The 243,793-nt window shown below is 42.7% G+C and overlaps 3 protein-coding genes and 1 non-coding gene across 9 annotated transcripts; 2 read left to right on the forward strand and 2 right to left on the reverse strand.

The window, feature by feature from the left end:
- Window positions 1–19,898: 19,898 nt before the first annotated feature.
- Window positions 19,899–31,401, forward strand: NANP (N-acetylneuraminic acid phosphatase). Of its 2 annotated transcripts, none has more exons than XM_032351613.1 (2): window positions 19,899–20,090; window positions 29,130–31,401. In XM_032351613.1, exons 1-2 carry the CDS (start codon window positions 20,001–20,003, stop codon window positions 29,784–29,786), a joined length of 747 nt encoding a protein of 248 aa, XP_032207504.1. In that variant the 5' UTR covers window positions 19,899–20,000; the 3' UTR covers window positions 29,787–31,401. The 2 variants fall into 2 exon arrangements, with proteins under 2 accessions (XP_032207504.1, XP_032207505.1); XM_032351614.1 differs by lacking the exon at window positions 19,899–20,090 and adding an exon at window positions 24,828–25,088.
- Window positions 31,402–86,075: 54,674 nt separating this feature from the next.
- Window positions 86,076–243,284, forward strand: NINL (ninein like). 5 transcript variants are annotated; one of them, XM_032351599.1, is made up of 26 exons: window positions 86,076–86,278; window positions 99,468–99,471; window positions 159,867–160,056; window positions 172,015–172,111; window positions 176,583–176,761; window positions 178,588–178,654; window positions 180,468–180,658; window positions 181,371–181,523; window positions 184,831–185,001; window positions 188,684–188,820; window positions 190,165–190,305; window positions 195,317–195,491; window positions 196,793–196,903; window positions 197,512–197,592; window positions 203,441–203,651; window positions 205,754–205,860; window positions 206,844–207,172; window positions 209,264–209,402; window positions 210,237–210,388; window positions 217,842–217,946; window positions 218,948–219,017; window positions 231,132–231,287; window positions 231,970–232,083; window positions 236,729–236,938; window positions 238,921–239,034; window positions 242,328–243,284. In XM_032351599.1, the coding sequence occupies exons 3-26, from the start codon at window positions 159,874–159,876 to the stop codon at window positions 242,517–242,519; spliced, it is 3,585 nt and encodes a 1,194-aa protein (XP_032207490.1). In that variant the 5' UTR covers window positions 86,076–86,278; window positions 99,468–99,471; window positions 159,867–159,873; the 3' UTR covers window positions 242,520–243,284. The 5 variants fall into 5 exon arrangements, with proteins under 5 accessions (XP_032207490.1, XP_032207488.1, XP_032207489.1 ...); XM_032351597.1 differs by having other exon boundaries at window positions 86,182–86,278; window positions 203,522–203,651; XM_032351598.1 differs by lacking the exons at window positions 209,264–209,402; window positions 210,237–210,388 and having other exon boundaries at window positions 86,182–86,278.
- Window positions 97,408–97,468, reverse strand: LOC116596677. Its single transcript, XR_004288259.1, has one exon. It is a non-coding gene; the product is annotated as a small nucleolar RNA SNORD104 (small nucleolar RNA).
- Window positions 170,160–171,854, reverse strand: LOC116595757 (ubiquitin-conjugating enzyme E2 N-like). The gene is made up of 2 exons (XM_032352464.1): window positions 171,842–171,854; window positions 170,160–171,147 (listed from the first exon to the last, which is right to left on the reverse strand). The coding sequence occupies exons 1-2, from the start codon at window positions 171,852–171,854 to the stop codon at window positions 170,690–170,692; spliced, it is 471 nt and encodes a 156-aa protein (XP_032208355.1). The 3' UTR covers window positions 170,160–170,689.
- Window positions 243,285–243,793: the final 509 nt, after the last annotated feature.

A 243,793-nucleotide genomic window follows, 5' to 3' on the forward strand; every position in this document is an offset into this window, starting at 1 on the left:
TCGATCCCAGGACTCTGAGATCATGACCTGAGCCGAAGGCAGCGGCTTAACCCACTGAGCCACCCAGGCGCCCCTTAAATTCCTTATTTAAATTCAATTTAATTAACATATTGTATTACGAGTTTCAGGGTTAGTTTAGTGATTTATCAGTTGCTTATAGCACCCAGTACTCATTACTTCAAGTGCCCTCCTTAATGCCCATTAGCCAGTTATCCTTCCCCAGCACCCACCTCCCATCCAGCAACTCTTGTTTCCTAGACTTCAGCATCTCCTCCCTCTGTTTTCATCTTATTTTTCCTTCCTTTGCTCTATGTTCATTTCTCTTGTTTCCTAAATTCCACATATGAGTGAAATCATGTGGTGTTTGTCTTTCTCTGACTGACTTATTTCACTTAGTATGAAACCCCCTAGTTCCATCCATATCATTGCAAATGGCAAGATTTCATTCATTTGAATGGCTGAGTAATATTCCATTATAGACATATATCCCACATCTTATTCCTTTCTAAAAAAAAAAAAAATGACTTGTTTTAGTTTCGTTTGTAGAATTTAGTTATTCATCAGTTGCATATACCACCCAGTGCTTATTACATCAAGGACCTTCCTTCATACCTATCACCCAATTACACCTCCCACCTTCACCTCCCTGTCAGCCACCCTCAGTTTGTTCCCTAGAGTTAAGAAGATCTTATGGTTTGCCTCCCTTTAGTTTTTATCTTATTTCCCTTCCCTTCCTCTATATCCATCTGTTTTATTTCTTAAATTCCACATATGAGTGAAGTCTTATAGTATTTATCTTTTCTGATTGATGTATTTCACTTAGAATAATACCCTATAGATTCATCCATGTCATTGCAAATGCTAAGATTTCATTTTTTGATGGCTGCATCATATTCCATTGTGTGTGTGTGTGTGTGTGTGTAGGAATGTCTGTTCATGTCTCTGCCCATTTCTTGATTGGATTGTTATTTTGGGGGGTTGTTGAGTTTGATAAGTTCTTTACAGATCTTGGATACTAGCCCTTTGTCTGATAAGGTACTTGCAAATATCTTCTCCCATTCTGTAGGTTGCCTTTTAGTTCTGTCGACTGTTTCCTTTGCTGTGAAAAGCTTTTGATCTTGATGAAATTCAATAGTTCCTTTTTGCCTTTGTTTCCCTTGCCTTTGGAGATGTGTCTAGCAAGAGGATTGCTGTGGCCGAAGTGGAAGAGGCTTTTGATGGATTCCTGTCTCACGCTTAGGTATTTCATTCATTTTGAATTTATTTTTGTGTGTGGTATAAAGAAGTGGTCCAGTTTCATTCTTCTGCATGTGGCTGTCCAATTTCCCCAGCACCATTTGTTGAAGAGAGTGTCATCTTTCCATTGGTTATTCTTTCCTTCTTTGTAGAAGATTAATTGACCTTAGAGATGAAGGGTCCATTTCTGGGGTCTCTATTCTGTTCCACTGAGCTACATGTCTGTTTTTGTGCCAGTACTCTACAGTCTTGATGACTGCAGCCTTGTAATACAACTTGAAGCCCAGACTTGTGATGCCTCCAGCTTTGTTTTTCTTTTTCAATATTACTTTGGCTATTTGGGGTCTTTTTTTTTTTTAGGGGGGTTCCATACAAATTTTAGGATAGTTTGCTCTGGGTCTATGAAAAATGTTCTTGGTATTTTGATAGGGATTGCACTGAATGTGTAGATTGCTTTGGGTACCATAGACATTTTAATAATATTTGTCCTTCCTTGGGCGCCTGGGTGGCTCAGTGGGTTAAGCCTCTACCTTTGGCTCAGGTCATGATCTCAGGGTCCTGGGATCGAGCCCCTAATCGAGCTCTCTGCTCAGCAGAGAGCCTGTTTCCTTTCCTCTCTCTCTCTCTGACTGCCTCTCTGCCTACTTGTGACCTCCCTCTCTCTGTCAAATAAATAGAATGTTAAAAAAAATTTTTTTTGTTCTTCCAGTCCATGAGCATGGAATATTTTTCCATTTCTTTGTGCCTTCCTCAGTGTCTCTCGTAAGGTCCCGTAGTTTTCAGAGTATAGATCCTTTACGTCTTTAGTTTGGTTTATTCCTAGGGAACTCAGGTTTTTTGGTGCAATTATAAGTGGGATTGATTCCTTGATTTCTCTCTCTTCTGCCTCATTCTTAGTGTATCAAAATGCAACTGACTTCTGTGCATTGTTTTTATATCCTGCCACTTTGCTGAGTTTGTATATGAGTTCCAGCAACTTTTGGGGGGAATCTTTGGGACTTTTTTCATAGAGTATCATGTCTTCTGCAAAGAGTGAGAGTTTGACTTTTTTGCCAGCTTTGGATGTCTTTTATTTCTTTCTGTTGTCTGACTGCTGAGGCTAGGATTTCCAGTACTATGTGGAAAAACAGTAGAGGGACATCCCTGTCATATTCCCAACCTTGGGGAAAAGCTGCCAGGATTTCAACATTGAGGGTGATATTTGCCATGGGTTTTTCATATATGGCTTTTGTGATGTTGAGGCATGTTCCCTCTATCCCTACACAGCAGAGTTTTTTTATCCAAAAAAAAAAAAAAAAAAAAAACCACAACAACACTGTATTTTCTTAAGGGCCTTTCCTGCATCAATTGAGAAGATCATATGGTTATTGTCCTTTTATTAATGTGGTATATCACACCAAACGATTTGCAGATGTTGAACCACCCTTGCAGCCCAGGAATAAATCCTATGTGGTCATGGTGAATTATCCTTTTAATGTACTGTTGGATCCTATTAACTTGTATCTTGGTGAGAATTTTTGCATCCATGTTCATCAGGGATATTGGTCTGTAATTCTCTTTGGTAGGGTCTTTGGTTTGGGGATCAAGGTAATGCTGGCCTCTTAGAATGAATTTGGGAGTTTTCCTTCCATTTCTATTTTCTGAAACAGCTTCAGAAGAATTGGTATTAATGCTTATTTAAATGTTTGGTTTCCACTGGGAGGCCATCTGGTCCAGGAGTCCTGTTTTTTAGGAGATTCTTGATCACTGCTTCAATTTCTTTGCTGATTATGGTTTTGTTGAGGTTTCTATTTCTTCCTGTTTCACTTTGGTAGTTTATGTGTTTCACGGAATGCATCAATTTCTTCCAGATTGCCAAATTTGTTGGCACATAATTGTTTATAATACGTTCTTATAATTTGTTTGTATTTCTACAGTTTTGGTTGTAATCTCTTTCATTCATGACTTTATTTGTGTCCTTTCTCTTTTCTTTTTTATAAGTCTGGCTAGGGTTTATCAATCTTATTCTTTCAAAGAATGAACTCCCAGTTTCATTGATCTGTTCTACTGCTCTTTTGATTTCTGCTCTAATTGTTGTTATTTCTTTTCTCCTGCTGGATTTAGGTTTTATTTCCCCCCCACACACACAGCTCCTTTAGGTTAGGGTGTGTGTTTGAGACTTTTCTTGTTTCTCGAGACAGGTCGGTATTGCCATATACATCCCTCTTAGGACTACCTTTGTTGCATCACAAAGGCTCTGAACTGTCGTGTTTTCATTTTCATTTGCTCCCGTGTATGTTTTAAATATTCTTTGATTTTCTGCTTGACCCATTCATTCTTTAGCAGGATGTTCTTTAACCTCCATGTATTCATAGTGTTCCAGATTTTTCCTTGTGGTTGACTTTAAGTTTTATAGCACTGTGGTCTAAAAATATGCAGGGAACCATCCCAATCTTTTGGTACTGATTGAGACCTGACTTGTGACCCAGTATATGGTCTATTCTGAAGAATGTCTCATGTGCACTTGAGAAGAATGTGTATTCTTCCGCTTTGGGATGAAATGCTCTGAATATATCTCTGAAGTCCATCTGGCCCAGTGTGTCATCCAAAGCCTTTGTTTTTTGATGCAAAGAGGGGGATCTTGTTGATGGTTGATCTTCTGCTTAGATCACCTGTCCATTGCTGTGAGTGGGATGTTAAAGTCCCTTGCCTTTGTTTGTATTATGATCAAGTAGTTTTTTTAAGTTCATTATTAATTGATGTATATATTTTGTTTCTCCCAAGTTAGGGGCATAAATATTTATAACTGTTACATCTTCTTCTTGGATGGACATTTTTATTATGATGTAGTGTCCTTCTTCATCTCCTAATACAGTCTTTGGTTTAAAATCTAGCTTGTCTGGGGCATCTAGGTGGCTCAGTCTATTAGGCATCTGCCTTCAGCTTGGGTCATGATCCTATGGTCCTGGGATTGAGTCCCACTTCCGGCTCCCTGCTCAGCAGGGAATCTGCTTCCTCCTCTGCTTTTCCCCCTGCCCCTGTTTGTGCTCTCGTCCTCACTCACTCTCTTCAAATGAATAAAATCTTAAAAAAAAAAAAAAAGAAAGAAAGAAAGAAAGAAAGAAAAAATCTACTCCATAGAGTATTATGCCTCTATCAGAAAGGATGAATACCCAACTTTTGTATCAACATGGATGGGACTGGAAGAGATTATGCTGAGTGAAATAAGTCAAGCAAAGAGAGTCAGTTATCATATGCTTTCGCTTATTTGTGGAGCATAAGGAATGACATAGAGGACATGGGGAGATGGAGAGGAGGAGGGAGTTGGGGGAAAATGGGAAGGGGAGATGAACCATGAGAGACTGTGGATTCTGAGAAACAATCTGAGGGTTTGGGAGGGCTGGGGGTGGGAGGTTGGGTGAGTCTGGTGGTGGGTATTATGGAGGACACATATTGCATGGGAGTACTGGGTGTGGTGCATAAACAATGAATTCTGGAACACTGAAAAGAAATTTAAAAAAATAAAAATTTTAAAAAAAGAAATAAAATCAAGTTTGCCTGATATAAGGATGCTTTCTTTTGATGTCTGTTAGCAAGATAAAGGTTTCTCCACCCCCTGCCTTCCAATCTGGGGGTGTCTTTTTTTCTAAAAGGAGTTTCTTAAAGATATCAGTGGACTTAAAAAAAAAATCCAATCTGATATCCTGTGTCTTGGGTCATGATCCCATGGTCCTGGGTTTGAGTCCCACTTCCAGCTCTCTGCTCAGTAGGGAATCTGCTTCTTCCTCTGCTTTGTTGCTTTGTTGCAGAATTTAGTTCATTTACATTCAGAGTAATTATTGAAAGATGTGAATTTAATGCCATTATATAACATGTAAAGTCACTGTTTCTGTCAAATGTTCTATTCCTTTCTCAGTTTTGTTACTTTTGGGCTTTCTTTGCTCAAAGGATCCCCTTGAATATTTCTTGTAGGGCTGGTTTAGTGTTCACAAATTCCTTTAGTTTTTGTTTGTCCTAGCAACTCTATCTTTTTTTCTATATTGAATGATAGTCTTTTTTTCTATACTGAACGAAATATTCTATATGATACAGTATTCTTGGTTGCATAATTTTTTACATTTTGCATACTGAATATATCATGCCAGTCCTTTCTGGCCTGCCAGATCTCTGTGGACAGTTTTGCTGTCAACCTTATGTGTCCACCCTTGTAGGGTTAAGGACCTCTAGTCCTGAGATACTTTCAGGATTTCTCTTTATCTCTGAAAACTGCAAGCTTCACTATTATATGTTGAGGTGTTGACCCATTTTTATTGATTTTGAGGGCAGATCTCTGTGCCTCACGTACTTGAAACCCTGTTTCCTTCCCTGTATTAGGGATGTTCTCAGTTATAATTCATGAAATACCCCCCCCCCCCGTCCCCTGCTTTCCTCATCTTCTGGTATCCCTATTATTCAAATATTATTGTGTTTTATGGTATCACTGATTGTTCAAAACCACCCCTATGTTCAATTAGTTTTCTCTTTTTCTCAGCTCTCTTACTTTTCATCACTTTGTCTTCTATATTATTGACTCTCTCTTCTGCCTCCTTTTGGACTGCATCTCTGTAATAGCATCTTAAATTTCAGCCTGACTAGATTTTAGTTCTTTTATTTCTGCAGTAAAGGAGTCTCTGGCGTGTTTTCTTCTTTTTTTTCAAGCCCACCTATTATCTTTATTTTTTTTTTAATTTTCAGTGTTCCAAAATTCATTGTTTATGCACCACACCTAGTACTCCATGCAATATGTGCCTTCCATAATACCCACCACCATGCTTACAAGCCCTTACCCCCACCCCACCAAAACCCTCAGTTTCTCAGAGTCCACAGTCTCTCATGGTTTGTTTCCTCCTCCAGTTTCCCCCAACTCGCTTCTCCTCCCCATGTCCTCCACATTATTCCTTATGCTCCACAAGTAAGCAAAACCATATAATTGAATCTCTCTGCTTGACTTATTTCACTCAGCATAATCTCGTCCAGTCCTGTCCATGCTGATACAAAGGTTGGGCATTCATCCTTTCTGATGAAGGCATAATACTCCATAAGAGATATGGACCATATCTTTTTTTATCCATTTGTCTGTTGAAGGGCATCTCGGTTCTTTCCACAGTTTGACAACTGTGCCATTGCTGCTCTGAACATCGGGGTACAGATGGCCCTTCTCTACACTGTATCTGTGTCTTTGGGGTAAATACCCAGTGGTGTAATGGCAGGGTCATAGGGAAGCTCTATTTTTAATTTCTTGAGGAATCTCCACACTGTTTTCCAAAGTGGCTGCACCAACTTGCATTCCCACCAATGCAAGAGGGTAACGTAAGAGGGTTCCCCTTTCTCTGCATCCTCTCCAATACATGTTCTTTCCTGTCTTGCTAATTTGGCCATTCTAACTGGTGTAAGGTGGTATCTCATTGTGGTTTTATTTTATTCTATTTTTAAAGATTTTATTTACTTATTTGATGGACAGAGATCACAAGTAGGCAGAGAGGCAGGCAGAGAGAGAGGAAGGGAACAAGGCTCCCCGCTGAGCAGAGATCCCAGTGCGGGGCTCAATCCCAGCACCCTGGGATCATGACCTGAGCTGAAGGCAGAGGCTTTAACCCACTGAGCCACCCAGGTGCCCCTCAATGTTTTAATTGGAATCTCCCTGATGGCTAGTGATGAACATTTTTTCATGTGTCTGATAGCCATTTGTATATCTTCTTTGGAAAAGTGTCTGTTCATATCTTCTGCCCATTTTTTTTTTAAAATATGATTGTCTGTTTTGTATGTGTTGAGTTTGAGGAGTTCTTTATGGATATTGGATATCAACCTTTTGTTTGTACTGTCATTTACAAATATCTTCTCCCATTCTGTGGGTTGCCTCTTTGTTTTGTTGACTGTTTCCTTTGCTGTACAGAAGCTTTTGATTTTGATGAAGTCCCAAAAGTTCATTTTCCCTTTTGTTTCCTTTGCCTTTGGAGACATATCTTGAAAGAAGTTGCTGTGGCTGATATTGAAACTGCCTATGTTCTCCTCTAGGATTCTGATGGATTCCTATCTCACGTTGAGGTCTTTTATCCATTTTGAGTTTATCTTTGTGTACGGTGTAAGAGAATGGCCGAGTTTCATTCTTCTACATACAGCTGTCCCAATTTTCCCAGCACCATTTATTGAAGAGACTGTCTTTTTTCCACTGTATATTTTTTCCTGCTTTGTCAAAGATTATTTGACCATAGAGTTGAGGGTCCATATCTGGGCTCTCTACTCTGTTCCACTAGTCTATGTGTCTGTTTTTATGCCAGGACCATGCTGTCTTGGTGATCACAGCTTTGTAATAAGGCTTGAAATCAGGTGACATGATGCCGCCAGTTTTATTTTTGTTTTTCAACATTTCCTTAGCAATTCGGGGTCTCTTCTGATTCCATACAAATTTTAGGATCATTCGTTCCAGCTCTTTGAAAAATGCCTGTGGAATTTTGATCGGAATGGCATTACAAGTATAGATTGCTCTAGGCAGTATAAACATTTTAACAATGTTTATTCTTCCAATCCAAGAACATGGGATGGTCTTCCATCTTTTTTGTGTCTTCTTCAATTTCTTTCATGAGTGTTCTGTAGTTCATCGAATACAGATCCTTTACCTCTTTGGTTGGGTTTATTCCCACGTATCTTATGGTTCTTGGTTCTATAGTAAATGGAATCAATTCTCTAATTTCCCTTTCTGTATTTTCATTGTTAGTGTATAAGAAAGCCACTGATTTCTGTACATTGACTTTGTATCCTGCCACGTTACTGAATTGCTGTATGAGTTCTAGTAGTTGAGGGGTGGAGTCTTTGGGGTTTTCCATATAAAGTATCATGTCATCTGCGAAGTGAGAGAGTTTGACTTCTTCATTGCCAATTTGGATACCCTTTCTTTCTCTTTGTTGTCTAAATGCTGTTGCTAGGGCTTCTAATTCTATGTTGAACAAGAGTTGGTGAGAGTGGGCATCCTTGTCATGTTCCTGATCTCAATGGGAAGGCTGCAAGCTTTTTCCCATTAAGGATGATATTTGCTGTGGGTCTTTCATAGATAGATTTGATGAAGTTCAGGAACGTTCCCTCTACCCCTATACTTTGAATCGTTTTAATCAGGAAAGGATGCTGTATTTTGTCAAATGCTTTTTCTGCATCAATCGAGAGGACATGTGGTTCTTCTCTCTTCTCTTATTGATTTATTCTATCACATTGATTGATTTGAAAATGTTGAACAATTCTTGCATTCCAGGAACGAATCCCACCTGGTCATGGTGGATAATCTTTTTAATGTACTGTTGGTTCTCATTAGCTAGGATCTTGTTGAGAATCTTAGCATCCAGATTCATCAGGGATATTGGTCTGAAATTCTCCTTTTTGATGGGGTCTTTGCCTGGTTTGGGGATCAGGGTAATGCTGGCTTCATAAAAAGAGTGTGGAAGTTCTCCTTCCGCTTCAACTTTTGGAACACCTTCAGAAGAATAGCTATTATTTCTTCTTTGAATGTTTGGTAGACTTCCCCAGGAAATCCATCAGTCCCTGGGCTTTTGTTTTTTTGGGAGGTTTTTGATCACTGCTTCAATCTCTTTACTAGATATTGGTCCATTCAGGTTGTCCATTTCTTCCTGATTCAGTTTTGGAAGTTTAGAGGTTCCCAGGAATGTATCCATTTCATCTAGGTTGCTAACCTATTGGTATATGACTTAATAATTTCTGAGGACTGTTTCTATATCCGTGGTGTTGGTCATGATATATTCCTTTTCATTCATAATTTATTAATTTGGGCTCTCTCTTTTCTTTTGGATTCATTTGGCCAGTGGTTTATCGACCTTATTCTTTCAAAAAGCCAGCTTCTATATTCATTGATGCATTCTACTGTATCTCTAGTTTTTATCTCATTGATCTCTGCTCTAATCTTGAGTATTTCCCTTCTTGTGTGTGGAGTTGGTTTAATTTGGTTTTGATCCTCCAGTTCTTGAAGGTGTAGGGACAGCTGTTGTATTCTGGATGTTTCAGTTTTCTTGAGGGTGAATTGGATGGCTATGTATTTTCCCCTTAGGACCACCTTTGCTGTGTCCCATAGGTTTTGGACCAATGTGTGTTCATTCTCATTGGTTTCCATGAATTGTTAAAGTTCTTTGATTTCTTGGTTGATCCAAACATTCTTAAGCTGGTGGTCTTTGCTTTTTTCCAAAATTTTCCTTGTGGTTGAGCTCCAGTTTCAAAGCATCGTAATCTGAGAATATGCAGGGAATAATCTCAGTCTTTTGGTATCGGTTGAGCCCTGATTTGTGACCCAGTATGTGGTCTATTCTGGAGAAGGTTCCATGTGCACATGAGAAGAATGAGTCTTCAGTTCATTGAAGTGGTGGAATGTTCTTCATATATCTATGAGGTCCATGTGGTCCAATGTGTCATTCAGAGGTCTTATTTCTTTTTTGATTTTCTGCTTGGATGATCTGTCTATTGCTGAGAGTGGTGTGTTAAGGTCCCCTACTATTAATGGAGTCATATCAGTATGACTCATCTTCATTAACAGTTGTCTTATGTAGTTAGCTGCTCCCATATTGGAGGCATAAATATTTACAATTGTTACATCTTCTTGGTGGATAGACCCTTTAAGAATGATGTAGTGTCCTTCTTTATCTGACTACATTCTTTAGTTTAAAATCTAATTTATCTGATATGAGAATCACTACCCCAGCTTTCTTCACATTGTTGAGGCCCATTGGCATGAAAGATGCTTCTCCATCCCTTCACTTTCAGTCTGGATGTATCCTTAGGTTCCAAATGGGTCTGTTGTAGACAACATATGGACAGGTCCTGTCGTTTTATCCAATATGCAACCCTGTGCCATTTCATGGGAGCGTTTAGGCCATTCACATTGAGAGCGATTATTGAGAGATATGTTTTTATTGACATCATGTTATCTTTGAAGTCTTTCTGTAGATTGTCTCGATATTTCTGTTCAATGCTATTCTTAGGATTTTTCCTCTTTTACAGAACCCCCCTTAATATTTCCTGCAGTGTCGACTTGGTGGTCGCATACTCTTTTAGACCTTGTCGGTCTTGGAAACTCTTTATCTCTCCATCTATTTTGAATGTCAGTCTTGCTGAATAAAGTATTCTTGGCTGCATGTTCTTCTCATTTAGTGCCCTGAATACTTCTTACAAGCCCTTTCTGGCTTGCCAGGTTTCTGTGGACAGAAGTTATTCTGATGGGCCTTCCTTTGTATATAAGGAATCTCTTCCTCCCAGATGCTCTCAAGAATGCCCATCTAATATGATGATTCATCAGTTTGACAATCAGGTGTCTTGAGATCTTTCTGGATTCTTTGATCTTGGGGGAGAGACTTTTCTGCCTCTAGGACTTGAACGCTGGTTCCATTCACCAGACTGGGAAAATTTTCATGGAGAATTTGTTCAACCTTATTCTCTAGTTTTTCTTTCTCTTCCCCCTCAGGGGCTCCAATAATCTCAACAAAGAGGCTGTGAGCTTTTTCCCATTGGGGATGATATTTGCTGTGGGTCTTCTATAGATAGATTTTATGAAGTTGTGGAATGTTCCCTCTCTCCCTATACTTGGAAGCATTTTAAACAGGAAGAGATGCTGGATTTTATCAAATGCTTTTTCTGCATCAATTGAGAGGACATGTGGTTCTTCTTTCTTCTCTTATTGATTTGTTCTATCACATTGATTGATTTGTGAATGTTGAACCATCCTTAACCCAGGGATGAATCCCACCTCGTCATGGTGGATAATCTTTTTTTTTTTTTTTTAAGATTTTATTTATTTATTTGTAAGAGACAGAGGGAGAGAGAGCAAGCGAGCACAGGCAGACAAAGAGGCAGGCAGAGGCAGAGGGAGAAGCAGGCTCCCTGCCAAGCAAGGAGCCCGATGTGGGACTCGATCCCAGGACCCTGGGATCATGACCTGAGCCGAAGGCAGCTGCTTAACCAACTGAGCCACCCAGGCATCCCGGTGGATAATCTTTTTAATGTACTATTGGATCCTATTTGCTAGGATCTTGTTGAGAATCTTAGCATCCATATTCATCAGTGATATTGGTCTGAAATTCTCCTTTTTGGCAGGGTCTTTGTATGGTTTGGGGATTGGGGTAATGCTGGCTTCATAAAATGGGTCTGGAAGTTTTCTCTCTGCTTCAATTTTTTGAAACAGCTTCAGAAGAATAGGTGTTATTCCTTCTTTGAAAGTCTGGTAGAATTCCCCAGGGAATCTCTCAGGTCCTGGGCTCTTGTTTTTTGGGAAGTTTTTGATCACTGCTTCAATCTCGTTACTAGATATCAGTCTATTCAGGTTGTCAATTTCTTCCTGGTTCAATTTTGGGAGTTTATAGTTTTCCAGGAATGCATCCATTTCATCTAGGTTGCTTAACTTATTGGTATATAACTGTTGATAATAACTTCTGATGATTGTTACTATTTCCTTGGTGTTAGTTGTGATCTCTCCCTTTTCATTCATAATTTTATGAATTTGAGCTTTCTCTTTTTTCTTTTGGATATAGTGGCCAATGGTTTATCGATCTTATTGATTCTTTCAAAAAACCAGCTTCTAGTTTCATTGATGTGTTCTAAAATTGGACAGCTATACCTAGAAAAATGAAACTCGACCATTCTCTTACACCGTACAGAAAGATAAACTCGAAAGACCTCAACGTGAGACAGGAGTCCATCAGAATCCTAGAGGAGAACATAGGCAGTAACCTCTTCAATATCAGCCACAGCAACTTCTTTCAAGATATGTCTCCAAAAGCAAAGGAAACAAAAGCAAAATTGAACTTTTGGGACTTCATCAAGATCACTTGATCTTAGCCAAAAGGCCGAGAAGCAATTAGGACTTCATCAAGATCAAAAGCTTCTGCACAGCAAAGGAAACAGTTAACAGAACAAAGAGGCAACCCAAGGAATAGGAGAAGATATTTGCAAATGACGGTACAGACAAAAGGTTGATATCCAGGATCTATAAAGAACTTCTCAAACTCAACACACACAAAACAGATGATCATGTCAAAAAATGGGCAGAAGATATGAACAGACACTTCTCCAATGAAGACATACAAATAGCTATCAGACACATGAAAAAATGGTCATCATCACTACCCACCAGGGAGATTGAAATTAAAACTACATTCAGATACCACCTTACACCAGTTAGAATGGCCAAAATTAGCAAGACCGGAAACAACGTGTGTTGGAGAGGATGTGGAGAAAGGGGAACCCTTTTACAGTGTTGGTAGGAATGCAAGTTGGGTGCAGCCACTTTGGAGAATAGTGTGGAGATTCCTCAAGAAATTAAAAATAGAGCTTCCCTATGACCCTGCCATTGCACTCCTGGGTATTTACCCCAAAGATACAGATGTAGTGAAAAGAAGGGCCATCTGTACCCCAATGTTTATAGCAGCAATGGCCACGGTCGCCAAACTGTGGAAAGAACCAAGATGCCCTTCAATGGACGAATGGAGAAGGAAGATGTGGTCCATATACACTATGGAGTATTATGCCTCCATCAGAAAGGATGAATACCCAACTTTTGTAGCAACATGGACGGGACTGGAAGAGATTGTGCTGAGTGATATAAGTCAAGCAGAGTCAATTATCCTATAGTTTCACTCATTTGTGGAGCATAACAAATAGCATGGAGGATAAGGGGAGATGGATAGAAGGGAGTTGAGGGAAATTGGAAGGGGAGGTGAACCATGAGAGACTATGGACTCTGAAAAACAATCTAAGGGTTTTCAGGGGCAGGGGTTGGGAGGTTGGGGGAGCCAGGTGGTGGGTATTATGGAGGGCATGTATTGCATGGCGCACTGGGTGTGTTGCATAAAAAATGAATTCTGTTACGCTGAAAAGAAATAAATAAAAAAAAAGAAAGAAATTAAACACAGAATTACCATATGATCCAGCAATGCCACCTATGGCCATATACCTAAAAGAATTGAAAACAGGATCTCAAAGAGCTATTTTTACACCTTGTCTATATCAGCATTATTCACAACAGACAAAAGTTGTAAGGAGCCCAAATGTCTATGGATGGATGAATGGATAAATAAAATGTGGCATACACATTCAAATCAGCTTTAAAAAAGGAAGGAAATTTTGACTCGTGCTACAACAGGGATGAACCCTGAGGACAGTAAAATAAGCCTGTCACAAAAGGTCAAATATTGGATGATTCCACTTACATGAGGTATCTAGTCAAATTCATAAGACAAAAAGTAGAATCATAGTTGCCTGGAGTTGGTGGGAAAAAGGAATGGGAAGTTGTTATTGAGTACATTTTCAGTTAGGAAAGATCAAAAAGTTTTGGAGATGGATAGAGGGTTGTGTTAGAACATTGTGAATGTGCTTAATACCACAGAACTATACTCTTTAAAATGGCTATAATGGTAAATTTTGCTATATATATTTTAATTTTAAATTTTCATCTTAATGTTTTTTGAGCTCTAGACTGATGGGGGCGGGGGGGGGATACAGTAATTAAAAGGTGGAGTTTTCAGTCATGGAACAAGTAAACAAGTACATAAATTCCCCTTAATTGCTGTAAGGGGAAAAGGGCACCTAACCCCCAATCTGTGTGTGCTTCTGTGCTTATGAGGAGCAGTCAGGAAAGAATCCCACAGCTGCTGGAGCCTAGGTTCAGATTTAAAGGAGAGGGAAGTAGTCAACTGAAGGGACTAAGGGCTAGATAAGAAAGCAGATGGGTAAACACCCTCACACATATTGGAAGTTTAATACAAAATTTATGAGGTAAGTTCTTCTAAATCACAATAGTGTGAAAAAAAATAAGAAAAAAATTACAATGGTCTGCAGTGGGAGGGCATTGTGCTTATAGGTTTCTAGACTCTTCTCCCCTCTATACAGGGTAGCTTCTGAACATTTAGCTTTTCCCAACTCCACTTTTTAACCCTTCCCCCTACGTATTCTCCAGTTTGCTTATCTCTCTCTACAAAAGGTAAGGTGAAGAGAAGATGAAATGGATCTTTAGTCAGATCCTGGTATGGTTTGAGGGAAGGTGGTGAAACTGCCATTAATTCAGTTCAATATATGTACTTATTGAGGATCTACTATGTGCTTTGTAGAGTGCTCTGAGGATACAGTGGTGAATTCAACTGGCATAGGTCTCTGCCTCATAGGGTTGCTGTACAGTGGGAGAGAAACATTATCATAAATCACCCTGTGTCATTATGTATAGTTCCATACATCCCCATTTTCACTTTCCATAGCTACAGTTACCCATGGTCAACCACAGGCTGGTAGCAGGTGATTGATCCTCCTTCTGATGTACTGTCAGGTCAAAAGTAGCTTACATCACCATGCCTACATCATCCACCTCACTTTATCTAATCATGCGGCCATTTCATCATCTCACATCATCAAAAGAAGAGTAAGTATAGTACAATAAGAGAACTTGAGAGAGATACCACATTTATGTAACTTTTATTATATAATATTGTTGTAATTATTCTATTTTATTATTAGCTGTTGTTAATCTCTTACTGTGTCTAATTTATAAACTTTATCATCGATATGTATGTATAGGAAAAAACTATATATATGGTTCAGTACTGTCCACAGTTTCAGGCATCCCTGGAAGTCTTGGAACATACCCCATGGATAAGAGGAAACAACTACAGTTGTAAATGCAAGAAGTTGCTACTTCTTCCTAGTAGGGGAATAGAATCTGGAATCCTAGGATAGGCACTGTGCTCCAGAGACACGCTGCTCACCAGAAGGAGCTATGTGCAGCACATGGAGACCTCTAAAGGATGAGGCCAGGATACCTGATGGGCTGTGGAAGGGAAGGGGATGAGGCTGCAGAAATGCAGGACCTGGCTTATCACAGGCAGAGGCACTGCCTCTCTTATCAAGGGTATCACTGTTTCAAAGTGAGAAATGACAAACCTTGCTGGTCTCTGGGACACACTAGCATTTTGTTCTGCACAGGTCACAGAAGTAAAAGAATTCAATTTCTGTTTTTCACAGACAATAAATGTTTGACTTAGAATCAACCAACAGTAACAAAATAAGAGGAAAGTCTAGTAAAAGATAACATAGGTTAAAGATAGAATGTATCACTAAATAATCAATTTCAATGATTAAGAAAATATCCAGAATGGAAATTAACAAAAGAATAAAATCAACCTAAAGAATCTATCTAAAGAATAAAATAGGAGTTTCAGTACTACAACTCCAATTTTAAGACAATTCTGTATTTACCATGAGAAAGACAGACACTTTCTTATTCTGTCATTGTCTCCTGAATGATTTACCATAGGAAGTACAGGATTGTGGAACTCCAAATATATGTAAACCCTGGAGGAGCATGTGTGTGTGGAGAGAGAGCATGCACATGGGTGCATGTACCTGGATAATAACTATCCATATTCTGATACTCTGACAGCACTGTTGGTGAACTGTTATCAACTGGAATGTGCCCTCTGCTGAAAGGGCAGGTATGAAAAGAGCAGAGAATGGCTATTAGATTTAGTAAGGCAAAGGTCACTGATGACTTGGCAATAGTAGTTTCAGTGCAATATAGTGATTGAGAGGCTAACTGGAGTGGATTCAAAAGATGGGGAAATTTTGATGATGCACAAGATGAAAAAATTGCTGAAAAGATTTCCCCAAGCTGGGCTGGGGATATAGGGAACAAAAGTCTAGCCACAGAAGGCCATAGAGATGGTCCACTTAAGGAGGTAGGGCAGTGGGATAGATACAACTGATGATATAGCTGGGAAGATGGAGTGGGAACCTGTGATTCTCTTCTGGTTGCTTCTATTTTATTCCTATCAACATAGCAATGCCTTGTTCTGAAAACAGAAACAAAAACAAAACAAAACTTTAAGCCAGAAGGCAAACCTCTCTTCTGAGGTTATAGAGTTGTAATGAACTTGTACATGGGAGGTGGGTGGGAAGAGCCTGACAGAGGTTCCCGAAGGGAAGAAAGGCCGGGATCAAGGCTGGACAACAGTAATGGCACAATGCCATTATGCACAGTGCAGAATGCAAAAGCAGCTGTTTCCACTTTGTTACCACACCAAGTATCACAATTACCATCTTTTATTAGACCTTGCATTCTGCAACCATGAAGACCTCCTCTAGCTACTAGTGTTAAATCTGTCAAGCCAACCAACTTTAAGTATTGTACCTGAGGCCCAAATATGAGGAGCCTGTAAATCTATCTTAAAATGTTACAGGAGAACTGGTTCATGAATTTTAACTGCAAATCCTAAAGCCTGAGATATGTAATTAGAAGGAATTAAAGTTGTCAGGATACACAGTTTCTGGCCATCAATTCCCTTTAACTAATAAAGTTGGACAGGTCATGGAATGCCTTTAGACCACTTGTTGGGAAGAGGAAACTGTCAAGCACCCCAACCCATGAAAAGGATTATAGAGGCCACTATACCTCCTCTGAGTTTGGATTTGGATTTGTGACTGTCAATAAACTCTATATACACATCGGGGGTGGGGAGGATGCTTCAACCACTAAGCTTCATTACCCATAAGCAGTTGTGGTTTTTTTTAAGAGTTTGTTTATTTTAAAGAGAGGGAGCATGCCTGCATAAGTTGGGGAGGGGCAGAGGGAGAAGCAGACTCCCCTCTGAGCAGGGAGTCCAATTGCAGGGGCTTGATCCTAGCATTCTGGGATCATAACCTGAGGCGAAGGCAGACACTTAACCAGCTGTGAGCCACCCAGGCCACCCCACCCCATAAGCAGTTTAATGCTTAATTTATTCTGGCATCTCAGGCAACTAAAAAAGGTTAACTCCAATTAATGCATTCATAATTTTAGCTGACTGGTAATCTAAATGACCAATATTGTTAGGCTGACCCTACATATCAACAGAGCAACCAGAGTCATGTTTTTTTTTTAAGATTTTTATTTATTTATTTATTTGACAGACAGAGATCACAAGTAGGCAGAGAGGCAAGCAGAGAGAGGAAGAGAAGCAGGCTCCCTGCTGAGCAAAGACCCCCCCCCATGCAGGACTCAATCTCAGGACCCTGAGATCATGACCTGAGTTGAAAGTAGAGGCTTTAACCCACTGAGCCACCCAGACGCCCCAGAGTCGTGTTCTTGAGGAATAAATAAAATTATCTTTATTTTCCACAATAGCAAAAAGAGGTTAACTGTAAGATTCGGCTGCTAAACATACAGAAATTGTAGTCTGTCATTGCAAAAGAAAAAAACTATTCACATAAAAGACAACTGATCTACTGCAGCAGCCTGTTACTCATGTACCTCAGGAGTGGGCAAATTTTATCTATAAAGTGCCAGATAGTAAATATCTTGGGCTGTGCAGGCCATATGGTCTCATGTATAACTACTCAACCTTACTTGTAAGCAAAAGCGCAAGATGATAAATAACTGAATGAGTGTGGTTGTGTCCCAATAAAACTATTTATGTGGACACCTGAGTGGCTCAACTGGTTAGCCCTCCAACTTGGTATCAGCTCAGGTCTTGATCTCACAGTCAGGAGTTCAAGCCCCTGCTTAGAGTTCCACGCTGGGTGTGGAGCCTACTTAAATTTAAATATATAAATATGTGTGTGTATATATATGTATACATACATATATATACACATACACACACACACACACTTATGGACACTAAAGTTTTATTTCATGCAATTCTCACACATGTCAGGAACTCATTCTTTGATTTCTTTCAATCACTTTTTTTCCTTGTTTAAAAAAATTATTTAGGGGTGCCTGGGTGGCTTAGGTAGTTAGGAATCTGCCTTTGGCTTGGGGCATGATCCCTGGGTTGGAGCCCAGTGCTGAGCCCAACATGGGCTCTCCATTCTTTGGGAGCCTGTTTCTCCCTTTCCCTCTGCCTGCTATTTCCACTGTTTATGCTCTCTTTCTCTGTCAAATAAACAATCCTTTTATAAAAAGTCTTTACTCAAATTCAATTTAGTTAACATAAAGTGCCTTATTAGTTTTGGGTAGGGATTTAGTAATTCATCAGTTAGACACAAAACCCAGAGCTCAATACTTCACTACTTCATGCACATCATCCAATTACTCCTCCCCTTTCTCCCCTCGAAGGATTGTTCCCTAGAGTTGAGGCTTTTAACTCTTAAAAGTTAAAAAAGTTAAAAAAAAAAAAGTTTGTCTCCCTGTTTTTATTTTTCCTTCCCCTATATTCATGTTTTATTAAATTCCACTTAAGTGAAATCCTATGGTATTTGTCTTGCACTTATTTCACTTGGCATAATAACCTCTAGATCCATCCGCATCACTGCAAATGGCAAGATTTTATTCTTTTGATGGCTCAGTAATACTCCATTTTACATATATAGCACACCTCTGTGACCCACTCATCTAGCTGTTGATGGACATCTGGGCTTCATAGTTTGGCTATTATGGACATTGCTGCTATAAACACTGGGGTGCAGATGCCTCTTCAAATCATTATGTTTGTATCCTCTGGATAAATACAGATACAAATATTTAGATAAATACAATTGCTGGGTCTTAGGGTAGCTCTATTTTCAACTTTTTGAGGAACCTCCATATTGTCTTCTAAATTGGCTGCACTAGTTTGCATTCCCACCAACAGTGTAATGTTCCCTGACTTGTGAATTTGAGCCATTCTGACTGGTCTGAGGTGGTGGTACCTCATTGTGGTTTTGATCTGTATTTCCCTGATTTCCTCCAATCAATTAAAATGTGAACCACTCTTTGACCACAGATCCAACAAAATTTTGGTGGCAAATTTGGTCTGTAGCTAGAAAGTTTCTGGTCACTGCTGATGGCCACATATCTGAATTCCAATAAAGTTACCCAATACCCAACTGTCTCTAACCAACAAAAGCAATTTAGAAGCTTAGAAATTAATTTCAACATCTTTGTCCCGCTGGCAGTGGAAAGCGGTTGCTGTTCTGGAGGCTCTTTGGGTCCTTCAGCCCCTTGCTACACCTGAAAACCATCCATTTATGTGGTATTCCAAAACCCGAAAATTCAATTCTTCAGGAAAAGTAATCTAAGTGGACAAAACATCAGCAAACCCTACAGAGCCCCCGGTCGTTGCAGGCACAGCCGTAGTAACACAGGGGTCTTAAGGAATCCACTGGTGAGGGCTCCAGTCCTAACACAGCGACTGCATCTAGTAGGGTACACATTCGTACCTTTGCCTCACTGGCATTCCTGCTACCGACCTGACTTCTCCCGTCACTGCAGAATCAGGACACGAAACACAGGCACTCGCACCCCGACTTAGGGCAAGACAACGCCCGCCGACGCTTCTGAGTCGCGGGCCGCTCAACAGGAGACAATCCGCAGCCTGACCGGAAAAGCCAACGGATTCTCGGCCTCCTTCCCAAGGCGCCAAATGGCGCAAAAAACCTCCCGGGAATACTTAGGACATTCTCCTCACGGCAGGGGCAGGAGAGCAACACGGGAAGAGATAAGCAGAAAGCAGCTACGAAGGAAAACAGCGTACCTAATCACCCCCAAACTCAGAGAGCTCAGATAACCACTCGCCCGCCGATGAGGGTGTGACTACATCGCACCCGACGGACCGTTCGGAGTCTCGCGGCATCTCGCTGTTCTCAGACGCACTGATATGAGACATCTCGCGGGAGTTCCGTTGGCAGCGCCGAAGGGTCAGGTGACCTCACGGCTCCGCCCCCGTTTTCCTTGCCCGCGGTCCCGCTTCACGCATGCGTGGGCGGCGCCGGCTGTGGAGAGTTGGAGTCGGAGGCGAGCGAGCCCGGCTGGCGGGATGGTGCTGAACCGGGTGCGGGCGGTTTTCTTCGATTTGGACAACACGCTCATCGACACTGCCGGGGCGAGTAGAAAAGGCATGTTGGAGGTAACGTCCCAACTTCCCCGGTCCTTCTTTGGGCAGGGTCAGGGCGCCCAACCCATATCGCGCGCTTTCCTGTCCTCTTGGTGTCCTCCCACTCCCGACCTTCCCACTGCCGAGTCCATCGACACCGCGTCTGGGGCTGGGTCATCCCGGAGGCACTGGATTCTCGTCCTTTAAGACCCACCGCGTTCGGGAAGGAGCGGGAAAGAAGGACGAGTGGGCAGGGGGAACTGGTTGGGGAGGCTGCTTTCCCTCGCGCCCGGAGGCTTGGGTTACCTGCCTGGCTACGCCCAGATCTGGGAAGCTGGGTTCTGGAAGTTGTTTCCACCTGTGGCACCCGGAAAGACGTCGTTAAAACTGCCACGGTGGCAGAGTCGCCCACAAACATAGACGGTCAACTGGCTTTTTGCCCGGACAGGTTCCGACCTGCTAGGCGAGCGTGGCGCCAGGCTCTCCGTGGTTGGCCTCTCCACACTGCGTGGTCTTAGGCAGATCTTTGAGGAGACCCGGGAAGTTACACAACTGTCAGTGGCGAGCCTGGGCTTAATTGACTCCAGAAAATTTCTCCGCAGAAATTCACCTCCAGTCTCTCTGCTGTGGGTGTGACCCTTAGATTTCTGAGGTTACATTCACAGTCCGTTCTTGCACAGAGCACTCCTTTCATGAGGCATTACTCAGCAGCATCCTCTCCTTTCCGTACCCACTGATGCTGAATCAGACTTCTTGAAGCCCCACATCCACCCCTGCTTTCTTCTACCTGCAGGTCTAAGAAGAAAACCAAAGATTATCAGATGTGAAAACCCACTTTCCAAAAGCTAATCCTCCCAACCCTGAGAGTCCCAACCTCTTCGTGCTTCATTAGTTAGGTATTGACTCTCTGATTTTCTTTTTTTTTTTTTTTTTTTTTTTGCCCCGAAGGTGGGCTAGACTGGGTGACCTCAAGACCGTGAGCTCAAGACCAGACCCCAGAGTTTTGGCTTACCTGACCGGGCAGCATAGGTGCCCCAGGTTTTGACTCCCTCGTCTTCATCCTCTTTCTTGGTGCATTCCATTCCTGCATATTCAGGTTTGTCCCATGCTTCAAAAAATAAAAAAAGAAGCCTCTCTGGAACCCTTCATCCTTTGCTAGATGATATCTGTCTCCCTTGAGGGCTTTGGGGTTTTTTTGTTGTTGTTAATTTAAGTTGAAGTTAGTTAGCATATAGTGTATTATTGGTTTCAGGGAATCATCAGTTGCTTGTAATACCCACAGCTCATTACATCAGGTGCCCTCCTTCATGCCCATCACCCATTACATCATCCCCCACCCGCCTTCCCTCCAGCCACCTCAAGATTGTTCCTAGAGTTAAGAGGCTCTTACGGTTGCCTCCCTCTCCGTTTTTATCTTATTTTTCTTTCCCATCCCCTATGTTCATCTGTTTTGTTTCTTAAATCCCATGCATGAGTGAAATCATGTGGTATTTGTCTTTCTCTGACTTATTTCACTTAGCATAATACCGTCTAGTTCCATCCATGTTGTTGCAAATGTCAAGATTTCATTCTTTTTGGGGATACATATATATATATATATATATATACACACACACCAGGTCTTCTTTATCCATTTATCCGTCGATGGACATCTGGGCTCTTTCCATAGTTTGCCTTTTATGGTCATTGCTGCTATAAACATTGGGGTGCAGGTGCCCCTTCCAATCATTATGTTTGTATCCTTTGGATAAATACTTAGGTACAATTGCTGGGTCATAGAGTAGCTCCATTTTCAACTTTTTAAGGAACCTCTATACTGTTTTCCAAGAAGGCTATACCAGCTTGCATTCCTACCAACAGTGTAAGAGGGTTCCTCTTTCTTTGCATCATCACCAAGATCTGCCCTTTCCTGACTTGTTCATTTTAGCCATTCTGACTGGTGTGAAGTGGTACTTCATTGTGGTTTTGATTTGTATCTCCCTGATCTCGAGTGATATTGATCATTTTTTCATGCATCTGTTAGCCATTTTTTTTTTTTTTTGGAGAAAAGTCTGTTCATGTCTTCTGCCCATTTCTTGGCTGAATTATTTGGTTTTGGGGTGTTGAGTTTGATAAGTTCTTTACAGATTTTTGATAGTAGACCTTTATCTGATATTTATTTGCAAATATTTTTTCCCATTCTGTTGGTTGTCTTTTGGTTTTGTCCACTGTTTACTTTGCTCTGCAAAAACTTTTTATCTTGGGGTGCCTGGGTGGCTCAGTTGGTTAAACATCTGCCTTCAGTCATGGTCAGGTCATAATCCCAGGGTCCTGGGATCAAGCCCTGAATTGGGCTCCCTGCCCAGCAGAGAACCTCCTTCTCCTTCTCCCTCTGCTCCTCCCCCTGCTTGTGCTCTGTATCTCTCTGTCAAATAAATAAAATTAAAAAAAAAAAAGAAAAGTTTTTCCTTGTCTGAGGAAAGCATCATTAGCAGGAGCTTTGAGTCAGTGTACTAAGTTTTACCTCTAGATTTCCAGCCTACCTGCAGGTCCTGGGCCATAGTCGCAGCCTCTAGCCCAGCTGTCTCTGTTGCAGAGTGGCTGCCCCACAGCCCACATTCTTCTATCATGACCATTTCTCCTGCCTAAAGGGGTTTTGTGCAATTCAAAAGTTTTTCCATAAACTGACCTTGTATTAGTAGAGCCTTTAGGAGATTCTCGTTAGACACCAAAGCTCTGAACAGTTTTTTTCCCTCAATTCTAACCCAAAGATTTATGTTCTTAGTAATTTAATCAAATTTGTGGGTGGCTTCTCCCCATTTCCTATTCTGTATTCTTAGTCCTAGGTTAGCTTTACATCTCAAACTGATATACATCAGTCCAATAAAATATGAAATAACCATGCTGAAAAACACAAACGAAAAACTTATCTTGATGAAGTCCCAATAGTTTATTTTTGCTTTTGTTTTCCTTGCGTCTATGGATGTGTCTAGCAAGAAGTCAAAGATGCTGAGGTCAAAGAGGTTGCTGCCTGTGTTCTCTAGTCTTTTGATGGTTTCCTGTCACACATTTAGGTCTTTAGTCTATTTTGAATTTATTTTTGTATGTGGTGTAAGAAAGTGGTCCAGTTTCATTCTGCATGTGGCTGTCCAATTTTCCCAACACCATTTGTTGAAGAGACTATCTTTTTTCCATTGGATATTCTTCCCTGCTTTGTGGAAGATTAATTGACCATAGAATTGAGTATGTGTTTCTGGATCCTCTGTTCTGTTCCATTTATCTGTGTGTCTGATTTTGTGTTGACAGCAATGTTTTTTGAAAGAAATCTATATACATTATTTCTATGTCTCCACCTTTATTTATTCCTTAATCTCTTGACATATAGCCTCTCTCTGTGCTACTTAATGAAATGGGCTTGCCCAGTCATTACACACTTCTCAAATTGCCAAAATCAATGGACATTTTAAGTCTGTATTAATGGCTTTGCTAAGGCATTCCATACTATTGACTGTCCCCTTCCCCTTGACCTTGACCTCATGGGCACCACCCTGTACTGTATTGCCTCCAGTTTCTTCAGCTGCCTTGTGTGTTCTTGGCAGGCCAAGCCCAATATGTTGCAAATAAATCCTTGGTTTAGGCCAAATCATGCTATAGACTAGAGTTCATGTGTTAAAATCAGGCATTTGAGTTTGAATCACAGCTCTCCAATACCTAGCTGAAAATGCCTGAACAAGTTCCCTAACCATTCTAAATCTTAAATCCTTATTTAAAAATGTGAATGGTGATATTAGTCCTCAGTGTCCTTATCAGGTTTAATTGAATGCATGGTAAGAGTAGCATCCAAGTGTACACTTGTTAAGTTGTACCATCTACCGTGTCCACCCAGTCTGTCCCCTTCCTGCATATCCACCCCCCACTGCCCTTATCTTGCTTAAAGGTGGACTTGTCTGTCACCTAGCTATTGCTGTGGTGGTGTCTCCAACCTTACTGTGTCCAATTTATCCTCCACAGTCCTACCAGAGTTAAATTTCTGAAAAGAAGTCAGATTGTATTTCTCCCTAGGGTGTATACCAAACTCTCTTATACCAACACTGTATTTTGTTCAAGATATTTTATAATGTACTTATCAGAGGAGATTACAATTAGTTTTTGCAACTCAGATGCCTGCAACTTAATAGCTTCTTAAGAGAAAACAAACTGTCTTGGTCATATTCATTTGATACATGGTAAATATTTAATGAATAATGAATGGATGGGTGGATAAAATTCCAGATCTACAGACTTGGTTCTCTTGTTACCTCCCTTACAAACATCCTATTAAACAAACAGAATTGAGTTGTGTGCTTTTGACTATACAAGGAGTACCTTTTTTTTTTTTTAAGATTTTATTTATTTGACAGATCACAAGTAGACAAGAGAGGCAGGCAGAGAGAGAGGGTGAAGCAGGCTCCCTGCTGAGCAGAGAGCCTGATGTGGGGCTCGATCCCAGGACCCTGGGATCCTGACCTGAGCTGAAGGCAGAGGCTTAGCCCACTGAGCCACCCAGGTGCTCCTGTACAAGGAGTGCTTTATCACATTAGAATATAGCACCCTCTGAGGCACCTGGGTGGCTCAGTCAGTTAAGTGTTTGCCTTCAGCTCAGGTCATAATCTCGGGATCCTAGGGCTGAGCCTTGCATCAGCCGCCCTGCTTCAGCGAGGAGCCTGCTTCTCCCTCTGCACCTCCCCCTGCTCATATTTTCTCTCTTTCTCTCTCAAATAAACTATTAAAATCTAAAAGAAAAAAAAAAAAAGAATACAACACTATCCATAACTGTTAACCAATTCAAAAGTAACATACCAAAGGGAGGAAAGATCTAGTCATTGCCTTGTGCTTGGGGAGAAGGAGCCATATACTAACTCTATGTATCTGTTTCATTTTTTTTCATCTTCTGGAAAAGTTATTTCGGTCTACCTTCTTCAGGCCTTTCTTTCAGAGTCACTACCTAAGAGGAAGCTGTCCGCAGAAATTTGGGGTTTCTCAGTGAACAGAGCAGAAACGATATCTGCATTTGTGAGTTTACTTTCTAGTGTTGGTTGGCCATGAACATAATACATCAAATGTATATTTATTTATAAGTATGTTTGGAAAAGTGGAGAGGAGAATGAATTGCAGTTTTAAATAGGTTGATCAGGAAGTCACATAGAGTAAATGATGTTTGAAGAAAGACTTGGACTAAAAAATAACATAAGAGCTGCTTGAATTGTTAGGCTGTATGTAGGCAGTCATATTCTGTGAGAATGTATTTTTTTAAGCTTTTATTTTTCATTTATTTTAGAGAGAGTGAGTGCAAGCACAGGAAGGGGCAGAGGGAGAGAGAGAATCACAAACAGACCCCACATTGAGCATGGAGCCTGACATGAGGCTCTGTCCCAGGACCCCAAGATCACAACCTGAGCTGAAATCAAGAGTCATGATGCCCAGCAACTGAGCCATCCAGGTGTCTCCATGAGCACGTATTTTTAACTCAGTTTTATTTGGAATTCAGCTACTTCATATCATATCATAGTGTTATAATATTACATAGTTCCCACACTAACCCTGAAAAAGTATTTAAATCACAATTAGCTAAAAACTAGAACTGATGATAGTAACTTTAATTCTGGGTCCAGACAGCAGGTTAGAAGGATACAGTTTCCTTTCTGTATGGGTTAAGCTGAGACCTAAATAGAGTTTTGAAGTAGAAACTTGAGTTTAGGGGCGCCTGGGTGGCTCAGTGGGTTAAGCCGCTGCCTTTGGCTCAGGTCATGATCTCAGGGTCCTGGGATCGAGTCCCACATTGGGCTCTCTGCTCAGCAGGGAGCCTGCTTCCCTCTCTCTCTCTCTCTCTGCCTGCCTCTCCATCTACTTGTGATCTCTCTCTGTCAAATAAATAAATAAAATCTTAAAAAAAAAAAAAAAGAAACTTGAGTTTATCTTATCTACAAATTGATTTCCCTCTCCCCCCTTCACTGTCCTAGGGCCCTTTTCTTTAGGCCCTTAGGTACCTCATGGGCTTAATTGTGCTCAGAATCCTTTTCAAGCCTGCCTTACTCTTGCACAAAATATCTTCAGACCACCAAGTTAGAGATCATTGTCCCGCACCCCCAATTCTACGAAAATTCCTGTTTTCTCAGTACAGGGGTTAGGATTGTTTATACTAGTAATAATATGAACTAATTTAAGTTAGGTGTTTTTTGTTTTTACTGAAGTATAGCTGATACACAATGTTACATTAGTTTCAGGTGTACAACAGTGATTCAGTAGGTGTTATTTCTGTTTTAATAATATGTAAATGGCTGATAAGCTTTTTCCCCAAATATGTTAATATTAAAATGCTACTTGGGGGCACCAGAGTGGCCCAGTCGTTAAACGTCTGCCTTCAGCTCAGATCATGATCCCAGGGTCCTGGGATCGAGCCCCACATTGGGCTCCCTGCTCAGCTGGGAGCCTGCTTGTCCTTCTCCCTCTACTGTTCTCCCTGCTTGTGTGCTTGTTTTCTCTCTGTCAGATAAATAAAATCTTTCTTTAAAAATGCTGCTTGTGATCCCAAATGAATCTATAGTTAGATGCTGTGTGAAAAAATGAGAAAGTTAATTCAGAGGATATAATGAGAAGGAATTTCAAAACTTGAAAGTCGTATGCTATACCTTTACAAGACTTTCCCTTTAAGGTGAGCTAATTCTGTTTTTTTTTCAGAGCCCTAAGAACATGCGAAATGAATTGCCAGTTGCAGTAACAGAAAATTGGACATTTATTGAGAGCTCCTTGCTTGCTAACTATGAGCCAGCTCCTATTTAAGCTTAAGCACTATGGATTTCTAGAGGCCTGTGTTCTTCTGTTGTGTAGCAATAGGTTTGCTAAAACTTTAGGATGACCTTCCATCATAGCTCAAGAGTAATTCAACTGACATTGTTAGAAAAGATGATGACATTAGCAGAGGCTGTAAAAGCTCAGTTTGTTAATTTAACTTTGCCTCCCCCTAAAATTCTTAGGAAAGATATCTTTTCCTTGAAGTAATAAGACTTTTCTTAATTATTGCATTTTTTGAAGAGCACAAATAGCCTGAACAACATTTACTTTTGATGTGATTATTATACTTTGAAGGAAGAAAAATGTGTCTGTTAATTTCTTTCCTCTTTTCAGTAGGTGAATTGAGCATCTGGTATGAGTAGCATACTACTTGTTCCCTGTATACTTTAGGGCAACACTTTTTAATTTACTTGACCTCTTTGCTCCAACAGCAGACAGTTTTTAGTCTCAACTGTGTGCATTACACTCATCATCCCAAGATCCAAATTTGTCTTGGTATTGTCAACTTTCTCCAGATGTCCCTAAGGTAGGGACTTAAAATTCAGGTAGTCCATTTGGGAGGTGGTCCTTACAAGTGCTGTAAAAGAGTGGTGGGATCATACAAGGAAGAGAGGGAGTCTAATAAATGAGTTAAGTTACTAGTGTGAACAGTTGAGGAACTCGGGAGACAGCATGCTTCAGTTGTCCCTCCCAAGGGAAAAGAAAGCTGGGATATTAATCTACCAATTTCTGCTACTCATTAGTTGAGGCCTGCTTCCAGGGTAAAATTTCAGCCCCAGCTTGTGTGCGTGGCTGCTCCTGTGGTCAAATAAAACCCTTAGTTACTTACAGTATGAAGCCCAATTGGCATTACAGTATTACTTATGGTATAAAGCCATTAACATGTATGGGAACAGTATGTGCCAAGAGGACTTGGGTAGCATCTATAGAAGGCTTAGATTGAAGGCCTTTTACTAACCAGTTGCAAACAGACTCTCCAGCCTGATCTTTTAGGATTCCCCCCTCACATGCCTTCCATTTCAGTCTGAAATCGGCTTCTCACCTTTCCCAGTTCTCAAAATTCCAAGCTCTGTATCTTTGTTCTTGTTATTCCTTCTGTCTAGAATTATTTCATTCTCTTCCTATGCCTACCCTACAGACTTGGTAACACCTTAGTTTAAATGTTACTTTGGCTATGAAGTCGTATCCAATAACCCTTTGGAGTGACTTGTTCTTACACTTTATTTCCGCTGTCATGAATGACTTGTTCTTACATTTTATTTCCACTATTGTTTACATGACTGTTACAGCACTCAACCCAGCGTTTATAGTGGTTGCATCCCTGTTTATTTACCCCAGCAGATAATGTCATGAGGGCAACGGACCCAGTCTCCACTGCCTAAGCACATGTGCTTTGGAAGTAGGCAAGTGTGGATTTAAATCCCAGTTTAGGCAAATTATTTAACAGTTCTGAATTTCCATTTCCTTATCTCAAAAAGGGGAGTCCCTTGCAGAGTTGTAGAGAAGTTAGAAATAATATATGTGAGCATTAGGCACTATACTTGGCGCATTAGGGTCTCAGTAAATATTAAGAGAGGCCAAATGGAAAAGAAGATAATAAAAGCCAAGATAAAAAGTTGGGGAACACGAGAGGGAGCATGTAATTCTGATGACAGAGTCAGAACCAGTGTAACAGAGGGTGACTCAGAACTCTAGGTTTGGAAGAAGAACTGCGTCATTAAATTGCTGAAATCACAGCAGGTTCTTCATTCTATTAGAATTGAATACATGTTTTTAAAAGTGCCCTATATAATAGGTCCCATTTTATATGGTGGTCAGTTTAGGCCTTCAAAACATAAAATGGATGTAGGTAAAGGATTGGATGAACCAATGTTATTTCTGGGAAGAGTCTATATAATGGTTGTGGTGAAATTAAAACGTTTTACTAAATTTAAACCAAATTTTATTTCCGTTTCTTCATAACCAGGATGGAAGGTGGCAGACTGCCAAATAAAGGGTTTTTATGACCTATAGCTGAAGATACTTAGAGTAGAAATTGGTCAAAAAATATGAATGAGTTGTGTGGAGAGATTGGGAGATCTTCCCTTTGATATTCTTTGAAAATGAGACCAATTCCCACCAGAAATGGTGTAATAGTAGAGCTGCCTTAAGGCAGGCACGTGGAGTTGGAATTTCTACCCAGGGATTATAGGTACATGGTTTCTCAGGGTATGACTATAAAAGACCTGAAATGTGTTAATGGAGTTGTTCTTCTTTTTTTAGGTGATAAAGCTCTTACAATCAAAATACCATTACAAAGAAGAGGCTGAAACCATTTGTGACAAGGTTCAAGTTAAACTTAGCAAGGAATGTTTTCATCCTTCCAGTACATGCATTACTGACCTAAGGACTTTACACTGGGAAGAAGCAATCCAGGAAACGAAGGGTGGTGCGGCCAATAGGAAATTGGCTGAAGAATGTTATTTCCTGTGGAAATCTACACGTTTACAGCATATGATACTAGCAGAAGATGTCAAAGCCATGCTTACTGAACTTCGAAAGGAGGTGCGCCTACTTTTATTAACAAATGGAGACCAACAGACCCAGAGGGAGAAGATTGAGGCTTGCGCCTGCCAGTCCTATTTTGACGCTATCGTTGTAGGTGGGGAACAGAAAGAAGAGAAACCAGCACCTTCCATATTTTATTACTGCTGTAATCTCCTTGGAGTACAGCCTGGGGACTGTGTGATGGTTGGTGACACACTAGAAACCGATATACAAGGAGGCCTTAATGCAGGGCTGAAAGCAACAGTCTGGATAAATAAAAATGGAATAATGCCACTGAAGTCATCCCCCATGCCACATTATATAGTTTCTTCTGTGCTGGAGTTACCTGCTCTCTTACAAAGTATAGATTGTACAGTCAGTATGTCAGCTTAAAGCACATAAAAGGGCATGATTATGTATTTTAGGGTCAAATTACAGGTTCTGAACTAAGAAAAGTTAAGGCATTCCATTTAAGACCCATTTCTAAGAATATTTTTACTTATGACTTAATAACCAACCACTGACTGGTATTTATATCTGGAAGTCCAGAGTACATTAGTTAATACAAGTTAACTTTAAATAGTGTAATCCAGAAAACTTGAGGAAATATGTTACTTGTTAATCTGTGCTTGAGGTTTTTAAAAAATTATTTCATTAATCTTGTGGCATCTTGGATCTATGAAGATACTAAGCAAGATAGCTTGTATTTGTATGCACAAATACAGGTTTTTATGTTGTCTTAAAAATAGATATTTTTTTAAATAGATAATCTAAAACATATATAATAGAGATTTATCAGAATTAGATCTGATTAATAGGAAATAAGTGCTAAGTCACATGCCAATCAAGGCATTCCATAATGAAATTATTTTGCATATTTTTAAAAATATATATATACCATATTTTTGCCTACTTGGAATATATACATTCTTTTATGAATCCAGCTTTTCTTCATGACCTTTTTTGGGGGGCCGTGGGTAATTTTCCTATGGTGTATACATGACAAAGAGATTTTTCCACTAAAAAAGCTGTTAAAGTCATGTGGTGCTCCTTTTCCATGACATTTTCACATAGTGAAAAGTGCACAAGAGTGCACTTGTAGGTTCTTACTAGTCTTTCCCTCTTAAAGAAGTATTTTTATAATCTTTTCCCACGTACACATTATGGTTCAGGGGACTGAACTCTCTGGCTGGCATAAGTATAAGTCACATGGCAACAAAAGTCATTTTCCTTCTGTGGATACCTCAGAGATGCAACCTAACCATGTAGCACTCCCATAAATTCTGTCTTAACTGAATAGTTTCACCCATACAATGAAAGCTAATTAAAAATTATGTTTTGCTATGAAATAATTTCAGGGTGCCATTCTAATTTAAATGGCCCTTGGTGTTAACCATCTGCCTTACGTCCCGTTTTTCAAATTTTAGGAAGGATATCCTCTCACAATTTCTATATCCAACACAGTGTTTGTTCACTTTGAGCTTATTAATTAATGACTAAGGCATCTTGCAACTAGAAAACTTTTTCTAGGCCATGAAGCTAGACAGTGTCGTGTCTTCACCAACTTGGAATAAAATGGCTAATTAAGGAAAAAATAAAATGTGATTTGGGTTGGTTTTGGGCAGGTTTATTCTTTTTAACTTTTGTATAAGAAGCTATAAATGTAAAATATTAGACTGTTAGAATATGTATAGCTATGACTCCTTTAAATATCCTATGATTATGATACTTAGATTCTGGGGTATGCCTATCCTTAACTTATTTCTTTAACTCCTGCCTATTGCCAAGAACAAGATTCTCTGCTTTTGTGCAAATGTCCTGTTGTAATTACTTTTCACTCTTAATTTTTAAAACTGTGACTGTACCCTTGACAGTCCTAGGGTGTTGTTGCTATGAAGCTAAACATTTGTGAACAGGGTATGTTTGTGTATAGTTCCAGGCGCTCTTGTGGCCTTGATTATATTTTAGCTATTTAAAAATTATTAAATTGGAAGATCTAGGCAGAAAATTACATGTGTGGTTTCTCAAATAGATTGGTGTGTGATGCTGAGGGTTTGTCCTTTTAGCTATCCCACAGGGTGGATGTAGGCAGTGTCACATTGACTCTCCTAACTGGAGAAGGTTCATTGCTTCTAGATCATAGTGACACATCTCTGCAAGATAGTTCCTAGAGTGTCAAATGAGCAGTTCTTCAGCGAAAGTTGGAGGGGGGATATAAGTTGTTTCCTTCTCCTCCTGGTTTACATTCAGTACATGCAGTAATGCAATATTGCATTCCATTTGCACCTTTCCTTGGAGAAAAACTTAGTGGTCTTCTACGTTCCAAGTGGAATGTTACAGAAGATAGTAAGAAATCTTGAAATAGACCTATGATTTTATTAATAATGTTTTTAGAATATAATACTCCTCAAGATTAAAAAATGATGTAGTGAGTGTCTTATCATCTTAATTTTTTTCAGCTTTCCATATTGGTGTGCTCTACAAAGCCCTAAATTCTCAATTGTCCAGGGGCTCTCCCAAGCACCAGCTATAGAGGAAGGCCTAGAGTAGACACATAGGAACATTGCACCTGGAATACTAACACAAAAGTGAATGTGTTCTTATTCCATATACACATGTAAGCCATTGGTGCACAAACATGTTAGCTGTGATAGTGACCAGGACCCAGTGGATGTTCAGTATTATAGGAAAGGGTTTTTATAGTTACAAAGGTACTTGGTTTAGCACTTTCAGGCTTCTTTGTAACCTACAATAAGAAACAGTTTCCATCACCACCAGTGAAACATATATTAATAGTGAATACTGGGGGCACCTCGGTGGCTCAGTCAGTTAAGTGTTTGCCTTTGGCTCAGGTCATGATCCCAGGGTCCTGGGATGGAGTCCTACATTGGGCTTCCTGCTTAGTGGGGAGTCTACTTCTGCCACTGCCCCTCCCCCTGCTCATGCATGAATGCACTCGCTCGCTCTCTCAAATAAATCTGCTTATAGTGAAAATATTAGTTACTATATATTAAATACAGTTTTACATACTTAAAACTGAGGCAAGTTTTTAAAACTGCTTGCCATACATGATCAGTTTTTTCACTCCATATTTTTAAATTAGGGAATATATTCACCTTTGGACAATTACCATTTGTGGTACACAAGTCAAAAGAATGAAAAGGTGAACTGCAAAGTCTCATCTCTTTCCCAGAGGTCCACCACTCATATAGTCCACTGCTGTGAGCAACTTCCTGTGTATCTGCTTATATAGGTACATAGGACTATACAGAATTTCTCTAATTTAGGCAGGTTTTTTATTTCTGCTTTTCAGTTTTAGGGGGGAAAAAAATGCTCTTTCTAAGATAGTGACTGAAAAAGAAAGTCCTAAAACTTCTGTTTAAGTCTTTCATGTTTGGAACATATACCTTTATGGTCTACCATCTACTGTCAGTCTTATTAACATCAGCAATAGAAGTGATGGTTCCATTGTCACTCACTTTGAGGGGGGAAGGTCAGCACTGTTGTGGAGCCCTTGCCCTGCTCCACTCTGATGAGTTTCCTTCAACTTGCTGCATATTGCCATCCTCATGACTCCTTTTGCCTCTTACATTCGATTTCCTGGTTTTGTCCTGCATGTTTCTATGTTTCATTTGTTCCCTGTTTTTGGTGACATGCCTCCTTGAGTAGGTTTTTTAAATGTGTGAGAGGTCCAGTGTTTAAGATCCTAAGTGCTGAAAATGCCTTTACTCTTCTCCCGTAAGTGATAGTTAACAGCATGCATTTGGATATCATTTTCATTTGGAATTTCAAAAGCATTGCTCTGTGGTCTTCTAGTAGCCGTACTTATGTGACCAGTTTTGTTGTTGTTGTTGTTTTGTTTTGTTTTTATGGACCTCCTCTATGGACCTTCTGCTTTGTTTAAATCTTTTCTTTCCTATTTTTCTGTCTGTTACTTTGTTCCACTTCGGGGGAGACTTCTTCATCTACATCTTGTAGTCCTATTGATTTTTTCCCCAGCTAATCGTATTTTTTTAATTTCCAAGAACTTTGTTTTGTTTTCTAAATGTTCCTTTTTAGTAACATTGTTTTTGTTTTGAGTGGAATATTGTCTCTTAGAAAATTGTGAAGTTTTTAAAGAATCCACAGAATCCACTATTTCTTCCAAGCTGCTCTAATCCATTTATTTGAATCTATTGGTTCACATTAAAGGCTTTCCTCACATTCCCAGAAATTCTTGGTATTCATGAATAAGAGAGGAGAGATGAAGATGCTGACTGGAATCTCTGTCAAGTGGGGGGCTTGTCAACTTGGAGGCCCCTTTACTGTAGGGTATCTGGATAGGCTGTTCATTGGAGAAGCCCTGAGATCACGGTTTTAAGCTCTTTGCTTTTGGTTGGTCTGATTTCCTAGAGCATTTCTCAGTCTCCTAACTGAAGGGTAGAGGTCTGATGTCAGCACCTAGGAACTGAGTGGGAAAGAGGTGCAGAAGGAGGTATTTCTACGGTAACTTAATATCTTTTTTTTGGTTGTAATTGAGCCCAATTACATGTGATATCTCCCAGTTTAGATATTCTCTGTCTTACTCGCAGAGTAGCATCCCAACTTCTGTCGAGTTAGGACTTCATGGTGGGGTGGGGGCAGGGATTGTATATTGAACACCTTTCACCCATCCTCCCTTAATTCAACTCCCCATCACCCTTTTCCTTCAGGCCTGAGGTATCTGGTAGTGTTGGTGCCTAAATTTTTGGAGGAATCTACTATGTACCTCATGGTTTCTCAGCTCTTCCCACTGTTGGTTCTGACTCAGCTTTCCTTGGTCTGCTAAATTATTTGCCACTTGTCCACATGTCTCCAGCTTTCAAAATTTTGTTGATGCCTGTTTTTCAAGGGGGTAAGGGGTATGTATGTTCAGATTCCTTTACTATGATTTAGTTGAGTTTGGGGTAGAAACAATATTAGATGTGTATAGTGATACAGAAGATGTTTTCTATTTCATGTTTAATGTAGGTCAAGACCACAAAACCAGTCCTGTGCCCCATAGTCATTACCCACAGCTTAAGAAATGCTGTCCATTTGAGGTGGAGATTTACAGTATGCCTAATTATTTACATAAGCTCTATAAGAATAGTGAGTGTGATCATATAGACCTTTTAGAATCTGCTTTGCTGGAACTTTTTATAAGGATTCTCTAGGTTCAACTTTTAGTATCCTCTCCGGGCCAGAAGCCAAGCCATGTACTTGCCATCAGACATGCCTGCAATACCAGTTGACTTGGGTGAATTCTTCTTTCTGAGGCTTTGCACCTACCAAGGAGTGACATTCTTTACTCACCTGGTGAGGCTGCTGGGAATTCTGTAAGCAAGGTATCAGACCAACAGTTCCAAAGGGTTTTATGGCTCCAGGTTTCATAAAGTCAACCTTAGTTCCTTTAAACTGTCTGGTCATATCTGAGTCTTTTCAAATATGACATTCCAGTCAAAGCCTTGGTAAAATAACCAGTTTCCAATAGTGTCCTGTTACAAGGAGAATAGATTCTTACTGAACTTATGCAAATGACTGATTGCCATGGAAGAAAGAATACTTACTGAGCCCTTTTGGTTTCAGAGGGTTCAGATAGAAAAGTTGAATGCCTTGATTCATTTGCAAATAAATATTTTTCCATTTCTGTAAGTCACAGATATCTTAAGGAAAAAAGTTTTCTTGGTCTGGAAGAACAAATATTAGAGAACCAGCAATGTTTAAAATAGCCGATACGACACTATAATCTTTTAGTTCATTTAGTCCCATATTACTTTCCATGTTGCTAATTCTGGTTTAGTCCGAATGCAGCTTTTACTTCTGGAAATTCTTACCCGTTTCCGTTCCAGGATTTTAATATATTAAAGACCTGTATTTGTCCTGAAAGTCTCCCATATGAAGTTCTTTTAAGGCAGAATTCATCTTACAAGAGAATTAAAACAATTACAAATGACAAAAACTCAGAATAGATATTGCTAAATTACCAGGTGATGACCTTATCAAAACATTAAAAGTTTAGGAAATGCATAGAATCTCTAGAATAGTTACAGCATTTACCCAAATGTAACCCAAGTTTTATTATTGGTTTAAAACTTGTCAACAATTGCTAAAACCTTAGAAAGTTTTAAAACATATGCTAAATATAATTAGGGATGCTAAATACCTGATAAAACAAAACATAGGAACTGAATTTTCTGGGCAGGCAAAGAGAAAACGATTTACATTTCAATTAACTGAAGAAAACTTTGCCCTTTTAAACAGAGAGAAAACCAGCTTTTCTATACCAGTGTCTTTCCCTTTTTTATTTTTAAGCATGCAGTCTTAAGATATGAGTTTTCTGGGTTTCCCTCCCACTGTGAATGATGTCGCAGACAAAGGGAAGGGGTCTTTCAAATGCTGTCCTGCTCTCATCGTCCCTCGCGGGAACTTAGGAGCGTCTTAGCTAAGGTCTGTCTGTATAAACCCCAGACCAGGCTACTCTGTGGAGTACATAACTATACATGGAGTACATGGAGTATGTGGAGTACATGGAGTATGTGGAGTACATGGAGTACGTGGAGTACATGACCCCTGAGACTCAGGGTGCAGCCCACTCAGACTCCGTAGCCTAAGCAGTGGAGCCATACAGACACATTCATACAGTCAGGCACTCCAGATTCAAACAGGTTGGACACCCCATCTTTGGGTATCCCTGGCTAATGGGAGGTGATCAGTCTCCCCTTTCATTCTTTACAAATAAGAGATAAGAGTGAGTTTCTATGGTAACAGGCAATGGAGGATGGTAAGAGGGTGTTTTCGCAGTCCCTCAAGGTTGGGCTGCTTTCTTAATCTCTCAAGGCCAAATGAGCCTTTCACTTGGAAGTATAATCTATGTGGAGGCATGGCATGTCAGGAGAGTGCTAAATCACCTTGGAGACTGTTTGTTTGTTTTTTTTTTTTGTTTTTTTGTTTTTTTTTTGTCCATCCTGACCATTCCTAAATTTTTTTTTTCTGAAGATTTCCCTTCACAAACCTTCTACAACTTTCCTTTGCATTTAGGTTTTGTCCCAAGCCATTTCCTTTTAAACCACCATCTCATTTAGGACAAAATTACCTTTTTTACTTTCAACAAAATGTACTCCTATTTCTTAAATCTTTCTTACATATTATCTACTTTCCTACATACAGAGTTGTTTCCCTTATTTCCATCAGTCTTAGTTACACTTAGCAGAATTTTGTACTCTTAGAAACATCTTAATCAGTTATTAACCAATTGTGAACTGTTACAACAGAATTCTTCAGATGGCAGATTTATGAATCAGTTAAGCACAAAACATGTTTACCAACAGATTTCAAAAGCATAAACCTAATTCCAGCAACCAGCGCTCTAGCATTTTATCCCATTTGGTTTAAAGTTTCAGGTTAGCAAAGACTTTGAAAGCTATCTCAGTAATTAATTACCCATTTAAATATTGAGACAGACAGCCATCATTTTAGTCATTTCTTTGCTAACAAATTTTAACAGATTTTAACAGAAATAACGAGCTTATTTGATCTTAAGTAATCACACTTATTTGATCTGAAGCTTCACATTTACTGCTGATAACTTAAAAGATATGTATATCTTAAACCAACAAACTTAGTTCAAATACTGATTTACGTTCCACCTGGGTTCACTCCACTTTGAATGTTTACCTGATACATGGGTGCGAAAAGCTGGAGTGGGGGGTGTTAGGTACAGAGGCTGCTCTTCTTGCTCCTTGACAGTGAAAAGAGAAGGAGCCATGGTGCAAGATCAAGAGGCTAGTCATGCAAGCTGCACGCACGCTGGTGCAGAAACATGAGAAGTGGGAGAAGAAACAAAGTGCCACCAGAAGGCAGAGAAAGCATTCCCAGTTTTAGAGCTTATCAACTCCAACAGAGGAGCAGACATCATGCTTTCCCGCCAGCAAGGGGGAGGGCGCTAGGCAGTCCACATCGGGCCAGAGAGAGTAAGGAACTTCCCCAAAACAAAGTTTCAGCATCTGCTTGGCAATATTCCTTAAAGTCTCTGTCTCGGGTTAAACCAACCCCAGTTGGCTCCAGTTATAGCCCTTAACACATGAAATGAGTGAGGGAGAAGCCCCACATCTATGAGGATGAACGGAGAGATGAAAATCAGAGTCCCCTTACTCTGCTTGCCCCATTCCTTCAAACACAACAAACAACAGACAACAAAAAGACAACCGCAAACCCAGTGGCCCTCATCCAGAGCCTGCCGCGCATGGGGGTTTTTCCAGCCCCCTACAGATGCTTGCCAAGAGGAGCCACAGACCAGAACCATACCAAGCGGCCCTCACCCGCTGGTGGGGGTTACCCGGCCCCCTACAACCAGCCCCAGCGCCCTTTCTTCGACCAGATGTTAAGCCCAAAGATGTGCAAGATATAATCCCAGCTTAAAAATGTAACCTGCCACTGTAGGGAATTTTTTCGGTTCCCTACGTGCATCTGTAGACCCAGCGGTTGCTGGGAATTTTCTTGGTCCCCTAGACATGCTCGCTGGTACACGCTCGCTGGTGGGGATTTTCTTGGTCCCCTAGAGGCACTCGCTGGTGGGGATTTACCTGGTTCCCTAGATGCACCCAATGTTGGGGATTTTCTTGGTCCCCTGATTGCCTGGGAAGGCTCGTATCCCCTGGCAATCACCCCCCTTAGGGATCAGGCGTCCCCGCATCCACTCCAACCCTGGGAGCTATGCTGCATCCAGGTTCTCCCTGGTGGGCTTTACTACCCTGGAGCTCCGCAGACAGACAGACAGATAGGATCTCAAGGGGTCTTGAGATCTTACCTCCGGAGGCTTTCTGATGCTGGCTCAGTCCTCGCCGTTTTATCCCGAGATGAGCCCCCACTGAAAGGGTCCATGGACAAAAGGATGAGACTGATAAAAAGCGAAGGTCAAGCAAAGCTTTCTTTTGCGCCAAGCATCAAGAATCAAACTGACTGACCAGGGCCGTCTCTTGCAAAGAGGCGACCCCTCCCAGCCTCACAGACTAACTTTTATAGAGTAAAGGCCATGTGGTTGAGCCTGGCCACACACAGGTGGCCAATTGAATTACATTTTACCCCATGATAGTCATCTAAATCAGCCTATGACCTTAGCTAGAATTGGCGCCTTTGTCTGGAGCCCAAAAGGCGGGAGCTCACACTCCCTGGCGGTAATACGTACGCTTTGGACATTTCCACCTGGCCAAACACGTCCTTGGCGGATAGGGAGGTAATACGTGCACTTTCACTGATAGGACGTTTCCACATGGCTGGACACATCCTTGTATCTGGGCTCTGTTATTTTTGCCCAGCCTGACATGTTCTGGTATCTGTGCTCCGTTATTGGGGCTATTTGGCCGTATTTCACCAGTTCTGTTTCTAAGCGCTTTCCTCTTGTGGGGAAGGGGCAGGTTCAATCTAAGTTTACTGCATAAACAACAAAATGGCTCGCTCTGGCTAAGTAGGCCCTTACAATATGAAAACTAAGGAACTTAATGGGAAATACGTGTGTAACCAGTACGCCAAACAAGATGACACCAAAATGTAATCAAAATGAAACTTTCCTGTCACCTATATTATTCCTTTAATATTGACACATGTGGGAGAAGCTTTCTCCTGCCAGTGGATGAAGATTTGATTGAAGCTCCTCCAGGCTTTTCTGTTCATTCCTAGGAAATAGTCCTCTGATCACTTTAAGTCACAAACAATCTTGATTCAGATGTGTAAATGGATCCTCCCTGTGGGATAAAGTACAGTTTTCTTCTGCATTCATCTGCTCCTGAGCAGAGGGGAAGCATGGGAGGTGGACAGGGGTTTCTCACTTGGTCAGAGCCTGCTGCCATTCTGAGTTAGCTCCACAGCTTGAAGGTGCAGCAGGCTTTCACACCTCACTACTGATGAAGTTCTAGAACCTAGGTGAGGTTCGGTGGGCTGAGGTCCGGAGCTGATGACCAAGAAAGAATTCTTGAGACATCTTTGGTGCAAAATGGTGGTTTATTAAAGCACGGGGACAGGACCCATGGGCAGGAAGAGCTGCTGCCCCGGGTTGTGAGAGATGGCAAGTTATGTACCTTGCAGTTGGGGGAATGTGAGAGGAAGGGAGGTTTCAACGGAGCTTTCATATGCTAAAGAGGGCCTACTAGGTGCCAGGATACCAGAGGCCTTGTGACTAGATCAATGTTGTCCTTTGGCCAGCCATTAACATCAAGATAGTTGGGAGATTCTTGGTAGGATGTCACAATCCTGCTATAAATGTCTTTGTTAGTGAGATTTAGGTTCAGAAGAGATTTAACTATATTTACATTTCCTTCTACCTCAGCCTCCTTCAGTTTTGTTTATGGAGGGGAGGGTGACACTAGGGCTTGAGAAACTGAGTTATTTGCCTCTGGAAACTGTGCTATTGATAAAGTAACTTCTTTGTAGATCTCTAGGACATTTGTAAACCAAGGGAGACTCCTGTCTTGCAGGATTGTGATCTCTGCAAGTTAACTATTTGTTTCTTATGGCAGTCAGGGGTACCTGAGGAATGCTACACATATTACCAAGGGGGAGCTGATGGAGAGGGTGTGCAAGGTGCCAGCTTTTGCTTTGTCCTCAGTCAGCCTCCTGCTCCCTCATCACTACCATGTGGGAACTCATGGGAGCTTTTCAGAATCCCTGCTGGACTCTTGCAGCTGCTGCTTCTGGTCCCCTTCTCCAGTAGGCTGCCCCACTGGCCCCATTTCTCTGACAGACCTCTCCACCACTGCCACCAGTGACATTCCCTTCCTTTCCCAGGCACTGCTCCTGGGGAGGGTTCTAAGCCTCTCTCCCATGTCCTTGCCGCACTGTCAGTGAGAAGTAGGTTATATCCACCCACAGCTCTCTGCTGCCTGTGGCTTCCTTGCCACAACCCCTTGACTTGAATGCTTTCTGCAGGAAATGCATGTCATCCTCTCTGAGTTTTACCACTGCATCTTACTCTCCGGGTTTGAGGTTAAGGGTGTATTTCCTCTACCTAAGGGGATGGGACTTGGGCTACAGAATCTCTCTCCACAAAAACTCCATTATTCCCTTCCACCTCCAGCTCCACTTTGTTTGTAAATTGGGTAGGGGGAACTCAGTCAGGAAACAAGCGCTGGACTACCTTGAATACTCTATCAGGAAGCCTCACACAAAGTTTGGTATCTGATGTCTGCTGCTTAGATCACAGCTTTGGTTTTGACATCCTTGTACATAAGCAAGGCATTCAGTACAAAATGGAACACTTCCTAGAAGAACGTCAGGTAAGGGAGTAACTGTGTAGTAGCCATGAATCTTAAGCTAGGTATTGAAGGAAGCAAAATACCTGCTCTGGGTAAAGGAGGGTGAGAACAACATTTCAGTTTAACAGAAAATTATTGGAACCCTACTGAGTGCCAGGAGTTCTAGGTCTACAAAAAAGGAAAGTGACCAGCCTCGTTGGAGAAAGGGGTCTGAGTAGGGATCGTGAGAAATGAAATTTGGATATGTAGGATGAACAGTCAAAAGCAGGCTATGAATATGAGGCTTGGAGTATGGAGAAAATTGCCGTCAACATGGTAGAAAAGGAGGTGGTGAGGCTTATGTATATGTGTTTATGAATTTGTGTACATGAGTGTAACGGGGTGCGTGACAGGCATGGGTATAGGGTGAAAATATATGTGTGAGTACATGTAGGCATGTGTCTGAAGTAGGTTGGGTATGTATAGTGTATGTGTGCATATCTGAAGAATGGGTGTATGTGTGCATGTATAGTGAGGTCTCGTGGGGAGCACTTATAGAGAATTGTGTGGGTGAGTGTGCATGGCTTTGTGTTTGGGAGTGTGTGCACAATGGGCTGTGTGCATGTGTATATGCAAGTAGTAGGGTGTGTGTAATGGTGGGATTTGCATGCATGCAGTGAGATTGCATGTAAATAGAATTTGTGTGGGGGGTGTGTGAGTACTATATATGCTGAGTACTGTTGTATACATATTTGAAGTTGTATGTGTAATGTGTATGTGTGTGTGTGATTAATGGGTGTTTGTGAGTAGTGAGGCATATATGTAGTGTAAGGTATTTAGTGAAATTATGTGTGAGTGGTTGGGTGTTTATGTAGTGGGGTCATGTGTGTGAGGAGTGGGATTGCATGTATGGGTGTTGTAAGGGCCTGTTTAGCCAGAGCGAGCCATTTTGTTGTTTATGCAGTAAACTTAGATTGGCCCTGCCCCCCCCGCCCCCCGAGGAACTTACTTAGAAACAAATCTGGGAAACCAGAAAAAATATGACTGAACAGCCCCTGATAACAGAGCCCATATACCAGGACGTGTCAGGTCAGGGGGAGGTAACAGAGCCCAGAAGACAGGGGTGAGCCAAGCCAGGTAGAGACATCCAATCAGAAAAGCACTTCCCTAACCACCCAAGAATGTGGGTCCTGCCTTTTGGGCACCAATTCTGACCAGAGTGATAGGCTAGTTCAAATAACTACTATAGGGTGAATTGTAATTCAGTTGGCCACCTGTGTGTGGCCAGCCTCAACCACATGGCCTTTATTCTATAAAAGTTAGTCTGTGAGGCTGGGAGGGGTCGCCTCTTTGCAAGAGATGGCCCTGGTTGGTCAGTTTGATTCTCGATGCTTGGCACGAAATAAAGCTTTGCTTGACCTTCACTTTTTATCAGTCTCGCTCCTTTGACTATGGACCCAACAGTGTGAGTAATTAGTATTTGTGTGCTTGATAGGGTCATCTGTAGTGGGATTGTGTGTTGGGTCTGTGGGTGGTGTGGGGTATGCCTAGTGGGGTGTGAATGTATACTTATTGTGTGTGTGTGAGTGGTTAGGTGTCAGTATGTGCAGTGTTGTTGTGTTAATAGGGTGTATGTGTGTAGTGGTGACCAAATAAAAACAATGTGAAAAGCAGACCCTTTTATTGGGGTAAAAACATGGTGAAAGGCTGGGAATCTCATTTAAGATGCAGACCAGTTGTTTCTTTCTCAATTCTTTCCTCCAAACCACCAAAGCTCCTTCATAGAGGAGTTCCTATCCTTGACCTCTTCTCTGACTCCTCTGAGTGGTCAGTTGGCAGCCACCAAATGAGCCCAGTGTGCAAGCTGGATTCTTTGTACAACTTGGGACTCAGAGGCTCTGGTTTGGGAGTTGCCCTCTAAAATGCCCATGGGGGCCAGATCCACCTGAGGAAGAGCCAAAGGGGTCAGTGTGAGGGCATGGAAGTGGAGTGAAGTGACCCACAGGAAGGCCTGTCATCAAGCCAAACAAAACAGGTCTGAGGCAAAACCACGGAGCTCCTGCCTTGTGAACTCAGCACATTCCACTTCTGTTGAGTGAACTTCTACAAGGGCAAATGATATAAAGCCATAGAGAAATAGAAGGTGGGTCTGTGGAGATGGACAAGAAAGAGAAGGAAGTGGGTGCCTAAGGTGAAGGACAGTGAGGGGCCTGCAGATGAGGAGGGGTGTTGTTGGACTAAATTGTGTCCCACCCCTCAAATTCATATGTTGAGGCCTTACACCTAATGTAACTGCAGTTGAAGATAATATATTTAAAGGGGTAACTAATGTTAAATGAGGTTGAACAGGTGGGACCCTAATCCAGTAGGACTGGTGTCCTTATAATAAGTTGAGATACCAGGGATGCATAAAGAAAGGAACCTCCAGTCAGCAAGTCAAGGAAAGGGGCCTCAGGAGAAACCAAATTTGCTAAACCTTGACTGGACCTCCAGCTCCAGAATGGTGAGACAATAAGTTTCTGTTACCTGAGCTACACATCTGGGCTATTTTGTTATGGTAACCTGAGAAAACTCATACAAGAGGAAAGAGCTGTGATACCTTTGCAAGATTTGGTTGCATTTTACCCTTCAGTCAACAAATATTTGAGCCGTACACATATACCCCACATGTTGAGTAAGTGTGTAGTGGGTGCTCTAGGCACTGAGTCTACATCAGGGAAGCAAAAGAGCCCAGCCCTGTTTTCATGGATTTTATAGTCTCAAAGGATGTGTGATGCCTCATGGAACCTCTCAGTATATTCCCTTTGCTATTAAAATTAAAAATTAAAATCCTATCCATGAATAGGATTACAGACTCCCAGTGATTCCTGCCCAGACAGTAGCCTAGAGGTCTTGGACTGCTTCTGGACATTCTGTCCAGTGGACCACTGGGGCTTGGTTCTTCACACCATGTGAGGTAAATATAAATCCTCTTCAGGGGCCAGAATCAGCCCTGGGTTCTGGGCCTATCAAGATCCTTTGCTACAGGTAATCACACATGTTCTTAAATAGGAATTATATTCCAAATCAGGAAATTGCAAGATCAAACCAAAAAATAATACATTGAAAGGAAGACTGTAATTGTAAAGATGAAAATTTTAAAAAGACTTTAGCAAAACAGAAAAAAAAATAAAAAGGAGGGGAAAAAAGAAAAATAAAAGGAAAAAAAAGCAAATATGATCAGACAATTGAAGAGAATAGAGCCACACACTAGATTCTGGGCGTATTTTGGTCTGTTAGAAGAAACTGCATCCCCAAATTGTAAAAACAGTAGAATTTAGGGGCACCCGGGTGGTGCAGTGGGTTAAAGCCTCTGCCTTTGGCTCAGGTCATGATCCCAGGGTCCCGGTATTTAAGCCCTGCATTGTGCTCCCTGCTCAGCAGGGAGCCTGTTTCCCCCTTTCTCTCTCTGCCTGCCTCTCTGCCTACTTGTGATCTCTGTCTGTCAAATAAATAAATAAAATCTTTAAAAAAAAAATAATTTTTAAAAAGTCAGGAGAATTTATATATATACAAAAATAAAACTAAATGCAATGAAAGGATAGGATATAACTGTAAGAATGAAAATTTTAAAAAGATTTTAACAAAAGAGTTGATTAAAAAACTGGTTGAAAGGAGGGCGCCTGGGTGGCTCAGTGGGTTAAGCCGCTGCCTTCGGCTCAGGTCATGATCTCAGGGTCCTGGGATCGAGTCCCGCATCGGGCTCTCTGCTCAGCAGGGAGCCTGCTTCCCTCTCTCTCTCTCTCTGCCTGCCTCTCCATCTACTTGTGATTTCTCTCTGTCAAATAAATAAATAAAATCTTTAAAAAAAAAAAAAAAACTGGTTGAAAGGAAAGAGAAAATAATTAAAATCGAAAGAGTAAAATTTTTTTCATGGGAAAAAAAATCCATGGATTCTATATGCTATATCCCTTAGTGCTGGAATTTTGCCATTCTTTTTGATTGGTAAACTTGGTCTTGGCCGGATGCTCTTGCTGATCTTCTGGGGGAGGCGTCCTGTAGCATTGATTCTCAAGTCTCTTTGCCCCAAGCAGAATTATACTGCCCTTGCCAGGTGTCAGGCTAAGCAATCTGCTCGGGATTGCTCTCTGTAGCTTTTGTTCTCTGAAGGCTTTCCACACAGCTTTAGAGGATGAGAATGAAAATGGTGGACTCCCAGTGTCTGGCCAGGAGCTGAGAGCTTGGAGCCCCACTCCTCAGTGCACCCTTGGAGAAAAGCAGTCAATCACTCCTGTCTCCCTGGTCTCTGCACTCCAAGATCACTCAGCCTATGACTGGGCATTTCTGTCTCAGCCAGGTGACCCCGTTTTGAGTCTCCAAACCCTGCAGATTCCTGCAGTGCGTTCTGGTGTCACTTCCCCAGGATGAGGAAGGGGAGTCTCACAGTTCTACTGCTTGTTGGGTCCCTGCTCTGAGAAGAGTGGTCTGATTCTGCCATGAGTCACAAGTTATAGCAACCCTGAGCAAAAAATCCACTCCTGGGCTCACTGACTGAGCTAGTTTCCCCACTCCAATGCCTGGGAACTTTACTGCACTCAGGCACCCCTAGTCTTCCTATGACCCCCAAGGATCCTGAGACCACACTGTCCCACGCAGGATTTCACCACCTGAGAGCCTTTCAGTCAGGGACATCCCTCATTGGAGTAGACTTCTAAAAGTTCTGATTTTGCACTGCACTGCTATATCACTTTCCAGGAGCCAGCCAGTGTGTGTGTGTGTGTGTGTGTGTGTGTGTGTGTGTGTGTGTGTGTTTCTTTCTTTACAAATTCTGACATGCAATCTCTTCTAACAAACTGACCAATATACACTCAGGATGAAGTGTATTGCTCTGTTCTGTTCACCTGTCTGTTTATATTCCTTTTTTTTTTTATCCTTTAATTTTCATTTTTATAGTTATATTCTATACTTTCATTGTATTTAATTTTTTGTACATATATAAGTTTTCTTTTCTTAAAATGTTGATATCTAGTTTTCTAACAAGCAGACCAAAATACACACAGGATCCACTGTATTGCTATGTTCTGTTCATAGTCTGATTTTATCCCCTCCCCCCAGTATCGGGTCTTTTCTGGATTGATTAGTATATATTTCTCTGGGGTCATTCTTGCATTTTAGTATTCTGTTCTCTCATTCATCTATTCATCTCTAGACAGAATGACAAGACAAAAAACTCACCTCAAAAAAGAGAACAAGAGGCAGTACTGGAAGAGGGGCAAGATGGCAGAGAAGTAGGAGACTCTGTTTCAACCAGTCATATAAATTGAGCTAAATATCTTGCAGAACACTCTGAATACCCAGGAAATCAGCCTGAGATGTAAGATTATATACTTCGGGATCTCTACGGGGACAGAAGACATCAGTGGAGTGATAAAGCAGAGTGGGAACTCACAGAATGATACTGGAGGATGGGGGGGGAGAGAGCCACCAGAAGCAATCCATTGGAAAGTAATATCCCAAAACAAAAGTGCCCTGTGGTTGAGGACCGACATTAATAAGGAGTCTGGTTAAAAGCACTCAAAGAAAGCAAAAGATCTTAAGGGGCAACTGGTGGAAATGGGAGGTCACAGGCACAGGCCTAAGCACACAGATTCAGGATGGCAACCGCCAGCGACCACCCGAGACAGAGAGAGTGTGGCAGAGCCTCCGTGGGCCCTGGGCTCATGGCCTTCTGCTGCTTGCACCACCGCTCGCTTGGCTAGGTGCACTCCTGCCTGTGTGTGAGAGAGTCTGGTGTGGGCACCAGCCAGCACTCTCTAGGTCCACAGCCTTCTGCACTCTGCATGCCCTGCATGACCGTGGGCTGTGAGTGCACTCCCCCAGTGTCTGAGAGAGCCTGGTGTGTGTGCTAGCCAGCAGTCTCTAGGATTGGCCAGGGGTCTGAATGCTCACAGCCCATGCCTGAGAGAATGTGCACAATCTCTGGTCGGTTTAGCCTTCTGCAACCCACATGACAGCAGGGTCTGAGGACACTCTGTGTGGGCCTGAACTCCAGACAGCAGTCCCAGCAGAGGCAGCCACCAGAAGTGGGTTCCCTGGACCAACATTGCTTGCAGTTTCAGTGGTGTGGGGGTGCAGAGACAACCACGCACCTTGGGCGGCCACTGAGACAGTGGCTGGGGGTGCATACCACTGGGAGGTTGCACTATTCAATGGAGTTTGCAGAGGGGGAGTCTGTGTTCTGGAGCACCCAGAGGGGAGCAGATTGAGGCCTCTCTCTGAGGTGGAGGTCTGGGCACAGTTTGATTTCCACTAAACCTCTGAAAAGCCACAAAAACCCGCCAAAGGAAAAAAACCTCCAGAGAACAAAACCCTGAAAAACCTATCCTTGATAGGGGGCAGGATGACTCAACCCAAGCAAAACTGACTGAAAAACAAAGTGGCAGTCTCCTCCCCCAGAAGGCAAGCCAAAAGAACTAGAGGACATTCTAACTGGTGTAAGGTGGTATCTCAATGTGGTTTTAATTTGAATCTCCCTGATGGCTAGTGATGATGACCATTTTTTCATGTGTCTGATAGCGATTTGTATGTCTTCATTGGAGAAGTGTCTGTTCATATCTTCTGCCCATTTTTTTATATGATTGTTTTGTGTGTGTTGAGTTTTAGGAGTTCTTTATAGAATCAACATGTGTTGGAGAAGATGTAGAGAAAGGGGAACCCTATTACACTGTTGGTGGGAATGCAAGTTGGTGCAGCCACTTTGGAAAACAGTGCGGAGATTCCTCAAGAAATTATAAATAGAGCTTCCCTATGACCCTGCAATTGCACTACTGGGTATTTACCCCAAAGATACAGATGTAGTGAAAAGAAGGGCCATCTCTACCCCAATGTTTATAGCAGCAATGGCCACGGTCACCAAACTGTGGAAAGAACCAAGATGCCTTTCAATGGACGAATGGAGAAGGAAGATGTGGTCCATATACACTATGGAGAATTATGCCTCCATCAGAAAGGATGAATACCCAACTTTTGTAGCAACATGGATGGAACTGGGAGAGATTATGCTGAGTGAAATAAGTCAAGCAGAGAGAGTCAATTATCCTATGGTTTCATTTATTTGTGGAGCATAACAAATAGCATGGAGGACAAGGGGAGATGAAGAGGAGAAGGGAGTTGAGGGAAATTGGAAGGGGAGGTGAACCATGAGAGACTATGGACTCTGAAAAACAATCTGAGGGTTTTGAAGGGGTGGGGGATGGGAGGTTGGGGGAAGCAGGTGGTGGGTATTGGAGAGGGCACAGATTGCATGGAGCACTGGGTGTGGTGCAAAAACAATGAATGCTGTTACGCTGAAAAAAAAAAAACCTAAACAACAACAACAAAACAACAAAAAATAAACTTGTTTGGTGATGAGCACTAGGTGATGTATAAAAGTGTTCAATTACTATATTGTACACCTGAAACTAATATTATGCTGTATTTTAACTAAGTGGAATTTAAATAAATCCTTATAAAATGAAAAAAAAGAAAAACTAGAGGACAACCACTACAGGGTCGCAATAAAATTGTAAAACCCCAACATCAGGGGAAAACAATATATTAAGCTCACATTATTGCCTTAAAACCTGTATATTTCTGGGGCGCCTGGGTGGCTCAGTGGTTTTGGCTGCTGCCTTCAGCTCGGGTCATGATCTCAGGGTCCTGGGATCGAGCCCCACATCGGGCTCTCTGCTCTGCAGGAAGCCTGCTTCCCTCTTTCTCTCTCTCTCTCTGCCTGCCTCTCTGCCTACTTGTGATCTCTGTCAAATAAATAAATAAAATCTTTAAAAAAAAAAAACCTGTATATTTCATAGACACAACTTCTTTTTAATTCATTTTCACTATTCTTGTTCTTTTAATTTTTTTTAACTTACTTACCATTACAACTGAAGGTTTAATACAACATATTCCATAATAACCTTTTAACTTGAACTTTTGTTTTTAAGAAAATATATATAATTCAAAAATCATATGCTGAGACAAAGAAAATATGACATTTAAAACTCAATATTCTGGGGGTGCCTGGGTGGCTCAGTGGTTTAAAGCCTCTGCCTTCGGCCCGGGTCATGATCTCAGGGTCGAACCCCGCATTGGGCTCTCTGCTCAGCAGGGAGCTTGCTTCCCTTCCACTCTTTGCCTGCCTCTTTGCCTACTTGAGATCTCTGTCAAATAAATAAATATAATCTTAAAAAAAAAACTCAATATTCTGCTATTGCTCATTTTCTTCCTTTGGAAGTAAACTTGAACTTTTTGCATACATATACAGGTGTTTTTCTTTTTCTCTTATTTTTTTCTTTTTTTAAATATACATATAGATACAAGATTCAAGGTAATCTTCTTTCTCTATTCAATACTACCTCTATATAGAAACCAGTTTTAATCTCCCTTTTATCTCTGGAAAGCTGAGTCCTTTAACAAAGATACCAAGATACACCCAGAAAGAACCAAAATAACTCTCCTCGCCCACATCGAGAATTTATAACCAACCTCCCATCTTATTCTTCTGTCAGCATTTCTGTGTATTTGTTTTTTGTTCTGGTATTATATAAACCTTTTCTTGGGATTCATTTTGGCTGGGTTCTTCTTTTTTTTCTTGTTATTTACTTTTGGCAGTTTTTTCTTTGTCCATTTTTGTTTATATACCTTATAAATCTTAATTTGGGGGCTCATTTTGGCTGGGTTCTCTCTCTCTCTCTTTTCCTTTCTTTTTTCTTTCTTTTTGGTGGTGACTTCCAATTGCTCTGAGACATTCCAGGGTGCACCTTGCCTGGATCTTGATTGATACATTCAGCTATACATCCCCTCAACAACCTCTCACCAAAATGACTAGGAGGAGTAACACTCAACAGAGGAAAAATTCAGAGACTCTCTATCAGAACTATCGGATATGGACATAAACAATATGTTGGAAAGGGAATCCAGGGTAACAATTATCCAGGCAATGGCTAGGTTGGAGAAAACCATCAGTGACAATATAGAATCTCTAAGGGTGGAAGTGAGAGCTGACCTGGCAGAAGTTGAAAATCTTATCAATGTGATCCAATCTAATCTAAATACTCTAACAGCTAGGGTAACTGAGACAGAAGATATAATTAGTGATCTAGAGGACAAACTGATAGAGAAAAAGTATCAGGAGGAGGCATGGAACAAACAGCTTAGAAGTCATAAAAACAGAATTAGGAAATTAATGATGCCATGAAACATTCCAGTGTCAGAATTTTGGGGATCCCTGAGGGGGTAAAGAAAGAGAGAAGACTAGAAGATATAGTTGAACAAATTCTGGATGAAAATTTTCCCAGTCTGGGGAAGGGAACAGCGTTCATGTCCTAGAAGCAGAAAGAATATGCACCAAGATCAGTGAATCTAGAAAGACATCCAGACACTTCATTGTGAAACTCACAAATCATATCCTAGACAACAGCTTCTGAGGGCAGATGGGGGAAGAGATTCCTTACATATGGAAGAAGTCCATCAGAATAGCTGTCCCCAGAAACTTGGCAAGCCATAAATGGCTGGAAAGACATATTCAGGGAACTAAATGAGAAGAACATGCAGGCAACAAAACTTTATCCAGCAAGGCTGACATTCAAAATGGATGGAGAGATAGTTTTCAAGACCAGCAAGGTTTAAAAGAATATGTGACCACCAAGCCAGCACTACAAAAAATATTAAGGGGAAAGGACCCAAGAGTGTCATAGAACAGAAATTCACAGAGACAATCTATAGAAACATGATGTCAATAAAAACGTATCTCTCAAAAATCACTCTCAATGTAAATGGCCTATATGCTCCCATAAAATGGCACACGGTTGCAGATTGGATAAAACGACAGGACCTGTCCATATGCTGTCTACAAGAGACCCATTTGGAACCTAAATATATATCCTGACTGAAAGTGAAGGGGTGAAAGAGCATCTTTCATGCTAATGTGCATCAAAAGAAAGCTGGGGTAGCAATTCTCACATCAGATAAATTAGATTTTAAACTAAAGACTATAGTCAGAGATACAGAAGGACACTACGTCATTCATAAAGGGTCTATCCACCAAGAAGGCCTAAAAACTGTAAATATTTATTTCCCCAATATGGGGCAGCCAACTACATAAGCCAACTTCTAATAATAATAAAGAATCATATTGCTATGACTATATTAATAGTAGGGGATCTTAACAAACCACTCTCACTAATAGATCATACAAGCAGAAAATCAATAAAGAAACAAGAGCTTTGAATGAAACACTTCACCACATGGACCTCATAGATATATATAGAACATTCCACCCTAAAGCAACAGAAGATCCATTCCTCTTGAGTGCACATGAAACTTTCTCCAGAATAGACCACATACTGGTCACAAATTAGAGCTCAACCAAACCAAAAGACTGAGACTATTCCCTGCATATTCTCAGACCACAATGCTTTGAAAATGGACCTCAACCACAAGAAGAAGTTTGGAAGGAATTCAAACATCTGGAAGCTAAAGACCACCTTGCTTAAGAATGTTTGGATCAACCAGAAAATCAAAGAAGAACTTTAACAATTCATGGAAACCAATGAGAATGAAGACACATTGGTCCAAAATCTAAAGGATACAGCAAAGGCGGTCTTAAGGGGGAAATAGCCATCCAAGCCTCCCTCAAAAAAATTGAAACATCCAGAATACACCAGCTTTATTTACACCTTAAAGAGCTGGAGAATCAACAACAAATTAAGCCAACCCCCCCACACAAGAAAGGAAATAATCAAGATTAGAGCAGAGAGGGGCGCCTGGGTGGCTCAGTGGGTTAAAGCCTCTGCCTTTCGCTCAGGTCATGATCTCAGGGTCCTGGGATCAAGCCCCACATCATGCTCTCTGCTCAGCAGGGAGCCTGCTTCCCCCTCTCTCTCTGCCTGCCTCTGACTACTTGTGACCTTGCTCTCTATGTCAAATAAATAAAAAAAAAACTTAAAAAAAAAGATTAGAGCAGAGATCAATGAGATAGAAATTAGAGATACAGTAGAATGCATCACCAAAACTAGAAGTTGGCTTTTTCAAAGAATCAATAAGATCGATAAACCACTGGCCAAATGAATCCAAAAGAAAAGAAAGGGGACCCAAATTCATAAAATTATGAATGAAAAGGGAGAAATCACGACTAACACCAAGGAAATAGAAACAATCATCAGAAATTATTATCAACAGTTATATGCCAATAAATTAAGCAACCAAGATGAAATGGATACATTCCTGGGAACCTCTAAACTTCCAAAACTGAATCAGGAAGAAACTGACAACTTTAATAGACCAATATCTAGTAACGAGATTGAAGTAGTGATCAAAAACCTCCAAAAAAACAAGACCCCAGGACCTGATGGATTCCCTGGGGAAGTCTACCACACATTCAAAGAAGAAATAATACCTATTCTCCTGAAGCTGTTTCAAAAAATTGAAGCAGAAGGAAAATTTCCAGACTCTTTTTACGAAGCCAGCATTACCTTGATCCCCAAACCAGGCAAAGACCCTACCAAAAAGGAGACTTTCAGGCCAATATCCCTGATGAATCTGGATGCCAAGATTCTCAACAAGATCTAGCTAATCGTATCCAACAGTACATTAAAAAGATTATCCACCATGACCAGGTGGGATTCATCCATGGGATGCGGGGGGGGGGGGGGGGTGTTCAACATTCACAAATCAATCAATGTGATAGAACAAATCAATAAGAGAAGAGAGAAGAACCACATGGTCCTCTGAATTGATGCAGAAAAAGCATTTGACAAGATACAGCATCCACTCTTGATTAAAATTCCTCAAAGTATAGGGATAGAGGGAACATTCCTCAACTTCATAAACTCTATCAATGAACAACCCACAGCGAATATCATCCTCAGAGGGGAAAAGCTGATCTCTGTGAGATCAGAACACGAGAAGGATGCCCACTTTCACCACTCTTGTTCAACATAGTATTGGAAGTCCTAGCAACAGCAATCAGACAACAAAGAGAAATAAAAGGTATCCAAATTGACAATGAAGAGGTCAAACTCTCTCTTTGCGGATGACATGATACTTTATATGGAAAACCCAAAAGACTCCACCCCCAAATTACTAGAACTCATACAGCAATGAGGCAGGATACAAAGTCAAAGTACAGAAATCAGTTGCTTTCTTATACACTAACAATGAAACTATAGAAAGAGAAATTAGAGAATCGATTCCATTTACCATAGCACCAAGAACCATAAGGTACCTGGGAATAAACCTAACCAAAGAGGTAAAGGATCTGTACTCAAGGAACTACAGAACACTTGTGAAAGAAATTGAAGAAGGCACGAAAAGATGGAAGGCCATTCCATGGAAGAATAAGCATTGCTAAAACATCTATACTCCCTAGAGCAGTCTATACTTTCAATGCCATTCCGATCAAAACTCCACCAGCATTTTTCAAAGTGCTGGAGCAAAAGCAATCCTAAAATTTGTATGGAACCAGAAGAGACCTAAGTTGCTAAGGAAATGTTGAAAAAGAAAAACAAAACTGGGGGCATCATGTTACCTGATTTCAAGGTTTACTACAAAGCTGTGATCACCAAGACAGCATGGTACTGGCATAAAAAAAGACACATAGACTAGTAGAACAGAGTAGAGAGCCCAGATATGGACCCTCAACTCTATGGTGAAATAATCTTCGAGCAAGCAGGAAAGCATATCTACTGGAAAAAAGACAGCCTCTTCAATAAATGGTGCTGGGAATATTGGACAGCTATGTGTAGAAGAATGAAACTCAACAATTCTGTTACACCATATCAAAGATAAACATGAAAGTGATAAAAGACCTCAATGTGAGGCAGGAATCTATCAAAATCCTAAAGGAAAACATGGGCAGTAACCTCTTCGACATCAGCCACAGCAACTTCTTCCAAGACATGTCTCCAAAGGCAAAGGAAACAAAAGCAAAAATGAACTTTTGGGGCTTCATCAAGATTAAAAACTTCTGCACAGCAACAGAGACAGTCAACAACACAAAGACACAACCCATAAAATGGGAGAAGATATTCACAAATGACACTCCAGAGAAAGGCTGATATCCAAAATCTATAAAGTACTCCTCCAACTCAACATTCACAAAACAGATAATCACGTCAAAAATGGGCAGAAGACGTGAAAAGACACTTACCCCAAAGAAAACATACAAATGGCTAACAGAAACATGAAAAAATGTTCATTATCGATAGCCATCAGGGAGATTCTAATCAAAACACATTGAGATATCACCTTACACAAGTTGGAATTGCCATAATTAACAAAACTAGAAACAACAAGTGGTGGAGAGGATGTGGAGAAAGGGGAACCCTCTTACACTGTTGGTAGGAATGCAAGTTGGTGTAGCTACTTTGGGAAACAGTGTGGAGATTCCTTAAGAAACTAAAAATAGAGTTTCTGTATGACCCTGCAATTGCACCACTGGGTATTTACCCCAAAGATACAGATGTAGTGAAAAGAAGGGCCATCTCTACCCCCATGTTCATAGCAGCAATGGCCACTATCACCAAACGTGGAAAGAGCCAAGATGCCCTTCAGCAGGTGAAGGGATAAAGAAGATATGGTCCTTGTGTACAATGGATATGCCTCCATCAGAAAGGATGAATACCCAACTTTTGTATCAACATGGATGGATCTGGAGGAGATTATGCTGAGTGAAATAAGTTAAGCAGAGAGAGTCAATTATCATGTGGTTTCACTTACTTGTGGAGCATAAGGAATTACACGGAGGACATAAGGAAAAGTGAATTGGGGGAAATGGAAGGGGGAGATGAAGCATGAGAGACTGTGGGCTCTGAGGAACAAACTGAAGGTTTTAGAGGGGAGAGTGTGTAGGGTGTTAGGTGAGCCTGGTGGTAGGTGTTAGGGCAGGCACATATTGCATGGGCCACTGGGTGTGGTACATAAACAATGAATCTTGGAATACTGAAAAAGTAAAAATTAATTTAAACAAAGAAAAAAAACAAGGAACTAAATATGAGACAGGAATCCATCAAAATCATAGAGGAGAACACAGGAGCAACCTTTGGGACCTAGGCTGTAGCAACTTCTTGCTAGACATATCTCCAAAAACAAAAATGAATTACTGGGACTTCATTAAGATAAAACTCTTTTGCAGAGGAAAGGAAACAGTTGACAATACCAAAAGACAACTGACAGATTGGAAGATATTTGCAAATGACACACCAGATAAAGAACCAGTACCCAAAATCTATAAAGAACTTATCAAATTCAACACCCAAAGGACAAATAATCCAATCAAGAAATGGTCAGAAGACCAGTCAAGAAATGGTCAGGAGACATGAACAGATATTTCTCCAAGGAAGACATCCATGTTGCCAAAAGACACATTAAAAAATGCTCAACATCACTTGGGATCAGGGAAATACAAATCAAAACCACAGTGAGATACCACTTCACACCAGTCAGAATGGCTAAAATGAACAAGTCAGGAATGGACAGAATTTGGTGATGATGCAGAGAAAGAGGAACCCTCTTACACTGTTGGTTGGAATGGAAGGTGGTATAGACTCTCTGGAAAACAGTATAGAGGTTTAAAACAGACCCAGCAATTGCACTGCTAGATATTTATCCCAAATATGCAAATGTAGTGATCTGAAGGGGCACCTGCACCCCAATGTTTATAGCAGCAATGTCCACACTAGCCAAACTATAGAAAGAGCCCATATGTTCAACAACAGATGAGAGGATAAAGAAAAAGGGATATATATACAATCGAATACTACTTGGCCATCAAAAAAATGAAATCTTGTCATTTGCAATGATGTGGATGAAACTGGAGGGTATTATGCTAAGTGAAATAAGTCAATCAGAGAAAGAAAATTATCATATAATCTCACTCATATGTGGAATTTAAGAAACAAAAGAGAGGATCGAAGGGGAAGAGAGGAAAAAATAGGAGGAGAGGAAGACAATTTTTTTATAAAAAATTTTTTTTATTTTTTTATTTATTTGACAGACAGAGATCACAAGTAGGCAGAGAAGGAGGCAGGGAGAGAGAGAGAAGAAGAAGCAGGCTCCCTGCTGAACAGAGAGTCTGATGCGGGGCTCAATCCCAGGACCCTGGGATCATGACCTGAGCTGAAGGCAGACACTTCAGTGGGTTACACTGAGCCACTCAGGCACCCCAAGAGGAAGATAAATTTTAAGAGACTCTTAATCATAGGAAAAGACTGAGGATTGCTGGAGAAGAGGTGGGTGGGGGGTGGGGTAAAAATTAATTAATTAAAAAATAAATTAAAAATAAATACCTCCTACAACTCAAAAAAGAAAAAAACTATAGCAAGATTATTTTATTTTTCTAATTTCACAAATACCTCCTCTACTATTTTCTCTATAAATTAAAGTTATTTGTTTAAAGAACAAAATTCAACTGAGTAAATTTTAAAGCTCTTTCTGTTCTTATTTGGTAATTCATTAATTTTGCAGCATCCAATCTAGCAGATAGAAAGGAGTTCCAAAGAGCTATATAAGGTGAGAGATTCTTACAGATTTTTACAGAGAAGTTATACCGGTCATTTGCTAGTTTGTTAAGGCAGGGTTACTTTCCTTACCTGGAGCAAAGGAGAATCTTGGAGCCATGTCAGGTAACTTGTGCAGAGAAGACAAGCACTGACTAGCTAATCCAAGCCTTCCTTCTCTGGAGAGCCCAGCACAGAAATTTAGTTAAGTTTTGATTGGCTGACATGGGATTTACCATCAGTGAGCCTGCCTTGGGTCTAATCTGCTTGCTTTAACAGTTCTCCCCTTTTGATCAGACTCCAAGATTACTGAGAGTTGTGATCAAATGTTAAGGCTAGAACACTACTCCTAGTCACTGCTTTTGTCATCTGTTTTGGTTTTTGGGTATTGGCCTCATAGTCTTATAGATGACCATTTTCTTCATATTCCTTTTGGAGTTCTAATCTCAGTGAGACTACCCATCAGTCCAGCAGTTGTAGACATATATTCAAGATCTTTGAGAGAATATAGTGCGCCAGAAAGACGATAATAATGATGATAAGAATAATACCCAGAGGCACCTGGCTGGCTCAGTTGGTGGAGCATGTGACTCTGGATTTTGGGGTTGTGAGTTCAAGCCCATGTTGGGTGTAGAGATTACTTAAAAATAAAACCAGAAGATGAAGGAAGAAAAGTAGGTGGAGGGGGATGAAATGGAGGAGGAGGAGAAGGAGGTAGGAGGGAAAGGAAGTAGGAAGAAGAAAAAAAGAAGAAAAAGAAGACCCAAATTTTGGAGGGCACTCCAAAGCCAAGGTCCCTGTGACCCAAACAAGCCAAATCAAAGAGGTCAAAGAATAAACCAGAGTTAGGTTTAATCTGCTTAAGCCAATGGTTTGTTTAACCATTTCACTCAGTTGTATCTCAGCTTCCCCAAACTACTTATCTAAGCGCAAGAGGTAGTGGCTATAGAACAAACACCTCCCTGCTCAGCAAGGAAAGAATCAAGAATTATTCTATTGTCTAAGACAACTTTAGTAAGCAAATTCAATGATCTCTGCTTGACAGCTACAGCCTCAGATGTAGACCCTGATATTTCCCTTACAGTAAGTGATAAATTTCTAACCACAACTTCATTGCACTAACTCCCATCTGAGATAGTAAAGATTGGTCAAAAGAGATAAAACCTGAGTCATGAATACTTTCTGGTAATTCCTGTTTGAGTCTGTAGTGTTGTTTGACAGGTGCAGCCCAATGTGAAGCCTCAGTTTGACTGTGGACAGTCAGAGACTAGACTAGGTAGCCCAGACCATAACTTACGGCCATCTTCCATATATTTAGACACTGAAGGGCCCATGCATTAGGGGGTGCAAGTTCTCCATTGATAAAGATGTACATAGGTTGAATACAGGCTCTGCCAAGAGAGATACTTCCTGTGGTGAAGGGTGTTGAACAGTGGAATTCAGCGTGGTCAACCAAGACTCGACTGGAAAGGTGCCAGCCTCAGAAGCTGATACAATTTAAGGGTCTGTAAACTGCACAGACAGTTTTATTCTGGTAACCCTTGTCTAGTGTCCCTTTCTTTATACAGAGCCTAGATTCAAGTTTCCCTGGGTTTGGGCTTATTAACCAGAGACAGGGAAATGAACACCCAGGGTTAGGGAGTAGCACAGCATAGAGGAGGCCAAATTTGTTTCACAGAAATGGAGGCAATAGAAATAAGGGAGAAGTTTGTGACAGACAGAGCTATAGGATCAACAGCATCATGGCAAATCTAACAGACAAGTTTATCAACTCCTTTTATGATGGCCTGATATATGTGAACAATGGCATTCTCTTTCCAGACCAGAGCAAGGTGAAAGGTGAACAAAAGAACCATATGTGGAACATAAGGAATAGCACAGAGGACATTAAGGGAAGGAAGGGAGAACTGAAGGGAGGGAAATCAGAGGGGGAGATGAACCATGAGATGAACCATGAGAGACTATGGACTCCGGGAAATAATCTGAGGGTTTCAGAGGGGAGGGTGGGGGGGGGGTGAAGTAGCCCAGTGATGGGGATTAAGGAGGGCACATGTTGCAATGAACACTGAATGTTCTACACAAACAATGAATCATGGAACACTTCCTCCAAAACTAATGATGTACTGTATGGTGACTAACAAACATAATAATTTTTTTTAAATCATAAAGATTTTTATAGTTTAAAGATTGTCAAGAATTAGGAAAGGGATGGGCATAGATGAGAAGAGAAATGGAAAGAAATGTTCTGGATACAACATCTTGGAAGGGATCGGTCTACCTTTTGATATCAGCTGCTTTTCTTCCTGGTCAATTTTATTTTGAGGTCTCCAACATTAGCACAAGACCAAATGTCAAGGGGTCCCTGGGAGGCTGTTGGTTAGACATCTGGCTTCAGCTCAAGTCATGGTCCCAGGGTCTTGGCCCCACATTGGGTTCCTGGCCCAGTGGAGAGATTACTTCTCCCTCTCCCTCTCCCCTGCTCATGTGCGCACTCTCTCTTTCTGTCAAATAAATAAAATCTTTTTTTTTAGATTTAACTTATTTATTTGACAGAGAGAGAGAGAGAGAGAGGAATAAAGAGAACAAAAGCAGGGGGAGCTGCAGAAGGAGAGAGAGAAGCAGACACCACCACCACCACCACCACCACCACCACCACCACCCGCGCTGAGCAGGGAGCCCATTGCAGGACTTGATCCCAAGGCCCTGAGATCATGACCTAGCCAAAAGCAGATGCTCAACCAATTGAGCCACCCAGGCCCCCCCAAAATACAGTTTAAAAAAAATGTCGAGTGTACTCTTCTTTACGTATGAAATATGCACCAAAAATTTAACACCTTATAATCTGGTAGCAGTATTAGTGCTCAAAAATACTTGGTAGGGTCTTTTTCATGAGCCTCTTTGAAGAAGAAGCACTTTTGCAAAGGCATCAGAGTAAAACAACTGTCTGTAAATGACAAAAGACTTAAAAATGGCCATGGTTAAAGATCTGATGAGACTTTATTATAATGGAATTGATAAGGACATTTAGTTATTTCTGTGACACACAAGATTATAACATTTATAATTGGAATATGACTAATAACATTATACCAAAACATATCCAATTTCTGGGAATTTTGTACCATTTCTAGAACACGTATATTAATAACAGGTACCCATACAAGTATAACATAAGAAGGTTTAGCATCGTTTCTTATTTGACAGTTCTTCTCACGTCATTTAATATATCATATAAACCTAATTAGTTTAACATGTTACCAGGTTGGAGACAAATCCTTTGAGATTTTCCATGGGCTCTCTGGGATATCTCAAATTTAGTTAGAGGTCAAATAGATGACACTTAGAATTTAATTTGGGAAAATTGTCAATAATGTCAAAATCTTTAAAAATTTGATTAACTAGGATCACAGATCTTTATGAAATAGTAGCTAATTACCTATTTAACCAAAGTAATAATAGAAGATTTTTAAAGCAAATACGGAAGGTTACATCTTTGTGAACTAAACTTAACTCTTTTAATTTTGAAAGGACTTAGTTCTCCCAAATAATCAAAGAGCCAGTAAGGACAAATGAAGCACAGGAAATTTTGATAAAACACAAAATCTTTGCTTTCTAGGTAGATTACCCAAAAGGTAAGGAAAACTTTTTATAAACTCTTAGGAAGAGAAGACCAATAGTCCAAGAAGACTTTGTCCTTTTAACAAACAGAAAACAAAAGAAAAAAAATTTTTTTTTCTCATGGGAAGGCTCAGGGGGAGAAGGAGAGATAGAAACTTAAGCAGGACCCCTGCTGTAGGGCTCATTCTCATGACCCTGAGATAATGACCTGAGCCAAAAATCAAGAGTCAGATGTTAAACTGACTGAGCCACCCAGGTGCCCTGAGAAAACCAAATTCTAATTTTGCACCCATGTACTTTTGATATTTAAAACTCATTATTTAAGAACTTGAATAAATTCATTCCAATCTTAGCCAGTTTGATCCACATAAAATTACTTTCCACAAACCACCTATAGCTTTCTTATATTCATTTAGGTTTTGTCCTATATTTTGTTCTTCTTAATTCTGAAACAACCAGTCATTTTACTTTAACACAAAATTATTTTTTCGTTAACAAATGTACATTCTCAAATCTCATAGTCTTTTTTTTTTTTTTTTTAAGTAATCTCTACACCCAACTTGGGGCTCAAACTCACAATCCCAAAATCAAGAGTCACTTGCTTCACCAACTGAGCCCACCAGGTGTCCTCATACTTCTTCTCACCCAAATAAGCCTCCTACTATCCTTATCTCCTCATATATTTGTTTCCTTTAACACTTATCATTTCTAAGTAGTTTTAATTACATGTATTGATTAGAATTTGTAATACTTAAATCCTTAATTTCTAGTGAAAACTAAGACATAAGCAATTGTATGTTGTCTGTTACACTAGCATTGTGTGGATTGACAAGTTTATGAATACTAAAATGTATTCATACTGATTTCTGGAAGTATATTCTTCTACACAGTGAGTTTTAAATGTGGGACATGAAATATTTACTAATAGACCCAAATACCTTCAGTTCCTCTGTAATAAGAAACCAAAAGTGAATAATGTTCAATAACTAAAGTTTCAGAATTTTATCTTATTTGGAAATGATCTAGATACTCAATGAATATCTATCATTTAACTTAGCTCCATAAAACTTTAAGGTTTTATGTTACCAAAAAGATTTTGTAAATTATTTTAAGTAGACATTATAATTATTGTTCAAAAGTTTATAAACTTGTTTTTTGAGCTTTTGTTTATGTATGTATGTATGTATGTATGTATGTATGTATGTATGTATTTGAGAGAGAAAGAGAGAGTAAGGGAAAGGGGCAGAGAAAGAGGGAAAAAAGAGTCCTCAAGCAGACTCTCCACTGAGCATGAAGCCCTACATGGGCTCTATCCTACAACCCCGAGATCAGGACCCAAGCTGAGTCATTTGGGTGCCCTGAAAAGTTTATAAACTTTTATGTGATTTATAACTATATAATTTACTTGTTCTTAATAACTTTGTTTAGATAAGTCATTAAAGTCTCATGAAACATTAAACAGCCAACCATCACATTGTTATCTTTCTTGCTGACAAATTCTTTAAGAGATAACATGAGCTTATATGTCTTTAGTAAACTTAGCTAGAATAAAAATATTGTACTTAATGCTGATGCCCATAAAGACAAGCCTGTTTTAATTAAACTAACAAACTTAAACTAGCTCTTAATTATCTAAAATTATCCTAAAAGACATGAGCTTGAAAAACATTAGTTTCTACACTTCTGAGAGTATATTTGACTCCCATAAATGCCTATTTTCTCTTTTTTCATTGAAGTTGATGCACAATGTTACATTAGTTTCATAATGACCAACAACTCTATATTTTATGCTGTGCTGACCACAAATGTAGCTACCATCAGTCACCATACGAAGCTATTACAACACCATTAACTACATTTTCTATACTGTACCATTAATTACCATACAAATGCTTGATTTTCATCAGGCCCATTAAATAGAGTTCTGTGCAAATTAATTTTGGCAATTCCATCTGAAAGTAGAAAAAACACCACACATCACATGTGTATATAGATATACATAAAAATACAGATAAGGGACGCCTGGGTGGCTCAGTTGGTTGGACGACTGCTTTCAGCTCAGGTCATGATCCTGGAGTCCCAGGATTGAGTCCCACATCGGGCTCCCAGCTCCATGGAGAGTCTGCTTCTCCCTCTGACCTTCTCCTCGCTCATGCTCTCTCTCACTGTCTCTCTCTCTCAAATAAATAAATAAAATCTTTAAAAAAAATACAGATAAGACACTGAAAAAAGAATTAAATTAAGATGTTCAAAAAGAAACAAAACAAAAGTTCTATTCTTTGTATTTCCAGTTAAAAAAATACAGATAAATACAAATAAAGATCTTATATCTTTTATTTTAAAACTTCGGTCATAAGACAGATTCTCTTAGAGGAGGAAGTTAGTTAGGATCTAGCAGGATGCCTGGAGATCAGCAAGGAAGTCATGGCCAGCTACTGGGAAGGTCCAAGGCCTAGCCTAGCAGCACCTCACAAGAAACCAGGTCAAACCAAACAGGCTCAAGATTGCAAGTGTCATGACAGGAAATCCCTGAAGAAATTAGGAATAAAAATAGGAAACAGGAGGAGAGGGAGGCAAGATGGTGGAGGAGTAGGGGACCCCATTTCAACTGGTGCACTGAATTTAGCTGGAGATCTATCAAACCATTTTGAACACCCACAAAATCAGACTGAATTGTAAGAATATATATCTGGATCTCTACAAACAGAAAAGTGACTCTTTTTGCAAGATAGGGCATGCAGAGTGGGGAATCTATGGGGAGATATATGAAAATAAACAGAGGGGGAGGGATCCTCCATAAGATGTCTCCTGGAAAGTGACATAACACCACAGCAACAAAATCAGAACCCTGAGAAATCCACTCTAGTGAGAGACATCCCTCTCTGAAAGGGGCTCTGGAAATGAAAAGGCAGAATTCTAGATAGGGCATTGTGGTCTCGGGTTATGAGGAGCCACAGAGCAAAAGTGGGTGCCTGCACTGGTAGAATGCCTGAGCAGTGGAGCCAGGAAACAGATTATGGTTAGTGAGCCCAGGATGGCAGTCTCAGGTCCATCACCATGAACCATGAGCTGTGCCAGAAGATAACTGATCTTTTCCTGAGCAGCCTGAAAAAATCTAGAACCTGCACCAGACCAGGCAAAAACTCACAGGGCAGTAGTGGCCCAAAAAGGACATTAGAGCAACATCCACGCATGATTCAGGAATTTCCTATGCACTCCCTAGCCAGTGGCCACTCGAGTTTTTAGAGTCACAAGGGCAGTGGCACTCTTAGGCCCCTGGGACTGCCTCTGAAAGAGTTATTGTGGGAGAGCACCATGGGATGCTGTGGATTTCAGGGGCACATACAAAAGTGGAGACTGTCATGGAGGGTTTATAAAATAGAGCAGACTGGATTTTCTGCCCTGGGCCAGAGATTTTTGTGTGGCCATTTTTGCTCTAATCCTCTGAAGAGGTGCAGAAAGCCCCCAGGGAACAAAAGCCACACAGAGGACAGGTTTCCACTGACCCCATCCCACTGCAGGGGTAAAGCAACTCCACCCAGGCAGAATTTCCTGAGAAACAGTGTGGCAGACCCCTCTCCCAGAAGACAGGCTGCCAGGAGGATGACAACCTTATGGATCCCATAAGACTGTAAAATCCCAGCACCAGGAGAAAATAGTATACTGAGCTCCAGGTATTGCCTCACAAGTTGTGTATTTCTCAGATAAAATTCTCCTTTTCTTTTTTTCCTTTTTCTTATGATTTTTCTCTGTTCTTTCTTTTAACCTTTTTCTCAATTCACTAAGATATTTGTTATATAAAAATATTTTGAACTTGCTTTTTAACTTGTATTTTTTCATATCTATATTTTTATACATATATGCTTCATTTTATTACTTTTTCACTCTATTCAATTTTATCTTTATATGTATATATAAGTTTTGCTTTCCTTGCAATTTTGGGATATAGTATCTTCTAACAGAGAGACCAGCATTCACCCGGGGACAATTGGAACACTCTGTTTTGTCCACACTAGGAGATTATAGCACCCTCTTCCTATCCAATCTCTTTTTAAAAAAATTTTTTTAAAGACTGTATTTATTTATTTATTTGACAGAGATCACAAGTAGGTAGAGCAGCAGGCAGAGAGAGGAGGGGAAGCAGGCTCCTTGCTGAGCAGAGAGCCCGATGCAGGGCTTGATCCCAGGACCCTGGGATCATGACCCAAGCTGAAGACAGAGGCTTTAATTTTTAAATTTTAAAATTTTTAAAATTTAAATTTAAAAACAAATTTTTAAATTTTATTCTTATGTTTCATTTTGGCTTTGTTTTTCTCTGGTGGCTTCCAACCACTCCATATTTTGCTAGGATGAATCTTGCTTGGGTTATCATTGTTATTTTGGACTCTGCTTATTCACTCAACCATCCCTCAACAGAATGATTTGGAGGAACTCTCAACAAAGAAAAGAACCAGAGACAATGTCATCTGCCACAGAACCAATGGATATGGATATAAGCAAGATGTCAAAGAATAAATTCAGGATAGCTATCATAACACCAGTAGCTAGGCTTGAAAAAAATCATTAATGACAATATAGAATCTCTAAGGGCAAAAATGAGATTTAATCAAGCCAAACATAAAAATACTATGAATGAGACACAATCTAAACTGGATTCTCTAACAGCCAGGGTAAATGAAACAGAAAAGAAAATAAGTAATCTAGAAGAGAAGTTGGTAGAAAGGAAGGAAGTTGAGGAAAATAGAGATAGGCAGCTAGAAGCACATGATAAAAGGCTTAGGGAGACTAATGATGCCATGAAAATATTCCAATGTCAGAATTCTTGGGATCTCCAAAGGGACGGAAAGAGGGGGGTGGGCAGAAGGTATATTTGAGTAAATCATAGCTGAGAACTTCCTTAAATTCTTAAGTCCTTAAGGGAAGGAAACAAGCATTCTTGTCCAAGAGGCAGAGACAGCCCCTCCCAAAATCAATAACAATAGATCAACACTCTGATACATGATAGTGAAGCTTGCAAATTTTACAGTCAAAGAAACTATCCTGAGAGTAGCTAGGGAGAGAGGTTCATTACATATGGAAAGAAGAACATCAGAATAGCATCTGACCTTTCCATGGAAACCTGCAAGCCAGAAAGGGCTGGAAAGACATAGTCAGGGTACTAAATGAGAAGTACATGCAGCCAAGAATACTTTACCCAGCAAGGCTGTCATTCAGAATGGATGGAGAGAGAAAGAGCTTCCCAGGACAGGAAGAAACTGAAAGAATATGTGACCAACAAGCCAGCCTTGCAAGTAATATTAAGGGGGGATTCTGTAAGTGAGGAGAGACCCCAAGTGTCACATAGACCAAAAATAAACAGAAAATCTACAGGAAAGGGGACTCTGTAGGCAATAGTCTAAATTCAGATCTTTCAATAGTTACTCTGAATGTAAATGGGCTGACTGCCCCCATCGAAAGACATAGGGTTTCAGATTGGATAAAAAAAGCAAGACCCCATGCATATGCTGTCTACAAGTGACTCATTTTAGGCACAAAGACACCTCCAGATTGAAAGTGAGAGAGTGGAGGACACTTTACCATGCCAATGGACCTCAAAAGAAAGCTGGGGCATCAATCCTTATATTTTATGAGGATTTTAAATACACAGATTTAAATATACAATCAGATTTTAAACCAAAGAGACATAGAGGGACACATCATACATAAAAGGTCTCTCCAACAAGAAGATCTAACAATTGTACATATCTATGCCCTCAAAATGGGAGAAGCCAATTATATCAACCTTCTAATAACCAAAATAAAGAAACATATTGACAATAATGCATTAATAGGAAGTGACTTCAAAGCTCCACTCAAAGTCATGGACAGATTATCTAAGAAGAAGGTGAACAAAGAGACAAGAATTTTGAATGACACATTGGACCACACACATTTTGTGGTATATACAGAACAAGCCATCCTAAAACAACAGAATACTCCTTCTTCTCGAGCACACATGAAACTTTGAAACTTTCTGCAGAATAGATCACATATTGGGTCAAAAATCAGGTCTCAGGGGGAGGAGTCAAGATGGCGGAGAAGTAGCAGGCTGAGACTATTTCAGCTAGCAGGAGACCAGCTAGATAGCTTATCTAAAGATTGCAAACACTTACAAATCCATCAGCAGATTGAAGAGAAGAAGAACAGCAATTCTAGAAACAGAAAAACAACCACTTTCTGAAAGGTAGGAGTGGTGGAGAAGTGAATCCAAAGCCACGGGAAGATAGACCCGGGGGGAGGGGACGGCTCCCGGCAAGCAGCGGAGCAACGGAGCACAAAATCAGGACTTTTTAAAAGTCTGTTCCGCTGAGGGGCATCGCTCCAGAGGCTAAACCAGGATGAAGCCCACGCGAGGTCAGCATGGCCTCAGGTCCCGCAGGATCACAGAAGGATCGGGGGTGTCTGAGTGTCGCAGAGCTTACAGGTATTAGAACAGGGAAGCTGGCTACAGAGACAGAGCTGACAGTGAGCTCACAGCTCGGGGTTACCTTGAACTGGTCACAGGCTCGGTGAGCGTGGAACACGGCCAGAGGTCAGGCAGACGGGAGTTACTGGGTGTTGTTCTCAGAGGGCGCATGAAGAGTGGGGCCCTGGGCTCTCGGCTCCTCCAGGCTGGAGACCAGGAGGCCGCCATTTGTATTCCTGTCCTCCAGAACTCTACGGAAACCTCTCAGGGAACAAAAGCTCCTGAAAGCAAACCTGAGCGGATTACCCAACCTAGCCCCGGGTAAGGGTGGTACAATTCCGCCTGGGCAAAGATACTTGAGAATCACTACAACAGGCCCATCCCCCAGAAGATCAACAAGAAATCCAGCCAAGACCAAGTAAGTTCATATACCAAGGAGAGCAGTTTCAATACCAAGTAGAGCAGCAGAATTCCAGAGGAGGAGAAAGCAAAGCACGGAACTCATGGCTTTCTCCCTATGATTCTTTAGTCTTGCAGTTAATTTAATTTTTTTTTCTTTTTCATTTTTTTTCTCTTCTTCTGCTAAAATTTTTTTAACTTTTACCCTTTTCTTTTTTAATGTTTTTTTAACTAGTTTATCTAATATATATATTTTTTCTTTTTTATACTTTTCTTTATTCATTTTCTTTTTTACATTCTTTTCTTTCTTTCTTTTTTCTTCCTTTTTTTTCTTTCTGAACCTCTTTTTAACCCCATTTCCCCCCCTCACGATTTGGGATCTCTTCTGATTTGGTTAAAGCATATTTTCCTGAGATTGTTGCCACCCTTTTAGTATTTTACTTGCTCCTTCATATACTCTTATCTGGACAAAATGACAAGGCGGAAAATTCACCCCCAAAAAAAAAAAAAAAAACAAGAGGCAGTACCAAAGGCTAGGGACCTAATCAATACAGACATTGGTAATATGTCAGATCTAGAGTTCAGAATGATGATTCTCAAGGTTCTAGCTAATTCTCAAAGAATTAGCAATATAGAAGACCAAATGACAGAGAATAAAGAAGCTGAGAAAAAGAGGGACAAACAGCTACTGGACCACGAGGGGAGAATTCGAGAGATAAGTGACACCATAAGATGAAACAACATTAGAATAATTGGGATTCCAGAAGAAGAAGAAAGAGAGAAGGAAGCTGGAGAGAATTATTGGGGAGAATTTCCCCAATATGGCAAAGGGAACAAGCATCAAAATTCAGGAGGTGCAGAGAACGCCCCTCAAAATCAATAAGAATAGGCCCACACCCCGTCATCTAATAGTAAAATATACAAGTCTTAGTGACAAAGAGAAAATCCTGAAGGCAGCCCCGGAAAAGAAGTCTGTAACATACAATGGTAAAAATATTAGATTGGCAGCTGACTTCTCCACAGAGACCTGGCAGGCCAGAAAGAGCTGGCATGATATTTTCAGAGCACTAAACGAGAAAAACATGCAGCCAAGAATACTATATCCAGCTAGGCTATCATTGAAAATAGAAGGAGAGATTAAAAGCTTCCAGGACAAACAAAAACTGAAAGAATTTGCAAACACCAAACCAGCTCTACAGGAAATATTGAAAGGGGTCCTCTAAGCAAAGAGAGAGCCTACAAGTGGTAGATCAGAAAGGAACAGAGACAATATACAGTAACAGTCACCTTACAGGCAATACAATGGCACTAAATTCATATCTCTCAATAGTTACCCTAAATGTGAATGGGCTAAATGCCCCAATCAAAAGACACAGGGTATCAGAATGGATAAAAAAACAAAACCCATCTATATGTTGCCTACAAGAAACACATTTTAAGCCTGAAGACACCTCCAGATTTAAAGTGAGGGGTGGAAAATAATTTATCATGCTAATGGACATCAGAAGAAAGCAGGAGTGGCAATCCTTATATCAGATCCATTAGATTTTAAGCCAAAGACTATAATAAAGATGAGGAAAGACACTATATCATACTCAAAGGGTCTGTCCAACAAGAAGATCTAACAATTTTAAATATCTATGCCCCCAACATGGGAGCAGCCAACTATATAAACCAATTAATAACAAAATCAAAGAAACACATCAACAATAATACAATAATAGTAGGGGACTTTAACACTCCCTTCACTGAAATGGACAGATCATCCAAGCAAAAGATCAGCAAGGAAATAAAGGCCTTAAATGACACACTGGACCAGATGGACATCACAGATATATTCAGAACATTTCATCCCAAAGCAACAGAATACACATTCTTCTCTAGTGCACATGGAACATTCTCCAGAATAGATCACATCCTCGGTCCTGAATCAGGACTCAACTGGTATCAAAAGATTGGGATCATTCCCTGCATATTTTCAGACCACAATGCTCTGAAGCTAGAACTCAACCACAAGGGGAAGTTTGGAAAGAAGCCAAATACATGGAGACTAAACAGCATCCTTCTAAAGAATGAATGGGTCAACCAGGAAATTAAAGAAGAATTGATAAAAATCATGGAAACAAATGATAATGAAAACACAATGGTTCAAAATCTATGGGACACAACAAAGGCAGTCCTGAGAGGAAAAATTATCGCAGTACAAGTCTTTCTCAAGAAACAAGAAAGGTCTCAGGTATACAACCTAACCCTACACCTAAAGGAGCTGGAGAAAGAACAAGAAAGAAACCCTAAGCCCAGCAGGAGAAGAGAAATCATAAAGATCAGAGCAGAAATCAATGAAATAGAAACCAAAAAACCAATAGAACAAATCAACGAAACTAGGAGCTGGTTCTTTGAAAGAATTAATAAAATTGATAAACCCCTGGCCAGACTTATCAAAAAGAAAAGAGAAAGGACCCAAATAAATAAAATCATGAATGAAAGAGGAGAGATCACAACTAACACCAAAGAAATACAAACTTATAAGAACATACTATGAGCAACTCTACGCCAACAAATTTGACAATCTGGAAGAAATGGATGCATTCCTAGAAACATATAAGCTACCACAACTGAACCAGGAAGAAATAGAAAGCCTGAACAGACCCATAACCAGTAAGGAGATTGAAACAGTCATTAAAAATCTCCAAACAAACAAAAGCCCAGGGCCAGATGGCTTCCTGGGGGAATTCTACCAAACATTTAAAGAAGAACTAATTCCTATTCTCCTGAAACTGCTCCAAAAAATAGAAATGGAAGGAAAACTTCCAAACTCATTTTATGAGACCAGCATCACCTTGATCCCAAAACCAGACAAGGATCCCATCAAAAAAGAGAGCTATAGACCAATATCCTTGATGAACACAGATGTGAAAATTCTCACCAAAATCCTAGCCAATAGGATTCAACAGTACATTAAAAGGATTATTCGCCACGACCAAGTGGGATTTATTCCAGGGCTGCAAGGTTGGTTCAACATCCGCAAATCAATGTGATACAACACATCAATAAAAGAAAGAACAAGAACCATGTGATACTCTCAATAGATGCTGAAAAAGCATTTGACAAAGTACAGCATCCCTTCCTGATCAAAACTCTTCAAAGTGTAGGGATAGAGGGCACATACCTCAGTATCATCAAAGCCATCTATGAAAAACCCACTGCAAATATCATTCTCAATGGAGAAAAACTGAAAGCTCTTCCGCTAAGGTCAGGAACATGGCAGGGATGTCCATTATCACCACTGCTATTCAACATAGTACTAGAAGTCCTAGCCTCAGCAATGAGACAACAAAAGGAAATTAAAGGCATCCAAATCGGCCAAGAAGAAGTCAAACTATCACTCTTCACAAATGATATGATACTATATGTGGAAACCCCAAAAGACTTCACTCCAAAACTGCTAGAACTTGTACAGGAATTCAGTAAAGTGTCAGGATATAAAATCAATGCACAGAAATCAGTTGCATTTCTCTACACCAACAAGACAGAAGAAAGAGAAATTAAGGAGCCAATCCCATTTACAGTTGCACCCAAAACCATAAGATACCTAGGAATAAACCTAACCAAAGAGGCACAGAATCTATACTCAGAAAACTATAAAGTACTCATGAAAGATATTGAGGAAGACACAAAGAAATGGAAAAATGATCCATGCTCCTGGATTGGAAGAATAAATATTGTGAAAATGTCTATGCTACCTAAAGCAATCTACACATTTAATGCAATTCCTGTCAAGGTATCATCCATCTTTTTCAAATAAATGGAACAAATAATCCTAAAATTTATATGGAACCAGAAAAGACCTTGAATAGCCAAAGGAATATTGAAAAAGAAAGCCAAAGTTGGTGGCATCACAATTCCGGACTTCAGGCTCTATTACAAAGCTGTCATCATCAAGACAGCATGGTACTGGCACAAAAACAGACACATAGATCAATGGAACAGAATAGAAAGCCCAGAAATAGACCCTCAACTCTATGGTCAACTAATCTTTGACAAAGAAGGAAAGAATGTCCAATGGACAAAAGACTGCCTCTTCAATAAATGGTGTTGGGAAAATTGGACAGCCACATGCAGAAAAATGAAATTGGACCATTTCCTTACACCACACAAGAAAATAGACTCAAAATGGATGAAGGACCTCAATGTGAGAAAGGAATCCATCAAAATCCTTGAGGAGAACACAGGCAGCAACCTCTTCGACCTCAGCCGCAGCAACATCTTCCTAGGAACATCGCCAAAGGCAAGGGAAGCAAGGGCAAAAATGAACTATTGGGATTTCATCAAGATCAAAAGCTTTTGCACAGCAAAGGAAACAGTTAAAAAACCAAAAGACAACTGACAGAATGGGAGAAGATATTTGCAAACGACATATCAGATAAAGGACTAGTGTCCAGAATCTATAAAGAACTTAGCAAACTCAACACCCAAAGAACAAATAATCCAATCAAGAAATAGGCAGAGGACATGAACAAACATTTCTGCAAAGAAGACATCCAGATGGCCAACAGACACATGAAAAAGTGCTCCATATGACTCGGCATCAGGGAAATGCAAATCAAAACCACAATGAGATATCACCTCACACCAGTCAGAATGGCTAAAATTAACAAGTCAGGAAATGACAGATGCTGGTGAGGATGTGGAGAAAGGGGAACCCTCCTACACTGTTGGTGGGAATGCAAGCTGGTGCAACCACTCTGGACAACAGCATGAAGGTTCCTCAAAATGTTGAAAATAGAACTGCCCTATGACCCAGCAATTGCACTACTAGGTATTTACCCTAAAGATACAAATGTAGTGATCCAAAGGGGCACGTGCACTCGAATGTTTATAGCAGCAATGTCCACAATAGCCAAACTATGGAAAGAACCTAGATGTCCATTAACAGATGAATGGATAAAGAAGATGTGGTATATATACACAATGGAATACTATGCAGCCATTAATAGAAATGAAATCTTGCCATTTGCAACAACGTGGATGGAACTAGAGCATACCATGCTTAGTGAAATAAGTCAAGTGGAGAAAGACAACTATCATATGATCTCCCTGATATGAGGAAGTGGAGATGCAACATGGAGGGTTAGGGGGGTAGCAGAAGAATACATGAAACAAGATGGGTTTGGGAGGGGGACAAACCATAAGTGACTCTTAATCTCACAAAACAAACTGAGGGTTGCTGGGGGGAGGGGGGCTGGCAGAAAGGGGGTTGGGTTATGGATATTGGGGAGGGTATGTGTTTCAGTGAGTGCTGTGAAGTGTGTAAACCTGGCGATTCACAGACCTGTACCCCTGGGGATAAAAATATATTATATGTTTATAAAAAATTAAAAATTAAAAAAAAAATCAGGTCTCAACCAGTAACAAAAGACTGGCATAATTCCATGCATATTTTCAGACCACACTGCTTTGACTGGAACAAGAAGAAATTTGGAAGGAAAACAAACACAGAGAAGTTAAAAGGCATTCTACTAAAGAATGAATGGGTCAACCAGGAAATTAAAGAAGAATTAAAAAATTCATGGAAACTAATGAAAATGAAAACACAACTGTTCAAAGCCTTTGGGATGTAGCAAAGATAGTCCTAAGAGGAAGTACATTGCAATAAAGTCTCTTCCAAAAAATTAGAAAAATCAGGGCACCTGGGTAGCTCAGTCAGCTTTGTGTCTGCCTTTAGCTTAAGTCATGATCTCAGGTCCTGGGATTAAGCCTTGCAATAGGATTTCTCCTCTGCTTCTCCCTCTGTGTACCCGCCCCCACCAGCTTATGCTTGCATTCTCTGTCTCTCTGAAAGAAATAAAATCTTTTTTAAAAATTAGAAGAATCTCAAATATACAAACTAACCTTACACTTAAAGGGGCTGGAGAAAGAAGAGCAAATAAAGCCTAAACAAAGCAGAAGAAGAGAAATAACAAAGATTAGAGCAGAAATCAATAAAATAGAAACCAAAAGAATAGTAAAACAGATCAACAAAACTAGGTTCTGGTTCTCTGAAAGAATTAATTAAAACTGATATACCCCTAGCCAAACTTATCCAAAAGAAAAGAGAAAGCACACAAATTAATAAAATGAATGAAAGAAGAGAGATCATGAACAACACCAAGGAAATACAAAAAATTATAAGACAACAAACAATTATAACAAACAATTATAAGTAACTATGTGCCAAAAAATTAGGTAATCTGAAAGAAATGGAAGTCTTCCTAGAGAAGACTTATAAACTTTATAAACTACCAAAACTGAAACAAGAAAAATAGAAAACATGAAAAGATCTATAACTAGCAAGGAAATTGAAGTAGTAACCAAAAACCTCCCAACAAAAAGAATCGAGGGCCAGATGGCTTCCCAAGGAAATTATACCACACATTTAAGGAAGAATTAACACCTATCCTTCTAAAGCTCTTTCAAAAAAACAGAAATGGAAGGAAAACTTCCAAACTTATTCTGTGAGACCAATATTATCTTAATCCGAAAACCAAAGAATGATGCCTCCAAAAAGGAGAAATACACTTCAACATCCCTTATGCATAACGGATGCAAAAATTCTCACCAAAATACTAGCCAATAGGATCCTACAATATATGAAAAGGTTTATTCACCATAAGCAGGTGGAATTTATTCCTAGGATTCAAGGGTAGTTCAGCATCTGCCAATTAACCAACATGATACACTACATTAATAAAAGAAAGGACAAGAACCATATGATCCTCTCAATTGATGCAGAAACAGCATTTGACAAAGTACAGCATCGTTTCCTGATTAAAACTCTCCACAGTGTGGAGATAGAGGGTCATACCTCAATATCATAAAAGCCACCTATGAAAAGCCCACAGAGAATATCAGCCTCAATGGGGAAAAACTGAGAGCCTTTCCTCTAACTTCAGGAACACAACAGGTATACCACTCTCACCACTATTGTTCAACATAGTATTAGAAGCCCTAGCTTCAGGGATGCCTGGGTGGCTCAGTGGGTTAGGCCGCTGCCTTCAGCTCAGGTCACAATCCCAGAGATCAGTCTGGGATGGAGTCCTGCATCAGGCTCCTTGCTCAGTGGGGAGCCTGCTTCTCTCTCCACTTCTGCCTGCCACTTGGCCTGCTTGTGCACACACGTGCTCTCTCTCTCTCTCTGACAAATAAATAAATAAATAAATAAAATTTGAAAAAAAAAAAAGTCCTAGCTTCAGCAGTCAGACAACAAAAAGAAATAAATGTCATCCAAATTGGCAAAGAAGTCAACCTCTCTCTCTTCAAAGATGACATGATACTTTATGTGGAAAACCCAAAAGACTCCAACTCCAAATTTCTAGAACTTGTACAGGAATTCAGCAAAGTAGCAGGATATAAAATCAATGCACAGAATCTATACATTAACAATGAGGTAGAAGAAAGACAAATTAAGGAATCAATCCCATTTACAATAGCACCATAAAAAAATAAGATACCTAGTAATAAACCTAAACAAAGAGATAAAGGAGGGATACCTGGGTGGCTCAGTTGGTTAAGTGGCTGTCTTCAGCTCAGGTCATGATCCCAGCATCCTGGGATCGAGTCCCACACTGGGCTCCTTGCTCTACAGGGAGCCTGCTTCTCCCTCTGCCTGCCACTCTACCTGCCTGTACTCTCTCTATCTCTCTGACAAATAAATAAATAAAATCTTTTTTAAAATAACAAAAATACATTTAAAAACAACAAAGAGGTAAAGGATCTATGCTCAGAACTTTATAGAACACTTATGAAAGAAATTGAGGAACACAAGGAAATGGAAAAGCATTCCATATTCATTGATTGGAAGGATCAATATTGTTAAAATGTCTATGCTACCCAGTGCAATCTACACATTCAATGCAATTCTTATCAAAATACCATTGACACTTCACAGAACTGGAAGAAATAATCCTAAAATTTGTATGGAACCAGAAAAGACCCTGAATAGTCAGAGGAATGTTGAAAAAGAAAATCAAAGCTTGTGGCATCATAAATGCCAGACTTCAAGCTTTATTACAAAGCTGTAATAATCAGGACAGCATGATACTGCAATAAAAAGAGACACATACATCAATGGAATGGAATAGAGACCCCAGAAATTGACTCTCAACTCTGTGGTCAACTAATCTCCAACAAAGCAGGAAAGAATATCCAATGGAAAAGAGACAGTCTCTTCAATGAATGGTGTTGGGAAATTTGGACAGGCACAAGAATGAAATTGGACCACTTTCTTACACCATACACAAAAATAAATTCAAAATGGATAGAAGACCTATATGTGAGACAGGAATCCATCAAAATCATAGAGGAGAACAGAGGTAGCAACTTCTTAGGCCTCAGTTGCAGCAATTTCTTGCAAGACATGTCTCCAAAGGCAAGGGAAACAAAAGCAGAAATGAGCTATTGGGACTTCACCAACATAAAAAGCTTTCGCACAGCAAAGGAAACAATAAACAAAACTAAAAGGCAACCTACAGAATGGGAAAAAATATTCACAAACAACATAAAAGACAAAGAGCTAGTATCCAAAATTTAAAAGAACTTCTCAAACACAATACCCAAAAGGAAATAATCCAGTCAAGAATGGACAGAAGACATGAATAGATGTTTCTCCAAAGAAGACATACAAATGGCCAACAGACACATGAAAAAATGCTCAACATTGTTTGGCATCAGAGAAATACAAATCAAAACTATAATGAGATACCACCTTACACCAATCAGAAGAGGTAAAATTAACGTCAGGAAGCAATAGATGTTGGCAAGGATGTGGAGAAAGGGGAACCCTCATACACTACTAGTGGGAATTCAAGCTTGTACAGGCACTCTGGAAAACAATATAGAGGTTCCTCAAAAAGTTAAAAAAAGAGCTATTCTTCTACCCAGCAATTGTACTACTAGGTATTTACCCAAAGGATACAAACATAGTTATCCCAAGAGGCACCTGCACCCCAGTGTTTATAGGAGCAATGTCCACAATAGCCAAATTATTAAAGAGCCATTGACAAATGAATGGATAAAGAAGTGTAAAATATATGTGTATAGATATAGATATATGTATATGTGTGTGTGTGTGTATATATATATACATATATATATATATATATATCACATATATACATACACACACAATGGAATGTTACTCAGCTATCAAAAAAAAAAAAAAAAAAGAAAGAAAGAAAAAAAGAAATCTTACCATTTCCAAAAACATGGATGGATCTAGAGGGCATTACACTAAGCAAAATAGTCCATTTCATATGAATGGGATTATATAATATGTAAGTTTTGATGTTTGCAATATATGTCATCATCTATTTGTACATCTAACTGTATATCAATCTATCTATCTATCTATCTATCTATCTATCTCTACCTATTAAATTGATCATGAATTTCTACTGATGCCCCAGCCTAAATCCAGCACCTCAAGCTTCATACTAGCATTCTACCTATCCTTGCTTCTTTGTAACTCCTTTCTTTGGTGGTAAGAAACCCGGCTTCCAATATCTACCATTTTTCAGAGAGAAAGACAAATATTTATCATTTGCAACCATATCTACTATTTCTACCATAAGAGAAAGACATATTATTTCAATAATATTGGAATTTAAGAAACAAAACAAGATTAGAGAGGAAGGGAGGGAAAAATAAAATAAGATGAAATCAGAGAGGGAGACAAACCATAAGAGACTCAACTATAGGAAACACACTGAGGGTTGCTAGAGGGAAGGTGGGTGGGGGGATGAGGTAACTGGATGATGGGTTAAGGAGGGCATGTAGTATAATGTGCACTGGTTTATATGCAACTGATGAATCATGAAACTCTACCTCTGAAACTAATAACACACTATATGTTAATTAATCAAATTTAAATCAAAAAAAAGAAAAGAAAGAAAATAGACCCTATTAGAATGGCTACAATAAAATAAACTAACACCACCAAATGCAAACAAGGATGCAGAACAAAAACACATTTATTGCTGGTGGGGAATGCAAAATGGTAGAGCCACTTTGGAAAGCAGTTTGGCAACATAGCATATAGTTAAAGAGAGTCTTACCATACAATCCAGCAACCTCACTCACAGTTATTTGTCAAAGTAAATAGAAAACTTGTGTTAAAACAACAACAACAAACTTGTAGGGAAATGTTTATAGTGGCTCTATTCATAATCACCAAATACTGGAAGTAACCAAGGTGTCTTTTTTTTAAATTAATTTATTTATTTTCAGTATAACAGTATTCGTTATTTTTTCACCACACCCAGTGCTCCATGCAATCCGTGCTCTCTATAATACCCACCACCTGGTACCCCAACCTCCCACCCCCCGCCACTTCAAACCCCTCAGATTGTTTTTCAGAGTCCATAGTCTCTCATGATTCACCTTCCCTTCCAATTTACCCCAACTCCCTTCTCCTCTCTAACACCCCTTGTCCTCCATGCTATTTGTTATGCTCCACAAATAAGTGAAACCATAGGATAATTGTCTCTCCCTGCTTGACTTATTTCACTTAGCATAATCTCTTCCAGTCCCATCCATGTTGCTACAAAAGTTGGGTATTCATCCTTTCTGATGGAGGCATAATACTCCATAGTGTATATGAACCACATTTTCCTTATCCATTCGTCTGTTGAAGGACATCTTGGTTCTTTCCATAGTTTGGCGACCATGGCCATTGCTGCTATAAACATTGGGGTACAGAAGGCCTTCTTTTCACGACATCTGTATCTTTGGGGTAAATACCCAGGAGTGCAATTGCAGGGTCATAGGGAAGTTCTATTTTTAATTTAACCAAGGTGTCTTTTAACAGGTGAATGGATAAACAAACTGTGGAACAGTCATACAATGGAATACTATTTAACAATTAAAAGGAATGAGCTACTGATATATAAAACAATACGCATAAACAATGAATTCTGGAACACTGAAAAGAAATAAAAATAAATAAATAAATAAATAAATACAAACAATATGGATGAATCTTAAACTCATTTTGCAGAAGTTAAACCCCATAGCTTATATATCATATAATTCCATTCATATGACATTTTGGAAAAATAAAAACTTTAGAGATGCAAAACAGATCAATAGTTGTTAAGGATTTGGGAGAGGGGAGCAATTAACTGCATAGAAAACACACAGAGGGACTTTTAGGATGATGAAACTGCTGTGTATGACACTGGAATAGTAGATATATGATGATACTATACATTTGTCATTTTCATAAAGCATAAGTTTTACCGTATGAAAATTAAAAGAATAATCAATAAGAATAGTGAGCACCCAACATGGAAATCAGACTGACAAATGAATCTAACTGTAATACGAATGTATGATATAACCTCACTGAAGGAGGTAAGGAAAAAAAAGAGCTGGCCCAAATAACTTTGAAAACTAGTATTTTGACTGGAAACTAAGAGCCTAAACAATGGTACATTAAACACTGTATACTATCTTATAAATTGTTTCTTACAGGGGTATGGATTAACAATTCTGAAAGTAATTTACATATATACTAGAGTTGAAGAAATAAGTAAACGGTAGATATTAGGAGTCAGGTTTCTTATCTTCAAAGAAAGAAGTTACAAAGAAATAAAGGATGCTAGTATGAAGCTTGAGGTACTGGATTTAAGTTGGGGACATCAGTAGAAACTCATGATCATTTTAATAGGTAGATGGAGATAGATGATTGATAGATAAGATATAAATAGATAGATGTTAGATTTTGTAACTATGTGTATATACATGGATCAGCATACTTACATACATTTCCTAAAGCCATGCTCTCAGAGAGCCAAGAAGCAGTGACATCCCAAATAGTAATAAGCAAATTTTCACCCAGATATTGGTTTCTAACTACCATTCTCCAGTGAAAGAAACCAGAGGCTCTTTGGAAACATTATTGATACTAGGGCTGAGGCAGAGAAAGTCTAAGCTGAGTCGGAACATCTAAAGAAATGTTGCAGAAACAAACAAACAAACAAACAAACAAAAAATGGCTCATGTCAAAGGGACACAGAAGCCAAGCTGAAAGAGCTCCCAAAGGCCAAAGCTGAGAAAATGAATAAAGAAAAGTGGAAAATGAATAATGTGGCATTAGATTATAGTTGAAAGTATAAAGTAAATATACATGAGTCCATACTGATATAAATAAATGATTGATGAATAAATTAAAAAAATATGTAGATATTCCCCTCTCTAAGAGGTGGAATTTAGTCCTCCCCTTCTTCAATGGAGGATGGATTCAGTAACTTGCTACCCAAGATCAGAATCTGGAAAGAAAAAATTTCAACTTTGCAGTAGAGAGATCTGGTAGACACTACATGAACAAAATGATCAAGATTAACATCATCAATAATGTTCAAAGAATGTCAGGTACTGGTAGATATGATGCTATGAGAAAGGCATTTCATCTCTGTGTGTTCTTCCCAGAACCCATAACACCAATCAGAATCATTAGAAAATATCGTATAAGCCTGAACTGAGGGACATCCTATGAAATGCCTACCCAGTACTCCTCATAACTGTCAGGGTCATCAAAAACAAGGAAAGTCTCAGAAACTGTCACAGACCAGAAGAGACTGAAGAGACGAGATGACTGAATGCCATTTGAAATGTTGATTGGGATCTTGGAAAAGAAAAACAACCTTAGTGGAAACATGGCTGAGATTGAAATAAAGTCTGGAGTTTAGCTAACAGTGGTGTCATCAGTAGCTAATCACCTGATTCTGATCATTGAACCATGGTTGTACAAGATCTTAATACTGAGGGAAACTGTGTGAGGATAAATGGGAACTCTGTATTATCTTTGCAACTATTCTGTAAATTTAAACTTATTCCAAAATAATAAATTCTTATTAAAAGAAGAAAAGTGGAATTTACTGAAAGGGTCAAATATATTCAGACTGAGCTAAGCTGGACATATGTGACTGTCAACATTTATCAAAGGGTTATGAAGCAACAAAATCCATAAATCCATAATCCATAAATCAAAGTATTTTCTAAATGTGCTGAGGTCAGCACTTAGTGGTGACTCCCAGGAAATGTTTGAAGAACCTGAACATGACACATGTTTCCATTAAAGTCCATTAAAGAAATAGATGTCGAAGAGGCTACTGCCTATGTTCTCCTCTAGGATTCTCATGGATTTCTGCCTCATGTTGAGGTCTTTGATCCATTTCAAGTTTATTTTTGTATATGATATAAGAGAATGGTCGAGTTTCATTTTTCTACACATAGCTGTCCAATTTTCCCAGCACCATTTATTGAAGAGGCTGCTTTTTTTCCAGTGGGTATGCTTTCCTGCTTGCTCAAAGATTATTTGGCCATAGAGTTGAGGGTCCATATCTGGGCTCTCTACTCTGTTCCAGTGGTCTATGTGTCTGTTTTTATGCCAATACCATGCTGTCTTGGTGATCACAACTTTGTAGTAAACCTTGAAATCAGGTAACGTGATGCCCCCAGTTTTGTTTTTCTTTTTAACATTTCCTTAGCAATTCAGGTCTCTTCTGGTTCCATACAAATTTTAGGATTGTTTGCTCCAGCACTTTGAAAAATGCTGGTGGAATTTTAATCGGAATGGCATTGAAAGTGTAGATTGCTCTAGGGAGTATAGATATTTTAGCAATGCTTACTCTTCTGATCCATGAGCATGGAATGGCCTCCCATCTTTTCTTCAATTTTTTTCACAAGTGTTCTGTAGTTCCTTGATTACAGATCCTTTACCTCTTTGGTTACGTTTATTCCCAGGTACCTTATGGTTCTTTCTATAGTTTCATTGTTAGTGTATAAGAAAGCAACTGATTTCTGTACTTTGACTTTGTATCCTGCCTCATTGCTGTATGAGTTCTAGTAATTTGGGGGTGGAGTCTTTTGGGTTTTCCATATAAAGTATCATGTCATCCGCAAAGAGAGAGTTTGACCTCTTCATTGTCAATTTGGATACCTTTTATTTCTCTTTGTTGTCTGATTGCTGTTGCTAGGACTTCCAATACTATGTTGAACAAGAGTGGTGAAAGTGGGCATCCTTCTCGTGTTCTGATCTCACAGAGATCAGCTTTTCCCCTCTGAGGATGATATTCGCTGTGGGTTGTTCATTGATAGAGTTTATGAAGTTGAGGAATGTTCCCTCTATCCCTATACTTTGAGGAATTTTAATCAAGAGTGGATGCTGTATCTTGTCAAATGCTTTTTCTGCATCAATTCAGAGGACCATGTGGTTCTTCTCTCTTCTCTTATTGATTTGTTCTATCACATTGATTGATTTGTGAATGTTGAACACCCCCCCCCCCCCCGCATCCCATGGATGAATCCCACCTGGTCATGGTGGATAATCTTTTTAATGTACTGTTGGATACGATTAGCTAGATCTTGTTGAGAATCTTGGCATCCAGATTCATCAGGGATATTGGCCTGAAAGTCTCCTTTTTGGTAGGGTCTTTGCCTGGTTTGGGGATCAAGGTAATGCTGGCTTCGTAAAAAGAGTCTGGAAATTTTCCTTCTGCTTCAATTTTTTGAAACAGCTTCAGGAGAATAGGTATTATTTCTTCTTTGAATGTGTGGTAGACTTCCCCAGGGAATCCATCAGGTCCTGGGGTCTTGTTTTTTTGGAGGTTTTTGATCACTACTTCAATCTCGTTACTAGATATTGGTCTATTAAAGTTGTCAGTTTCTTCCTGATTCAGTTTTGGAAGTTTAGAGGTTCCCAGGAATGTATCCATTTCATCTTGGTTGCTTAATTTATTGGCATATAACTGTTGATAATAATTTCTGATGATTGTTTCTATTTCCTTGGTGTTAGTCGTGATTTCTCCCTTTTCATTCATAATTTTATGAATTTGGGTCCCCTTTCTTTTCTTTTGGATTCATTTGGCCAGTGGTTTATCGATCTTATTGATTCTTTGAAAAAGCCAGCTTCTAGTTTCGGTGATGCATTCTACTGTATCTCTAGTTTCTATCTCATTGATCTCTGCTCTAATCTTGATTATTTCCTTTTTTGTGTGGGGGTTGGCTTAATTTGTTGTTGATTCTCCAGCTCTTTAAGGTGTAAATAGAGCTGGTGTTTTCTGTATGTTTCATTTGTTTTGAGGGAGGCTTGGATGGCTATGTATTTCCTCCTTTGGACTGCCTTTGCTGTATCCCATAGGTTTTGGACCAATGTGTCTTCATTCTCATTGGTTTCCATGAATTGTTAAAGTTCTTCTTTGATTTCCTGGTTGATCCAAACATTCTTAAGCAAGGTGGTCTTTAGCTTCCAGGTGTTTGAATGCCTTCCAAACTTTTTCTTGTGGTTGAGTTCCTGTTTCAAAAGACTGGTCTGAGAATATGGAAAGACCTAAACATTTTTATAGAATTGAGTTGAAGACTGCTAGTTCATCACAGTTATTCACTTTTTGTCTCCTTAGGGTTATACAGTGTTTACCTGGGTACATAGTCATTCTGAATAAAGACTCTTTATTGCTATTGCTGCATGCACCTTGGAACTTAGCACCATTGGTCAGGATCTTGGCTATGCACCCCCCCAGCTAGTCTACTTCGGCTTGGTATGGCCTGCCACTATGCCCACACACTGGTTGGGAGGGGTCCCAGGCACATAACAAGGGCTCCAGCCTCACTCAGAGCAGGTATGGAAACCCCCAGAGCCCAGAGCATGGTGTGAGCATCACTCACTAGTCTTCTCTGGTTGTCTTTCACTCTGTGTGGAGTTTGCCACTTGTAGGCAGTTGTAATTTTCACTTGTCCTTTGTTCCCCCTCCCTCCTCCTTTTTGTACCCTGTTCCCCCAGAACCTGGCTTTTATCCTGCCTCCTCCCCACCAGTCACATTTCCCCAGGTCCTCACAACATCCTTTAAAGTAGATTCCCTACAAAATATATACATCTACACGTCCTTCATGCTAGATCACAGTGCAGCTCAGTTCAGCATTCTGATATATTGTCATGCTGGTAAGACTTCCTGTTCTGTATCAGGGATGAAAGGATGGAGCTAAGGGCTGGAGAAGCATCATCAACAAGGTTAAAGAAGGATATGGTCCAGGTCCAGCACAGCCCACTCTATCCTCTAGCTATCACAAACAACACTTGCTGGATTCTAGGCATGGGGGCCAAAAAAAAAAAAAAAAGATAGTCCTTGCCCATAGGAGCTCAAAAACTAGCAGAAGAGCAAACTAGTAACAAGAGTAATAAAGTAAAGGGTGACAGAGATTGTATGGACATGAACGTGAGTTTCCTGAGAGGAGAAAAAAGGGAGCAAGCACATGCTGGGAGAATTTCTGTGTTGAGTGCTGAAGCTGACTGAGAGGTAACCAGGGGGGTGCAAAGCCTCGGAAAAAAGATAGCTCAAGGTCTGTTTCATTTTCAGAGAACTGAGAAGGCCCCACTGATCTGAAGTCTAAATGAGAATAGACTAGCAGTGGCAGGGCTGGAAAATTGGCAGGGCAATGTTCAGAAGGAAGGACCTGACAAACAATTTCAGCTGAAGGCTTTGAAGGGCTTTAGGCAGAATAGGGACAACACAGTTGTATGTTTTAGAAAGCACATCTGGCCACTATACAGAGGTGACAAGCGCAAGTACAGACAGTGGACTTTAGTGCTTTTGCAATCCTCTGGAGGCATTCGGAGGGCCCGACCCAGGAAGGTGTGGCCCGGATGAGGAGGGAGTGAAGAGGGAGAGAGAGAACATGCAAAAAACTACAGGACTCAGCAACTGAGTCAACGTGAGGAGGAGAGAGAAGGGCTGTGACCTTCATTAAGTGGGGAGTCCACAAGAAGCAGCACATTGTAGGGAAAAAAATAAGTATTTCAGTTTGAAACTTGACTGGTTGAATTTGAACTGCTTGTCAAACATGGAAGTGGAATATCCAGTTGGCAGTTGGATGTTTGGGGCTTTAAGAGAAAAAGAGTTGGGTGCCTGGGTGGCTCAGTTTGTTAGGCATCTGCCCTCGGTTCAGGTCATGATCACAGGATTCTTGAATCAAGCCCCACTTTGGGTTCGCTGCTGGGCAGAGAGTCTGCTTCTCCCTCTGCCTCTCTCCCCAGCTCATGCTCTCCCCTCCCCTGTCAAATAAATAAAGTCCTTAAAAAAAGAGAAAGAGGGGCACCTGGGTGGCTCAGTGGGTTAAGCCTCTGCCTTTGGCTCAGGTCATGATCTCAGGGTCCTGGGACCTGGGCCCTGCATTAGGCTTTCTGCTCAGTGGGGAGTCTGCTTCCCCTTCTCTCTCTGCCTGCCTCTCTGCCTACTTGTGATTGCTGTCTGTCAAATAAATAAATAAAATCTTTAAAAAAGAGCAAGAAAGAAAATCACTAGAAGAATATTTATTTATTCATGTATTTATTTTTAAAGATTTTATTCATTTATTTGACAGAGAGGGAGAGAGATCACAAGCAGGTAGAGAGGCTGGCAGTGAGGGAAGGCTGGGGATGCAGGCTCCCTGCTGAGCAGAGAGCCCAATGCGGGGCTCAATCCTAGGACCCCGAGATCATGACCCGAGCTGAAGGCAGAGGCTTAACCCACTGAGCCATCCAGGTGCCACTAGAATATTTAAAAAAGAGAGAGAGAGAAAGAGAGAACCAGAGTGAGGGCAGACTAGAAATACTGAGGAATACTATGCAATCAGCACAAGGTTGGTAACTTAAGACAGGGGATGAGGAAGGCACCCAGAGACTGGCAGAGAGCAGGGAGCCAAGTCTAGGACCCTTGTGATGAAAATATCTAGGGAAGAGAAAAGGAGGACCACAAGGGAGCACTGAGAAGGAATAGTCAGAGAAGCCACAGGATAGGCAGGACGGCCCTGCCAGGGACCCAGAGTGCAACTGGCCCATGCCCTGAAGCCTAGAAGATAAGGAATGAAGACAAGCCTCTTAATTTGATGACTGGAAAGACAGTGGGGGCACTGAGAGGGGGGGTAAGGGCCATGCAGCCCAAGGGCTCTGATCAGCCCCAGGGTCCAGTTCTGGGGACAGATTTTGGCACCTGGGAGCTATATGGATCCCAGTATGTTATTTAACTATTTAAGCATCATTTCCCACCTCTGTAAAAGGACAATTTTACAACTATGGCCTGGGATTGTTGTGAGGATTAAAATAAGGTTGTGCATGGAAGAAACCCAGCATAAAATGAGTAACTGTGGTTGCTTCCACCCAAACCTTGGAGTCCCCCATTTTCTCTCCTACAACCCACCTCCAGTTGGAGGCGCTTCCTGTCTGCCAGACCACCCCAAATATCTATATAACCACTCCTCACCCCTTCCACCCTGGTCCAAGCCACCTCCATCTCAGTCAGATACTGCCGCTGCCGCCACCACCACCACCACTACTACTACTACTACTACTGCTACTACTACTTCTTCTTCTTCTTCCTCTTGCTCTTCCTCTCCTTCTCCTTCTCTTTCTTCTTATTCTGTAAAGATTTTTATTTATTTATCTGACAGCCAGAGAGGGAACACAAGCAGGGGGAGTGGGAGAGGGATAAGCAGGCTTTCCACTGAGCAGCAAGCCCCCCATGCAAGGTTGGATCCCAGGACTCTGGGATCATGACCTGAGCCGAAGGCAGCCGCTTAACTACTGAGCCACCCAGGTGCCCCACTACCATCACTTCTTAACAGTCTCCCTATTTCAACCTTTGCTCCCTCTCTCCCCACTTGCCCTCACCCAGTGACCAGGGTGTCTGACCACAAGTTCCCTCTACTAAACACTCTCAGAGTAGAAACAAGTCCTTAACAAGAGGTCAGCAAGGCCCTACCTACCTCTCCGCCCATCTTTCACTTCTTTCTGGCTTCACACACCACACAGTTCACCCTGCCACTCTTCCTGGCCACAGGGAAACTCACTGGGCATCCTCTAGACTCAAGACCTGGCCACCTGTTCTCCTGGACTGCTGCCTGCCTCCCTCCCTCCCTTCTGGCCTTCACTGACCTGGCCTTTTTCTGACCTTCCCTGGCCCAACCTCCTGCACTCCTTAAGCTCCTCTCTTAATTTGCATCTTTTTGGCATTTATAACTAGCATTTTTGTGTATTTCATTTAAGCTTTTAAATTGTCTTCTGACCTGTAAACTCCACGAGGGACAAGGATTTTATCTTATCTTATTTTATTTTATTGGGCCAACCCTCCCCCTCCCCGCATTATTACTGCTCCATTTTCAGTCCCTGGGACGACAGCTGGCACTAGTAGGTGCTCAATAAATACTTGATTTGCTATATGATGGGAAGACAGAAACCATAAGTTTTGCGTCTTCCGGTTCCTTCAACTGCGAATTTGGGGTATTACTACCTGGCTTGCGTCCTCGGGTTGTTCCCAGAAAATGATGCTGGAGTAAGCGCTGTGAACGGCCAAACTCCATTAAGGGCGCGTCGCCGATGTCCCAGGACCCGCCAGGGAGGCTCCGTGCCCAGGCTCGCCACTCCCCTGCCCTCACGCCCCTCCGGCCCTGCGACCTCACGCCCCGCCCACCCGGCCCGCCCTCTTGGGTTGGGCCAGCGGCGCGGGGCGCCGGGAGGACGAGGAGGCGGTGCCTGGAGGCTGCTGGAGCGCCGCGTCGGGGCCTCCAGACACAAAGAGCTGCCAGCGGGACGAGCCCTCGGATCCCTGCGCGAGCTAGCCCCGTCAGCTCGCGCCCCTGTGCCCCGCGCGGGGGAGACCAGAGGCGGCCACCGCCCAGGTGAGCGGGGCTGGGGCGGGGCTGCGGGGCCCGCCCCTCCGCCGCACGTGCGACAGGCCCGGGAGCGCGCCCGTGGTGAGGGCCGCTGGAGAGGAAGGCGCGCGGTCTCCGGGGCTGCGCCCTAGGCAGTCGGCGGGTGGGGACGAGGGGGTCCGGGGCCCTGCGACCGTGGGCGCGGCGGGATCGTGGGGCGAACCCCGTGACACAACCAGCCCTCGCCTCGGCGCCCGGGACAGGCCCCTGCACGGGATCTGTGCATCTTTAGCATCCGGGTACGGGACTCCAGGTTCGGTCAGCCTGACGTGTTGGCCGCCTTTTTTTCCGTCACCCCGGAAGACAGGAAGGGGGTCTCGGGGGCGGGAGGTCCCTTTAAAAGAACGTGTCCCGCGGGAATCTAGCAGCTCCACCAAACCTTTGAAAACCAGGTTCTGCAGTCGCTGCCGTTCCTGCAGCGTGCGCGATCCTCGCAAGCAGTTTGCCGCTTTCCGGCCCGCCACTTTGCTATCCATTCCGTGGTTGTTCTGTAAAAGGCTGAATAGTAGTGACTGTAACTGGACCTAAGATTTGGGCTTACCTGAGTCCTTGGCTTCAAGTACAAATTAAGAATTCAGGCTCAAGGCCAGAGATGTGGTTAATCACAAGCAAGAGGCCAAAACTTTGGGTCAGATTCTACCCGGAACTATTTGGAGGGCTGCGGGAGCAGAAGACTTTCCTCCCCCGCCCCCCCCCCCCCCCATCCTTAGGGTAACCTTGAGGCTCCTGGTAAGACTTTTGCCAACAAAGGATTTTTTTTTTTTAAAGATTTTATTTATTTATTTGACAGACAGAGTTCACAAGTAGGCAGAGAAGCCGGCGCGGGGTGGGGGGGCCGGGAAGCAGGCTCCCTCCTGAGCAGAGAGCCCGATGTGGAGCTTGATCCCAGATCCCACGACTATGGGATCATGACCTGAGCTGAAGGCAGAGGCTTAGCTCACTGAGTCACCCAGGTGCCCCCACCAAAGGATTTTTAATGTTGCTTTCTGTAAACCCAGGAATGGAGGAATCTTTTTGGATGGTGTTCTGTGTTGATGAAAGTTAGAGCATGTAGCTGGCACTGCCTGTACTCCTCTGTCTCTCTCAACCCTGGATTGTCCTTCCTTAAACTTCCAGATGTAGTGGCTTCTTGTTTCTCAAAGACTGTACATAGTCTCCCTTGAGTTGAAATCATTTGTTTCTCAAATAAACAAACACCCTCTAGGTAATTCTAATGCACTCAAGTTTGAGAAACGCTGGCATATGCTAGCTTTTGTGCATTGACTTAGTTTGTATTTCTTTTTTTTTTTTTTTTTTTACCAAAGATTTTATTTATTTATTTGAGAGAGAGAGACAGAGATAGTGAGAGGGATTAGAAGGGGAGAGGAGAGGGAGAAGCAGGCTCCCTGCTGAGTAGGGAGCCTGATGCCCTGATGCGGGGCTCATCCCAGGACCTTGGGATCATGGCCTGGGCTGAAGGCAGACGCTTAACCAACCGACCAACCCAGGTGCCCCAACTTATTTTGTATTTCATGAGAGGAAACCAGCAGATATTTTTATGATGACACACAGGCTTATAAGCCAGTTATTTTATCTTGGGATCTATATTGTTTAATAAGTTAAAATTTTGGTGTGCTGGAGTTTGTCAAAATGGACATCATTTGTTCTTGTTAAAAGATCTGAAGGGAAATCATTCTTCACATTGCCTAGTTTGTTTTGTCACCAAGAGACCAGGGCTCCATTTCTGAAAACCAGCATAGCCAGCACACAAGCCATGCAGAGGGCCCAAGGGACATACTCTACCTGTGTGGTGAGCCACACAAGCCCTCCAGTGACCAGGTACCTAAAGCCTGCCCTCCCACAGGCCTCATGCACCCTGCCTCCATGGAGCAGCAGCAGGGAAGTGTGGAGTCTATCACAGACCAAGGTGGGGTAGGCCCCCTTCCAGCTGGTGACTGGTTCAATGGCCCAGAAGCCAATGATGCAGAGGCCACTGGGTGTGTTCCTCCTCATTCTTAAAGAGTCACAGAAGCCACCCTCCCTCTTCCTCCATATGTGAGACAGCTACCATCAACATGACAATGTGTGGAAAAGGGGCAGGCTGGGCCCCCATATACTAGTTCAACTACTGGAAAAACCCATCCTGAAGTATTATACTTTCCTTCCAGACTTCCCTACCTGTTTAAGCCAAGACTGAGTTGTGTTTTCCATCCTCGTTAGCTAAAAATATCCCTACTGATGGACATCCACAAATGTTAAATTCATAACTGAAAAGTTAAAAAAAAATCAAACTAGACAATGTGAAGAATGATTTCCCTTCAGATCTTTTAACAAGAACAAATGATGTCCATTTTGACAAACTCCAGCACACCAAAATTTTAACTTATTAAACAATATAGATCCCAAGATAAAATAACTGGCTTATAAGCCTGTGTGTCATCATAAAAATATCTGCTGGTTTCCTCTCATGAAATACAAAATAAGTTGGGGCACCTGGGTTGGTCGGTTGGTTAAGCGTCTGCCTTCAGCCCAGGCCATGATCCCAAGGTCCTGGGATGAGCCCCGCATCAGGGCATCAGGCTCCCTACTCAGCAGGGAGCCTGCTTCTCCCTCTCCTCTCCCCTTCTAATCCCTCTCACTATCTCTGTCTCTCTCTCTCAAATAAATAAATAAAATCTTTGGTAAAAAAAAAAATACAAACTAAGTCAATGCACAAAAGCTAGCATATGCCAGCGTTTCTCAAACTTGAGTGCATTAGAATTACCTAGAGGGTGTTTGTTTATTTGAGAAACAAATGATTTCAACTCAAGGGAGACTATGTACAGTCTTTGAGAAACAAGAAGCCACTACATCTGGAAGTTTAAGGAAGGACAATCCAGGGTTGAGAGAGACAGAGGAGTACAGGCAGTGCCAGCTACATGCTCTAACTTTCATCAACACAGAACACCATCCAAAAAGATTCCTCCATTCCTGGGTTTACAGAAAGCAACATTAATTATTATTATTGTTATTAATTATTCTTATTTTTTTAATTTTTTGAACTTTAAAATATTTTTGGTAGCTGTTTTTAAAGCATGCTCTCACTGTATACCAGGCTCTGTTCTCTGCTTTCGGTAAATTCTTCCATGTGGTGCTCATAGGACCTGAGCCAGGGCATGCTCTTGTTCCCCATCCCAAAGATGGGGTTATGCTCAGATCCCATGGTACCAGGATCTGGACAGGCTCTCTGCAGATTTTTTGCCTCCTAGCACATGGGATTTGCAACTATGTGTCACTGCCTCAGTGACTAGATGATTTCTGTACATGAAAAAGAAAGAGTTTTTAATGCTGTTAAAAAGCTGTGACTTACACAATCTGTCTCGATGTGTGAAGTGAGTGAGAGGTAAGGGAATTGGCAACTCAAATTACGTATGTAAGCAGTAGTTGTGCTTTGCACTAGTAGGCATCATGTGTGTCCGTGCCCAAGGGAATAACGTTAAAAAGATGAGTCTTATGTTGGGTTTGGGGCTGTAGCCGCCACCAGCCACTCTATGGTCCTGCTAGGGCAACCTCCTAGGAGTGCCATTCACACCGGGGGCCTGTGGGGTCTCCCTTAGGGTCACTGATGGCATCAGACCATGAACATAAGAACCAGCATCAACTAATGTAATTAAACAGTCACTGATTTGGGGCTTAGTTTAAGGACACCGGAATTTCACTAAAAAGTTATACATTATTTAAAAATCAACAGAGTGGTCTGCTCAGTCAGATTTTGACAGCAGGTTGCCATGCCCCAGTGCAAGCTCCAGGTATCCAGAATGCCTTTACCTGCCCTGGCTGTCCTCAGGTGGCTTGAGGAGGGAGCAGCTAGGACTGCCAGTCCAAGTAGCCTCCAGACTTTTGGCTATGTTCATAAACATGGACAAAACTGGGCAAGAGTGGGCAGTACCACCCGGTCCCCAGCTGGGGAGAGACTACAGAACAGATGAGCCTCCTCCTTGCATACCCAGGGGCTGTGTGTCCCCATGAGGATGGGGTAAAAACAGAGTTTATCATCCCTTTGATAACAGGGAGGGTAGTGACTTCTGCCCCAGGGAAACCCAATTCCCAAGGGCTGACTGTACCCCAGCCAGTTAGCTTCCTGGGTTCGGGTGACTTGCTTTGTGGTCTGACTTCAGCAAGGTCACTGCTCCCCAAAGACGTAAATGAAGAGAAATAATAGTGAGTTTGCCTCCTCAGTTGGCGAGAAATATAGATGCCCAGTTTCTAAACCCTACGATCTATAGTGGCCTATTCTCACAGCCAGTAGCACTCCTCAGAAAACTGGTTCAAATAGGATGTTTGCAGGGGTCCTGCCTAACTCCAGCTTAGCCAGGTCTGCTCTGTGGCAGAGTGCTTAAAAGTAAGCTGTTCTTGACCCATTTTAAGTTCTTTTTCAATTTTTATTATTTCACATTGTTCACATAAAGTAAGACTTTGTTGTTTGTAGATTTTACTTCTGAAAATTCTCATAATTCAGGGCTCCTGGGTGGTTCAGTCATTTGAATATCTGATTCTTAATTTTGGCTCAGGTTATGATCTCAGGGTCCTGGGATCAAACACGGAGTTGGACTTCTATGCTCCACAGAGTCTGCTTGAAATTCTCTCTCCCTCTGACCTGGTCTATCCCCAATCCCTGCTCATGTACATGCTCTAAGTTAATAAATTAAATATTTAAAAAAAATTTTAAAAATCTTTTCTCTTAAAGATTTTGTATATTCATTTGAGAGAGAGAGAGAGAACAAGCAGTGTGGAAGGGCAGAGGGAGAAGGAGACTCCCCACCCAGCAGAGGGGCTTGATCCCAGAACCCTGAGATCATGAGCTGAGCCAAAGGCAGATGCTTAACAGACTGAGCCACCCAGGTGCCCCTAGGTAAATAAAATCTTTTTAAAAATTCTCATAATTCACATTCTTATAAAGGGTAATTGCTCTGCTGTGGATGCCATCCTAACCAAGTGACCAAAGTTAAGGTCACCTGTAAAGAGACATCACTGTGCCTCCTTGATGAGAGGTATGGAGAAGGAAACAACATTACCCTGGGGTATCCCCACCATAACCTGACTCTGTGGAGACATCAGATGAACTCCCATTTGTGTGATGTTCTACAGAGTTACTGACTGGCCTCTGTACTTCAAACATTTTCAAGGTCAAGAAACACAAAGAGGAGGAGCTATTCTAGTTGAAAGAGGACTAAAGGGACCCGACACCTGAATACACTCCTGGACCCTGGCATGGAGCCAGGAAGGGGCAGATGAGCTATAAAGGACATTATTAGGACAATGGACAAAATTTGAATGAGTGGGACGCCTGGGTGGCTCAGTTGGTTGGACGACTGCCTTCGGCTCAGGTCATGATCCCGGAGTCCCGGGATCGAGTCCCGCATCGGGCTCCCAGCTCCACGGGGAGTCTGCTTCTCTCTCTGACCTTCTCCTCGCTCATGTTCTCTCTCACTGTCTCTCTCTCAAATAAATAAATAAAATCTTAAAAAAAAAAAAATTTGAATGAGTGGTGAAATAGACAATAGTATTATATCAGTGTCACATTTCCTGAGTTTGATCATTCTATTGTCACGTGTCCTTGAGTTTGCTAAGTGCATACTGAGATATTTAGAGATAGGAGGGCACAAAGTATGAAACAATCTGAGAGAATGAAGAAGGGTGGGGAAAGAAAATGATAAAATGAGCATGATAAATGGGGCAAAGTGAAAACAACTGGTGAAGCTCTCTGGGTAAAGGGTATTTGGGAATTCTTTGTACTGTTTTTGCAACTTTCCTATAAACTTGAAATTATTTTAGAATAAAAAGTTACAAAAACAGATGTCTACTCTGTATTCACTACAATCTAAATACCTTACTTTTTTTTTTCATGTTACAATGTCTCTGAATTTGGGATGCATCATGTAATCCATGCTGTTTTAGTATTGTGTCAGATTTTGACAGCAGTTTTTCTTTTTTAGTCATTGGTTTTAGAATCAGTGGCATCGTAGATCTGGTGAACTGTGATATTTCCTCTGGCTTTGTTGTCTGAAGAGGTGGGAAAAAAGAAGACAGTCCTTCCAGTCATTTTAGCATTTTCCTTCCCTAATGCTTCATAGCAGACCAGACATCCAGCTGCCTTTGCTCATTCTGCCTCGGTGCCTTCTAGATTTCAGACTCCGTGCATTCCAGCTGAATTTCTGTCTTCACCTCCAGCACTCCAGACTACTCTTCCTTTGTATTTGCTGTCTCAGGGAGCAGAAACCTAATTTTTAGCCAGTGATGGCCTGGGAATGACCCCATGGGAAGAGTATAGGGAAGAGAGATGGGTTGGGGTCACCTGGGTGGCTCAGTGGGTTAAGCCTCTGCCTTCAGCTCAGGTCGTGATCTCACGGTCCTGGGATTGAGCCCCACATCGGGCTCTCTGCTCAGCGGGGAGCCTGCTTCCTTCTCTCTCTCTGCCTGCCCCTCTGCCTACTCTCTCTGTGTCAAATAAATAAAATCTTAAAAAAAAAAAAAAAGAAAGAAAAAGAGATGGGTTGGTGTGAGGCTCTCAACCAGTCTGCCTCAGGACAGGTACTAGTTTTAGTGCTGCCCATTTCTTGAAGTGTCTTTGGGCTCTGAATGTCTGTGCCTTGTTTTCCACATTTGGTAAGTGAGAATGGCTTCCCAAGTCTATTAAGATGGTGGATGAGGGGTGCTTGGGTGGGTCAGTCATCGAGCATCAGCCTTCAGCTCCGGTCATGATCGAGCCCCGCATCAGGCTCCTTGCTCAGTAGGAAACCTGCTTCTCCTTCTCCCTCTCTGCCTGCTTGTGTTTCCTTCCGTTGTCTCTCTCTCTGTCTCTGTCAAATAAATAAATAAATAAAATCTGAAAAAAAAAAAAAAGATAATGGATGAGACAACTTAAGGTGCAATACAACTCTGAAATTCTATGACTAAATGGGAGAGATGGGGCGCCTGGGTGGCTCAGTGGGTTAAAGCCTCTGCCTTCGGCTCAGGTCATGGTCTCAGAGTCCTGGGATCGAGCCCCGCATCTGGCTTTCTGCTCAGCAGGGAGCCTGCTTCCTCCTCTCTCTCTGCCTGCCTCTCTGCCTACCTGTGATCTTGTGATTTCTCTGTCAAATAAATAAATAAAATCTTAAAAAAAATAAAATGGGAGAGATTTTTAAAAAGACTCTTACACTATAATTTTTCAAAGAGCTCAACTCTGAGCTCATAGGTCATAGGTCAGTGAAGGACAGGTGTGTGGCTGGACTCCTGCTTCTTGACTCTCAGCACTTGCTCCCAGATTTCTTTCCTGTTCTGAGTCCACCTCTGGGGTGAGTCAAGGTGGGATTGATTTGTATATTGGATGATCAACAGGGACTGCTGGGCATAGGTGCATTTCATAGAACTTGCAGTAGCCTGGTGCTCCTGAGCTCCTCTCTGCACTGGGGCCATCAGGCACTGCAGTGTTGGAAACTTCTGTGGCAGAGCACCAAGTCTCATTAGCTCTTGAGCCCCTTGTGTGTCAGCCTTGGAAAGGGCTCCATTTCATGTTATTTTGCATCAGCCCAGGATCACAACATTTTATTTTAGTGTATTTTGTTTGGCATGGACTTCGCAACTGCAATAGTGAAATACCGTGACTTCCCCAGGGCTTGGTTTCTTAAACTGCTGTGTTTCATTCACATTGAAGATGATTAGTTCTTGACAATTCTGAATCTGCATTATGGCCACTGAGTTGTTGCTGTTGACACTGACCTTCACAGCAGTCTCATTCTTTAGAAGTAGAAACCCAAAATCTTCAACCCACTGTTGGATTCTGTGGACTTTTAAGTATGTGTAGAGAACAGAGAAGATCAGTATTTACCTTTAGCTCTTAATTGGACATTTGGAATTTCAGATATGAAAGTTGGGACAATAATGAGGGGAGACTATCATGGTTTTCTAAATAAATCTTATTGGTTGCATTATTTTATTCTCTTATATTGTTTATAGCCAACACGAAACAAAGATTACATCCTGGTAATATAGTGGGAAGATACCTCACTGTTTTATAGCAGATGAATAGAAATGAATTGGGATATTGATTGTCTGGTTTGGGGGACTATCAAGTTAGTGTTCTTTCCTTATAATTAGGTTTACTAATACAAATTCTTATAGAACATTAGGTTTGGTTTAAAGCTAGAAGAGACATTGCCCCATATATTATGGATTTCAGAGTCCTGACTTATGCTTGGAAAAACTTTCTTATTCAAAACCACTTTGTATGTTTGGATATTATTAGTAGTCATGAGGCAGGATGTAAAAGTTGGTAGTTCTGTGGAGTTAGATCTCAATATGTGTTCATTTACTAGCTCTGTGACTTTGAGCAAATACTTAACCTCTCTGTGCTTTGATATCCTCACTGTTTTTTGAAAGTTATTTTTATTATTAACATACAATATATTATTTGTTTCAAGGTTACAGGTCTGTGATTCATCAATTTTACACAGTTCACAGTGCTCATGAAAACACATACCCTCCCCAGTGTCCACCAGCCAGCCACTTTATCCCTCCCATCCCCTTCTGCTCCAGCAACCCTCAGTTTCCTGAGATTAAGAGTCTGTTATGGTTTTTAAATAACATGGAGGACATAGGGAGATGGAGAGGAGAAGGGAGTTGAGGGAAATTGGAAGAGGGAGATGAACCGTGAGAGACTATGGACTCTGAAAAACAACCTGAGGGTTTTGAAGGGGTGGGGGGTGGGAGGTTGGGGGAGCCAGGTTGTGGGTATTAGAGAGGGCACGTATTGCATGGAGCACTGGGTGTGGTGCATAAACAATGAATTCTGTTATGTTGAAAAGAAATTAAAAAAAAAAAAGTCTGTTATGGTTTGTCTCCCTCTCTGGTTTGTCTTGTTTCATTTTCTCCTCTCTTCCTGTCTTGTTTCCCAAATTCCACATATCAATGAGACCACGTGATAATTGTCTTTCTCTGACTGACTTATTTTGCTTAGCATAATACCCTCCAGTTCCATCCATGTCATTGCAAATGGCAAGATTTCATTTCTTTCTTGGGCTGCATCATATTCCATTATGTATATATCTTAATTATCCATTCATGTCGATGGACATCTGGGCTCTTTCCCTAGTTTGGCTATTGTAGACATTGCTGCTATAAACATTGGGGTACATGTGCCTCTTCGGATCAATACATTTGTATCTTTGGGGTAATTACCCAGTAGTGCAATTGTTGGGTCATAGGGTAGCTCTTGCAAATGGCAAGATTTCTTTATTTGTTGGGGGCTGTATAATATTCCATTGCATATATATCTTCTTTATCCATTCATATGTTGTTGGACATCTGGGCTCTTTCCATAGTTTGGCTATTGTGGACATTGCTGCTATAAACATTGGAGTGCAGGTGCCCCTTCAAATCACTGTTTGTAACCTTTGTATAAATACCTAGTAGTACAATTACTGGGTTGTAGGGTAGCTCTATTTTCAACTTTTTGAGGAACCTCCATACTGTTTTCTAGAGTGGCTGCATCAGCTTGCATTCCCAACAGTGTAGGAGGGTTCCCCTTTCTCCGCATCCTCGCCAGCATCTGTTGTTTTCCTGACTTGTTCATTTTAGCCATTCTAAATGGTGTGAGGTGATACCTCAGTGTGGTTTTGATTTGTACTTCCCTGATGCCAAGTGATGTGGAGCACTTTTTCATGTCTGTTGTGTCCGTTGGCCATTTGGATGCCTTATTTCCAGAAATGTCTGTTCATGTCTTCTACCCATTTCTTGATTGGATTATTTGTTCTTTGGGTGTTGAGTTTGATAAGTTCTTTATAGATATTTTGATACTAGCCCTTTATCTGATAGGTCATTTACAAATATCTTCTCCTATTCTGCCGTTGTCTTTTGGTTTTGTTGACTGTTTCCTTTGCTGTGCAGAAGCATTTTATCTGGATGAAGTCTTAATGGTTCATTTTTGCCTTGATTCCCTTGCCTTTGGTAATGTGTCTAGGAAAAGTGGCTGTGGCTGAGGTCGAAGAGGTTGCTGCCTGTGTTTTCCTCAAGGATTTTGATGGATTCCTGTCTCACATTAACACCTTTTTTTTTTTTAAATTTATTTGACAGACAGAGATCACAAGTAGGCAGAGAGAGGAAGGGAAGCAGGCTCCCTGCTGAGCAGAGAGCCCGATGCGGGGCTCGATTCCAGGACCCTGGGACCATGACCTGAGCCGAAGGCAGAGGCTTTAACCCACTGAACCACCCAGGCGCCCCTCACATTAACGCCTTTTATCCATGTTGAGTCTATTTTCGTGCGTGGTTTAAGGAAATGGTCCAATTTCACTCTTCTGCATGGCTGTCCAATTTTCCTAACACCTTTTGTTGAAGAGACTTTTTTCCATTAGATATTCTTTCCAGCTTTGTCAAAGATTAGTTGACCATAGTGTTGAGGGTCACCGTCTGGGCTCTCTAGTCTGTTCCATTGATCTATATGCCTTGATGATCACAGATTTGTAACAGAGCTTGAAGTCCGGAAATTGTGATGCCACCAGCCTTAGTTTTCTTTTTCAACATTTTTCTGGCTATTTGGGGTCTTTTCTGGTTCCATCAATATCCTAACCTTTAATATTGGGATACCAGTGGTGTCCCTTCACAGGGCTAATAAATTCTTAAGTACTTAGGAATGTGCCCATTGAATGATGAGTTCAAAAAATATGAGTTTTCTTTTATCAAAAGATTATTTGGCAAAAGCAAGCAACCTACTGAGGGGTCAGAGGTTAGAGACCTCTTTCCTGTGGCTCTGACTATGCAAGACTTACACAGCTGGAAGTAGAGTGTTAAGAAAATCTCCTAGTGCCTTTTTTATTTTTCTCCCTCAACCTTTAAAGGTCACTTGACTGAAATAAAAATAAACAGCAACAGTGGTCCCACAAAAAGAAGTGTCATGATGGCAAAATATGCAAATACTTCAAAAAATAATAAATTAGGTCCTTAAAGGAAAAGAATGTATTAACCAAGACCTTGTTATCCTCCAGGTTCTGTGCTCATTTCCTGTAGTGTGTATTTTGTGCAGTTGAAACGGGAGCATGTGCTAGATTTCTGCATTGTTCTACTACTTTCAGGTGGTTGGTTTTTTTCTTCCCTTCTTCTTCACCCCCGACATCACTGGTGTCAGCAGTCTGACACATGCTTTGATTGGGATGTCATCTCTGCCATAATTTCAGGTTGGTTTTTTTTTAACAGACAAGTGGTTGTTTTGATGGAGTTTACAGTTTGTCTGTTGACAAATACAATGGTGTTGAGGTGTTTGCTTTTGTTAGGCTTTTGATTTTGTTCTGAGCAATTAGAGACTTCCAATGAGCATTCTATGAAGAATTCCAGTCTTCCTGTTTTCTTTCTCTGTGGATATAAAATGTATGCACCTTCCTTCTTTCTTGTAGTCCTGCCAGCTGCTTACCACTGCCCACTCACATTGCTGGTGGGTGAGTGTGCTGTGGGATTGCTGATCAGAACTTCCTCACTGGCTTCTCTGTGAGGGAGGGTGCAGGAGGGTCAGCCCTCGACCCTAGTGTGCCAGATAGATGGAATCAGGTTACCTATGCCCTGGTGTGAAAAACTCTTAAGTTGTTCTAATTTGGGTTTCTTCACTGTGCAAGACTGTGCCTATTCAGTGTTTGATATTTTTTTATAATGAAGAGCAAGATTGTGCCCTTAGGTAATCAGCCTCTTTTCCTGATTCTCTTGATGACATAGTTCTACCCAGAGAATGCTGAAGCAAGCAGCAGCATGCTCCCTGTGCTCACCTCCTGGTCTGTATTTGCTAATAATATGTGAACAAGGAGGTTTCACAGTAAAATGCAAGGAATAAGCCACTCGCTCAGTTTCTCAAACATTGTAGAAAAGAAAAAAAAAGTTGGTATTCATATGAATTCTCTTCTAGAATTTCTAGCATTTGATAGAGAACCAAATACTCCACCTAGTGAACTGGTAAAGCTCTGAGTGGTTCTGTGACCAGTAATAATACTTCTCAAATGCTTAGTGTTGGGGGAGCTCCCACTCTTGGATGTGAGTTGCACAACAGCTTTCAGGAAAAAAGAGTTGGCCTTGCCTGCCTCCCTGCTTGCCCTTGTGCCAGTGCTCTTCTTTTACTTCAAAGAGAAAACTCAGTGCCTGCTTGTTTCTCTTGAGATCTATCTTCACCCACATCTCCCCTCTCCTTCACAGTGGCCTCCCAGGAGGAGGTGGTGACATACCTCCTCCATTTGACAGAGGCTGCTGCTGGGGGATGGGAGGGAGATTGCAGCTTCAAAGACCAGCATTCCACACCATTGCTGCTCAGATGGGAGTGAGGTTGAGACCTTTTGGGAAGTTAGTGATCACAGGCCCTCAGAGGTAAACTGAAATTATTTTGTTCAGTAAAACTAGGTATAAATGCCTTAGCATTTATAAATCTGCAGCGGGGTAATTAACTCAAATTCAATATATGTTTTATTCTGTTTTTTGATTCCAAGACAGCAGCTAGACTTTGGTGTTCCCTTGCCTTCAGGGGGCTTTATGTTATAGGGCTGAAGGCAGAAGTTTCTGGAAAATGATCTCCCGCCCCTTAAAAAATTGCATAGGCTTAAATTGACGTGTGTGTGTGTGTGTGTGTGTGTGTGTGTGTGTGTGTGTGTGTCGGGGGGATTCTGAGAGTTGAAACACACATATAGATTTTTTTTTTTTAAAGATTTTATTTATTTATTTGACACAGAGAGATTACAAGTAGGCAGAGAGGCAGGCAGAGAGAGAGAGGAGGAAGCAGACTCCCTGCTGAGCAGAGAGCTCGATGTGGGACTCGATCCCAGGACCCTGAGATCATGACCTGAGCCGAAGGCAGCGGCTTAACCCACTGAGCCACCCAGGCGCCCGAAACACACATATAGATTTGTAACTGTCTCAACAGTGAGAATACAGAACAGTTCATCACCAAAAAAACACCCTTGGGGCTCCTGGGTGGCTCAGTGGGTTAAGCCTCTGCCTTCAGCTCAGGTCATGATCTCAGGGTCCTGGGATCGAGCCCCGCATCGGGCTCTCTGCTTGGCAGGGAGCCTGCTTTCCCCCCCCCCCCTCTCTCTCTCTCTGCCTACCTCTCTACCTACTTGCGATCTCTGTCTGTCAAATAAATAAATAAAATCTTTAAAACAAACAAACAAACAAAACACCCTTGTGACAGCTTGGTAGTCCTAAATCTTGCCACCCCTTTGCTCACCCTGTATTTCTGCCTTTTCTAGAATGTCGTATCAGTGAAATCTTAGAGCATGTAACCTTTCCAAACTGGTGCCTTTTTCTCAGTATTTGTGTTGCTGCTTCTATTAACAATTTGTTCCTTTTATTGATGAGTAGCATTCAAGGTGAGGATAGATGTTAATCCATTCACCACTTGGAGGATATTAAGCTGTTTTCCAGTTTTTGACATTGTGACTACAGCTGCTATAAACATTTGTCATACAGGTTTTGTGTGAAGATGATTTTGCTTTTTCTAGGGTAGGTACCAAGATATGGGTTTGCTGAGTCTTACAGTAGGTCTCTGTTTAATTTGGAACTGCTTTCTTTCCAGAGTGGCTTTACCATTTTGCATTTCTAGCAACAATGTATTAGAGTTTAATTTGTTCTCCTTGCCAGTTCCTGCTATTGGAACTTCTAAAAAATTTTAATGTTAGCTATTCTAATAGACCTGTAGCAGGTATCTCATTACAGTTTTAATTTACATTTCCCTAGTGGTGAATGATGTTGAACATCTTTTCATGTGCTTATTTTCATCTGTATATTTTCTTTGGAAATATGTGAGTACTAGGGTTTTGCAAGTGTTTTTTTTTTTTTTTAATTCAGTTGTTTTCTAACTGTTCAGTTTTTTTCCCCTAACTGTTCAGTTTTTTTTTTTTTTTTTTTTTTTTTTAAAGATTTTATTTATTTATTTGACAGAGAGAGATCACAGGTAGGAAGAGAGGCAGGCACAGAGAGAGAGGAGGAAGCAGGCTCCCTGCTGAGCAGAGAGCCCGACGCGGGACTCGATCCCAGGACCCTGAGATCATGACCCGAGCCGAAGGCAGCGGCTTAACCCACTGAGCCACCCATAGTTCTTTATATATTCTCTATGCAAAACCTTTCAGGGATATGTGGTTTGCAAAGATTTCTTCACAGTTTGTGGCTTGTCTTTTCATTCTGACCAACGCCTTTCATAAAACAAAAAGTTTTAATTTTGCTGAAATCAATGTGCCTGTATAGATTTTATATCGTATATCAGTATATCAATGTGCCTTGTATAGATTTGACTTTTTGTCTTATGTTAAAAAGTCCAGGCCATAGATTTCCACCTATGTTTTCTTCTAAAAGTGCTGTACTTTTACATTTTATGTTTTTAGTGTTGATAAATTTTAAGTTAGGGACGCCTTAGTGGCTCAGTGATGAAGCATCTGCCTTCTGCTTAGGTCATGATCTCGGAGTCCTGGGAGCCGCTTCTCCCTATTCCTCTGCCCTTTCCCCCAACTTGTGCTTACCTACAGACATGCACTTACGTTCTCTCAAATAAATAAATCTTTTAAAAAAATTTTTTAATTAAAAAGATTTTTTAATTTTAATTTTAAAATTTTTTAATTAAAATTTTTTTAATTAAAAATTTTTTAAGAGATTTTATTTATTTATTTGACAGAGAGAAAGATCCCAAGTAGGTAGAGAGGCAAACAGAGAGAGGGGGAAGCAGGCTCCCTGCTGAGCAGAGAGCCCTATGCAGGGCTCGTTCCCAGGATCCTGAGATTATGACCTGAGCCAAAGGCAGAGGCTTAACCCACTGAGCCACCCAGGTGCCCCAAAAATTAAAAAAAAAAATTTTATTTAAGTTTGTACTAGGTATGAGGTTTACATCAAGGGTTTTATTTTTTTTTCCCTTTTGCATGTGGATCGTTCCAACACCATTTATTGAAAAAACTATTCTTACTCGATCAAATTTTTTGGCAGTTTTGTCAAAGATTAAATGACGTATTTGGGAGTCTGTTAGTGAAGTCTCTAGAATCTGTTTCATTGACATATGTGTGTGTATGTTTATCCCTTCCCCAATTCCACACTGTCTTGATAATAGAGCTTTAAAATAACTCTTCTTTTTTTCTTTTTTTTAACCTAAATTCATTTAGTCATATATCGTCATTAGTTTCAAATGTAGAGGTCATTTATTCATCAGTTGCGTATAACACCTAGTGCTCATCGTATCACATGCCCTCCTTAATGCCCATCATCCAATTACCTCATCCCTGCAACCAGCTCTCCTCCAGCAACCCTCAGTTTGTTTCCCATAGTTAAGAGTCTCTCATGGTTTGTTTCCTTCTCTGATTTCTTCCCATTCAGTTTTTCCTCCTTTCCCCAACAGTCATCTGCCCTTTTTCTTATATTCCACATATGAGTGAAACTGTATGATAATTGTCTTTCTCTGACTTATTTTGCTTTGCATAATACCCTCCAGGTCCATCCATGTTGTTGTAAATGGCAAGATTTCATCCTTTTTTAAAAAAGATTTCATCCTTTTTGATGGCCAAGTAATATTCCATCATATATATCTCCCACATCTTTATCCATTCATCTGTCGAGGGCCATCTGGGCTCTTTCCATTTTTTTGGCTATTGTGGACATTGCTGCTATAAACATTGGGGTGCAGATGCCTCTTCAGATCACTACATTTGTATCTTTGGGGCAAATACCTAGTAGTACATTTGCTGGGTCATAGGGTAGATCTATTTTTTTTTTTAAAGATTTTATTTATTTATTTGACAGAGAGAGATCACAAGTAGGCAGAGAGGCAGGCAGAGAGAGAGGAGGAAGCAGGCTCCCTGCTGAGCAGAGAGCCCGATGCGGGACTAGATCCCAGGACCCTGAGATCATGACCTGAGCCGAAGGCAGCGGCTTAACCCACTGAGCCACCCAGGCGCCCCAGGGTAGATCTATTTTTAACTTCTTGAGGAAACTCCGTAGTGTTTTCCAGAGTAACTGTACCAGTTTGCATTCCCACCAACAGTGTAAGAGGATTCCCCTTTCTCCTTGTCTTTGCTGAAACTTATTGTGTCCTGACTTGTTAATTTGAGCCATTCTGACTGGTGTGAGGTGGTATCATTTTGTGGTTTTGATTTGTATTTCCCTGATGCCAAGTGATGGGGAGCACGTTTTCATTTGTATGTATTCTTTGGAGAACTGTTTATGTCCTCCGCCCAGTTCTTAACTCGATTCTTTGTTTTTTGAGTCTTGAGCTTGATAAGTTCTTTATAGATCTTGCATACTAGCCTTAATGTAAGTCTTAAAAATAGGTAATATGGATTCTCCAGTTTTATTCCTTTTTTACTGGAATACTTTTGGCTATTCCTTTCCATGTGCATTTTCATCTGCTTGTCTATGTCACTTCTGCTGGGATTTCTGTTGGAATTATGTTAAATCTATAGGTTAGTTTGAGTAGAATTGGAAACTATATTGCATCTTCCAATTTAAAAAAATGGTATGTCTCTCTATTTACTTAGATTTTCTTTGATTTCTTTTAATGGTTTTGTGTTTTGTGTTTCAGCATACAAATCTGCACATTTTGTTAGAATTATATTTAAGTATACACCTTTTTTGCAAAAATGTTGTAAATAATATTGTTTCATAAATTTCAGTTTCAAGTCCACAAATATGATTGATTTTTGTATGCTGACCTTGTATTCTGTGGTTTTGCTAAACTTAATTTTATCAGTTTGAGTAGATTTTTTGGGTAGATTTTTGGGGATTTTTTTACATAGACATCATGTCATCTGCATATAAGAAGTTTTATTTCTTCCTTTCCAGTTTGTATGACTTTTATATTCTCCTTCATCACACTGACTAGGACTTCCAGTATGATGTTGAACAGAAGGGGTGGGACTGGGTATCCTTCCCTTGTTCCTAGTCTTGCTGAGAAAACATTCAGTGTTTCACTATTAAGTATGATGTTGGTTGTGGGCTTTGTGTAGATGCTCTTTAACAGCTTAAGGAAGTTCTATTCATAGTTTGCTGAGAAGTTTTATCATGAATGGATGTTGAATTTTTTTTCAAAAAATTTGGTGTGAACTTTTTTTTTTTTTAAGATTTTATTTATTTGACAGAGACTGCAAGAGAGGGAACACAAGCAGAGGGGAGCTGGAGAGGGAGAAGCAGGCTCCCCGCAGAGTAGGAAGCCCAATCATGCAATGATGTGATGATGCGATGATGTGGGGCTAGATCCCAGAACGCTGGGATTATGGATGGCCTGAGCCGAAGGCAGATGCTTAATGACTGAGCCACCCAGGCGCCCTGGTGTAAACTTTCTATTCAAGTGTAATTAATATAGTTTCAGGTTTACAGTATAATTCAGCAGTTCTATACATTTATTGGTGCTTGTGGAGATAAGTACAATCTTCGTTTGTTTTTGTTTTTTGTTTATTTTTGTTGTTTTTTTTTTAATTGCAGTGTCATTAACAGTGTTAGTATGTAGGGTAATATTAGTTTCAGGTGTACAATAATCAGCAATTCTATATGTTACTCAGTGCCCATTGGATAAGTATATTCTTAATCCCCTTAATGTAAGTCTTGCAGCACCTCATTTGGATGTGGCTGGAGTCTTGGAAGATTGAGTACCCTACATTCTCCTACAAATGGACTTTGAGAGCTTTTTTTGGAGGTTCTAGTAGAGGAGCACAGCCAGTTATATATCCTTGACCAAAGAATGGTCCTCCTAAATTGGGATGGTGGTCCTCTTTGATCCCACGTGCAGCTTGGGAAGGGACACACATGTAGTGGTAAGGGAGGAAGGAGACTGCCACCCAGCCAGTCAGACCAGCTCATTCAAACCTGGCAATCCAACGGGATGACAGATAATGTAGCCTGATCGCCCCCATGTATTTTTTGGAATATTTTAAGTTATAAATTCAATTTCTTTTAATAGTTATAGGGTTATTATTTAGATTATCAATTTGGTATTGGAAAATTTTTTATACTTTGTGATTTTTAAGGAATTGGCTCATTTCATCTAGGTTGCTGAACTTACTTGTTCATAGTCTTACTTTTTTGTCTTTTCAATATCTACAGAACCTCTAAAGATACTCTCTTTTGTTCCTAATGGCAGTTTGTGTCTTCTTTCTTTTGTTTCTTCTGTTAGTCTTGTTGGAGGTTTATCAATCAGCTCTAACAAACATCAGCTTTGAGTTTCACTGATTTTTTTCTCTATTTTGTGCCTCAATTTCATTGATTTCTTCTCTTATTTTCATTCTTCCGCTTGTTTAAGTTCATTCTGCTCTTTTTTCTAGTTTTTGTAGTGGAAGCTTCAAAAAGAAGCTTGAGGAACTTTAATTCTATTAATAGTTTGAGAGTTTTTATCATGAATGGATAGTTGAATTTTTTTTCTGATTTTTAGCATGAACTTTTCTAATACAAGTTATGTAGTGTTATAGCTTTTTCTCTGAGAGCTACTTTAGCTACATTGCACAGGTTTTTATAGGCTGCACTTTCATTTCCATTCAATTTAGTATATTTAAAAACTTCCCATGAGATGTCCTCTCTTTGACCAGTGGATTATTAAGAAGTACGTTGTTTGATTTCCAAGTGTTTAGAGATTTTACTCTTTTCTTTCTGTTACTGACTTCCAGCTTAGAAGAAGGTGTATTATGCTGGTGTCTTTTTTGATGGTGTTATGTCAGGGCGCTGTTCTGTTCAACTCTAGCTGTAATGATTTTCTGCTTGCTGGAGGTGTTGGTTACTGATAGAAGGGTGTTGACGTGTCCACCTGTAAGAGTGGATGTGTCTTTTTCTCCTGGCAGTTCTATCAGATTTTGCCTCTTGTGTCTGGATACTCTGTGGTTAGGTTCATACACTCAAGGATTGTTATGTTACCTTGGAGAACTGTCCCCTTTATCATGGCATAATGTCCTTGATAATTTTCCTTGTTTTAAAATCAATATAGCTACTCCAGCTTTTTAAAAAAAATTTTATTTAAATGCAATTTAGTTAACATATGCTATATTATTAGTTTCAGCAGTAAAATTTAGTGATTCATCAGTTACATATAACATTTGTGCTCATTGCATCATGTGTCCTTAACACCCATCAATCACCCAGTTACCCCACCCCACCCATCTTCCCTCCAGCAACCCTCAGTTTGTTTTCTGTAGTTAAGAGTCTCTGATGGTTTGCCTCCCTCTCTGATTTTATCTTATTTTATTTTTCCTTGCCTTCCTCTTTGTTCATCTGTTTTGTTTTTTAAATTCCACATATGAGTAAAATCATCTGGTATTTATTTTTCTTTCACTGACTTAATTTGCTTAGCATAATACACTCCAGTTCCATCTACGTCATTGCAAATGGCAATATTTCATTTTTTGATGGCTGGGTAGTATTCCATTGTATATATACACCACCACATTTTAAAAATTTATTCATCTGTTGATGGACATCTGGGCTCTTTCCATAGTTTGGCTATTTTTGACATTGCTCTTATAAACTCTGGGGTGCAGGTGTCCCTTCAAATCATTATGTTTGTATCCTTTGGATAAATACCCAGTAGTAAAATTAATGGGTCAGAGGGTAGCTCTGTTTTTAACTTTTGAAGAACTTCTGTACTGTTTTCCAGAGTGGCTGCACCAGTTGCATTCCAACCCACAGTGTAAGAGGGTTCCCCTTTCTCCGCAGCTTTCTTTTGATTAACATTAGCATGGGATAGTTTCCTTTCTCTCTTTTAACCTATGTGTGCCTTTATATTTAAAGCAGGTCTCTTATAGACAAAATATAGTTGGGTGTTGGGGTCCCTGGCTGGCTCAGTTGGTAGAGCCTGTGACTCTTGATCTCAGGTTCATGAATTCAAGCCCCACATTGGGTGTGGAGCATACTTAAAATAAATACATAAACACACACACACACACACAGAGTTGGGTCTTACTTTTCTATCCACACTGAGAGCCTCTGTCTTTTGATTAGTGTATTTAGACCATTCATATTAAAAGTGATCATTGATATAGTTGATCAATAAGTAACATATTTGTAACTGTTCATTGCATTTATTCTTTGTTTTCTTTTTTTCTTTTAAGATTTTATTTATTGGGTGCCTGGGTGGCTCAGTGGGTTAAGCCGCTGCCTTCGGCTCAGGTTGTGATCTCAGGGTCCTGGGATCGAGTCCCGCATCGGGCTCTCTGCTCAGCAGGGAGCCTGCTTCCCTCTCTCTCTCTCTGCCTGCCTCTCCATCTACTTGTGATTTCTCTCTGTCAAATAAATAAAATCTTAAAAAAAAAAGATTTTATTTATTTATTTGAGGAAGAGAGAGAGAGAATAGAGAGGAGCAGAGGGAAAAGGGCAAGAAGAATCCATGCTGAGCTCAGAGCCCGATGTGGGGCTGGATCCCAAGACCCTGAGATCATGACCTGAGCTGAAATCAGGAGTCAGATGCTCAACTGACTAAGCCACCCAGGCATTGCTCTTTTTTTTTTAAATAAAGATTTTATTTTTAACTAATCTCTACACCCAGTGTGGGACTCAAACTTACAACCCTGAAATCAAGAGTCACATGCTCTTACCAACTGAATGAGTCTGGCACCCCTTCTTTGTTTCCTTTAATTTTTTCTGCCTTTTTTTTCTGCCTTCTCTGATTTTAATCAAGCATTTTATGTGATTCTGTTTTCTCTCTTCTCATAGCATATCAACTCTTTTGAAAAAAAAAAAAATTAATGGTTGCTCTAGAGTTTGCAATATACAGTTACAACTACAGTTGACCCTTGAACAATGCTGGGGATTAAGGGCCTGCCCCACAGCAGTCAAAACTACATGTAACTTTGGACTTCCCCAAAACTTAATAGTCTTCTATTGATTGGACAGCTTACCTATAACAAACAATTGACCAAAAATTTTTTTTAAACATTTTATTTATTTATTTGACAGAGAATGATCACAAGTAGGCAGAGAGGCAGGCAGAGAGAGAGGAGGAAGCAGGCTCTCCACGGAGCAGAGAGCCCTATGCGGGGCTCGATCCTAGGACCCTGGGATCATGACCTGAGCCGAAGGCAGAGGCTTTAACCCACTGAGCCACCCAGGCGCCCCGACTAAAATATTTTTTATGTAATATATGTTGTATACTGCATTCCTACAACAAAATAAGCTAGAGAAAAGAAAATGTTATTAAGACAATCATAAGGATGAGAGTACACATTTACAGTACTGTATTTATTGAAAAAAATCTGTGTATAAGTAGATCTATGCAGTTCAAAGGTATGTTGTCCAAGATTCATTTGTAATCTGTGTCTTCTTTTAGATAGCACCATACCATTTTACAGATAGTGAAGGTATCTCAGGACAGAATATTCCCAATTCCTCTGTCTCATTCCTTATAACATTGGTGTCATTTATTTCACTTATCCATAAGCTATAATTACCCAGTACGTTGGTGCTGTTTTGAGTTTGAACAGTTATCTATTAAATTAGTTAAGAATAAGAAGAAAGATTTTATTTACTTTTATTTATTCTTGCTTGCTTGGTTTCAGAGAAGTTGGATGTAATTCTTTACTTTTCTTCTCTATAGTGTTAAGGAACAAAAATCCAGTTGAGTGTACTAGAAGATAGACTTGGCTCTATTAAGCAACTCCTGAATTTAGGCAGCATCCCATCTAGCAAGTAGAGGGGAGCTCATAGGAGCTGTACAAAATTGAAGGTTTTTAATAGAAGAAGGGTGGGGCAAGAAAGCTGCTAGCAGAAGAAAAGAAAGGATTGTTTCGGGCAAAGTCACCTTGCTTTAGGGAAAATGCAGGGGTAAGGTGAATTACCTCATCTTCCTTTGGGGGCTGCTAAGGGACAGATTGCCTTGCCGGTGCCCGTCAGAAAATTCCAACCTGTTAAGACTTCATTTCTGGGGCAGGTTGAAAGTATAATTAAGTTAGGCATTAAAACCCCGTTTGGTAACTTGGCTCAAATGCTGCCATTTTAGATGTGTGGTTTCTTTTTAGCAGTAGGTAAGGTATTTCCTCCCCTGGCTTTTTTTCATGATTTGTCTTTGGTTTCCTGTAGTTTGATATGTATAGGTGGAGGGTTTTGGGGGTATTTATCCTGGTTAATGTTCTCTGAGCCTCCTGGATATGTGGTTTGGTGTCTACCATGAACTTTGGAAAATTCTCACCTATTAATACATCAAATGTTCCTTCTCTTTTCTGTGTTTCTTCCTCTCTTATTCCATTTATGCATATGTTTCAGTGTGCTGGTGAGTGGGTCAAGGGCAGTCTTCATTTCTTTTATAGTATTTTGATTTTGGGGATCTTCTTTTGATTCTTTGCGTTTTCGTCTCTCTACTTATATTACCTTTGTCTTTGTGGGTTGTTCACTCTTCTCTGTTAGAGCTACTAGCATATTTTTTAAAAAGATTTTATTTATTTGAGAGAGAGAGAGAGAAAGAGAGAGCGAACATGGGGAGGTTGGTTAGAGGGAGAAGCAGACTCCCTGCTGAGCAGGGAGCCTGATGTTGGACTCGATCCTGGGACTCCAGGATCATGACCTGAGCTGAAGGCAGTCACTTAACCGAGTCACCCAGTTGCCCAGAGCTCTTGGCATATTAGTCATAGTTATTTAATTTATTTTTTTTAAAGATTTTATTTATTATTTGAAAGAGAGAGATCGCAAGTAGGCATAGAGGCAGGCAGAAAGAGAGCGGGAAGCAGGCTCCCTGCTGAGCAGAGCCTGGTGCGGGGCTTAATTCCAGGATCCTGAGATCATGACCTGAACCAAAGGCAGAGGCCTAACCCACTGAGCCACCCAGGTGTCCCTGGTCATAGTTATTTTAAACGCCCAGTCTGATCATTGTGAAATCTTTTCCATATTTGAGTTGAGTTCATGTTTGCTTTGTCTCTTCAGACATTAGTACACCCTATATATATATATTTTTAAGATTTATTTATTTGAGAGAGAGAAAGTGAGGGGAGGGTCAGAAGGAGAGGGAGAGACTTTAGCAGATTCCATACCAAGCATGGAGCTGGACATGGGGCTTGATCTCAAGACCCTGAGATCACAACCTGAGCCCAAACCGAGTTGGGTGCTTAATCAACTGCTCCGGCCAGTGGCCCCACGTCTTGTAATTTTTTTGTTGACTGTGGCACTTGACACATGAGGTAATAAAAACTAAAGTAAATAGACCTTTAGTGTGAGGTTTTGTTATCTGGGTAGGACTTAGACTGTGTTTGATGTTTGCTGTAGTTGTAGATATCAGAGGGTTCAGATTCTTCAAGTGTCCTTTTTTTGTCTCTCTACTATCTTTAGGTTTCCCCAGAAATTCCATCAGAAATTGAGTCTTTATCTTACGTCTCTCATTTGTAAATAGCTGCTGTTACATTGGAGCCCTGTGGATGTTGTGAGCTGTTGGGCATGGAAGGCATTCTGCAGTCCTGTCAGGGCTCAAGTTTTTGTGGGACTGAGGCCCTTGAGTGTGCCTTTGATAAGACCTTCTCAGCCTTTACTTTTTTTGTTTTGTTTTGTTTTTCCTCTCTATTGTGAGACATGAGGGCTAGGGGAGGCCCCATTTGTCAGTCTTCCCCCAGGTGAGATAAAGTTTTGATAAAGTACTTTTCCTTGCTAGAGGGCCTTTGGTATGGGCTGGTTTTCAAGATGGTTAACTTTTCTCAAGGTGCATTTCATAATGATTAGTTTTAATCTCACCTCTGCCCAAAGCCCGAGGGAATTTTTCCTTGCAGTCTACACCATGAGAAACTGGTGGGGCTCCTGGAGTAAAATCTCATGAAAGCGTGTTCCTTCCCCTTTCCTCAAGACTGGGTCCATGTGTTTTAAACTCCACTTTCCACAGTTGGCCTCCAGCAGTTGTCAGTTACTGTTTATGCACTCAACCAGTCAAGGGCTCTGGAGGGTTCTGTTCCAGCAAAGCTGTGGTTCTCTGTTTTCCTGGGTCTGAGTTTCTGGTTTTTGGGTAGCAGTTTTCCCTGTAACCTCATTCTGGTGGATCTAGAACAGCCTGTTGATTTTCATTTTGTTCAGCCTTTTCTCTTGTGTGGAGGACTAGTACTATTTATGTGTTGGAACTGGTATTAGTTTCATCAGTTTTAGCTTTGTGGGTTTTTTTGGCCCATTTTTATGTATATAGTAGCCCCCTGTTATCTGCAGGGGATATGTTCCAAGACCCTCAGTGAATGCCTGAACCTGGATTGAACTGAACCCTATATGTACTGTTTTTTTCCTTTACATACATGTATACCTATGTTAAAGCTTAACTTACAAACTAGGCACAATAAGAGACCAATAACATTAATAACAAAATAGAGCATTTATAACAATATACTGTCATCAAAGTTATGTGAATATTGTCTCTTTTTCTCAAAATGTTTTACTCAACTGTACTTATGCTTCTTGTGATGATGTGAGAAGAAAAAATGCCTACATGAGGAGATGAAATGAAGTGAATGAAATAGGCATTTTGATATAGTGTTATTGTGCTGTGGACCTTCTTACCACAGGTCAGAAGGATCATCTGTTTTCAGACCTTGACTGACGACCTGGAAAGTGAAACTGAATAAGGGAGAACTACTGTATTTACCTTTAGGATTGTTAGGTCTTTTTGGTGAAGGGACATTTGGAAATCATTATTTAACATTCTTCTTTATCTCTGGTAATTTTCCTTACTCCAAAGTGTACTTCTGATATTAATATAGTTACTCCAGATGAAAAAAATGCATTTTGAAATCATTATTGAATGTTCCTCTTTATTTCTGATAATTTTCCTTACTACAAAATCTATTTCTTCTGATAGTAGTCACTCCACCTGGAAAAAAAAATAGAATCCTTCTACTTACATTAGAAGTGGATTTTTTTTTTAACATTTCAGTCGTAATTTATTTCATATGACAACAGGAATTCATGTATTTACTAAGAGATGAGAAGTGGATTTCTTGTAGAGAGCATATTTAGGTTTTCTTAAAAAATTTTCAGTCTGATAGATCCTCTCTTTTTATCAGTGTGTTTAGAGTATTTACATTTAATGTAACTATTGTTATGTTTGGATTATTTCAATCATTTTGTTATTTATATTCTCTCTGCCCTCTGTGTGTGTGTGTGTGTCTCTGTTTACTGAGGTATAATTAACATATAACTGACACCTATGTTTTTATTTTTCTACCTTTCCTGGATTGCTTGAATGTTTTTTAGTATTCCATTTTAATCAGTCTATTGAGGTTTTTGACTATGTATCTCTGTGTAGTTGTTTTAGTAATTCTAGGGAGTTACACTATTCATATTCAACTTTTCTGTCTACTTAGAAATAAGATGCAGGGTGACTAGTGGGTCAGTCAGTTGAGCATCTGATTCTTGGTTTCAGCTCAGGTCATTATCTAGGGTCATGTAATTGAGCCCTGAGTCGGGCTCTGTGCATTGAGCATGTGAAGTCTGCTTGAGATTCTTTTCCTCTCCCTCTCCCAGTCTCTCCTTTGTCCTCTGTGCCTTCCCCACCTCATGTATAGACATATCTTTCTCTCTCTCTAAAATAAATAACATCTTTAAAAAAAAAAAAAAGAAAGAAAAGAAAGAAGATGCAGGGTGCCTGGGTGACTCAGTTGGTTATGTCCCACTCTTGATTTTGGCTCAAGTCATGATATCAGAGTTGTGAGATTGAGCCCTGCATTAGGCCCTGCACTGAGTGTGGAGTCTGCTTAAGATTCTCTCCCTGCCACTCCCTCTGCTCCTTTCCTGCTCTCTCTTCCTCTTAAAAAAAAAAAAAAAAAAAGAAGAAGAAGAAGAAGAAGAAGAAGAAGAAGAAGGAAGGAAGGGTGGATAAGTAGATAATGCCACTTCAAGTAGAACATAGAAACCATACTGTCACATAGGTTGCTTTACTTATGTGTTACATCTTTATCACACTGAAGATTGTTCAGTGTTATGTGTCATACCTGTTTTAGAGGGTTAAAGAGAAGAAAAAGTCTCTTATACTTACATAGCTATTTGACATTTCTATTGCTCCTATTTTATTTCTAAAATTTCCACTTTCCTCCTGGTATTATTTCCCTTCCATCAGAAGAATTTCCTTTAGCATTTCTTTTAGAACAGGTCTATTGGTGATGAGCTTTCTTTGTTTTTCTTTACCTGACAATCTGTTTCTTTCACTTTCATGTCCGAGAGATATTTTGCTGCTGTTATTCATAATCCTTCGATAGCTGCTCCCTTTTCCATCTGTTACGGAGAACAGACAATGAGTATCTTGGTAATGGGCATTAAACTTCATGAGGGAGATCTCTGAAGACTAGGAAAGGAACTGTAGGTTCCTAGAGAAGAGATCTTCAGCATAGTTTGTTGAAGATTCTGGGGAAGTATAGGCTTTTGGAGGGAGAGGTTAATAGCTGATGGAACACTCGGGGATGCTAGGCCCCAGGCCTTGGCTCAGCAAAAATTCCTGTGCCCATTTTGGCACAGATATATGGAGGCCTGACTCTCAGAGGCATGAGCTTCCTACTGACTTTATAAATTTTAGGTTACTTTTGCTAGAGGCTTTCTGCCACATAGGATTCAAAAATAGATGAAAGTTAGATACTCCCCCCTCATAACCTTGCCTCTTGATTATAATAAAAGGGAGTCTTGTACTATGCATTATACAGGTATCAATTAAACAACGCTTAATAGCAATCAGGTAAAAACAAAACAAAACTATACCTGCAGTCTGTTCAGTGATGCCATGGAATCCAAAATTTCATCCTTTCTTGTGATCTGATCACTGCTTTGCACAGGGAAAGATGCTATACATCAGGTAAGATGCTACAACTTTCTTGAGGCTTTTATAACTTTTATAACTGTCACCAGCAGCCAGAAATTCTCTCTGTAATGACTAGACACAGGATATTTAGGAGTTAAGCTACTACTGCCTCTTGGATTCTCATCCTCCCAAGGTGAAGAAGGGTAGCTTTAATGTATCTAATACAGATCTGGAAACTCCCCTGCCTTTTTTTTTTTAAGTTTTATTTATTTATTTGACAGAGAGAGAGAGCCACAGTGAGAGAGGGAACACAAGCAGGGTGAATAGAAGAGGGAGGAGAAGCAACCTTTCCACTGAGCAGGGAGCCCGATGTAAGGCTCAAACCCAGTACCTTGGGATCACGACCCGAGCCAAAGGCAGATGCTTAATGACTGAGCCACCCAGGCGCCCCTGGCAATTTTTTCATTAAGTTTTTAAATCTTATTTCCAGTATAGTTAACACATAGTGTTATATTAGCTTTCAGGTGTACAATGTAGTGATTAAACAGTTGTATGGAGAAATGTCTGTTCATTTCTTCTGCCCATTTTAAATTGGATTATTTGTTTTTTGGGTGTTGATTTGTATTAGTTCTTTATGTATTGTGGATGCTAACCCTATATTGGATATCTTCTTTCATTAGGAGTTTCCCTTTTAGTTTTGATGATTATTTCCTTTGCTGTGCAGAAACTGTGCAGATGATTATTTCCTTTGTTTTGATGTATCTTACTAGTTTATTTTGTTTTTTTTCCCCCTTGCCTCAAGAGAGCTAGCTAGAAATATGTTGCTATAGCTGATGTCAGAGAAATTATTGCTTGGGCTGTCATCTAGAATTTTTGTGTCAGATCTTACATTTAGATCTTTAATCCATTTTGAGTTTAGTTTTATGTATGGTGAAAGAAAGTGGTCCAGTTTCATTCTTTTGCATGTAGATGTCCAGTTTTCCCAATGCCATTTATTAAAGAGACTGTTTTTTGCCCATTGGATAGTTCTTCCTACTTTCTTAAAGATTAATTGACCATATAATTGTGGTCATATAATTATTTCTGGGTTTTCTGTTCTGTTCTGTTGATCTATGTGTCTATTTTTGTGTCAATACCAAACTGATTACCACAACTTTCTAATACAGAAGTCAGGCATTATGATATCTCCAGTTTTGTCCTTTGCAAGATTGCTTTGGTTATTCGGGGTCTTTTGTGATTCCATACAAATTTTAGGGTTGGTATTTTCTTGTGAAAAATACTGTTGATATTTTGATAAGTATGGCATTAAATGTATAGATTGCTTTGGGTGGTATAGACATTTTAACAATATTTGTTCTTCTAATCCATTAGCATAGAATGTCTTTCCATTTTGTGTGTGTGTGTGTGTGTGTGTGTGTGTGTGTCTTGTCTTCAACTTGTTTCATCAGTGTTTTATAGTTTTCAGATACAAGTCTTTCACTTCTTTGATTAGGTTTATTCCTAGATATTTAATTAGTTTTGGTGCTATAGTAAATGGGATTATTAATATCTGTTTCTGCTGCTTCATTATTAGTGTAGAAGAATGCTACAGATTTCTGAACATTTTGTATCCTGTGACTTTCCTGAATTCATTTATCAGTTCCAGCAGTTTTTTTGTGGAGTCTTTAAGGTTTTCTTAACTGATTGAGCCACCCAGATGCCCTTTCAGGTTTTCTATATACAGTATCATGTCATCTGAAAATACCGAAAGTTTTACTTCCTCTCTACCAATTTGGATGCCTTTTATTTCTTTTTGATGTCTGATCGTTGTGGCTAGGACTTCCACTACTGTGTTGAGTAAAAGAGATAAAAGTGGACATCCCTGTCTTATTCCTAACTTGAAGGGAAAGCTCTCTGTTTTCCACCATTGAGGGTGATGCTAGCTGTGGGTTTTTCATATTTTTCATATATGGCCTTTATTATGTTGAAGTATGTTCCCTTTAGACCTAGTTTGTTGAGGGTTTTTATCGTGAATGGATGTTGTACTTTGTCAAATGCTTTTTCTGCATCTACTGAAATGATCATATGGTTTTATCCTTTCTTATTGATGTTACATATCCCATTGATTGATTTGCAAATACTGCACTACCCTTGCATTCCCTAATAAATCCCACATGAACATGGTGAATTTTATATATATATATATATATATATATATATATATATATATATATATATATATATATAATTAACATATAATGTATTATTTGCCCCAAGGGTACAGGTCTGTAAATCATCAGGGTTACACACTTCACAGCACTCACCATAGCCCATACCCTCCCCAATGTCCATAATCCATCCACCCTCTCCCTACCCTCCTCACCCCAGCAACCCTCAGTTTGTTTTGTGAGATTAAGAGTCTCTTATGGTTTGTCTCCCTCTTGATCCCATCATATTTCATTTTTTCCTTCCCTACCCCTGAAACCTCCCACTTTGCCTCTCAAATACCTCATATCAGGGAGATCATTTTATAATTGTCTTTCTCTGATTGACTTATTTCGCTCAGCACAATACCTTCTAGTTCCATCCATGTCGTTGCAAATGGCAAGATTTCATTTCATTTCTTTCTGCATAGTATCCACCATATATATATACCACATCTTCTTTATCCCATGGTGAATGATTTTTTTTTATGTATTGTTGGATTCAGTTTGCTATTATTTTGTTGAGGATTTTTGCATCTATATTCATCAGAGAAATAAGCCTATAGTTCTCTTTTTTGGTCATGTATTTCCCTGGTTTTGGTGTCAGGTAATACTGGTCTAATAGAAGTTTTCCTTCTTCTATTTTTTGGGATAGTTTAATAAGAGTAGATAATAACTTTTCTTTAAATGTTTGGTAGAATTCCCTGAAGCCATTCCCTGATGGCTTCACAAGCCATCTGGTTCTGGACTTTTGTTTGTGGGAAGTTGTTTTTTGTTTGTTTGTTTGTTTTTGTTTTTTAAGATGTTATTTTTAAGTAATCTCTGTACCCAATGTGAGGGTCAGACCCACAACCCTAAGATCAGGAGTTGCATGTTCTACTGACTGAACCAGCTAGCGCCCCTGTTGGGAGTTTTTTGCTGGTAATTGGTCTGTTCAAATTCTTCATGCTTCAGTTTTCTTAGATTGTATGTTTCTAGAAATGTATTCATTTCTTCTGTGTTGTCCAATTTATTGGCCTATAGTTTTTCATAATATTCTCTTAAAATTAAAAAAAAATATTCTCTTAAAATTGCTTATATTTCTGTAGTGTTAGTTACTATATTCCTCCTTTCATTTGTGATTTTGCTTATTCAAGTTCTCTCTCTCTCTTTTTAATGAGTCTGACTAGAAATTTATTAATTTTGTTGATCTTTTCAAAGAATCAGCTCCTGGTTTCATTGATGTTCTATTATTTTTTAAGTTTCTATATCACTTATTTCTGCTCTAATCTTTATTATTTCCTTTGTTCTGCTGGTTTTAGTTTTTGTTTGTAGTTATTTTTCTAGTTTCTTAGGTGTAAGTTAGGTCATTTGAGCTTTTTCTTCCTTTGTGTAGTAAGCCTGGATAGCTGCATACTTCCCTCTTAGAATCACTTTTGCTGCATCCCAAAAGTTTTGGACCATTATGCTTTCATTTTCATTACTTTTTAATTTCTTCTTTGACTTCTTGGTTGACCCATTCATTGTTCAGTAGCATGTTGTTTGACCTCTATGTGTTTGTGGTCTTCCCAGATTTTTTCTTATGGTTAATTTCTAGTTTCATAGAGTTGTGGTCAGAACAGATGCATGGTATGATTCTGATCTTTTGTAATTTGTTGAGACATGTTTTTCAGCCTAATATGTGATCTCTTCTGGAGAATGTCCTATGTGCACTTGAAAAGAATGTGTATTCTGCTCTTTTAGGATGGAATGTTCTATGTCTGTTAAGTACATCTGGTCCAGTGTGTTATTTAAAGCCACTGTTAACTTGCTAATTTTCTGTTTGGATGAACTGTGCATGATGCAGTTGGGATGTTCAAGGCCCCTACTATTATTGCATTGCTGTTGATTAGTTCTATTATGTTATTAACTTTTTTATGTAGTTGAGTGCTCCCATGTTGGGTGAATATTTACAGTTGTTCTATCTTCTTGGTGGATTGTCCCCTTTATTATTATATAGTGTTCTCCTTTGTCTCTTGTTACAGTCTTGTTTTTAAGTCTATTTTTTTCCATTATAAGTATTAATACTCTGGCTTTCATTTGCCATCCATTTGTGTGATCAATGTTTTTCCATTTTCTCACATTCATTCCAAAGTGTCTTTAGATCTAAAATGAATTTCTTGTAGGTAGCATATAGATGAGTCTTTTTTAATATACTCTATTACCCTATTTTTTTTTATTTTCAGCATAACAGTATTCATTATTTTTTCACCACACCCAGTGCTCCATGCAATCCGTGCCCTCTATAATACCCACCACCTGGTACCCCAACCTCCCACCCCCTCGCCACTTCAAACCCCTCAGATTGTTTTTCAGAGTCCGTAGTCTCCCACGGTTCACCTCCCCTTCCAATTTCCCCCAACTCCCATCTCCTCTCCATCTCCCCATGTCCTCCATGCTATTTGTTATGCTCCACAAATAAGTGAAACCATAGGATAATTGACTCTCTCTGCTTCACTTATTTCACTCAGCATAATCTCTTCCAGTCCCGTCCATGTTGCTACAAAAGTTGGCTATTCATCCTTTCTGATGGAGGCATAATACTCCATAGTGTATATGGACCACATCTTCCTTATCCATTCATCCGTTGAAGGGCATCTTGGTTCTTTCCACAGTTTGGCGACCCTATTCTTTTGACTGGAACATTTCATCCAGTTACTTTCAAAGTAATTATTGATAGTATCTATTGCCATTTTGTTACTTGTTTTATGGTTGTTTAAATAGTTTTTCTTTTACCCTCTCTTCTCTTGCTCTCTTTTCATGGTTTTACTGCTTTTCTTTAGTGTTATAGCTGAATTCCTTTCTCTTTATTCTTTGCATATCTATTACTTGTTTTTGATTTGTGGTTACTGTTAGGTTTATATCTAACATCTTCTACATATAGCAACTTACATTAATAGTTACATAAGTTTAAACTCATTCTTTACTCCTCTCCCTGTCTCCCAACCTACATTTTAGGTGTATGGTGTCACATTTTACATTCTCTTTGTGAATTCCTCAACTGATTTTTTTTTTAATTAAGAAAAAATTATCTTATTTTATTTAAATTCAATTACTTAACATATAGTATATTTTTAAAACTTTTTAAATTTAAATTCAATTAATTAACATATAACATATTATTGGTCCTTGACTGATTTTTAAATTGTATTTATTTTTACTGCTTTTGTGTTTTTTACTTTTCATAGTCTTAATTATGGTCTTTCATTTGCACTCAGAGTTCTCTTTAATATTTTTTGTAGGGCTGGCTTAAGGGTCATGAATTCCTTTAGTTTTTATTTATCTGAGAAACTCTTTCTCTCTCTTTTTATTCTGAATGATAGCCTTGCTGGATAAAATGTTCTTGGCTACAGGTATTTCCCTTTCAGTACTTCGAATATATCATGCCATCCTCTTCTGGCAGAATTTCTGCTCAAAAATCTACTGATAAGCTTATGGAGGTTTCCTCTTGTGTGTAGCTGTCTTTTCCCTTGCTGCTTTTAAATTTTTTTCTTTATCACCACTTTTTTGCTATTTTAATTACTATTGGTCTTAATATGGACCTCTTTGGGTTGATTTTGTTAGGGGGTCTTTGTGCCTCTGGATCTGGATATCTGTTTCCTTCCTTAGATTAAGAAAGTTTTCAACTATTATTTCTTCAAATAAAATTTCTGCTTCCTTTCCTCTCTTTTCTTCTGGGATCCCTATAATGCAAACATCATTATGCTTGGTGGAATCACTAAGTTCTTCACATCTGTTCTCATTTTGTGTAATTTTTTTCCCCTCTCATTTGTTCAGTTGGATTGCTTTCCATTACTCTGTCTTCCAGGTCATTGATTCGTTCCTTGGCTTCTTCTAGCCTAGTTATTTATTTCATCAAGTGTATTTTTTAAAAAAATATTTATTTATTTCAGAGAGAGACAGTAAGAGAGAGCAAGAGAGGGAAGAAGGTCAGAGGGAGAAGCAGACTCCCCATGGGACAGGGAGCCTGATGTAGGACTCTGGGATCATGACCTGAACTGAAGGCAGTTGCTTCATCAACTGAGCCACCCAGGAACCCACATCAAATGTATTTTTAATTTCATTTATTGTGTTCTTCATCTCTGATTGGTTCTTTTTCTTTCCTTTTTTTTTTTTTTAATTAATCTCCACACCCAGTGTGTGACTCAAACCCACAACCCCAGGATCCAGAGTTACTCACTCTACCAAATGAGCCAGCCAGGTGCTCTATGATTGGTTCTTTTGTTATCTCTTTGTTGAGGGTCACACTAATGTCCTCCACTCTTTCGTCCAGTCCAGCATCTTTATGACCATTACTTTAAATTCTCTATCAGGTATATTACTTATCTTCTTTTTTTTTAATTTTTAAATTTTTTTATAAACATATAATGTATTTTTATTCCCAGGGGTACAGGTCTGCGAATCACCAGGTTTACACATTTCACAGCACTCACCATAGCACATACCCTCCCCAATGTCCATAACCCCACCCCCCACACTTACCCCTCTCCCCCCAGCAACCCTCAGGTTTTTTTTGTGAGATTAGGAGTCACTTATGGTTTGTCTCCCTCCCAATCCCATCTTGTTTCATTTATTCTTTTCCTACCCCCCACAACCCTCATGTTGCATCTCCACTTCCTCATATCAAGGAGATCATATGATAGTTGTCTTTCTCTGATTGACTTATTTCGCTTAGCATAATACCCTCTAGTTCCATCCATGTCATCGCAAATGGCAAGATTTCATTTCTTTTGATGGCTGCATAGTATTCCATTGTATATATATACCACATTTTCATTATCCATTCATCTGTTGATGAACATCTAGGTTCTTTCCATGGTTTGGCTATTGTGGACATTGCTGCTATAAACATTCCGGTGCACGTGCCCCTTTGGATCACTACGTTTGTATCTTTAGGGTAAATACCCAGTAGTGCAATCGCTGGGTCATAGGGTAGCTCTATTTTCAACTTTTTGAGGAACCTCCATGCTGTTTTCCAGAGGGGCTGCACCAGCTTGCATTCCTACCAACCGTGTAGGAGGGTTCCCCTTTCTTCACATCCTCGCCAACATCTGTCATTTCCTGACTTGTTAACTTTAGCCATTCTGACTGGTGTGGGGTGATATCTAATGTAGTTTTGATTTGTATTTCTCTGATGCCAAGTGATGTGGAGCACTTTTTCATGTGTCTGTTGGCCATCTGGATGTCTTCTTTGCAGAAATGTCTGTTCATGTCCTCTGCCCATTTCTTGATTAGATTATTTGTTCTTTGGGTGTTGAGTATGCTAAGCTCTTTATAGATTTTGTATACTAGCCCTTTATCTGTTATGTCGTTTGCAAATATCTTCTCCCATTCTGTCAGTTGTCTTTTGGTTTTGTTAACTGTTTCCTTTGCTGTGCAAAAGCTTTTGATCTTGATGAAATCCCAATAGTTCATTTTTGCCCTTGCTTCTGTTTTCTTTGGAGATGTTCCCAGGAAGAAGTTGCTGTGGCTGAGGCCGAAGAGGTTGCGGCCTGTGTTCTCCTCAAGGATTTTGATGGATTCCTTTCGCACGTTGAGGTCCTTCATCCATTTTGAGTCTATTTTCGTGTGTGGTGTAAGGAAATGGTCCAATTTCATTTTTCTGCATGTGACTGTCCAATTTCCCAACACCATTTGTTGAAGAGGCTGTCTTTTTTCCATTGGACATTCTTTCCTGCTTTGTCGAAGATTAGTTGACCATAGAGTTGAGGGTCTATTTCTGGACTCTCTATTCTGTTCCATTGATCTATGTGTCTGTTTTTGTGCCGGTACCATACTGTCTTGATGATGACAGCTTTGTAATAGAGCTTGAAGTCTGGAATTGTGATGCCACCAACTTTGGCTTTCTTTTTCAATATTCCTTTGGCTATTTGAGGTCTTTTCTGGTTTCATATAAATTTTAGGATTATTTGTTCCATTTCTTTGAAAAAAATGGATGGGATTTTGTAGGTATTGCATTAAATGTGTAGATTGCTTTAGGTAGCATAGAGATTTTCACAATATTTATTCTTCCTATGTTCTTTTTTTTTTTTAATTATATGTACTAACATATAGTGTATTATTTGCCCCAGGGGTGCAGGTCTGTGAATCATCAGGCTTACACATTTCACAGCACTCCATAGTCCATACCCTCCCCAATGTCCATAACCCAACTCCCCTATCCATACCCCCTCATCCCCCAGCAACCCTCAGTTTTGTTTGTGTGTGTGTGTGAGAGAGAGAGATTAAGAGTCTCGTATGGTTTTTCTCCCTCTTGATCCCATCTTATTTCATTTTTTCCTTCCCTAACCCCATAAACCCCCACCCTGCCCCTCAGATTCCTCATATCAGAGAGATCATATGACATATGATAATTGTTTTTCTCTGATTGACTTATTTCGCTAAGCATAATACCCTCTAGTTCCATTCAGTCAAGCACGTCATTGCAAATGGCAAGATTTCATTTCTTTTGATGGCTACATAGTATTCCATTGTATATATATACACCACATCTTCTTTATCCATTCATCTGTTGATGGACATCTAGGTTCTTTCCATAGTTTGGCTATTGCAGACATTGCTACTGTAAACATTCAGGTACATGTACCCCTTCAGATCACTACATTTGTATCTTTAGGGTAAATACCCAGTAGTGCGATTGCTAGGTCATGAGGTAGCTCTATTTTCAACTTTTTGAGGAACCTCCATGCTGTTTTCCAGAGTGGCTGCGCCAGCTTGCATTCCCACCAACAGTGTAGGAGGGTTCCCCTTTCTCCACATCCTCGCCGACATGTGTCATTTCCTGACTTGTTATTTTAGCCATTCTGACTGGTGTGAGGTGGTATCTAATTGTATTATCTTCTTTTCACTTAGGTTTCTTGCTGTGGTTTTGTCTGGTTCTTTTCATTTGTGACGTATTCCTTTGTCTCCTCATTTTGTCTAACTCTCTGTCTGTTTCTCTGTGTTAGGAAGTCAGCTATGTCACCTCTTGAAGATGATGGCCTTATGAAGAAAATGTTGTCCTGTTCCTCAGGACCTGGTGCTTCAGGGAGTGTCTCCTATGTGTGTTCCATATGCCCTGCTGTTGACTCCTGACTGATTTTGCCTTCAGTTTAGCCTCTACATCATCCCTCTTTGCCTGTTGTAGGCTGTGTTTGGTCTCTAGCCAGGTGGGGGACATTCTAACAAGGTGTGCACTTGCAAAATGAGACCTGCTGCCACTGTTGGAACTGAGGTCCTACAACAGGCAGGGTTTGGGAGATGAAGTATTGGTGGTATTTTTGCAGGTCTTGTGGGGGAGGGGGCCTGCAGTGCCAGGCCTGAGGCAAGTATGATTGGGAATGGTGGATCTACTGAAGAATGGGGGGGGGTGGGCTTGGTGTGGGTGCTATGCTGGTTTCTGCAGATGGGTAGGCGTTTATGCTGAGGGGCAGGGAAGGGTAATGATGCCTACTGCCCCTTTTTTCCTTAGAAGAGTCTTCCTATGATCCCTGCTTCTCAGGGCCACACTCCTGAGATGAATAAATAACTCTCCCTCCTGACCGGAGGCATTTTTTCAAATTGCTCTTCCAGGTTGTATCTCTGCTGGTTATTTGTTGTGCTCTCTCTTTAAGGGCAGGGACTCAGCTTCCTAATGCCCTCTGGGCTCTCCTGAAGCCAAGACTACTGATTTTTTATAATACCAGTCTTTAATTCCAGGCAGATTGCATGAACTCATGAAATTTGCCCCCTGTGGGTTTCAAAGCCAAATGTTAGGGGGGGTCTCGTGTTCCTTGTGCAGGCTCCCTGGTATAATAGTCTGGTTTTGGGGTTTTTTTGCCCTTCTTTGTGGCCCTGGCTCCCTCCCCACTGTGGATAGCCACACTCTATTTAGCTCCCCAACCACATTTTTGCCCTTCCCGCCTTCTTCAGTATGGTCTCTTCTCTGCCTGTAGTTGTAGAATTTGTTCAGCCAGTCTTTGGGTTATTTTTTGAGTTATTTACACTGATGTGAGTGTTATCTAGTTGTATGTATGGGGATGAGGTGAGTTTAGGGTCCTCATATGCCACAATCTTCCCAGTCTCCCCAAATATCTGGAAACCTTTAATTTTGCCAGTGAGAGTCCCAGTGTAACTATTAGCCTATCAGAATTTTGCTAATTTCACCAATTAAGGACCATTTCTGACATTCAGTGCTTTTGAGATATGGTAACAGAAAGGTTTATAGTATCTGCCATCAGAGAATGGTTTTTCTGATTAGAAACCAAGCCAGCACTCCAGCCCATTCTTTCCTGATAAGAGTGCTGCTTCCTGGGGAGCCTAGGTGGGTCAGTGGGTTAAAGCCTCTGCCTTCAGCTCAGGTCATGATCTCAGGGTCTTAGGATGGAGCCCCATGTCGGGCTCTCTGCTCAGCAGGGTGCCTGCTTCCCCTTCTCTCTCTGCCTGCCTCTCTGCCTACTTATGATCTCTCTCTGTCAAACAAATAAATAAAATCTTTAAAAAAAAATGCACCTTCCTGTGGTTTATAGACAATCTAAGTAGCCCACACATCTCTCTGTGCTGAAATATGCAAAAATAAGCCATACTCATCAAAATGCCGTGCATGGACAGAGAATAAATTTATGGTAGCAAGGAGACTGAAGAGAAGATGGGCCTCCATACCTGTCCTAACTTTTGTACAACCTGGAGTAAGGATCTGGGAATCCCAGTAACAGATTGGCTCTCTCATCGTTCCATTGGGATGGGGCCCAAAACCAAGTGTAACTTAAAAAAAGAAAAAAAGGCATTTTTCACATAATTAAGTTTGTAGAATAGATTCCATAAGTTTTACACAATTGTGTGATCAAAATATATTTATGATTTAAGTAATAGTAAAGTTACAAGACCACTAAAAATCAAATTAATTTTAATTTTCTGTAATAAATAGTGTCTTCTGCCTGAACAAAATCTCCATAGAGCACATGACCAAACCCTGACTGTTGTGGTGGTGGTGCTGTGGGTTTGACATGTCTCTACCAGCGTGTGCTGCCACTGTCTCTGGCTGCCTCCACCCCACCCCCTTCAGCCCTGCCCCTCCACAGGCCTTGTCCACCAGACATCACATGATTGCTTATGTCTTCTACCTTGCACAATGGGCCATGATGTTACTTGTTCAAGGTGTGTAATTTATGAATTAAGTTTGCCTCTGGTGTTTGCTTATTAGCCAGGAAACTAGAATAGAACTGCTTGGCTCTAATTCATAACTCAAATGCTAACACTAGCACTGAATTTTTCAGGCAGAACTCATTGGAAGGGTGATTACAGATTGAAAAAGTAATTCACCTTCACAGAGAAAACAATGACTCCTGAGAACATCTAAGACCAGAGTTTGAGAAACCCTGTTCATAGCTTTATCTCCCACCTTAGTGTGGACAGTGTAGAGAGCAAGGATTCTGCAGAGTACTGCCATAATTGGTGAATGTCCAGGATGTTGAGCCATTGTTAAATTATTTTGAATAAACTTCATAAAGTTAGTGTACTGGAATTGCCTGTATTTTAGCTGCAGGAAAAATACTATATGCTCATACCTTAAACCAGTCATGGGTAGCTGAACCTGAATGAGTATAGTCTGAGAAGTTCTCCTGTCATCTCCATCCTCCCTGGATCTTCCTCCTGACTCAGTGACCCCCTATCTTCTTGGAATTTATGCTTTACCCCTCTCTCATGACTGAGCAAAAAAGCCCATCATCAGCCCTATGCTTCCATGAACACTGGGGCATTGAGTGCTAGCTTTTTTTGAAATCATTAGATATTTCTCTTGGGTAATATGGTGTTAAATAGAATTTTTTTTCTTTTTCATTAAGGAAATTTCAGGTTTATAAGTATGCAGGGGGATACTCGGGGGCTTGGGGATCCCCTGAAATCATCTGGGGCGCTATTTGGTCAGTTCTGAAGCATGTGTGTGCAAACCAATGGTGGGCACCTTCATACATGCAGGAAAGTCACCTTCTCAGAGACCTCTTCACAACTCACCCTACTCAAAATTCCAAGCCTCTCCCCAACCTGCTCCTGTTTTAGTTCTCTTCATACCACTTATTACCATTTAAAATATAATTTATATGTTTATTGTATTTGTCTGCCCCCACTAGAATGTAAGCTACACAAGCTGAAAGATTTTGTCTATTTTTCTGCAGTATCCCAAGGTCATATTTTGGTGCCAGGCACATGATAGTCCTCAATAAATATTTGTTGAATGAAAAAAATATTGTTCTGCAGTTTACTTTGTAACTTTTAAAAAATAAACTGGCCGTGACTTCCTGTGGAATTGACATATGAACATGCTCTGGGACCTTGGATCTTTGGGGGGCACAGAGCCCTTGACATGGCTTTGTTCACAGGAATGAGGCCCCTGGGTGTACAGTTGCCTCCTGGACCCTCTGATTACATGATAATCACTTTTATTGAACCACGCTCTGCAAGGCTCTTGAGAAGATAGAACCTTGCAGGGAATTGCTGAAAAGTAACAGTGTTACAAAACATGTAAAGCCCCGGAGAATTTGATAAGGCTTTGGCAGCAGAACAGCCTCCTGAGAAAAGCAGAAGATGCAAGCTTCTACATCTTCTATTGCTGGATATTAGGAAATGAACAAAGGACTTTCTAGGTGTGTGCTACTGTGTGTATGAAATGGGGACATAGGCTGTGTCTACTTCTTACTAAGTTTTTTTTCACAGTACTAAAAAAAAAAAAAAAAATTGTAGTTGGATATTCTGCACCTCTGGCTGACCACTATGGTTGACTCTACACACATTTCTGAAGATAACCTGAACTTCTCATCAGTAACCCCATTATTGGAGCACCTGGCTGGCTTGTCAGTAGAGCATACAACTCTTGATCTCAGGGTTGTGAATTCAAGCCCCATGTTGGGTGTAGAAATCACTTAAAAGAAAACCAATAAAATCTTTTTAAAAAATAACCACCTTGGTTATAGGGTAGAAAATTTCAAAATCTAAGAGGAAAGAATAAGTTCATTGTGCTTTAGGAAGAATGGAATAATTTTAAATGAATCTCCATGCTTGGGAAATATGTTTAGAAGGGAAAAGGCACAGCTTCTTCAAGAAGACTTGACTGCTAAAAATCTTTGTAAGTTTTAAGGAGATTTAAAAATAAACTATTACTAAATAAATGCTAAACAGTTGCTTATTAAATACTGGCATATTTATTTTTAGACAAGGTGATGGATGGTGGTGTTTAGATCATTTGTCTTTATTGATTCTTTTTTTAGATCTAGTTCTATCAGCTGCCAAGAAAATGGCATTAAGATTTCCAACCATGATTGAGGACTTATTTCTCTCTCTCATTCAGTGTATTTGAGGTCTCATCTCTGTATTTTGAGGGCCCGTTGTTAGGCAGTTAAATATTTGTGATGAGTTTTCCTGCTGATTCACCACTATGAAAAGTGTATTGTACCTTTGGAAATCTATTAGCATGGTCTTTTCAGCACTCATATGCTTATAGTATGCATGGTAGGGTTTCCAGCCACTTTTAAAAAATAATAGCCTTATGGAGATACAATTCACATATATATAATTCACCCATTTAACAGGTATAATTTATTTATCCATATCATGGATTTAGGTCACCATTACACTCTTTGTCTGTTTGTCCTCTGTTTCTGCTTTCTTCCCTTCTTTTGGATAATTTGAATACCTCTTAGAATGTTGTATTAATTTATCTCTTGGCTTTTTTGTTATATTTTGCATTAGTTTTAGAGTTTGCTCTGGGGGATAGCAATATATATTCTTAATTTTTCACAATCTGTTTAGAGATAATATTATACACTTCACATTAATACAGAAATCCTGCAAATATGCACATTTATCCCACCCACGCTTTATGATATAGATGACATATATATTATATCTACATATGTTTATAAACTCTACAAGATAGTTCTATAATTTTTTTAAAAAGATTTTATTTATTTACTTATTTGATAGAGAGCTAGAGCAAGAGAGTGTGGGAACAGAGGAAGAGGGACAAGCAGACTCAGCACTGACCATCTAGCCTGATCTGGGGCTTGATCTTGGGACCCTGAGATCATGACCTGAGCCAACCAAGAGTTGGATGCTTAACCAACTGAGCCATCCAGGTGCCCCATACAGTTTTGTTGTTGTTGTTGTTTTTTACATTGAACAGTTTGTGTTTTTTCCGAAATTAAAATTTTTTATCTTATTTTACTCAGATATTTACTTTTTTGAAAACTGTTTCTTCCAGCCTGAAAATCTAAATTAACATCTCGCATCATTTCTCTTCAGCTAAAGATCTTCCTTTAGGATTTAACATTTCTTTTAGAACAGACCTGCTGGTATTTCTTACTTTTCTTTTTTTCTTTAATTCGAAAATGTATTTATTTTACCTCCAGTTTTTTTTTTGTTTGTTTGCTTGTTTTTTAAGATTTTATTTGTTTATTTGACAGAGAGAGTGAGAGGGCACAAGCAGGGGGAACAGTAGAGGGAGAGGGAGAAGCAGACTCCTTGCTGGGGAGCCTGATGCAGGGCTCAATCCCAGAACCCCAGGATTATGACCTGAGCTGAAGGCAGATGCTTAACCATTTGAGCCTCCCAGGTGCCCCTCTTTTTTTTTTTTTTTTTTTAAGATTTTTAATTTATTTGAGAGAGAGAGAGAGTGTGTGTGTGTGTGTGTGTGTGTGTGTGTGTGTGTGTGTGAGTGGAGAGAGAAGCAGAGGAAGAGGGAGAAGCACGCTTTTCACTGAGTAGGGAGCCAGAAGCAGGGCTCTATCCCCAGGCCCTGAGATCATGACCTGAGCTCAAGGCAGATGCTTAACTGACTGGGCCACCCTGGTGCCCCATTTCACATTCACTCTTAAAAGATATTTTTGGCATATAGAATTATAGTTGGTTTTGCTATTGTTTTTAAGCACTTTACAAATGGTTTGCAGTCTTCTGGACTCCTTTTTTTTTCTGATAAGCCAGCAGTTTTATATTTGGTTTTCATCATTTTGACAGGAGTGCCTTTATTTTTATCTTAAATGAGGTTTACTGAATTTCTTGAATTTATAAAATTTTGCTTTTACCAGGGACAGTTGATGGTGTTTGCTTTGAGACTATTTTCCTGCCTAGGTCTTTCTCTCTTCTCCTTCTGGGATATACACTGGACCCTTGGAAATTCTCTGAGTAGTCCAAGGCTAATCTTTTTAACATTCCCTTTTCTCTGTTCTTTTTTTTTTTTTTAAAGATTTTATTTATTTATTTGTCAGAGAGAGAGCGAGCGAGAGTGAGCACAGGCAGACAGAGTGGAAAGCAGAGTCAGAGGGAGAAGCAGGCTCTCTGTGGAGCAAGGAGCCCGATGTGGGACTCGATCCCAGGATACTGGGATCATGACCTGAGCCGAAGGCAGCTGCTTAACCAACTGAGCCACCCAGGCGTCCCCCTTTTCTCTGTTCTTAAGTTTGGATTATTTCTATTCATCTGTCTTTAAGTTCACTGACTCTTATCTCCATTCAGCTGCTAAGCCCTTCATGTGAATTTTAAAATTTCAGATATTGTGTTTTTCAGTTCTCGTATTTCCACTTGGTTCTATTTTATAGTTTCCATTTGTCTACTGAGATTTACAAAATGTGACTTCAGTTCTTTCACATCCTTGGTACTGGCAGAGGTTTTCAAGCAGCTAATTCCAACATCTGATTCATCTTGGGGTTAGTCTGGTTGTGGTTTCTCCTGAGAATGGCTTACTTTTTCCTGGTTCTTCACTTCTGTGGCAAATTTTGGATTGTGTTCTGGACACTGAAGTTATATATACGTCTATTAAATTCCTCTGAAGAGTACTGATTTGTATTTGTCTTAGTAGGCTCTTAGCTTGGTTGGACTCAAGCTGAAAAGTGCCTCTTGGGCAGTAGCTTGTTGACAGAGAAAACAGGCAGAACTAAAATGAAATAAAAGCATTATTTAGGGTCTTCGAATTGCAATGTGGGGAGCACGGCTTTGGATAGCAACCCTAAATTGGGTCTCAGTAGGGAACAAAAGTCTGGAGGTTTAAAGACATAAGGGCATATTTATATATGTTATTTACAAAGAATTTCAAATGGTGTTCATGAAAGATCTAATATTGGTTAAATATGATTGGTTGCTAAGACTCTTACTAAGCAAAAGTCTGTTATTGTAGCAAGTTGCAGGTGTTCCTAGGGAATCTTTGGAATATTTGGTGTTTGGCCCAGTTCAAAAGTTCATGGTTCCATCCTGTGAGGACTTGGATTTAAGAACCCCTTGACATGGGGCACCTGGGTGGCTCAGTGGGTTAAGCCTCTGCCTTCGGCTGAGGTCATGATCTCGGGGTCCTGGGATCGAGTCCTGCGTTGGGCTCTCTGCTCAGCAGGGAGCCTGCTTCTCTCTCTTTCTCTGCCTGCCTCTCTACTTGTGATCTCTCTGTCAAATAAATAAATAAATCTTAAAAAAAAAAAGAACCCCTTGACATAAATTACTCATTTTATTTCACCTTTCACAGGTTCAAATCTCATTTTAGTTCTTTTATTCTTGGCTGAGCTGCTAAGAGGCTTGTTCACACATGTCTGAAAAATTGGAAAACATTTATTTACAGAATTTGGGGCTCTCACTCTCTGGTGCATGCCTTTTTAGGATTCCTTGCTCATTTTTGCAGTTGCTGTGATTGCTTCAGCCTCTGCTGGCTGTCAAAACTGTTTTTTTGTTTTTGGTTTTTTTTTTTTCCCTAAATTTTAGCTGCTGCTTATGGTGGGTAGGGCTTTCCTCTGCCAAGAAGCTGTGAAAATGGAGATACGTCCAGTGCCCATTGTTCCCTTCCAATACCTGCCTGCTCTTGGTTGTCTATCTTCAGAAGTTGTTTTTATATTTAACCAGAGTTCAAAACTATTATCTGGAGAAGGGTTGGTATGGTAAGAGCTTTTTGTCCCCTACTGATTTTAAGTAAACTTTGTGTTATGTGAGACTTTATAGTATATTGAAATCTCTTCAAGTCAGGTATTGATCTATGTTGATGTTGTATAATATCTGTGATATAATTTTAATATATATCTAGGCATTTATTTTTTATTTCATATGGTGACATTTTAAGAGCTGTGGTTTATATGAAATTGAAGAGTTCTTTTTTTTTTTTTTTTTAAAGATTTATTTATTTATTTATTTGACAGAGAGATCACAAGTAGACAGAGAGGCAGGCAGAGAGAGAGAGAGAGAGAGAGAAGCAGACTCCCTGCTGAGCAGAGAGCCCGACACGGGACTCGATCCCAGGACCCCGAGATCATGACCTGAGCCGAAGGCAGCGGCTTAACCCACTGAGCCACCCAGGCGCCCTGAAGAGTTCTTGATTAAGTTTTAACTCCAGTTACAGAATAATTTTTGTCTGAAAACATGATCTACTTCATGACCATACACTTTGTGTGTGACACCACAAATGTGACAGTCCTGGGAAATCCATAGAGATATTGGAAAAAAATGTTTATAAAACACCTGTGGGAAATTTTATAGTATGTAAATTATGCATCATAGAGTGTTGAAAAAACACCTGTACCATGTCAGAATAATTGCTACTTAATGATAAATATGATGTAGAATAAGAATTTTGATTAAGGTTTAAACTCCAATTACAGAAAAATTTTTGTGTGAAAACATGATCTACTTCATGACAATACATTTTGTGGCTTCTTTTTTTTCTCCATTGATTTATTTTTTAATTAACATATAATGTATTATTTGTTTCAGGGGTACAGGTCTGTGATTCATCAGGCTTACACAATTCACAGTGATTACCATAGCACACACCCTCCCCAGGGTCCATCACCCAGCAAACCCCATCCCTCCCACCACCCTCCACTCCAGCAACCCTCAGTTTGTTTCCTGAGATTAAAAGTCTCTTATGGCTTGTCTCCCTCTCTGGTTTTGTCTTATTTCATTTTTTCCTCTCTTCCCCTATGATCCTCTGTCTTGTTTCTCAAATTCCTTATATCAATGAGATCATATAATTGTCTTTTCTCTGATTGACTTATTTCACTTAGCATAATACCCTCTAGTTCCATCCACGTTGTTGCAAATGGCAAGATTTCATTTTTTGATGGCTGCTTAATATTCCATTGTGTGTGTGTATGTATGTATGTATATATGTATATGTATATATGTACGTATATATATATATACCACATCTTCTTTATCCGTTCATCTGTCGGTAGCTAAACTATTTTCTTTCGCCATAGATTTGCTTATTCTGGACATTGTGTCTGAATGAATCATATACTCTGTGATCTTTGTATGTGGCTTTTTCACTTAACACAATGATTTTGAAGAGCTGACATGCCCTTCGACAGACGAATGGATAATGAAGCTGTGGTCCATATATACAATGTAATATTACTCAGCCATCAGAAAGGATGAATACCCAACTTTTGCATCAACATGGATGGGACTGGAGGAGATTATGCTGAGTGAAATAAGTCAAGCAGAGAAAGTCAATAATCATATGGTTTCACTTGTTTGTGGAACATAAGGAATAACATGGAGGACATTAGGAGAAGGAAAGGAAAAGTGAAGGGGGGAAAATCGGAGGGGGAGTTGAAGCATGAGAGACTGTGGTCTCTTGAGAAACAAACTGAAGATTTTAGAGGAGAGGGGTTGGGGGGAAGGGTGACCTTGTGGTGGGTGTTAAGGAGGGCACGTATTGCATGGAACACTGGGTAAGGTGCATAAACAATGAATCTTGGAACACTGCATCAGAAGCTAATGATGTATTTTTTAGACTAACATAACAATAAAAATTTTTTTAAAATTATTTTCTCCCTTGGGACGCCTGGGTGGCTCAGTTGGTTAAGCAGCTGCCTTCGGCTCAGGTCATGATCCCAGGGTCCTGGGATCGAGTCCCACATCGGGCTCCTTGCTCGGCAGGGAGCCTGCTTCTCCCTCTGCCTCTGCCTGCCTCTCTGTCTGCCTGTGCTCGCTCGCGCTCTCTCCCTCTGTCTCTGAAAAATAAATAAAATCTTTAAAAAAAAAAAAAAATTATTTTCTCCCTTGATATACAATGTCACTTTTATCAGAAGCGGATATGCTATGTATATCTTGATCTATTTTGGGAGGATTTTCTTTTCCATTTCTGTTCAGTGGCTCTTTTTCTCTAGACTGGTAATAGTATTACCTTGTTTAAATTACTGTAGCTTTGTAACTGTTTTAACATTTCATAACGTTAGTCTTGTCTTATCCCTTTTCCTTTTCGGAAATATCCTGGCTTTCTGCTTGTATATTTGAATCTTAGAATTAACTTGTTTATATCCCCCAGATACCCCCATTGGTATTTTTATTGAATAAACATTAAATGTATTGATAAAGGAGACAAGATACTAAATAATGAACCTCCTTGTGCAAAAAGGTGGTACATCTTTCCATTTGTTGAAGTCTTGTGTGTGTCTTTCAGGAACACTAAAATTTATTGATATAGATCTTACACATTTTTTGGAGGAAAATTATGTTTTAATATAATAAAACAAAACACAATTTTAAAAACATTTTTATTTTTTATTTTTTTATAAACATATAATGTATTATTAGCCCCTGGGGTACAGGTCTGTGAATTGCCAGGTTTACACACTTCACAGCACTCACCATATCACATATGCTCCCCAATGTCTATAACCCCACCACCCTCTCCCCACCCTCCTCCCCCCGGTCACCCTCAGTTTGTTTTGTGACAGTAAGAGTCTCTCTCTCTCTTTTTTTTTTTAATAAAGATTTTTATTTATTTATTTGACAGAGAGAGAGATTACAAGTAGGCAGAGAGGCAGGCAGAGAGAGAGAGAGAGGAGGAAGCAGGCTCCCTGCTGAGCAGAGAGCCCGATGCGGGACTCGATCCCAGGACCCCGAGATCATGACCTGAGCCGAAGGCAGCGGCTCAACCCACTGAGCCACCCAGGCGCCTTCCAATGTCTCTTTTTATAAGGACATTAATCCTTTCAGGTCAGTGCTTTACCTTTAGGGTGCTGTTTTACCTTAACTGCTTCCTTAGAGGCCCAATCTCCAAATATAGCCACACTGGGTGTTAAGGCTTCAACATATAAATTTGTGGGGAACATAAACATTTGGTCCATAATAATATCTTGGCCTCTTACTTTGTAAGCTTTTTTTTTTTTTTAAATAAAGATGTCTAATTCATATATAGTAATGGCAAAAGAAATCATCTTTGGAATCTCTAGGACATTCTAAAGTTGAACTTCGAAGATACTGCTGTGGTCTGAATATTTGTGTCCTCCCCAAATTTGTATATTGAAATCCTAACTCCCAGAGGTGATGGTATTAGGATGTAGGGTCTTTGGGAGGTGCTTGGGTCCTGAGGGTGCAGTTCCCATGAATGGAATTAGTGCCCTTGTAAAAGAGGCCCCAGAGAGCCTTCCATGTTCCTTCCACCATGTGAGGACATAGTAGGAAAGTGCCAACTTATGAACCAGAAGCAGACCCTCACCAAAACATGACCATGCTGGTGCCTTGCTCTTGGACTCCCACCCTGCAGAGCTGTGAACCATAAATTTCTATTGTTTATAAGCTACCCAGTCTGTGGTATTTTGATGGAACAGCCTGAACTAACTGATAGACATAGTCCCCAAATACGCTGTTCCTCACATGCAGGCTTTTTAATATCCCTAACTATTACAGTTTCCTGAACAGCTTTTTGGGTTTTTAGAAGACTCTTGGGGACAAGCCCATAGCATTCTAGTGGAAAAAAATAAAAACTCCATCCAGCATGTGTGATTTAGGAAAGGGAAACTTCTCCCAAGATGTGTGCACCTGAAACACAGACCTAGCCCTGGGATTGAGGTGTCTCCTGAAGTTTCCAGAGACACCATTTTTCTACTAATTGAAATTCATTATGCCACAGCAGCCTTTCAGTGAAGTCAAATCATTCAGTAATCTACTTTTTAATCTGTCTGCATCTTGTTATTTTGCTGAAAGTTAATTTATTGCTTTCCTTACATGTGGGGGAATAATAGATACAGAGTAAAACTAATGAAAGATAATAATCCTGTGCTTCATAGTTTATGGTCTAAAAATGAATAGATTAGACTGTGGACCATTAGCTCTGTGCCCCAACTTTATGCTGTTATGTAGGTGCTGGTAAGCAGGAGCCCTGGTTTGCCAGGGACCACTTAGCATCACTGTTGTCCTGTTCAAATTCTTTGTGTAAAACCATGCTGGTTAGCAAACCAAGGTGAGGGTGTCTTTGTGAGTTAGATGAGTTAGATGACGCCCAACAGGAGTTCCTCTTATATCCTTGATGCCAGCCAGAGGTAGCTGCCTGGGGCGCTCTTTTAAGAATTCTGAGGTCTGGGGGCGCCTGGGTGGCTCAGTGGGTTAAAGCCTCTGCCTTCAGCTCAGGTCATGATCCCAGGGTCCTGGGATTGAGCCCCACATCAGGCTCTCTGCTCAGCGGGAGCCTGCTTCCTCCTCTCTCTCTGCCTGCCTCTCCACCTACTTGTGATTTCTGTCTGTCAAATGAATAAAATTTAAAAATCTTTAAAAAACAAAAAAGAATCCTGAGGTCTGAGAGTCCCTGGGCCCCCCTCAAGCTGGCTCTTGATCTTTGGCTTAGGTCATGATCTCCTGGTCCTGGGATTGAGCCCACATTGAGCTCCATGCTCAGTGTGGAGTCTGCTTGAAGATTCTCTCTCTCAACCTCTGCCCCTCCCCTGTGCCCTCTCTCGCAAATTAATTAATTAATTAATTTAAAAATCCTGAGGTCTGGTCTGAGCACAGAGCAGTGATTGAATCAAGCTTCTGGGCACTGAGCAAGGACACCATTAGCACCCCTTCTCCGGGTTTCGGTAGCACACTACCGTTGTTATTCTGCTGTACAGACTAACTCCAGTTATGTGTAGAGAGTACTGTATTCACTTTTAAAGTGAATTTGGGTTAACTGATTTCTCTTCAATATAGAATGGCCAAAGCTGAAGGAATCTTTGAGGTCATTCGACTTAATGACATTACTTTACATAGGAGGAAACTGAGGTCCAGCCAGTTAGTTACAGAGTCAGGCTGAGTTGCTTGGCCCTTTTGACCAGACCACGCTGCTGCCTCTGACAAGGTGGTTGGTTTGTGTTCTCAAATGAGGGCATGTGTGTATTCCTGATTCCACACTTGAGAGCAGAGAACATTTCTTTTACATTTCTTCGTATTCCACTGGATTGTCCAGTGTTTCCATAGCGTAGCTATTGAATAATTGCTTATTCCTTCAAGAAGATTTTTATCAACAAAACCTATAATAAGGGCGCCTGGGTGGCTCAGTGGTTTAAGCCGCTGCCTTCAGCTCAGGTCATGATCTCGGGGTCCTGGGATCGAGTCCCACATCAGGCTCTCTGCTCAGCAGGGAGCCTGCTTCCTCCTCTCTCTCTCTCTGCCTACTTGTGATCTCTCTCTCTCTGTCAAATAAATAAATAAAATCTTTAAAAAAAAAAAAAACCTATAATAAGATGCCATCTTCCCCCATCAGATTGGAAAAACCAATTTGCTATCATGTGTTGCCCAGGATTGGAGAAACAAGCACACTCATCCATTACTCACAAGATTAATTAAGTTGGTGTCACTTCTGTGGGAGGCAGCTTAGCAATATCTGTCCGAATGGAAAATATACATTCTCATGATCCAGAGGTTCCACTTCTAGAAATTTATTCCTCAGAGGTGATTTACCGCAGCCCTGTTTATAGTAGCAGGAGATCAGAAACAATCTAAGTGTCCACTGACAGGTCAGGTGAATTATCACACACTCATAAAAGGGGGCAGTACATGCCTCTGAGGAGGGAGTAATTTGGCAGAACTGGGGCTGAGCTAGGCTGGGATCTCACAGATGTGACAGCAGGGGGATTGATAGTGGTGGTTGCAGTCCCGAGAACTGCAGTGATGAAAGTACCATAGACAGGGTGGCTTAGACAGCAACATATTTCTCACGACTCTGAGGGCCGGTAAGTCCAAGATCAAGGTGCCAGCAGATTGTTTGGGGATGGCCTGCTTTCTGATTCGTAGATGGCTGTCTTGTCGCTGTGTCTTCGCATGGTCAAAGGGATGAGGGAGCTCCCTGGGGTCTCCTATATAAGACCCCTAGTCCCATTCATGAGGGGTCCAGCCTCATGACTTAAACACCTCCCGGAGGCCCTGCCTCCTAATGCCGTGACATTGGGTGTTAGGACTTCAACAAATGAATTTAGGAGGTTAAAAACATGTAGTCCTTAACATTTGCACATTCACCACTGAAAGGTATCTTGGTTGCTTCCAAGTTCTAGCAATTATGAATAAACCAGCTGTAAACATCCTTGTGAAGGTTTTTGTGTGGATGTAAGTTTTCAGCTCATTTGAGTAAATACCAAGGAGCATGTTTACTGGTTCATTTTGTAAGACTATGTTAGTTTATTTGTTATTGAAGTATACTAGACTTTATGATGTTAGTTTCAGGTGTACAACATCGTGGTTCAACAATTCAATACGTTACTCATTGCTCACCATGAGAAGTGTAATCACCATGCGCCTGAATGCAGTATTGTTACAGTATTACTGATTGTATTCCCTATGCTGTACTTTTTTATTTCTGTGACTTATTTTATAACTGAAAGTTTGTATCTCATAATCCCCTTCACCTATTTTGCCCATCCCTCTCCCCAGCTTCTTACAACCATGTTTGTTCTCTATATTTAGGTCTGTTTGGGTTGTTCATTTGTTTTGCTTGTTATATTCCACATATAAGTGAAATCATGTGGAATTTCTTTCTCTCTTTGACTTATTTCACATAGCATAATGCCTTTTAGGTCTATCCATGTCATTGCAAATGGCAAGATCTCATTCCTTTTTATAACTGAGTAATATTCCATTGGGTATATAAGCTACATCTTCCTTATCCATTCATCTATGAATGGACACTTATGTGTAAGAGTATGTTTAGTTTGATAAGAAGTTACCAAACTGTTCTCCAAAGTAACTGTACCATTTTTCATTCCTTTTAGCAATGATTGAGAGGGTTTTTAGAAAATGTTTATTCATTTAGTTTGAGAAACAGAAAGTGCATGCACACAGGGGTGACAGGCAGAGGGAGAGGGAGAGAGAGTCTTAAGCGGACTCTGTGCTGAGTGCAGAGCCAAACTTGTGGCTCAGTTTCATGACCCTGAGATTACAACCTGAGTTGAAACCAAGAGTTGGGTGCTTAACTGACTGCACCACCCAGGTTTCCCTGATTAAGAAGGTTTTTTTTTGCTCCATATTTTGGCCAGCATTTGGGCCATTCTAATAGGAGTGTAATGGTGTGTTGTTTTATTTGAAATTCCCTAATTACATATAATGTTGAGCATCTTTTCATATGCCTGTTTTCCATTTGAATATGTTCTTTTGCTATTATTATTATTATGTTCAATTAGCCAATATGTAGTATATCATTAGTTTTCAATGTAGTGTTCAACAATTGATTAGTTTCATATAACAACCAGTGCTCATCACAACATGTGCCCTTGTTAATACCCATCACTCGGTTACCCCCATCCCCAGCCCCCTCCCTTCTGTAACCCTCAGTTTGTTTCCTGGAGTCCAGAACCACATCTTCTTTACCCATTCATTTATTAAAGGACTTCTTGGCTCCTTCCACAGTCTGACCACTGTAGATATTGCTGTTATGAACATTGGGGTGTGTGTGCCCCTTATTATCACTACATCTGTATGTTTGGGGTAAATACCTAGTAGTACAGTTGCTAAGTTATAGGGTAGCTCTATTTTTAACTTCTTGAGGAATCTCCATACTGTTTTCCAGAATACCCTACATTCCCACCAACAGTGTAAGAGTGTTCCCCTCTCCACATCCTCGCCAACTGTTGTTTCCTGCCTTGTTAATTTTAGCTATTCTAACTGGTGTAAGGTGGTATCTCATTGTGGTTTTCATTTATATTTCCCTGGTGGCTACTGATGAACATTTTTTTCATGTGTCTGCTAGCCATTTGTATGTCTTCTTTGGAGAAGTGTCTGTTCATGTCTTCTGCCTATTTCTTAACTGGATTATTTGCTTTTTGGGTGTTGAGTTGGAAAAGTTCTTTATAGATCTTAGATACCAGCCCTTTATCTGTTCTGTCATTTGTAGTATCTTCTCCAATTCTGTAGGTTGCTTCTTGGTTTTGTTGACTGTTTCCTTTGCTATGCAGAAACTTTTTATCTTGATGAAGTCCCAATAATACATTTTTGCTTTTGTTTCCCTTCCCTTTAGAGACATGTCTTGAAAGAAGTTGCTGTGGCCAATGTGGAAGAGATTACTGCCTATGCTCTCCTCTAAGATTTTGATGGATTCCTGTCTCACATTTAGGTCTTTCATCCATTTTGAGTTTATCTTTGTGTATGGTACAGGAGAATGGTTCAGTTTAATTCTTAAGCATGTGGCTATCCAATTTTTCCAGCACCATTTATTGAAGAGACTGTCTTTTTTTCCATTAGATATGCTTTCCTGCTTTGTTGAAGATTAGTTGACCATGATGTTGAGGGTATTTCTGGGCTCTCTATTCCATTCCATTGATCAAAGTGTCTGTTTTTATGCCAATACCATACTGTCTTTATGATCATAACTTAAAGTCAGGTATTATGATGTCCCTGGCTTAGTCTTTCTTTTTCAACATTCCCCTGGTAATTCAGGACTTTTCTGCTTCCATACAAATTTTAGAATTGTTTAGTCCAGCTCTGTGAAAAATGGTGTTGGTACTTCGATAGAGATTGCATTGAATGTGTAGGTTGCTCTGGATAGCATAGACGTTTTCACAATCCGTGAAGCATGGAATCCAATCCGTGAGCATGGAATGTTTTTCCATTTCTTTGTGTCTTCAGTTTTTTTCAGAAATGTTCTAAGTTGGGGTACCTGGGTGGCGCAGTGGGTTAAAGCCTCTGCCTTCCACTCGGATGGATCATGATCCCAGGGTCCTGGGATTGAGCCGCACATCAGGCTCTCCACTCAGCAGGGAGCCTGCTTCCTCCTCTCTCTCTGCCTGCCTCTATGCCTACTTGTGAGGCATAATATGTCAAATAAATAAATACGTGATATTTATGTGATAGATCACATTAACAAAAGAAGAGACAAGAACCACATGATTCTCTCAATTGATCCAGAAAATAAATAAATAAAATCTGTCAAATAAATAAATAAAATCTTTTTTTTTTTTTTTAAGATTTTATGTATTTGTCAGAGAGAGGGAGAGAGAGCGAGTACAGGCAGACAGAATGGCAGGCAGAGGCAGAGGGAGAAGCAGGCTCCCTGCTGAGCAAGGAGCCCGATGTGGGACTTGATCCCAGGACGCTGGGATCATGACCTGAGCCGAAGGCAGCTGCTTAACCAACTGAGCCACCCAGGCGTCCCAAATAAATAAAATCTTTTTTAAAAATGTTCTAAGTTTCTAGCATATAAATCCTTCACTTATTTGGTTAGGTTTATTCCTAGATATTTTATGGTTTTTGGTGTTATTGTAAATGGAATCGTATCCTTAAGTTCATTCTTCAGTTACACTGTTAGTGTATAGAAATATAGCTGATGTCTGTGCATTGATTTTGTATCCTGCCACTTTGCTAAATTGCTATATGAGTTCTAGTAATTTTGGGGTAGAGTCTTTTGGGTTTTCCACATTAAGTATCATGTCAGCTATGAAGAGAGAGGGTTTGACTTCTTCTTTGTCAATTTGAATGCCTTTATTTCTTTTTGTTGTCTGATTGCTGAGGCTAGGACTTCTAGTACTATGTTGAAAAGTAGGGGTGAGAGTGAGCATCCATGTCATGCTCCCAACTTTAAGGGAAGAGCTTTCACTTTTTCCCCATTGAGAGTGTTATTTGCTGTGGGCTTTTCGTAGAGTGAACTACACTTGTACCCCGAATAAATTCTCTTGGTTGTGATGAGTAATCCTTTTACTGTACTGTTGGATCCTATTGGCTAGTATTTTGGTGAATATTCTTTACATCCATGTTCTTCAGGGATATTGGTCTCTAATTCTACTTTTTTTTCCCTTCTAATTCTCCTTTCTGATGGGGTTTTTGTCTGGTTTTGGGATCAGGGTAATGCTGGCCTCATAGAATGAGTTTGGAAGTTTTCTTCCATTTCTATTTCTTGAAACAGCTTCAGTAGAATAGGTATTATTTCTTCTTTAAATGTTTGGTGGAATTACTCTGGAAGCCATCTGACCCAGACTCTTACTCTTTGGGAGGCTTTTGATTACTGCTTCAATTTCCTTGCTGGTTATTGGTCTGTTCAGATTGTCTCTTTCTTCCTGTTTCAGTCATGGTAGTTTATAAGTTTCTATGAATGCATCCATTTCTTCCAGATTGCCCAATTTGTTGGCATATAGTTTCTGGTAACAAGTTCTAACCATTGTCTCTACTTCCTTGGTATTAGTCATGATCTCTTCCCTTTCATTTCACAATTTTATTGATTAGGGTCCTTTCTCTTTTCTTTTGGATAAGTCTGTCCAGAGGTTTATCAATCTTACTAATTTTTAGAGAAACAGCTTCTAATTTCAGTGATCTGTTGCACTGTTTTTCTGGTTTCTATTCCATTTCTTGATTTCTGCGCTCATCTTTATTCTTTCTCTTCCTCTGCTTATTTTAGGCTTTATTTGCTATTCTTTCTCTGGACCTTTAGGTGTAAGGTTAGCTTGTGCATTTGAGATTTTTCCAATTATTTGAGAGAGGCTTGAAAGACTATGTACTTTGCTATGTTCCTTCCCAAAGAACTACCTTTGCACTATCTCATAGGTTTTAAACTGATGTGTTTTCATTTTCATTGGTTTGCATGAATTGTTTAATTTCTTTAATTTCCTGATTGATCCATTCATTCTTTAGCAGGATGCTCTTTAACCTCCAAGGGTTTAACTTCCTTCCAAATTTCTTCTTGTGATTGAGTTCCCGTTTCAAAGTGTTGTGGTCTGAAAATATGCAGGGAATAATCTCAGTCTCTTGGTATACCAGTTGAGACCTGATTTGTAACCCAGTGTGTGGTCTGTTCTGCAGAAAGCTCCATGTGCATTCGAGAAGAATGAGTATTCTGTTGTTTTCGGATGGCATGTTCTATATATATCACAAAGTGCATGTGGCCCAATGTGTCATTCAAAATTCTTGTCTCTTTGTTCATCTTCTGCTTAGATGATCTGTCCATGGCTTTGAGTGGAGCTTCGAAGTCTTCTTTTATGAATGTATTATTAGTAGTATGTTTCTTTATTTTGGTCATTAATAAGTTTATAAAATTGGCTGTTCCCATGTTGGGGGCATAGATATTTACAATTGTTAGATCTTCTTGTTGGATAGACCCTTTACATATGGTACAATGTCCCTCTACATCTCTTACTACAGTCTTTGGTTTAAAATCTGATTTGTCTGATATGAGGATTAATACCCCAGCTTTCTTTTGAGGTCCATTGGCATGGTAAAGTGTCCTCCACTCCTTCACTTTCTTTTTTTTTTTTTTTTAAAGATTTTATTTATTTATTTGACACAGAGAGAGAGTAGGCAGAGAGGCAGGCAGAGAGAGAGCGGGGAAGCAGGCTCCCTGCTGAGCAGAGAGCCCGATGTGGGGCTTGATCCCAGGACCCTGAGATCACGACCCGAGCTCAAGGCAGAGGCTCTAACCCACTGAGCCACCCAGGTGCCCCTACTCCCTCACTTTCAATCTGGAGGTGACTTTGTTTCTAAAGTGAGTCACTTGTAGGCAGCATATGCATGGATCTTACTTTTTATCCAGTTTGAAACCCTGTGTCTTTTGATGGGGGCAGTCAGCACATTTACATTCAGAGTAACTATAGAAAGATCTGAATTTAGTGCCATTGTATTGCCTTCAGAGCCCCTGTTCCTGTAGATTTTCTCTGTTTCTTTTTGGTCTATGTGACACTTGGGGTCTCTCCTCGCTTAGAGAACCCTCCTTAATATTTCTTGCAGGACTGACTTGTAGGTCACATATTCTTTCAGTTTCTTCCTGTCCTGGGAAGCTCTTTCTCTCTCCAGCCGTTCTGAATGACAGCCTTGCTGGATAAAGTATTCTTGGCTGCGTGTTCTTCTCATTTAGTTCCCTGACTATGTCTTTCCAGCCCTTTCTGGCTTGCAGGTTTCTGTGGAAAGGTTGGATGTTATTTGATGTTCCTCTTTCCATACGTAAGGAACCTCCTCTCCCTAGCTACTCTCAGGATAGTTTCTTTGGCTGTAAAATTTGTAAGCTTCACTATTATATGTGAGGGTGTTGATCTATTGTTACTGATTTGGGGAGAGGTCATTTCTGCCTCTTGGATAAGAATGTCTGTTTCCTTTCCTAGATTAAGGAAGTTCTCAGCTATGTTTTGGCCAAATGTACCTTCTGACTCTCTTTTTCTACTGCTTTGGGGAGCCCAAGAATTCTGACATTGGAACATTTTCATGGCATCATTAGTCTCCCCAAGCCTTTTATCATGTGCTACTAGCTGCCTATTTCTATTTTCCTCAACTTCCTTCCTTTCCATCAACTTTTCTTCTAGATCACTTATTTTCTCTTCTCTCTTCTCTTATTTTCTCTGCATCATTAACCCTAGCTGTTAAGAATATCCAGTTTAGAATGCATCTCACTGATAGCATTTTACATTTGGCCTGATTAGATCTTATTTCTGCCTTTAGAGCTTCTGTATTTTTGCTTATGCTTTTTTCAAGCCTAGCTATTAACTTTATGATTGCTATCCTGAATTCTTTCTCTGGAATCTTACTTATATCCATATCGATTAGCTCTGTGGCAGAGAACACTGCCTCTGGTTCTTTTTTGTGTGAGTTCCCCCTTCCTGTCGTTCTGTCCAGAGAACAATGGGTGGGCGAATGAGTAGAGTCCAAGATATCAACGATGACCCAGGCAAGATGCACCCTAGCAAAATACGAAGTGGTAGGAGGCCACCACAAATAAACAAAGCCAAAGTGAAACACAAGAACAAAATTTTGAAAAGAGGGGGAGAAGGGGAAGAGAGACTATAATCTCACAAAGTGATACAAAGCAAGTTGTATCAGTTATTCCTGGGTGAATTTTGGTCTGTATGATAGAAGGCACTACATCCCAATTTGCAAGGAAAGTAAGACTTGTATATTTAAAAGATTAAATTGACTAGAGTGAAAAAAGTACTAAAATGAAGTATATATGTATAAAAAAAGGTAGCTGTGAAAAAATACAAGTTAAAAGGCAACTATGAAATATAAGTTGCTATAATAAACATCTTAGTTGAAATGAGATAAAGATTAAAAGAAAGAACAGAGAAAAAGCATAAGAAAAAGGAAAAAGAGAAAAGGAGAATTTTATCTGAAAAATATACAAGTCGTGAGGCAACACCTGGAGCTCAGTATACTATTTTCCCCGGGCATTGGGATTTTACAGTCTTGTGGGATCTATAGGGTTTTCATCCTCCTGTTCTTCTAGTCTGTCTTCTGGGAGAGAGGCCTGCTACCCTGTTTCTCAGGAAACCCTGCCTGGGTGGAGTTGCCTTACCCCTGCAGTGGGATGGGGTCAGTGGAAACCTGTCCTCCGTGTGGCTTTTATTCCCTGGGGGCTGAGCAAAAATGGGCACACCCAAACCTCCGGCCCAGAGCAGAAAGATTTCAGTCTAGCCTCTTTAATAAACTCTCTGGGGTTTATGCACCTCTGAAAACCGCAGCCTCTCATGGTGCGTGCCCACAGCAACTCTTTGAGAGGCAGTCCCAGAGGCCCGGGAGCGTCATTGCCCTTTGTGACTCTAAAACTGCAAGTAACTCTGGGCTCTCATGTACATCTGAAGCTCCTAAATCATGCCCTTATGTCCTTTCTGGGACTCAACCTCCCTGTGAGCTTTTGCTAAGTTACAGGTGCAGGTTCCAGACTTTTTTAAGGCTGCTCAGGAAAAGAGCAAATACCAACTGCTTAGCTCACAGTTTATGGTGATTGAGCTGAGTCCCATCCTGGGCTCGCTGACCATAACCTGCTTCCTGGCTCCACTGCTCAGGCACTCTACTGGTTCAGGCACCCCTGTTCGCTCTGTGACTCCTTGGATCCCAACACCACGATGTCCTACTTAGAATTCTGCCTTTTTATTTTCAGAGTCCCTTTCAGAGAAGGATCTCTCTCACTAGAGCAGACTTCTAAGAGTTCTGGTTTTGGGCTGTGTCATGTCACTTTCCAGGAGCCAGCTTATGGAGACACCCTCCCCCTTCTGTTTATCTTCCCGTATCTCCCAGTAGATTCACGACTGGGCAAGTCCTACCATGCAAAAAGCAGTCACTTTTCTGCTTGTAGAAATCCAGATATATATGCTTACATCTCAGGCTAATTTCGTGGGTGTTCAATATGGTTTGATAGATATCCAGCTAAGTTCAGGGACTGGTTAAAATGGGGTCCCCTTCTCCACAGTCTTGCCTCCTTCCCCATTTGTACTAAGATGTTTATTTATTTCCCCCATTATTTAATCAGATGGTTCATTTTCTTGAGTTTTAAGAGTTATTTGTATATTTTGAGTAACAGTCCTTTATCTGACATATCATCTGCAAATATTTTCTCCTAGTCTATGGGCTTGTCTTTTATTTCCCTTAATGGTGTCTTTCCTAGAGCACAAGTTTTTTATTTTAATATTGAAGTCCAACCAATCAGTTATTTCTTTCATGAATCATGCCTTTGGCATTATATCTCCTTCATTTTAAAGGATGATTTTTACTGGATATAGAATTCTTGGTTGACCTCCTTTTTCTTTCACCACTTCAAATATGTCATCTTGCTGCCTTCTGATCATGCTTTCTGATGAGGAGTTAGCTGTTAATCTTTTTGAGGATTCCTTGCTGCTTAAAAGGTTCTTGCTTTCCAAATTTTCCATGTCCTTACTAGCACTTACCATTACATGTCTTTTTTTATAATAGCCAACCTAAATACTCTAAGTAGTATCTCATTGTGTTGTTGATCTGCATTTCTCTGATGGCTAAAGAGGTTAAACATGTTTGGTCATTTATGACTCTTCTTTGGAAAAATAGCTATTCAGATCATTTGTCCATTTTTTAATTGGGTTATTTGTGCTTTTATTATAGAGCTGTAAGTGTTCATTTTGTATTCTAAACCTGATTCCCTTATCAGATACAGAATTTGAAAATGTTTTCTTTTTTTTTTCTCTTCATTTTCTTGATAGTGACCTTTGCCATAAAACAGGTTTTGAGATTTTAGTTAAGTCCGTTTTTCTGGCTTTTTTTTCTTTTGTTGCTTCTGGTTTTGATGGTCTAATGAAAGATATGACATTTCCTAATCAAAGATCATTTACTCCTTTAGAAGAGTTACTCTTCTGTTTTCTTCTAAGTGTTTTATAGTTTTAGCTCTTACAATTTGGTTTTTAATTAGTTTTTGTATATGATATACGATAAGTAGGGATTCCCCTTCAGTCTTTTGCATGTGTCTCTCCAGTTGTCCCAGTACCATATGTTGAAAAGACTTGTCTTTTCCCATTGAATTGTTTTGACTCCTTTGTTAAAATCAATTGACTATAAGTGTGAGATTTTATTTCTTGCCTGTAAATATTATTCCATTGGTCAGATTGTCTCTCTGTTTGCCAGTACCATGCTGTCTTGCCTACTGTACCTTTGTGGAAAGTTTTGAAATTGGGAAGTGTGAATCCTCCAACTTTTTCATTCTTTTCTAAGATTGTTTTGGGTATTCTGGGTCCCTTTTATTTCCTACAGATTTTAAGATCAGCTTGTCAATTTCTTTAAAGAAGCCAACTGAAATTTTGATAGGGGTTGTGCTAAATCTGTACACCAGTTTAGAGAGTATTGCCATTTAACAATATTAAGAAATGGGATGTTGTCCACAATAGCCAAACTATGGAAAGAGGATAGATGTTCATCAACAGATGAGTGGATAAAGAAGATGTGGTGTATATATACAACGGAATACTATGCAGCAAAAAAAAAAAAATCTTGCCATTTGCAGTGATGTGGATGGAACTAGAGGGTATTATGCTAAGCAAAATAAGTCAATCAGAGAACGTCAATTATCATGTGATCTCTCTGATATGAGGAATTTGAGAGGTAGGGCAAGGCTTCATGGGGGGAAGGGAGGGGAAAATGAAACAAGATGGGACTGGGGAGGGAGACAAACCATAGAGTCGCTTAATCTCAGGAGACAAACTGAGGGTTGCTGTGCGGGGGTGGGTAGGGTGGGGTGGAGGGATCATGGACATTGGGGAGGGTATACACTATGGTGAGTGCTATGAATTGTTTAAGACTGATGAGTCATAGACCTGTACCCCTGGGGCAAATAATACATTATATGTTAATGAAAAAAAAGAGAGAGAGAGAGAGAAATGGGATGTTGTGTTATTTTTCCTAGGGCTGTTTTCCCTTTTCCTAGGGCTGCTGTACAAATGACCACAAACTATGTGGCTTAAAACAACATGATGTCATTCTCTTACAGTCACAGAAGCCAGAAGTCCAGAAGGTATTGACAGAGTCACTCTCTCTGCAGATTCTAGGGCTACATTAGTCCAGTCTTTCCCTCTGTGGTCACATTGCCTCCTCTTCTTCCAAAACTCCTCTTCCTGTCTCTAAAGACACATGTGATTGCATTAAGTCTCACCTAGATAATTTAAGATAAGTTCATTTGGGGTCTCTAGCTATAGCCCTGGCACAAATATAAGTCTGTGTGGCTATAAAAAATCTTTAGAACTGAGAAGCTATTGATCAAAGGGTACAAAGTTGTTATGTAAGAGGTGTAGGCCTGCAGATCTAACATATACCATGATGACTATAGCTGTAATAAAACTGTTTAGAATAGTGGAAATTTGCTAAGAGAATAGGTTTCAGGTGCTAATATCACACACAAAATGGTAATTCTGAGGAGAAGGTATGTTAAGTGGTCATATGTACTTTAAAATATAGATATGATTTTATGTATAATTTCCATTAAAAATTTAAAAATCTCTCCATCTGAAAGGAGAACCCTCCTACACTGTTGGTAGGAATGCAAGCTGGTGCAACCACTCTGGAAAACAGCATGGAGGTTCCTGAAAAAGTTGAAAATAGAGCTACCCTATGACCCAGCAATTGCACTACTGGGTATTTACCCTAAAGATACAAATGTAGTGATCCGAAGGGACACGTGCACCCAAATGTTTATAGCAGCAATGTCCGCAGTAGCCAAACTATGGAAAGAACCTAAATGTCCATCAACAGATGAATGGATAAAGAAGATGTGATACACACACACACACACACACACACAATGGAATACTATGCAGCCATCAAAAGAAATGAAATCTTGCCATTTGCGACGATGTGGATGGAACTAGAAAGTATTATATTATACTTAGTGAAATAAGTCAATTGGAGAAAGACAACTATCATATGATCTCCCTGATATGAGGAAGTGGAGATGCAACGTGGGGGGTTTGTGGGGTAGGAAAAGAATAAATGAAACAAGGTGGAATTGGGAGGGAGACAAATCATAAGAGACTCTTAATCTCACAGAACAAAATGAGAGTTGCCGGGGTTAGGGGGGTTAGGAGAGGGTGGTGGGGTTATGGACATTGGGGAAGGTATGTGCTATGGTGAGTGCTACAAAGTGTGTAAACCTGGTGATTCACAGAACTGTACTCCTGGGGCTAATAATACGTTATATGTTTATTAAAAAAAAAAAAATCTCTTCATCTGTTGTCACGGAATAGCCATTTACCAGATTATCTACGTGTACTTTACTTTGAAAGTTGCGGACAACTACCTGGTTTGTGTAGGAGTACAGGTGTGTATGCAGCCCCAGGCTCATGCGTTTATGTAGCGGCAGAGATGCCGGTGTTTATTCCGTACCTGCCATGTGCCAGACACTGGAATCAGTACTTGACACGTTAACAAGCTTAGCAATAACTTTAATGTTCACAGTCTCCAAGTGACATATGGAGGCACAGAGAGATGAAGTGACTGTTCAAGGTCACAGAGCTGGAAAATGCCCATAGTATAACTGGAGACTGACACTAGAGTCTGCCATCACTGTATGCCATAGTCTCTTCTTTAGGAGACCCCAGAAAAATAGGAGTTTTTTTGACAGTTCTAGAATTTTTTTTTTTTTTTAGTTTTTTTTTTATTTGAGAGAGAGGGCAGGAGTGGGGTTAGGGGCAGGGAAGAGGAGAGGCAGGCTCCCTGCTGAGCACAGGGAGCCCTGAGCTGAAGGCAGATGCTTAACTGACTGAGCCAATGAGGGGCCCCTGGATAGTTGTAGAATTTGATATTCTTACAATTTTTAATGTATCTGCTTTGTAGGAAAAGCAAATATTAAATGAAGTATGTGGTTATTTTTACACTGTTGGAACTGGAAAATCCCTTTGATAAAAAAAAGGTAGAAAAAGAAGAAATATCTTCTTCTGAGATATTTTGGACCCATGTAGGCAAAGTGAATACACAGTATAAATTTTGAAAAATAAGAAAAAGCCATGAAAAGAATTAACGCTGAAATTAATCCTAAAAGCTTAGAACTGCCAAAGTATGAAGGTTGATTAAAAAGCACAAGGCTGTTTTAAAGTGGTACTGAGGTCTGCTCTACTGGAACCCAAGGACAGGCTTTAATATTTTAAAAGGATTGTAACATCTTTCCAGATAAAGAATGAACCCATCTAGAATGGCCGCCCTTGGTCCCATTCATTCTGAGAGAGCAAGTTTTTATGGAGGGCTTTGTTTGAATTACTTCCTGTTGCAACACAATCCTCTGGACCCTCAAAGATCAGCAAACTTAGCTACTGCTGAGAGACCACCATTCTCTTCTCTATCCTCAATACTCAGTGAGTTTCTAGGGGCACAGATTAAATTCCCTCCTCTCTGTGTATCAATTAAATGCAAACCAACACCTTGCTCTGTTGGCCTCTAGACGGCTGCGTTATCCTGCAAAGTGTGGGCCGGGGACCTCTGTCTCAGGGCCAATATCTGGTTTGCGTCGGAGCAGGTTTTTCTTCCCCAGGTAAAAACAGCATTTTGTTTCACCTGGTAGCAAAGTTTATGCTCATATTTTGAATTAAGCTTTATAGCTTGAGAATAATTGAAATTCTACTGATTCCAATTTCAGAAGAATAAAACCTTTAGAAACCAGGTGTTCCTCATTATCTGGAATATTGTCCCCAGTCCTGTAGTCAGCTACTGAATGGGACCAGGTTTTCAGGTGGTTTTGCTGTGCAAACATTTTATGCGTATGTGGAATGCAAAGGAAGATTAATTCCATTTAGGTGAAGAGGAAACTAAAGAGGCCCTTGAACCCTGGGGACTGTTTATTATTTATAACAACCACTCTGCTTGAGGCTTGTACTTAACAAGTGAGTAGGGGAGCAAGCAGGGCACCACGGGTGGGCAGTCCTGGACAGATGGGTCCTGGGGGACCATGACAGGGTCTGCTTGAGCAGGCAAAGAAGTCTATCCCTGTGTTTCTTTCCTCCTTCCCCAGGAGTCTGTGGAAGGATTACAGGGGAAGGGGTGTTCTGGCTCCTGGCCTCACACAGAGAGGACTTAGGAAGTGTAAACAGAAGATTCCCCCTAGCTTCTGTGCTGTAGGGCCCCTGTGGGGTTAGGGCTGCTTCTTATCCCCTTAGGTTGATGGCTCAGGCTGGGAGGGAAGGACTGAGGAAGAGGCAGTTTTTCAGTGAGGCATTTGTAGAAATAGAATTTGAGCAGCATGAAAACTGGGAACCTGGTAACCTTGGTTTAGGAACCAGAATTCTAATGCTGTTAGTGGTGAAATTATAAGGATCATTAAGGCTAAGCCGCTATTTCTGTGTATCTAGCCTCTGTCATTTTCTATCACTGTCCCCTCAGCAGCAGCAAAGCAGAATGTGAGAAGGGAAATTGCCCAGCAGGAGAAGTGTTTGACTGCAGTCTGGAACTCTGTCCTATGGGGCCCGTGGAAGGCTGCTCTGGACGGTAAATAGGGCAGAGCCTCCCAAGGTCGCCACACCTGTCCTGTGGCTGTGCCTTCCCACTTCCTCCACTCCCTCTGCCACAGTCCAGGGCTGTTACTCGAATGGCACCTCCACCTTGAGGCTTCCCTGCCACCCCTGCCTGATGGCCACATCCAAATGTGGCCATGTACCAAGTTTGGCTTTAGAGAGAGGTTCATGTTTTCTTGGTTTGTACTTACTTACTTTTTAATGGACTTAATCCTTGTTTTTTTCCCAGATGCTCTATCAGCTCTGTGAGAAACCTACCCATTTGTTGTTTTCCAGCTGGACACACATACATAATACCCCATGGGTTGTTCTTGTTGTTGGTTTTGTGTGGGTTGCCCTCTGGCCTGCCCCAGGATGGCTCTCCCAGGAGTCTTCGTCACGTGCATGGGAGCCAGATCCGAGCTCCTGCCTCTTCCTCTTTCTCATTTTGCTGAAGTACATGTCAGTAGCTTCCAGAGGAGGTTGAAAGTGGTCTTGACTTGGGATGTCATGTCAGGGCCTGGTTTCACGAGAGCTCTTGGTCTTGCTGCCAACAGCACCTGTTGGTTCTGCTGCCCAGCGCTGTGAGTGTGGGAGTGTTCTTTCTTTCTTTTTTAAAAGATTTTATTTATTTATTTGACAGACAGAGATCACAAGTAGGCAGAGAGGCAGGCAGAGAGAGAGGAGGAAGCAGGCTGCCCGCCGAGTAGAGAGCCCGATGTGGGGCGCGAACCCAGGACCCTAAGATCATAACCTGAGCTGAAGGCAGAAGCTCTAACCCACTGAGCCACCCAGGTGTCCATAGGAGTGTTCTTTCTTATCTGGATGCTTTGAGGACTTGTTGGTTGGTTGGTTGGTTGGTTGGTTCAGAAATTTCATGAGGATTTACTTAGGTGGCCTCAACTTTTATTTTATTGCTTGAAAATAAAATATGGAGAAAAGAAAAGGATTTACTTAGGTGTGAGATTTTATTTTTTGTCCTACATGATGGGAGTTAGCCATCTGTCTACTTGGAAAATTCTTATATTATTCCTGTAATTTGCCTTCCCTTCAGCTGGTTCCCTTTCCTGGACTTTTAGAGGATGCCTGGAGCTTTGGGATTGATATTTGCTGTTGTTATGAAAGAGAAAATCCAGATAAAAGTGCTATAGAACAGAGCCAATTTCAGAAAGTAAGCCACCAAATTTTGAATTATTTTCTTTGTAAAAACTTTTTACTTTTAAATTTTAAATGTAGAAAGTACATAATAAAAAATTTACCCAGTTAATCATTTTTAAAATGTACAGTTCAGCAGTGTTAACTATATTCACATCACACATAGAGTAACACACCTGGAGAACTTTTTCTTCTTGTGACTCTGAACTCTATACCCACAGAACAGCTCTTCCCCCTCACTACTCCTACCAGCCTCTGGCAACCACCACTCTACTTTCTGTCTCTGTGATTTGACTAAGCATGTATGTAAGTGGAATCACACAGTATTTGTCCTCTTGTGACTGGCAGAGTTCATTCAATATAACATTCTCAGGGTCCAGCCATGTTGTAGTGTGTGACAGAGTTTCTTTCTTTCTTTCTTTCTTTCTTTCTTTCTTTCTTTCTTTCTTTCTTTCTTTCTCTTTCTTTCTTTTTTTTTAAAAGATTCTATTTATTTATTTGACAGTGAGAGAGATCACAAGTAGACAGAGAGGCAGGCGGGTGGGGGGGGGAAGCAGTCTCCCCGCCGAGCAGAGAGCCTGATGCGGGGCTGGATCCCAGGACCCTGAGATCATGACCTGAGCCGAAGGCAGCGGCTTAACTCACTGAGCCACCCAGGTGCCCCGGGTTTCTTTCTTTTAAAGGCTGAATAATATTCCATTGTATGGATATACCACTTCCATTGTGTGGATGCTTCTGTGTTCTTCTGTCAATGGACATTTGGGCTCTTTCACCTCTTGGCTGTTGTGGATAATACTGCGGTGAACTTGGGTAAGCAAGTATCTCTAAGATCTTGCTTTCAGTTCCTTTGGATGTATACCTGGAATGGAATTGCTGGATCATATGGGTTTTAGTTTTAGAGTTTTGAGTACCCTTCATACAGTTTTCCGGAGTGGCAGTACCATTTTACATGCTCACCAACATTGCTGTGTACTGTTCCAGCTTCTCCACATCCTCACCAATGCTTGTTTTCTGTTTTGTTCTTTTATAGTGGCCATCCTAATAGGTGTGACATAGTATGTCATTGCATTTCTCTCACAATGAGAGATGTTGAGCCTTTGCATATGGTTGGCCATTTGTCAGCCATTTGTATATCGTCTTTGGAGAAATATCTCTTCAAGACAATTGCCCATTTTTTAATGGGGTCACTTATTTTTTGTTATTGAGTTGTAAGAATTCTTTATATGTTCTAGTTACTAACCTTCTATCAGATATGGTTGACAATTACTTTCTCCCATTCACTATATAAACTGCTTTTCACAGTTGACTTTTTTCTTCAATGTGCAGAAGTTAAGTTTGATATAGTACCATCTGCCTATTTTTGCTTTTGTTGTCTGTGCTTTTGTAAGGAACCATTCCCAAATCTAACATCATGAAATTTTTCCTCTGTGTTTCCTTTTTAGAGTATTAGAGTTTTATAGTTGTAGATCTTAATTTAGATCTTGAATCTATTGTCAGTTTTTTGTGTATAGTATAAGGTAAGGGTCAAATTCATTCTTTTGCATGTGGATATCCTGTTTTTGCAACACTATTTGTAGAAGAGACAGTCTTTTCCTTGTCATATGGTCTCATCTCCTTACTGTTTATTTATTTATGTAAAGATTTTATTTATTTATTTATTTATTTATTTATTTATTTATTTATTTGAGAGAGAACAAGTTGGGAGGTGAGGGAGGAGCAGGCTTCGCACTGAGCAGGGATCCTGATGCAAGGCTTGATTCTAGGACCCCAAGATCATGACCCAAGCCAAAGGCAGATGCTTAACTGATTCAGCCACCTAGTCACCCCTCCTTCCTATTTAGATATACTTTATGGAAGATTTCCTTCTGTGTCTTCCAGTCTTGCCACTGGATTTTTTTTTACAACTATAATATGTCAGTGTCCCAGAAACCTCCCTTGGTGTCCTTATCATTCCTTTGTCTAGTACTCTCGTTTCTTTGATAACTTTAAATGATTTTCCTTTATGTCCTTCAGGATATTCATTTCTCTTTCTGTGTGTTGGGTGGTGGGGTAAGGTGTGTGCACTTCTTGGGTCTCCCCTCCTGCAAACATCACCTCCCCATTCACTACCTCCAGATTACAGCAAATGAGGGGTATATGTGTGAACATCAGAATTTTGAGGCCCCCATTCAGGTTTCTTTACTACTTCTGTCATTCTGTGGTCTTGTCATACTAGCCCTTTCCTGAGACACCTAAATGTAGGGGAAGACATGCAACTCTTCATGACCCTGCACTGGCAGGCTAGACCTATGCCTGGGCCATGCTTTCCAGCTGAAGGTGGCTTTGCAGTTCTTCCAAGCCTTCCTGACCAGTGTTGCCTTCTGTTCCACCACTTAGGTTTGTTATGTGGTATTGCAGAAGCTGCAGAAAGACTCCTCCCACATCTTGGAATGGGAGGAGGGCAAATTCCACAGGGTGTACAGGAATAGAGGCAGTGCCTCCTTTTCCCCTTTGTTTTGAAAACAGGGCTGGACATCATCCTTGGTGGGGGGTTAGGAAATGTCTTAACAGATTGTGACTGAAAGATCTTTTTTGTCCAACTGGTAGAGCTGCTGTGCCTGAATCACACCATTTGCCTCTTCCCACCTGGCTGGTAGATGAAGCACCTGCTCTCTTGGGGCAGTGGCTCAGATTCACAGGGATGAGGGAAATGAGAGGAAAGGAATGTTTCTGAATAGCCGAGAACTCTACTGTGCATTGAGCAGAACAAAGTGTAACCCAGGTGACATGGGGTTGAGTGTGTGGGCCCCTCCCCTGCGTCCACCCATTCGTGGAGGCATGTGGACAGACCAGTAAGTTCTCTTACTAGGAGGGCTAGCTTGTCATTGCTTCTGGGAGGACCCCTCTGAGCTCTTTACCCTTCAGCTCCCACATCTGAATTCTGCCCAATCCTGGAATCCTGGGGCAGGAGATCAGACAGGGAGGCCACAGGTTTGACAGGTCCAGTGTGATGTGGGAACACATGCGGGTTTGCTGGGCCTTGATCTCCCTGTTATCTCCTCTGTGACAGTCCAGGTACTGGGAAGGTTCTTAAACTTACCTGGCCTCGTGAGAAATGCCCCCGTCACCTGGGTGAATGCTCTAGAGAGTGCTCCCTTCTCTCCCCCTGCTTTGTATCTCCTCCTACGTCTGACCTGTACTGGAGGAGCCTAGGATGCGGCAGCCCTGAGATTAAGTGAACCCATAATGCTGGTGACCTCCCCTTTGAGATTGCTAAATTGCAGCATCCTGTATTGCTCTTGCTTAAATGGGCTCATCAGAGAATGTCTAGCATAAAAGGGCAAACCTAAAACATTTCAGGCATTTGATAGTGTGCACAACAGACCTGCCCTGAGGTCAGCTCTGGGAGTGTAGGAGGTGCTGCTGGAATCCTTCTTGAGTGCCTGTCTGTCTGCCTTGTGGCCTAGAGAGCAGATGGGGTGTGGAGCTTGGGGGGACTATGCCAGTCACTCCCTCCTGCTCATGGGTCACTGGATGGCAACCTGGTGGCGTGTGCATTTGGCCTGTTTCCCATTTACATTTTCTTGATTTTCTTCTGACCCCCTAAGGTCCTGCTTTGCCCTCACTGCCCTTTATTGTTACTGATGTGTTTTCCCTTGGAAGATATGTTGCCTCTCAGAAGGGTTCTCTAGAAGCTGTTTCATAAGCTGGCATGTAGGGGAGACCCAAAAGCCTACCAGACACTGCACCAGCCTCGCTGTAGACAGAGGGAACTGTTCTACTTCCCTGAAATGTGCTTCTGGCACTCAGCCTTCTGTGAGGGCTTGGTCCCTGTTTTCAGGACCTGAATCCATTAGTGTTTTACTGAGGGCAGGTTTTCTTTGCATTCTCACCCCATAGGCTCATTGTGAGTACACTGGATGTTCTGCTGTGAGCTGACGAAGATGGGGGCCTGATGCTGTGGGAGCAGGGGCTGTTGGAAGAGGTTATGCTGCTCTCCCCAAAACTGGGGCCCTGCTGGCCTGCTAAGTCTGTGGGCTTTTTAGTTCTATAGAAGCTCCTCCTGTTCTGTGGAAATCCCCACCCAGCCTCAAAAGTGTGCATGTGTGCTCCCAGAGTAGATGAGGTAGAAGCAGCCTGGGCCTCCAGAGACAGCTCCAGACTTGGTGGGGCCTGGAGACCTTTGAAGATGAGCTGCAAACACAGCTCCTGTGGGTGATGAGGAAGGAGCTGCCACCCTTCTTTTTAAGTCTTGTTGCCTCTCTGGTGCCTGCAGTCTTGGTACTTGTTTTTTCTTTGTGCTGCTCCGTGTTTTAGCAAGGCTTTGGGATGTGGTGGGCAGTGGACCACCTTTTCACTAGGGGGAGACTCACCACCAGTGGGCCCTCCACACACAGCCTACACCTCCATGGGCAGCCAGGGCGCTTCTGCCCCCAGATTGAGACTCTCTTCCATTGTCTGTGTAGAAAGGGAAAGCTGCAACTCAACAGGAACTTAAATTCCTGTGGTGGAGAGAGAGCCCATCCACCCAGAGTTATGTGGATGCAGGACTTGCCTAGGCTGTGGATGCCAGGACTATGGCTGGGAAAGGAAGATGCTTCTTCTCTTCTTGCTCTGCCCCTGAGAAAACAGCCAAGTTTGCCTTCTCCAGGGATACTCCTGCACTGCCCTGGGCATGCTCCACAGAGCATGGCTTCATTTAGTCCCTTCTGGACTCAGAAGATGCCCCATGGGGTGTTTGCTGAGGAAGGTTTTGTAAGAGATAACCCTGGAGATACCCTGTGTCTCTAAAACAGCCCTTGGGTAAGCTGTGTTACATCTCTGCACAGAAGAGCACAAGAGCATATAGTCATTTTTTTAAATGGAGAAGGCATGGAATGATCTCTCAGATGTTGTATATTTTTTAAAAGTTGTAAAATAGGGGTGCCTGGTGGCTCAGTGGGTTAAATCCTCTGCCTTCAGCTCAGGTCATGATCCCAGGGTCCTGGGATTGAGCCCCGCATCAGGCTCTCTGCTCAGCCGGGAGCCTGCTTCCTCCGCTCTTTCTCTCTGCCTCTCTGCCTACTTGTGATCTCTGTCAAATAAATTTTTAAAAAAATCATAAAAAAATAAAAGTTGTAAAATAATATGTATGGTGTTACACTTATGTAAAAATATGCATGTCTATGTGTGTTATGTATGTATACATATTCCTTGTAGACTTGGGAATAATTTCAAACCTACACTCTAAGCAACGTTTACCTCTGGGAGTGGGGTTGGGCTTTTGTTTTGCTTTGTTTTTGTTTTCTTTATATACTTTTAATTGCTTGAATTGGTTATAACTAAAGGTAAATAGAAGAAATGGAAGATTTGCTCATGATTTGCAGAGGTGGTGGGGGAGGGGGTATTGTTTGTAAGTAGGGCAACAGGAGGAGAGCTTGGGGTTGGGGGAGCATCAGGGAGATGTGGGTGTGGTAGGTTCTGTAGTCAGGGCTCCCTAGTCACTCCTTACCTTCCTCATCCCGATTCCTCTACCCTCTTTAATATACTGAATTTTGCCACTTGTCTTTCTCATTGTTATATTCTCCTATCTGTTTACTTGTGGCTTATCAGAAACTAGCATTGGCAAATTGTATTGTATGTAGCTCACCACAGCTGGCTGTTGTCCACAAAAGGATGCAGCTCCCAACTCTGGGTGGAGACTCATCTTGGATGAGAAGTTTGACAGATGTAGAGTTAGGAAGCTCATTTAGTTTTCTGATTTATCCTTCATGTTTTTACATGTATATCTGTGTTTCTCGATGTTGTCTCTAATCATCTCAAAGCAGTCTGGGATAGGAGCATGTGTGTGTTCCCAGGTCCAGCTCTCCTTGCCATTTTTCCACTTCCCCGTGCTCCTGCTGAAGTGCCCATGTAATTTGATGAATGGATAGGGCAGGCTTGTTCTCCCTTTACTCCTGCACCCAACCTGAGGCCAGGAGCTGGTGTACTCATCCTCAGAGTAGACACTGGCAATCTTTACACCTGATCAGCAGGTGTTCAGTCAGTCAGTCAGGAGCTCAGGGGAGGCAGTTCGCCTTTTAAGAACATGGTAAAACATCACAATGAAGATTCTATTCAAAGTGAGTTTTTTTTTTACTGACATTCATTGATTCTGTTGTTTTCCTGAGTAAAGTGATACTCTGGGCTTGGGGGGTTGATGTGAACAGATTCCAGTCCCTCATATAGTTTTTGTGCTGAGGGAGACTTCCCTACCCACATGGGTGATGGTGGTCAAATGGTGTCGACATTAAAAATTATATATTTGGGGCGCCTGGGTGGCTCAGTGGGTAAGGGTCTGACTCTTGATTTCGGCTCAGGTCATGATCTCAGGCTCTTGAGATCCAGCCCCGTATCAGCCTCCACAATGGCTGTGGAGCCTGCTTAGGATTCTCTGTCTCCCCCTCCCCCTCCCCCTGCATTCCCCCCGCCCACATGCTTGCTCTCTCTCTCTCTTTTAGGAAGAATTATATCTTTATTTAATTGGCATTTAGTGTGCAGTCTGTTATTAGTAAGAGATGTTGCTTCACTGTTTCATGTTTATAAATTAATTATTTGATTATTAATGAGCTTGATCAGTTTTCCATGCTTGTTTACTTATCATATTTCCTCTTTTCAGAGTTGTCCATGATCTGTGTCTGTGTCATTTACTTGTCAGAACAGTCCAGTATTGACAAGTTCATATGGTTCATCCTAATTCCTTTAGGACTTAAGTGTTTTTCATGATTTAGCGACATTTTTCTAGTTATGCAGTGTTTCACTTTCTGTACCAATTTTTCAGAAATATAAAAATGTAGAAAATGGAAATGTGTAATACCATAAAATCATCTCTTTTCACTTTGGTGTAGTTTTTTCCTCCTACTTCCTTTCCTCCCTCCCTTCCTTCTGCCTTCTTTTCTTCTCGTCTTGTCTCCTCTTCTTTTCTCTTCTCTTCTTCTCTTGCCTTCCCTTCCTTCCTTCCTGCCACAGAATTGCAGAAGTCTCTTGATAGAACTGTTCTAGTTATAAATGAATATGTGAACTGACTAGTATGTATACTAGCTATTATTATTATAAAGTTTTTATCCTGCCTTGATATTTTATCAATTGCATCTCCTGTCCTGTTAAGTATTCTTAAAAAATGTGTTTTTTAAGCCTATTGAATCTTCTGCCATATAATTATGCTGTAACTTAGCAAGCTATTTCCTTTCATTGGACATTTTATTTTCTTTTATTTATTTTCTTTTATGTCTTTGTCTGTAGCTCTGTTTCCCAAAGCTATAAGAATTTCTGTAAGGAATTTTATGTACATGAAATAAATAGGTAAGATAATACAATTATTTAAAAAATTTCTTGGCAAATGTGAAAAGTCTAGAATGTCTGGAAGGCATTTACTTGTCACTTTCTCAGCAACATGTGAAAGACCCTTCTTATGATATCCTCAGCTAACACTGGGGGGGGGTTATTCTTGATAATTTGTCAGTGACAAATAGTATCTTTGTTTTCATTTGGATATTTTTTGATGTGAACAGATATTTTTAGAACTTTTTAGAAGTTATTAACCATATATTTTTCTTTTTTTTTTTAAGATTTTATTTATTTATTTGTCAGACAGAGATCACATATAGGCAGAGAGGCAGGCAGAGAGAAAGGAGGAAGCAGGCTCCCTGCAGAGCACAGAGACCGATGTAGGGCTCGATCCCAGGACCCTGAGATCATGACCTGAGCTGAAGGCAGAGGCTTAACCCACTGAGCCACCCAGGCTCCCCTGTTTTTCTTCTTTTGTGATTAATCAACATCTATAAATTTTATTGTAGTTTCCATTTTTTATTAAAAATTTGGTAAAATTTATTTACATTTTTCCTTTTTAATATTTGTAACTGAATACTAATAAGGGGAAAATACCATAAGGGAAATTAGAGTGTATATATATGTATATATACTTGCCAAAATATTCATAATTTGGGGGGAATAATTTTAGCTCTCTATTTTACATTTACCTCTTTTTTCTGATTATTCTACAATAGATAATTTTTAAATTTCTTTTCTTTCTTTTTTTTTTAAAAAGATTTTATTTATTTATTTGACAGAGAGAGACACAGCAAGGGAGGAAACACAAGCAGGGGGAATGGGAGAGGGAGAAGCAGGCTTCCCACTGAGCAGAGAGCCTGATGCGGGGGTCGATCCCAGGACCCTGGAATCATGACCTGAGCCAAAGGCAGGTGTTTAATGACTGAGCCACCTGGGTGCTCCCTAGATAATTTTTTAAAAATTTCTTTAAAAGATTTATTTATTTAAAAGAGAGAGAGAGGGCAGGTGGAGGGGCAGAGGACAAGTAGACTCTCCATTGAGCAGGGAGCCTGCCGTGGGGCTTGATCACAGGACCCTGAAATCATGACCTGAAATGAAATCAATAGTTGAATGATTAACTGAGCCACTCAGGTGCCCCAATAATAGATATTTATCTTAAAGAACAAAGAGATTCTGGGGTTTGTGAACGGGGACTGGCTCCCTGGTCACATGCTTCTGGCCTCTCCTACAGAGGCCTCACATAAAACTGAGAGCACCTTGGATGCCTTTTCCCCTGTGCCCAGCCCCTACTTGCACCTGGGCCACCTTGCTGGGGCTCATCAGAGCAGTGAAAGAATGTGTGAGGTATGGCAGTAAGAGTGTACTCTTGATTTTCTTTTTTCCCCTGGCATGTCCAGCTATGGGATGGACGAAGAAGAAGAGAACCACTATGTTTCACAGCTCAGGGAAGTCTACAGCAGCTGTGACACAACAGGGACAGGCTTTCTGGACCGGGAGGAACTGACCCAGCTCTGCCTCAAGCTGCATCTGGAAAAGCAGCTGCCCATCCTTCTGCAAACACTTCTTGGAAATGACCACTTTGCCAGGGTGGGTATTTTACTTCATTCTTATAAAGAAAAGCACAGAGTACTGTAGTTAACTGCAGGCATTTGAGAAATATCAGTGGACTAAAGACACACCAGAGTAGAGTTACTAGAAACTTGAACAGCGCTTTTCCTTCTGGGGACTCCTCCACTGAAGCAAGAGTTTCCTTCAGATTACTTTTTTTTGAAAGCATAGTTACTTCCAGAGTTTGGTTTGGTTTAGTTTGTCCAGAAAGATGTTTGAGAGATTTTTTGGGTGTCAGGCATGGGGTGGAAGGCTGTATGGGTGGGAGGCAGGTGATTCACAAAAATAAAAGGATCTGTGGGCAGATGACACACTGGATGCCTTGAAGTGCCTTGAAGGCATGTTGTCCAGTAAAATGACAAAGCTTGCAATTCTTTCTAGCAGCTAGACAAAGCAAGTGCACACCACTGCTGTAGGAACAAACGATACCTATATTCAGAGGTGTCCTGTGATTTCATCTAGGCCAGATAGAAAGTACTCTATCTCTGCTCCTTTTCACTAGGAAATTGAAGATCATCCAGAACGGTGATCTAGAACCTAGACCACAACTTGCTTTCCTGACAGAAATACTAAAAAGTACCTCCCGCCTTGTCCCTACTGCTTAATTATGTCTAGATATTAACTTGTGTCATAGAAGCAGTGTTGGTCGTCTTAACTCTGAAGAAAGAGGTTGGTGTTGTTGTTTTTCCTGCCACAGAAATCAATGAAACTGTTTTTATTATCAAATGAGAAAAAAAAATCCAGCTTGCAGATATTTTTGAATTGGCTCTTGGACAAAAGCAAATGAAGAAAACCAAGGAAAAAAACCCTCACTGCTGGTACAGGGAGAAAGTCCAGATGAACTGTACCTCTTGTTACTTCCCAATGCCTGTCAGTAGGATAATGTTACTCCCTCTTAGGGAGCTCTGCCTCAATTAAGCTGACCACACCCATTCTCTGTTTCTTTTTACTCTACTCCTGCCTTTTGGTTTTTTTGTGTTGTTGTTGTTGTTTTTAAGAACTTAAGAGTCAGGTGTATTTTTTAAAATATATTTTTAAAGATTTTATTTATTTATTTGAGAGAGAGAGAGAGCTAGAGAGAGAAAAAGAGCACACACACACACAGAGGGAGAGAGAGAAGCAGACTACTCATGAGCAGGGAACCTGACTTGGGGCTCAATCCCAGGACCCCCAGGATCATGCTTAACTGACTGAGCCACTCAGGCGCCCCAGGTGTATTTTTTTTAGGGATTTACTTATTCATTTGCGGGGTGGGGCGGGCAGAGGGAGAGGGAAGGAGAGTCAAGCAGACTCTGTGCTGAGCACAGAGCTAATGCAGGGTTTGATGTCATGACCCTGAGATCAGGATCTGAGCTGAAACCAGGTATCAGCCACTTAACTGACTGTAGCACCCAGGAGCCCCAAATCAGGTGTACTTTTTATAATGTTCAAACATCATAAAAAACATACATTGTGAAAATCAGCACTCTGGTTATTCAAGCAGTATAAACAGATGATCTGGTTTTCTTGGTTATTTTTGGTAGTTGAGAAAATTCAAAACCAAAAGAATAACTTTGGGGTTCATATTCAGATGGGAGGTTCTGCTGATTGAACAGATCACCTCATTCCCAAGCCTTACCCTGCTTTGTTTTGTATGTGCAGCAGTGGTATAACATTTACTGATTTTTTTTTATTGACATATAATGTATTATCTGTTTCAGGGGTACAGGTCCATGATTCATCAGTCTTACACAATACACAGAACTATACCCTCCCCAGTGTCCATCACCCACCTACCCTATCCCCCTAACCCCCTCCCCTCCAGCAACCGTAGTACAACATTTAGAAACTTCACATTGGGGCCCCTGGATGGCTCAGTTGGCCAAGTATCTGCCTTTGGCTCAGGTCATGATCCCAGGGTCCTGGATCGAGTCCCACATCGGGCTCTGCTTCTCCCTCTGCCTCTCCCCTTGGCTTGTACTCTCTCTTTCGCTTACTCTCTCTCTCTCTTTCTCAAATAAATGAATAAAATCTTTTAAAAAGAAACATCAAATTATGATAGAAAAAAAAAAAGTTTAGTATTGGAACATCAGTAAGGAGAAAAAATCAAGTTGGAATTGAGATTTCTGGCCTCCCCCACATCACATGTATCCCATAAAGCAGTTCCTTTGAGTTGTAATCCTTCTGGGAGGCTGGAAGTTTCTCCATACTTTTATGGGGAGGTGTGTTAGAAGGAGAGATAAGACAGTCATAAGCAAGGACAGGAGCCTGAACTTTTCTGATGAATGGTGGCACGTGGAAAAGCTGTGTGGATGTTCATCCATCTTTGTGTCTGTCCCAACTCCATTCTCTTACAGCCATGATTTCTGTTTCCAAAAAGCTAGTCAGGTGTTGAGTAAATCAAGAAATAGCTCTGCTTCCATTAGTGCTCTTGAGTCTGACTTGAAGTTGTCCCCCCTTCCCTCTCTGTAACATTTCAAGAGCAGTGCCCACACCACCTGATGCCTCCAGGGATCTGCTCCACCCTACACTTTATACCATCTCCTCTGTGATAGTGCTCATGATGGATTATTTTTGCTGTCAGAGTTTTTATTGTTCCTCTGCCTCATCCCACAGAAAGGACATAGCTCACAGAGCCACCACTTAGGTGAAACCTTCTATAGGTGTTTTAGGGGAAGCTGGTGTCAAGCCATAAATATCCAGATAGTTGTCACCATTTTCTACAACAGAAACCAAATGGTGGAGATTTCAGGAGATTTCAGAGAAAAATCAAGAGAAATCTTTTATCCAGGAGAATTGATTGGCTTTTCAGTTCAAGTATCACACATCCAGTTTCCTTGTAGAAATTAACGTATATGACATCATGTAAATGTTGGTCATTGATACTTCAATTCAGTTACAAAAATGAAGGACAATATTAATTTGAATTAAAAAGATAATGTTTTAATTCATTGAAGTATGCTCATTTTTAATTCCTATTTCCTGTTAAAGAAACATTATCAAGGTCTGGTTTCAGGCCAGAAATTAATGTGGCCCAAGATTCCTGTGGAGTGTGGGAAATTCCCATGTGCATTTTATGTTATGTTCTCATGTTTCTTTATTAGTGGCAAGGATCTTACCTTTAGTATTTTAAATTTGGTTAGAAAGAGAATTTTACTCTCAAAAAATAATTATTTTTTAAATTGAATTATAGTTGACATACAATGTTACAGTAGTTTTAGATGTATACCATAGTGATTAGAAAAGTATATATGTTATGCTATGCTCACCACAGGTGTAACTACCATCTGTCACCATATATTACTACAATATCATCAATTATATTCTCTATGCTTTGCCTTTTATCCTCGTGAGTTACTCATTCCATGACTGGAAGCCTATATCTCCAACTTTCCTTCAACATTTTGTCCATCCTCCTACTACCTCTTCTTTGGCAACCATCAGTCAATTTGTTCTCTGTATTTTTTAGTCTGTTTTTGATTTTTGTTTGTTTATTCATTTGTTTTATTTTTTAGATTCTATTTTTTAGATGACCATAAGTGAAATCCTATGGCATTTGTCTTTCTGTACTTACTTCACTTAGCATAATACCCTCTGGGTCCATTCATGTTGACACAGATGATAAGATCTCATCCTTTCTTATGACTGAGCAGTATTCCTTTGTATACATATATCACATTTTCCTTATCCATTGTCTCTTGACAGACACTTGGGCTGCTTCTGTATCTTTGCTGTTGTAAATAATACTACTATAAACATAGGGGTGCATATACTTGAAAAAAAATTCTTAACATAGTGTTACTGATAATAATTTTAAAGTTGAAAGTGATTGCCAATCACAGGGCCTAACCTCTGTTTGTGATGAGTGAGTGTGAGATTATACAGAGATGACGGTGTGTCCTTTTTGGTGAAGCACCTGAATATTGTGGGTTTGTTCTTCCCCCTTTATTGAGCTATGAAGGAAGAAAACTCAGAAACACAAGAATAGTCAGAATAATATCAGATAGGGGCACCTGGCTGGCTCAGTTGTTTAAGTATCTGCCTTTGGCTCAGGTAATGATCCCAGGGCCCTAGGATGGAGCTCCATGGCAGGCTCCCTGCTCAGCAAGGGGTCTGTTTCTCCCTCTCGCTCTCCTTCCACCCCTCCCCCTGCTCATGTTTTCTCTCAATATTTCTGTCTCTCAAATAAATAAAATCTTTAAGAAAAACAATAGTATCAGGTAAAATGGCAACACACTTGGCCATCAGATCCTATTGTTTAGTGGTTGGAAGAAAATCAGATGATAAGTATTATCAAAGACAAAAGAAATCTAAGATTAGATCAAGCAAAGTTGTCATTTCATTTTGCTTCCATATATTGAACAAGTATTTTTTTTAAAGATTTTATTTATTTATTTGTCAGAGAGAGCACAACCAAGAGGAGTGTCAGGCAGAGAGAGAAGCAGGCTCACCACTGAGCAGGGAGCCCCATGAGGGACTCCATCCCAGGATCCTGGGTTTATGACCTGAGCCAAAGGCAGACGCTCAACTGACTGAGCCACCCAGGCGTCCCTTCAACAGGTATTTTTGAGCACTTAATATGTGCTATGCAACACGCAGAAGCTAGGAACGTGATAATCGATGAAATATCATGTATTTCTTCATATGAAATGAAGTCTATGCAAGATATTCATTCTAGTATTGATTCAAATAGCAAAAGATTGGGAAAAACCTTTTAAATATGAGATTGCTTAAATAAATTCTGCTAGATCCATCTGATGAAATTTATGCAGTCCTAAAAAAGTATGAATAGGCTTCAGACATTCTGGTAGTAGCAGGTTAGCACACTCAGGCCGACCTTCCAGTGAGGGCTACTGAAAAAGCTGAACAAAATCATAAAAACAAAGATCTTGAAAATGGTAAAGAGGAAATAAGTCAGTGAAGAATTACTGGTCTAAAAATCTGTAAGTCACACACTGAGAGAGGTTCAGTCCAGCACACAAAACCCCATTATTGCTGAGAAACTGAAATTGATGTGGTCTTTGGGACCTCAGAGGACCAGGGAAATCTATGTCAAAACGCAGGTTGAGGGGTGCCTGGGTGGCTCAGTTAGGTGTGTGCTTTCAGCTCAGGCCATGATCCAGGGTTCCTGGGATCCAGCCCCACATTAGGCTTCCTGCTCACAGGGAGTCTGCTTCTCCTTTTACTCCCTGGAGCAAAGGATTCTCACCCAAGGTAGAGAATCTGATAAACTAGCCCCCAGTTTAAGGAAGGATCTGAAACAGCCATTGTGCTTTTTGCTATCGGGGCTTGTCACCTCTCAGTGGTCTAGATAAACCTTATTTAGCTAAAGGTGGTCCTGGTCAGGTGGTGCCCTGAGGCATCTGGCAAAAGCAAACAAAAGTCTTCTCTTAAGAAGTGCCAGCATTCAAGACCTGTAATTATCCCCATCTAATAGTCAAATACAATAACCAGCTGCAATCAAGGATAACCAGCACACAAATAACACAGGATGAGCAAGAACCAGGAAAATCAACAGGCAGCAGAGGCAAACACACAGCTTGTAAGGTAGTGGAATTACTGCAAACAAAATATAAAACAACTGTTGTGACTAACTGTGTTAGGAGTTTTTTTCAAAGCTTGAAAATGCCTATAGGAAAGAGGGAACTCTAAGAAATGATAAATCTGAACAAAAAACTGAATAAAATTTTTTAAGGTTTTATTTATTTATTTGACAGAGATCACAAGTAGGCAGAGAGGCAGGCAGAGAGAGAGAGAAGGGGGAGGAAACAGGCTTACAGAGCAGAGAGCCCGATGTGGGGCTCGATTCCAGGACTCTGGGATCACCAAATAAAACTTTTAGAATCAAATAGTGTGATGGCCAAAATCAAAACCTAATGCAAGGGCGCCTGGGTGGCTCAGTGGGTTAAGCCGCTGCCTTCGGCTCGGGTCATGATCTCAGGGTCCTGGGATGAAGGCCCGCATTGGGCTCTCTGCTCAGCGGGGAGCCTGCTTCCCTCTCTCTCTCTCTGCCTGCCTCTCTGTCTACTTGTGATCTCTCTCTGTCAAATAAATAAATAAAATCTTTAAAAAAAAAAAAACAAACCTAATGCAAGAGTTTAACAGCTCTTTAAGCAAATTAGACACAGTCAAGGAGAGCATTCAGTAACTGGGATCATTCAGAATACAGCACGAAGATATAACAAAAGGTAAAGGTAGAATGAGAAGGTCCAACCTTCCAACATTCCTTTATTTGGAATCCCAGGAGGAAAGGAGTGAATGAGGTGGGGCATTATGTGAATATATAAGAGCTAAAAAAAAACCATCCAGAACAGATTCAGGATCCCTAAAGCCCACTGAATTCCAAGTAGCATATTTACAAAGACATCTACACCTGATCATATTATTGTGAAACTGAAAGTAAACATAGAGAAATCATTGGAAAAACAGCCAGAGATGGTTGCACAGGATCTCTGCATTTTTTCCTATAACTGCATGTGAATCTATAGTTACCTCAAAATGAAAAGTTTAATAATTTTTTAAAGCTGTCAGGCAAAAATAAATGTATTTTATTTAGGTAATTGTATTTTATTTAGGTAATTATAAATAAAATGTATTTTTTTTAGGTAATTATTAGGTAGATGGACGGCTGCCTTCTCAGATGTAACAGTACAAGCCAGAAACCAGTGGAGAGGTATTTCCAATGTGCTAATAGAAAATATCTGGCAACCTGAATTCTATACTCAGCAAAAAGATCCTTTAAGAGTAAAAGTGAGGGGCACATGGGTGGCTCAGTGGGCTAAAGCCTCTGCCTTCAGCTCAGGTCATGATCCTAAGGTCCTGGGATCGAGCCCCGCATCGGGCTCTCTGCTTGGCGGGGAGCCTGCTTCTTCCTCTCTCTCTCTGCCTGCCTCTTTGCCTACTTGTGATCTCTGTATGTCAAATAAATAAATAAATAAATATAATCTTTAAAAAAAAAAAAGACTAAAAGTGAAAGAATGCACCCATTAGAAGGGGAGTTCTGCTCAGTTATGAAAAGATACAGAGGCCAACACATCCAATAAATGTTTGTTGAGTACTACTGCTTGCCGGCAGTGTCCTTACATGCTAGTTGGGGAGACAAAAATAAACAAATACACAAATAATCCAATGTCAGTTTACAATAACATGCGTATCCCAGGCAAACAGCTACATTTAGTGCTCAGTGGCAGCAAAAGAGTTTTCTCATTCAGATTCTGTGCCAGATTTGAGAAGCATACTTGGACCTACAACTCCACACCAGAATTTACTGGTGATATTTTGACGTGCATAAGCCCTTCTGTTGACATCTTTCTGTGTGACTTTTATTGAAGCACCCATAGAGAACAGAGCACATATTAGAAGTGCACACTCAATAACTATCCTATACTGAGCACAGCTGGGTAACCAGCATTCTGAATGCCTCCCCATGTTCCTTGCAGACCCTCTGTCACTAAGGCCACCATTGTCCTGACACCAACACCACAGATTTGTTTTGCCTGTTTCTGATCTTTGTAGAATGGAAAAACACAGTACATGCTCAGTATATACTCTCGGACTTCCTTTACTCCATATTATATCTGTGAAATACAGTTCATCTTGTTAGTGTTTTTTCCATCATCATTTCATTTTTTGACTATATCATAATTTACTTCCCCAGTCCATTTGTGGACATTTTGGTCATTTTTACTATTTTTACTATTTTTCTAATAAAATGTTTATCTGCTTGAAAAGTCTATCGAAAGTGAAATTAAAAAAACATTTCAGACAATCAAACTAAAAAGAATTTAGCATCAGCATACTTAAGAAAAATGAAATTCTAAACCATGCACTTCAAATAGATGAAAATTATCCTAGACAGAAGGTCAGAAATACAAGAACAAATGAAAAACAAAGCGGTAAATATTTGGATAATTATTAATGAACATTGATTATATAAAACAAAAAATATTTTGTGGGGGTTTAAAATGGAACAAGTTCAAATATATGGCAACTCATAAGAAAGGCATGAAAGTCAGGACTCTAGTAGATGAAAGTGTTACATCAGCTTCATATTGTCATGGAAGAGGGTAAAAGTATCAACTGAGAGTAAACTTTGATAAGCTGAGGATTTGTGTTGTAATTTTTAGGATAAATGGCCAGAGAAAGGAAATAGACTATATAACTTCTAACTTAATAAAGGGAAAACGAAGTACTAAAAAAAAAATCAGTAAATCCTAAGAGAGAGAACGAAGGAGAAAACACAAGCAGGTCAGATTGAAAACACACAACAGAATAGTAGATTTAAATCCAAATATATCAGTAATTATATTAAATGTAAATAGACTAAATAGTTAAAAGATAAAGATAAAAAAGATTTTATAAATGGCACCTGAAATATATGGCTATAAAAAATTGACATTATTAAAATTTGGTGAAAAAATATATCTTGTAAATACTAACCAAAAGAAAACTAGTCTTTATGGTAAAAAACATTACATAGACCAGTGGAACAGAGTAGAGAGCCCAGATATGGACCCTCAACTCTATGGGCAAATAATCTTCGACAAAACAGGAAAAAATATACAGTGGAAAAAAGACAGTCTCTTCAATAAATGGTGCTGAGAAAACTGGGCAGCTATATGTAGAAGAATGAAACTCGACCATTCTCTTACACCATACACAAAGATAAACTCAAAATGGATAAAAGACCTCAACATGAGACAGGAATTCATCAGAATCCTAGAGGAGAACATAGGCAGTAATCTCTTCGATATCAGCCACAGCAACTTCTTTCAAGATACGTCTCCAAAGGCAAAGGAAACAAAAGCCAAAATAAACTTTCGGACTTCATCAAAATCAAAAGCTTCTGCACAGCAAAGGAAGCAGTCAAGAAAACAAAGAGGCAACCCATGGAATGGGAGAAGATATTTGCAAATGACAGTACAGACAAAAGGTTGATATCCAGGATCTATAAAGAACTCCTGAAACTCAACACACACAAAACAATCATATCAAAAAATGGGCAGAAGATATGAACAGACACTTCTCCAATGAAGACATACAAATGGCTATCAGACACATGAAAAAATGTTCATCATCACTAGTCCTCAGGGAGATTCAAATTAAAACCACATTGAGATATCACCTTACACCAGTTAGAATGGCCAAAATTAGTAAGACAGGAAACAACGTGTGTTGGAGGGGATGTGGAGAGAGGGGAACCCTCTTCCACTGTTGGTGGGAATGCAAGTTGGTGCAGCCTCTTTGGAGAACAGTGTGGAGATTCCTCAAGAAATTAAAAATAGAACTTCCCTATGACCCTGCCATTGCACTACTGAGTATTTACCCCAAAAATACAGACGTAGTGAAAAAAAGGGCATCTGTACCCCAATGTTTATAGCAGCAATGGCCACGGTCTCCAGACTGTGGAAAGAACCAAGATGCCCTTCAATGGACTAATGGATAAGGAAGATGTGGTCCCTATACACCATGGAGTATTATGCCTCCATCAGAAAGGATGAATACCCAACTTTTGTAGCAACATGGACGGGACTGGAAGAGATTATGCTGAGTGAAATAAGTCAAGCAGAGGGTGTCAATTATCCTATGGTTTCACTTATTTGTGGAGCATAACAAATAGCATAGAGGACTTGGGGAGATAGAGAGGAGAAGGGAGTTGGGGGAAATTGGAAGGGGAGGTGAACCATGGGAGACTATGGACTCTGAAAAACAATCTGAGGGGTTTGAAGTGGTGGGGGGGTGGGAGGTTGGGGTACCAGGTGGTGGGTATTAGAGAGGGCACGGATTGCATGGAGCACTGGGTGTGGTGCAAAAATAATGAATACTGTTATGCTGAAAATAAATAAATAATTTTAAAAAAACATTACTGAAGTAAAGAGGGTTAGCATTTTATAGCAGTAAAAGATTCAGCTCACCAAGAGGATTTATTTTTTTTTATTTTTTTTATTTTTTTAGAATAACAAAAAATATTTTACTAAAACATAAGATTTACAGAAGTTTCCAGACAAGCCATACAAAATGATCACAAGCTTTTTCTTGAAGGAAGGATTCTACACTTGACAGCAAAGTCACAATGTTATTAGTGAGGGCTGTGATGTTTGTTTAATGTTCCCATTTTGGTTCAAACAATCAAGCTTGTCCATCTACAGTGTCTAAATAAAGTTAGACTTGGCTAGAGAGCATATTCTAAAGAACTGGTTAGCTGCTTTTAACCAATGCAATTAGATCACCATAAAAAGGGGGGAAGGAGCCCATAAAATTAAAATAAAACTACCTCTCCCCCCAAAAAAGTAATAAAGAAAAACTCCCAATCCCCTGCAGCTAACCCTGACAACTACCTTCATTCACAGTGCTTAACCATGATGGGGGAAATGAATAAAAGCAGAGAAGGGCCGCTGCTTTTAAACGTTTCACAATAATCCAGATGGTACTTCTAGCCTCTGCTCATGCTTTACAACAGTGAATCAGGACAAGACATAGATTTGCTAATGTGCATTTAATCACCAAAGGACTGAAGATGTCTGGGCTTTTATTCTGTAATGTTTCCAAGACTGTGTCCATTAAATGCAAACAAAAAAGGAAGAAGTCTTGGCAGAACAGGATAAGTGATGCACACTTGATGATCAGATCGATTTTAAATATTATTCATGGCATACAGCCTAGTCCATGCTCTAGCTGTTTCTATGGCTTGGGCCTCGCTGGTCTTCCACTGCTCTGCTACATCGTTTGCTAACGGATCATCCGGATTGGGGGCACTTAACAAAGCCTGGATCGATAGCAGAACTGTGCGGATCTGCAGTGCTGGGGACCACTTATCTTTCAAAATATCTAAACATATTCTTCCCAACTTGTCTACATTAGGATGATAAATTTTGGTCATGAAACGTACTTTAGGGGCTGCCATCGGGTATTCTTCTGGTAGGAATAGTTCAAGCTTAAAAGTCCCTCCCTCAAAGGGGGAATCCTGAGGGCTAGCAATGACCACATGAAAATAACGGGCATTGCTCTCATCTGGTTCTGCTTTAATGCCAGGAACTGGTTCTGCCAGCAAACGCTGGGTTTCCTTGATAATCCTGCGGGCAGCCCGGCCATCTTGTCAGATCCCGAGTTCGACCTCTGGTCTCGACTCTGGCTCCGCTGGCCTCACGCACGAGCGGAAGTCCCACCAAGAGGATTTAAATGCACTTTCTATGGCCCAGCAATCCCATTCTTCAGCACATACTCCTAAGAAGCTCCTAAAAACACATATGCGATACAGTTCAAAGCATTTTTTAAAAAAATAACCAGCCACTGGAAACAATGGGAATATCCATCAGTAGAAGAATGGATTAATACATTTTTGCATGTTAAATAATGGAGTATATTACACAGTAGAGAAAATGCACTACACATGGCTGCTTGAATGAATATTACAGAAGCTTAATAATGAGTCTAAGAAGCCAGATATAAAAGAATATATGCATATGATTCCATTTAGATCAAATTTGAAAAGAGGTAAAACTAAACCATATTGTTCTTGGTTGCATACAAATGAGGACAAAGGCAAAGATGTTAATACCATAAAAGTCATATTATGGGGGGCAGGGAATTTAATTAGGAAAGGAACCATGGTGGAGGAGCCTCTAAGGTACTGGTATTATTCCATTTCTTACTGGGGTGGCGATAGCCTGTATATTTTCTTTATGTATATTAATGTTTTATGATCATCAAATCCCCCTTTTGGGTACTGTTTTCTAATCATTAAAATTGGTAATAGGGGCTTTTTGGTGATTAGTTTGTGGCTTACTTTTACTTTTCATGTTATATTCTTCTACTTAAACAAAATATTAAGTGAATATTAGAGAAAATGAATGGTCTCAGAGCTAAAGGCAACACTAAGATGTTTCCATCTGAGAATAAAAACAAAATGCTAAGATCTGTTGAAAGTAGTGCTAACCTCTCTTTTCTTATATTCACCAGGTTAACTTTGAGGAATTTAAGGAAGGTTTTGTGGCAGTATTGTCATCAAGTGCTGGTGTTGGATCCTCTGATGAAGACAGTAGTTCTTTGGAATCAAGTAAGAGGATTTCTTCCTCTTACTTCAAGTGTTGTTGTTGTTGTTTTCATTATTTATCTGTTACCTTCTGGAGTGTGATATTCAGATTGAAGACTATAGCAGGTCTGAGAACTAAATTGTAACTCCATTCCCTTACTTCCAACCTGTGTGGACTGGGATAAGACTTTGGGTTTTTTTTTCTTTTGCTTCCTTATTTGTGTAATAGTGTTGGAAAGGAGAAGCTCTATTGTTTTCCTTTATACACAGTACTTCTGCTCACCAGATGTGTGGTAGTCTGTCCCACACCAGCAATTCTCCAACACCACCTGGGTTTCCTACATTGTAACTCAGTCCTGATGTTGCCTACCTGCTGATGGCATCAGATCCCACAGGCCAAGGGCTCAGTCCCACAAAGTGGCCTCACTTTAGTCTCAGGTCCAGTGACTGGCTCTAAATCAGAGGCTCCCACAACCCCTTCCTCAGGTTCAATTAATTTGCATTAGGAGTTCCTAGAACTCAGGAAGACAGTTTACTTATCAGATCACTACTTTATTATAAAAGAATGTAAGTCAGGAATAGGCAGGTCAAAAAGGACACAGCGCAAGGTGTGAGGAAAGGATGCAGAGCTTCCATGCCCTCTCCAGGCATGCCATTCTCCCCCAATCTCTATGTGTGAACCCCATCCTGATGGGTTTTTATGCAGGCTTCATTACGTAGCCATGACGGTTCAAATCACTGGCTATTGGTGATTGAACTCCATCTCTAGCCTGTCCCCCTTCCCTGGAGGTCAGGGTTTATAGCTTCCCTGTTTGTAGCTTCTCCCTTCCAAATGCCACTGGGTCTGCTCAGATGTTCTCTTGTTTTCTCTCTGCTGACCTTCGGATCACATGGTTGTGTCCCTGGGCAACCAGCCCCCAACCATAGGGGCTTTCCAGAAGTCACCTCATTAACATAAACTCAGGTTTGGTTGCTCTTGTCATTTAGGAAATTCCACGGGTTTTAAGAGCTCCGAGCCAGGGATGAGATGAAGAGCAAATATATAATTATGATAAATCAGGGTATCACAAGTGTCAAATAATATCATGTGCTGTGCTTATAGCATGGGCTGTTGAGAAGATAAAGTAGATGTAGAGCAGCTGAAGTTTTGATAATTGAAACCTTAGTGCAGACACAGGTGTATCCAGACCACGGAGGATGGCAGAGCAGACAGGATGCCAGCAGCCAGAGACAGACCTTGCTGTGTGTTTTGTCAGACAGTAGTGTTGTGTTGTGCTGGTAGGCCTAACTAGACTCCCGTTATGGGAATGGGGCTGCTGGGACAAAGATAGCCCAAGTGGAAGTGGTGTCCGGAGGGGGGTTGCCCTCTGGCTTTGGTAGTGGTCAGGAGGTGGAGGGACGGTTTGGAGAATGGTCCATTCAGGGGCATGTAGATTGTGGGGTAAGGGTGAGAAGATGCTGACAGACATCGTTGTTAGTACCTGCTCCATCAGACTTGAGACTGTGAGTGGCAGCCATGCTTCCGACCCATCTTGGCTGTCTCTGATGAGTACTGGGCAGGTGAGTGAAAGGGAGCATGGGGCACTGTGTTCGAGGTTGGAGACATGCAATTGATGAGCAGATCGGGCAGGGAGCTCTTTCCCTCGGCCCCCGGCAGCCTCCTGCCATGGCGGATCCTGGGTCTGGAGAAGCTATCCCTGACTGGATAGCAGGGATAGCAGTGTGTGAGGGCAGTGAAGTGGGAAGTAGAAAGAATGAGAGCTCACATTGATTGTCTTCAGTGTACCAGATTCCCTGAGGTTCTTCAGATGAGGAACTGAGGCCTGATATGTGAAGGGATTTATTTGTTCAATATCCCACAGTAGTAAGTGATGACCAAGACTCGAGTCACAGTTTTCCAGTTGCAAGCCCTGGGCCCTTTTATATGCAGTGTAGACAGAACCCACTCCTTCCACTGCCGAAGGCTGCAGAGCACCTGGGTATAGTGCAGAGAACCCTGCCATGGGGGGAGTGGTGGGAACCGTGTGTAGGACCCTCAGGGCATTCGCTGGTTGCTTTATCTGACACTTTCTTCTCTAAGAGCTGAAGAAGACCACTGGCCTTTAGGAACACAGGATTTGGGAATGTGTACATGGTGATGGCATACAGGAATGGAAAGGTGTGGCGTCCCTCACACTACAGGTCCCCTCCCATGCTGGAGAATGCATGGAGCTTCTTTTTTTCTTTTCTTTTTTTTTTTTTTTAAAAGGCTTTATTTATTTATTTGACAGAGAGAGAGAGATCACAAGTAGGCAGGGAGGCAGGCAGAGAGAGAGAGGGAAGCAGGCCCTCTGCTGAGCAGAGAGTCCAATGCAGGGCTCGATCCCAGGACCCTAGGATCATGACCTGAGCCGAGACAGAGGCTTTAACCCACTGAGCCACCCGGGCGCCCCCATGCTTGGAGCTTCTAAACATAAAACTGGATCTGTGATTGCACGCTCAGTTCCTCCAAAGAGAAAGGAACTATTCTAGGACTTGGAGGTTTTTTCCACTTATTCTATTTTTTTGTTGTTTTCTTTTCTTTTGGATTTCAAAGGTTTTTAAAGGGTCATATGTGTGGCCTGACACTCCTCACCTCATGCCAGCCAAAGGTGGGGAGTATCAGAGGCACTCTGAGTTTTCTGTGCTTGGTTTCCTTAATGTACCCCAGCTTCCCACTTCCTGCTTGATAGAACTTTTCCCTCTTCCTAAACCACCTCACTGTGGAAACTTCTTCCTCCGCCCGTATTAATCAGCCTGCAGCCTCTCTCTAACCAGAAACCATGCTCAGATGCAGGAGCCTGCATTCACTGGTCCTCACTTAGCCTTTTGGCAGCTCTTTGGTGGGAACCTTTTTCCATGTTTATAGCTTCCCCCTTCCAAATGCCACTGGGTCTGCTCAGAGGTTCTCTTGTTTTCTTTCTGCTGACATGGACACTTTGCCCTCCTCTTCAGCACATCACATTCCTGTTGTCCAGGGTGATTGGCATAGTGTCCATGATTACCTTCAAGTACCCCAGTGAGGTGAGCAATGCTGTATTCACCCTGAGTATTGTCAGCTGCCTTAAATGTCATGCTGTCACTTCACAGTCTATCCATCCCATGTGGAGCTCAGCATCTTCCTTCCTCGACCCCAGTGTCTGTCTGCCACTGGTATCACTGTGCTTCCAACTGGCCAGGCTGTACCCAGCCCCCTCGTCTGATGCGGTCCTAAGGGCAGGGGCTGTGGCCTGGCTTTTGGGGACATGGAAGAAAGGAATAGTGTAGTGCCTGGCTCAAAGGAGCATGACACCTCTCAGTGAAATGCTGCTCAGTTTTCCTGGCCTGGCCTTTCTTCACTGGACCCTATACCTTTCTGTCCAGCCAGCCCACTCTGGTTACTTTTCTCTGAACCTGTGTCCTGTCCTGGTCGCTGCCATGATACCCTCCCCAGTCTGTCTCCTCCTCACCCAGATTCCACACAGAGTCAGTGTTGTTTGTTCTCTGAGAGGCCCCAGTTACTCTGTACAGAAGTGGATAGGTCAGGAGAGAAGAAGGAAATACAAGGGGTTGTTAGAGTTTAAGGGATTATCATGAATCCCAAACTAAAACCCAAGCCTGCCTCTGTGCCAGACTTCAGACCTACAAAGTTTCAGCCTTCAGGGCTGTGTGTGAGGTCCACGCCCACAGTGCCCTGATGGTCCTGCCCAGCTTGGGTCCAGAAGTGAGCAGGGTGGGAAGTGACATTCTGATCTCAAGAGCAGTATGTCACTGGATTATTGGAGGGTTTTTTCCTTTTTTTCTAATAAGCCATTAGTACTAGTCTTCTATTATATAAACAAGAAGTCTTTTATTTTTTGTTTTTTATTTCTTTTCAGCATAACAGTATTCATTGTTTTTGCACCACACCCAGTGCTCCATGCAATCCGTGCCCTCTCTAATACCCACCACCTGGTTCCCCCAACCTCCCACCCCCCGCCCCTTCAAAACCCTCAGATTGTTTTTCAGAGTCCATAGTCTCAAGAAGTCTTTTCTTATTAGTAGTAGTCTTTTACTCCACAAAAAAAGCAAAATATGCTCAGAAAACACTCAGGGACACCTGGGTGGCTCAGTTGGGTTAAGTGTCTGCCTTTGGCTCAGGTCATAATCCCAGGGTTCTGCTTTCTCCCTCTGCCTGCCACTACCCTTGCTTGTGCATGCATGGTCGCGCACTCTCTCTGTCTCTCTTTCAATCTTGAACAAATAAATAAATAAAATCTTTTAAAAAAGAAAAAATGTAAATAGCACATAGGGTTAGCGTAGAAAGTCCCCGTGTCCCAGCCTGGGTGTCTCAGTCCCGTGCCTGAGGGTTAGAGAGAATCAGTTGACTGCTGTTAAGTGTTCTCTGTGTTCTTCCAGACGTTCTCTGTGTGTATCTGTGAGAGCAGCACTCCACATCTTGGAATGTGTTGCAGCAGTGTGTGTGGGCCCCCCACCAAATCTCCTGTTTTCTTTCCAGCGGCCTCTCGTGCTGTCCCACCAAAGTACGTGAGCGGCTCTAAGTGGTACGGTCGCTGGAGCCGGCCCGAGCCTGAGCCAGGTGGCCCTGCAGTAGGAGCCAAATTTTTACCAGAACAGCAGGCCTGGACCTCTGGGAGAGGCCAGCTCCGCCGCTCTGCGTCTTTGGAAAGTGTGGAGGTGGGTCCAGTTCCCCTTCCCTACCCTGGGTCACCATTTCATTAGTCATGGTGACATGACTACAAGAGAATGTGAGGACAGGTGGGCATTCCTGGGCATCTCAAGTCACTGGAAACATGGGTACACATTGGGAAATGACATTTCATTCTAAAGCATCTCTGGGTCTGATTGTCTGCAGGGAAGTTCTGGCCAGCGAGTTACTCCTTTAGATATTAGGGCAGTGGAGAATTGGTGCCCAAATCACTTGTTTCTTTCCCTCCCCTGCTTATCACCACCAGCTTTCCCCCAGCACTGCAAGAAGACTGGTTTTATGGTTTCGTAGGAGTGAGGAAAGAAAAGGAAGATGCTCTTCTGATGCTCCTGCAAGGTTAGGAATTTGGAAGTACCAAGCCCACAGTCCCACCTGCCTTGAATACTTAGAACATACCAAGGCCCACACACTTACAATTTGGTTAAGATGTACCAGACACCTTCCAGGGCCTTGGGGGTTAATTCTAGCCCTGCCTGTCCCGAGTTGTTCACTGCCGCTGGGACCAACCCAGAAGATGGGCTGCTGGAGCCCAACAGCCTTTATGTCAGGAAATATCCGTGAGCAGAGCCACAGTTTTCAAGTTAACCATGGATTCCTTAGACCTATTTTCAAGAATTTCAGAAGGTTCCTGGTTCCTGCTGTCTATGATGTATACTTTGTCTGGTAGGGCTTTATTGGGACTTATTTTTAGTAAGACAGCTCTGGGCCTCTCACATTAATTTGTTTATGTTTTCAACATTTGTTGAAGCAAACATATCTACTTTAATCCTAGAGTCCCTTTGCTCAGGGGTGTTATATGCGTAGACAATACCAGCAAACCCCAGGTGTTCGCTTTTTTATCCTCTTTAATCTTTGGTCCTTAGAGTTGGAGGTCTGAAGTGTCAGCTCTATCTCCATTGTACCATTCTGCTTGGTAAAACCATCTTGGATCCCTGGAATTAGAACATGGGAAAATGTTGTTTTTAAGGTTGTTGGTTGGGCTGAATGCGTTAGAAAAATTCCACTCTCATTTCAGTGCTGGCTCTGAGGGGTGCTGAGTCTTGGTTAACTTGGCATTCCTTCCAGGATCAGTCATGGGAAACACAGCACCTATCAAAAGCAGACTTTGACTTTTAGTTGGCTGAGTTGGCCACAATAACGAGGTTTTCACTTGAGTCGAGCGTTTCTTGGTGGCCTGCACTCTGCATGGTGCAGCTTGCAAAGGGCCCTGAGGTGTCAGGTGTTTGCTACACATCATGCTGTCCCTGGAGCTCTTGGAGAGACAGAGAAAGCCACTCTCCTTCAAACTGTTGGCTGAACTGGTAAAGATGATAAGGGATGGGGTGTGGAGAGGTGAGGACCATTAAGCTTATGTCAAGATAATGTGGTGTGATGGCAGGTTGACCATGCCCCACAGCCACTCCTCTCCAGTGCTAGTTTCTGAAGCCAGTTCCACAAGGACCTGTTGACTGGGGAGCATTTTCTCTCCTTTTAGGGTACAAGTGCCTGATTATGTTTTTAGTGTGAACTACTGATGATTTTTGGTTTACATTGAGGAACTTCCTGTGTCCCTGTGTCTACACTGTAGCACTTAGTCTGTGAGAGGGAGCTTCTCTGTGTCAGCGCCTCTCGGCCTGGGTGCAGAGCCCTCCTGCAGTTGTGGGCATTCCTTCGAGGAGCTACATCTCACCAGCTTATTGTTCATCTTCCTCAGTCCCTTCCCCACCCCAGAACATACCTTTCTGTCTGTTCCTGGAGCTCTGGCCACTGCCGCATACTCTGGGGAATTTATATCTTTCTCTTTTCATTTTCACAGAGTCTCAAGTCAGATGAAGAAGCTGAAAGTGCTAAAGAACCTCAGAATGAGTTGTTTGAAGCACGAGGTAAAGCCACAGCTTCATGGTTGGTGCTGCCTCCCTTTGACCAGTGCTTTGAAGTTTAAGGAGCTAGGTCATTAGACAGTGAGCAGCCATGTGTAATTTCCTGGGAAGCATGCAGAGTGGATGGTGTCCCTGGGGAGCCCCCTATTCCAGAGGTAGTCCCAGCTGGGAGGTGGTCACTTGATTCTCAGCATCCCCTGGAGACAGACCCTTAGAGGCCACTGGCTCAATGAGCAGTATGTCCTGCTCTGTCTAATAGTCTGTGAGGACCTGTGTGACCCCAGCTGGCAGGCATGGCCTTCGGGTGGTCTCAGGCCTGTTGTACTGCCTTCTTGATGTGTCAGGCCTCGGCAGATCCTCTTCCTAACTATGTGCAAGCAGTCTTGGCAGCTATCAGCAGCCCTGTCTGTGCTCCAGAAGAAATGCCAGACATAATCCTGGTCCTTGGGAGCCTTGCAGGAATAACCAGAGGCAGCAGCAGTGTGCCCACATGTGGGTCTGTGGATGCCCTGAGCATGTCACAGGGCAGAAAGTACAGAAACTTCATTCAAAGAGAGAGACCTGAATTGCCCTTGAATTTCTGTTGGATTAAAAATCAGCAGCTGGTTGGGGCGCCTGGGTGGCTCAGTGGGTTAAAGCCTCTGCCTTCAGCTTAGGTCATGATCCCAGGGTTCTGGGATCGAGCCCCACATCGGGCTCTCTGCTCGGCGGGGAGTCTGCTTCCTCCTCTCTCTCTCTGCCTGCCTCTCTGCCTACTTGTGATCTCTCTCTGTCAAATAAATAAATAAAATCTTTAAAAAAAAAAAATCAGCAGCTGGAACCAAGCATGCTCTAGATTGTGGTCCTCAAGGACAAGGGCCACTGATCGTTGTTTACTTTGGTGGATGTCTGAGGGACTGACCTGAGCACCCATCTGTGCTGCTGGACAGAAGCACATAGATCAGGAAGAGCAGCCAGGCCACCACATCTTAACTGCCTTGGCCTCGAAGTATAAATTTAGGGCAGGAGAGGAAGGACTGGCTGGGAACGTTGTACATGGTGGGATTTGGGGTCTTCACCCGCAGGTTCCTCCTAGCCTTGAGCAGGAACCTTTCCATGGACTAGAGCTGACAGTAGTGCATGAAACTCATATCAGACCTCAGAGGATTGATTTACCTCCTCCACCATTCCTGAGGAAAAAACCCTAGTATCAGAGGTGCTTTTAGAAATTTCAGACTCTTTAAGCTAGAAGGGATCTCAAAGAAGTCATTTTCCTCAGCCTGGCACAGTGCTATTCACGAGCACACAGGCCAGTATGGACTGGCCGCGGAGGGGATGTCTGGCTTGAAGCAAGGCTCATCCATGGATGGCTTCTTATGGGCATGCCCACGTCTGTGTTCTTCCACAAGTTGTCTCTCTGACAAAGCTCAGAAACATAAGTTTCTCGAAATTGTTTTTTAAATAACTTGTCTAGTTTTTTGGGTCTTATTTTTATGTGTGTTTTTGGGGGTTTTTTTGTTTTTTTTTTCTTTTTGTTAAATACAAATAATACAGCCTTCTTTTATGTGCTTTCAGTGCTCTGACTTCTGACTTAGGAGGTTCCCTTCAGAAAAAGCTTTCCCCAATGGATCACAACGTTCCCACCACTGACATTTTATTATGCAAATCTGCAAACACAGAAACGAACAACCATGTACCCATCACCTTTGACGCTTTGCTACTTGAGTGTGCATTTGCCTGTCCCTCTGGTTTCAGAGTACATTGCCAGCATTGGTGTGTTCCCCCCAGGTGCTTCCACCTAAAACATAGGGTTTACCTGTCACTCTCCCTGCTTCAGGCCAGCTGCCAGCTTGGGGTTCTGAGGTCTTTGGGTGTCTCCAGAAGCCCTGCAGCCCCTCCTTGGACACCCCTGAGAGCCGGGTCCGGGGCATCTGGGAAGAGCTGGGTGTTGGCAGTAGCGGCCACCTCAGTGTGCAAGAGCTGGCCATCATCTGTGAAAGCATCGGGCTCCAGGGACTGGAGAAGGAGGTGAGAGGGGCCAAGGCAGACCACACTGGAGGACGGGTTCTTTGCAATGGTCAGATTGATGTTGGGTCTGGGGAGTCCCTTCACTCTCCAGATACTGATGTGGTTGTACTACTTTCTGGTCGGAAGTCCTCTGATAACCCCCAGTGCTGCTGCTGAGGTCTGCACCCACGCAGGTCACAAGTGGCCTGCCTCACTGACATCTGAGCATCTTCACTCCTGACCCTTCCTCTGCCTAGAGTACACTAACCCCTTCTTGCTTTGCTCAGGTCTACCATCCAGCCCACATATCATGCCCTCTGAAACAGGCTGTGCTCCCCAGGGGCTGAATTCACCCCTCCTTCCTTCTGCAGGGGTGGGCAGTGGTGATGGGGAAGCTCCCCCTTGGTAAAATTCTTCTTAGCCCTGCTGTCCTTGGTAGTTCCTGAACTGTTGGGGACACAGGGCACCTTCCATATGTATGTCTTCTTACCATCCAGTGAGTTCCTGGCATGGTAGATTCTGAATGAATATTTGTGGAATTAGGAAGTACAGGTGGCATCCATTCACAGCAGGTGGAAAGTGACCAGGTGTGGAGATGTCACAGGCCAGAGTCAAGGGAGGTCAGAGTGTCCCAGACAGTTTGAATTTGGTAAGGATGAGCAGACTTCCCAGCTTGGGGAGGGAAGGCCTGGGTGGGAGCGGCCTCAGCACTGGTGTGGTGGCTTTTGTCTAGGAACTGGAGAATCTGTTTAACAAACTGGATCAAGATGGAGACGGCAGAGTGAGTCTTGAGGAATTCCAGCTTGGCCTGTTCAATCATGGGCCCACTTCACTTCCAGAATCTTCCACTCCTGTCAAACCGAGCATGTCCTGGTCTCATTACCAGGTAAAATGGGATGATTAAGGCTTGAACCACAGCAATAATTGCTGTTGCTCTCTGACCTTCAGCGACTTCGCAGACCTGGGAGTTGGTGGGTGTGTGTATACGTACATGTGTCAGTGGGAGGCCATGTGACCTAGATTCTAAAACCACACAGGTCTTGTGGCTGATCTGGCATTGCCCCTCCCTAGCTGTGTGTCCCTGTTTGAGTTACTTGCCTTCTCTGAGCCACAGGCTCTTTATATGTAAAATGGGTGCCTCATAAGTAGTCAATGAGGCTTACCTGGCAGCCTTCCTTGGTTGTGGGATAGGCTGCCTTCCAGTAGGAGAGCTCCTTCTCTCCTCCCTGTTGTGGTATAGTGAGAGTATTCCATACCTTCCCTAGGAGTAGTTCCCCAGGTACTCCTTACCCTGTGCTCTCCCTGTCCTATATCTAAATTTTCTCTCTCATACAAATACCAGGTCGCTGCAGATAGAGGAGAGCAGATTTTGGGCAGTTATTTAAATTTGATCTCAGGACACCTAAGTGGCTCAGTCGGTGAAACATCTGCTTTCCGCTTAGATCATGATCCCGGAGTCCTGGGATCAGAGACCTGCATCGGGCTCCCTCCCCGGTGGGGAGTCTACTTCTCCCTCTGCCTGCCACTCCCCCTGCTTGTGCTCTCAATCTCTGTCTGTTTCTTTCTCTGTTAAATAAATAAGTAAATTCCTTAAAATTTTTAATAATGAATAAATAAATGAGTTCATTGTGATCTCGTTTGGTGACTGTTGGCTTAGTATTTGGTTTTTCTCCATCCCAGCACAGGAAAACCTCCCTCTTCCATCACAGGGCATGGTTCTCTGAAGAGGCTTGCTGATGTGGCTGATCCCATAGTTTGTGGGCGGTGGTGCAGGACCAGTGACATTGTTTCTGCTAGGCTGGGTAATCTGAGAGTCCAGCTTCTGAATCTGAACCTGATGAGAATGGACAGAGAAGAAACTAAGAGCATTAAAGGAAGGTGTCAGGCCATGTAAGGTCAGAGGCCACAATGAAGTCCCACCAGCTTGTGCCTGGTGCCAGTGGAAAGAGGGTGCTTCCTCTGTGGTAGAGCTGTCCCTGTTCCTGTGTCCCAATGAGGAGGCACAGCTGGCCAGGGCTGTGGGGCACAGGTCTGAGGCCAGGCAGGACCCACCTCTAGTCAGAGGCAGGGCCCAAGGAAAACCTGACTGCCCAGGAAGTGCCCTGAGCCCACATGGCTGTCGGTGGAGGGTATTGATTCCTGTGTATGTGGGCTCTGGGGTGGCATGGTGCTGCTGGGCCCTCCGGTATGCAGCCCAGCCCCCACCTTCTCCTGTTAGACACACCTGTCCTCAAGCTTACAGGCCTCACCAAGGAAACAGGTGGGAGGGAAATAAGGGTGGTCAGGGTGCATTTGGGTATCTGAGCTTCTCCACATGGCCATGGCCACGTTCCAAGCCATTCTTGAGCTTCTCGCTCCTCTGGGTCAAATGCTTGCTTTATAGGACTCTAAAGTACCTAGCACAAGTTAGTGAGCACCAGTTCATGAGAAAGTGTTTCTGGAGAGGTAGGAATACAACTGAGAACAGATGAGGGTGTGTGGGTCTGGGAGCACTTGCTGAGAACTGAGTGTGGGGAGGGGGCGTGGTGGGCTAGGAGGGGCTGTCAGAGCAGAGCCCTAGGAAGCACAACCATGGAAGTGTTGGGGGACAGTGTTTTAGGCAATGAGACAAACTTGGAATGTTTGGGAATAGCAAGAGACTCCTGTGAGGGAGGTTGAAAGGAAGCCAGCAAGGAGGGGAGCCCTGAGTGTGTGGTGGAAGCCCTGGTGGCCAGAAAGAAGGGGCAGCTGCTCCTCATTCCTGTGGCCTCAGACAGCAAATGCTTGTTCTGCCTGGGGCAGAAAACAATCTTTTTTTTAAGTTTTCTTTCTTTCTTTCTTTCTTTCTTTCTTTCTCTCTCTCTCTCTCTCTCTCTCTCTCTCTTTCTTTCTTTCTTTCTTTCTTTCTTTCTTTTTTCATTTATTTGAGAGAGCAAGAGAGCGTGAGTGGTGGGGAGGTGCAAAGGAAGAAAGAGGGTAGGAAGAAGACTCCCCGCTGAGCAAGTATCCAGATGCACCGCAGGATGCTGTGATCATGTCCTGAGCCAAAGGCAGATGCTTAACCAGCTGAGCCACCCAGGCGCCCCAGCAGAAAATAACCCTGCTTGACGACAGATTCTTATAGCCCGTAACCATAATAGATCAGTTTTCTGGCCAAGAGATTTTTTCCCTTTCTTCCTAAAACTCCCCAGTTCTGAGGCTCCTGGGTGGCTCAGTCGGTTGAGCATTCGACTCTTGATTTTTGGCTCAGGTCTGGATCTCAGGGTCGTGAGATTAAGCCCCACATCAGCTCCATCCTCAGCATCCATCCACTCCTCAGGGAGTCGGCTTGTCCCTCTGCCCCTCCCCCCTGCTCACACTGTCTTTCTCTCTCTAATAAATAAATAAATCCTAAAAAAAAAAAAAAACAAAGCCCAAACAACCCACTTCTGTCAGCTGTGAGATATGTTTCTTTCTTTTTTTTTTTAAAGATTTTATTTATTAATTTGACAGAGAGAAATTACAAGTAGATGGAGAGGCAGGTAGAGAGAGAGAGATAGGGAAACAGTCTCCCTGCTGAGCAGAGAGCCCGACGCAGGACTCGATCCCAGGACCCTGAGATCATGACCTGAGCCAAAGGCAGCGGCTTAACCCACTGAGCCACCCAGGCGTCCCTGTGAGATATGTTTCTGAGGCCTGGGGAAATGTGTGACTTTGGGCCATTCTACCTCCTCTTTTCAAGCACGTCTCGGGTTTCTTTCCATAGGCTGGATTTCCTAGCATTGGCTGGTGCCATCTCCGCCATCTCTGGCTCTCCTGTTGAGAGGCCAGGTGCTCACCATTACTGCATCGGGGAGAGAGGTTAAAACTGCTTCATGTCTCCCACCAAGCAGCTTGTGCTGACTGGTCAGGCCACAAGGGCCCTAGGATGTGTTCCCTGGGCAAGACCTCTGGTGGACGGTAGGAAAGCAGGCACCAGGTCCTTGCAAAGGCAGTGGGCTGAGTATCCAGAGCCCTGGGTTCAAATCTCCGAGTTGTTGCCCACAGAGCCATGCAGTCTTGGGCACACTGTGTGATGGTGCCTTGTCTCTGTTTCCTAGTCACTGTGTGAGTGGTTCTTACTGGGCCTGAACAAGACAGCGAAGGGCCGAGCATAGGCTGCTGAGGTTGGAAAGTCCTAAAAATGGACAGGAGGCCGAAGTGCTGATGGGTCCCTTTGCTTTCCCTGCATGCAGGTCCTGGAGGAGGGTGGCTGCCCAACTGCCACAACATCGTCCCTTGTGTCTGTGTGCTCAGGCCTGCGTCTCTTGTGCAGCATTGATGACGGCACTGGCTTTGCAGTTCCCGAGCAGCTCATCGCCCTGTGGGCCCAGGAGGGAATTCCGAATGGCAGGGAGATCTTGCAGGTCTGGAACTGGTCTCTTCAGAGCTGCCCCCGGGAGAACATCCGGGGGGGACCTTGGGGCCCTCTGCACGCAGAGGAGGCCGGACAGAGTATCCCAGACACATAGGCCCTTAACTCTCTGCAGAGAACCCCATGTAGGAAAGGTCTATTGGAATTACTTTCTTCTGTACTTTTTACTATTAAAATATAGGAGATTTTGGGATGCCTGAGTGACCTGGTCGGTTAAGTGTCTGCCTTCGGGTGGGGTCATGATCCCAGGGTCCTGGGATTGAGTCCTGCCTCAGGATCTCTACTTGGTGGGAAGCCTGCTTCTCTCTCTGTCGGCTGCTCCCTCTGCTTGTGCATATGCTCTCTCTCTCTCTTTCTTTGACAAATAAATGAAAATCTTTAAAATATAGGAGATTTTTAATTTAAAAAGATAATAAATAAGAAACAGAAAAACAACAGTCTGAAACAAATCCATTTGAAAATAGGTTTTAGTATATTGACATTCCCTCCAGTGCATTGTTAACCTTGGAGATGTTCTGCTTGCCTGGATGAGGGATTCAGTCCCAGATGAGGGAAGGAAATTTCCTTCTTTGTGGTAGAGACTCTTACTGGATGTCACAGTCCCAGTAGTCTGAGTATTTCCATTTGTTGAGGACAAGCTCTGTAGTGAACCTGAATTCTGTCAGAGCTGCCTGCCAGCCTGGGCAAGCTCCTCTCCCCACAGACCCAGCTTGCCCAGACCCTCCCTCCACAGGACATAGAGAGTTGTGCTGCCTGGCTGTCCTCAGAGGGGGCCAGTCTGACTTCCCCCAGGAGCTTAGGGCCAGACCCTTGGGGTTTGGAGGGAGCCTGCTCTGGGAGCAGGACAAGGGTGAGGGAAGAACACACTGTGTGTTCTTGGAAGTGTATTGGTAAGCTAGACTGATGATCTTCATTTCTGAATTTGTTGTAAAAAAAAAAAAAAAAAAGGTGTCAACTGTATAGAAAATTTAAAGAAAAATAGTAAAGCCTGCTCCCCTTTGCTCCCACTCTGCAGGAGGAGCAACCTAACAGCTTAATGGGAGTACTATAGAGCCCTTCCCCAACACAGAGAAGAAATATGTATTTTAGATATTCCAGCTTTAAAATTTGTTTTGCAAAATCTGTATACCATATACTTGTTAATTTATGTTACCTTTTCTCTCTTGTACATGTAGATTTTTTTCTGTTTTAAATCTTGGCATTTAAAATGTATATGTATCTTCCTGTTTCTATGCTGGTATTTCTTTGTAGGCCAGATTCCTAAAGCTATGAGTTTTAACTCTTGATAGGCTTCATCAGATTACCTCTCAAAATGTCCCTATTAGCACAAACTAACACTACATGGAGGAGTCCAGCAACAGTCTCTAAGACAGGCCTCCTGACACCTTGAGCCAGTCCCTCCTGGACATCAACTCAGCCATTGCTGAATGTGACCACCCAGCAGCCTGGGTGGAGCCTGAACAGGCAGGACAGGCCTGGGCACCTGGCCCTTGGAATTGTTCTGAGAGCCAGAGACCAAGCCCAGATCACCAGACTGGCTGCTAGGGAGGGTAGAGAGCAAAGGAATTCATGGTTTGGGGATTCTCCCTGAAACTATGTTCTGATTCCCTGTCATTTGGAGGTGGGTCCGCTGCCATCATAACCTGACAGATGGTGAATCTCAAATTTGCCTCTGACATTTCATAACTTAACATTTTTGTTGCTTTCCTGCTATCACAGAGTATTTCTAGTTCTTTAGCAATTTATAATTCACCAGTTGCATTCTGAGTTTGCTTCCATTTTGTTGAAAGGCTACGATGTTTACTGAACTCTCAGTACTTGGCACCAAGCAAGGACCTGTGAAGTTTGTGATGTTATTTACTCCTCATGCAGCCTGGAAGGTGTTTCTGTCGCATGTGACAGATGGGGTGGCTGCCTGTGCACCAGTAAGTGGGACAGGTGGTCCAGGTCCTGGCCTGCCGAGTCAAGCCCCTTCCTGCCCGCAGCACTCTCAGAAACTGCTTACCTGTGACGTTGGTGGTCAAGACCATAGGCTGCTGCCCAAGGAAGCACCCAGCTGAGTGAGCCCTCAACCTGGACGTGTTGGTGTCATGTACCCAGCTTCTCAAGACACCTGGCCATTTCAGGGCACTTCCTGGCCAGGCCCTCAGGGATGCTCTGTGAGGAGGCCTGGGATTGGTTATCTGTCCCCCCTCAACAAATCACCATTGAATTACACCTTCACACACGATGACTGTTCTTATACAGAACAGCTTCTGTGGGTCAGGAATTTGGGAATTAGTGGGTAGTTCTAGCCCAGGGTCTCCCCTGAGGTTGGTCAGAGGCCTTGTGAGAGCCTGACTGGGGTCGAGCTACTTCTTCCAAGTTGGCAGATTGATGCTTGCTGTAGGTGGGAGGGCCTCCTTTCTTGCACAGGGCCCCTTCCTCGGACTGCTTGAGCATCCTCACACCTGGGCAGCAGCTTCCCTGGAGCACCATCTCAGAGAGGGCGGGGAGGAGGCCATGTGTCTGCCACACTCCAGCCTTAGAAGCCCTACACTGTCACCTCCTCAGTACCCTGTGGGTCACGGGCTGGCCCTGCTCGGTGTGGAAGGGGAGCACCTGGGAGTGGATACCAGAAGGTGAGGGGCACGGGGCTGTCTTGGAGACTGGTTTCTACCCATCCCTTGTGGGTTTTGATGATTCCTTTCTCCTTGGCCAGGAAGCTGCTGCTGTGACCTGTCATGTTTTTGCCTTCTGTCATTTCTCTTCAGAAGTGCTTTGGGAGGTGGGGGAGCAGTGGAAATCAAGTGTCTGTGGTATAAGTTAAAAAAGGGAGCATGTCTCATTCCCACGTGTGATCTGGGAATGTGGTGGCTCTTTAATCTACAGGCCCTGACATGGTGCCTGCCTCTGGACTTGGACATGACTGATTTTTTGACGTCCTAGAAAGAAGCAGGGATCAAGAATACTCAACACGAGAAAAGCAAATGCAGCAAGTGTTATTAGTTGAGAAGAGGGGTATTCGGGTATAGTTTATTATTACTGTGATACAATACATATAAATTGTTTTATTCTCTTATTTTCAGAACCCTGATGGGAAAAGAGTGCTCCACTCTTTGTGGTGCTGGGCCATGGCTCGTCTATCAGATCATTTTTCCACCCACCCATACACACATTTCACAGAGATTCTATTAGCTTGAAATGATAACAACTCAACTCCAACTGGCTTAAGCAGAGTGGACGTTAGGGGCTCACCTGGACAGGCACTCGGGAGAAGGCGTCCCAGGGGTGTTGTCAGAGAACTCTGCATTCTCCTCTGCTTGCTTCTCAGTGGCACTGAGCTCAGGTCAGGTCTCCTCATACAGCTCCCAGGGCTAGCAGGGTCCACACAGCAAGTTATTTCACAGGGAGAAAGGCGTCTCCCCTGGTCTCCTGTCAAGCCCCATGATGTCCTCTGCTTGGGACATGCCCCTTCTGTGTCAGTTACTTTTTTAGGATGAGGTTCTCTGTCCAGCCTGGAGCACATCCACATCCATAAGATGAATGGTGATAGAGGCAGAGACTTTAGAAAAGTTGGCAGGTACTGCCTATAGGACAGTGTGGATCTGGGCCCTGCCTGCTCTTAGGAAAGCCAGGAAGTGTTTGGAGAGGCCACACATCTTTTCCTGCCCAACAGACTTTGCTATTTCCAGAGTCTCGACTTCAATGTGGACGAGAAGGTGAACCTTTTGGAGCTGACCTGGGCCCTTGAGAATGAGCTCATGATGGTTGGTGGTGCCACTCAGCAGGCAGCCTTGGCCTGCTACCGCCAGGAGCTGACCTTCCGCCAGTAAGAGCTCAGTGTGTTGGGGTTGGGGGGTGGGCACAGCTAGCCAGCCTGCTGAGTGGTAGGAAGTCCCGGGAAATGGGCATCCTGCCCTTGTCCACCCCAAGCCAGTCCCAGGGGCCAGGGAGCTCGACACCACCTTTTCCACTGGCTCTCCTTTAGTGGGCATTTTGGGGGACAGAGAAATAGCTGAGCGCTCCCTATGGCTTGAGTGACATCCCTGTGTGTGGCCTGAGAGGGCCTTGCTGATTGGGTTTTTACAGCCACAGAATTTCAGAGTCACTGGCCTGTCTTCACACTTAGAAACTGATGTCGAGGTCCTCCCTTAGCCCCTTTTAGCAAGGATCCAAAGGGGGCATTTGAACATGATGCTCATCCTGCTGACACTGAAGCTCTTGGATGCAGAGGCCAAAATCCTCTAGCCAGCAGGGATGTGTTCCAAGAGCAGGCAGAGGGCTCCTGAGCTGGGGCGGCTGGCTGGGGAAGAGAACAAAGTGTTCCTCAACATGGTCACCAAGAGCAAAGTGACGGGGGGAGGGGCAGAGAATGAGTTCCATTTTAGTTGAGTTCAGCTTTTGATTAGCTGAGTATTCTCGCCATCTGTCTGCTCAGCAGATTGGCATAAAGATCATTTTTGTGTTTATTGGTGTCCCAAAGCTGCAGAAAAGAAATCATGATTTCTGTCCTCAAGATTTTACATCCTGTTAGGTGCTGATGGGTGAGCTTTCTGACCCTCAGGCAGCTCTGCAAATAGGACCCCAGAAAGACTCTGCCTTGGGAAGGTAGAGGAAGAAAAGCTCCATGCTCTTCAGGGGGAGAAATGGTCACCAAAATGGCAGGTGTCGGGGAGTGTAGAGCTACAGGTGTGACCTGCTCTGGGGGACTCACCTGGATGTCAGGCTGCAGGTGTCGGGGTGTGACCAGGCAGGACCATGGGTAACCAGCCTTCTCCCCCTTCATGTATCTAGTCCTAGATTGGGTACTGAGGATCCCTGGGAGAGGAGACAGGAGGGGAGGGGGCACGGATAAATTCTCACCTGTTCTGGGCCATCTGGAGGTGTGGCACACTGTAATGCTCTAGGTTCAGACTTCCTTGGTTCAGAAACTTTCTAGAAACCTTCTTGACACATCATTTAGCTTCTCTCTCAGTATGTGCAAGTAAAAGGGACAGAGTAATTCTGGAAACCAATTTCAGGAGATGGTTGGTGGTGGCAGTGAGGTCAAAGCACAGCACTGCCCATGCTCAGCACCCCGTTAATGCAGCCCCTTCTGTCATTCATGCAGACACAGGGCTTGCTGGCCCCAGAGCATGTGTCCTCATCTCACCCTGTTTCCTTCCTGTGGCAGAGGGCAAGTGGAGCAGATGGCAAAGGAGCGAGACAAGGCGAGGCAGGACCTGGAGAAAGCAGAGAAGAGGAACCTGGAGTTTGTGCAAGAGATGGATGACTGTCACTCTGCCTTAGAGCAGCTCACAGAAAAGAAGATCCAGTAGGTCTTGGGGTCATACCCAAGCCCAGGGTGGCAACTCCTTAGCAGTTGGGTGGTGATTCTCCAGCCCTGGCCACGGGTGGGTGGTGGATGTGGCACTGCTGCTAGCTGAGGCCGTGGTCATGAACATGCTGGAGTTGAGGCCCTCCTGTTTCACCTGAGCCAGTAGAAATCTTGAAGGTGCACCTCTGGGGATGTCCTTCCTGGAAAGAAGAGGGGTGTATTTAAAAAACAGCCTTGCTCTTAATGCTGTGGGGACATGTGCAGGAGCATCCAGCTATGTGTGCCTGTGGACTGCAGGGGAAATTCCCATTCTCTGCTTTATTAATGGGGTCTGTCCCTCTTAACCCGGGTCTTCTGTGTGTGACTGTGGCTGGTGACATGGACGAAGGCTTTGAAAGAGGGCTGGTGAATGGTTTTGGAGCCTGATGAAAGGAGCCTGCCATGGTGGGAGGAGCCCGGAGCCTGAAACCTGACCTCAGATGTTAGGAGGTACAATGGGTTAAGCAGACCCCTGGAGGGCGGTCTGTTGCACTGGGGGGCTGGTGGCTGCACAGACCAGAGGGAAGGATTTCTGACCTTTTATGGAGACAAAACCCACCTCTCTGATTTATTAATTAAAATGTAAAGAAATCCAGCCCGAAGATCAGACCCCAGGCTAGGGCAAGCAGAGGAGGGGCTTTTCACCCCACTGCGGGGAACAGTCTGTGCTAGGCTTCCCTGGCAGGAACTGAGCTGATTACTCACTTTCTGGATGCTTTTGTCACCTGGAGGTGTCCCCTCAAGGATAGCAAAGGGTGTGCATTGTGGAAAACCAGTGTGCTATACTCAGCTCTCGGTAGTGGTAGTGGTGGGGGCACTGGGAGGCTATAAGCCTCCCACCTCATTCTCCCTCAGCAGCCCTTGCTATGACCCTGGGTGGACAGAGCCCCTGAGATTCCTCAGCTGTGAAGTGGGAATGGTGACAGACTGTGCTCTGGGTGGGAGGCTACCAGTCCTTGTGTTTGAGCCCTCAGCAGGGTTTGGTGCCTGTAGCCACCAGGCACATCTCATGCCTGCAGGTAGCTGAGGAACTCAGGTGGTATATGTGGCTTCAGCGAGCAGGTGTGTGAGAGCCTGTGATAAGCCATCCAGTTCCTGCATCTCTTGGATGTTGCCTCTCACTGTCTTGTGTGGTTGCATTTGAAGGGAACCCTTTCCTCACCCCAGCCCTGCTGGCAGTGTTTGACATGACCTACATGAAGCCCCCACATGCGTGGCCCTGGGTGGGCAGTGTATGGACATTTTATCTGACCCCATCCACCTTACAGCAGGCTTCTGAGCACTATCCCAAAAAGGCTTACTCCTGCCATGTGTGGGGACTGTCACGGTCACAGTTACAAAGCCCTTGCCTCCATGGCTCACAGTGGGAGAGATTGGAGACAATGAGGGGTGTAGCCTGCTTTCCTGGGGCTCCAAGGTTCACAACGTGGCCATAGCAGATGTTGGGGGGTGGTTTCATAGCCACACAGGGCCAGTTGATTGTGCCCAACTGAAGAGTAAGGATCGAAGACCAAGAGCCCGTTTCGTCTTCAGCAGGGATGCTGGGCACCTTGCCTTCATTGTGCAGCTAGAGGTCTGTAGGTTGAGGAGCCCCTCAGCCCCCTAGGAGGGAGCTTCTGTTGCAGCCTGGGAAACTGTGATATGTTGTGCTCCTGTTGTGCACTGGGTATCCTAACTCAACAGCCACAGTTATCCAGAGAGGCCATTTTGGCCCCATTTTTCAGCCAAAGAAACTGAGGCTTGTAGCAGTGTAGTAGCATGCCATAATCACACAACCAATGTGGCCTAAAAGTTGAAGCCAGGTCTCCCATCTCCTTGTAATATGCTTTCTCTGAGATAAGAGAGTGTGAGGCCCTGGTCTGCTTTGTATTCAGAGTGTAAGAAAACAGACCCTTAGGCAGAAGGAGCTCTTCCCAAGCTGAGGTCACCTGGAGTCACATACTGCCATCCTAGGTCAGCACATGAGAGGGCCCCACCGGCTCACCCTCCCATAGGACCCATGCACTAGGGGTTCCAAAGGAGGGTATTGCCTATCCCTACTGGTCTGTGGGGAAGCAGGCTCAGAGCTGAGCAGGGCCACCCATCTGAGTCCACAGGCCTTTGGAATCGCAGAGGCCTCGGACAACCTTTCCTTCCTGGGGGTGGCTGGAGAAGGCCAGATGAAGCAGGCTGAGATCCTGGTCTGCTTTCCAGTAGACGTCCACACCTACCTCTGCCTGGCTTGGAGAAAAGGTATGCAAGAGATAGCATCAAGGCTATAGTGCTTGTGTGTGTGTGTATGTGTGTGTGTGTGTGTGTGGCTGTGTGAGTATACGGTGTGTATGTATAAGTTTGCACTCATGCAAACGCATTCCATCATTCCTGCATGAAAGACTCTCACAGGATAGTGGGATGTTCAGGAGACCATCAGTGGGGCTTGCTGCCTGTAGCCTGTAAGCATCTTTTCATCAAATTTTCAAAAATATTTCTAGTCAAACCTGAGAAAATAAATAAACATGGTCTCACTGTAAGGAGGTGGTAGCAAGGCCATGGAACCCCGGGTGGGGAGACCAACCATGACACCGTGACTGAGTAGCTCAGAGGATGTGCTGGCTGTGGCCTTGCTGAGCTGCCCTTCCCTCCGTGTGGAACATGGGCGGTGTTTTTCGCAAGGGAGGACTTAGTTAAGAAATAACTGCCTATTGTTTCTGCTCCTGTCAGCAATTGACAGTCTGAATTCAGCTGATTCCCTTCTAGCATCCAGCCACAAGCCTCCCCACTGACCACTTCTAACTGAGCAAGTTCCTGTGGATGAAATTAGAGTCCTTAGCTGGTTGGCTTTTGCAGCTGCTGATGTATGATTTTGCTCACCTGGTGTAGTCTTCTTAGTTCCCTGATCTCACAAAATAGAGTGTGAGGTCAGCATGGGTTTCCACAGAGTGAGCCTCTCTCAGTCACAGCATGACTGAAGGAACTTTGGAAGAGGACAACAGAGGGATTGCATCTTCCCTTCTCGGTGCCTCCCCTGCCTCCTCATGGCTCTTCTAACAGCATGGGTCTGTTGTTAGACTCACCACTGACGTTGAAGGCTTGGGATCTGCCCTGAGCAGGAGATGGACTAATTCTGGTGCCACTGAGACCTTGGGTCGCAGCCTCCTAGGGACCACTGGGCAAGAGGGGCCCACAGGTGCCTGTCTAGAATCTGGAGCAGCCTGACTCCCACATGATCTTCCTGTCTGCCCTACACTGCCATGTGCCAACCCTTGGTTAATGTTGTTCAAGGGAGAAAATTCCTTTTTAAAGAACTGTGTCCAAGAGCTAAATGTAAATTGGTTTTAGATCATTTTATAACTGAAAACTGATTTGCTTCAGTCATGGCATATTAGGCTTGCTTCTTTCCCAAGCACATGGGAAGAATTTTCTGATATCTTTCCTGGGGCCAGAGAATCACAAACTTGAAAGCCTTATCTGGTCAAGGGGTCCATGAAGGCCCTGTGAGTTTGGATTTTGCCCCGTGAGTAATGGAGCAGTATCAGGAGTTTCTAGAAATAGCTGTTATGGCTGCATTTGGGTTTTTCTTATTACAAGAGAAATAAGTGATACATGTTCATTATTGAAAAACAAGTAAAAGTAAAAACAAAAGCAGAAATTCACTCAGAGGTTATCACTCCTGAAGCTTTTTATGTCCTTTACTTCTTTTTCCCACGCACAGAATTATTTACAAAATGGTATCATATTATATATGCTTTTATGATGACTGCACAGCATCCTGTTATGCGCATCTGCCATGTTTTATTTATCCATTTTTCTTTTGTTGGATATTTCTAAAGCTTTTAAAGAATGCAGTGATATGGTCAAATAGGTGTTTTTTAAAACTACCCCAAAGGTTTGTGGAGTGTTACATTAGCTAGATTCATCTTATTGTTTTCCCCTAAGTAATAGCTGCCCTTTCTCCATCTCCTTTCCTGCTGGGTGTTCTTTCCTTAAAGTTCTGAGATGAGAAAGTCTAGACTGTCTGGGGCAGGGGTGGGAGGGGCAGTCTGGGGCGAAGGACAAACCCCTGGTGTTCTCTGCTGAATTATTAACATTGCCAAGCCCTCTGCTAAATGAAGTAAGAGTTTTGATCCTCTTCATTCTAGAGAGACTTGGTTTGAGAAATCCTGCTAAGCAATTGTTTCAGTGATAAAACTAAGATTTGGGGACACCTGGGTGACTCAGTCGGTTGGGCGGCTGCCTTTGGCTTGGGTCATGATCTCAGGGTCCTGGGATTGAGCACTGCGTCAGGATCCCCGCTCAGCGGCAAGTCTGCATCTCTTCGCCCCTCCTCCTGTTCTCGTGTTCTCTCTCTCTCAAATAAGTAAATCTTTAAAAAATAAAAAATAAAATAAAATAAGATTTAGCACTTTTTCTGCTGATACTTCTATCAGTTCTTACAAAAGAGTAAGCAGAAACTGAGGGGGAGAAATGTCTCATACCTTCCCCTCTGATTGCTTTGGTTTTCGCAGTCTGCAGGTTTTATGTTGCCTGGGTCCTGCACGAGGGGCTTACTTTGGTACACATTTGGTTATCCAGGCTGCCCTGGTGTGGGAGGTAGCTGAAGGGGAGAGGGCATCAGAGAGGTCTACCCAGAGAGAGCACTGGCTAGCTTACTCCAGAGGCTCCAGGGACCTGCTGGCCTCCCTTGTCACCTTCCTAGTCCTGGAGGGTGTGGGGGCGCATCCACCATCAGGCCCAGGGTAGGGGGGCTTTAAAGGAGGGCCCCTGCCCTTACAGCATGTGCAGTTTAGCCAAGGTCCAGTGACCCCATCTGTCAAGCAGGAACAATTGAGTCCCAGACAGTGTGGCGAAGTGCTACAGGCAGGAAGGTTCCAGGGAAGAAAGACCAAGTTGCCCAGGGGATGTCCCCCAAGAGGAGGGGGTCATTATGGGTCTGGGGGTCTCCTTGGGACTCAACATGACATATTGACACATGACTGGGTGTGTTTTGCAGACATCTGGAGCAGGGGTACCGGGAAAGGCTGAGCCTCCTGCGATCCGAGGTGGAGAGGGAACGTGAGCTGTTCTGGGAGCAGACCTGCAAGCAGAGGGCCATGCTGGAGAAGGACCTGGAGCGCCTGCGGGCCGAGGAGGCCAGCCTCCGGGAGAAGCTGACCCTGGCCCTGAAGGTAGATGGGGAGCAGTGTTTCGCCAGGTCATCCTGCCCTGAACGACAAAAAGGAGGTCACCTGAAAGTTCATCCTCCAACTCCCCACATTTTCCTAGTCAGGAACTGGAAACCTCCTAGGAATCTTTTTTTTTTTTTTTTTAAAGATTTTATTTATTTATTTGACAGAGAGAAATTACAAGTACACTGAGAGGCAGGCAGAGAGAGAGAGAAGGAAGCAGGCTCCCTGCTGAGCAGAGAGCCCGATGCGGGACTCGATCCCAGGACCCTGAAATCATGACCTGAGCCGAAGGCAGCGGCTTAACCCACTGAGCCACCCAGGCGCCCCAGCCTCCTAGGAATCTTAAGTTCACATTTCCATGGTAGGGAAATGCCTGGGATTGCTAACTGAGGAGCATCCGCTGTGACCAGAGAGAACACACTTCTCAGCCAAAGCAATAGGGTCCTGGCTTTTCCACAAGAGGCATTGCCTCTTCCTTCTCTCTGGTCATGGGGGACCTGTAGAGCTCTTACTTTCTGCTCTGGCTCAGGGTGACAGTGGTCAGAGAGGTTCAGCAGCCACAGCCAGCTTTGCTGCATGCCCTCCCCACCCCGAGACCAGAGTGTCTATAGGATCAGCAAAAACCCAAAACCTAAAGCTTACCCTGCTGGAGTCCTGGTGTGTAGCTTGAAGCAAATGGGTTTTCTGGGCTTTGGTAAATGTCCCATGACCCATACCCACCATACATTTGGTTCTATCCCCTGAGCTGTCCTCTGGCCCCATGTCTCCTGGTCCCTCCTGGGCTCCTGTCTTCCTCTCCTAACTCAGAGACGGCAGATTCTTTCCACATCTGCCTGGTCTCTGTCTCCCTGGGGGAAAAGCTGTGTCCTTGCCTGAACTGTGTCCTTAGTGCTCTTCTCACTGGTTCCCTGTGTCTATGGGCACTGCCTTCTTCCCCCAGGGGACATCTGAGCTGTGAGGGTGCCATTTCCAATCCCTCTTTCAGACAACAGCTCAGAAAGGATTGCCCCCCAGCCTCTTCTTGTGTTACTCATAGCCTCCCTGAACATTCAGGGCATGAAAAGAAGGGGCAGTGGGGAAAGCGACAGGCACTGGTGAGGGGCTCTGTGGTGCTGGTCCCCAGCACAGCCTCCACTGCAGGTGCCAAGGCAGTGAGCACCAGTCATGCTGCATTTTCAGGTTTCTTTCATGATTGTGAGCGCTGCTGAGGGAAAAGTCCCTGATGCAGAGGGGAGACAGGCTGCCCACAGCTCTGTCCTCCACTCCCAAAGTCCAGCAAACTGCTGGCTTGTGTCTTATAGGAAAACAGTCGATTACAGAAGGAGATTATTGAAGTTGTGGAAAAGCTTTTGGAATCAGAGAAGCTGGTCTTGAAACTTCAGAATGACCTGGACTTTGTGTTGAAGGACAAGGCAAGTCCCTTTGCTGATTCTGAGTTTCTGGGTTCTGGGTAAAAAGTGTCAGGGACTTGAAAAAGAATACATAGGTGAGTGAATTCAGTTATTTCCCACTACAATTCTAGAATGGAGAGAAAAGCAACAGGGCAACTCTCCTTCTGTGTTCTTCCTTTTTGTGCCAGTGTCAGGGTACTGGTACACCCTAGCGACGCTATGCCTGCTGGACATTTAATGACAGTGCCATCTGCACAGACCCTCATGATGGGTTCTCAGTGGTGAGGGACACAGAGGAGAGCTCCATGCCCATCATGAGATGTCTCCCTCTGGCCCTGCCCATCACTTTAAGTAAAGGAGGGTGGGAGAGGTGCTGCATGGGGGGTGTCCCAGGCATCTGAGGCAGGAATGCACCCCAGACTCCAGCTGGGAGTAGGACCACCTTCCATGAACTCAGAGCCTCCTTTTGCCTTGAGGTCTTTTAAAAAAGAGGAGGGAGGAGGAAGAGGGATGGAAGATTGTACCTAGAGATGCTGAGCCTAGTGGGAGGAGCATGAGAGGGTGATAACACACATTCTACCTGGCCTAAGTTCCTGTCTGCCATATTCCTGTGTGGGTCTGACTTTTAGCTGGAACCACAGAGCACAGAGCTCCTGGCCCAGGAGGAGAGGTTCGCGGAGGTCCTAAAGGAGTATGAGTGCAAGTGCCGGGTACGTGCCCCGCCCAGCCCCCTTTGCCACCTTGAGCCATCACATTGCCTTTGTCTTGTACTGGGGCCATTGCTCTTGTCTTTGGTGCATGGAGCCCTCATGCACCCCTGCCCCACACCCCCTCCCCCTGCCCAGCCCACTTTGCAGCAAGAGTGATGGTGCTGGGGAAGGTACTAAGAGCTTGGCCCTCTAGAGACCTCCTGGTGCCAGAAGGCCACATAGCCCTCCTTAGCCATGCCTGGTAAGAGCGGGTGTGGAACTCACGGGATGGGTGGGTGGTACAGGTCACCAGGGTCTGACTGGTTTAGATCTGGATGGTGGTATGCACGTCTTGTCATTCACGGTGGGCCACATTCCTGGCCTCCACATGAAGGGTAGTCCAGCATGTCTTGGCAGGAGCATCCTTGCATGTGCAGAGCAGGTGGAGCCTCCGATCTCAGCCTGTGTTCTATAGATGGGGCCCCCAAGTCTCGTGTTCCATAAAGAGGGGGGACCCAACTTGCCTACACAGTGCCCGTGCTCAGCCCCATGGGGCGGGCCAAGGGTGAGAGACTGGCACCAGTTCTGAAGGCACCATGCAGGTAGCCACACCTCGGGAGGCCATCTGTTCAGTTAGAGACACCACAGAGCAGGGCAGAGGTGATGAACAGTGTCATTGGTGCTGAAACATACCACCACCCTGTGACACTCTTAAAATTACCCAGGATCCCAACACCTAAAACATTATTCTGTGATCTTAAGGGTCTATTACCAATTCACTTCTTAATGATTTCCCTCCAAAGTAAAGTCAGAATTGACTTTGTTCCTGCTGCATGTTGCTTTGGCAACACCAGAGGATAAAGGTGAGCATGTGTGCCATTCAGGAGTGTGATATAACCTACTGCTTTCTGCCCTGTGCTCTTTCCTCCACTCTCAACCTGGAATACTAGGGTGCCCTTCCGGAAATTCCTCTGTGTGGTCAGCTGTGGCACCCTCTTCCTGACCCTCCCCTGGGGGTGTGCTGGATTGGGGTTGGGGTGTGTCCTGATGGTTGGGGTGCAGTGACATGTCATGTTTCCTCCCTCCTTTTAAGCTTGTTGCCTTGATTTAGAGCCTGTAACTAACTCAACTAATATGCTACTTTAGTGCCCTGGATCTTTCTAACAGGCATAAACCCCATTTTTCTCTCACAGGACTCTGTTACTCAAAGAACTGTTACTCATTTCACTTCTGATTCTTGAAATTTGACTTTTTGAAACATCAGAAATATAGTACATGTTAGTGTTAGTTTATTTATTTAGAAATTGGTCTTTCCATTCTTTGACTATTTTTGCTGTTTCAAACTTACATTTAGAGCATTAAAAAAGAACCTTTTTATTGGAAAATAATTTCTAATACATGAAGTTACAAAAGTAGAAACAGTGGCAAGGGCACCTGGATACCCTTTACCCACATTCCCCTGTTGTTTACATCTTACTCTGTGTGCACATTGTATACTTGCTTGCTCTGTGTGGATGTGCATACACAGGGATTTTCTGAACATCTGGGGCCATGCACCATGGGGCCACTCTACCCTTCAGCAGGTCGGTGCGCTTTTCTGACCGGGCTTAGTCCTACTACCTTGCAGAGGGGTGTGCAGATGCCCCCGACTTGATTGTTAAGAGTTCATGAGTTTTTGCAGCTTCTTGTTAAACTTTGGAAGGCTTGAAATCAGCTCTGGTGGGAGTTACTTACACCACAGAAATGTGCCAAAGCCAGAAGTCTGGGCTTTTCTTCCTGAAGACCCAGCTTCCCATTCCACCTAACTGTGGCGCACTTAGTAACTTTCTGATTCCCACTGGTACAATATCTTAACCTACTGGTCATATTTCTGTTTTGTCAGTTAATCTAACAGTGTCCTTTAGACCTTTCCCCCTGTAGTACCGGATCCCACAGATGGTTATATGCTGCCTTTGGCTGTCATGAAACATTCCATTTCAGGCCATTCAGGCTGCTCTAACAAAGATGACACAGGCTGGGGGGCTTATAAACAAGAGATTCCGTTCCCACAGTTCTCAGCCCCAAGTGGTGAGTTACAGAGACTACCCCAGTGGAGCTGCCTCATGAGATCACTCTATTTGTACTGACAGGGAGATTGCAGGGAGTCATTAAAACCCAGGGAACAAGGGAAAGCAGGCTCCTTTTAGCAGGATTTGGGATAAATATTCAGAGGGGATTTTCACATTATAATGAGGCTGAGGGAACTGTGGGTCACTTCTGGCACTTTCTGCTTCATCTGTAGTCCAGCCTCTTCAAATGCTTTTTCCTTTCTAGCAGTTTGTTAGTTTGTTTTTAAAAGGTGAGATTGACAGCTAGGCAGAAGGCTTGAGGAGTTTAGTTCCTAAAACGTAAGATGAACAGTTAGGCAGAAGCTTTTGCTAGAAATTTCCTGAGCCCTGGGGGTGGAGGTGGGGGGCTCAGGCCAGCAGGGTGTCTGGTGACAGCCCTTTTCCTGGCACAGACAGAAAGCTGCCTTCAAGGGAACTCTAGGGTCTCTAATAGGAGGGCACTGATCTGCTTCATGAGGCTCCACCCTCAGGACCCGATGAAAGGTCCCGCCTTCAAAACCTTCACCTTGGGTGTGAAGATAACCTGGAATTGGGTTGGGGAGAGAGCACATCCAGTCTACAGGGCTTTCCTCCAGCTTTTGTCTCTGACATGGGTATTTTTAAAGTGATATTTTAAAATATTCTTACTTTGTGTTTTTCTGATATTTCCTTTGGATTAAATTGAGATTATGTGTTCTCAGTGGGGGGGCATTGGAGACGTTAAGTTTTGATCACCTGGTCAAGGTGTTGCCTAATTTCCCTACTGTATAATTACTGTTTTTTTTTTTTCTCCCATGCAACTAAATGAGCAGTCAGTGGGGAGACACATAAAGACCACATAAACATCCTGCTCTTCATCAGAATTTTCCCTAGATTTAGTCTCTGCTTCAGTCTTTACCATGATGGTTGCCAAAGGATGATTTCCCAAGCCCAGCACCCAACTCCACACTTATAAGTTGACCCTTGGAATTCTCCCATGAGCCAGAGGAGTCCTGCTACTCTGCTGTTTTTGCTGCTAGAGCATTACAGTCAGTCTCCAGATGTGGAGACTTTCAGTCTTCCCCACAGGGCATCACCCAGCCTTTCCAAAATCACTGCTTAGTGTTTCCCTGTACTTTGTGACCAGGATATTTGTTGGCAAGGAAACCATGCTTTCCCTTGTTGCCGAATCTTCTTCCTACTTAACTATCATTTCAGCTTCTTGTCATTTCCTTCAACTCTGAGTCTCCATTTTCTCAGTGAGGCTGCCTTTGTTAAAGGGGAGTGTTAAGTGTTGATCCGAGTGCTCTGTTGTTTCATGTTTCTGCTGTTGCATTGGGTGGACACTTGGGAGCATGTTCTTGATCAGAAACCCCAAAAGTAGATTTTCCTTCTCTGCATTTCCACACTGTTACCCATGGAATGCTTGTGTGTCCCCAAATTCATATGTTGCAGCCTATTCCTGCAGAGTGATGGGCTTAGGAGGTACTGAGTCTTTAGGAGGTGATTAGGTGAAATGTATTAGTGCTTTATATAAGGGATATAGAGAATATCCCTTATATAAGGGATCCCAGAGAGCTCTGCCATCTGTTCCACCACGTAAGGACACAGGAAAAGATGGCCATCTATGAACTGGGAGGCCCTCACCAGACCTTAAATCTGTCAGCACCTTGATCATGGACTCTAACCTCCGGAACTACGGGAACTAAATTTCTGTTCTTGATAATCCCTGCCTGTGGTATTTTGTTATAGCAGCAGAAATGGCCTGAGGCGCACACCAGCCCTGACCAAGGTCCCCACCATTGCCCATCCCTGGGTGGTTTTTCATCCCCCCCATTATGTGTGTGCTTACCTAGGCCTCGCTTGTAGTGCCAACCAGCCTGCTGGCACCCTCGGTTCTTCTGCAATGCTTCCCAGTGCTGCTGTTGAAGTCCCACCCTCCCCTCAGACCCTTAGTACTGCGGGATTCTGGCAATGGGTTTGTTGCCATTCCTGGCTGGTGTAGTTGCACCTTTGGCACCCATAGGCACCCCAAGTAAATGTCAGTCCCTGTGGAATTAGGTGCCTGGCTCCCCAGCCCCACCCGAAACCCCTTGTGTAGAGTTGGGGCCCATGGCTGGAAAGGGTATGTGCATGTCACCCTCATCAGTTAGAGGTGGCCATGCTCCCTGCTGTGTCCTCAGAGCAGAGACGTCTATCCCCAGCATAGCACATAAGAGAATCTGCTTTCTGGAATTGCTGAATTTCTGGGATGTGTGTGTATTTTCAAAATTTCCAATACAAGGTACACATATAATTTTAAGTTTTCCGATAGGCACATTAAGAAAATGTAAAAAGTAATAGGTGACATCAATTTTAATATTTTATTTAATTCAGTATATCTACAATGTTACCATTAAATCCTTCTTTCAGAATCCAGTCTTTGAAATTCGGTGTAGATTTTAGGCTGCAGCACACTTCCATTCACACTCACCACACCTAAGATGCTCGGTGGCCTATGTGGTGAGTGCTGCTTTCTTAGACATCCCAGGGCTGGAGCAGTAGTGACCACAGGCTATGTCAGGAACCAGGGGGTGCTTGCTCTGCTTTGCACACTTGTCCCAAAGCTCTAACTTTCTGCCCTGCCCTTCCCCCCCTCCCCCAGACAGAACTACTTCCTCCATGGGGAAACTTGCATATTTGTCTAGGAGATTCTGAATGAGGTACAATGACCCTCTGTGAAGTGCTTCTGATAAGATCTGTGCAGAGCCTGTCCCTTCTCCCACCACCTAGAACTGCCACTGAGAGGCTCCTTCTCCAGGGGAGATGCAGTCACAGGCCAGGCGCTGGCCTTCAGGAACAGTTTTGGGAAGATGAGGTTTATTCAGTGAGAGCCTCCTGGAGAGGAAACTTAAATAAGATTAAAAACCCAGTGAGGGATATGGAGCCTTGTGGATGTGCCAGGGGCTGGGCCCCAAGTCCTCTCCATGTGGCCTTTAGCTAGCTTGGGCTTCCCCCAGAGGGAATATCCCCAAAGGAGAAGCTAGTTAAAAGCTGCACCCTTGGAAGATGGGGCATCACTTTTGCCATCACTTTTGCCATGGGGCAATCACAAGCCTACTAGGCTTCCAGAGAAGGAGGACACAGACCCAGAGTCATGAGTGGACGCGACAGCACAACACAGCTATGGTGTGCTGGCTGTGGTACTGTCTGAGAAAGTGACTATTAACTGTACCCTTTCTAGCCATTTGAAAAACAGGTAACCAGGTGTACTTGTTGAGATGTTTCTTTCATGTGTGGACCGAATTACACTGGTTGCAAATGTGACCCTTCCTCTGAAGCGTTCATGACCCTCCCCAATCCCTCCACTTCCCCCAGTGTGCGTGCTCACCCAAACCCCATCCTTTCTGTTTGGTATGATCATCTTGGCTCTGTGGCCCTTGGTCTGAAGCACCTGGTATCCTCTTGGCTCAGTAACTGTAGAAAGAACACTTCCCAGATTCAACAGCAGCAGAGGAAAGAATCCCAGGACACATCCTGGGACCCTGCTGTCTCACACCCACGTCACAACATCCCTGGTGTTTCAGCTCTTACGGTTCTCTGTGTTTTCTACACTTCTCCTCAGTTTCCACTCCACTCTTTTTTTTTTTTTTTTTTTTTTTGTCTGAACCCCTCCTGTATATGGAGTGCTCAAAAGTGGTACAGGGTCCTAGAAGGTTGAGAAGTGGCCCCTGCTTTTGTTTGGCTCACTTAGGAGGCAGGAGGGCCGCTGAAGTGTTGTGTGCTGGCAGTCAATGCCTGGCACTTGGCTGCTCTCTTGGCAGGCGGGCTTCACACTGCTCCGCTCCTCGCCGCTCCTCAGGCGGCTGCTCTGGCTGCAGGGGTTGTCTGGCTCTGCCCTACAGGACCTGCAGGACCGCAATGATGAGCTGCAGGCTGCACTGGAAGGCCTGCAGGCACGGTTGCCCCCAAGCTGGCATAGCCAGCCCCATGCGCAGCCAGAGGAATGGCTCCTCTCTGGACGTGGACCAGCAGGTAGGATCCCAGTCCTGGGAGGTGATGGGTAGTGTGCTCCTGCTGTGGGAGACCAGAGGCTGGTGGCAGTGGGTGTCTATCTTCCCCCACTGCACGGGCTTCCCCCGGGTCCAAGAGGACTCTGCAGGAGTGGGGGGCCAGCTGCCCAGCCTGTCAGGCTTCCGAAGGATCATGTGTCCTTTGAGTGGCCACATGTGGGAGAAGGGCCTGTAACCCAAGGCCAGGGACAGTACCCACAGCGCCCCCCACAAAGGGAGGTAGAGGAGTGAGGAGGGTAAGGGTTTTTCAGTTTGGGTGGAATGATGAAGTTTATGATAACCTGGTAGTGACCTCAGGACAGGCATGTCCTAGTGGGCCTCTTCGGTCATGGGGATGTGTCGGACATAGTCATCTAGGCAAGGGAGGAGAGGGGAGGCTGGAGTGAGCAGGGTGATGGTGTCCCAGCCCCGCTCAGAGCCTGATGGCTCAGAGCATGACGTCTGGTGTTGGGTCTGTGACAACTCTCAGAGAGGGAAGGTAAATACGTAAAATGTGTCAGAGACTCCTTATATTCACAGAGGCCTCATGTGGACTGCAACAGAGAGGGCTGACATTTACTCCCTGGATGGTATGGAAAGGGTCGAGGTGGGGTACAGCTGTGGCACCCCAGAAGGCCCGGCTCCGTCCTCCTGTGCACAGCACTGACACCGAAGGAGTTACCTGACAAAGACCAGAGCTTCAGGCTCCTTAACTCTTCAGCCTGTGCAGTTTGGGACAAGCTCTAAGTACCAAGAGGCCCAGTGCACCATGTTTGAGGGGCACTCCTTTTGTCAATGGAGGAGTGTGGGATGCACAGAGCATGGCATGCTTGTCCAGAGCTACCAGCCAGATCCCAGGGAGCAACAGAGCTAGGGACCTGTACCTTGGGTGGCCCTTGTCCAAAAGACCTTCGACTGGGGCATCAGAAGGCAGCCTTAGCCACTGACTCCCCCAACCAGAGCCCTTTCTATTCCCTTTTGCCCCCCACCGCCCTCCCTCTGAACACAAAAGTTCTGTCAGCCCCTTCAAAGGAAGAGGGCTCTGCTGCCACAGGAGAGTTTTGGTAGAAGGGTTGTGTGGATCATGGAAGCCATACCATTACTGCTTCCAGCTGGAGCCACTCCTGCCAGCAGCCCATTCACCTGGACCTACTTGGCCAGAACCAGGTGGCAGATCCAGCTTACAAGTCAGGGGCTGCCTTCTTTACCAAGGTGCTTATCCTGACTTCTCTAGGCCCCAAGACCCTCATTCTATCAGTTTTTTCATGGCAAATTGTTAAGGGGTGTGTCATCTCCCTTCACTTTCCCAGCCCCGGACCAACGCAAAACGCAAAACCGGAGCAGTGGCCAAAACTCACATTCTGAGTCAGCCTTTGGCATGTTACTCAGTAGCACCAGGAAGGAGTCCCTGGTGCCCCGGGGTGAGGGCGGTGCTTGTGGTTCCACAGGCGCCTTGCAACATGAGCAAGAACATCTGATATTGTCAGTGAGGAGAATCCTCAGGAGCAAGGGGTCGCTTATGTCCCCTTTCATGTGATCTGCCAGAACTTTGGCTCATGAGTATTTATTATGCCCAACATATTTGTTGAAAAGCCATGTTATTATCATGTAATAGTAAGTAACATTAAGCCTCCAAGAAAAGTGCATAGCCACGTCGCCATTGCTCGGTCTTCCCAGTTCCTCTGTGCACCTGGCGTCATCGGGGAAGAGAATTCAGGGAGCAGTAAACGTACCATGCACAGCATCTTTTAGGGAATCTAAGGGCCTGACAGATCTTGCAGGGAGCCTCCTGTTTATATCTTTGAGTAGTGTGTGTTCTGGCAAAGACTCGGAATGCTGATTTCTAAAGAGCTGCTACCTTGAGAACTCAACATTGCTTGTGGAAACCCACCAGGGTCAGCTTTCTCTGCCAGCACCACATTCCTCTTGCAGAAAGGGCCCATGGAAGGTTGTGCATGGTAGGGGGCATGGTGGAAGAAGACTGGGCTGAATACTCAGTGCCAGCCAAAATGTCAGATCGGAGGGCTGGGAACAGCCCTAGGCATCCTTGGCAGGGTGGAAATGGGAATGTCTCCTTGTTTGCAGGCATTTCATTTGTTGGTGACTCCATTCCAGTGAGTTTAGAAACGGAGATAATGGTGGAGCAGGTGAAGGAACACTGCCAAGACCTCAAGATCCAGCTGGAGACCAAGGTCAGGGCGGGTAAGGGTGGCCACAGGGACACACAGGAGCCTTGTGACACATGCTGGAAAGCTTCACTTGTGTGTGCATGTTTCCATGTGCACATGCGCGCCCTAGATCCTGTGCCCCTTAGGAAGCCTGTTCGGGGACAGGAGGTTGTGGGGAAATGTAAATAAAATGAACATTCTGCCTCACACCTTCTTTGGAAGGTGGCAGGAGAAGAAGAATGACCAATAAAGGGAGGGAATGGGGTTATGGGTCCCCGAGTATCACGGGGGTCACCCTGAGACCAGACCTCCCCGCCCACACTGCCATCAGGAAATTACAGCTTCCATCTGTGTTCTAAGCTGATGTGACCCTGGGATTGCCCTTTGTGGGGTACTCTGTGGCCTTGTGGCCAGGACCGTGGCTGAGTCTGTCTTCTTAGATGAGCTTGTTCTCTGATCCATTAGCAGACTGGTGGTGGGGTTTTACTGAGGGACATCTCTATGACTTGTTTCCACGATTTGTTATCAGGCATAAGAGTAGCAGCAAGATGGGATTGCCTGTCCTGGGCTTGTGCCTCTGGGCTCTCTGGATCCATTAGCTAGACATTCCTGCAGTAGTCACACCCTGGGGGCCAGAGGATGTTCAGAGCCATGCACTGGTCTCAGGAAGGATCCGCAATTCTCTCAGTTGTCCCACTGTCTGCCCTCCAAATGGCCAGGCCAGGCATCTGGCCCAGCGTGATCCTAGCCTCTGTTACCCATCTGCTGGACCTGCCTCCCGAGACCCTTATGAAGGTTATGGAAGACAACAGTGGCCGAAGCCAGCACCAGGAGAGGCTCCACTGACCTTAGCGCTGCTCTTTCCTTTCACAGGCCTGTGTACTTCTTTGGGTCTGGGCCACGATTCTCTGGGTGTCATGCCTAGAGGTCTGGTATTTCTGTGTTGTGTTGTCCAGTAAGTCATTTTCAGGACTCCTGATCAGCACTGCTCCCATTTCTCTTTTCAGGTCAATTCCTACGAAAGGGAAATGGAAGCGATGAGAAGGGACTTCATGAAGGAGAGGGAGGAGATGCAGCAGTCCTTCAGGCTTGAGATCCACATGCTGGAGTGCCGTAGGGCTGACCTGGAGGTGCTGCTTAGGAAGTCTCAGGAGCTCATCCGAGGCCTGCAGGACCAGCTCCAGCAGGTGACCCGCAGCCCTCTGCTGGAGAGGGCAGACTTGGGGCAGTGCTGCATGCAGGCGCTGTCTGGCCCGGCTGGGCTGCTGGCCCAAGAGCAGGACCCGCTGGAGCAGGAGCAGCACCAGAGGCATCGGACTGAGTTGCCACGAATCAGGTCAGGTGCTGCATCCTTTCAGGATCTTACATCTAGTGGTGCTTGCCAAGAATCCAGACTTGAAATTTCGTCAAGCAGCCTGCTCAGAATCTTAGTGCCTTCTAAAGGGGTGCTTTTTCTTGGGGCAGTTAGGTGAGCATTGAAAGAACAGGTCAGAAGTACATGGGTGGCTCAGTCAGTTAAGTGTTAGACTCTTGGTTTCAGCTCAGGTCGTGCTCTCAGGCAAGCACAACTGAGCCCCTCATCAGGCTGCATGCTCAGTGCTATCTGCTTGAGATTCTCTGTCTTCCTCTCTTTCTTCCGCTCCCCGCATTCACAGGCACTCCCCTCCCCTGCTCTCTAAATAATAAATGAATAAAATAAAATAGAAAGAAAGAAGAGGTCACAAGGTAGGCATTGTCCCTTTGTATTAAAAATATGTGCTAACTAGAGCCTAGGAGTTAAAATTCCTTGTAGAATTTTGCCTCACACTTGGAAAGGTTCTTCCTTTGAAAAGGAATGTTCTTTGAAAAGATGGTTGTTCCTTTAGGATCTCATTCTAATAATTCTAATAATTCTTTAGTATCTCATTCTTCCTTTAGTATCTCATTTTCTAGGACATGGTATTATAGGACATGAGCAGATGGATACATGTTCTAAAACCCCTAAAACAATGGGAAAGACAAGTAATTTGGGTTAGCGAGTTTCTTGGAAAGGCCAGAAGTTATGAGAAAAGGAGAGGAAAGGTTTATTTGGAAAACTGGAATATGGCATCTTGTGTCCAACAGTGTCACAGTTATATGAGACTTACCCATGTGTCCATTCCTTATTGAGTGGGTCTGACTTGGTAGAGTGAGTGACTAGTGATATTAGCCATGGCGCTAGTCAGTCCTGAGGGGTGCCTAGGACCGACCTAGCTCTGGAGGGGATGACCACACCCAGGATATGTTGACCCAGTGCTGAGTAGATGTTTCATAGTGGAGGTGTCCACTGCACCATGCTCCTCATGGAGGGGCTGTGCAGGGCTCGATGCAGTTCAGTGCTGGAGCTGAGTGCATGTGGCCTCAGTCACCCCCTGCTTGCAGGATTTTGACAGCCTTTATGTAGAGACCATGCCCTCCAATGTGGGTGGGTGTGCTCTCCCCTTTGGCTCAGTGATTGGAGGTAGCCTGAGTACATTGGACGTGCTATGAAAGAACCAGACCACCCCCCAAGTCTGTGGGTGCTTCTTCCTCCCTGCAGTCGGATGACACCAGTGGAGGGCCACCAGGCCCTCAGGTGCCAATGGAAACTGTCACTCTCCTACAGGATGATGAAGGTCATTTTTTAAATCGTGTGCTTCCTCTGAGCTTTATTTTCTCTTAAACCCTAGAGCTGTGCCCCCACTGGTAGCAGATGGGCCTGTGTAGGATAGCCCCTTCCACCAGCCTGCGCCAGTCATTTGGAGGACCTGCTTGCTGCTCACAGTCCCTCCCTGGGCTGGAGCTAGAGCCACATCTGGCCACATGTCCTGTTCTCAGGCTGACGCCAGCCAGGAACAGCGAACATGTCCTTAGTGCCCTCACCTTGGCTGGGACTCCACTCTCCCAGGGCCATGAAGGCCTGGTGCCCAGCAACTGAACCGACTTTTCAAAAGAAGCTTTAACTGTAGGCGAGATACACACATCTCACTAAAGTTTTAGACCAGCACTGTTCTTAGTACTTCCTGTGATGGGGGACACGTCCTGTGTCTTCTCTGTCCCTGATGGCAGCCACCAGCCGTGCATGGCTACTGAACTCTGGACATGTGGCCTACATGACTCAGATTCTGAGTTTTTATCCTATTTAGTTATAATCAGCTTACACGTGAACAGTTATATATGTTAATGGTTTCGTGTCAGCTTCTAAATGTAGAACCCAACCCCACTGAGGGCATATCCTCCCATAGACCCTCCACGGAAGGTCCCAGGGCATGGACGGAGCACTAGGGTGCATGGGGGGTGAGGGGAAGAGCAGGCAGAGGAGGTCTGCGGTCAGGACAAGAGGAGCCTGTAAGGAGGCCTTTCCAACCCAGGGGTAGGACTGGGCCTGGAGTTCTGCTCACAGTACCTGTGACATGCTCTGTTTCTGTAGGAAAGAGGCTGAAGTTGTGTGGAACTACGAGCTCTCAAGGATGCAAGCCCAGCAGGCTGCCCACTGTAAGCTCTTAGTGCTGCAGCCTCTGCAGGAGAAGGAAGAGGTGCTACTGAGCCCCCTGCTGCAAGTCCATGAGGTGACCAGGAGGAGCAGAGGCAGGGCAGGGGGAAGGAGATGCACCCACATTGGAGAAGTCAGCTGCTGAAGCTGCAGGAGCTGACAGGCAGGGAACAGGGAGAGCTTTGCAAGCCCTTCGCCCTGGAGGAGGAGAGGCTGGAGCTCGCCTGGAGGAAGTAAATGGAAAAATCGTATGGGAAACAGACATAGTGAGGGCCTGCTTGTGGGATTGGTCAGCGGTGGCAGATCGTGAGCAGGAGGGGACAGGTGGCCCCACACCCCTTTCTGCAGGCAGGAGGGGGCAGCCCCTGGCCTGGCTAGAACCTGGTGATGGGTGTGGCCAGTGGGCAAACCAGGGGCAGAGATGTGCCAGGTCAGCTCCTGTGCCATGTGAATGCTGGGCAGAGCCCAGCCCTGGCCCATGGAGGGCCTTTGGAGAGCTTTGGCCTCAGAGAGGATGGTCAGCATGTGCTCACTGCCAAAGAGCTGGCTTCTGCTCCCCCTGAGTGGTGGGCACAGGTGTACTCATGTGGGGTGGACAGAAGAGCAGTTCTGGGGGAGCCAGTGCCTCCTGCCAGCAGCTCAGCTGGTCTGAAGCCAGATAGAAGCACAGGAGCTGCTCTGTGGAACAGGAGGAGATGCCTTACCAGCTCACCCCCCTGCAGTGGGCAGAGGAGAGACAGAGGTCACTGGCTGTTCTAGAGCGAGCTAGGCACCTGAGTGGGGGCCAAGGGCAGGCTATGAAGGAGCAGGGCCAGCCTGGGGAGAGCAGCCTGGAGCAGGGGCTGCAGCACAGCAGGGACAAGGCCAAGGAGGGCACTCGCTCCCCCAGCCTCACGTCATTGGTCCCCAGGTGGCTGGGAAGGAGCAGCTCAAGGCCCTGCAGGAGGAGGAGGCCAACATGGCCCTGGAGAGAGAGAAGGATGACATGAAAACCAAACTTCTGCAGCTGGAAGATGTCGTCCGGGCTCTTGAGAAAGAAGCAGATTTGAGAAAGAGCAACAGGTGTGGTTTCTACCCATTCGTAGAATGTCAGGCTGCACCCTCTAACCACTCACCTCCCGCTCCACTGAATGGGCCATGGCACAGCTGCTGAAGGGAATTTTGTAACCACTGTGCCTGTGCAGGGGTCATAAGCCTGGCCCTGACCCCAGGCATCCCAGAGGTCACAACATGCCCAGTGAGTGGGTGAGGGCAGAGCTGGGCCTTTCTGGGCAGCTCCACTGATGTCCCCTGCTCTTATCCTTAGGAAGTCCTTGCTAGTCTCACAAGGACAAAGACTTTGCCTGGAGCCCCGTTTCAGTCCTAGGTCACCTGAGCCCTCTTTCTGCTGACTTTGAGCAGGACCCACCACATTGCCCCACCAGCATATGCTCCAGGCACTGTCCTTGAACTGCAAGTTCCTGAGCTTTGTGAGTGGGGCAACAGACAAGGCCGTCCAGCCCAGACACCTCCTGAGAGGCTTGGGCTGGGGCATGAGTGCCCCGGGGGTTCAGGATGCTGCTGCAGTTGATACCTTCAGGGAAGCCTCCAGCTGGGGAGGTTGCCTGGAGATGTCGGTCTGTGGGCCAAGTTCAGAAAATGCATCCAGGCCCTCCTTCCCAGGGTTCCCTGAGGGACTTAGGCTGATACATGCTCTTTCTCAGAAGCCCGGAATTCTAGAGACTAGGCTTTTCCAGATGCTGCAGCACATGGCCTTAGATGTTTTTCTGGCTACTCTGGAGATGGAGGGTTTCCCAGGGAGTTGTTATGGGTACTGGCATGCCAGGCACAGCCATGTGATATAGTCTGTGCTCAGTGTGCAGTGTCACTTGGTCCCATGACCCCTGCACAGCACACCTGTGTGGGGCCCACTTCCTGTGGAGATGGAGGCTCCATGAGGTATTGTTTCACTTGTCAAGTAGGTGATGCCAGCTCCCAGCAGACCTAGGCCTATCTTGGAGCATGATCATGGGTGTGTGGTGAGACCTGCAGTCCAGCTCAGGCATCAGCTCCTGCTATCTGGGTGACCATGGGGAGAAAAAAGATTATGTGGGATTGACATGAAACCAAAAGGAAGAAATATCAAGGCACCACTGAGCTTGAGACAAAACATTAGCATAGCTAGAAGCCTCCTAGGCACAAGGTCTCCTCACCTCCTGGAGATACCATTACTTGATGTCCTTGCTAATTCTTACGTGGGTGTCTCTAAACCACAGAGCACCTTGTCTGTGGTGGCCTGTCTTCTCAATTTCATCACCCATGGAATGCAGAGGGTGCCCTCTGCCAGAGGGCCTGGAGCACGAAATGAATGTAGAACACACACTTACTATTCTGGGTGTTCCACAGCAAGTCCCTGACACCCAGAGGCTGGTCTTAGACCCCGCGGACACACCATGGGCACCTGTTCTGGGCATGAGTCTGTGGCAGGACCCAGGCATGCACAGAAGCAGCCCAGCACCTTAAGCCTGTTGACCCCACAACTAAAGTCACAGTTGTAGTCTCAGGAGGGTCTTTACCCCTTGACAGTGCTAATGGAGCATCTTCTGTGTGGGGCACAGCTAGGGATCACAGCAGGCTGCAAGACAGGTTTACAGCTTTGGGTCTGTGGGGGAGGTGCCGTGCTTCCTGTGTGTCTCTGTGACAGGGAGAAACGTGCTGCTATGATTCAAGTATGAGGAAACTTAAAGGCCGTGTTGCCGAGACCGTGTACATTTCCCAGGGACATGTACACAAATAGTGAAAGCCTAAGAATATATATAGAAATGACCAGCCCAAATTCAAGCTGGTAGTTTTCTGGGAGGAGAGTTGTTCAGGTCTGGGAAGGTGGAGGAGGACCTGGGGAAGGAGCGGACTTTGTCCAGGGTAGAGGACTTTGGGGAGCAAAGAGATGGCTGTGCAGAAGGGAATGTGGGTGGGAGCCAGCTCTTGCGGGCATGAGGAGGGCTTTTGGGAGGCTGCCCTGAGGCGGGCAGCTATGGAAACGTGCTCTTTGTTAGCCAGGGAAAGAAGACTGGATTGCAGGGGTTGTAGAGTAGGTGTGTGGAAGGAGGTGGGTAGAGGGCAGGAGGAGGCGGTTACTGCAGCTGTCCAGGCAAGGAGTGACAGTTGCTGGGGGCCGGAGTGATAGTATCAGAGGTGCAGGAAGTCACCTTACAGGAGTGTGGGGGCCAAGGCGATGTGTTACAGGAGGATGGGATTTTCACAGGGAAGTTGGAAGTGGGCCCCAGAACAGTCGGAGGACTCCCCGAAAATGTCACTGACCGAGAAAAGAGGAGGGCAGCATTCAGTTACATTGAGGAGCCTGTGGTGTCTCCTGTGGAGTGAGGTAGGTGGAGAGTTGAGGAAGGAACCCCCCAGAGGAAGGAGAAGCCAAGGAGCTGTGTCTTTAGGGGAAGTATCCCACAAAGAGAGAGGAACACTTGTCTCCAGGGCCCTTGAGAGGCCAGTTCACACAAGACGCGCTGCCTGCAGGAGTCCACTGTGCTCAGCAGCATGCAGGTGCCTCTGGAGCCCACCGGCATCCCTCACCCCCAAGCTAGGTCCCCAGCCCCTGCTCTGTGGAGGGCAGGTTTGTCCCTAGCACCAGTCAGTGGACCAACCCCTGGCCACAACTCCCAGTATATTGGCCTTGTAAGGAAACACATGGGACCACCTTCCAAACCCACACCAGAGCCAGTGTTGGTGGGGTAGTGATGAGCATAGCTGCCTTCCAAACCCACACTAGCCGTAGGCACCTTGGCTAGCAGAGCTCATACCTGCAGGATCTTAAAGGCCTTTATGGAGATTTGGGCCTTTATCAAGGAGAAAGCAAAGTACAGAGAGTGACATGGCCAGATTTAGACCATGACAGACTCTGCCAGTAGCTTAGAGAGCAGAAGTGGTCTGAAGGCCCACATGGCTGAATTCATCCACGGTTACTATTGCTGTTTTGCTGCATACACAGTTCAACACACACCCTTTCTAAATTCTTTTTGAATCATTGGAGATAATTATAGACATTATGATACTTTACTGCTAAATATTTCAATATGTTATTTTTTTCCTAAAGATTTTATTTACTTATTAGAGAGATAGAGAGAGACCACAAGTAGGCAGAGCAGCAGGCAGAGGAAGAGGGAGAAGCAGGCAGGCTCTCTGCTGAGCAGGGAGCCCAATGTGGGGCTTGATCCCAGGACTCTGGGATTGTGACCTGAGCCAAAGGCAGCCGCTTAACCAACTGAGCCACCCAGGTGCCCAGCCAGCATGTTACTTTGTAAGAACAAGAAGTTCTCTTGCATAGCACAGTATTGTTAGCACATGTAGGAAGTTTAATTCGAACACACTGCTATTTTTAATATGCACTCCACTTCCACTTTTTGTCAATTGTTTCAGTGTGTTCTTTGTAGTTTGTCCACCTACCCCAGATCTAAGCAAGGATCATGGTATGCGCTTAGTTATCATTTCTCTTTAATATCCTTTAAGTATATCAGTCTTCTTAAATTAGTTTTTCTGTCAATGGATACTGACTTTTTTAAAAATCATGGCAATGTACACATAATATAAAATTGACCATTTTAACCACATAATTTAGTGGCATTAAACATGTGCCACGTGTAACTGTCACCACTTTCTACTTCCAAAACTTTCTCATCATTCCAACCAGAAACTCTATTAAATGATGATAATTGCTAGTATTTTGTGAGGATTTTAGCATCAGTAGTGGTCTATAATTTGAGAAAGATTAGCATGTTCTTCTTTAAATGTTTGGTTGGGTGGCTCAGTTGGTTGAGTGTCCAACTTTTGTTTTTGGCACAGATCATGATCTCAGGGTCCTGGGTTAGAATGCCATGCCTGGCTAAGGATTCTGTCTCCCTCTTTGCTGCTCCCCCCACTCACAAGCATGCTCTCTCTCTCTCAAATAAATTTAAAAAAAAAAAAAAAGATTCCACTGTTGACATTGGATAGTGTACTCTGTCTAGTTGTTGCTCTGTGTGTGTATTAGTTTCCTACTGATGCTGTAACTAATTACCACTATTACTAAGTTAATGGCTTAAAACAACACAGTTTATGATTTTTAAGTTTTGGAGCTCAGAAATCTGAAATGGTTATGACTGGACTAAGATTAAGATATTGGCTGGGTTGCCTTCCTTCCTGGTGGCTCTAGAAGAGAATCACTATTCTCGTGTTTTTCAGCCTCTTTGGGCCGCTCGCATTCCTTGTTTCTGGCTCCCTTCCATCATTAAAGCCAGTGATGACCGGTCAGGTCCACCTGATATGACATCACTCTGACACCCATGCTCTTCCCTTCCTCTTCCACGTTTCAGGATGCTGTGATTACATTGGGCCCACCAGGATGATCTAGGAGCTATAATTGTAGTTCATTCATATGGTTCATTGCTGTGGATTGTTCTGTTGTGTGAATGTACCACAGTTTACTCATTCACTTGTGAATGGGCATGTGAATAGTGTTTAGTTTCAGTCAGCACAAAGAGTACTGCTAAAAAAGTTCTTATCTGTGTCTTTTGGAGCATTTATATTGGGTTGTGCCTAAGAATGGAATTGTCATGTCATAGGGCAGGGATGTGGTTTTCTTTCTACTCATCCCGCTTAGAAAAACATTGTACCCGGGTGCCTGGGTGGCTCAGTGGGTTAAGCCACTGCCTTCGGCTCAGGTCATGATCTCAGGGTCCTGGGATCGAGTCCCACATAGGGCTCTTTGCTCAGCAGGGAACCTGCTTCTCTCTCTCTCTCTCTCTGCCTGCCTCTCTGTCTACTAGTGATCTCTCTCTCTGTCAAATAAATAAATAAAATCTTAAAAATAAATAAATAAAAGAAAAACATTGTACCCATTGAAATTGTGTCTAATGAAAATTTCTCAGCCATTATTTTTTGAAACATTGCGTCTTCTCTCACTCTACAATTAGATGTATGTTGTTAGATCTTTTCAATTTTCCTCCATTTCTTCCCTTCCATGTCTTTTTTCTTCTTTTCTCTCTTGTCGCATTCTGGATACTTTCTTCCCCTATCTGTGTTCCAGATCAGTAATTCTTCCTTCAGCTTTTTAAATCTCCCATTTAACTTATTCAGTGAGGTTTTATTTTGACATTGCCTTATTTTTTCCATTTCCAAAAGCCAATTTTTGTCCTGTTTGGTCTGATCTTTTTTTTTTTTTTTCATCATTAGTTTTTTTTTCTTTTAAGATTTTTTTATTTATTTGTTTGACAGAAAGAGATCACAGGTAGGCAGAGAGAGAGAGAGAGAGGAGGAAGCAGGTTCCCTGCGGAGCAGAGAGCCCGATGTGGGGCTCGATCCCAGGACCCTGGGACCATGACCTGAGCCGAAAGCAGAGGCTTTAACCCACTGAGCCACCCAGGCGCCCCGGTCTGATCATTTTTGATATTTTCTTATTGCCTTCTTATTTTTTCATTTCCATTTTTATTATGTAAACATTTTATAATTTTATACTTAGTGTCTGATAAATCTAATATCCAAGGTTCCCATGAGATCTAATCTTCTGTTTTGCTTCTGCTGCCCCTCAGAGGTGCTTTTCTGATGTGGTGATCTTTGATTGTGAACTCAGGTTTATGTGACGTTAATCTCTGGGAATCTCCAGAACTGTAGTAGAGGATGCTTTCTGAAGAAAGGGCGGATGTTGCTTTTGCTGAGAATTGGGAGCCTGCTAATCTGGGACCACTTTAACTTCCTCTAGGGCACTGGCTTAGTAGGCGTCCACAGTCTGGTTTTTCCATGCTGCTGATGGCAGTGCTGACATAGGCATTGGCCTCAGGGTAACCCTATCTTTGTGTGGCTCAATACTCACAGCTGGGGTTTTAGCTTCGAGATTTTTGTTTTATTAGGGGGTCCTTGGAGGTTTCCATTACCTTCTGTGAGGACAATAATCCCTTTGTATGATCAGCCTCACATAGCTCTAGATGCTTGGTGTGGTGAGGGGGATGGGATGGGACAACCATTGGCTTATCTGAGGTCCAGGAAGCTGGAAGTAGAACCCCAACCTCAACACACACAGCTGCCGTGAATCAATTTGTCTTCTAACCTGGAGCCAGAGTGGCAGTTTCCAAACATAGACCTCATTTGTTTCACTGCTCTGCTTTAAACCATTTTCTGCTTTAAAAATTCCAGTGACTTTCCTTTCTCTTTTTCTCTTTAGTTCCTCATGAGATAAAATAAAGTCCCATTTATGGGTATGAAGGAGATACTTAACACTTGGTATTATGTGGCAGTTTCCAAACATAGACCTCATTTGTTTCACTGCTCTGCTTTAAACCATTTTCTGCTTTAAAAATTCCAGTGACTTTCCTTTCTCTTTTTCTCTTTAGTTCCTCATGAGATAAAATAAAGTCCCATTTATGGGTATGAAGGAGATACTTAACACTTGGTATTATAAGCATATTACATTAAATAAATATAATAAGACCATGAGGCTTTGAGTATTTTTAAATTGAAAAAATTAGAAGATAATGCCAGATAGGGACCTATGGGGGTGGGGGGAGACAAATGTCAGACCAGCATCTATTAAGAGTAAATTGCTGTGTGTGGTTGGGGGTGGGGTACCTGAGTGGCTTAGTCAGTTAAGTGTCTGCCTTCAGCTCAGGTCATGATCTCAGGGTCCTGGGATCAAGCCCCATGTCAGGCTCTGCGCTTAGTGAGGAGTCTGCTTCTCCCTCTCCCCCTCCCCTTGCATGTGCACACTCTCTCTCTCAAGTAAATAAAGTTAAAAAAAAAAAAAGAATAAATTTCTTGGGCAGCAAATATGGGTTTTAAGCTGCCTCATTTGTGATCTTTTCTGGTAAATTGCTTATCTGTCATATGTCAGTGGTGTTACCCAAGTGGCGATCTCTAAGTTACTAGAAAGCAAAGGTGGCTCCAGGCAGACTTGGTTCATGTAGTAATTACTCATGCTTGCTTTTTCCCATTGAGGGATCCATCTTGCACCATGTGAGCATCTCCCCAGTCTTCTCCCTCGTGCTGACCTCAGAGTGTATGATGCAGGTAGTGCTCTCTAAAGAGGAGAATGTGTTTTGGTCTTCTGATCCTTTTGTTCCTTAGCTTCATGCTAGAGTTCTCTGGTGGGAGGGATGACCATCCTTGCAGTAACCTAAGGACCCGCAGCCAGCATTGTGCATTGATACTAACATGTGCTCACTCATTTTAGCTAATGGTTGTAAGATGTGGTAACAGGTCAACTGTAACATGAAGTAAACAGAGCCGAGGTGGTGAATACATTGATGAGTTGTTGATTCCATGACTGTTTTAGAAGCTGAGAAAGTTTTATTTTCTGTAGCTTATTGCTTGGGAGATGCAAACCATAGCAGGTTAGCAGTGTATAAAGGAAAAGGAACAGTGTGCTCTGTGTCATCCAGGGATGATGCAGGGTCCACCATGACTTCCCCCTGCAAGAACATATGCATGTAAACTATGGAATGCGGCCAGCTCCTGGGGTCCCCATGCTTATCAAGCATGGTAATTTTTCATGCAGAATCGAGTTGGATAGGCTTTCTGAAGAAAATGAATTGTTGAAAAATGAGCTGGGAAAGATTCAGCAAGAGCTCGAAGCAGCAGAAAGGACAAATGATGCTCAGAGGTAAGGGCCTTGGCTCCGTGGTTCTGCCTGGATTCCAGTTTGCAACATGCTTTGCCCTTTGTACAATGAGCTTTGAAGGTGTTGCTGGGGAAAGTGGAAAGTGTTCAGATGCATGGGTGGCTCAGCCTGTTGAGTGTCTAGACACCTGTGTGTGGAAGGAGAGTGGCTTTCTGCTTTCATTGCCATAGTCTTATCCAAGGACAGTTTGACCTTTTTTTCCCCAATGACATTAAAGATTATTAAAGTATCATCCAGAGCAGGTGGCCCACAAGTGACTGCTATTAGATTATAGCAAGTCTGAAATCTAGAAGTTTTTTCTCCCTATAGAAACCATTGTTTCCCTGGATCCCTGGGTGGCTCAGCCGGTTAAGCATCTACCTTCATCCCAGGTCATGGTCCCAGGAGCCCAGGATCAAGCCCCAAGTTGGTCTCCCTGCTCAGCAGGGAGTCTGCCTCTCCCTCTCCCTCTGCCTCTCCCCCTGCTAGTGCTAATGCTCTATCTCAAATAAGTAAATAACATCTTCAAGAAAGAAAGAAGGAAGGAAGGAAGGGAGGGAGGGAGGGAGGGAGGGAGGGAGGGAGGGAGGGAGGAAGGGAGGAAGGAAACCATTATTTCCCTTATTTGCTGCCAGGAAGTTTTACATTTACAAGAGACACCAACAGATACTAGGCTGTTTTAGTCCTGCCTGTGCCGCCGGGTGTGAACAGTCACATTTTGCTAATGAGATCTTACTTTGTGTGACCGAGAAATGCCATGGAGGTTCTTACTGTGTTCCTGCAGTAGTGACAGTATTCCTCTGGTTCCCAGGGTCGGGGTCCTGACTGGGTGGGCAGTGGCAGTGGTGGAGAACAGTGGCAGGGTGGTGGCTTGGGGGTCCCAGGAGCAAGCGTGAGAGTCTGTTCTGCGGCTGCAATCCCGGAGCCCCCTCTGTTCAGGGGCAATGACTGGGACAAAAGAACCTGGCTGCTCAGTGACACTATACATTTTGTTTCTTCAACAGGAAGGAAATCGAGGTTTTAAAGAGAAACCGGGAAAAGAGCTGCTCTGAAGTGGAAGAACTCAACAAACAGGTCAGGTGTTGATACCCACATGACACTAACATCAACACTTTTCTCTTTAGTTTGAAGTAATTTCAGATTTTCAAAAAGGAAGGAAAGAATTTTTTTCTGGAAGATCTGAGAGTTGCCAGCCCATCCGCCCCTTCCCTGGCTCAAAGTCGGGATGTTAACATGGGTGCAGAAGTGCCACCAGAGCCCCCATCTCTCTGAGCTTTGCCAGCTGTCCCCTTACCTTCAGAATCATTGGGCTCCCTCCGTCAGTCCTTGGTCCTTTAGGACTAGGGCACTTTCAGAGATTATAAGCAGTTCTTTTCTAGGAAGGCCCTCAGTTTGGGTTATATGATGTTCCCTTTAGATTATGCCTCTTCAGCATGATTTGTCCCTCTCCTAGTGAGTTCAGCTTTGATTCCTGGTTGGGTGGTGTTGACTGGGCTTCTCCATGGTAAACTTACTTTTTCCTTTGTAATTGGTGAGTGTTGTATGGGTAGATGCTTTGATATTATGTAAATACCCTGTTTCCCATCAAACTCTCATCCCCTTATTTTAGCATCCTTTGTTTCTTGCTGTGATGGTGGTCAGTTGGTAACTACTCTCTTGGTAACTAATCTTATTGGTATTCTAGTATAAGGAAGAGCTTTCTTTCCTTTTGGCTTATTTACTCATTCCCATCATTATATTACCATCTTAGGTTCCTGTTTAGTTCAATGCATTATAAAGCATTACCATCAGTATTTATTTTTGTGTTCAGATTGTCCTGGAGTTGGCCAATGGGAGTCCCTCACAGTAGTTTCTGGGTTCTCCAGACAGATCCTGGTCATATTTTGAGCACTCCTTACTTTCTGGTATCCCCAGATATTCCAGGTCTAATACTTCCCCTGCCTCAGCCTGTAATCAGCTACTTCCCACAAGGAGCCCCCAGTCACCATTATTTTAGAATGGTGTATGGAGACCAAGATCCAGGCATCAGGAGTGCCCACTGCTCCTGGGGTGTCACTACTTCCAGGCACAATTAATGGCTAGAACTAAGGAGTATGTATGTTCTTATTTACATACACACTCACATGCATATGGTTTCATGAGTATTTATTTATATATATCTTTCTTCTGAAAATCATGAATTCAAATCCCATATATGCAATTCCCATCTAGTATCATAGGGATGAGCCTAGTTTCTCCCTTTCCATATTTGTAACTCCTATCTAGCAGTGAGAAGAGGATATCCTATCCTAGGAACCATATCCTAGCAGTGAGAAGCCAGTTTCTATTTTTGAAGATCCACTTATTATTGATCAGTCTCCCCTTAACCCATGCATAAATACCCTTCCCAATATGTTTCAGCACTAACCCCACACTGGTCCTCTCTTTGCCCCCATACACAGTTGCCTTTTTTTTAAATTTATTTTTTTATTTTTTTAGTGTTGCAAGATTCATTGATTATACACCACACCCAGTACTCCATGCAATATGTGCCCTCCATAATACCCACCACCAGGTTCACCTAACCCCCTCCTCCTCCCTCCTCTCCAATACCCTCAGTTTGTTTCTCAGAGTCCACAGTCTCTCATGACTCGTCCCCCCCTCTGATTTCTGTCAATTCACTTTTCCTTTACTTCTCCCCATGTCTTCCATGTTATTCCTTATGTTCCACAAACAGGTGAAACCATATGATAATTGACTCTCTCTGCTTGACTTACTTCACTCAGCATGATCTCCTCCAGATCTGTCCATGTTAATACAAAAGTTGGGTATTCATCCTTTCTGATGGAGGCATAATATCCCATTGTGTATATGAACCATATCCTCTGTATCCATTCGTCTGTTGAAGGGCATCTTGGCTCTTTCCACAGTTTGGTGATTGTGGCCATTGCTGCTATGAACATTGGGGTAGGTATGGCCCTTCTTTTCACTGCACAGATGCCTTTCATACTTGGTCTCAATTGCTGGCTTTTGGATGATTATATATTTATTTATTTTGGTGAGGCAGAGATTGAAAGAGAGAAAGAAAGCGTGCAAATGAGTGGGGTCAGGGGCAGAGGGAGAAGCAGAGTGTTTGCTGAGCAGGGAGCCGAATGTGGGACTTTATCCCAGAACCCCAGGATCATGACCTGAGCTGAAGGCAGACACTTAACTGACTGAGCCATGCAGGTGCCTTTTGGATGAATTATTAAGGAGGAGGCACACAAGCTAGGATGTATCATTCTTGGGTTTTTAAATTCTTTTTTAAATTGATATTGTTATTGATAATTGCAACTCACGTAGTTGTAAGAAATATAGAGAAATCCTTCAAATCCTTTGACCAGTTTCCCCCAATGGTAATATTTTTTTAAGTTTTTATTTAAATTTCATTTAGCATCCAGTGTAATACTAGTTTCAGTGCACATATAGTAATTCAGCACTTGATATATCACACAGTGCTCATCATGATAAATGTAGACCTTAATTCCCTTTACCTGGTTTATCCATCCTCCCACCCACCTCCCCTCTGGTAGCCATCAATTTGTTCTCTGTACTCTCTAGGTTTGTCTCTCTCTATCTTTATTTCCCTATGCTTATTTGTTTTGTTTCTGAAATTCCACATATGAGTGAAATCATAGGGTATTTGTCTTTCTCTATTTTGCTTAGCAGTATGCCCTGTAGCTCCATCCATGTCATTGCTGATGGCAAGATTTCATTCTTTTTTATGACCAAGTAATATTTCATTGTGTGTATGTATGTGTGTCTCTCACATCTTCTTTATCCAGTCATCAGACAGTATATACTGGAGCTATTTCCATAATGTAGCTATTGTAGATAATGCTGCTGTAAACATTGGGGTATATGTATGTCTTTCTATTAGTATTTTTGTATTCTGTGGGTAAATACCTAGTAATATGACTGCTGGATTATGGGGTAGTTCTATTTTTAACTTTTTGAGAAATTGCAATACTATTTTCAACAGTAGCGCTATAGTTTTCATTCCCACCAACAGTGCATGAGGGTTTCCCTTTTTCTGCATCTTTACCAGCACTTGTTTTATCTTGTGTTGTTGATTTTTGCCATTCTGACAGACATGAGGTGATACTTGTAGTTTTGATTTGTATTTCCCTGGTGATGAGTGATCTTTCTATGTGTCTGTTGGCCTTCCAGATATCTTCTTTAGAAAAATGCCTATTCATGTGGTCTGCCCATTTTTAAATTGGATTAGTTGGTTCTGTAAGTTCTTTATATAGTTTGGGTACTAACCTTTTATCAGATATGTGATTTGCAAATATCTTCTCCCATTCCGTAGGCTGCCTTTTAGTTTTGTTGATTGTTTCCTTTACCATGCAGAGCTTTTTAAATGTACTTTTTAAAAAATTTGATAGACAGAGATCATAAATAGGCAGAGAGGCAGAGATGGGGAGAAGCAGGCTCCCCGCTGAGTAGAGAGTCTGATGCAAGGCCTGATCCCAGAACCCTGAGATTATGACCTGAGCCAAAGGCAGAAGCTTAGCCCTCTGAGCCATTTAGGCGCCAATGTGCAGAAGCTTTTTATTTTGATGTAATTCCAGTAGTTTATTTTTGCTTCTGTTTTCCTTGTCTCAGGAGACATATCTAGAAATAAGTTTCTATGGCCAGTGTCAGAGACATTACTGCCTATGCTGTCTTCTAGAATTTTTATGGTTTCAGGTCTCACATTTAGGACTTTCATCCATTTTGAGTATAATTTTTTGTGTGGTAAAACAAAGTGGTCCAGTTTCATTCTTTTGCATGTTGCTGTACAGTTTTCCTGACACCATTTGTTGAAGAGACTTTTTCCTCATTGGATATTCTTTCCTGCTTTGTTGAAGATTAATTGACTATGTAGTTGTAGTTTAATTTATGGGTTTTCTATGCTGTTCCATTGACCTATGTGTATATTTTTGTGCCAATACCACACTGTTTTGATTACTATAGCCTTGTAATATAACTTGTAGTCTTGAGTTGTGATGTTTTCATCTTTTTAAAAAAATATTTTTTAAAAGATTTTATTTATTTATTTGACAGATAAGTAGGCAGAGAGGCAGGAAGAGAGAGGAAGGGAAGCAGGCTCCCTGCTGAGCAGAGAGCCTGATGCGGGGCTCAATCCCAGGACCTGGGATCACAACCTGAGCCAAAGGCAGAGGCTTTAACCCACTGAACCACCCAGGCGCTCCTCACCTTTTCTTTTTTAAGGTTGCTTGAGCTAATCAGGGTCTTTTGTGGTTCCATACAAATTTAAGGATTGCTTGTTCTAGTTCTGGGAAAAATGCTGTTCGTGTTTTGATAGGGATAGCATTAAAAGTGTAGACTGTTTTGGGTAGTATGGACATTTTAACAATATTTGTTCTCCTGGGCCATGAGCATGGAATGTCTTTCCATTTTTTTGTGTCATCTTCAGTTTTTTTTAATATAATCTTTTTTTTTTTTTTTTAAGATTTATTTGACAGTAGATGGAGAGGCAGGCAGAGAGAGAGAGAGAGAAGCAGGCTCCCTGCTAAGCGGAGAGCCCGATGCGGGACTCGATCCCAAGACCCTGAGATCATGACCTGAGCTGAAGGCAGCGGCTTAACCCACTGAGCCACCCAGGCGCCCCATCTTCAGTTTTTTTTTAATCAGTATTTTATAGTTTTCAGAGTACAGGTCTTTCACTATGTTAGTTAGGTTTATTCTTAGGTATCTTACTGTTTTTTGTGTCATTATAAGTAGGATTGATTCCTTAAGGTCTCTTTCTGCTCCTTCATATTTGATGTATAGAAATGAAACAGATTCTGTATGTTGATTTTGTATCCTACAACTTTCCTGAATTCATTTATCAGTTCTAGCAACTTTTTGGTGGAGTCTTTCAGGTTTTCTATATACATATCATCTACAAATAGGGGAAGTTTTACCTCTTCCTGTCAATTTAGATGCTTTTTCTTTTTCTTGCCTGATTGCTATAGCCAGGACTTCCAATACTGTGTTGAATGAAAGTGGTGAGAGTGAACATCCATCCCTGTCTTATTCCTGACCTGAGAAAAACTGAGAGCTTTTCCCTCATTGAGGATGATGCTAGCTGTAGCTTTTTCATCTTTGGCCTTTATTATGTTCCCTCTAAACCTACTCTGTTGAGGGTTTTTAATCATGAATGGATGTTGTACTTCACTTTTTCCATATCTATTGAAATAGTCGTATGGTTCTTATCCTTTCTTTCATTAATATGATATATTATGTTGATTGGTTTGCAAATTTTTTTAAAAGATTTTATTTATTTATTTATTTGACAGAGAGATCACAAGTAGACAGAGAGGCAGGCAGAGAGAGAGAGAGAGAGGAAAGCAGGCTCCCTGCTGAGCAGAGAGCCCGATGCGGGACTCGATTCCAGGACCCTGAGATCATGACCTCAGCCGAAGGCAGTGGCTTAACCCACTGAGCCACCCAGGCACCCTGGTTTGCAAATTTTTAACAGTCCTTTCAACCCAGGAATAAATCCCATTTGATTGTGATGAGTGATTTTTGCTACTGTTGGATTTGGTTTGCTAGTATTTTTTTTGAGGACTCCTGCATCTGTGTTCATCAGAAAACAGGCCTATAGTTCTCTTTTTTGGTGGTGTCTTTATCTGGTTTTCGTATCGGGGTAATATGGGCCTCATAGAATGAATTTGGAAGTTTTCCTTCCTTTTTTACTTTTTGGAATAGCTTGAGAAGAATGGGTATTAACTCTAATTTATATGTTTGGTAGATTTTGCCTATGAAGCCATCTGGTTCCAGACTTTTCCTTGTTGGGGGATTTTTGATTACTGTTTCAATTTATCTGCTGGTTATCAGCCTGTTCAAATTTTCTGTTTCTTTCTGTTTTAGTTTTGGTAGTTTAGATGTTTCTAGGAATTCAACCATTTTTTCTGAGCTGTTAAATTTGTTGGCATAGAGTTTTTCATAATAGTCCCTCAGAATTGTTTGTATTTCTGTGGTGTTAGTTATTTTGCTTCTCTCATTTGTGATTTTATTTATTTGCTTCCTTTCTCTTTTCTTTTTGATAAATCTAGCCAGGAGTTTATCAATTTTATTAATTTTTCAAAGAACCGGCTCCTGGTTTCATTGGTCTATTCTACTGGTTTTTTTTGTTTGTTTGTTTAGTTTCTATATATCATTTATTTTTGCTCTAATCTTGATTATTTCCTTCCTTCTACTGGTTTTGGGTTTTGTTTGTTCTTTCTCTAACTCCTTTTTATATGAGGTTAGATTGTATATAAGAGATTTGTCTTGCTTCTTGAGGTATGCCTGACTTGCTATAAACTTCCCTCTTAGAACTGCTTTTGCTGCTTCCCAAAGATTTTGGATCCCTTGTGGTAACACTTCATAAGACTAAAGTATAATATCTGTATTAGTTCACTAGGGCTGCCATAACAAAATGCCACAGACTGAGTGGTTTACACACAGAAATTTATTTCCTTACATTTCTCAAGATTAAAGGTCCAAGGTCAAGGGTCGGCAAGTTAATTTCATGAAGCCTGTCTTGTAGATGACCGTCTTCTCCCTGTGTCCCCACATGGCCGTCCCTATTACATGCCTGTGTTTTAATCTCATCCTAATAACTTTCATATTAGATTAGAGCCTACTTTTAGGATCTCATTTAGTGTTAATCACCTATTTAAAGACTCTTTCTCTAAATACAGTCATATTCTAAGGTATTGGGAGTTTGAACTTCAACATATGATTTTTGGGTTGACAGAAATCAGCCTGTAACAAATCTCATAACAAGCTATTAATGTTGATACAATCCATGGATCTTACTTAGATTTCTCCAGTTTTACTTGCGTACTCATTTGTTTGGGTATGTGTGTGCATGTGTGTATGTGTATGTGTATGTGTATGTGTATGGGTTTGTGTGTGTATATGTATGTCTGCGTGTAAATCTGTGTATAGGTGTGTACATGTGTCCGTGTGTGTGCATATATGTGTGGTGTGTGTGTGGTGTATGTGTACTGAGTGCTATACAATTTCATCACTGTGTGGGTTCACGGTCAAGATACTGAACAGTTCTGGGGTATCTGGGTGGCTCAGTCGCTTAAGCATCTGCCTTTGGCTCAGGTCATGACTCCAGGGTCCTGGAATGCTCCCTGCTCAGTGAAAAGCCTTCTTTTCCCTCTCCCTCTGCCTCTCCCCTGCCCATGCTCTTTCAAATAAATAAATAAAATCTTTTTCTTAAAAAAAAGAGAGAGAGAGAGAGATACTGAACAGTTCCAACTCCTTAGGGATCCTTCATGCTGTTCTTCTACAACCACACTTATACCTTCTTGCCTACCCACCCTGGCCCCTGACCCCGGACATCCACTCCTCTGTCCTTCATTTCTAAAACTGTCATTTCAAAATGTTATATTAAAAAAAAAATCATAGAGAGTGTACCTTTTGGGATTGACTCACTTCTCACACATTATACTTGCCTGGAGATTCATCTAGCATTGCCTGAATGGTAGTTATTTTATTACTAAATATTGTTCTGTGTGATGATGTCCCACAGTTTAATGCTTACCTTTTAAAGGACAGCTGGGCTGATTCCAGTTCTGGCCTATCACAAATAAAGCTGCTCTGAACATTCCTATGCACTTTTTTTTTCAATGAACGTTTTCATTTCACCAGGATAAGTGCCCAGGAGTGCAAGTACTGAATTTATGGTAGTTACACATTTAGTTTTGTAAGAAACTGCCTGACTGTTACCCAGAGTGACAGTAACAGTTTACATTCCCACCAGCAATCTATGCTTGATCCAGTTTCCTCACATCCTTGGCCAGCATTTGGCGGTGTCACTCTTATTTTAGCCACTCTGATGGTGGTGTGTGCTAAGACAGAAAGGCTGGAGGGTTTGTGGTTATTTAAGCTCCGGTATAATTATTTCTCTTGAAGGGAACAGAACCCTCTGAGTGTCCTTTAGAATGGCTTCAGCTGCCATAACAAAGTGCAGTAGGCTGAGGGACTTCACGGGAATTTATTGTCTTGTAGTTCTGGAGGCCACAGTCCAGGATGAGGTACTAGCTGCCTTGGTTCCTGGTGAGAGCCCTCTTCCTGACCTCCAGACCTTCCTGACCTTCCTGACTTGAAGACCTCCAGCCTTCTTTGTCCTCACATGGCCCTTCCACCACAGGGCCACACAGAGGGAGAGAGACAGAGCTCTGCTTCTTAAAAGGTCATAGTCCTGTCAGATTAGGACCCTACCCATATAAGCTCATTTCACCTTAATTACCTCCTGAAAGCCTCATCTCCAGTCACATTGGGAATTGAGGGCTTTAGCATAGGAATTTGGAGGGGCATAGTTCAGTCCATAGCAATTACTTTACCCCTACTTGCTAGAAGCCTGAGAGGAATTTCTCTAATGTTAAGGGAAAGAACCTGAGACATCTCAGGGAAGTTGGGGGTTCCCCTGAGACCGTGACTTTTTTACTCTCAAGCCTGCCAGGCGCAGCCTCTAGCAATCGTCCTTACAGCACCCACTTCCCTTCCTGTTTCAGGTTCCAACCTCTGCTCCTGGTAAACTGGGAACCCTTAGCCTGTCTCTCCAGTTTTCAGGGCGTTGGTTTGCCCTATGATAACAATTCTCTAAAGTTTTGAAGAGGAGTTGTTGATTTCAATTTAAGCAGCCTTTTTCTTATTGGGGAGATGGAGCTCTTTTCACATGAGACCAGAGACCAGAACTAGTATTATGTTTTTAATTTGGGTTTCTGTGTGTTCACTGTCAGGACATAGAAATACAATGGGTTAGCAAGTTCCGCCACCTTGCTGAACTTACTCGTTAGTTCTCGGGGTGGAGGTGTGGGGTAGTTGCCATGTGTGGCTTCTTGAATCTGTGCCATCCCTGAGGTCAGTCCCAAGGCTCTTCTCTCCCAGTGCTGCCTCTGCCCTCTGCCCTCTGCCTGTGGTCACTAAGTGGTTCTGCTTTGGTCTGAGTGGTTCTGCTGTGTCAGACCACTGATGAGCAGATGGCTTGTCTGGGCTCCCAGCTCTGGGTGTCTGTGTCCATGGTGAGGGTGTAGTAGCCTTGCTTAGGCCTTGTCTATCAGGAGGGTAATTCCTGGGTTGAGTTAAGATGAAAAGTTCAGCTGCATTTGCCTGTGACCAACTTCCTGTGAAAGGACCCATCTGGGGCTTTCCTGGGCCTCCCGTCCCCTTTTGAGCCTATTTCTAGGACACACTTGTAACTGGATTCTAGGTATCCATTTGTTTTCTTCCCTCAGCTTTTTAGAATAAAAAACGTTAAACACACAGAACAGTTGACATAATATACACTGACTGATCAGCCCCATACTACAACCTTAATTTGACAGTTGTTAACAATACCATAAGTAGTTTAGTTCTTTGTTTATACCCATCTTTGTATCTCTCTGTATGGTGTGTATGTGTGGGTGTGTTTTCAAGCCATTTGAAAGGAAGAGAGTGAGACCCTGCTTCTAAGGCAACTTCTGCCTAACCACAGTATTACTGTAACACCTAAGAAACCTAATTGTAATTATCTAACACCATCCAATATTCCAACCATATTTACATTTCTCTAATTATTCAAAAATATCTTCTATGGTAAATTTTTTGGAACACCATACAATTAAGGATGATTCACTGAACCATCAGTGCCATTCTGGGGGCAGAAAACAGCTGCCTGATCGCGTTCACAGAACCTGTGGGTCAGGGCTTCAGACAGGGTGCAGGACAGATGGCCCTCTTCTGCTCTGCATCATGGGGGCTGGAAAGACTGGACAGCTGGGGTGACCCAGAGGCCAGGGCTGGAATCATGTGCGGGCTTCTCTGTGGGACTCGGCTCCTGGAGGGAGTGTCACAAGGGGGCACCAGGAAGACCACATGGCAGGCGACAAGGCTTCTGACCTCAGAAATCATTCCATAACACCCTCACCCAGATGCTGCAAGGCACAGGGAGGGACACAATCTCCTCTGGGTGGGGGGTGTCCAGGTCACTGTGCAGAAGGGGATGTGGGGTGGGAGAGGCTGTTGAGGCTGTCTTTGAGGCTGTCTTTGGAAAATATGGCCAGCCTGCCTTGATGTGTTTAGTCTTTTTAACTTGGCACACCTGTTTTGGTCCTTCAAGTCTGTCTCTTTGAAGAGACCTGGCAGTTGTCTTGTAGGCCATCCCGCATTCTGGATCTGATAGTGTCGTTCAGTCTGCTCCTCTGTTCCTTATACTGCCTATAAACTGGAAACTAGGCCTAAAGGCCTGACTGAGTTCATAGTAAGCCCATGTAGCATAGACATCCATTTGTTTTAAAATGTGACCAGGAGATGACTGCTAGCATCTCATTTTGTCTTCTGCAATAAAACCCAGATGAGTGCAACTTAGAAATGAGGTGATGAATACAGACACTGAGAGAGAGAGGGCACTCTGCGCTCCCAGTAGGATGCCCTGCAGGGCAAACACCTCAACCTAGTCACGGGAGCATCTGGCAGACCCCAAGTGAGGAAGTGTTAAAGGGGCGAGGCGGGGAGGGACTGTATCTGTCAAAATTTTCAGTGTCATACAAGACAAAGGCCACAGAACTTCCCCAGATTCAAGGAATCTAAATCAGCCTGCCTAATAAAGGCACTGCCTGAGGGGAGGAAGGGGTGTAATTGGGCCAGTTGACAAACCTGGGAGGTGGGTGGTATGATTCATGTCCTGAGCCAGACCTGCATGATAGCCATGTGAGAACATACTCACTTCCTTAGGAAACATGTATGCAGGGCCTCGTGTGTGTGTGTGTGTGTGTGTGTGTGTGTGTGTGTGTGTGTGGTTACACATGAGCATACATGTACCGGCAGAGCGTGTCCACCGCAAAAGTACATGAGGAATGCTGCCAGCCGGTGAGCCTGGCTGAAGGGTGCATAGATGTTCTCTGTCATAGCCCTGGCCCTGTTGTAGAAATTTGAAATTATTTCCAAACAAAGACTAAATATTAAAGGTAAGCAGAAGAAAATTAACTGAAGGCAGATTCCATTTCTGGCTGTTAATGAAATCAAGGCTGTCCTCAGAACAAGATGAATGTGTATCAATACTGAAAAACAATTTTCATGATGAAATGTAGTAAACACAACAGAGCTCCATACCAGACATAATGCCCGTGAGCTTATGATGTGTTGAAAACACCTCTTTGCCCTCAGTTCTGAGATTTTAAGGACAGGACGAGGTGACAATCTCTGTACAGAGAAGAGAGGGAGCAGTGGTCACTAGAAAAATGGGTAGACTCACTAAGCATGAATGATCCAAGTTGCAACAACTTCAGGGTTCCCTCCCCTGCTCCTCAGATCCTCAGATCCTCAGACACATAATAGTAAGAGGTTGCTGGCGCCTCCATCGGGGGAGTGGTGCCCATGCTTTGCCAGCAGCACTGGAAAGTGGTACCAGGGACGCTGCTCTGCCCACACCTGGGGCTGTAGGCGCTCGGCCTCGATGGCCTCAAGAACTGATGCTGTGGGAAAAAGCAGATTAGCAGTCGTGCAGTGTCTATGAAGACACTCATAACAAATAGTTCAAAGTAATGGGTATTTCCACAGCGGGGGGTGGTCGTAGGGGCAGTGTTGTAGCTGCTGTTTGCGTGCACCATGCCCTTGCTTGTCTCCTGGCGGGCGCCTGTTGTGCATCCACTGGCTGCTGGCCAGGGGATCCTGAGCAAAAGCAGAATATACAATTTAATCACTGCCTGCACCCTGCTGAAAGCTGTGTTTATGTGTTTAATGACAAAGATCAGAGGAGACGCTGAGGAGCTTCATATATTTCAGTTGGGTGTTTTCTGTCAAATTGCTTAAAATAATAATTGGAAATAACCATGAAAGAAATGTGAAAAATATGAAAGTCTTGAGAGCAATGGTTTGTGTGTTCATGATGTAACCACCTCTCATGATCCAGGTGTGTTTCACTGCCTCCGGGGCATGGTGCAGGCTTTCTGCTCCATGGCCCTGTGGCCAAATGGGGCTGGATCAGTCCTGCACTGGAGGGTGCCGAGCACCTCCCCCATGACATACCGGAGCTATCCCCTCCCCAACCGTGATAACGAGCAGTGTCTCCAGACATGGCCAGATGTTCCTCAGGGAACAAAGTCGTTCCTGGTCGGGAACCACTGGAATGATCTGAATTGAACTGCTGTTTAAAAAAAAATAACCTTGTCATCTGCATTTTAACCCATTTTGCTTCAGAGTCAGAAATGTAGGGATGAAGTGTCGCAGCTCAATGAGAAGGTCCTTCAGCAGGGAGAGGTGGCCTCTCCCCACCAGGCCCAGAATGAGAACTGCATCACCATTCAGCTATTAACACAGAGACTGGAGGAGGTGGGGCAGTGGGAGGAGCTGCAGGTGAGTATCTGAAAACATCAGGAATAGCCTTAAAATGCCTGGAGGTAGACTCACCCCTCAGGTAAGGATAGAGACTTAGTGAGTAAGCGCCCTGGAAAATTTGTTGACTTAGCAGCTTTTGCAAATCCTCAATATCTAGAAAAAACAGAAAGGAATTAAATCCTGATGCTAGGAGAGTAAATTGGTAGACCTTTCAGGAGGACATTTGGGGAAAACATACATCAAGAATACTGGTATGCTCTGACTTTATAATTCTGCTTATGGGAGTTTGATCATTGTGGAAAGACTTAGCTGGAAGTATTTTCATTGCTGTGATATTTCTAATAGCAAAACAATTGGAATCAGCTTGAATCATCAATAATACTGAATGAGGCTGTAAATTCTGGTGCAGCCATTAAAAATTATGTTTCAAATAATATTTCATGTCATGGGGAAGTGCCCAAGATACACTGAGGAAAGCATAGCATACACGATGCTATATTAGTCTTATGGCTAGAAATGCACATTTGGAGGAAGGGCTGAAGTCACAGCAATGTCAGGTGTGGTCCTCAGGCTTCTGGGATGATGAGTGATTTAAATTTTGTAATCTTTGTTTTTCTGTACATTTCTGAAGTTTCTGCATCAAACATGTATCAATGCTGAGATATTTCTTATATTTATGAAATTGATTTTTTAAAAACAGGGTGAGCACATCCAAAAACTTGAACTTGAACTCAAACACATGAATCAGGAATGTCAGAGCCTGAGACTGTCACAGTCACAGCTGAGAGAGACTCTTGAAGAAAGTCAAGACCAGGTGAGTGTGCATGATGGCCAGTAGCTGTGTCTCAGCTGGAAGAAAGTCAACACGGTTTAGCACTGACAGAGCCTGGCCAGGACTGGTCTGGCCCAGAGAGGTCATTAGGCTGGACTGAGGTTACACAGCTGGCTGGGTGCTTACAGTCCCAGGACTGAATTGGGCCTTGTCCAGGCTCAGTTGAGCAATCCATGGGCACAGCTGTTTATGCACAAGGGAAGGAGGCCAGTAGGCTGTTCTATTGGGTGTGCCATCTGCAAATCAGAAGAGTGAAGGAGAGTGACAGGTAGCTTCTGAGGTGGAGGAGTTGGCACCAGATCCAAGGACACAGGGCGGAGCAGTCTCAGTGGTTAGCAAGCTAGGTGCCCCATCCGATACTCACACAGGCTTTTTTTGTGCACAGAAGCCCTGAAATTGCACACAGTGTGGGTGTCAAGCTCCTGCCTCCTGCCTCCTCTCCTGCTATAGCATTTATCCAGCACACCAGGTTCTCAAGGTACAGAGAGGAAGGTGGAGAGCTTGTAGTCTTGGACAAGTGAATGAGAGCAGGACAGGCCAAGCAAGGGCCTTGGGGTGCCCTGACAGTGTGAGGTCCAGGAACACAAGAGAGGGGGAGCTGGTTCTTTCTGGGGGAGCAGGAGAGGGAATGGCGGGTGTGTGACTGCGGGAGGTACCCTGAGGATCCTGTGTGGACTTAGATGTGGGATGCGCTTAGAGGGCTGGGGACTGCAGGAAGGAAAGAGGGGCCATGGGAGAAACCTCTCCAGCATGATGTGGGAGGGGTCTCTAACCCACTGGCCTGAGGCCCAGGACTGTCCTCCCTTGAGTGTGGCACCTGCATACTTCCCTCACTGAGCCTCTTTAGGGCTCCCCAGCTGCCTCCTGGCCCTATAGTTGGACTTGGTTGAGGGACCCCCACCACCACCCAGGCCTTATGATGTGTTTTGGGGGCTTGTGGGCTCTCAGCCTTCCCACTGCAAACAAGCACTGCCCCAGAAGTACTTCTGAGCATTTAGAAGATCCCTTCTCTGTCTTTCTTTAAGTCTGAAAGGAAGCTTGAGAAGTTGCCTTGAGCAGTTTGAGCCCTTGGGGACTAGGAATCAGCCATTGTCACAGGCAGAAGATACCTTACTTAGGCAGTCCTTCTGTTATATGAGCTGGTTTCCCCTTCTTTGTGATCTAGAAGAGGACCCCCAAAACCACATCAGTGAAAATTCCCATGAGGGAAGTAAGGGGAGCCTACAGGCTATGTAAGGAGTCTTGAGACAGGCCGCGCGTGGTAAGGATGGGTGTGGAGCCACGTGGGAGGGAGTCAGGGTCAGGACTGGCACCCTTGTGTGGGTGGTTCTGAGGCGGAGGCCCAGAGGGAGAGAGGGCAGCTTGAACAGGTGTAAGCAGGGGAGCAACTCGGGGGAGGGCATTAAAGGGTCTGGCCAAGGGACTTTGTGCCTCTCAGAGTGAGGGTGGGGGAGCAGAATGCTGCACGCACCACATGTCCCTGGGAATCCCCATCTTGGCTTGGTTCTGACTTGCAGCATATCAAGCCACCCCCAAACCTGGCAGCTTGTAGCACTGTGTACCATTCTCCTTCACGGTCTATGGGCTCACTGGCTCACCTGGGCTGTTGTCACTTGCTGTGTCAGGGGGGCCACGGCAGTCCAGTGGGGTTGGGACAGGCATCCTCTGAAGGCACGGCTGGATCAGCTGTTTGCAAGCCCTTGGCTCGAAGGGCTGGTGTGCAGGTTTGGCTGGTGCCTGGGGACCCAGTACACCCAGCCTCTCGGTGGCATGGGGTTCTCTGAGTGCAGCAGCAGTGAAGCTTGGGTAGGAGAGACGACCAGGGGCCCTTAGAGGAGCAGTCAGAGATGTCAGGCTCCTTAGGACTGTGCCATGGCATTCCAGAACATTACTCCCCCCACATCCTGTTGGTCTAGCTTGGATTCAGAAGGAGGGCACAGAGCCCACCTCTCCATGGGCGAGGACACATTCCTCACCTCTCAAGACAAAGAGAACAGAGCCCCCATCCCTAAGGGGCAGGAAGAGCAGCCTGTGAGCTCAGAGGGGCAGAGCTGATGGCTGAGGCAGCTCACTGCTGTGCCTCAGCTCCCAGAACACAACAACCCTCATTTTCTGGCTGTGGGAGGCCCCAGTGCTCTCTGGGGCCTTGTTATGTATTAGTGGAGGTGAGGTTTCCAGAGCTGGTCTGGGCTCCAGCTAGAGCCTCACTTCCACCAGGAGGGAGATGAGAGGCTCAGGATGCAGTCAGCGGGGATAGGGGTGGTAGGTGTTATGGGCTGCTCGTCCTGCACAGACAGCTGCAGGCTAGGGCCACAGACACAGAGACCTCACGCTGGGACAGAAAGGGGCCTTCCCACAGGAGTTTATCCCTGGCACTGGAGTCCAGAGTGGAGAGGTGGCCGCAGTGGGTGGCAGCGAGGGGCATGGGGGCAAAGTGTTTAAAGAAGGAGCGGCATCAGGGTGTTGGGGAGTGCTGTTAGAGAGCAGGAGCACCTTTGGGATGCATGGGCACTCTGATATGGTGTCAGCAGGGCCTGGTCTGGTGCTCAGCTTCTGGCCAGATCACTGTCTAGAGCATGGAAGTCAGGAGAAGGCTACATTTGTAGGGGTGTGTTTTTGAACTGGTTCTCCCCTTTCTGTCCCTCTCTCTCAGGGTTCCCAGACCCAATTCCACCACTGTGTAGGGGGCTCCCCAGACACAACAGGCAGTTCATAGACCAGCAGGGTATCTGAGAATCCAATTCTGTTATGACACTCTGCCCGGAGACAGCATCAGACCCCACAGGTGAAGTTTAGTCCTACAAGACTGCCCCTGCAGCCCCTCCAGAGGCCATCCCCAGGACCAGGCTGTAACCTGTGCTTCTGACCAGCCAGCTACAGATTGGAGGTTTCAACCACCTCCTCCCAAGGTTTGACTGATTTGCTAGTGTGGCTCACGGAACTCAGGGAAGACACTTAACACTTACCAGTTCATTGAAGGATATGATAAGGAAACAAACTGATAGCCAGAGGAAGAGATAGGTCAAGGGAAGGAAGGTCAAGGTCCCAAACATCTGTCCTCATGGAGCTTGAGCCCAGCCTGGTGGCACATGGAAGTGTTCTGATTCCCCAAGCATGGAAGATCTCCAGAAGCAGATCATATGGTTGTCCTTCTGGGTTTTTCTGGAGGCTTCATTACACAGTTGTGATTGACAAAGTCATTCATTGGCCATTGACTGTTTCAACCTCCAGCCCCTCTTCTCTCCAGGGAGGTGGGGGTGGGACTAAAAATTCCAACCCTTAATCCTGTGGTTGGCCCTCCTGGCAGCCAGCCCCCGCTGCTAGGTGTGGTCCAAAAATCATCTTCATTAATAACAAGACACCTGTTTCAACTCTATGCCTCTGAAGCATTTTCAGGATCTGTGGATGAAGACCAGATATCTCTGAGAAATGTATTTTGGTCACCTGATCTTTAAATCATTATATTGCACTCTCCAAAAATAGCTATTCTGGAAACTTTGTGCGGGAGGTGCGGGTGTTTCTCCAGGATGACCCCTGTCCTAAGAACAGCCACACATGGGGTGCCTGAGAGGCTCAGTGGGTTAAGCCTCTGCCTTCAGCTCAGGTCATGATCTCAGGGTCCTGGGATTAAGCCCCATATCAGACTCTCTGCTCAGCAGGGAGCCTGCTTCCCCGCCCCTCCTTTCTTTGCCTGCCTCTCTGCCTACTTGTGATCTCTCTCTCTGTCAAATAAATGAATAAAATCTTTAAAAAAAAAAAAAAAGAACAGCCACACATTACAGTGATGACATGGTCCCCCAAGACGGCCCCTCAGAGATGCAGGGAGATGCAGTGGCCTGAAGCCTCACTCTTGCCCTCGAGTCGCCATAGCCAGTACCCTCCCCATTTCTCTGACCCCACCTCAGACTTGCTCTGAATGTGACCCTTGACAGAGTCACTTCCCTCTCCTACCTGTGGGGCCTTGCCAGTGTGTGAGAGCTGACAAGGCTAGTTAGGGTGCCAAGGAAATTCTGGGTATTCTAGATGAAGTCTCCAGAATCAGAGTGATTTAAATGATGTTTAATAAAAGGATTGGCCACGTTACACACTGTGCAATAATAATGGCCCTGCACAACTCCAGTGAAATCTTGCCATCCTCTGTGGTTGGGGAGCTGGGTGCTGGGGTGGTTTTGTGCTTGCTGATCTTTTCAGGCTTCAGTGCGGGTTCTGCTGCCCTCTGTGGCCTTGGCCTCGACTGTCTCAGAAGCGTGAGCTCTCTGTGGGTTTCAATAGTTACATGGACTCTCTGAAGTCTACTAAAGGTTAAACCAGACAGAATATAGCACAATTCTCCCTTGGATGCAGTGGGAAGCTAACTATCACCAATTTGAGAATACAGACCTGAGTCTTCTAGATTGTCTCTGTGTGGAAGCTCGAGCCAAACCGGAGTTTGGCTGTCAGAATTCAAACGAGGGGGTTCTTTGTAAACCCTGCATTTAGTTGCAGATGCAGGGACCAAGGAGGCCGGATGTCTTGTGTGCCCTTCAAGTTGTAGGCTCTCTGTAACCTCGGAGTCTTGTGTGTCTGATAATGGCCCTGTAGTGCTCAGCAGTCACACCAGCCCTGTCTTGGCTTTATCCCATGGCAGCTGCACAGAGCCAACCTGGGGTTGGGGTTGGCCCAGTCCCAACACTCCGAGGAGGTTCATCGGCTGCAGGAGCAGATGCAGGGGCTGGTGCCTCGGGACCATGTGGCTGAGCTGCAGCAGCTGCTAGAAGAGGAACGGCAGGTGGCTTGGCGGTTCCGTGAGGAGTGCCTTCTCCAGAAGGAAAAGGGGAGGCGGCTGGAGACACAATGGGTGAGTGGGCACAAGGGCCCCAAGGCCCTGCTGATGGTGACGGTGGTGGTGAGGTTGGATCACTGGTCACTTGGCTGAAAACTGCCATCCCAGCTCCTAGAGGTCTGCTTGTACGGCAGCCACAGGATCCAGTTTTTCACTCTGAACAATGTGGGACTTTCTTGTCCACCAGAGAGGGGTGGCACACAGCCACTCAGGGAGTGATGAGCCTGCTGACCCAAAAGTTCTCTCCTGCATGGGGGCTGCACACGTCTGTAATAGGCCACATGACCACACACTCAAGCTGTGGACAGGGCCAAAAATGTGGTGATGCAGATGCATGAGTGAAGCTGAGGGCAACAGTCCCACCCGTGGAGCCCTGTGGGAGTTCTCCTGATTTCAAAGGAAAGCCAGAAACTAGATTTTTACACGAACACATCCAATTTCCAAAAGATGCATCTGATTAAAAAAAAATCTTAAACCATTTTGCTGAATGAAAAAAGCTACCCACAGGCACACAAGGACTATAGAAGTTATATACTGGATGCATGTGGATCTAGGTGTCAGAGGTACAGAAATGAGCACACACAGCAAAAGCCTGTGCTCTTCTGGAGCCTTAGTGAGGTAGGGTGGAGACAAACGAGAACATGAGTCATGAGGACAACATGTCAGATGGTGGTGAACTGATGAGTGCTATGGAGTGGGACGCTTTGCAGTTTTAAACAGCGGGCTGGAGAAGGTGTTCCTAACATGTTACTGTATGAGCCAATACCTGAAGATGTTGAGGGAGCAAGCCTTCCACTTACTGTGGAAGAGTGTTTGAGAGGTAGCAGGAGCCACATGTGCCAAGGCCCTGAGGTGGGTGTGTACGTGGCATATTTAAGGAGGATGAGAGGGAAGCAGGAGAAGGGTGGTGGGATGGGAGGCCAATGAGGAGTGACACACATCTGGGGACCCTGGCTGTGTACCAGGCACCACACTAGGCATCTAGAGACCTAGATAGAAACAGAGCTGCTCCCTTAAAGGGGAGCAGGACACTGGCTGCAGAGGTCAGGATGCAGGCTCCACTACCTCCCAGCTGAGTGAGCTTGGGCAGCTACTTACCCTGTCTTTGCTTCAGTTTCTTTGTCTGTAAACAACAGATGCCAGTGGGTCCCCATGTCAGAGCATTAGTGTGCGGCATCCTCGAGTTGGCACATCTGACATGCTTGAATAGTTTGCCCTGTGTGCACTCTGAGTCGGTGTTTAAAAGTCTGAGAAAACTCCCTCCTGAAATATTCATGAGCAAACACTGGGCGGGGGGGGGGGGGGCGGTGTGCAGGTAGGAGCCTGAGATCAGGGGTGAGGGGATCTCCATGAAGAGGAAATTGGAGCAAGACTCTAAAGGCGGGTAAGAGTTGATGTTTGTGAAGCATAAATTCTGTAGAAGAATAATCTTCCAGCCTTCCAGCCATGTACAAAAATGTTAAGCAGAAGATAAGCTCAGCTATGATAGAATATTGACAAAGCAAAGAAGTATAATCAGAAGTTGTTTCTGGGGCGCCTGGGTGGCTCAGTGGATTAATCCTCTGCCTTCAGCTCAGGTCCTGGGATCGAGCCCCGCATCAGGCTCTCTGCTCGGCAGGGGGCCTGCTTCCTCCTCTCTGCCTCCTCTCTGCCTGTGTCTCTGCCTACTTGTGATCTCTGTCTGTCAAATAAATAAAATAAAATCTTAAAAAAAAAGCCGTTTAGAAATACTCAGTAACACATTTGGGGAAATACATTGGAGTCATTTATGATAAATTCTTAGGAAAGCAGTCCACTAATTCTCTGTGAACTACAAAGAGAGGTGTCAGCTCTTGGCTTGTGGCAGAACATTCATAAACGTTTCTCTGTGCAGATGAAAGGTTATCTCCAGCCACTCCCAGATTTGTAGGTTTTAGCTAATTTCCATTCTAAAGTAACTAAGCCTGATATGATTCTTTTTGAAATGTAAACTGTTGGTCTGTAACCTTTTATGGCAGGAAGAACATGAAAAAGAGCTTAAAGACACGGAAGAGCAGGTAGAAGAGATGGGAATGGTTCTGAAGAATGTGGAAATACTCCTACAAGAAAAAGTGGCTGAGCTGAAAGAACAGGTCAGTGATGGGCATCTGTTATTACCACATGTACTTTCTGAACTTTTTCCTTCTGTGGGTATTTAAGTAGCTATTCCAGGGTGAGACCATCCTCATAGAATGCAGAGAGAGCCCCAAGTTTGTTTAGAACCACTGAACCTGGGACTCCATCTAAACTTTAAGAATCTGAACATACAGATTTTTTCGGAAGATGAACAGTTAAAAGCAATCAATAGAAAAACTGATTTTGTTAAATATATATTTATAAATTATATTTGTACATTGTTTTGAGAATTGTTTTAAGGTACGTTTGAGGGGTGTTTATATAATCTCAGAAAGGACATTCATTTGTTCATTTGTACAGTCATTGGCCAGATATTTACCAAGCACCTGTCATGTATCCCAGCATTTATTGTTCTGAGAAGACCCTGAGATGGGCCCTCATGGGCCTTACATTCTGGAGGTAGAGACAGACAATAATAAGAGAAATGGCCTCAGGTAGTGAGAAATGCTCGCTCTGAAGAAGAGATGGTGGTGGATGGGAAGTGGTGGAGATGGTTGGGGACCACTATTTTCAGACGTGGTAGGAGCAGACACCCAGTGACAGCATGGAGGGTCTGCCTGTGCCCCCCAAGCTGAGGCCAGGTTGGCTTTTTGGAAGGGATAAGTGCTCATTGGGCCAGACTTTCCCATGCAGTGTAGGGCTGACTGCCTGTAGCACCTCCAGTCAGTGGGACAGCCATAAAAATGCAACCACATGTCTCCATGTGTTCTGGGGGACATGCCAGAACCCCGACGAGGAGGGCATCCAGGCAGAGGTGCAGTGTAGGCAAATGTCCTTAGATGGAACCAAGCGTAGTATGTCAGCAGGCCACCAAGGAGGTTGTTGTAGCTGATGGGTAGGCAGGACTCTCTCAAGGTCAGGAGTTTGCTTTTATTTTAGTTGCAGTTAGAAGCCATCAGAAGATTTTAAGCAAGAGTATGATATGAACTATATATTTTAAAATAAATCACTCTGTGGGAGAAAGGAAAATTTCGGGTTGCTATAGGGAGCAAAGACCAAAAAAAGAAGGCCAGAGCTGTTGTGCTCGATGAAAGCTTTACAGTCCAATTCAGCCGACAAGGTCCACTGGTAAGAACTGGGAGCCAAGCAGCCAGCACAGAGGGTGCAAGAAACAGGAGACACAGGGAAAAGTCTTAACCAAACACCAGCTACTCTTAGAAGAGTTCTATTGAGAGCTAGAAGAAATTGTGAGAATCTGTAGAAATATTTTTATTACAGTAATCAAGTATGTTTAGAGAGCTCCTGAACTAAGCCTAAACAGGATGAAATATTTGTGTCACCTCTTGTTCCCTGGGAGGTAGAAGGTCCCAGGGGGTCACATTCCCCTCCATGACCATCTTCCTGGCTTTGCAGTTTCTTCTCTGCCATTCTCTGACTCCCTAGCTGTGTCCCTGGCCAAGTGTCACAGACTCTCAGTGACCCCCACCACCCGACAGTCTTTCTCTTGTAGGCACCCTCAGTTTGTTTCCTCTGATCTGGCAAATCCTCAATCCTGGTGAAATCCTGTTGCTCCTGCACCCCTGCCCCTGTGAGGTCCCATCGGCAACCCTGCACCACTCCCCGACCCCCGCCCAGAACTAGCCTGTGCTCTGGCCCCACGAACCAGCCACCTGTGTCTATGCCTGTGCCACAGTGCCCAGCCCTTCCCTTCTCAGGGACCTGCACTGCCTCTCCCAACCCAAAGCTTAGGGAGCCTTGGCCCTGCCTCTGCTCCTCTTTACTGAAGAACCTGCAAAGGATTGTCCGCATACTCGCACCTGTTCCCCCTTTTTTTCTCCCATACCGCTGGCTCAGGTCCCAAGTCTGGGGGTTGTGATGGAGGCCCCCACTGTGTCCCCACTGAGCCCATCAGTTCAGCCTTTGGAAGGGATGCAGAATCCAGCCTCTTCTTGCCTCACCAGACATGACTCCCACCTTCATCCTGAGCCCTGCAATGTCCTTGTGTCCTCTTGTGCTCTATTCTTGGCGCAGGAGTGGCAGCAGCGCTTTCCCAGTGTGTAAAGTGCTGGCCCCCTCCTCAGAGTACAAGGCAGAATTCCTATGGGGCCTCCAAGTCTCTGTGGGATCTAGTCCCCTCCTCTCAGTGCCTGCCTAGTCAGTGTGGCAGCTCTAACCTCCTCTCAGTGAGCCTCCTACTACCCTGCCCCCCAGCCACAGCCTCTGGCCATCCCTACTAACCCCCCTAGCTTGGCCAGCCTCTGGGCCTTTGCACCTGCTCCTCCCTTTGCCTGGAGTGTTCACACCCAGACAGTCTCAATGCTCCTTTCCCTGCCTTATTCAGATCTCTGTTCACATCAACAGAGAAGCCTTCCCTGTTCACCCCAACAAAAGTAGGAACACCCTCCTCAGTTGTCTGTCCCCTCCCAGTGAAACCAGTAACCAGAGTGTTAACTAGGACTATTAAGTACAACTGTAACTTTTCACCCAGACCTTTTTTTTTTTTTTTTGCCTGTAAACATCTCTGACTCTTTTCCTTGGGGGAAACAGATTTCAGTCTTGCCCTCCTGTCTCTGTCTCCTCCTCCTTGTTTGGCTCTCTCTCTTTTCCTTGCCATGCACTACATGCTCTGTTTATCTTTGCTCCATATCAGGCAGGCAGACTTGGGTTTGGTTACACAGTTTTTCCTTAGCACTTGTCGTGCCTCCACACCACATATTTCTTTCTGGTCTGTCTGCTTCCCTCAGAATATGTGCTCCTGAGAGCAGGGCTGTTGCGAGGCACTGGCACTACTTGTTGAATGAATGAATGCAGTTTTGACTTCCAAAGCCCAAGACCAGGCCACACGAACCTTTATAACTAGAGTGGCCTTGGGTCCCCATTGCTGTGGCTATGGTGTGTGGTGACCAGCCTACACACCCAGGGCTTTGAGGGTGGACGCAGTGCTGGGGTACACCCTGGGTAAGGTGGTGGGTCTGCGAGCACACTGAGATGAACCAGAATGACATGTTTTATGTTATGCTGGATTGTCCTTTTTGAGTTTAGTGATTGTGGTCCTTTTACATCTTCATTTCATGGTAAAATCTACTATCACAAAATTGACTTCAATTTTCTCTATCACATAATTCATCAGATTCTCAATTTCCTCTTTCACTCCAAGGTAACAAAAATTGTCATTCCACTCACTGTTTGTCTCAAATGCTTAAGAGCCCCTAATCTGTGGTCTAAACGTGTGGTGGTGGGGAAGGCCAAGTTGTGATGCAGCATTTCTGCATGAGAGTCACAGAAAAGTATGGTTCTCTTTCCTCTCTAGTTCGAAAAGAACACAAAGTCTGATTTGCTGCTCAAGGAGCTCTATGTGGAAAATGCTCACCTGATGAAGGCACTTCAGGTCACCGAAGAGAAGCTACAAGGTGCTCAGAAGAGAAACCACATTTTGGAAGAAAAAGTTAGAGCTCTCAACAGACTCATCAGTAAGATTGCTTCAGCTTCTCTCTCTGTGTGAAGAAGACTGCTTGTTTTCCTGGAATTCATTTTGAAAGAACATCTTTTAAAATTAAGCCACCATAGTGCCATAACTTTCTACGGTTCATTGGCTGTGCACCGGGCATAGCAGGTTTCTGATTCTTTCATGTTCACCTCACACACATTTAAAAATGTCTGTTGTGCCAGATGCTCAGAAAATAGACATGCTGGAAAAAACTACATTTTTATTAGTGGTCCTGGGTAATTTCTGTAGGTAAAATTCCCAGTTTTGCTACCAGTGGGTGAAACAGATTATGCCAGCTTTCAGCGAAGAAAGACTAAAAGAAAATGGTAAAATTAATTTCAGTGTTGTACTTTTGACCTTGGCTGCAGAGAATAAAATGAAAAATAAGTGCTCTGGACACTTTCACCCTTTCACTACTACTGCTTTGGGTTTAGATCATTAGCATTCTCAATCTGGGTCTATACAGACATTCTAGAAGGACTATTCACTGTGACCGTCCACCCTTCTCCACCACAGGAAGATGTTTGGGGAGTGCCTATTTTATGTCTGTGGACTCAGGGATGATAGTATTTATTGTGAATGCAATCTTGTCCTCAATGAAATGTAATCACACTGGAAATTGTATTATATATGTAAAGAAGAAAAACTGTAGTTTTATCCAAAATATATGTAAGTTATGGTCATTCGGTTTATGAGAACAAACTATGAAAAGTACTATGAAGAGTCACTGTATTTACAAAAACTCTTTTCTATTAAAATTGTTTTAACTTCTAGGTTTAACTTTTTTTTTAAGATTGTTTTTTATTTGACAATGAGAAAGTGAGAGAGCACAAGCAGGGGGAGCAGCAGAAGGAGAGGGAGAAGCAGGCTCCTCACTGAGCAGGAAGCCTGACATGGGGCTCAATCCCAGGACCCCGGGACCATGACCTGAACTGAAGGCAGACGCTTAACTGACTGAGCCACCCAAGTGCTCCTGTAAGTTTGAAACACTAACAGAAGATTTCATAGATCTGTACACTGTAAACTACAAAATATTGCTGAGAGAGATGGAAGACAGAAATAAATGGGAGGATGAACCTTGTTTATGGGCTAGAATATCGTCAATACTGTTAAGATGTCAGTTCTTCCCAGATTGATAACGCAGATCCAGTGCAGTCTCAATTACAATACTAGGTTTGATTTTGGTAGAAATTGACAAGCTGATCCTAAGTTTCATATGAAAAGCAATAGACTTTGCATAGCTAAGACAAACATGAAAAAGAAGAAATTTGGACCATTAGCACTACTTG

The sequence above is a fragment of the Mustela erminea genome, chromosome 7, assembly GCF_009829155.1.
Source record: "Mustela erminea isolate mMusErm1 chromosome 7, mMusErm1.Pri, whole genome shotgun sequence".
NCBI classification, from domain to species: domain Eukaryota; kingdom Metazoa; phylum Chordata; class Mammalia; order Carnivora; family Mustelidae; genus Mustela; species Mustela erminea.

What these genes read in the sequence shown, in the direction of transcription:
- NINL (XM_032351599.1), top strand. Translation starts at nt 159,874, where the DNA reads ATGGACGAAGAAGAAGAGAACCACTATGTTTCACAGCTCAGGGAAGTC. An exon ending in TGGAAGAACTCAACAAACAG is followed by an intron (nt 219,018 to 231,131) that starts GTCAGGTGTTGA and finishes ATTTTGCTTCAG; the next exon opens with AGTCAGAAATGTAGGGATGA. An exon ending in GGCGGCTGGAGACACAATGG is followed by an intron (nt 236,939 to 238,920) that starts GTGAGTGGGCAC and finishes CTTTTATGGCAG; the next exon opens with GAAGAACATGAAAAAGAGCT.
- NANP (XM_032351614.1), top strand. Translation starts at nt 24,939, where the DNA reads ATGTATCTGTTTCATTTTTTTTCATCTTCTGGAAAAGTTATTTCGGTC. An exon ending in CAGAAACGATATCTGCATTT is followed by an intron (nt 25,089 to 29,129) that starts GTGAGTTTACTT and finishes TTCTTTTTTTAG; the next exon opens with GTGATAAAGCTCTTACAATC.